Source organism: Budorcas taxicolor, chromosome 6 (assembly GCF_023091745.1).
Source record: "Budorcas taxicolor isolate Tak-1 chromosome 6, Takin1.1, whole genome shotgun sequence".
NCBI classification, from domain to species: Eukaryota; Metazoa; Chordata; class Mammalia; order Artiodactyla; family Bovidae; genus Budorcas; species Budorcas taxicolor.
Window position 1 is genome coordinate 46,390,255 of NC_068915.1, and position 288,358 is coordinate 46,678,612.

At 39.6% G+C, this 288,358-nt stretch overlaps 1 protein-coding gene across 1 annotated transcript; it reads left to right on the forward strand.

Annotated features, from left to right (window-relative positions):
* Positions 1-66,411: 66,411 nt before the first annotated feature.
* Positions 66,412-213,736, forward strand: TBC1D19 (TBC1 domain family member 19). Its single transcript, XM_052642094.1, has 21 exons — positions 66,412-66,510; positions 93,484-93,556; positions 94,512-94,557; positions 101,807-101,882; positions 120,925-120,999; positions 122,045-122,108; positions 123,283-123,329; positions 127,149-127,259; positions 135,705-135,777; positions 140,736-140,774; positions 142,572-142,684; positions 152,059-152,133; positions 155,758-155,820; positions 170,998-171,082; positions 174,521-174,565; positions 195,753-195,785; positions 197,705-197,814; positions 199,874-199,965; positions 207,708-207,823; positions 212,502-212,572; positions 213,574-213,736. The coding sequence occupies exons 1-21, from the start codon at positions 66,412-66,414 to the stop codon at positions 213,646-213,648; spliced, it is 1,581 nt and encodes a 526-aa protein (XP_052498054.1). The 3' UTR covers positions 213,649-213,736.
* The last annotated feature ends 74,622 nt before the right edge of the window (positions 213,737-288,358 follow it).

Sequence of the window (288,358 nt, forward strand, 5' to 3'; positions counted from 1 at the left end):
TAGCAAAAATTTTTAATGTCTGAACTGATTCATATAGTATAAAAGGCTTTGGGGGATGTGTGTATAGAGTTTTCTGAAGTTTAGAATATGTATAGATTCATATGGGCTTCCCAGGTAGCTCAGTGGTCAAGAATCTGCCAGTAATTCAGGAAAACACAGGCTTGATCCCTGGGTCAGAAAGATCCAATGGAGAAGGAAATGGTAGCCCAGTTTAGTATTCTTGTCTCCAAAAGCCCATGGACATGGGGGCCTGGTACGCTGCAGTCCATAGGGCTGCAAAGAGTCAGATATAGATTCATATATTCACTGCCGCAATCGAGTGACAGAAGTATTCAACTGTCACTAAAAATTCCCTCTCGTTGCCTTTTATAATCACCTCTTCCCTTCCCCAACCCCGGGCATCTACTGAGTCCAGTCTCCATAACTAACATTCTGTCTTTCATGAATGTCATATAAATGGAATCATACAGTATGAGCCTTTGATATTCTTTTCTTTCGTTCAGTGTACTGCATTGCGGGTTCATTCTTGTTATGTGTATCAATAATTTGTTCCTTTTTTTTGGACTGAGAAATACTCCTTTGAGTGGCTGAACCACAGAGATTTTATCTGTTCACCATTAGACTGCTTCCAGTTTAGGACAACTATGAGTAGAGCTGCTGTGAACACTGAAGCCCAGGTTTTTGTGTGAACCTAAGTTTTCATTTCAGAGAAGGCAATGGCACCCCACTCCAGTACTCTTGCCTGGAGAATCCCAGGGACAGAGGAGCCTGGTGGGCTGCCGTCCATGGGGTCGCACAGAGTCAGACACGACTGACGCGACTCAGCAGCAGCAGCAGCAGCAAGTTTTCATTTCTCTAGGGCAAATTCCCAGGAATGGTGTTGCTGAGTCTTATGGTAAGTGTATATTTAACTTAAAAAAAAACTACTGGTGGAACAAGATGGCAGACGAGTAGGTGGACCTGGAGTACATCTCTCTCCATGGATACATCAGGAATATAGCTTCAGACACAGAAGTGCACACATAACACCAGCTGAGAGCAGACAGGAGTATCTGCCCAGCATAGAAGAATATATAGACCCATGCAAAGCTCAGTAGGATGAAGGAAGTAGGGGGGAAACAAGAGTGTTAGTAGGACTGGAGGTGGGTGAACTGAGGCAGGAGTCCAATTCCCACATCAGGGCACTTGTCTGAGTCAGAGAAGAAACATTTAAGGTTGAGAGTGAAACAGCTGATCTGTCGCAGCCTAAATGGAATGAGAATCAGACAGTCCTTGCCGCAGCGTCCTTGTGGACAGGGAAGCAGATCCCCTGGAAGATGCAATGACTGGAGCTGGAGTTTAGGGATTGTGAAGCAATCCCAGGGTGAGGGCGGCTGTTGACTGTGGAGAGACAGATCAGCGGAATGTGAGGGAGGAGACTGTGGTAGGAAATACCTGTGAAGGAAAGCCAGGCGGCAATGAAAGCAAGATGATACTGCTGAGTTGCGTGTGGCGGGTGGAGCCATTACCATAGCCTCTCGTCCCCCACACGGCAGCATTGGCAGCTGACCAATAGAGAGGCTGGCCCATCAAACCCCTGACGCACTGAACTACAGAGTAGGACCCCACCCAGGGTGCCCCTTTAAGGGCCTGATGCACTGATCTACAGAGCAGGACCCCAGCCAGGGGGCCCCCCTCTATATATCTGACACGCAGAACAACAGAGAAGGACCCCAGGCAAGGGAGCCGTCCAAGTGCCTGTATGGGTGGAGCTATGGAGAAAGACTGGCCAAAGAGACCTTCTGATCGCCAGCTATACAAGGTTCAAAAAAAGACTCTGATAGGGCCATAACTTCTGTAGTGGAGGCAGTCCATGTCCCTGCACACTTGGCGCTGCCAGGGTCCCTGCAAGCCAAGCAGCTGTGTCTCCTTCATGCTCAACTCTCACTGGGGCAGAGCTGTCACAGGCAAAAAAAGTCTTGCATCTATGCTTGCAGGGTTGCTTCGATAGTGTCCAACTCTTTGAGGCCCTGTAGACTGTGGCCTGTCAGGCTTCTCTGTCGGGAAGGGAGGTTCTCCAGGCAAGAATACTGGAGTGTAATGGCCATACAAGAGTGATTGCCATACTCTTCTAAAGCACTGTATTTCCTGCTACCCTAGCTGCCAGCTCCCCTGAGTACCTGGTGCCTCCAGAACCCCTGCAACCCAAGCAGCTTGCACCACCTCCATACCTGGCCCCCCCAGAAGCAAACCCAAGTTCTGCAGGGCAGCCTCAAGAGCAAACCCCAGTAGATGACCCACATGCAGAGGTGGAAATAAAACCACAATTGAAACCCAGGCACAGTGTGACTAAGGAAGAAGACCCAAAACCTTCCCACCAGCTGTACAAGCTGCAGATTAAATCCACACGATCAACTAGGCAGACTCTGTGTCTATGGAATATATAAAAGGTCATTGAGAGCTCCCACAGAAGAAAATGCAATAGTCCTGATAGCTGTGGTCATTGGAGGCAAGAACACAGAACAGTAGGACCAGATGTGAATGTGAGCTGCCCCCATAGCAGGTACAGAGATCAACACAGCGTTAGAGGGCATCCTAGGGAAATGAGGTGGAATGTGACTCCCAGTGAGGGAGAGGATTTCTAGCAGTGACTCAAGAAAAACATTTATTACTTTCATGTTTTGACTTGTTCTGTAGACTCTTGGGATTTTTTTTCTTTTTTCTTTTCCTTTCCCCCCACCTCTGTTGTAATTGTAGATTTCACTGGCCCTATGAAATCTACTTAAGCTTTTGAGTTTGGTTTTCTTTTTTTCCTCAGTCACATTTTTTATTGTTGTTATAAACTTCTGCCTCTACGTTGAACTTTTGCAGTTTTCCTTTCTCTCTCTCTCTCCCTCTTTTAAATTTTGTAAACCTATTATTATTCTCTCTACATTTATTCCTTTGTTTGCTTTTCCTACTGTTCTTTCCCCCTTGCAGTTAATCTTTACTGTATATAAATCTTTAGCTACCTCTATGTAACTTTGCATGTCTATTCTCTCTTTTCTTTCTTTCCTTTCCTCTCAACATATTTGTTAGTTTTATTTTCATTGCTTTATTCACTTGGCACCTTGCTTTAGTTTTGTTTTCCAGTTTGTGCTTTAGTTAGTTTTGTGCTGGTAGACATAATTTTTGGTTTCCTTTGTTCACTGGGTCAGTCTATTGTACTTTAATTTTGTTGGACTGCTTTAATTTTGCTTATGGGTGTCTATGCATATGTGTGTATTTAGCCACACTGTCTATTGTTGTTATAAACCTCTGCCTCTACGTTGGGCTTTAGCAGTTCTGTGGCATTTTTCTTTTGTTTTTCCCTGTTTCTCTTTCTTCTTCTTTTTTCTTTTCTCTTTTTTATAATTTAATTTTTTAAAACTTGCTGTATTTTTTCTACAGTTATTCCTTTGTTTGCCTTTCCTACTGTTCTTTTCTCCTTGCAGTTAATCTTTAATGTATATAAATCTTCTTCATTTACCTCTATTTAACTTTGCATATCTATTCTTTCTCTCCTTTCTTTATTTTTTAAAATTTTATTTTACAAATTAATTCATTTATTTTAATTGGAGGCTGATTACTTTACAATATTGTAGTGGTTTTTGTCACACATTGACATGAATCAGCCATGGGTGTACATGTGCCTCCCATCCTGAACCCCCCTCCCACAGCCCTCCCATCCCATCCCTCAGGGTTGTCCCAGTGCACTGGCCTTGACTGCCCTGTTCCATGCATTGAACTTGGACTGCTGATCTATTCACATACAGTAATATACATGTTTCTATGCTATCCTCTCAAATCATCCCACCCTCAAATTCTCCCACAGAGTCCAAAAGTCTGTCCTTTATAGTAATGTCTATTTTGCTGTCTTGCATATAGGGTCATCATTACCATCTTTCTACATTCCATATATATATGTTAGTATACTGTATTGGAGTTTTTCTTTCTGTTTTATTTCACTCTGTCTAGTAGGCTCCAGTTTTACCCACCTCACTAGAACTGATTCAAATGTGTTCTCTTTAATAGCTGAGTAATATTCCATTGTGTATATGTACCACAGCTTGCTTATCCATTCATCTGCCAATGGATATCTAGGTTGCTTCTGTGTCCTAGCTATTGTAAACGGTGCTGCGATGAACATTGGGGTACAGGCATCTCTTTCAGTTCTGGTTTCCTCAATGTGTATGCCCTGCAGTGGGATTGCTGGGTCATTGCATGCCTATTCTTTCTCTCTTTTCTTTCTTTCCTTTCCTCTCAACATATTTGTCAGTTTTATTTTCATTGCTTTATTCCCCACTTGGCACCTTGCTTTAGTTTTGTTTTCCAGTTTGTGCTTCAGTTAGTTTTGTTCTTAATTGGTAAATATAATTTTTTTCTTTCCTTTGTTTGTTGGGTTAATCTACTGTACTTTATTTTTTTTGGACTGTTTTCACTTTGCCCATGGGTGTGCATTTATATATGTATATTCCATTATTTTAATTATTATTTGCCTGATTTTGTAACTGCCATTTGTCTGAGGTTCATCTTTGGTTTCTCATTTTTGGATATTTGTTTTAATCTCACTTAATGCCGTAACAAACCACTTGTGAAGTCTTCATTCCTGACCAGAGATCAAGCCTTTGGAGTGGGAGCACTGACTCCAAGGCTCTAGACTACCAGAGAACTAACCCTGAGTGAGTGAGTGAAGTCACTCAGTCGTGTCCGACACTTTGTGACCCCATGGACGGTAGCCTACCAGGCTCCTTTTTCCATACGATTTTCCAGGCAAGAGTACAGGAGTGGGTTGCCATTTCCTTCTCCAGGAGATCTTCCCAACCCAGGGATCGAACCCAGGTCTCCCACATTGTAGGCAGACGCTTTACCATCTGAGTCACCAGGGAAGAGCCCTAGGGAGTATCAAATAGTGAGAATGCACACAAACGAAACCACTTGAATACAAGACCCAGCATCATCCAACTACCAGTAGCACCCTGTGCAGGACACTTCATCTAAACAACAAACAAAACAAAAATACAAACCCACTCATCAGCAGACAGGATTACCACCTCATTCAGCCTTGCCCATCAGGGGAAAAACAAACAAACAAATAAGAATTCGCACAAACCTCACCCTATACAAAGCTTACACAAACCACTGGACCAAGCTTAGGAGGGCAGAAATCAAAAGGAAGAAAGAATTCAGCCCTGAAGCCTGGGAAAAGAAGACCTCAAACACAATAAGTTAAAAAAAAAAAAAAGAAAAGGCAGAGAAATACTACACAAATGAAGGAACAAACTAGAAACACAGAATTCCAAATAAATGAAGAAGAAATAGGCAAACTACCTGAAAAAGAGTTCAGAATAATGATAGTAAAGATGATCAAAAACCTTGAAAACAAAATGGAGAAAATGCAGGAATCAATGAACAAAGACATAGAAGAATTAAAGAATAAACATACAGAGACAACACAATTACTGAAATTAAAAATACTCTGAAGTTGCTCAGTCATGTCTGACTCTTTGCCACCCCATGGACTGTAGCCTACCAGGCTCCTCTGTCCATGGGATTTTCCAGGCAATAGTACTGGAGTGGATTGCCATTTCCTTCTAGATGGAATCAATAGCAGAATATTTGAAGCAGAAAAATGAATCAGTGAGCTGGAAGATAAAATGGTGGAAATAACTTCTGAAGAGCAGAATAAAGTAAAAAGAATGAAAAGAACTGAGGATAGTCTCAGAGACCTCTGGGACAGTATCAAACACACCAACATTCAAGTTATAGAGGTCCCAGAAGAAGAAGAGAAAAAGAAAGGGTATGAAAAAATTTTTGAAGAGATTATTTCAAGTCTCTTTGAAGAGTTGAAAATTTCCCCAACATGGAAAAGGAAATAGTCAATCAAGTCCAAGAGGCACAAAGAGTCCCACACAGGATAAACCCAAGGAGAAACAAGCCAAGACACATACTAATCAAATGAACAAAGACTAAACACAAAGAAAGAATATCAAAAGCAGCAAGAGAGAAGCAACAAGTAACATACAAGGGAAACCCCATATGCTTAACAGCTGATCTTTCAGCAGAAACTCTGCAGGCCAGAAGGGAATGGCAGGATATATTTAAAGTACTGAAAGGGAAAAATCTACAACCAAGATTACTGCACTCAGCAAGGATCTCCTTCAAAATTGATGGAAAAATAAAAGGCTTTTCAGATAAGCAGAAGTTAAGAGAATTCAGTACCACCAAACCAGCTTTACAACAAATGTTAAAGGAACTTATACAGTCAAGGAATACAAGAGAAGAAAAAATATCTACAAAATCAACCCCAAACAATTAAGAAAATGGCAATAGGAACATATGTATCAATAATTACTTTAAATGTAAATGGCTTAAATGCTCCAATCAGAAGACACAGACTGGCTGAATGGATACAAAAACAAGACCCATATATATGCTGTTTACAAGAAACCTACTTCAGACCTAAAGACACATATTGCCTGAAAGTGAGGATGAGAAAATATACTCCAACAAATGAAAAGCAAAAGAAAGCTGGAGTAGCAATCCTGTATCAAACAAAATAGACCTTAATATAAAGAAGATTATAAGAGGTAAGGAAGGACACTACATAATGATCATGGGATCAATCCAAGAGGAAGACACAAAAATTTTAAATATCTATGCACCTAATATAGGAGCACCTTAAGACATAAGACAAACACTAACAAATGTAAAAGGAGAAAGTGACAGTAACACAATAATAGTAGGAGAGTTTAACACCCCACTCACACCAATGGACAGATCATCAAAACAGAAAATTAATAAGGAAACACAAGTCTTAAATGATACATAAGATGAGATGGATCTCATTGATATCTTCAGGACATTCCATCCAAATGAAAAAGAATAGCCCTTCTTCTCAAGTGCACATGAAATATTCTCCAGGATAGACCACATCTTGGGTCACAAATCAAACCTCAGTAAATTTAAGAAAATTAAAATCGTATCAAGCATCTTCTCTGACCACAATGCCATGAGACAGATATTAATTACAAGAAAAAAGCTGTAAGAAACACAAACATGGAGATTAAGCAACACATTTCTAAATAATCAACAGGTTACTGAAGAAATCAAAAGGGAAATACAAATATTTCTAGAAACAAAGACAATGAAAACACAACAACTCCAAACCTGTGGGATACAGCAAAAGTAGTTGTAAGAGAAAAGTTTATAGCAATGCAATCTTACCTCAAGAAACAAGAAAAATATCAAATAGACAACCTAACTTTACACCTAAAACAACTGGAAAAAGAAGAACAAGAAAACACCCAAAGTTGGTAGAAAGAAAGAAATCATAAATATCTGAGCAGAAATAAATGAAAAAGAAATGAAAGAAACAATAGTAAAGACTAATAAAACTAAAAGCTGGTTCTTTTGAGAAGATAAAGAAAATTGCCAAACCTTTAGCCAGACTCATCAAGAAAAAAAAGAGAGAAGAATCAAATCGACAAAATTAGAAATGAAAAAGGAGAGGTTACAACAGACAATGCAGAAATTCAAAGGATTATGAGAGACTATTATGAACAACTATAGGGCAATAAAATGGATAACCTGAAGGAAACGGACAGATTCTTAGAAAAGTTCAATCTTCCAAGACTGAACCAGGAAGAAATAGAAATTATGAACAACCCAGTTAAAAGCACTGAAATTGAAGCTGTGATCAAAAACCTCCCAAAAAACAAAAGCCCAAGACCAGATGGCTTCACAGAAGAATTCTATCAAACACTTAGAGAAGAGCTAATGCCTACCATTCTAAAATTCTTACAAAAAATTGCAGAGGAAGGAACACTTCCAAACTCTTTCTTTGAGGCCACCATCACCCTGATACCAAAACCAGACAAAGACAACACAAAAACCAAAAACTACAGGCCAGTATCACTGATGCAAAAATCCTCAACAGAATTTTGGCAAACTGAATTCAGCAATACATCAAAAAGCTCATACACCATGATCAAGTTGAGTTTATTCCAAGAATGCAAGGATTCATCAATATATGCAAATCAATCAATGTGATAAACCATATTAACAAAGTGAAAGATGAAAACCGTATGGTCATCTCAATAGATGCAGAAAAAGCCTTTGACAAAATTCAGCACCCATTTATGATTAAAGCTCTTCAAAAAATGAGCATAGAAGGAACCTGCTTCAACATAGTAAAGGCCATATGTGATAAGCCTATAGCAAACATTATTCTCAATGGTGAAAAATTGAAAGCATTCTCCCTAAGATCAGGAACAAGACAAGGGTGCTCACTTTCACCACTATTTTTCAACATAGTTCTGGAAGTCCTAGCTAGAGCAATCAGAGAAGAAAAAGAAATAAAAGGAATCCAGATCAGAAAAGAAGTAAAGCTCTCACTGTTTGCAGATGACATGATGCTGTACATAGAAAACCCTAAAGATAGTATTAGAAAATTACTAGAGCTAATCAGTGAATTTAGCAAAGTTGCAGGCGAAAAAATCAATACACAGAAATCACTTGCATTTCTATATAGTAACAATGAAAAATCAGAAAGAGAAATTAAGGAATCAATCCCATTCACCATTGCAACAAAAAGAATTAAATATCTAGGAATAAACTTACCTAAAGAGACAAAAGAACTGTACACAGAAAATTATAAGACACTCATGAAAGAAATCAAAGATGACATAAACAGATAGAGAAATATTCCATGTTCCTGGGTAGGAAGAATCAATATCATGAAAATGACTATATTATCAAATGCAATCTATAGATTCAGTGTGATCCCTATCAAATTACCAATGGCATTTTTCACAGAACTAGAAAAAAAAATTCACAATTCATATGGAAACACAAAAGACCCCAAATAGCCAAAGCAGTCTTGAGAAAGAAGAAGTTGGTTGGAGGAGTCAACCTTCCTGACTTCAGATTATATTACAAAGCTACAGTCATCAAGACAGTATGGTACTGGCACAAAAACAGAAACATAGACCAATGGAACAAGATAGAAAGCCCAGAAATAAACCCATGCACCTATGGGTACCTTATTTTTGACAAAGGAGGCAAGAATATACAATGAGGCAAGGACAGCCTCTTCAATAAATCGTGCTGGGAGATTGGACAGCTACATGTAAAAGAATGAAGTTAGAACACTTCCTAACACCATACACAAAGATAAACTCAAAATGGATTAAAGACCTAAATGTAAGACCAGAAACTATAAAACTGTTAGAGAAAAACAGGCGGAACACTCGATGACATAAATCAAAGCAAGATCATCTATGACCCACCTCCTAGAGTAATGGTAATAAAAACAAAGGTAAACAAGTGGGACCTGATTAAACGTAATCAGCTTGAGGGGGCAGGAGGCAGTCATCCCCAGGGGCATTGGAAGATGCACCCCACCTCGACCGCAGCCTCTCTGTCATGGCTTTTGAATGTCTTCCCTTCCACAGCACCAGAGTCTACCTTTCACTCTTGTTAAAAAGCAGATGGCCAGGGTTGGTACACAATGGGCTCTGATCAGTCATATTTTTCTTAGAACAAACCATATTCGTGGTTTTCCCAAGTATGGATGTGGTATGGGAAGTAGAGAAACCATGGGAGAGGGTGCGGTGCCGGGCGAGGAGCTGCTATCGGGAGGGACTTAGAGGAAGGCTGTCTATGGGGTCGCACAGAGTCGGACACGACTGAAGCGACTTAGCCGCAGCAGCAGCAGCAGCAGCAGCAGAGGGTTCCCAGCTCTGGAGGTCCATCAGCCCTGTTTGTCTGAGGCACCTTTGCTCCCTTACACTCTGACTCTTAGTAACAGGAGGTGTGGGGGGCGGTGTTGCCCCACACTCCACCCGTTCCTTTCCCTAGAATCTTCTACCAGTTCTCCCCTCTCATTTCACCACGATGAACACAGTGCAACTGGTTCCTTGAGTGCAATCTTTCATACTGTGTGATTAGCACAGAGACCCAAGCTAGACACTTTTAGATTAAGGGATTATGAAGTCCCAAGTACAATAACATCTCACATCACAGCTTCATTCTTCAGGTTTTAATTATGTACTGTTCTAATTTGACACTAAGCTCATGGTAGGAAGGCAGGGGAATCCTGAAATAACACAGACTATAAGATGGAAGACGGTCCAGCTCCCCAAAACTTTGGAGGAAGCACCACGGCCTCTTAAAATAATCTATGTGGCATATTTCAAGCCTCATGCTCTTTATTTTATCTGTGATTTTAAACACTGCCTGACAATGAGATACAATGATATTCAGACTTCACAGCCACAAATCATGATGTTATTTGAGTTGCTTCACTTTCAACAAACTTCACAAATACAGGGGATGGAAAGAAAAGGCTCTTTCGGTCTTTCTCTCTTTGTGAAATCTTGACACAGTGCAGACCCACATTCTTCTAATGGGCCTTTGGCCAACGTGGTGGTAGTGCCACGTGTCAGTGAAACTCACACTAGCTTTGGTTGCTGTGAAGTCAGAGGGCCACGTGGGCCCAGGGCTGTAGTGCTTGCTTGCTGGAGGTAGTGCCGGGGTAGGTCTGCCCCGGCCCTTGCCCCCCATCCCCGCCAACTCTCCTGCCCTGCTGGCCGCCTCCTAGACTGGCCTGCTGGGACATTGTCATTTCAGCAAGCAGATTGTTCATAGGTTTCATAGCTCAGCGTTCAGTGTGTGTGGCCCCTCCTACACTGATGGGGTAACAGGCACACCAGAAGCTCCTTTGCCCCTCAGCTGGGCTTTTCCCTGGGGCCACTTTTTCCCTGGGGCTTGTAGACTACTCAGCAGTGAGGAGGGAGGACCAGTGTATGGGGTTAGGGTATTTCCAAGGGTGATGAATCTGATGGGGTCAAAACACAAAATCCCCTAATGTAAGAGATGGAGACGGGATTTGGGGGCTACAGAATCTACTGTATGCTCCTGCCATTCTGTATGACCTTGACAATGAGGAACCAGGGAAATGGCCTACACCATTCTCTGCTGGGTCTTTCTGGCATGGGTGAAATTCACTGCTTAACAAAGGGGAAAGGTGATCCTTAAAATGTGTGCTCTGAACAATAAGCTAAAGCAGGGATCAGCAAACTTTTTCAGTGTAGCGGCAGATAGTAAATATTTTTGGCATTATGAACCATGTGTTCTCTGTTGCAACTACTTAGCTCTATCTGGAGCATGTAGGAAGCAAGACAATATGTAAACAGATGGGCGTGGCTGTGTTCCAATAAAACTTTGTTGATGAAAACAGACAATGGACTGGCATTTGCCCACGAGTGGATCATGATTTACTGACTGCTCACTAAAGAGGTGGAGATGGCAGATAAGCCAGAGAAAGTTTCCAGGTCCTTATCTTATCGGCTCTGGATTACTTATATTTAGTCTGTTGGGTGAGAGAGAAAGAAATATCTGTCTTATTTAGGCAGCTGTTTTGTGGGGTCTCTTTGTTACCACAGCCTATCCAGTCCTTGCTTGGCTCACGGATAAAACTTGTGCTTGAATGGCATCTTCTCAGAGAGACGTGCCCTGCCCATCTTATCTAAAATAGCACCTGCCAACATCCCGAGCTCCTTGACCTGCTTGATTTTTTAAATGTATTGTTAGGAAAGGAAAGTGGAAAGTTAAAGTCACTCAGCTGTGTCTGACTCTGTGACCCCATGGACTGTATTCTGCTAGGCTCCTTTGTCCATGGGATTCTCCAGGCAAGACTACTGGAGTGGGTAGCCTAACCCTTCTCCAGAGGATCTTCCCAACCCAGGGGTCGAACCAAAATTTCCTGCATTGCAAGTGAATTCTTTACCATCTGAGCCATTAGGGAAGCCCATTGTATCTGTTACTATATAAACACTTTAAATAATTTTTTTACTGCCTATAAATCCAAGTAAGTTCTAAGAGGGCAAGGACATTTCCAATTTTATTGTTGTATTCACATGCCTGGACAAAGCATAGCACATAGTAAGCACTGGATGAATATTTGATGAATGAGTGAGTGAAGAAATGAATAAACTTAAAAGAACTGGAAAGCTCAAAATATGACAGACCAAATCAAGTTTCCAAACTTTTTTTCATCTATCCTCCATCAGCAAAAATTTTTTGAGCATGTACACCAACTACAGGACTATTTGTTTCTCAATTAAGTCAAAAATTCGAAAGGATAAGAAGAAAAGAAGAAATAGAACTTCCTAGTTATCGATGAATTGTTTCAGGCATCTACTTTGGAGTCCAGTGAATTAGAGATGGTGTTAACAGAAGACTTAGATAGACATTAACATTGGGGATGAAAAAAGAATAAATCAAGCAGTGAATTTATTGGATCCTCCAAAAGATCTTTGAGGGCACTATCTTTGCTCAAATATTTCCCAATGTTCCCTCTCACCCCAGTGAATGGTTTGAGGGGCTGATCCTTCTGAACAACCAGTGTAGAATCTCAGGGATGACCCCAGCCATGAGATAACAGAGGCATATGTACAGTTTTTAGGACCAACTGGAAAATTGTAAACTTTTTTTTAGTGCAGGCACTTGGTAGTGGAAATGGTCCCCTTTTTCTTTATTTTTTTCTCTTTTCTCCTTTAATTTCCAAATTTCTGGAGTGCATATGTGCTACTTTAATTTTAAATAGAGTAGCTCCCAACTTATTTATTAAACATAGTCCACTTGCTAGGCATTATGCAAAGCTGGGAATTGAGAGCAAAAACAACATTCTCAATATCTAGGAAGCATAACCTCCATTTTAAATGAGAAAAAACACAGGAGGAAAGCACACATATGGAATGATTCTTGCTTCCAGAGTGTAGTGAGCATACGTAGGGATCTAAATATTCTCGAGCCTAACCTTGGTGTCAGCACTGCAGGACCGGTGAGCAGCTGCTCCCTTAGGTATTTTCCTTGCTAGCCTCTTGGGCCCTTCCCACTCCTGTCTTATTTGTAATTTGCCTTTTGCAGGAACTGACTTCCACCCATTCCAGCTTTCTCTCTCTTCTAGCTGCATTGAGAGGGGCTTTATATATAATTAACATTTTCAACACGGTATCTGTGTCCTGAATATCTTTCTTCTTTGTTTTATTAAACTGGATAGGCTATCACAGGTGTTTTCATCTTTATTAATATATTGAAAATCAGCTTGCTTGTTATAATTCCTTCTTCCCAGGACTCAGGTGTGAGTCCCTGGGGGCTGAGACAGATGGCAGACCATGGACGTGACCATGGGATCTCATTGTGGGTTCAAACTCTCCCTTTATGCTAACCCTGCTGAGCTTGGATTACATCTGCGCACTTAACTCCACCCGGGAACGAGAGTTTTCCCAGGAGGCTCTCCTGTTCCTCATGCTAATCAGGTCTCCATGCGATTCTCCCCCCTGCTCTTCCAAATGCGACTGAAACCCGGAGTAAAAGCCCATGGGAGTCCCCACAAATACACTCGCACACAAGAGTGCTACACAGTTTTGTTGAAATAGCGTGAGTTTTGCAGTCGGCAGGAGCTGAAATTGAACATGATTTCATCATATCAGTGTGTGACCTTGGCCAAGGTACTCAACCTTTCTGAGCCTTGGATCCCTTATCTTCATGTGACAGAGAAAAAGGGAAAGATATTAGATTATGACTACTTGCATCCCCCTTCCCCTACACACACACACACACACACACACACACACTCCACAAAACAATACCTGAAGTGAAAGGATTCTTTGCCTACATAATCAGCTATTGGGCTTTGTATGGATTCCACAGGGTGAGAGATGGAGAGGAATATTAAAGAAACCAGGAGAGACCAGGTTACGTTGTTTAAGAAAGATATGGAGGGGCAGTGGTGAGCCAGAAGGAAGCAAGCAGGAACCTTTCCATGGCCAACTACAAGGATATGGAGTTTTGAAGCTGGGGGTCATATGTGTCATTTCACATCTTCCAAGAAGCAGACGCCAAGATGGAATCAGAAGGACAGAGATTTCTTAGGGAAATGCCTGTGCAATGAAAGAGATAAAAGAGGAAGCAGGAAGAGCAGAAGGGAAGTTTGACCTCTGTGAAGACAGAATGGGACGGAAGGAGGATTGAGTAAGAGCTTCAGTCTACAGTATAGCTCTGAAGGAAACTTGGCCAGGTGATGGGAGACCCAGACCAAAGACTGCCCAGGAGAAGAGTGCTTTGTTGGTCAGGAATGTCCGGGCTCAAGTACCCCCACCATGCACATTGGCTGGGAGCAACCCAGGGAGGGCAGCAGTGGGTCCAAAGCCCTGCTGATACTGTGGTGGGTCCAAAGGTACTATAGCACCAGGCTGTCAGCCACAGCAGGTTCGCTCTTGAAGGGAGACTAGAGAGGCATGCTCGCATATCCGCCATAGACCACCATGGAAAGATGGTCCTGCTCTGCATACCATCATGGCTGCAGGGCTGATGGTCACTGATGCTGCGTTACTGTTCTATTGCTTCTCTTGACAGTGACCCAAAACTTAGGGGCTTTAAGCAACACAACCTTATTATCTTATAAGCCTGCAGTTTGAAAGTCCAAGAGTTTCACTGGGCTAAAGGCAAGCGTTGGCAGGGCGGTGTTTCCTTTGGGAGGATTTAAGAGAGAATGTGTTTCTTGGTTTTTCCCAGACTTCAAATGCTGATGGCCTGTCTCCTCTATCTTCAAAGCCAGCTACAGCAGATGGAAGGCCTTCTTCCATCCCATCACTCTGGCCTTTCTTCTGTACTCACATCTCCCTCCTGCTCCCCTCTTTTGCCTCCCTCTTTGACTTTTACGGACCCATTTCATTACGTTGGGCCCACCCAGATAATTCTAGAAAATCTCCCCATTTCAAGGTGATTAACTTAGTCATATCTTCAAAGTGCTATTAGCTGTGCCATCTAGCATAGTCACGGTTCCAGGGGTCTGTGCCATCCAGCAGAGTCACAGGTTCCAGGGGTCAGGGCATGGACACTGTTGTTCTGCCCATCGTGGCAGCTGTGAGTTTTCAGTTCTGATTCTGTGTTCCACTGGAAACACAATTTGTGGAGCCAGCCATTGACAGAAAGGGAAGCAGTCGGGCTGTGAGGCAAATAGCTGAACTCCAAAGGGAGACATTCATCAAGGATTATGCAGGAAGTTAATGATGGATACATCTTACAAGTCATACTAAAAATAGCTTTGTTCAGGTGAAAATGGGAAGGGGATGATCAATTTGAGGACAGAGGTAGCACTGACAGAATTTCATTGACAAAAAATTTTTACAAATATAACAAGTTCGGGGGATGCATTCATCTGAAGTTGTTTCTTTTTGTCCAATAGCCCTTTCCCACAAGGAGGGGAAAAATCCTTGGACCACCTAATCCAAATTTCAAAAGAAATCTCTTCTCAATAAAACATTAATTGTGTGTATAAGAATAACAATTTTGAGGGATTCCCTGGTGGTCCAGTGGTTAAGACTCCATGCTCTCACTGCCAAGGTCTCAGGTTCAACTAGCGGTTGGGGAAGAAAGATCTTAGAGACTGCATGTTGGGACCAAAAAATTAACAGATTTAAGAAAAAAGAAAAAAAAATCTTGAAATATAGTGAAAAGTTTTGAAAAGGATTGAGTTCTTTGGTTTAGGAACAGTAGTTTCTTTTTTCCCCCACTTTTTTATTTGTTTGGAGTATAACTACTTCACAAAGTTGTGTGAATTTCTGCTGCACAATTAAGTGAATCAGTTACATGTATGCATATACCCCCTCACTCTTGAGCCTCCCTCTTACCACCCCCCATCCTACCTGTCTAGGTCATCACAAGGCACCGAGCTGAGCTCCCCGTGTTATGCAACAGCTTCCCACTAGCTATCTGGTTTACACATGATAGTGTATATATGTTAATGCTACTCGCTCAACCTGTCCCTCCCCCTTCATCCCCTGCTGTTTCCACAAGTCTATTAGCTATGTTGGCATCCCTGTTTCTGCCCTGCAAATAGGTTCATCAGTGCCATTTTTCTAGAAGGAAGAGTAATTTCACACTTTGGGGTAATTTCATACTTTGAGAATAAAGATTACTGGATGGCCTTCATCAATGTTCAAAATCTTATCAACACCACAGAATTCATAATGGAATAAAAATTTGCGAATATAATGAGTGTAGGAAGATTGTTTAGCCATGGCTCTCATTTTACTCAACGTCGAGGACTATACACTGGAGAAAAATGCTGTGGATGTGATAAGTGCGAGAAGGCTTTTAGCCAATGCTGAATTTTAGCCAATTACTCTCTATTGAAAAATTCATTTCACGGATAAAGCCTATGAATATAACCAATATAGAAAAGTTTTAGCAAGTGCTTAGACCTTGCTAGGTACCAAAGAACTAATAATGAAGATGAAATCTGTACGTTTCATTCCTCCAAGCATGGAGTCATGACTGTGAGCAGGCAAGATCTTTAGCCATGCCTCCAACCTGGCCTAGTGTGAGAGAATTCACGTTGGAGAAAAGGCCTACAAATGTAAGGCCTGAAGAAAGTCCTTTAGACAGAGCTCAAACATCAATCAACATTTCAGAATTCCCATGTAAGTAACGCTGGCAATTCATGCATCAAACAACCCCTATAAATGCAAAGAATGTGGGGACAGCTTTAGCCTGTGTCACTCCTTACTCATATCAGAGAATTCTTGGGGAGTGAGGGTGGAACTTCCCTTAGGTGTAAATTTCATGATTTAATGTTCAAAAAAAATTGCAGCAATGAGAAACCTCTGAATTTTGCAGAGTCTTTTGTCATAGCTCCTGGTATGGACTTCCCTGGTGGCTCAGATGGTAAAACGCCTGTCTGCAATGCGGAAGACCCAGGTTTGATCCCTGGGTTGGGAAGATCCCCTGGAGAAGTAAATGGCAGCCCACTCCAGTACTCTTGCCTGGAAAATATTACGGATGGAGGAGCCTGGTAGGCTACAGTCCTTGGGGTCGCAAAGAGTCGGACACGACTGAGAGACTTCATTTTCATTTTCACTTTGTCATAGTTCAACCTTACTGACAAGCAGGGAATTCTAACTGGGGAGAAATCCAAATTGTGGAGCAAGTGAGTAATTTGAATACACAGGTTGAAAAGCATGAGAAATGTGAAAAAAATCCATTTGTCTATGTAAATACATGGTTTTCATTACCATTTCACAGAAAAGGCTGATAAATAAAGCCAAATAGTAAGGAAGACTTTTGTCTTAGAGTCAAAATCAATTGAGGCAGTGGCTGCAGACAAGACGAAATCTTTATTATAAGGAAAGCCTAGGACATGGACATTTGTTTTTAAAAACCTTGTCTTAATAACGTGTATTGCAGGAATTCTGAATGAATTCATTTAATAGATAAAGTTTTAAATCTATTACAAATGGCTCCGAAGAAACAATGAAGAATGAATCAGTCCAAAATGAAAAGTTTCCAAGGGAGAGAAGTCCTGATACTTAAGAGGAACTACCATTTTCTGATGACGAGCGTAGAAAGGAAGATACAGGAGCAGACTGGGGGAAACCTGGTGACTTTAGAGGAACCAGCAGATTCACCGTGGTGGTGAGAGTTGACTTATGTGGAGAAGAAACAAAGGACAAGCTTTAGGATGGTGATCTGTGGAATCAGAGAGAACTATTTTCTTTGCAATCAGAAAGCATGTCGAGAAGAAAGTATGAGCAAAGCAAATGGAAATGAAGGGCCACAGTCTTGGGGGCAGACTGAAGCAGGGGTTTCATTTAATCCACAGTGAACGGGAACATTGGGGATTGTAGTATTGTTTCATGTGAAAGTAATTTAATATATTATGTACATGAAAAGATTTTTTTGTGGGGAAAAATGTAGAAAACTATTAGACTTTTGCAGGGGGAGAAAAGATTTGCAAATGGAGAGAAGGGCGGGCTAGGGAATGCCAGGTGGCAGAGAGTGGGGTGATGTGGAGAGGGAGAGGAGCTGTCCAGATCCTTGATGAGCCGGGTTTAATTATGGAGACGGAGTCTGTGGGGCTGTGCAATGTAATCCCTTTTTTACGTCCCTACTCTGCTCCCACCCTAATACAACTCTGTAAGGATTCGTGTTGCTTTTCAGTGCCATCAGGTCAGATTTGTGCTTCTCTTAAAGTGGTCTTATTTTATTTGGATTATGTGCAGAAGCACGATTAGCGTCTACCTTTTGGTATTATCTGACCAACCAGGGAAGCCGTTTTGGTATTATAAGGAATAAATAAAGCAAGTCACGTGGAATTGCTTGTCATACAGCATACTCAGCACCTAATATGTACCTGTCACTATTCTATGTGGTAGGAATGGAGAGATAGGCAGGACCGATATGGTCTTGCCCTCATGGAACTTAATAAGTGGTCATTTTTCTTACCTTCCTTCTCAGGAAGCTTTCAGTTTAGGAGATAAGGAAACCAAAAGGACATTTTGGGTCTCATTGCAACCTTGATTTCACATCTGCATAGACAGACAATCCTCTTAATTAATATGATATCTATTAGTTATGATAGTAATGATCTTGGCTAATATTTGTTGCTTGCACTTCAGGAGTTTTTATGTGTGGATGTGTTGAATCTTCACATCATGCTCGTAAAGCCAGTATCTGTGTTACCCCATTCTAAAGATAAGGACGATGGAGCACAGAGGTCTTGAAGCGCTTAGCAAGGGTTTGGCAGGCGTGAGATGTAAACCGGATGTTGGCCTTCAAAGCTGCCACTCTGCAAAGACACCATCCTGCCGCAGGAGGGCAAAGACTGTTCCCTCTGGAGAAACAAGTGTTATCTAATGAGCCTGCCCACGCTGTCCTTAATGAGTTAACTGCTGGACAAATATTTGCTTTTCATAAAACAAACCTTAATGCCTTTATCTTTCCAAATGTGTGTAGTGCCGACAAGGCCAGTCAGGGAGCCAGGGAACAGAGGCAGGCCGAGGAAGCCTTTATTTACATTCTGAGAAGACAGTTGAGCATTTTTCTTGTCTACAGAAGAACGCTAACTTCTGTCTGCAGAGCTCGTTCTGAGCTCCCACCGTTGTTTGTGGCCGCTGCTCCCCACGACCGCTGCCAAGACAGAACTCTCCCCTTCATCCTCAGGACACTGAGGCTGACCTGGCTACCAGTTCCAGACAGTTATTTTCTGTGCCAATGCCAGGAGTAATTCTTCAGCAGATTGATGTGCTACTCCTTCATTTGTGGCCCAGGTTTGTTTTTTTTTCTACTGCCATATTCATTTCTCTTGTGAATGACATACCTTTTCCTGGATTCATTTCTCTCTGCTTTTTTCATCTTGGCTTGCTTAGTTTTTTCTTCCTGTTATTCAAGATTAATAGTGATATTAATATCTTCTGTTTGCACAGTGCTCTCTGAATTACAAATGCTTTTGTTTACTTAATCCTCTTGATAGTTTCATGCGATGGGCATTTTATACCCTTTACACAGATGAGAAAACTGAAACTCAGGTATTTTTGGTGATTTGTCCAACATGATAGGAGTGGATGTTTGTTGTCCACTTAGCATCCATTTACCCCTTTTCCAACATCATTCCAATCTTTATTGGAGTCAACTGCCCCATCTTGGGGTGTAAGGTCCTTGTGAAGCTGAGTCAGCCAATGGTTGCACAAATAGCTATTAGAGTAATACACCACCCTAGCGTCATTGAAAAATGGTCAGTGACTTCACAGAGATGACCAAAGTTCATCCTGGGAGTGATCTACAGAAGGGCTCTGGTTTTACTGACCTTGAAGCCTGAGGACCCATAGGAGAAAAACATGACTGAAAATGGAGTTGACTCTGAAGGATGAAGAGCTAAAGACTGTCAGCCTCTTTATAAGCTGGATCCAGCTGGAAGTTCTGGTTGAGAGAGCTAACACCTACCCCTTCTGACTTATGCCAGGTGAGCTGGGTTTCTGAGACTGAGTCCAGATCACACCCCATGTGCTCAAAGCAGCAAGTCGATGTGACCCAGCTCACCTAATTCCACCCTGGTGTGTTTGTCCCTGCTTAGAGTCACCTTCAATGGACCAACCATCCCACCCATCTGAGTGTGACTTCCTTATGATGTCACCCCCTTCCTGAACACCCCTAGAACTTCATCTTTATCCTGGCATCTGTGTTTCTACTTGTTTAAGGATCTTCTCTAAGATCTTTCCAGTGATAAAAAACAGACTTAAAAATGTCCAGCCTGTAAACTCAAGATCACTCTTTTTTTTTCATTTTGAGTAGAAGGGTGACCTTTCTCATTTTTGAGAGTTTCGTTTATCCTTCTGAAGAACTAAAATATAATAGCTAATAGCTTTGCAGTAATATCTTCATATTCCCTGAATACCTTAGAATAAATAGCATCCAGCTTGGCTAATTGAAGTGTGTTCAGGTTCTAAATATTCTTTGTCATTCTTCCTATTTGTAGCGACAGAGGTTAAAGAGAAAATAGTAAAAGCTGCCAACATTAGTGATGCTATTTTTTTAGTCTATTTCTTTTAGATTTTGTTTTTCTCTGATTTTTGTTACAAAATTAACATACTTCCTGCAAAAATTTAAAGTAGAAAACATAAAATTAAAAACATATTCCCAGCCTTCAATAGCCCTCTTTTCTCAGTTCAGCCCTGAAAAAATAATCACAGAACAAGGAATCCAGAAATATAACAAGTTATATTTGAATCTTTCTAATGACTTTATTCATTTCAAATGTCTTCTTTGAAAAAAGTACATATATATATGCTTTGTCTCAGACGATAAAGAATCTGCCTGCAATGCAGGAGACCTGGGTTTGATCCCTGTGTGGAGATGATCCCCTGGAGAAGGGAATCCAACCCAGTCTAGTATTCTTGTCTATAGAATTCCATGGACAGAGGAGTCTGGCAGGCTATATATAGTCCATGGGATTGCAAAAAGTTGGACACAAGTGTGCGACTAATACACACATATATGTATAGAAAATATGCCTTTCCCCCATTTTCAAATTTCACTCCCTTACGGTAGCAATTGGGTATTTTATACTGTTCTGTGATAGTTTTTATTTTTTACTTAGGAATATATGATGAACACTTCCAGATCAACGTACATAGTTCTACCTCATTCTTGACAAAGACTATGTGATCATCCACTGTCTATTTAGACCATAATTTATTTAACCATTTTCCAGTTGATGAGCATGTAAATTGTGTCTATTTTCTACAGTTATGTACAATAAAGCAATAAATAGCCTCTCACACATTTCTTTATATACAGTGGCACAAGTATTTCTGAGTTTCAATTTCTAAAAATGAAATTTCTGGGTCATCCTTTTTTAAACGTTGTCAAATAATGCTCCAAAAAAGGCTTTATCAGTTTATTCTGCCATCAAAGTATACAAATGAGGTAATACTAGAGGTAATCAATTTTTTTTTTCATTTTTGCAGACAATAGTTGGAAAATAGAATCTTGCTGTTTTAAATCTTCTTCTTTTACTATTGAAGGAGTTTGCGCCTTTTAAATATTTGCTATCCATGAATATTTCTCCAGTGAATTTCCTTAATATATCATTTGACCATATTTCTATTGAGTTGTTTGACTTTTTCAACTGATTTTGTAGGGCTCCTTATATTATTTATTTGTTTCTTTGTTCATTTGTTTCATGTCCTCTGAAAGCTTTCAGATTATTGGATTATGTATATTGTGGTGACTCACATGTGACTCATTTTAATTTTCCAAATAGATTATCTGCCTATTTTTAGGTAGTCATATTTATTTAGATTTTTCCTAAGATAATGGTCTTCTCAATTTCATTTCATTAAGCAAATCTACTGCAATCAATAATTGATTTTTCTCCAATATATTTTTGTTAAACTTTTTATTTTAATTTAATTTTAAATAGACACTTCATTTAAATTTAATAAATTGGTAGTCAATTATTCCTATGCATTTTATTGAATAGGTCATATAGTTTCTTCTAACTTGAAATGCTACCTGTATTATATTTCCTAAGCCAGTCTTTATTCTGTTTCTGGACTCCCTGTTCTGTTCTAGCAACATATGCATGTATTCTGAACCACTGTTGCAGTATATCTTTGTCCTAAATTATCCATTATATGCATTGTATAGTTAAAAGTACAAGCTCTGAAATCAGACTGTGTGGGTTCAAATCTTGCCCATAACACTTATTAGCTGTGTGACTTTGGGCCAGGTACTAAATCTCTCCTGATTTTTTTTTTCACATCTGGAAAATGTGACCAATATCAGTTTTAGTTTCATGAAGATATTGTGATGGTTAAATGAGATAAAATATGCCAAGCATTTAGTTGAATGCCTAGTTCTTTAAAAGCAGTACATTCCTATGAAACTTCAAGTCTGAACCATGTGCTGTGTGCTTCTTTTGTAGATATGTTTGTTTTTTTTTTTAATCTCCACTTAAAAAGTAATAATAGGTATATATAAGTATACCTATTGCTGATTCATGTGGATGTTTGGCAGAAGCCAACAAAATTCTGTAAAGCAATTATCCTTCAATTTAAAAATTAAAAAAATAATCAGTAAGATTTATAAATTTTAAGAAACTTGTATAATGTAGTAGAACTCTGGTTCTAAAGTCTGTCTTTTTAGAAGACATGTTCCCTTTCCACTATATAGAACATGAGTGCATGCTTAGCTATGTCTTGACTCTTTGAAACCGTGTGGACTGTAGCCCACCAGGCTCCTTTGTCCATGGAATTTTCCAGTCAAGAATATTGAGTGGAGCCATTTCCTTCTCCATTCCACTATATCATCCTTCTTTTAAACAACAGGCACTTTGCAATAGTGGAAATTTGTGACTCATATTTTTCTTATATTCTTATTAAAGTCCCATTAAGTCTAGAATCAGCTTTCCCCTCAAACACGGCTTTTTAACCCTCTCTTGACCCCCTGGCTTCCATGCTGAGGAAAGATGTCTGTGTCAAAGTTAGTTCTCCTAGGGGACTTCCCATGCACTAAGAATTGGGGAAAACAAACAAACTTAAAACAGAGTAATACATTTTCTACTGTGGTGGTTTTCATAGCTATGTTACTCCAAAGATTAGTCAACATAGGCTATTGGCCAAAGCTTAAAATTATTTTTAATTCCACTGAGTTTTAAAATGATATTCCTGGTAATGGATTTGGTCACTCTGCTCTTGGTTTGCCCTCTGCTCTGAGTTCCCAGGGCATCTTGCACCCTGCCACCCTCTGCTTTCTTTGGCAGTTTGTTGGACATCCTCCTCACTTGGCTCCAGTTCTTCTGGGATTGTTCTTTCCTAGGTCAGGGATCCTTTATGCTGAAAACTCCCTGTGGCAGAGACCAGCTAGATGTTCACTGACCCAGATTCCACTTCCTAGACACATGGGACAATTATATTCCCTGCCTTCTTTTATGGGTAGATTGAGGCCTTAGGATGAGTTATGGCCAGTGGAGTGTGGTCAGAAGTGACACACACTACTTCCAGGTCTGACCACAGGGTAGACTGTGTGTGATGGTTAATCTTATGTATCAACTTCATCAGGCCACAGTTCCCAGATATGTGTTGAACATTATCCTGGATGTTTCTGCAAGCATATCTTTGGATGAGATTAGCATTTAAATTAATGGGCTTTGAGCAAAGCAGATTGCCCTCCATAATGTGAGTGGGTTTCATCCTGTGAGTGGAAGGCCTTAGTGAGACACAAGACTGGCCTCCCCAAGCAGAAGGAAATTCTATCAACAGATGGTCTGTAGCGTCACCTCTTCCCTAGTCTCCAACCCACCTACCCTGAAGATTTTGGAATTGCCAGACTCTATAATCACATGAGCTAATTCCTTAAAATAAATCTTTTTCTATATGCATGCATCTTACTCGTTCTGTTCCTATGGAAAACCCTAGTTAATACACTATGCCATTCTTGTTGCTATTTTGTTCCCTAGCTGTGTGGCTAGAAGTCCTCCAAGATGACAGAGCCACGTGATGGAAGGAGTTTGGATCCCTGCCTGAGTCACCATAAAAGGCACTCTGCCCAGTAGCATCTTCTGACTGTATCAGACTTTTTCTGAGCTGGAAATAAATTTGTTGTTGTTGTTGTTGTTGTTGTTGTCAAGTCACTGAGATGTGTTACAGCAGCTAGAATTACTTGTCATAATATAGACACAAATCATTGTTGTCTGCAAAATCTAGTGAAAAGGTCTGACTTTTGTGAAGCCCTTTCTCAAAAGTAGGAATTTTGCTTGAATGGTATCCTTGCCCTGGAGATTTATCACACTTGAGTGATAGTCCTGGAGCTGGACTGTATGATCCTAATCATTTTTTCTTTCTGTTTTATTGAGATATAGTTGACATACAGACTAGTTAAGTTTAAGGTATATAGCATAATGGTTCGACTTACCTACATCATGAAGTGATTATCACAGTAAGTTTAATGAGCACCCATCATTTCTTATAGGTACAAAAATAAACAAATAGAAAAAAAGTATTTTTCTTGTGAACTTAATAATCTTGTCACATTTTTCACAGTGGACTAATTAAGTGATTTACAAGCATTATTTTATTAATTTGTTCAAGAAATATCTACAGAGTGTCTACCAAGTTTGAGGTGTTGTTAGTGTTAAGGACACAACAGTGAACAAGATATGCACGATGCCTGCCCCACAAATCTAGTGGGGGATTTACGGCTCTCAAAACCTTGTAAAGTACAGATTATCATCTCTACAGATATAGAAAAGGAAGCACACAGAAGTTAGGTGTCTCTACTAAGCTCTTTCTGGGTAAGGAGACCTCTCTCACTGACTCACTAAGCCATCTTGGATGTGGGCTTCCAGTGAACAGTACTTATTTCTGGTTTCAGCTTCCAGTAGCATTTGATTCAGGAGAAAAGCATTGCTCAACATGGCTCTTGCTGACTTCTTCCTGAGCTCTTCTATTTTTTATATGAAGCTTAGTGTTTAGTGGGCCATGGAAACCATAGACTTCATCTCCACTGTTGTGCATATCCAAATATATCATCAGGGTTTTTGACTGCAAACAAGAGAGACTGGGCTTCCCCTGTGGCGCACTGAAGAAGAATCCACCTCGCAATGCAGAGGTAGCAGGTTGGATCCCTGGATGGAGAAGATTCCCCAGAGTAGGAAATGGCAACCCACTCCAGTATTCTTGCCTGGAAAATTCCACGGACAGAGGAGCCTGGCAGGCTATAGTCCATGGGGTTGCAAAGAGTGAAACATAATTTGAGCACACATAAACACACAAAACAGAAACCAAGTTTGGTTGAAAAGAGAATCAGTAGAAGGATATTCTGTTTCCAACAGAAATGATGGAAGATTTAGGGAGCAAGTTTTAAAAAGTGTCAGGAACCCAGGTTAGCAGAAACATAGCCATGACCACATCTCAGGGGTTTTCTGGCAAGTGTATCATTGCCACTGTGACCACTGGATTAAAAACTACTATGTCTGCTTTGAATATTGTTTCTATATCTTTGTATCATCATCTAGATGGGATAATTGAGTTCCAAAAATCTGAGCCACGAACTGCTGCTAAAGAAGCAGGGGACCAGGAAGAGGTATCCCTTTGAAAGAAAGGGAGGGGTGAACACTCTGGGTAGCCAAAACTAATGAACATCCAGTCCATCAAAACAGTGAGACTGGGGTATGGTGAGGAAAGGCATGGTCATAAAGAACTCTCAGCATTGGTGATCTCAGAAACCAGAGGTTGGCAGGGTTTAGTTCTGGGGTAGAGGGGATTCATCAAGTGTGGAGCAGTAGTAATCCAAATTATGGGCTTCAACAAATAAAAGCAAATTACCTTAGGCAAAAAAAAGAAATTTATTGCCAAATAAAATGGAAATGGACAAGAATATTTTTGCTTTAAATATGTCTTATCCAGAGATTCAAATAATGTTACTAGAGTCCAGTCTCATCTTCTCTGAGCAATGCTCTCCTGTATGTTCACTCTATTCTCAGGCTCTACTGTGTGATAAGCAGCCCTTGGCCCACATTCTTCCAGGTTCTTAATCAGTGAAGAAAGGGTGTACCTCTCACCTATAAAGTCTTAGTAGAAGTCTACTTATATCTTGTTGGCTTGTACTGGGCAATATTCCCCTCCCTTAACTCATCACTATGGTCAGAGAAAAATGATATCTGATTGGCCAGTCCTGTCGCATGCCCACCCCAGAGCTGAAGTAGAGTTTGATCTACTTGGGCACAAAGTCAAAAAGTGAGGGAGAAACTGGGCCTTCAGAGAGAAGTCAGAAAAGGACAAATATATGTCAGCAGCAAAACCAAGATGTCCAGCTGAAATAGGACCCCGGGCAGTGGTGGAACATATAGACTAGAAGCTCTAAAATGCAGATAAATGGAGGTCCATCCAAGTGAAGAATCCTAATAAAGACCAAGGAAGTGAAGCACAAGAGACCTGGGGGCTTCCCTGGTAGCTCAGTGGTAAAGAATCCATCTACCAATGCAGGAAACTCGGGTTCTAGCCCCAGTCTGGGAGGATCCCCACATGCCATGGATGAGTGAAACCCATGCACCACAACTATTGAGTCTGTGTTCTAGAGTTCGGGAATTGCAACTACTGAAGCCCTTGAGCCACAGCTGCTGAAGTCCGAACACCAAAGAGCTGGTGGTCGGTGCTACAAGAGAAGCCACCGTAATGAGAAGCCTGCACACGGCAATGGAGAGTAGCCCCCGCTCGCCACAACTAGAGAAAAAGTCCTCACAGCAGCGAAGATCCAACCCAAATAATAAATAAATAAGGAAAATGGTTAAGAAAAACAAACAAACACAAAGGACTTGGGAACTGAGTAAGCACAGAGAAGGCTTATGGACCAGAGGGTGGCCCAGTGAAGAAGAGCTCCCCCAGGAAAAACACATGCTTATTCGGCAAAACAAATTTCAGACTCCAGCTTCTGGGGGTGCATCAACCCAGGAACTTTTGGGGAAGGAGTGAGCTGTCTTGCAGAACTAGAGAGGCTGGGGCCCAACCCAGTTTACTCAGGAAGTGGGAGGGCAGGGGAGGTACCTGGGCCAGCAGCAGTAACCCAGACTCCTTCAGTCGTTTGGTGATAGTCTTACTTCTCCAAGTATTCCTGCCCTTCTGATTAATCTTGCTGACATCCCCATTTCTCCCTCTTGCCTTATTTCTCTGTAATGAGCATAGCTTATTTTAGCTCCCAGGCAACCAAAGGAGAATGCAGGAATCAGGCAATGACCTCGGCAGGACTCTAGACTTTGATGTCTCCTTGCTCCTTGTAATGGATTGAATGCTGCCATCACTGACCCCAGTCATGTCTACCTGGAACCCAGCAGTGTGACCTATTTGGAAACGCGGTCTTAGCAGATTCAATTAAGTGAAGACTCTCTGAATGAGATCATCTTGGACTTAAGGTGGGTCCTGCATCCAGTGACAGACATCCTGATAAGAAATGCAGAGGAAGCAGAGACACAGCTAAGAAGGTGACGTGAAGATGGAGGCAGAGATTGGAGAGATGCATCTTCAGGCTGTGGAAGGCCGAGGATTGCAGTCTCCCACAAGGAGCTAGGAGAGCCGAGAGGCCTGGGACAGATTCTCCCTTCGAACCTCCAGAAGGAACCAAAACTGCCATCACCTTGATTGCAGATTCCTGAATCCCAGAACCATGAGAGAACACATGTCTGCTGTTGCAGGTTACTCAGTTTGTGGTTATTTTTTACGGCAACCCCAAGCCAGTTAGTGGAGTGAGGCTTGAATCTGGGCCTTATGATGCCCAAATTAAACCTCCTGCCTCTACCTCTTCAGCTTTAGGCTTGTGGGAGGGATTTATGTGGAAGCAGTTGATTAAAGACAGCAGCAGTTGATTAAAAGCTGCCTCCCCGAGGCATCAGGGAGCAAAATGCCCCTCATACCATCAACCCTGACCACTAGTGACTTCATCATAGTCTTACTGGTTCAGTATACTTGTTACCTAACTTCCAGCCTTCCTTCAAGGCAAAAAAGAGAGAGAGCTGTCTATACAAGCTGCTTAACACAATGAAGTGGAAAAATTCTGTTAATCACTGCAGTTTTTGCTAGTTCCAAAGGGCTAAATAACAGAATTCTCTAGCTGCCATAGGGATGTTTGCTTGGCGCAGGCAGAGACAGGGTTAGATGTTTCCATAGTTGGCTTTATTGGAGGAAAAAAAATTAGAGTGGTGACTCAGAATGTAAAAATCATATTACTTGAAACAGTATAAATAGCAGTCAAGGCAAGAATACAATTATCTGCAGGTGGAATCAGAAAGCAGAGATTCACTGTCGCAGACCAGAACGAGGTTTGTGGTCGTCTGCATTCCTTCCATTTCCAGACAATTTCACTGACTATTGATCAATCAAACAGAGTCGACAGCACAGAAACTGACCTCAGTGTATCTAAGAAAATAAGTTGGTGTCTTCATCCATGAGGGCTGCTGTAACAGAATACCATGGATGAAGTGGCTTGCAAACAACAGAAATTCATTTCTCACAGTTCTGGAGGCTATGAAGTCCAGGATCAGTGTGCCAGCAGGTTCAGTGTCTGGTAAGAGTCACTTTCTTGTTCAGACAGTTGTTTTCTGTGTCCTTATGTGGATAATTGATGCTTTTGAACTGTGGTGTTGGAGAAGACTCTTGAGAGTCCCTCGGACTGCAAGGAGATCCAACCAGTCCATCTTAAGGAAATCAGTCCCGAATATTCATTGGCAGGACTGATGCTAAAGCTGAAACTCCAATATTTTGGCCACCTGATGTGAAGAACCATCTCATTGGAAAACACCCTGATGCTGGGAAAGATTGAAGGCAGGAGAAAGGGATGACAGAGGATGAGAGGCTTGCATGGCATCACTGACATGAGTTTGAGTGAACTCTGGGAGTTGGTGATGGACAGGGAGGCCTGGTGTGCTACAGTCCATGGGGTCACAGAGAGTTGGACACGACTGAGTGATGTAGATAAAGGGGCCAGGGAGTTCACTGGGTCTCTTTTTTAAGGATATCAATCCTATTCATTAGGGTTCCACCCTCATGACCTAAGTACCTCCCAAAGGACCCACCTCCAGATATCATCTCATTGGGGATTCAGGTTTCAACATATGGATTTGAGGGAAACAAACATTCAGTCTATAGCAGATGGCATTTCAAGTTAGCTGAGGGGAAATGGATTATTATTATTATTATTAAATAATTCACATAGGAGTGATAGATTATCTATTTGAAAAAGTTATTTTCTATTCTTACCGCATAGCATACTTGAATTAGTCAGTGTGCTTGGTTGCAGATAATAGAACCCACTCTAGCTAGTTTAAGCAGAAATAGCAACAGTTAAATAAGTAAAGGATATTAGGTCCTGAGACCTAATTAGTGAGTCCTAAGACTCTCTAAGAAGGATAAGAATTAAGCCCAAGGATTCTGAAGCTAGGAATAGCCCAAATTACAGCACAGGCCAGCTTAAATGGAAACCATGCTACTCTCCTCCCGAGTACTGACCTCCAGACCTAACCCACTGTAAGATGCACAAAAGCTGGTGACACCAGAACCTCTACCATTGCTGCCTCTGCGATCTGGAGCCCTGTGCCATCACCTTGCCCAGAGGAGTTCTTTAGAGGCCTCTACCCACTCATCACTGGTTTCTAAACTGAAACTTCACGTGGATTGGTAGAGTCTTGGTCACATGCATGCTAAGTCGCTTCAGTCATGTTCAACTCTTTGCAACCCCATGGACTGTAGCCCACCAAGCTCCTCTGTCCATGGGGATTCTCCAGGCAAGAATACTGGAGTGGGTTGCCATGCCCTCCTCCAGGGTTCTTCCCAGCCCAGGGACTGAGGCTGCGTCTCCTGCATTGGTAGGCAGATTCTTTACTGCTACTGACACCTGGGAAGCCCCCTTGGTCACATGCTTGTGCCCTATTGGAAAAGGTAGCTAACATTGAGTTTCTGGCTTACAAACAGATAAGGTGGGAACACCCTCCATACACACACACACACACACACACACACACATACACACACACACAGAGGAAAGATTGTGTCCAAGTTGCTGTCAGCCAGAAACATAATAAATGTTCACTATAATACTTCAGAATAAATTCTAGGAATTACAGAGTTAACTATAAAAAAGGGAGCCCTAGAAAGATTGGAAGAAGATACAAGCAAATATTGAACCTATCTTGGGATGAGGAAGGACTTTCTGAGCATAAAAGCAATAGAGGAAATCACAAACAGACAGATCAATAGATTCAGCTGCTTAAAAATCCAATCCTTCTTACATCAAGTAATTTGCAAACCACTTAACTGATCACCCCATGCAGCATTTGCTCCCTTTAAAATATACACATGCAAGACTATACTTTCAGAGATCATTTCTATGGTTCGTAAAATATACACATGCGTAAGGCCAAAGGCAACTGAATAAAATATGTTTGGAAGGTCATCAGAGATCACACAGTTTGAGTCCACATGAAACTATTTTGGTCCTCTCAGATTGCCTAAAACCCAGCTCTGGTCTCCTCCAGAGGATGATTTATACCTCTAAGGAAGAAGCTTTGGTTTTTCCCAGTCTCTTAAGAATTGCTTTTACATATTTGGAGAGTTTAATTATTTTGATTGTCCAAATTACATTCTGCTTTTTAGAGGTATTTAAGTTAATCCACGTCTACACTCATGAGATTCTTTTAATTAGAAAGAGAAATGACTCGGTAATATTGTCGATGTTTCCTGCAGTTCCCTCAGCTCTGTTTACAAGGTTATTGTTGGATGTATTATTGTTAAAGTGGAGTGCGACATGGGGTGGGTAAGAGGAATTCTCTTTATTCCTTTTCATTATAGCTACTGGAGAATTCTGGGGCTCAGCTCTGGGGGCTAGCTGGGCCCTGACAGGTGCTTTTTGCTGACAACATGAAATATATGCTCTTTGATTCTTTGTCAGATTTCAATATATCATTCACATGATTGGGAAAATTCCCTGGAGGAGGGCATGGCAACCCATTCCAGTATCCTTGCCTGGAGAGTCCTGTGGACAGAGGAGCCTAGCTGGCTATGGTCCATAGGGCTGCAGAATCAGACACGACTAAAGCGACTGAGCACGGCATGGACACGAGAAAAATGAGGAAAAGAAGAGAGCAAATCAGGGTCTCAACACAGATGTGCTGATGAATGTGAGGCTGAGGTCTGAGCATAGAGCAATGCAGATGTGGGGGGCATCTCCCCGATGCCAGCCCGCTCTCACCATTGTAGGAGAACAGATGAACAATACCCTACATAGGGGAAGGGGATAAACAAGGGCTAGCTGATCAATGTGACTTAATTATTGTGGAGTATGTGATCTAAGATTAAGCAAAAAAGAGTACTCACACACATATAAAAACCAAGGTCTAACACCAGCCAGTCCTTTCCATCCTTTGCACTTCCACCCCTGTAAACCTAGCCATGTACTCATTTCATCACAAAACAGAGTAAGTCAGAAAACTTCATTCTGGTATTTATATGCCAAGTACTTTGAATAAGTAACAGAAAAATAGTTTTGCTGTTGAACAAAACTTATCACAAAATAATAGGTATGACAGATTAAAGATGGTGTAAATTGTTATCTGAGCTGGCTCTAGCTTTGACAAGTAAAAGGTGGCAGAAGTTTTTACTTAAGAACTTCCAGGGCTGGGCCTTAAGAAAGCTGCAGCTTCTGCTTCCAAGGGTTGAGAATCTTCCCTCTTGGAACCCAATTGCCACACTACAAGAAGACCAAGCAAGTGGAGAGGCCACACAGAGACAAACTGGGTCACTCCAGCTCAGCTCCCAGCAGAGGCAGCACCAACTGCCATCCGTGTGAGTAAATGGTCTTGGATATGTCATCCTCCTGATGAAGGTAAGGCCAGCTGACACCATGCGGAGTGGAGGAACCACCAGCCAACCCAAAGAACTGTGACAAAGATAATAAATGCTTGTTGCTACTTTAAGCCAGGGAGTTTTGGGGGTAGTTTTCACAGCAATAGGCAATCAAAATAGGGAGTCCTGATAAAATGACTGGTGGACCTTTGTTTGCTGAGCAGTGTCAAGTTTTCATGTGCGAGTGGAAAATTCAGAGCTGGCTTGGAGCTGAAGTCATATGGTAAAGAAAGTTTGATGAAATTGCTTGGGGTGAGAGATCCTGGAGGGAGAAGGAGTAGGGGCAAAGAAAAGAGAAGAGAAAAAGAGAATGAGAAATCAAGAAAAAGATAAATAGAGTGAGATACAGAGAGAGAAGCTCCAATCACCACCCTACCCTCCCCCAACCCCTCTGGTGGCAGGTTAGCAGAGAAGGGTGCTGGAGAAAGGGTGGGTAATATGTAAAGCTCTTCATTGTTCTATGCAGTCTTCATCATAGTCTACGTTATTTGAGAATTCTTCTGTGCAACTGCAACAATCAGACACCGTGGCTGCCCGTGGTTATGCTGGAACCGCAGGACAGGAAGGCAGAGTGCAGGACGCAGACATTAGGCAGCGTCTCATCTTGTCAGCCACCCTGGGAGATAGGTATCATTCAATTCATTTGCATTTGAGCAAATAAATGCTTAGAGATGTGAAGCGATGTTTCCAGGTAGTACAGCCTAGAAATGGAGGCAGTGGGATTCACCTCCAGTTCTCTCTAATACCACTGCTTGAATTCTTTCTGCCTTACCTTACTTGTTTTCTGTGCTGCTTTTCATCTTTTACTATTCAGATAAGCAATATTCAAGACTTAAGTGTTTCATGGGCCTTTTATTCCTTGGTTTTTCAAGCCTTTCGTTCTCTAGAAGCAATGTCCTAGTAGTATTTAAACGTTGTTTGAGAGGCTATTGGCCTAATGGTCACATGTATAGATTCTGTAGTCAGATTCTGGGTCTGGGTTCCACCCCTGGGCAGGATACCTCACAACCAAAAGAAAAAAAAAAAAAACAGTGGGGAATCTTTGTACCTTTCTCTCAATTTTGTTGAGAATCTAAAACTGCTCTAAAAGAATAGTCTTCAAAAAATTAACAGTGGTCCTCTCTTGTTGATGAGTTACAAGCAAACTTAACTTTTTCCTCATACTTTCTGGTATTTTCTGATTTTTTTTTTTTAAAAAGCACACTTTGCTCTTATTGTATAGAAGCAAGGAAGCCATTGGTTCAGAGCTCACCTCCATCACTGACCGACTGTGATATTGGGCAAGTTTCTTAACTTTTCTGTGCCTCATTTTCAGACGAGGATGATGGGTTTTTGTTTGTTTGTTTGTTTTGTTTTTACCTTTTTAGTTTGTTGGCAATATTCAATGATTTAACGCCTGAGGTTCTTATGGCAGCAACCTTGCATAAAGAAAATGCTACATGAAGTATTAGCTATTGCTATTATGCTACCCACGCTGTCTCAGAGCCTTCTGGAAACTAAAATTTTCCAGCCATTCTGAGGTGAATTGCTGGAATTCTTGGTTTGTATTGGAGATGAGAGGAGGCAGGATGCCCTCTCCTTGCCATGAGCCTGCACTCCCTGCTGAAGTGGTCAGCTTGTCCCCAGCAAGTGGACAGTGAATTCTGTTACAGGACAGCCACTGTGGACCTATGACGAGGCCGGTTTCAAACTCCCTTCTTCTGGGAATGTCTTGGTAGTCCAGCTGTCAGGACTCAATGCTTTCACTGCTGTGGCATAGGTTCCATCCCTGGTCGGCACGCTTCCCCACCCACCTCCCAAAATACAGTGGTGAATCTTTATACCTTTCTCTCAATTTTGTTGAGAACCTAAAACTGCCCTAAAAACAGTCTTCAAAAAATTAATAGTGGCCCTCTCTTGTTGATGAGTTATAAAAAAACTTAACTTTTTCCTCTCTATTTTTCTGTATTTTCTGATGGTTTTTGTAAGAACATTTTGCTTTTATTGTATAGAAGCAAGAAATCCATTTCAATTTTTTTTTAAAGCTTAGAACTCACGATTTATGGATTCACAGAAGTCTCACCTTGGTAAGTCTTTGTTATACTCCCAGCTCAACCATCCATCCTGAGCTGACCGGGGGAATACCTACTCGTAGCCCTTAATGATGGTCTCTCCAGTGCTGGAAGGCTATAATGATGTTTCTTCCTCATTCTTTGGGGAAAATGACACCAATTTTGTTAGTCTTTTCTGCTAGAGCGAATTTTCCCAGCGCTTTCATCATGTTAACACTTCCAATTGGCAATCCCACCAAGTCTGAAAAATAATTACATGTTACTGACCTCCATCAAAGCAGGTTGACCACATCCTTCAACAGACATCTGGAGAATCTGAAATAAAAGCTTACCAGATCACTTGTATGTGAGAAAGGGCTAAATAAGGCATAGTGACTACATGGGCCCCCAGAGGCCTCCAGCAATTTCTTGCCTTGCTATCATGCCTTAAGTTGTTGCTGCATCTGTCATCCAGGGGCAGACTTTAATTTCTGTTATCGTAAGACCGGGGGACCAGAATGCTCCATTGCTACTTGTGAAGGAGGAAACAGACAGAACAGGTTCCATCTTGAAAGCAGGACTCCATCTTGGGCCGGACTGTGGACTTTGAGCTGTGTGCCCTGTATCTATGGAAACGACATATAAACTGGAAAATCAGATGCCGCCACCCCCATGGAAGAGCCCCAGGGCTCGTACCTAGTCCCTCCGTTGCCTAAAAATATACCCTAATTATCTGTGTAACTGAATAGAATTGTAAATTCTATTATGCTTATTGGGGTTTGACCACAGGCCTATTGATAATTATCCACTGTTAACTACCTAGGCTTAAGGCATACGAATCAGGGGTTGAAGACCTATGAATCATGGGTTAACTTTGATTGTATCTCACTTTTCCATTGTTCAGACTAGTTTCAGAGAATTTGGGGAGGTGGGTTTGAGCACGTATACTTAGGGTGTATAAGTTTTCACAAAAACTGGTCGGGGGTCCATGGCTAAGAGGAGACTCTGCCTTGGGCCCACCGATGTAATAAACTGCTCCACTATCCGCGTTGTTCTCCTGAGTGAGTTTGTTTCCCGGAACGCGTGGCTACAGCACTTGTTCTGCCGCAATGATAGTAGTTTTAATTATTGTCATTAATAGTAACAAAATGATCATACTGATATATTATTCTTATTGTTGCTGCTACCTGTGGATGCTGTAGTTGTGCGTGCTCGGTTTTGTCTGACTCTTTGTGACCCCATGAACTGTAGCCCACCAGGCTCCTCTGTCAATGGAATTTTCCAGGCAAGAATACCGGAGTTGTTGGCCATTTCCTACTATCACAATTGATTCTAATTTAATTCTTTGCAATTTTTATGTTCTAAAGAGTTGCTGAAAACTTTAAATTAGTTGATACCAAGCCATTGCTCTTAGGAGAAATACAAGGTTCAGTACTTGTAAGCCTCTGGTTACAACATTTTCATGAATCAATCAGTATGTACCTTATTTCCTGTATGTTTCTGCTTAAAGACACCTTCAGTTCAGTTCAGTTCAGTTGCTCAGTCGTGTCCGACTCTTTGCAACCCCATGAATCGCAGCACGCCAGGCCTCCCTGTCCATCACCAACTCCTGGAGTTCACTTAGACTCGCATCCATCGATGCCCTCCAGCCATCTTAGTTAGCATCTATTGTTGATTCATTAGCATTGAACTCCTGGCCAACAGCACCATAATTCGTGTCTGCATAGCTCTTATCTCACACCTATATTTTTTCTAGAGGGCATAGCACAGCCTTCTTGCACTTAGGAATCCTAGGCATCACTTCACCATTAAACATGGGGACAATTCTAAATAGACATCGCCCCAAAAAGCACAAGACATGAATACATAATGGCACTAAATAGACTGCAGAAAGGCACTTGTTTACAGTATGAGAGCTGAAATGAGGACGTAGAAGAACCCAGTTCAACCTCAGCTGGAAACGTGAGCACTGAGTTCCTTGCTACTTTAAAGAGACAAGTACATAGTTGAAGAGCAAATAAACATGTTTGTTAAAAAGAATGCCTTTTTCTTATCTCTCAATTAGCTCAGAATTTACTGCCCTGGCATGTACCTTAACATGCAGTAGGAGCTTGATCAAAATCCTTGAAATCCCAAACAGCTGAAATTATCTGAGCTACCTCTTTTTCAAACACATAGAATTTTTCAGAGATAGAAGATGGTTTTTACAGTCAAATGTAAGAGAAGCCACCCAGCAGGTCACGGTAACCCTCTGGCTTGGCTTGCAATTTCATTATACTAACTGTATACTCAGAGACTGGCTTTAACCCATCAGGACCACCCATTTCATTATGCTTGGCAAGAAAACTTAATAGGGCTCCCTTCTTCTGTCAGGACTAAATAATATCCAGACACCCACCAGGAACCAGGTTGGCCATTGCAAGCCGGATATATTTTCTTTGTTTTGTTTCAGAGCATATTATCAGTCTCCCCAGGGCACTTTATATTCAGAAAAGATCTTCCCAGAGAGCAGTCGGTAGCTTTTACAATCTGGCAATGTGCATGCAGTTTGGAGGTGGCTGGGTTTGGCTGTGGCTGAAAGAATAAAATCCAAATGTCTTTTTCATTCCAAGCTCTTAGTTTACCTTAAATCAGCAGCAGGCTGCCTGCATCTAACCCCAAGAAACATGAAAGGGTAAGTCCAGGCTAAATTTTTAGCAAATTCAAGTCTCTCGTTAGGGCCTCTCTTCAGAGCTTTGTATTAATTGCAAACATAAGTCTAAAACCGTATTTTTTTGTTTATATAAAGTTTAGAAGCAGCTTGGCCATTTCTGTTCTAAAATAGAATGAAGGCAGAAGATCTTTTTCTTTGAACAGTTAGTTTAAGCACAGTGTTTGATACTTTCACAGATAATATTCCTCTTAACCTCCACAGTGACTCTGTAAATTGCATATTATTACTCCATTTTACTGGTAAAGACACTAAGCTTTAAACCTGTAATGTAATTTGCCCGCAGCAGTTCAGTAAGTAATGGGAGAAATGGAAGGAGAATGTTCAAAAAAATTTGCATAAAGTGGAACTTGCAAGTTAAGTTTTATTTGGGGCAAAACGAGGACTTGGACCATAAAGAAAGATGAACACCGAAGATTTGATGCTTTTGAACTGTGATGTTGGAGAAGACTCTTGAGAGTCCCTTGGACTGCAAGGAGATCAAACCAGTCAATCCTAAAGGAAATCAGTCCTGAATTGGAAGTCCTGAATTGGAAGGACTGATGCTGAAGCTGAAACTCCAATAATTTGGCCACTTGATGTGAAGAACTGACTCATTGGAAAGACCCTGATGCTGGGAAAGATTGAAGGCAGGAGGAGAAGGGGACGACAGAAGATGAGATGATTCAATGGCATCTCCGACTTGATGGCTATGTGTTTGAGCAAACTCCGGGAGTTGGTGATGGACAGGGAAGCCTGGTGTGCTGCGTCCACGGGGTCACAAAGAATCGGACACGACTGAGTGACTGAACTGAACTGAGGACAGCAGCCTGGGGGATAGCATCTCAGATAGCTCTGACATAAGAGGAGGAGCTAGAATACATAGAAGTTTTACGACAAAGGGCAGATGGTCAGGAACATCAAAAGATTATTGTTAGCGACTTCTCTGGTGTTCTGATGGTTAAGAATCCACTGGCCAGTGCAGGGGACACTGGTTCAATCCCTAGTAGAGGAGCTAAGATCCTACATGTGGCAGAGCAACTGGAGAAAGCCTGCATGTAGCAGCGAAGAACTGGTGCACCACAACAAAGACTCAACGCAGTCAAAAAGTAAAATAAAACGAAGGATTACTCTTAATCAAATAAGCCAGATGTGTCCAGAAATTTAGTGCTTTTCTGAGTAGGTAAAGATGCAAGAGTCTGGATTCACCAAAAGCATTTCTTTGGTATGCACCTCAGCTAACTGGGGCAAGTATTCTGTGTTTTTACATCCTGAGTTTCCTCTGGACTTACCTGCTCACTTGGAAGGCTTCAATCATTGGTGACTGTGACATCCCCCCCTTTAATGATATGGCAGGAAATATTCCATTTATTATTTCTAAGAGCAAGAGTAGGATGAGAATTGTTTTTTGAACCGAAGGTTAAAGGCATCACAAATATGACTGCATTAAACAACAAAAACCTTTTATAAAAACACTATAAGGAAACAATAAGACGAGAACCCCTACATTTCAAAGTGAGGTGCTGAATTATCTATGTGAGACTTGCAAATGGTATTTTGAAAAACCTAATTTGTGACCCCCCCAAATGGAAGGGTCTGGAGAGTCAACATTCAGAAGACTGGGTTGCATGTGCTGCGTGTTCTGTCTTCCTTCAATGAGGCTGGGGAGGGAAGCATTGCCTTCCCACCACAGTCACATCCTACAGGTTCCAAGAGAGCAGTGGCATGTGTGCCCTAGAGTGGAAGGTGCACATGGATTTGCATTCGACCCACTTTGAAAAATTCTACAGGTAGGTGACTGGGTGATGCTGCCTGAGGCAAGCAAGCATTATAGAAAGATCTGCACTGGGAGTAAGCTCTTGTTCACTGGCGGAGAGCACAAACTTGCTGGGGTACCAGCTGCGCGACAGTTTGGAAAATTCTAGCTTGAAGGCATCTTGGACTCCACCTGAGAGAACCTTCCAGAGGGGCAGTGTGATTGCAAGAGAGCAAGTGAACAGCCAGATGCCCACAGGCTTAAGAGGAATTACAAGTAGCTACTGAGGGGCACAAATTCTCTACATTAAGGATGCTGCAATCACATGAGGTACCTCTGCGAATTCTTCACAGCATCCCACGGGAGAAAGAATTAGCTCTAGGAATCTCTTATGGTAGAGAAAGTGCTGTGCATTCCAACTTCTGGGTACCCAGACCACATTTCCCAGCTGCTTTTGCAGGTTTCTGGGATCATGTGACTGAGTTATAGCCAATAGACTGTAGGCAAGAGTGGTTCAACAGATACCTTCCCAAATAAAGTACATCCATGGGATCCTCTTTCTTTTTTCTCTTTTCCACCATAGCAGAGCAGGATAGTGCCCTAGAAAATGGAGAAGTCACAGACTGGAAGAAGTGGGGACTTTGAGACTGCCAAATATTGCTCTCCGTAGAATTGCCCTCCAAAAAGCCTCTTGATGAAAGTGAAAGTGGAGAGTGAAAAAGTTGGCTTTAAGATCAACATTCAGAAAATGAAGATCATGGCATCCGGTCCCGTCACTTCATGGGAAATAGATGGGGAAACAGTGGAAACAGTGTCAGACTTTACTTTTTGGGGCTCCAAAATCACTGCAGATGGTGATTGCAGCCATGAAATTAAAAGACGCTTACTCCTTGGAAGAAAAGTTATGACCAACTTAGATAGCATATTGAAAAACAGAGACATTACTTTGCCGACTAAGGTCCGTCTAGTCAAGCCTATGGTTTTTCCTGTGGTCATGTATGGATGTGAGAGTTGGACTGTAAAGAAGGCTGAGCACCGAAGAATTGATGCTTTTGAACTGTGGTGCTGGAGAAGACTCTTAAGAGTCCCTTGGACTGCAAGGAGATCCAACCAGGCCATTCTGAAGGAGATCAGCCCTGGGATTTCTTTGGAAGGAATGATGCTAAAGCTGAAACTCCAGTACTTTGGCCACCTCATGTGAAGAGTTGACTCACTGGAAAAGACTCTGATGCTGGGAGGGATTGGGGGCAGGAGGAGAAGGGGACGACAGAGGATGAGATGGCTGGATGGCATCACGGACTCGATGGATGTGAGTCTGAGTGAATTCCGGGAGTTGGTGATGGACAGGGAGGCCTGGTGTGCTGCGATTCACGGGGTCGCAAAGAGCTGGACACGACTGAGCGAATGAACTGAACTGAAAATGTTAGCAGATTCATGGCAATACCGTGCAAATAACTGATTTTATTTTGCGGTTTGTACTTAAGCCTTTGTCTTCCAAGTCTTTTGTTCTTGGTATTTTGTACTATTTTTTTCACCTATTGATTTGTGTCCTTGTTTAGCATCACAGTTTTTTTTGTTGCTCAAATTTCTTTCTTCATTAAGAGCAGTATTAGTTTCCACTATTGAGTCAGAGTCAGCATTTTAACAAGATCCCCATGTGTCAGATGTGTGTGAAAGTTTAAAGAAGCACGTGTCATACTGTACTCTCTCACTCATATCCCAGCTTGTTATGCAAAACTGAACTCTGGATTCTCCACCCCACCCCCTCTCATCCCACACCAATCTCAAGCTTGTTCCTCACTCATCTCTGTAAATGTTGGCTCCTTCTCCTGAAACACTTTGAGTCATCCTTGAGGCCTTGCTTTTTCCTGTCCTCCCTATCTCATCCACCCTTAAATCTTCTCAGATCTACTCCAAAATTACCCACAGCTGACCATTTATCTGGACTTTCAATACTATCTGAATAGTCTAAGCCATTGTCGTCTCTCTACTGTGTCACTGCAGCAGCCTCTCAGATGGAAATGGTCTTTCTGCAATTACCCTCTGGCAATCTCCTGGCCCACTCAGAAGAAGATCCAAAGCCTTCTTGTGTCCTACAAGACCCTACATGGTCCAGGCACCCACGCCCCTACTCCACCAACTCTCTGACTTCATTTCCTCCTCTTCCTTCTCCCCTCCCCTGCTCCCATGCTCCAGTCACACTGGTCTTCTTACTATTCTCAACTATGGCAAGTTACTCCTGCCCCAGGGCCTTTGCACTGACTGTCTCTCTGCCTAATACGTGTTTCCACAGATATCAGCATGGCCAGGTATCTCACTCCAGTGAGATCTCTACTCAAATATCACTTCAAAATGGCCTTCCTATTATTTCTAAAATAATACAGTTCCCCCCACCCCCATTCTTGTCTACCATATCAACTGCTTCTATTTTCTTCCTAATGACCAATAATTACTCAATGTAATATATACATTCATATGTCTATTTTGTATTTATTTTTTGCCCATCACCTCCCACTATATTAAAATCCATGAAGGCAAGGCATTTCTATCATTCAGTCATATAACTTTCATGCCTAGAACAGGATTTGGCTTGGAGAATTGATGCTTCTGAACTTTGGTGTTGGAGAAGACTCTTGAGAGTCCCTTGGGCTGCAAGGAGATCCAACCAATCCATTCTGAAGGAGATCAGCCCTGGGATTTCCTTGGAAGGAATGATGCTAAAGCTGAAGCTCCAGTACTTTGGCCACCTCATGTGAAGAGTTGACTCATTGGAAAAGACTCTGATGCTGGGAGGGATTGGGGGCAGGAGGAGAAGGGGACGACCGAGGATGAGATGGCTGGATGGCATCACGGACTCGATGGATGTGAGTCTGAGTGAACTCCGGGAGTTGGTGATGGACAGGGAGGCCTGGCGTGCTGTGATTCATGGGGTCGCAGAGTCAGACACGACTGAGCGACTGAGCTGAACTGAACTGAACTGAATTTCTCAGAGCAGATTCTAAAAAGCAGTTAAGTGTATCACTTTTTGTCTAATTTCTGGCTACCTACATGGCCTATTGAAGCTTGTGTGTTCTGGATGTCTTGCTCTGTAAACAAGATCAGATCTTTCTGGTGTTCCTCTCTCTCGCTCTCATTCTCTTGAGCATGTTCTCTCCCTCTTTCTCTCTTCCTTCGCGCTGCTTTATGTCGTTAATAAAAATCTGATGATGATAACGATTTTCTCATTGCCTCAAGAAGATGCAGTGCTAGTAGGCTGGCAGGTGGCTGAAAGTCACCCTGGAGAATCATGCTGATTGGTACCCTGTGAGTTAGAGGTCAGAATGATTTAGTTCTTATTATGTGAATGAAAACATTTCAAAGCTTGTTTATATTGCTCATTGATTACACCACTGAGTCTTGTTAGCACATTCAGGAAAATAAATGTAATTCAAAGTTACCTTTGCCAAAGAGAAAATGATCCACCCAAAATAAAAATAAACTCCAAAAGGAAAAAGTGAGATAATTTGGGGGAAAAACAAATGGCAGTGAGTCAGGATGTAAAAGACGTGACTCTGCAGAAGTCAGAGGGAAGTTTGGCATCTTAGCGCAACTCACATTAGCAAGACCTAATACTAACACTAGCAAGATAGCTGCCAGTATTTCTTGGATGCTTTTCAAGAGACAGGCACTAGGGAATCCTAGAAGATAGATAATATTATCATCCCTATAAGATAGATCATATTATCATTGCACTGACAAGCAAATTGAGGCTATAGGTTCTCCCAGGCCACAGGAGCTATCAGAAGCATACCCAGCCTGGCACTGAATATATGCCCACTGAGAAAAGACTTGCTGATTGGGTACTTCATTGGAACTTACGAATGGTCATACAACAGAATAGGAAATAGTAATCGAAAGATTATAAAAATTACTTTGCATTTTAAAATAAATTGTCCACCTACACATTTGGAGTAGTCAGAGGACAGAGGCAAATGCTATTTAAATACTGCTGCTGCTGCTGCTAAGTCGCTTCAGTCGTGTCCGACTCTGCGCGACCCCATAGACGGCAGCCCACCAGGCTCCCCCGTCCCTGGGATTCTCCAGGCAAGAACACTGGAGTGGGTTGCCATTTCCTTCTCCAATGCATGAAAGTGAAAAGCGAAAGTGAAGTCGCTCAATCGTGCCCGACTCTTAGCGACCCCATGGACTGCAGCCCACCAGGCTCCTCTGTCCGTGGATTTTCCAGGCAAGAGTACTGGAGTGGGGTGCCATTGCCTTCTCCAATTTAAATACTAGTTCTCCATGAATTTTAAATGACAAGGCGAGATTAGAATTATAATTAGAATTACTGTATCCTGTATGTAATTCTTGTATCCTGTAGTCATTCTTGTCATTCTGTGTTGTCGCTATTTGCTGGGTGTTTCTTCTACTGATTGTGGACATCATAACAAAGTAGCCCCTTCTTTTTTATCTCTATAGTTCCAGTGCTAGATGGTTTGTTGTCTTCACTGATAATAAATAATGGCTAACAATTTTCACATCAATTAAAGAAATATTAGGTAACCACCTAGACAGCATATTCAAAAGCAGAGACATTACTTTGTCAACAAAGGTCTGTCTAGTCAAAGCTATGGTTTTTCCTGTGGTCATGTATGGATGTGAGAGTTGGACTATGAAGAAGGCTGAGCACCGAAGAATTGAGGCTTTGGAACTGTGGTGTTGGAGAAGACTCTTGAGAGTCCCTTGGACTGCAAGGAGATCCAACCAGTCCATTCTGAAGGAGATCAGCCCTGGGTGTTCATTGGTAGAACTGATGTTGAAGCTGAAACTGCAATGCTTTGGCTACGTGATGCAAAGACCCTGATGCTGGGTAAGATTGAGGGCAGGAGGACAAGGGGAGAACAGAGGATGAGAAGGTTGGATGGCATCACCGACTCAATGGACATGGGTTTGGGTGGACTCTGGGAGCTGGTGATGGACAGGGAGGCCTGGCATGCTGCGGTTCATGGTGTCACAAAGAGTTGGACAAGACTGAGTGACTGAACTGAACTGAACCTCCCCAAATCTGTTAGTGAGTTGTAGTTGAGCCAACATGTATTAGTCAAGACTCTGTCAGTTGTAATGGGCAGAATTTTAACTTAAATTGGCTAAAGTTAATTGTCGATCCTATAATGCATATTTCACAAAGCTAAAGCAAGTCTTGCAGGAATCACGGCAGCTCCAGGGACATCTGGGATGGCACTGCACCCTGACACCCCAGGACTGTACATCATCTGCCCATCCTATTTCTGGACTCTCTTTATTCTCACCTGTTGAAGATGAGCTTTTTCCATGTGGAAGACAAGAGGGTCAAAGTTCCACATTTTTTATCCCCTTGTTCCTTCAACTCCAAATGGAAAAACCCCAGAGAAAGGCCACATTTTGCCTAACATAGTCCTTTTCTCATCCTGGAACCATTTCTTGTGGTCAGGAGAATGGGAGACTGGCCTTCCAGAGAAGAATGGCTGAGCGACTAGAACAGGGTATTACTCAAGTCGGGGAGGAAGGTTCATCCTCTACTTGGAGGGGGTGTCCTACATAAACAAAAACAACAGATAGTCGACTCAGCAATGTTTTGTTATTTGAAATAAATCTTACATCAGTAGATATTTACTGTGTTTCCAGAGACTGACGCTGAAGATTAGGAATGGCAGGAGTTTGAGACCCAATATCAAGGGGTTGGAATGACCCAAATTACATGCTGATTTCAGCTATTCAGACTTCAGGTCTCCGCTCAAACATCAAATTTTTTTTTTAACCTCTAACGCAAGGCCTATCCCTTTGTTACTGACTGTTACAGAGTTCTGTCCCTTTCCTTAAGATAACTTGCATTGATATGTCTCCTCTTGGGCTCTTTTCAATAAGCTGGTGTTCTCCCTCTAGAGTGAAAGCCCTATGATAGGAGACAGGGCCACACTGGTTTAAGTTGAATTGTCTCTCCAGCACTGAGCACAGAGTACTTAGAATAAATGCGCTGAGTGCTTAGTCATGTCTAACCCTTTTCAAACCCCTGGACTATAGCCCACTAGGCTCCTCTGTCCGTAGAATTCTCTAGGCAAAAATACTGGACTGGGTTGCCATTTCCTTCTCCAGGGGATCTTCCCAACCCAGGAATCTAACTTGCGTCTCCTACGTTTCCTGCATCGGCAGGTAGATTCTTTACCATTGTGCCACCTGGGAAGCCCACTTAGAATAAAGGATGGATAGAATTGCTGAAGATGTCAACAAGAGTAACCTATCTGAGGAAGTGTGAAGACAGAGCAGAGCTTCCCAGGTGGCACTAGCGGTAAAGATCCCACCTGCCGACGCAGGAGACTAGGAGACGTGGGTTTGATCCCTGGGTCAGGAAGATCCCCTGCAGGACATGGCCATGACAATCCACTTCAATATTCTTGCCCGGAGAATCCCACGGACAGAGAAGCCTGGCGGGTTACAGCCCGTAGCGTCACAAACAGTCAAGACAGGACTGAAGGGACTTAGCATGCACACACGAAGAGAGAGCAAAGCTGAGGGCCAGGAACTGAGCTTGGGCAGGGCCTAACTTAAACTGAGTAAGAGGAACAAGAGATGGAGAGTGAGCCAGATAGAAATGAACTGGAGAAGGGGGAACTGGCTAACCAAGAATCACTCTATCCAAGATAAGATAAAGTTTTGTTGAAAATGGAGAGGTGGTAATGTTTGCTGCTGAGAATCAGGAAAGGATAAAAAAAATTTTAAGTCACAGCCCCCCAGATTTGTTCTAGAAGGAGAGATAAGTTCACTACCTCAATGTCTGTTTATTCAAATCAGGACTGGTCCCCCATGGATGAAAGAAAGCTCTCCCACTTAGGAAAAGCCAGAGAACTTGCCCTTGAGCTCCGTCTATGAATTTGATCTGCGTTGCTTGCAGTCTTTAAGAAAAATGAATAATTTCAAAGTTTCTGCTCATTATTTGTTTTGCTAAAGGTCATCAGTTGGGATTCACTTTGGGTGAAAGAAAGGAGAAATTAGATCTCTGTGCAAAAGAAAAAAAAAAAAAAAAACCCACAAAAATGCAAACTCATACCGGAACTGAGAAGCTGAGACAGTGAGCAAGGAAGCTGGGACTTCCTTTCTCTGTCTGCGCATTAAACCCCATAGGGAGCTTTCAAAGCATACCCATATCCTGACCTGAATTCATGTGAATCGGAGTCTCTGCAGGCACAGAATAATCACTGGAATTCTTTATAAGTCCCAGGCGACTCTAGTATGGAATCAAATTGGGTTAAACCTCAGTAACCTGTTTTATATGTTAGAGTGATGAGTTTGTGAAGTTCAGCTTCTGCTGGCTGGAGCTAGAGATGGGGAACTGGAACTCGGGAGACAGAGGATATAAGAAGGGGCCTTCAACCTGCTGAGAAGGGGACCCTCAACATCATGGTGACTGGCCTTGAGCTAAGGAGGTAGACAGCCTCCATATTGGATGTTCCCCCATCGCCTGCCAATCCCTGCCCCCCATGAAAGGGCCAGCCAGTGAAGTTTAGGGTCTGTTATATCTAACTTAGGACTGCTATCATATTTAAGTCTTTTGTCCTCTGTGATAATTCCTTGCAGTAAACTTGTGTTAGCAGGGCCATGGGAAATGCAGAAAGGGGCTGTGTCTACCCTTGGGCGAGAGGGGAGATGGCAAGAGGCATCTACCAGAGCAGCCTGGTACAACCTCCTCAAGGGAGGTGGCAAGCATCCCTCATCAGTAATCTTCAGCTAGATCTGGCAAGACATTAGTTTCTCATAATAAGGCAGGAAAAGGGCAAAAGCTTTTACTTGAATATAGTTTTCTAAAACTAGTAGGAAAGAGCAATAAATTTGACTGGGGACAAAGAGGTCAAGGACCTAGGAAAGATTTTTAGATTTGGCTTTAAGATCTGTGGGAACATCCGAACAATGGGTTTCAGAGGAATGGAGGCATGTTTGTAGGGTCTCACCCACACAGTCTGTGTGTGCATGAACATTCTGGGATGGTGATGAGGACAAAAAAGCAATGAAGGTACACTTACTCAAGCAAGAGAGGCACCTTTTGATGCCCACTTAGTCCAGGAATTTGGCAATAAAAAGGAGAAAAACAGAATCAGCCAGAAGAATTTACAGGATCAAATGAGAATGCTTGTATGTATTTGATTTCAAGACAGGACTGGAATATGCATGCTTGGATAGAAAGGAAGAGGCACCAGGAGGAACTGAAGATTTGGAGAGGAAGACCGTAGGTGGGATAAAAACAGGTGTTTTTTCAGGTGTGTAGTCTTAAAACTTCTGGTCATGCCATTCCTATCAATATAATATTTTTGAAGGTTTATTCTGAATACAAGTATGTTTATTTACTTATGAATTTCTTATGTGGCATTATTATATGTTATTAAAATTGTACAAATGGGTATTTTAAAGTGATGACATAAAGTATTTTAAACAGTTTTAATTATTTATGGTACATAAATCTTTTGTTTTCAAAATGTTGCTTATATCCAAGACTAAGTATTATTAATAGTAATAATATTTTTAGTTACAACAGAGTAATCAAATAAGCTTCACTATTTTTGAAAATATTGATTTAACATTTTGTATTATGTAATCCAAAGTTCTGATTCTAATTCCAGCTTATTTTGATACTTGATTTTATGTCTATCATAGCTGAAAAAGATATCACACAAAGATACATAGATCTGACTGGAAGTGTATATTCGCTTTGCTTATCAATTCATTATACTCATTTTTTATTCCCACCCATCAATTATGCAGGGTTTGTTGTTGAAATTGAGCTAAGAAATTTCTGTCTTCGCTGATGTCAATCATTTGTTCTTGTAAACTAATTGTAAGGCATTCTGTCTCTGTATTTAAACAAACGGATTCAAAACCCATTGAAATTCTTTGTTTAGGAAAACAATTATTTTTTATCGGATAATAGTACACATGGTAAAATTCGCTGATCTTAAACTCAGTAGAGGATTATTAAGCAGTGGAAAGCTCAGTTTCCAAGTTTTTCAAGTGTGCAGATATGGCTGCTTTTACAGTAAGAAACATATATTGTTTGGACCAACAGTATGAAATAATTGTGGGAAACTCCTGACACGAGCTTCCAAAACTGAACCCTCTACACACAGCATAAATACATTTTTTAAAAAATGACTTTTTTTACCCCTCAGCATTAAAAATCACCCTCACCAAGAAGCGACATATTTATTTGTTTCAAAAATATTTGCTAGGTAGTATTTTAGTGACATTTACTTGTCATCACAGAAAAGGTCAGTAGATTTCTAATATTTTTTTTTTGTAAGAGAAGAATAAGTATTATCTTTTAGTTTGATGAAGATTTTACCTTGAGTTAACTGCTTTGTATGTGGGATATCAGGTTAGTTTACTGTCCTGCATCACAAACAACCACAGGACCTCAGTGGCCAAAGGCATAAGCATTATCTCTTGCTCACAGGTCTGGGGAGACCCTGGTCCTGGTTGTGGATGAATGAGCTTGGTTCTGAGCTGCTTCATGTGTCTCACTCCAGAACCCAGACTGAGAGGCAGCAGCAGTTCAGAGCATATTCTTCATGGCTATGGAAGTAAGCAGGGCTTACATCTTAATTCTCTCCCTCTAACAACTTATTGGCTAAAAGGAGTCACACATTTAACCCAAAGTCAAGAGTGAAAAGAGTACTCTGTCCTCTAGGAGTCTATGTCAAGTCTGTTGTTCAGTTGCTCAGTCGTGTCTGACTCTTTTGCAACCCCATGGACTGTAGCCTGTCAGGCTCCTCTGTCCATGGGATTCTCCAGGCAAGAATACTGGAGTGGCTTGTTGTTTCCTTCTCCAGGGGATCTTCCCAGACCCAGGGATCTAAACTGCATGTCCCACGTTGGCAGGCAGATTCTTTACCACTGAGCCACCAGGGAAGCCCTATGTCAAAACTGTTGAAGTTTAAATTTTCCAACAAGAGAATGAAGAATTGAGATCAGTCATTCAGTTCATCACAGGTTCCCACGATTTTTGTGGTCACTTCTCATCTCTCTAAATCATATTATACAAAACGCTACCATAGGGAGTGCTATCGTTATAATCTTTCCCTGGAATGTATTTATTCATTCGTATGCTTTGGCCTCATCAGTAGTTTGCACTTCTAGTAGCTTTAATGAAAACATTTCTTTCTTGCCTTTTTAATGAAAAGAATTTCTAGTTTTTCAAAACAGCTTTCTATTGAAGTGTAGATGATTTACAATGTTGTGTTAGTTTCAGCAAAGTGGTTTCGTTGTTGTTCAATGGCTAAGTCACGTGTGACTCTTGGCAACCACGTGGACTTGTGGCATGCCAGCCTCCTCTGTCCTGCACTATTTATTTAGTTATTATAAGATATTGAATATAGTTCTCTGTACTAGACAGTAAGTCTTTGTTGGCCATCTATTTTATATATGGTAGTGTGTATTGTTAATTCCAAACTTCTATTTTATCCCTCCCTCAAGATATTTCCCATTGAACACACGGTTGAATTCTTCTACTGAATGTCTTTCTGTAGAGCTTCTCTCTCACACACACAACAGTAGTCAGTGTTTCCTCTGTTCTTTACCAGAATAGAACCCCTAAAACTGTCAAGTGAAAGGCACTGGCATGACTGTGCTTTCCTTTGACAGAGTGGAAAACCTTGCATACTGCTTAACTTGTACTAATACTAATTTGTTCAATCTGGAGGCAGTTTTTTTGATATATCTTCCAACAATATTTTCTGAGAGATGAACATGTATTGTTTGTAACTCTGTTGTTTTCAACATATTGTTTCAGCCATTTCACCACCATAGGCAGAACAAGTGATTCCATCTACGGTATATAGCTTGTTGGGTTTCAGTGTAAAAGCACTTGATACAAACCTTCTAAATATTTATCATTCAATTTAACAAAATGTCATAAAGTAATAAATTGATATAACATGATTCTAACTATTGCTGAAAAGTAGTAAGGCCTTTCATGTCTTGTCTGTTCGATTTTTTAAATGTGATTTGATGTACTATCAAAGGAGAATATCCACAACATCTGGAAATGATATGAAAACACTCCTCCCTTTTCCAGTTACATATCTCTGTGACACTGAATTTTTTTTCATCAACCGAAAAAAAAAAAAAAAAAAGCACCACAGATTGAATACCACAGCAGATTGAAGACTCCAGCTGCTTTTATTGTCAGACATCAAAAAACTGCAAAAATCTAAAATACTGCCTCTTTTCTCACCAATTTTTGCTTCTGAAAACACATTTCTTTTAAATAAAAATATGTAGGTTAGTATATAATGATTTGTTATTATTATCTTAAAAGAACGAATAAGCAGTCTTTTTATTGTGGTGACATGTGCATAACAACAGAGAAGGCAATGGCACCCCACTCCAGGACTCCTGCCTGGAAGATCCCGTGGACGGAGGAGCCTGGTGGGCTGCAGTCCATGGGGTTGCTGAGGGTCGGACACGACTGAGCGACTTCACGTTCACTTTTCACTTTCATGCATTGGAGAAGGACATGGCAACCCACTCCAGTGTTCTTGCCTGGAAAATCTCAGGGACGGGGGAGCCTGGTGGGCTGCCGTCTATGGGGTCGCACAGAGTCGGACACGAATGAAGTGACTTAGCTTAGCAGCTTATTTAACATAGCATAATGTCTTTGGAAGGAATGATGCTAAAATTGAAACTCCAGTACTTTGGCCACCTCATGCGGAGAGTTGACTCATTGGAAAAGACTCTGATGCTGGGAGAGATTGGGGGCAGGAGGAGAAGGGGATGACAGAGGATGAGATGGCTGGATTGCATCACTGACTTGATGGATGTGAGTTTGGGTGAGCTCTGGGAGTTGGTGATGGACAGGGAGGCCTGGCGTGCTGCGATTCATGGGGTTGCAAAGAGTCGGACATGACTGAGAGACTGAACTGAACTGAACTGAATGTCTTTAAGGTTCATCCATCCAGTTGCACGGCTTCCCTGGTGTCTCCATGGTAAAGAATTTGCCTGCCAAAGCAGGAGATGCAGGTTCGATCTCTGGGTTGAGAAGAGCCCCTGGAGAAGAAAATGGCAACCCACTCCGGTATTCTTGCCTGGGAAATCCCATGGACAGAGGAATTTGGCAGGCTATAGTCCATGAGGTCGCAAAGAGTCAGACATGACTTAGAGACTAAACAACAGCAACAACGTATGGTTGCTGATGCCAGAAATCCCTTCCTTTTTAAGGCTGAGTAGGATCCCATTGTATGTATATGCCACATTTTGCTTATTATCTCATCTGTCAGTGGGTGCTCGGGTTGCTTCCGTTGGTTAGCTATTGTGATCAATTCTGCCGTGAACATGGATGTACCAATATCTCTTCAAGACCCTGCTTACAACCCAGAGGTAGAATTGCTGGATCATATAGTAGATCTCCTTGAATCGGCATCTTCCAGCAACGAGAGATGTTTCAAGTCTTTCTCAGGATTTAAAAGCTCCCTTTTCTTTCTTTTTCAAGATTATATTATCTTTGTGACCTAAGCAAAATAACCTGTACAGTACAATTTAGGAGTTTCTTGAATTTTTTGTCTTTGGCTAAAATCTGTACCTTTAAAAATGGGCCGTGACTTTGCTGTTTATGGCAGAATTTTGCTATAATCAGCTCTGGCAAAGTCAAAAAAGCCATTTAAAAATTAGTCATTTTTCCTTCCTGGGCTTAATCGACACCTATTTATGCAAAAATAGAGAATGAATCTTTGTATTTTCGGAAAATAGGGACAATTATGATACTGTCATAATGGCCCCATAGTGGCCCCAGACAGCACAGTGGCTAACAGAATTTCATGCCATTCAGGAAATAGGGAAGCAACATGAGCAAGGTAAAGAGCAAATTATGGATGAATTTCTTTTCCTAACAAAGTATCTGAAGAATTAGACAAGGAACATTAAGCTCCATAAGAAGAATGAAGAATAATTTGACCGGTTGGCATAATAGACTGAAAATTATTGGGAAATGAGGAAGGTTTAACTTTGGCCCATCCAGCATCCTCCTTTTATTGATGACCAGCTCTAATATTTTTCCAGCACTTTGCAATTTACATAGAGCTTTTCTTACTGGTGGCACCCTCCTCCTCATGTTTCCCTGTGGTCCCCTGGGTGCTCTCCAGAGCTGAACTCAGAAATGCAATTGCTCAACTCATCCCCAGTAAGCAGCTTCAAATCCTTTATGAAACAAGACAGGGTCATATTGAGAAAAAATTCATTCAAACAAAGGTAAAAATGACTAATAATGTTTAATATGTGACCTTTGCAGAAGCATTTGTATTTTAACCTGAAGATAAGGTCTTAAGTTAAACAGATGAATCTGTAATTCTATAGGTCAGGCAGCAAAGAGATTTTCTGGGGGAGGGAGGATTTAAAGTTTCCTTTTTGGTATCTCTAACATGAAACTATTTAGGAAGCCATTTTGCCCTCTGGCGAAGTATTTCTCTCTACAGGTCTCTAGCACTGATGGTGTACATTTCACTTTGGCATCCAAAATACAGACTAAGAATTTTAGAGATTGTGAGGACTTAGAGCTATTTTGAACAAGCCACTTATTTTGTAGATAAGAAATTGAGAGCAAGAAAGTCCAAATCTGATTAGAGTCATAAGATCCAGATGCTTTAAAAATCAAGGAAGTTGTTAATGTAAAGACTAAATGTCAAATCGATTGATAAAATCTCTGGAAACATATTGTCACTTAGCCACATGCCAGGTGTTCTGTGTTTGGTTCTTGTTGTGGTGGTGGTAGTTCCATAAAGCCAACTGAACTACCTCTAAGCAATGGATGTCCTGAATCTGGTTCTATCAGTGTGTTATTACTTTCTGTCTCTAGAGTAATCCTTATTACTTACGTTGATCTTTTACTATTCTCTATATACTTATGAAATTTAATTTATAGAAGGATTCTAGAAAAGTCAACAGAGTCTCTTTAATATCGAGCTCTTTTATCACATTAACAAAGATGCCCCTCCTTAAACTATAGTGTTGTTTGAACTGCTGCACTTCTTGCTAGCCTTATATCATCATCAGATTTGTGATGAAAGATCTTTAAAGATCATCTTATTTAGATATCATGTGGCTAAATAGATGAGAAACTGAGACCCAAAGAGCCACACATCTAATTTATAGAAGAACCAGAACTGAGAGCCTGGATGCCCCATATCTGAGTCCTGGTCTCTGTCCATTGCACCACGTGGCACCATTTTACAAGCCCAGAGGCATCTGGTGGCTCCAGAAAGACACTTATCCCATAGTCTTCAAACCTAGAGAATGTTGACTGGCATGATTTCTTTGGAGTGGACCCAGTTCTGGAAGAGGAGAGGAGACTAAGTTATTCTTTTCCCAGGCTTTATGAGCTGACTGGGAATGTTCTCAGATGATTTGTTCATCTCTAAATGTTTAATTTTTTCCCCTTCAGCTCCTTTTTGTTTTGTTTGGCCTAACAAGGAAGGAAAGCACTTAACTGAGTGATTAAGCCAATAACATCTAAATTGGCTGTTTTATATTTTCCTCATTCCATATTTCCATTTGTGTTTAAAAATCAGAAGCTCATCTTAAAGAGCAAAGGTTACATTCAAGATTAATGTCAAAGAAGTCTTAACAAAACAGAGTGAACTACCCAGATCCTGGTCCTTGGAGGAGCTGTTCCTTCCGAGAAAAGCCTGAGGCCTCGTGCTGGTTGTAGGAGTCTATAGATTTGCTGTGAAAATTGAGAACTTACCATTCAAAGATTTCCTTGGCTACATTAGATTATCTGGAGAAAAATTGGGAAAAAATAAACAAAAAAACTCCAAAAGTCAATTGCCTAAGTATTTTGGCTACATAATGACAAACATATATTAAATAGCTTTTCTTCAAGTTTTGCATATGACTGCCTGAACTTTTTATCATTCAGATTCACAGTCATGCACACTGTTGAGTTCAAACCTGCATTACCATCAAGGAACAATTTGTTTCTACCTGGCATATAGTTGGAAATTTAAAGCACAGATTTTGGTGATCACTAGCTTAATGAATGAACATAGCTGAATATGAAACATCACAGCTCTTGGAATCAAAAACTAGTTGAAAGAAAAATATATCACAGAAGAGAAAGGATTAAAGCAATCCAGCTGCAACTTATCATCAGAGCCAGCATATTGTTGGCATAATGAGATGTATTTTAAACCAAACCTAATCATTTGAAGTTTTGGTATAATGGCAGGGTCTCTGGAATGCTAAGCCCTGAGTTCTACTGATTACTAACAGGAAGGAACATCCACACATAACATGCAGGTCAAGGATTCACACTCATCTGTCTGAGAGTTCAGCCAAGAAATCCCTGGTGCCTAGAAAACAGGAGAGAAAAAAACCCACAAAAACAGTAAATTGTACTCCATGAGGCAGGTCCGTTCTGACCCACTTCTATTCATCAGATTTCAGATGAGTAGCTACCAAACTTCTAAGCCCTAGCAGCTTCAGCTTTGTTTCTTTTGTTTTTCCATTTGTTCATCCGAGCTTAATACCTTTAAGTTTGTGTTATTTAGTTGATGAATACAATTTGATATCAATGACTAAGTAACATGGGTCAGATGTTGAATGTCACTGTCTCAGAGATGCCTTCTGTGACCACCTAATATACATATCAGACACCTCTACCCATCACAAGGTTTTATTTTATTCAAAACAACCAGGTTTATCCAAAATTGTCTTCGAAAATTTTGGTTATGTGTTTACAGTCCATTTTCTCCAGTGAAGAGGACTGTAAGATCAGGGTCCTGGATGGTCCAGGTCATTGCTGAGTATCTAGTATCTAGCACCAAACATGGCACGTGAAAGACACCCCAAAAATGCCTATTAAATAAATATCTGGAAGTCTAGGGAGCGTGGCTTTAATTAGACCGCTTTCCTTTGGAATGAAAACTAAGTTTCAAGATGCCGTGTAAGGGAGAAAATCCTCTAAGACAAACTGAGAGATTGGAAAAAAGTTAGCAATACCTAGAAACAAGACTGAATAAAAGAAGCAGAGCCAGAGTATTTGAAAAATTAATAAAATTCATTGATTATTATTATTAAATGGTTAGGAAATAATTTATTTAAGTGATTTTATGGGTAAAAATGTAAAAGATAATAAAAAGGTTTAAAACTAGAAGTTAATTTGGCAAAAACAAAAAGACAAGATATTGGGTGGAAAGTTTGAACTGTAGGCTTGGCATGCTCCCTGCAGCGATCCTTGGGAATTTGAATCCTAAATGGACCGGAAGGAAAGAGGGTCTGGATCTTCCTGGCACCATCAGTAAGAGCCCAGACATTGGAAGCAGCCTGGATTCAAATCCTGAGAAGTGTAGATAATTCTGAGATGAGGCTTGAATGAGATAAACCTGTATAGGTCTTAGCACTATACCTGCTTCTTAGTGAATGTTCATAACTGTCAGTTCTTATGGTTTCTTTTAAAGTCAGTAAGTAGGGTGTGGTGAGCAGAGCTGCTGGACCTCCCTGCCTGCATTGCATCAGCCACCAGGTTGCTCCTGAAGTCAAAGGAGTAGAGATTTGTCCAGAATATCAGCATCCTCTTCCAAGCGACGTTTTGTACTATCCCCTTTTCTCACTATTGGGTACTTGAGTTTCCCAAGAACTTGATATCTGGAACGGAAAAGACAAATTCATAAGAAAGGTTCCACTTATTAAGCACTACACAGACACACGTAACTCATCCTGAAAGGCTCCCCTACATCCCTTGCTGTATTTTCTCTGTAATCTCTCCCCTCTTCTGTTGCAGCACTTGGCACCTGCAGCTGTGTTTATAATCTTTTCTCCTAGGGCAAATCCCTCCAGAACAGAAGTGTGTCTTACTCATTGTTATGGACTGAATTATGTCCCCTTGTCCCCAAATTCACACTGAAGCCCTAATTCCCCGTGTGATGTATTTGGAGATTGAACTTCAGATAGGTAATTAAGGTTAAATGAGCTCGTAAGAGTGAGACCCTAATCCAATAGGACTGGTTTCCTTATAAGAAGAAGGAGAGTCCCCAAGTGTGGACATGTACACAGATGAAAGGCCATTTGAGAACACAGAAAGAAGCAGCTACCTAGAGCCAAAGAGAGAGGTCTCAGGAGAAATCAAACCTGCCACCTTGATCTTCAAATTTCTGCCCCCAGAACTGTGAGAACTGGGTTCCTGTTGCTTAAGCCATCCAGTCTGGTCTTTTATTATGGCAACCTTGGCCGACTAATCCCTCCACCTAGGATGGAAATTGTAGACTGGCATCAGCATCTCTTCCAGTGTCCCTCCTGCGTGTCTCCTGTACCATAGAAGATGAGAGATCAGTGTTCTCTCTCTGTCTTGAACGTCAACGTGGCCTCAATTAGCTGCCCTTTATGGGGTATTCAGAAGGTGGAGGTGAGGCAGGGGCCATCCTTCAGCTGTTGCGAGTGTTGCTAGGACAAGCACAGACATGAAGATGCTGAGTTGGTCTGCCACCTTCTAGTATCCAGAACCTAGTTTTGAGAGGGTTGGGAGACAGCTGTTGCTGTGGTTGAGGTAGCCATCTTGATAGCTAGACAGTGGCTGAGGCAATGTATCCTCAAACTCAGCAGTTCCTGAAGGTGGTCTGATTCTCCTTCCCCGATTGCATTTGTGGGTCCCCTTGACGGTATTGTTCTTGAGAGTTGTTTCTGGAGCCCTGGTCTAGAACTTGCTCCTCAAGGCTTTCCTATTTCATAAGTATTTTGCTGTCTGGATAAAATCCCTTTTTGCTTAAGAAAGCTAAAGCGGTTTCTGTTCTTTGAGACTGAATCCAGGCTGATGCATACTTCTCTGTATCTTTGACCTTGAACACAATACCTGGCACATGTGAAAAATGAACAAGTGTTATCTAGTCCAGTTCAGTTCAGTTCAGTTGCTCAGTCGTGTCTGACTCTTTGCGATCCCATGAATTGCAGCACACCAGGCCTCCCTGTTCATCACCATCTCCCAGAGTTCACTCAGACTCATGTCCATCGAGTCCGTGATGCCATCCACCCATCTCATCTTCTGTCATCCCCTTCTCCTCCTGCCCCCAATCCCTCCCAGCATCAGAGTCTTCTCCAATGAGTCAACTCTTCGCATGAGGTGGCCAAAGTACTGGAGCTTCAGCTTCAGCATCATTCCTTCCAAAGAAATCCCAAGGAAATCTCCTTCAGAATGGACTGGTTGGATCTCCTCGCAGTCTAAGGGACTCAAGAGTCTTCTCCAACACCACAGTTCAAAAGCATCAATTCTACAGCGCTCAGCCTTCTTCACAGTCCAACTCTCACATCCATACACGACCACAGGAAAAACCATAGCCTTGACTAGACGGATCTTAGTTGGCAAAGTAACGTCTCTGCTTTTGGATATACTATCTAGGTTGGTCATCACTTTTCTTCCAAGGAGTAAGTGTCTTTTAATTTCATGGCTGCAATCACCATCTGCAGTGATTTTGGAGCCCCCAAAAATAAAGTCTGACACTGTTTCCACTGTTTCCCCATCTATTTCCCATGGAGTGATGGGACTGGATGCCATGATCTTCGTTTTCTGAATGTTGAGCTTTAAGCCGACTTTTTCACTCTCCTCTTTCACTTTCATCAAGAGGCTTTTTAGCTCCTCTTAATGTTTATTAATCTTGATGTGTATCATTGTCACCTGGAAGGCTAAGAAAGAACACAAAGGCCCAGGCTTACTGAGGTAGAATAGGGACTTCATCTTTGTATTTGTGTGAAGTTCCTTGGGAGAGTCTAATACTCACCAAAGTCTGAGAAGCTCTGGTTAAAACATTCTCTGTGGCCTTCTAGGGACCAGGGCATACTTCTAAGCATTTTGATATTCAGCGACTTGAATTCTTATAAAAACTTTATGAAGTGGGAAGCAGTATTATCCCTATTTTACAGATGTGAAAACTGAGGCGTGTAGAGCCTTAGGAAAGTACCCAAAGTCACACAGCAAGTAAATATAGATCATAGTATCTAACCCCAAGAACCAAGGAGCTTAGACCATGAGCCCCAAGCTTATGACCACTATCTTCTTTTGCCCGAAAGATCTCTCTATGCAGTCTAAAGATAAGTCTCATTTACATATAAATCAGATTCCTCCACATAATTTTTAAAAAACTTAACAATGTCTCAGTCCCTCTGATCAGGTCCTTCAGTTGCTAAAGAAAAATACTGAGCTAACAAAAAGTCTTTCCAATGAAACCACAGACGCTTGGGTAAATGCCAACAGGTTTGAAAATCTAATAAAACCTATTTGAATCAAGGAATAGCTTGAGGGAATAATTGCTCTCAGATACAAAACTAATACTTCTCTGAATTTTACTATTATCTTTGAAGTGAAGAATAACAAAACTGACCCTTAGGTCCATCCATTAGAGGAAACATTTACACATTTTCCAGAAGAATAGATCAATAGAGCATTGTTCAGCTGCAGGTCTCACATTCCATTTTCCTTACTGATCATGTTCCTTACATTCTCAAGATTGCATCTCTAAGATTTAATAAAATCATGTTATTTTTCTAATGCCTAGAAATTAATAATGTAGAAAATGATTTTCATAGATGTTCAGAAGAACTTCTTGCAGAGATATGCAGAAGTGTACAATGAATAAAGGGAAATATTCTCCCCTCACATACTTCGTAACCTGTTTCATCAATAGAAGTGCTCATATTTAAATTTTATCATTAAAAGGGAAGACTTCTGAAAACTTTTGGAGTTTTCATTCCTATCACTAGTTGGGCTTGTAAGACAAAAGTGGGACTTTAACATTTTTGAGGCAAAAATTACCCCCATTTTTCCCATAGAGGAAATGTGAGGCTACACGAGCTGGGTTTGTATCCCAGTTCTGCTATTATGAACTTTACTGTGACTTTGACAAGTAACCTAAGTTTCAAGTTTTAGTTTTTGTAAAACTTAGGGAAATGTTTTGTGAAACTTTATGAGGTGTTACAAGGGTTAAGTGAGATAATACTAGTTTTTTTCTATCCATGTTAAATTTATGCAGGTCTGAAGCAAAAGAAGGAAGGAAGGGCAAGAGAGAAGGAGGGAGGAAAGAAAAAGAAAATGAAAGGATAATGGCACAACAAACCACACACACCAAAATAAGAACTCTGGAATCAAGGGAATGCATGAGATAAATTGTCAGAAAACTTGGGTGTAAATTTGGAGCTCTGTCTCCATCTTCGTTTGTGACTTGAAGCAATTTTCTTAATTTTACTCTTGGAAAGAGCAAAATTTCACCTTTGGGGAAATGAAATGTTTGACTTCCCAAGTTAGTTTTAATTTGGACAATCCATGCTGCAGAAATATAAAAAGTAATTCTTAAAATTTATTTTAAAATTTTCACCTTTACTCATATCCTGAGAACCTAAAAATGTGCTTTTTAATCATCCACATTTCCTGTCTTTATTTGTATTGTCAAGTGAAGCAGTTCCAGCAGATGAGTCAGTTGATAAGGAAGCATTTCTTTTTCTGGAATAATGTGTCAGTGATGCTGTTTTAAAGTGTTTCCAGTATGTTTTGACATTAAGTAACATCACACACAAATGTGCATGGGCTAACTAAAATACTAGTGGTAAACCACAGCCACTATTCCCTTCTCCTTAGGGATTCCAGATTGATTTTGTTACTTTACTTTCTTTTAACAAAAGTGCTATATTACATACATTTTCATGTTTTAAATACAGTTTCATACAGTTTCATGAATTAAATTTTGTTCAGTTTTGGGAATCTGTAGAGACTCTTACACCTTACTTGGGACCCAACACAATGGACCGCTGAACCCAGATACCCCGGCCTGAAAGGACTGTGGCCCAAGATCAAGAGGTCAGTCCCCCAAAGTGGAATCCAACTCATCAGGGACACACCAAGAACGGAAAAAGCATGAAGTAGGGTAAAGCACCAAAGGGTCCCACAAGAGAGAAAATCAGAATGGAAATTCTATAGGGAGACTCATGAAGTTAGGGAGATAATGAGGGGTCAAAATAGAATGGGACTTGGTGGAGGCAAGTGTGTAAAAAAACTACTGTTAAAGACCTATGCTAAGGACATGGACATGTCTTGTATCGGTTAATTTTATGTGTCACCCTGGCTAGACATGTTGTTCATTTCTTTGGGCCAACACTAATCTAGAAATTGCTGTGAATGTCTTTGGGTATAATTAGCACCTACAGTCTCTTAACTTTAAAGTAAAGCAGGTTACCCTTGATAATGTGGTTGGGCTCATTCAGAGTTGTTGACCTTAAGAGCAAAAACTGAGGTTTCCTGAAGAAGAAGGATTCTACCTCAAGTCTATATCCTAGAAATTCTGCTTGTTTGCAGCCTGTTGCCCTGTGGATTTCGGACTCAAGATCACAATCTCAACTCTTACCTGAATTTCCAGCCTGCTGACTTGCTCTACAGAATTCAGGCCTTGCAAGCCTCATAGTCATGTGAGTCGATTTCTTAAAATCAATCTATCTATATCTGCAACTGTATCTATATATTTCTATCTCTATCGCTATTGCTTCTCTTCCTCTGGAGAACCCTGACTGATAAAATCTCTCTTGCCATTCTTCTGTAATGTAAGTATGTAAAGTCTGGAAGACTCTCCTGAGCTGGAAGATTGGGTTTAAAGCTGCAAAACCCCAGCAAACCTCAAGGATATTTTGAGCTACTTGAGAACCATTCTTTTAGTGCAGTCTTCGTCTTTTCCCCTCGCCACCTGGAGAAAACTGGAAATGGTTATTGTTTCCTTTGACTTCAGAAGTGCCTGCTATTTTCCAGGTATCTTCTTTGGTGTTAGTTATTTAGGTTGGGATCTCCTGAAAGCAGACTCTGAAATAAGAATTTGAGTGTAAACTGTGTGTTGGGGTGACTCCAGCAAATACTGGTGGGAGAGTAGGGAAGTGAGACAGGGAAGGAAAATAAAGCAGGGTATGCTAATAAATAGGGTAGAGTTGCAGGCTAAGGTTCAATGCCACTGAGACTTCTGGGAAACTGTGTGCACTAAGGGCATACAGCTGTGCACCAGGAAATGGGCTGAATATCAAGAAGACAAATGGTGCATTTTCTAGATGTTTCATTATTAAAATATGTTTTATATTAAACACAGACATATTTTGGAAAAGCCACATAGTCTTGTAAATTTTTGAGGTAAAGCTTGGAAACGCAAAGATATTTTGAGGTATTTAAGAGCCAGTCTTTTAGTGCAGTCTTTGTCTTTTTTTCCCTCTTTATCAAATCTGCTCATTCAGTTTCCCATTTGAAAGCTTCTCCTTGCTGTTACAACCACTTAGTCCCAGGGCTCACGGCCTCGCTCCTTCCACTGCACAGAGCTCGTCACTGTGCTCTTGCTTAGTGTCTAAACCAAGACTCTTTGCAACCCCAGGGACTGTAGCCCACCGGGCCTCCTCTGTTCATGGGATTTCCCAGGCAAGAATACTGGAGGGAGTTGCTATTTCCTCCTCCAGGGAACTTTCCTGATCCAGAGATTGAACCCAAGTCTCCTGCATTGGCAAGTGAGTTCTTTATCGCTGAGCTACCAGAGAAGCCCTTGCATAGAATTTCTCTCTGGCTTAAGTCCGATAACAGACCTGCCAGCCACTTCCCTAGAACCTGCTCCTGTTAACCAGTGGGCCTGCTGGGTCTGCTCTAGAGGGCCATGCTCCGCCCCTCACTGCCTCTGCTCTCAGATGACGGGGTCTCTGACATATGGCGCTTGGTATTCTTTCTAGGTCTATAGCTCGATCCTAATTCCCCATCTGCATCCATAGGGATAACGTGTATAGTCAGGCCCCATTGCAGTCTTTGACTTGATCTTAAGGACTTGATATTGTAGCTGTCTTATTCTTATATATATACATACTCATGGTTGCCTTGTATGTGCCACTATGCCTTCAAGAAAACTGGAACAATGACAGCTGGCAAATGGTACGCTGGTCTCCCAGGAGGTAACAGAAAACAGGCCATGTACGATGAAAAAGAACAGTATAAAAGGAAATATCCTGGAATGGAAATGTGTGTGTGTGTGTGTGTGTGTGTGTGTGTGTGTGCATGTGCTGTTTGGAGGAGGTGGTGAGAAAGCAGAGTTGCAATCGCAGACACAGGGAGAAAATGAGCCAGGTGGAGCCTGCTCTACTCTGTTACCTGGAATGGGGTGGAAGTGCTGGAGGACTATCAGTAGGACGTCCCTTGGCAGCGGTAAATCTCTTTCTCCCCAGGCAGCACAGATTGTGTTGAAAAATAGATGTTTCTAATATTCAGTTCCGCTTGTACAATCAGAGAGAATAACCTAAAATTTCAATAAACTGGTTTCTAGATAGAGAGAGCCCTTCATCAAAAGTCATTTATGCACAAGCCATTTCCTTCACATGTCACCAATTTTTGTCTTTTTTAGGAAAAAATAACAGTTGCAAATGTTTTGCTCTTGCCACATAATCATTTATTCATAGACTTTGTTTTACAAATGTGTCAACCTTATTTGTTTTTAGCTTTTAAAATATATCATGATGCTGAGAAATTGCCACATCTAGAAGTATTATCATTTAGATTCTGGGTCTTAAACTGCACACGATCAACTCTTTGTGAATAGCAAGTGATCTGAATATTGCCTAACTCTAAGGATTTTCATTGATTTTTAGTCTGACTGGCCCAAATATCAATCAGAGAAGTTCATTTACAAGTGTTCATACCATAGTGAAATTTTATACTGAAGGCATTTTGGACAATATGGCAGCATCAGCAAGCAATTCTCCTTCATCCTTCTCCCAGGTTTGAGAATAAAATACTAGATCATTTCTTGCCAGACTTTCATGTAGCATTTTTTCTGGGGCTTCTTAAAAAATAGTCTTTCCTCAAAACAGAGACACACACAGTCATTGAGAACTTTTATTTTTCTACCCGTCTGCAGTTGTAGGCAGCAGCAGAGAACATGTCACTTGGATCTACAGCAGCCGTCTTGAGACTGAAGCAATAAGCTAGATGGTGAAAGCTGGCATGCTAAGATGGTGAAACGGAAAAGAAAAGAAGAGGTCAGATTCTTGATGATGCTTTTTTGTGACACTGAACCAAAATTGGGACACTATTCCAAATTTGTTGCTAACAATAATTTAAACCACTGTTATTTGTTATTTGGATTTCTCTCCTGAGAGCTTTAGAATTTACAAGGAGTCAACACAGTTTCGAGATTGTTCACAGAGCCAGTAGCCCAGTCTTCCCCATTCACACACAGTTGTCTGGAACCAGAGGAAGAAAAGATGGGGAGTGGAGACTAGCAGAGTCTGGTACTTACCCTGGACTCAGAAATGAGGTATAGCCACCTTGTAAAGAGAGGTGGCAAGAAGAATCAAAGAGGTTTTTTCATGAGGGCTTTGCTGAGCCTTGGGATTTAAATACTTCTGGTATTTTGCAGCTTTGGGATCACCAAGAACAGCACCTTGGACAGTGGCTTGGGGGCATTGGACATCACCAGAGCAGGCAGAGAAGATCATGAGGAGAAATTTTCTTACACACAGCTGTGTCATTTCCTAACAATTCTCAGGAGTAACAGGAAGAGACTTCTAAGAGGAGCCTGAGGTCTTGAGCTAGCGCATGGGGCCAGCTACCCAGTGACAGGTAGTCGATAGCACTACGAGCTCATTTGCTCCCAAAGACAGTGGGATCTGTTGGCATTCATGATCCACATGACACACATCATAATTTTTATTAAAGTAAATTCCTGACAACATACAATTCAAGCCATTCTGCAGACACAGTATGCTAAAAGCAGTTCGTGTGTGCCTAGCCGCTCAGTCATGTCTGCCTCTTTGCAACCCCATGGACTGTATAGCCCTCCAGGCTCCTCTGTCCATGGAATTCTCCAGGCAAGAATAGTGGAGCAGGATGACATTCCCTTCTCCAGGGGATCTTCGTGACCCAGGGATTAAACCCAGGTCTCCTGCATTGCAGGCAGATTCTTTACTCTCTGAGCTACCTGGGAAGCCCAGTGTCTCTTTCAAAAATAATAGCTGAAAATAATTTTCATTGCAAATTGTAGAGTTTATGCAAGCCATACTCATGTGAATAAAATAAGGACATGTTCTGATATACCCTAAAGAGTGCCTTAATTTTGTGTTAGACTGGCACGGTGTTTTTGATGTGGTCCACATCCATGCCTCTGTGAGGCCACTGGTCAGTGATTTTCAAATGCATCCCCTCACCCACAGTGAAATCTGACATGACATTGTAAGTAAAACAGATCAAAGTAGAGCAGCTCTGAAGAAGTCAGTCATGACTGGGCACAGGGCCTTACGCATGCTGGCCCAGAGTACCTCTGCTCTGAATTTGAGGCAATTTTGAGGAGACTTCACTCTTCATCTATTTTGCTGTTGTCTCTGTTTATGCAGTTTTAATTATTCAGATGATTTGGACCTCTTTGGCTATTCATCTGTTAGTCTGGGTCATGGTACACTCAAAAATGTCAGAAATAGTGTATTTTCCCAATCCTCGACCCTGTTAGGTAAAGTAAGAATTTCCAAGGCAAAGTTCTCCCTTGAGGGACAGAGAAAGGAAGCAGTACCTCCTGTTTGTTACGAGACAATTACTTTAAAGTAATAAAATTTCCAGATACACAAGTGAAAGGGGTCTGCTTACCATTTTAGCCCTTTGTGTACTGGGGCTCACCATCCCTTTGGGACTGAGAATTCCTTGAGAGAAGGGACCATTGCTTACTCATATTTGTATTCCTTGCCATTCCTAGCACAGAGAGGTGTTCTGAAAAGTGTGGCTAAATTGAATTGGAAAAAGAACAGAGGGCACGCTAGGATCAAATTATATTCCAAACACATCTACTTCTGTGGATGTGAGAAACACTTTCTTAATGTTAACATTAAACTTTATTTTTGCTTGAGCATGCCATCAAAATAAAATTTTAACTTTCTGATTGCTGCTCTAAGACTGAAAATTATTTTCTCCTTAAAAGAAAAAATTTTAAAGCCTCTATGTGTGCAAAGAGTTGCGCTGGTTACTTTCATATGTCTTGCTGCATTTCTTCAGGTACTTTCTATTCCCTTGTCAATTGAACAGGGGACTGTTTTGTCAAATTATCCAATTTTAATATTTAATTTATTATTATTTGCTGATATTTTAAGACTAGGTAGACTATCCCCTCAGATGTGTCTTTTATCCTCTTGTTACAGAAGAGAAAGTGGAAACTCTGATGATGGAGGACTTGAGCAGCTCCAAGGGAGTAGAGCAGGAGGGGAACCCAGACTTTTCTGACTCAAGGCACTGTGCTTATTCTTCAGCTCCACGAATTCATTTCTTTCCCTTCTATATTTTATGACCCTTCTTAACCTAAGCATTCCTATCTCTTCAGTTATTAATCTTGTCACCCTTTTCGATCTCAAAAACACTGTCTCCACTGCTGTTTTTTGTTGTTATTGTTGTTCATAGTGACATTCATGCAGAGATTCTGGAATGGGTGGGATATTGGGATAAACGGACTGTAGACAGTTGAGGACATGCACTCATACACAAGTCTGAGAAATTCTGAGTTGTGGGAGAATGTTTTGTAGAGAAACCACATGTTTTGTAGAGTATGTAAACTGCCTTAAGCACCAGGTTTGATCCCTGTGTTGAGAAGATCCCCTGGAGGAGGGCAAGGCAACCCACTCCATGATTCTTGCCCGGAGAACCCCCATGGACAGAGAAGCCTGGCAGGCTACAGTCCATGGGGTCGCAAAGAATCAGACACGACTGAGCAACTAACACACTTTCCCCCTTGCCTGCCTCACTCCAAAGAAACAAACCTGACCAAAGGGGTTATTTGGGACCTGTGTTTATCATCATAATATTCTGAAGGCCAGGGTACTGCCCATAGATGCCAGAAGTCTGGTCCCTTTGAATTTCTATTGTTTACCTGTTCTAGTCTTTTGCTATTTAGAATATAGGCCTTGGGCCACCAGGGTCACCATCTCTTGGAAACTTGCTAACAGTGCAATTAGCAGGTCCTACCAGAGGCCTATTGAATCAGAAGATCTGTTGTGCCTAAGCACATTAGAGTTTAATGCAGTTATACTAGCGTAGTTTTTGCCAGCAATCTTGGTCTCTTTTCTTGGAATCCTACATTTTCTCTGCTTAAAATATATGCATGCACATATTTGAATTTAATTCCTGATTATTTTGGTGAGGTTATTCTAATACATGTATTATTCCATAGGCCTTTCAAAATTAGCTGCCTTTTGGAATGTCATTCAATTAATTAGATACTTCTAGTTCTCTTTAAAATTTTTGCTATGTTACATTGATGTCAAGAACCATGTTTTATTTACCTTTGTGCGTACACGATTTCTTGTATGTAAAAGCTCAGTAAGTTGAAAGCTGAATGAATTTTGAATTGAGTTTTGATTGAATGAGTGAGTGCATGGAAGAAGAGGAAATCTATTTAGATGGCACATTCCTTAAGACTCGGACAATGTCTTAGCTACCACCGAAATGCCAACGCTTCAGAGAAAATCTATCAATAAAATGCTTATTATTATAGCTGTTAGGTAAGAAGACGCTGTATATTTATTCCTGGCATAAGATCCCAGAGAACAGAAACAGAAAAGGAAATAAAGTGGAGCGCTAAGTACAGGGCTAGGCACCCTCACGATTGTTATCTCAGCTAATCATCACAGCATCTTGTCAGCTGGATATTATTTTGCTGAGGCTGAAAGCGAGTTCTTAACTTTAAGCACCTCGCCCAAGTTCACGCACCCAGGGTCAGAGCCTTGTAAGTTTCGGAAGTCATTTGCCATTTCTTTGTGTGCACGGCCCTGTTTTCTGTAGAGACTGGAAAGTGGAAAAGGAATGATCCTTCATAATAAAACACAAAAATACAGCTTTCTGATTTCCCCTGATGCATTAGAGGCTCTGTAGATCTGGAGGAAAGAGACCCTTTTCTTGCCTTTCCACCACAGACTAAGCGGGAACAATGGAATTGAAAAGCTACTCTCCCCTCCCCCCACTCCGCAGAGCGCTTTCTGCCAGCGGAACGCAGGTGCTGGGCCTTCAGGCTTGAGGGGGGGACCAGAGAGGAACGGACTCACGGCCTGGTAGTTGCCTAGTAACGCCCGCTGGAGGCGTCCCAGTGTAATAAGGTCCCCGAGAAGTGTCACTGGTCTAGAGTGGGACCCCGAACGTGGCCAGTGCTCTCCGCGCTAGCGGCCCCCGCTACTTGGCGGGGTAGGACAGGGGAAATGTTGCAGGAGGAGTCGGATCTGTCTCTCATTATTGCCCAGATAGTCCAAAAGCTCAAAGGCTCAAATTTGTACGCTCAGTTGGAACGGCAGGCCTGGGTAAGTGAGGCTGTGGGAAGGGGTGGAGACCCGCGGGGCCGCGGCGATGCCCCGGCTCCTTCTGCCTCCGGCAGACCTAAGCCCGAGCCCGCCTCGGCCCTCTTCAGCTCCGCTCCTGGGCACGGAAAACCCTCCCTGCCCCTTGTAAGCTCCACTTGCTCAGTCTCGGGCGTCGGGTAATAGATTTATTTTTAAAGTAGGGTGGGGCACATCATGCCTTTCTTTTAGGCCAGAGAACCGCTGAGGCTATTCATTCATAGTGTAGAGCTTTACAGAATCTAATCTAATCTAATCTAAACTGCTGAAATCGTTGGAGGTAGGTTGAAGTATACCTTCCTTCGCTTTTTCCATCCTGCAGGTGTGTTTGAGCCCCCAGGTTCCTTTTGACTTTGGCTTCTATGACCTTGCTGTCTACCCTCCGTGCAATGATTCCCCCTCTAACGGCCCACCAGGCATTCCTTATTTTCTACTGTGCTAGCTTCTTTGGATGCAGAGATTGATCAGGAGACCTTTGCCTTTTTTTGTGAATGTGACAAATGGAATCCTACAGTATGTGAATTTTTGTGCTTTGTCATTTTGCATAATTTGAGATTCATTCATGTAGTTGCTATTTTAGTAGTTATGTTTCTTTTTATTGTAGAGTAATATTTCATTGTTTGAATGTACTACGATTTGTTTATCCAATCCTTGGTTGCTGGGGAATTTCAGTTACAAGAGTTATGTTTTGGTTCCGTTTATAAACATTATAAGTAAAGCTGATATATGCTTTCTGGTATAGTTTTTTTTTTTTCCCCCCTTTAAAAAGTTTCTTTTCTCTTGAATAAATACTCTGGAGTGGAACTGCTGAGTTGTATGGTAAGTGTATGTGTATAAGAATCTACCAAACTTTTCCAAAGTGACTGTATTATTTTGCATTTCCACAGCCATTATGAGGATTGCTCTGCATCCTTGCTAGTGCTTGGTGTTAGTTTTTAATAAATTAATTTTTATTTGTAATTATACTCCTCTAAATCTCTCTCTCTTTTTTTTTTTTTTTTGGCCAGGAAAATCTGACTTTTTATTTCTTAAATACTGTAAAGGAAGAAGGGGGCGGGGGGAAATGGTCCCCTGATGATGGAGGGCCATGGAGCTAGGGATTGTCAGCAAAGGCCCTGTGGGCATTCAGGAAGCGCTGGGGGCTTAGTTGGGGTCTTCCTGCAGTCGCTTTTGTATGTCAGCCCAGAGCTTGCGTCTCTTGGAGGACATACCACAGAGTGCCTTAAAAAAAAATGGTGTTTGTTAAAATCTTTTGCCTTAAAAAAATTGGTGTTTGTTCTCATACTGGTGAATTGTACGGATTCTTTATGTATGACATAAGTCCCTTATTGGGATTCCCTACCCACTCCACTGTTCTTGCCTGGAGAATCCCAGGGATGGGGGAGCCTGGTGGGCTGCTGTCTATGGGGTCGCACAGAGTCAGACACGACTGAAGTGACTTAGCAGAGTGGCTTAGTGGTAAAGAATCTACCTGCTAAGGCAGGAGATGTGGGTTCGATTCTTGGGTCAGGAAGATCCCCTGGAGAAGGAAATACTCGCTCCAATATTTTTGCCTGGGAAATCCCATGGACAGAGGAGCCTGGTGGTCTACAGTCCACAAGGTGGCAAAAGAGTTGGATACAACTTAGTGACTAAACAACATATGATTTGTGTTACACATTCTATTAAAAATTTCCCCAAATATTTTGTTTTTTAGTACTATTAAAATTCTGATTTTTTTTCTTAAGTTTCCAATTATTTGTTCTTTTTTCATTTGTTCTTAGTATACAGAAATATAATTGATCTTTGTATATTTACCATGTGTCCTGGGGCCTTACTAAACTTAGGTATTTGTTATAATACCTTTTTTTGTAGATGACTTAGGATTTTACAAGTCAGGTGTCATTTGTGAATAAAGATGTTTTACATCTTCCTTTCCAATCAGTGTGCCTTTTAATTCTTTTTCTTGCCTCGTTACACTGGCTAGTGATTCCAGTGTGATGTTGCCTAGATGCTTTTTGTTAAGTTGAAGAAACACTCTTCTATTCCTTGTTTTCTGAGCCTTTTATTACTAATTGATGTTGAGTTTTTTCCCTCAGATTTCATAGTTTATAGTTTACTATTGTTGTGGACTCTATGTATTTTAACAAATAAATAATGACATGTATCTAACATTGTACAGCATGGTTTTTGATATCATAAAAATACTGTGCTTCTCTTGCTCATCCCTTCTTCTCGCTGAACCTCAGGCAGCCACTTATCTTTTTACTGTCTCCATAGTTTTGCTTTTTTCAGGATGTCATATATGTAGTTGAAGTCATACAATATGTAGCCTTTTCAGATGGGCTTCTTTCACTTAGTAATATGTATTTAAGTTTCCACCTTCTGTTTATAGCTTGATAGCTTATTTCTTTTTAGTGCTGAGTAATATTCCATTCCACTGTTTCCCCATCTATTTCCTATGAAGTGATGGGACCAGATGCCATGATCTTTGTTTTCTGAATGTTGAGCTTGAAGCCAACTTTTTCACTCTCCTCTTTCACTTTCATCAAGAGGCTTTTTCGTTCCTCTTCACTTTCTGCCATAAGGGTGGTGTTATCTGCATATCGGAGGTTATTGATATTTCTCCTGGCAATCTTGATTCCAGCTTGTGCTTCTTCCAGCCCAGCGTTTCTCATGATGTACTCTACATATAAGTTAAATAAGCAGGCTGACTGCAGATGGTGATTGCAGCCATGAAATTAAAAGATGCTTACTCCTTGAAAGGAAAGTTAAGAACAACCTGATAGCATATTGAAAAGCAGAGATATTACTTTGCCAGCAAAGGTCTATCTAGTCAAGGATATGGTTTTTCCAATGGTCATGTATGGATGTGAAAGTTGGACTGTGAAGAAAGCTGAGCGCCAAAGAATTGATGCTTTTGAACTGTGGTGTTGGAGAAGACTCTTGAGAGTCCCTTGGACTGCAAGGAGATCCAACCAGCCCATCCTAAAGGAGGTCAGTCCTGGGTGTTCATTGGAAGGACTGATGTTGAAGCTGAAATTGCAGTACTTTGGCCACCTCATGTGAAGAGTTGACTCACTGGAAAAGACCCTGATGCTGGGAAGGATTGGGGGCAGGAGAAGAAGGGGAAAACTGAGGATGAGATGGCTGGATGGCATCACCAACTCGATGGACATGAGTTTGAGTGAACTTGGGGAGTTGGTGATGGACAGGGAGGCCTGGTGTACTGTGATTCATGGGGTCGCAAAGAGCTGGACACGACTGAGTGACTGAACTGAACTGAATATTCCATTGCCTAGATGTATGACTGCTTGTCCATTCACTGAAAGATATTGGCTGCTTTCAACTTTTGGCATTTATGAATAAAGCTGCTGCAAACATTCATGTGCAGGTTTTCGAATGGAGACACTTCCAACTCATTTGGAAAAATACCAAGGATTGTAATTGCTGGATTATATGTAAGAATAGTTTATAAGAAACAGCCAACCTGTCATCCAATGCCTTGCTTATTTTTATTTTTTAAATTAATTTTTAATTTTTATTGGAGTACAGTTGCTTTTGGCAGCTGAAGTTTGTCTTGTGGCACATAGTGGGTGAGAGATTCCTCCCTCTCCCTAGTGCTGACTTTCCTCTGCTTTGTACTGCTTTAGGATTTGGGGCCTGTGAGAGTTTTCTTATGTTTCCATGAGGAAGGTAGTTTTTCAACAGTCATAATCCCCAGAGGCTTCCCCTGTGCCTAAGTGGTAAAGAACCCGCCTGCTGGTCAGGAACCATAAGAGACATGGGTTTGATCCCTGGGTCAAGAAGATCCCCTGCAGGAGGGCATGGCAACCCACTCCAGTTTTCTTGCCAGGTAAATCCCATGGACAGAGGAGCCTGGCGGGCTACAGTCCATGGGGTCACAAAGAGCCAGACACGACTGAGTACACTCTTACACACCCAGAACCTCTGCCTTTTCCAGAGGTTTAAGGCCTCTTCCTTAAATGAGAGGGGAGTTTGGGCAATGTGGTGCGGTTGTATGCTGCTTTTGTAGTGGTGGCCTATCCTTTCTTGCACACCTGTGCCACAGAAAGGGACCCTTTGCAGTTCCCTGCTCTACCCTCAGCCCTGACAGTGACATTTGGAAAAGAGCATGCAAGTGTGAATTCCCCTGTGTTTTGAGCTCCCAGTGTTTCTGGGACATACTAGCCCACATCTCATCTATAACAGTTAATTTTAGCTGAATTTTTCTTTCTTGCTTGTACAGTAGCCTCCTTTTCCTCCTGTGCTTTGTCAAATATTAAATAGTTTGTAGTTCCATCTGTCTTTAGAGGGGCTTGTTACTGTTTGGAATTTAAATCACTTGATTGTCTTAAAACTTCATTTTTCTGTTGAGTTCAAAAGTTAAGATTTTTGTAGATTATACCACTCTTTCTCATTGTTAGGGTGGGAGTAATATTTTCTTGTTCTGACTTCCCACATCCTATACATTAGCAGAAATCCAATAATAAATGTTGAAGGATTGAACCTATGTCAGTGAGAAAGGTTGGTCTGTAATTTTCCTTTCTTGTAATGTCTTTGACAAGTTTGTGCTGGCCTGATAAAATGGTACAGAAGTGTTCGCCTCCTTTTTTCTTTTCTATTTGATGCAAGAGTATTACAAGACAGTGTTATTTCTTTATTAAATGTTTAGAAGAAGTCTCCATTGACGCCTGTGTCTCAGATTTTCTTTTGAGAAGGTTTTTTTTTTTTTTTAAATTAGTAAAGCTTTATTTTTTAGGATGGTTTTAGGCTTGCAGAAAAATTGGGCAGAAATACAGAGTTCTCATACATCTCCTCTCCTTACACACAATTTCCTTTATTAGCATCTTGCATTAGTGTGCTACATTTGTTACTATTGGTGAACCAGTTGATACTGATACATTACTGTTAAAGTCCACATTTTACATCATGGCTCAGTCTTTGTATTGTAGAGGTCTATGGCTTTCAACAAATGTGTGATACCATGTATCCACTATTCCAGTATCTCACAGAATAACTTCAGTTCAGTTCAGTTAGTTCAGTTGCTCAGTCGTGTCCAGTTCTTTGCAACCCCATGGACCTCCCTGTCCATCACCAACTCCTGGAGTTTACTCAAACTCATGTCCATCGAGTTGGTGATGCCATCCAACCATCTCCTCCTCTGTCATCCCCTTCTCCTCCTGCCTTCAATTTTCCCAGCATCAGGGCCTTTTCAAATAAGTCAGTTCTTTACATCAGGTGGTCAAAGTATTGGAGTTTCAGCTTCAGCATCAGTCCTTCCAGTGAATATTGAGGACTGATTTCCTTTAGGTGGACTGGTTGGATCTCCTTACAGTTAAAGGGACAATTCTTCAGCACTCAGCTTTCTTTATAGTCCAACTCTCACATCCATACATGACTACTGGGGAAACCATAGCTTTGACTAGACGGACTTTTGTTGGCCAAGTAATGTCTCTGCTTTTTGATATGCCGTCTAGGTTGGTCATACTTAACGGTCCTGAAAGTCCTCTGTGCTCTGCCTATTCATTCCTCCCTCCTTTCAAGCCCCCAGCAACCACTTGACTTTTACTGTCTGCATTTTTGCCCTTAAGAATGTCTCACTGTTGTAATTATGCAGTATGTAGCTTTTCAGATTAACTTCTTTTACTTGGCAATGTGCTTTATGTTACTGTATATCTTTTTGTGCCTTGACAGCTTTTTCTTTTTCTGAATAATATTATATTGTGAGGGTATATCACTTCATTTGTACATTCACTATCTTTTGAAGGACATCTTGGTTGCTTTCAAGTTTGGCAGTTATGAATAAAACTGGTATAAACATTCCTGGTAGATTTTTGTGTTGACATAAGTTTTCAGATAATTTGGCTAAATACCAAGAAGCATAATTTCTGGTTTGTAAGACTGGTAGAAACTGACAGCTTGTCTTCTGTTGTGGTTGTACCATTCTGCATTCCCACCAGCCTTGAATGACCGTTCCTGTTGCTCCACGTTCTTGCCAGAATTGGTATTACCAGTGGCTTAGATTTTAGCCATTCTAATAGGTATGTGGTGATATCTCACTGTTGTTTTAATTTACAGTTCCCTAGTGACATATGATAAGGAATATCTTCTCATATGTTTTTATGTTATCTGTATGTTTTCTGTGGTGCGATGTCTGTTCAGGTCTTTTCGCTTTTTTATTTGGGTGTTCTTATTGTTGAGTTTTAAGAGTTTTAAGAGTATGTTTAGGGTACAAGCCCTTTATCAGATATGTGCTTTGCAAATATCTTCTCCCAATCTGTAGACAGTCTTTTCATTCTCTTAGCAGTAACTTTCTAGAGAAATTTTTAATTTTAATGAAGTCCAACTTACCAGTTTTTTTTCTTTTATGGATCATGTTTTTGGTAGTATGTCCCAAGAATTAATCTCCAAAACCAAGGTCACTTAGATTTTCATCCATGTTATCTTTTAGAAGTCTTATAGTTCTGGGGTTTACATTTATGATCCATTAAAAAAAATACACACACACACACACACACACACACACACACATATTTTTTGGCATGCTGATGTCCAGTTGTTCTAGTACAGTTTGTTAAAAGGACTGTCTTTGCTTCATTGAATTGCTTTTGCTCTTTTGTCAAAGATATATTGACTATAAATAATAAATGCTGGAGAGAGTGTAGATAAAAGGGAACCCTCCTACACTGTTAGTGGGAATATAAATTGGTACAGCCACTGTAGAGAACAGTGTGGAGGTTCCTTAAAAAACTAAAAATAGAACTGCCATATGATCCAGCAGTCCCACCCCCGGGTATATACCCAAAGAAAACCGTAATTTGAAAAGATACATACACCCTAATATTCACTGCTACACTGTTTACTGTTTACAGTAGCAAGACATGGAAGCAACCTATATGTCCATTGACAGAGGAATGGATAAAAAAAATGTGGTAGATGTGTAGAAAGAAATATTACTCAGCCATAAAAAAGAATGAAGTGATACCATTTGCAGTAACATGGATGGACCTTAAGATTGTCATCCTGAGTAAAGTAAGTCAGAGAAGGACAAATGTCACATGATGTCACTTACATGTGGAATCTAAAAAAAGCTATATTATATACCAATCTATATTATATTCTTATACTATATTCTTTGCAGCCAAAGATGGAGTTTTGTGGTCAGCAAAAACAAGACCTGGAGCTGACTGTGGCTCAGTTCATGAGCTCCTTATTTCAAAATTCAGACTTAAATCGAACAAACTAGGGAAAACCACTAGATCATTCAAATATAACCTAAATCAAATCCCTTATGATTATACAATGGAGGTGGCAAATAGCATTAGATTTGGTATACAGAGTGCCTGAAGAACTATGGACAGAGGTTCATATCATTGTATGAGACGCAGCGACCAAACATCCCCAAGACAAAGAAATGCAAGAGGGCAAAGTGGTTGTCTGAGGAAGCCTTACAAATCGCTGAGAAAGAAAAGAAGTGAAAGGCAGAGGAGAAGAGGAAAGATGTACCCAACTGAATGCAGAGTTCCAGAGAATACCAAGGAGAGATAAGAAAGCCTTCTTAAGTGAACAATGCAAAGAAACAGAGGAAAGCAATAGAATGGGAAAGATTAGCGATCTCTTCAAGAAAATTGGAGATATCAAGGGAACATTTCATGCAAAGATGGGGTCAATAAAGGACAGAAATGGCAAGGATCTAACAGAAGCATAAGATATTAAGAAAAGGTGGCAAGAGTACACAGAAGAACTGTACAAAAAAGATCTTAATGACCCAGATAACCACCATGGTGTGATCACTCACCTAGAGCCAGACATCCTGGAGTGTGAAGTCAAGTGACCTTAGGAAGCATTACTGCAGAGTTAGTGGAGGTGATAGAATTCTAGCAGAGCTATTTCAAATACTAAAAGGTGATACTGTGGAAGTGCTGCACTCAATATGCCAGCAAATTTGGGAAACTCCGCAGTGGCCACAGGACTGGAAAAGGTCAGTTTTCATTCTAATCCCAAAGAAAGGCAATGCCAACGAATGTTCATACTAGTGTACAGTTGCACTCATTTCACATGCTAGCAAAGTAATACTCAAAATCCCTCAAGCTGGGCTTTAACTGTATGTGAACTGAGAACTTCCAGATGTACAAGCTGGATTTAGAAAAGACAGAGGAACCAGAGATCAAATTGTCAACCTCCATTGGATGATAGTAAACGCTATGGAATTCCAGAAAAACATCTGCTTCTGTTTCATTGACTACACTGAAGCCTCTGTCTGTGTGGATCACAACAAACTGTGGAAAATTCTTCAAGAGATAAGAATACTAAACTACCTTATCTGCCTTCTGTGAAAGTGTATTCAGGTCAAGAAGCAACAGTTAGAACCAGACATGGAACAAAAGATTGGTTCCAAATTGGTAAAGGAGTATGTCAAGGATGTATATTGTCACCCTGCTTATTTAGCTTATATGCAGAGTACATCATGTGAAATGCCAGGCTGGATGAATCACAAGCTGGAATCAAGATTGCCAGGAGAAATAGCAACCTCATATATACAGATGATACCACTCTAATGATGTCATTCTAATGGTATCTTCACTTTCATTAGAAAGTGAAGAGGAGCTAAAGAGCCTCTTGATGAAGGTGAAAAAGGAGAGTGAAAAACCTGGCTTAAAACTCAACATTTAAAAAACTAAGATCATGGTATCTGGTCCCATAACTTCATGGCAGATAGATGGAGAAAAAGTGGAAACAGTGACAGATTTTATTTCCTGGGCCAGAATCACTGCAGATGGCCAGATCACTGCAGCCATGAAATTAAAAGGTGCTTATTCTTTGGAAGAAAAGCTATCACAAACCCTAGACATCACTGAAATCACTTTGTTGACAATGGTCTGTATAGTCAAAGCTAGGGTTTTTCCAGTAGTCATGTATGGATATGAGAGTTGACCATAAAGAAGGCTGAACACTGAAGAATTGATGCTTTTGAACTGTGGTGTCAGAGAAGACTGTTGAGAGTCCCTTGGACTGCAAGGAGGTCAAACCAGTCAATCCTTAAGGAAATCAGTCCTGAATATTCATTGGAATGACTGCTGCTGAAGCTGAAGCACCAATACTTTAGCCACCTGATGCCAAGAACTGACTCATTTGAAAAGACCCTGATACTGGGAAAGATTGAGGGTATAACAGAGGATGAGATGGTTGAATGGCATCACTGACTCAATGGACATGAGTTTAAGCAAACTCCGGGAGATAGCGAAAGACAGGGAAACCTGGCATGCTGCAGTCCTTGAAGCTGCAAAGGAACTTAGCAGCTGAACAGTGAACAACAGCAACAACAGAAAAATGGCACAAATGAACTAATTTACAGAAGAGAAGTAGAGTTATAGATGTAGAAAACAATTTTACGGTTACTGGGGCAGTGGGGTAGGCGGGATAGGGAAGAGGGATAAATAAGAGATTGGGATCAATATATACACATATATGTAGAAGCATATAAAATAGATAACTAATAAGGACCTACTGTATATAGCACAGGGATCTACTGTCTGTGTTTTTAACATTACCACATTTTCTTGATATTGGTAGCTTGATAATAAGCTGAAGTTGTCAGTCCTGCAAACAACTTTCTTATGTTTTAGTATTGGAAAGTGTTTAAAGAACAGACTCATTTTTAATAGATATAGGAGTATTCAGATTTTCTGTCCCTTCTATTGTCAGTTTTGATAAGTTGTGTTTTTCAAAGAATTTGTTTATTTAAATGTATGTGCACGCGTGCTTAGTCGCTCAGTGATGTTCGACTCTCTGTGACCCCATGGACTGCAGCCTGCCAGGCCTCTCTGTCCGTGGGATCCTCCAGGCAAGAATACTGGAGTGGGTTGTCATGCTCTCCTGCGGGGGATCTTCCCAACCCAGGGATCGAACCCAGGTCTCCTGCATTGGGCAAAATCTCCACTGTCTGAGCCACCAGAGAAGGCCATTTAGATGTATACCTGTGGCCGATTCATCTTGATGTATGACAAAAACCATCACAATATTGTAAAGTAATTATCCTGCAATTAAATAAATATTTTAAAAATAAATGATATAAATCATTGGTGTCTAGTTGTCTAAAACAAGCTTTTATTTCTTTTTAATGTCTGAAAAATCTATCACAGTTTCCTATAATGAAAATTTGTGTGCATATGTGTTTTTGAACAGTTTTGCTAGGTGTTTATCAATTTTACTAATCTCATCAAAGAACCAATTTTGGTTTTAGTGTTTTTCTCTTAATTTTGGATCATATCTTTATTAGTAATTTTCTCCTACTTTCTATGAGATTGATTTTCTACCCTTTTATAGTTTCTTGAGATGGAAACTTAGAACATAAGTTTCAAGACATTTTTTCCTTTCTAAAATATCCATTTAAAACTATAATTTCACCCTAAGCACTACTTTAACTGTATTCCAGCTTTAATGAGTCATTTTTTAAAATATTCTTTTGTATAAAACATTCTGTAATATTTTTTGTCACTTTAAAGATTTGATCCAAGGGTTATTCTCAGGTATATTACCTAATTTCCAAGCTATTGAAATTTTCGGGGTTTTTTTTGTATTTTTATTGGGATTTTCTTTTTTTTTTTTTTTTTTGTATTTTTTGAAGGTGTACAATATTGTGGTTCACAGTTTTTAAAGGCTGTACTTTCAGGTGGCTCAGTGATAAAGAATCCACCTGCCAGTGCAGGAGACACAGGAGATGTGGGTTCGATCCCTGGGCCAAGAAAATCCCTTGAAGAAGGAAATGGCAACTCACTCCAGTATTCTTGCCTGAAAAATCCCATGGACAGAGGAGCCTGGTGGGCTATATAGTCCATGGGGCCACAAAGAGTCAGACGCGGCTGAGCGACTGAGCACATGTATACTCCACTTACAGTTATTATGAAATACTGGCTATGTTCACTGTTTGTACAATATACCCTTGTAGCTCTTAGTTACAAAGTAGCTTTTTGTTACAAACTGTACCTCGCTTGTATCATCCCTCTTTTTCCCTGTCCCCACTGGTAACCACTGGTTTGTCCTCTGTATCAGTAAGTCTGTTTCTCTTTTGTTTATTCGCTGCTGCTGCTGCTGCTGCTGCTAAGTCGCCTCAGTCGTGTCCGACTCTGTGCAACCCCATAGACGGCAGCCCACCAGGCTCCACCGTCCCTGGGATTCTCCAGGCAAGAGTACTGGAGTGGGTTGCTGTTTATTCACTAGTTTTTAATTTTTTTTTAGATTTCACATAGAAGTGATATTACGTAGCATTTTGTCTTTCTCTGACTTATTTCAGTTAGCATAATGCATCCATGTTGCTGTAAATGGCAGTATTGATTCTTCCAAAACAAGAACATGGTGTATCTTTCCCTTTGTGTCATCTTCACTTTCTTTCACCAGTGTCTAACAGTTTTCTGGGTATAGATTTTTGTTTTCTTAGGTAGGTTAATTCTGAGCTATCTTATTGGTTTTGATGAGATGGTAAATAGGATTATTTCCTTAATTTCTTTTTTTATTGTTATTAATGTATAGAAATGCAACATTTCTGTATATTAGTTTTGTATTCTTCAAGTTTATTGTTGAAGAAGCTCTTCTATAATAGTTTTCTGGTGGCATCTTTAGCATTTTCTATGTATAATACCATGTCATTGTTATTGATTTCCAACTTAATATCAGAATTGCCAGAGACATTCTCTGACTGGTTAAATCTTTTAAAAGTTTTTGAGGCTTGCTTTGCAACCTCGTGTATAGTCAGTTTTGCCGTATATCCCATGTGCACTTGTAAAGAATGAAAGAATGTGTATCCTGTCATTGTCGGGTCAGGTTATCTGTATATGTCACTGAAATCCAGGTGTCAATTATACTGTTCAGCTTTTCTATAATCTTAGAGAATTTTTATTCTGTTATCAACTATTCAAAGAAATATGTTTAAATCTCCTATCATGACTGTATATTTATCTATTTCTTTTATTTCAATTTTTAAATTTTAACGCTATTTCATTGGTTGTACATAGATCTATATTGTGATAACTTTCTGATGGTTTAATCCCTAAAGTAAGTAAAGTAGCTCAGTCGTGTCCGACTCTCTGCAACCCCATGGACTGTAGCCTATCAGACTCTTCCGTCCATGGGATTTTCCAGGCAAGAGTGCTGGAGTGGATTGCCATTTCCTTCTCCAAGGGATCTTCCCGACCCAGGAATCGAATCCGGGTCTCCCGCATTGCAGGCAGATGCTTTACCATCTGAGCCACCAGAAATGTCCTTTATTTCTAGTAAGGTTCTTGCCTTAAAGTCTGTTTTGTCTGATGTTAGTATAGCCACAGCAGCTTTTTTTGATTAGTGATTGCATGGTATGACTTTTTCATACTTTTATTTTCACCCTTTCTGCATCAAAATCATCATATAGTTGTCTTTTAAATCCACTCTGACAAATCTTTTAATTTTATTAGTTAGTATATTTACATTTAATGATTTTACTGATATATTTGGTTTTACATTATTGGTCTTAATATTTGGTTTTTTAATTTTGCTTCATATTCTGTTTTCTTTCTTTTTTATATTCTCTGGGGTTATCAAATATCATTCAAATATTTTTATTGTTTTTTGTTTTTCTTCTCCATTAATGTGGTAGATACACGTTGCTTTACTGTTCTCTATATAGCTGCCCTAGAGGTTACAACATTTATTCTTGATTACTTGTACTCTTGAGTAAACTATTTTATTTTATTTTTTACTATTTCCCTGTAATGTAATGCTAGAACTTAGAAATTTTAGTTATTACACCTCTTTCCTTTTGTGTTATTTTTGTTGTGCATTTTATTTTAAGTTCCATAGGACATTGCTATCACTATTTTATAACATAAGTATTTAGTCAATATTTACTCATCTTAACCAATTTTTATTCTTGTTTCTCATAATTCTCTTCTATATATCTTTATTTACCCTGGGATTATTTTTCTTCTACTATAAAAACTCTTCTTAGTATTTCTTTTAGTTCAGATTTTCTGGTGACAGTCTCCTCGGTTTTATTTGTTTGATGATGTCTTTAGTGAAAGTGAAAGTTTCTCAGTTGTGTCCAACTCTGTGACCCCATGGACTATAGCCTGCAAGATTCCTTTGTCCATGGAATTATCCAGCGCAAGAATACTGGAGTGGGTAGCCTTTCCTTTCTCCAGGGGAATCTTCCCAACCCAGGGGTCGAACCCAGGTCTCCCACATTGCAGGCGGATTCTTTACCATCTGAGCTACCAAGGAATCCCAAGAATACTGGAGTGGGTAGCTTATCCCTTCTCCAGGGGATCTTCCCTACCCAGGAATCGAACCGGGGTCTCCTGCACTGGCAGGCGGGTTCTTTACCACTAGTGCTACCTGGGAAGCCCTTATACCAGCTGAGCTATGAGGGGAGCTCCGATAATGTCTTTATTTCATCTTTATTTCTGAAGGATTTTTTTATCTGTGTTTAAATTTCAAAGTTGTCATTAATTTTTTTCTCAGCATGTTGAGACATTTCTTTTTCTTCTGGGCTCTTTGTGTTCTGTTATGAAGTCAGCCATCAGTCTTTTTGAAATCCACTGATATGTGTTCCCCACCCTCACCCGGGCTATTTTAATATTTTTATATTATCTTTTTCATTTTAATCTTTATTGAAAATAACCTTGGTGTGCTGTTATTGTTGTTTGCATTATATTACTATTATTAAATTTACTCTGGTTTGGATTTATAGAGCTTCTTAAATCTTGTGTTAGTATCTTTCTCCAGTTTTGGAAAATTCTTGATCATTTACTGTCTGAATATTTGTTCTGCCACATTTTTCTCCTTCTTTCTTTCTGAGATTCCAATTTGTATATATTAGATTTTTCACTGAGTCCTACTTCTCTCTACTACTCTTTTCCTTTATTTTACATTTTTTTCCTCTGTGCTTTAGTTTGGACATTTTCTTTTGACCTCCTTTCAATTCATGGATCCTATTTTATGCTATTTTTATGTCTCTTGGTAAATCTATCTAATGAATTCTTACTTACATTTAGTGTTATTTTTCAGTTCTAAAATTTCCAAATGGTTCTCCTTTATTGATTCCAGTTCTTAGGTAAAATTACCTGCTTTTCATCTACTTTGTCCAGTTTTTTCTCTTAAAAAAATATATAACTCATAATTGTTCTAAAGTCTTTGTCAGTTAACACCAATATCTGGATCATATGTGATCTGTCTATGGTGTTATTTCTCCTTATCTTTTGTTTATCTAATTTTGTCTGTTGGCATGCCTAGTAATTTTTATTTTATGCCAGACATTGTGTCCAAAAAATTGTAATGCCTCCTGATGATATCTTCCTTTTTTTGAGGATTCATTCTCCCCTCTGCTGGGCTTCCCCAGTGGCACAGTGATAAAGAATCAGCATGCCAATTCAGGAAACACAAGAGAAGTGGGTTCAATCCATGAGTCAGGAAGATCCTCTGGAGGAGGAAATGACAACCCATTCCAGTATTCTTGCCTGGGAAATCCCATGGTCAGAGGAACCTGGTGGGCTACAGTCCATGGGGTCCCAAAGAGTCAGACATGATTCGGGGACTGATCACCACAACATTACCGCCTGCTGGGCCGATAATCTTCTGACTGATTCCCTTTATCCAATTAGGGAGTGTGCTGGGTTGAGATTGAGTTTTACTTTCAGGCTTAATTTTCTTTCCTCTGTTTCTTCCCTGGCTCTCACAAGTTTCCAGCTATGAATTTGATATATTCTAAGGGTGCTTTCCTCCTTGGGTCCCAGACTCTAACCTTTTTCTTGTCAGACTGCTAAAGAACTTTTTCACAATTTTCGTGCTTAGGTTTGTAGCCTTCTACCCCATACAGTTTTAATATTCAAAAATTTCTTGAGAAAACTGGCCATGTGCTTAAGATCTCCCAAGTCTGTGCCAAAGCTATGCTTATTTCTCTGTCCTCCCTTGGTAGCCCTCCACCAGGGTTGTACTGGGTTTGTCCTGATTGTCAGCCTTCAGTTCATGCTCAGAATAATGATCCAAGGGAAAAGGTGGCTACAGCGGCCAGTATGCTCTCAAGATTTTCCCCTTTCTGTTACTCTAGTTCTTGTTCTCTTAACCACCCTCTTCTGTCTATATACAGTTGGATTTCTGTTTAGCTCCTCCATACAACTTGGAAACACAAGGCCAATTTTGTGAGGATTGAACAAGATAATATGCCTGGAACATAGTAAGTGCTCAGAAAGTAGAAGTCTGAGTTAAAGTCCAAATGAAATATCACTCCTTTGTTTAAAATCCCTCAGTACTTTTCATTGCCCTTAGGAAAATGAACAAAGCCCTTCATTAGGCCTACAAAGCTTGGTGGCTCTCTTCTTCAGGCTCTGCTCTTCCGCCATGACTGTCTAAGTTTCATAGGATTTCCATTACCTTCTGGTTTAGTTTAGGTACTCCTTTCTTTTTGGGATCCCTAGTACCTGGAACTTTATTTTTTGTAGTATTTAAGCGTCATTCTTCCCCACTAAAGTCTGCGTCATAAAGACAGGAAAAGACTCTGTGTCTCTTGTTCTGCTGTCTTATATATCTAGCATAATGACTAGTATGAGAAAGGTGCTCAACATGTCTTTATTAAATGAAACAAATCCCAGTTCTTCTTTTTAGTGTCCATTCTGACAATATATATTGAGTACCTTCAGTTCAGTTCAGTCACTCAGTCGTGTCCAACTCTTTGCGATTCCGTGAATCGCAGCACGCCAGGCCTCCCTGTCCATAACCAACTCCCGGAGTTCACTCAGACTCGCGTCCATCGAGTCCGTGATGCCATCCAGCCATCTCATCCTCTCTCGTCCCCTTCTCCTGCTCCCAATCCCTCCCAGCATCAGAGTCTTTTCCAGTGAGTCAACTCTTCGCATGAGGTGGCCAAAGTACTGGAGTTTCAGCTTCAGCATCATTCCTTCCAAAGAAATCCCAGGGTTGATCTCCTTCAGAATGGACTGGTTGGATCTCCTTGCACCCCAAGGGACTCTCAAGAGTCTCCAACACCACAGTTCAAAAGCATCAATTCTTTGGCGCTCAGCCTTCACAGTCCAACTCTCACATCCATACATGACCACAGGAAAAACCATAGCCTTGACTAGATGGACCTTAGTTGGCAAAGTAATGTCTCTGCTTTTGAATATACTGTCTAGGTTGGTCATAAGTTTCCTTCCAAGGAGTAAGCATCTTTTAATTTCATGGCTGCAGTCACCATCTGCAGTGATTGGGGAGCCCAGAAAAATAAAGTCAGCGACTATTTCCCTGTCTATTTGCCATGAAGTGATGGGACTGTATGCCATGATCTTACTTTTCTTAATGTTGAGCTTTAAGCCAACATTTTCACTCTCCTCTTTCACTTTCATCAAGAGGTTCTTTAGTTCTTCTTCACTTTCTGCCATAGGGTGGTGTCATCTGCATATCTGAGTACCTACTATGTACCAAATACTTTACTTAGTGGTAAAAGATTATGAAAAGCCTCCTTACTTAAGGAATTCAAATTCTGTTGTGGCATTCTGCTTTTCTTTAAAAATGCTTTTTCTTGAAGTATTTCTTTTTATTGTAATTTGGGATCTAATTAGTTAATAGTTGTTTCTCAATTTTATAAAAAAGCCTGAAGCTTCAGAATATAGGCAGTAATGACAAAACATTTCCAAAGCTTTTTCTGTTTCAGAATTGCAAATAAGAGATTAATGATCTGTATAAATTATAACTTCATTTGGAGGTTACTGCCTTAAAGGAATATTTTTGTTCCTTTCTATTTTGAACTCCACTTCTATTAATTCACTGTTATTATTTATTTTGATTATTGAACAAGTATCTATTGAGTATTTACTATGTGTAAGGCACAATTCTAGCCCCAGGGAATAAACCAATGAATAAGATAAAGTTTTGCTCTCATGGTGAGATGATAGTATTAGGTTGGTGCAAAAGTAATTGCTGTTTTGCATTGTTGAACTTTGCCATTTGATACTGGGATATGTTCTTAAATAAATGTGGTTATGTTATATATCATTTTAATGTGCATTTCTCAATTTATGTTTTTTTGCTAATGTCTTATTACTTGCTGATTATTTTATATTTATTTTAAACTATAGAAATTATGTTAGACAAAAAGCAAATTTGAGCGATTTTTTTATTCCAGTTCAAAACGGGTCATAAGGCAGCGGAGACAATTCACAACATCAGCAATGCATTTGGCCCAGGAACTGCCAATGAATGTACAGTGATGGTTCAAGAAGTTTTGCAAAGCCTTGAAGATGAGGAATGTAGTGGCCAGCCATCAGAATTTGTGTGTGTGTTAGTTGCTCAGTCATGTCTGATTCTTTGTGACCCCATGGTCTGTAGCCCACTAGGCTCCTCTGTCCATGGGATTTTCCAGGCAAGAGGAATGGAGTGGGTTGCCATTTCCTTCTTAAGGGATCTTCCTGACCCAGGGATCGTGCCCAGGTCTCCTGCATTACAGGCAGATTCTTTACTGTCTAAGCCACTGGGAAAGCCCAGAAGTTGAGACTGACCAACTGAGAGCAGTCGTTGAAGTCGATCCTCTTACAACTAGATGAGAAGTTGCCTAAGAACTCAGCGTCGACCGTTCTATGGTTGTTTGGCATTTGAAACAAATTGAAAAGGCAAAAAAGCTCAATAAGTGGAATAAGTGGGTGCCTCATGAGCTGACTGAAAAAAAAATGTTGAAGTGTTGTCTTCTCTTATTGTATGCAACAACAAAGAACCATTTTTCTATCAGATTGTGACATGCGACAAAAAGTGGATTTTATACAACAGTTGGAGATGACCAGCTCAATGGTCGGAGAGAGAAGAAGCTCTAAAGCACTTCCCAAGGCCAAACTTGCTCCAATAAAAGGTCATGGTCACTGTTTGGTGGTCTGCTGCCAATCTGATCCACCACAGCTTTCTGAATCCTGGTGAAACCATTACATCTGAGAAGTGTGCTCAGCGAATCAGTGAGATGCATGGAAAACTGCAATGCGTGCAGCAGTTACTGGTCAACGGAAAGGGCCTAGTTCTTTTCCATGACTATGCCTGACTACATGTCACACAACCAACACTTCAGAAGTTGAACAAATTAGGCTATGAATTTATGCCTCATCTGCCATATTCATCTGACCTCTTACCAATGGATTACCACTTCTTCAAGCATCTCTTTGGAAAACCCTTTTACAACCAGCCGGAGGCAGAAAATGCTTTCCAAGAGTTTACTGAATCCTGAAGCATGGATTTTTTGGGCTACAGAAGTAAACTTATTTCTCATTGGCAAAAATGTGTTGATTGTAATGGTTCCTATTTTGATTAATAAAGATGTGTTTGAGGCTAGTTATAATGATTTAAAATTCATGGTCCAAAACTGCAATTACTTTTGTACTAACCTGTACATAAATACAGGTCCACAATCCCTTATTCAAAACCTAGGGGCAGGTATGTTTTGGAATTAGCATTTTTCAAATTTTAGAAAGATAATTCCTGCATATTCTGTACGTTATTTAAATCCTTACTATTTATTGTTTTATTGCACCTTGTAATTACACATTAGTATTTATGCAGCAAAATGTATGAATTTTTACTAGATTTTTCTACCAAATGAGTTTAAGTCAGGACAGATTTTGCCATCAATTCAGTTAAAAAAAAATAAAACAGCTTTAATTTTCTAAGCTTTTTAGGTTGTAGGATTTCAAATAAAGGGCTATGTATCTATACATATAACATCAGGGAATTAATTGCCTTGAGGTAATAAAAAGTAGAGGAAGCAAAACTGATAAAGGAGTGTAAGGAAATGGTTACAGAGGAAATTCAAGAACATGTATTTGCCTGATTCTTAAGATAAAATAGGAATTCTATGATATTATAGATTCCTACTTTAAAAGAATATAATTATAGATCCTTTTAAAGTAATTTAATGTAGTCTTGGACTTGAAAATATATGTGATAACTTTGCCTTAGTTCATGTCCAACAGTCAGACATTTGCTAGAAATGTGAGCTAACTCTTAAAAGACAGCTTTACAATCAGCTTTGATAATGCATGGTTAAACAACAGGCTGTTTGTAACAGGCCTTTAAAAATTTATTCAAGAGGGCGTTTTTCTGCCATGACCATATTCTGTACGGCCTTCATTTTGTCTGTGTTATATTTAGAAAGTGCTAAAGCAGTGTGGGCCCAACTTAATTAGAAAAATTAAAATCACACAGAGTATTTCAAAGCCAAATATAAATGATTTTCCGATTTCCCCCTTGTCATTAGCGCTTTTCTTATAGTATTTTAATGTATCCTCTCATATACTAAAGTTTACTTATTTAAAAATCTTGGTGTAATAACATGGAACTTTGTTTTTCTAGAAAAAGCGTATGGTTTTTGGTTTCTGTGTTTTCTTAAACTATGAAATCAACCCACATTTTAAAGTTGAATTTACTCATTCATCCTCTAGATGGTAGAGTGATAGCCTGATTCCAAATTTGATGTCTCACACCAGGTCATCATTATTTTGTATCATGTGCTATTTGTGTTTAAAATGGATGTTGCATAAAACCTCAAATGCTATTTCCATTCCATTAAGTGCTTAATAAGTCTTGTTGCTCAGATTGTTATTATAAATAATAGAGTTGTAAGAGTTGTAAAGGAAGGAACCTGAAAGGAGATAGGCTTTGGAGAGAGAAGGAATAATATAACTGATGGGATGTTGTCATAAGACTAGACACTCAGAACATCATTTTTTTTGTTGTTGTTGTTGTTTTTAAAATTTGACCACACTGCATGGCATGTGGGATCTTAGTTCTCTGACCAGGGATCAAACTCACACCCCTGCATTGGAATCACAGAGTCTTAACCACTGGACCACCAGGGAAGTCCCCTAGAACCCCAGAGCATCTTTTTACAAATTTTGATTTACTTTTAATTGGAGGACAATTGTTTTACAGTGTTATATTGGTTTCTGCCACATATCAACATGAATCAGCCACAGGTATATGTTATGTCGCCTCTCTCTCGAACCTCCCTCACACCCCGTCCCACTCCTCTAGGTTGTCACAGAGCGTTGTGTTGAGCTCCCTGCATCACACAGCGAATTCCCACTGGCTAGCTCTTTCCCATATGGCAACGTATATGTTTCTGTGCTACTCTTTTCTGTGGTGGTGATGGGCTCTTAAGAAAAACTGGATTAAGTCCAAAGCAATTATGTTAGTGATGAAAATGTTTACATTTGATATGGGGAGGGGGTTAGGTATATATTATTTTTTAAATCATACTTCTCTCTTAGCTTTTTTTTTTTTAAACCTCACTAAATACATTTTGAGTTCTACAAGGGTGAGGGATGACTTTGTGATGGTTTTCCCTTTATGCTGAGCAACTAGCATGTAGGAAGTGTTCAGTTAATTAATGAAGGAAGAATGCAAATGAATAGGTGTATATACTATATTGAAAGGAGACCCCTGGACTTGGAGAAGGCTTGGATGGCACTTAAGGGGGGAAGATGGGAGTGAATTCCTGATGTAGGAATGGTGACAAGGCTAAGTAGCTTTTTGTTGTAGGGTGCTTCTAGAGAGATAAGATTTTATAAATTGGGATTGAAATGCCAGAATGAGTTTGACTTTATTTCATAGGCAGTGAAAGGTCGTTGAGATATTTTGAGGGTGAAGACATTGAGATGGTTTTGGGGGACACTAGTTTGGCACTGGTGAGCAGGTTAGATAGAAATGGGGAGTGGTCTACTTTCATCCTCCACTTCATTCCTTCCTATATTCTTCTGGAGCTTCCACCCTTCTGCAAACTGATAGTGCACCAGAACTTTTCCATACCTCTTTCAGTTCATCCACTCAGCCTATATGCATTTTCTCCCCTTTTCTAGTGTCTAAAATTAGAATTAATTGTTCTGTGGATGATGCTTCTGTCATAACATAGTGGAGTTAGCATATTTTTTAATTGGCCATCTTTTTATGTTTTTGTTTTAATGCAGTTTAATTTGTAGCCACTCCCCGCCCCCCGACTCCTATTTGTGTTTGTGTTTTGTGTTTTTTTGCTTTGTCTTTGGCTGTGCCACATAGCTTATAGGGTATTAGTTTCCCAACAAGGAACTGAACCCAGACCACAACAGTGAAAGTGCCGAGTCCTAACCTCTGGACCATCAGGGAATTCTGTTCCCATGGGGTTTTGTAGGTGTTCAGTTTAGTTCAGTCACTCAGTCATGTCCGATTCTTTGCGACCCCATGAATCGCAGCACGCCAGGCCTCCCTGTCCATCACCATCTCCTGGAGTTCACTCAGACTCACGTCCATCGAGTCCGTGATGCCATCCAGCCATCTCATCCTCTGTCGTCCCCTTCTCCTCCTGCCCCCAGTCCCTCCCAACATCAGTCTTTTCCAATGAGTCAACTCTTCGCATGAGGTGGCCAAAGTACTGGAGCTTCAGCTTCAGAATCATTCCTTCCAAAGAAATCCCAGGGTTGATCTCCTTCAGAATAGACTGGTTGGATCTCCTTACAGTCCAAGGGACTCTCAAGAGTCTTCTCCAACACCACAGTTCAAAAGCATCAGTTCTTCAGTGCTCAGCCTTCTTCACAGTCCAACTCTCACATCCATACATGACCACAGGAAAAACCATAGCCTTGACTAGATGGACCTTAGTCGGCAAAGTAATGTCTCTGCTTTTGAATATACTATCTAGGTTGGTCATAACTTTTCTTCCAAGGAGTAAGTGTCTTTTAATTTCATGGCTGCAGTCACCATCTGTAGTCACCATTTGTAGGTGTAGGCCTACGTAATCTTTAGTGCAGTGTGTTCACTGAAAACACATTTATGAAGTACTTCTGTGTGATAAGCATTATGCTGGTTCTGAGATGAAAGACATATGCTCTAGAAGCCTAGTGCAGTGGTTCTCAAAGTATAGTCTGTGGACCCCTGGTGGGCCCTAAGACCCCTTCGGATCAAAACTATTTTGTATAATACAAAGGCCTTTAAAAAAAATATTCATTGTGCTGACATGTACACTGATGCTACAAAAGCAATGGCGATGAGTTTAAATTGGGGAACTAGTCCCAAACTATACTAGTAGTCACTGTAGTTTTCACCAACACACAGTTTTAAAAAATAATCTAACTGTTTAAGTATTCTTGATCAACAGTAAACAAGTATAAATTTTATTAAATCTCATTTCTTGAATACTAATTTTTAAATATTCTGTTTGCTGAAATGGAAATTATGAGTAAGACACTACTGCTGTATATTGAAATAAGATGATTATCTAGAGGAAGACCACTCCAGTGATTAACTAAATTACAAACTGAATTGCTTTTTAAGAAAAAAATGAAACATCTTTACTTGTAAGCATAAACTGTTGACAAACTGTTATTCAGACTTGAATATTTGGCAGATATTTTCTCTAAAATGAGCAAAGTGAGCCTATCACTTCAAGGAAAACCGTTGTGTTGCCAGTGATAAAATTCAGGCTTTAAATAAAGCCTGGATTGGATTGGATTCTGGAAACTTGTATTTATCAGTGTGAATTTGATGGCTTTCTAATACTTAAATACTTTTCTGATGATACTGATGGTAATATTAACAAATGTAACTTTTTGATATTGTTTAATGAAATATGTCTACCATATCGCTTATTAGACTGTTTGAAATGATTGATACATAATGTTACAAAATCATCTATAAGTAGAAGATTGATTCAAAGTGCAAGGCAGATCGATACATGTTTTTCCAATAAAGTATGAAAGTATAAGTTCATTGATGTTAAAATTCCACATTTCAACTAATCTTTAGGAAACTACTAGTTGTCAAATTTAGTATACTATCAAAGGAGAATATCCACAATATCTGAAAAGGATATTAAAATATCATTTTCCAGTTGCCTGTTTGACCCTGATTTTCATATATGTTAGTCAAAACAACACAGTGCCACAGATAGAATATCACAGCAGATTGAAGAATCCAGTTGTCTTCTACTAATCCAAACATCAAAGACATTTACATTTGCATTGTAAAACAGTGCCTCTTTTTCTCACTAATTTTTGTTTCTGAAAATATAGTTCTTTTAAGTAAAAATATTTTGGTTAATATATAATGGATTTATATTTATTACTTTAAAATGAATTGAAAAATATTTTATTATGATAAAATAAAGTTTGCCATTTTAACCATGTTTAAGTGTACAGTTCAGTGACATTAAGTACATTCACATTTTTTGTGAATTCACTTTCACGTTTTGTACAACCCTTATCATCATCCATCTCCAGAACTTTTTCATCATCCCATACTGAAACTCTGTACTCATTAAACACTAAATTCCTGTTGCCCCTTCTTCACAGTCCCTGGCTATTACCATTCTACTTTCTGTCTCTATTAATTTGACTATTCTAGTACCTCATATGGAGAAGGCAATGGCACCCCAACTCCAGTACTCTTGCCTGGGAAATCCCATGGACGGAGGAGCCTGGTAGGCTGCAGTCCATGAGGTCGCTAAGAGTCGGACACGACTGAGCGACTTCACTTTCACTTTTCACTTTCATGCATTGGAGAAGGAAATGGCAACCCACTCCAGTGTTCTTGCCTGGTGAATCCCAGGGACGGGGGAGCCTGGTGGGCTGCTGTCAGTGGGGTCGCACAGAGTCGGACACGACTGACGCAACTTAGCAGCAGCAGCAGTACCTCATATAAGTGGCATCATATAGCATTTGTCTTTTTGTGACTGGCTTATTTTGCTTAGCATAATGTCCTCAAGGTTTGTCCATGTTGTAGATGTGCCAGAATTGTCTTCTTTCTTAAGGCTGAATAGTATTCCATTGTATGTACATACAACATTTTCTTTATCCATTCATTTATCTTTGACCCCTGGGTTGCATCCATATGTTAACTATTATAAATAATGCTGCGATGAACATGAGTGTACAAGTAGCTGTTAAAGTCCCTGTTTTCAGTTCTTTTGAGTATGTATGCAGAATTGGAATTGCTGGACCATATGGAAATTCAATTTTTATTTTTTGAGGAATTAATTTCTAGTACTATAAATATCAGTAGATATAATCCACATAAACAGAAATACTCTTGGGTCTTCAGTGATTTTTAAGAGTGAGGGTCCTGAGATTTAAAAGTGGTGTAGTGGAATGAGTGAAATAGAGAGGGAAGTTAGGAAGTTACTACAGTAGAAGACAAGCTGGGCTAGACTTTGCTTAGAGAAAATGACCAGAGTGGTAAGGAGAATATGTCATATGAAGAGAATTTGGAGAACCTGAAAATGTATGTGACCTTGAGAACTTTCTGGGAAGATAAAATAGCTAACTTTGAGGATCTGAAGATCTCTCACGGAAAAGGGATTTGGCATATTTTCTGTGAACTTGGGGTAAGGTGGAGCAGAGGGGAAGACATGATAGTAGCAGATATTAAGGGGAATCAATTTTAGTTCGTAATAAGGATTTTCTAACAGAATGGTTCCAAGGAGGAATTGACTGAAGGTAGGGAAAGCTAGCATAGAGTTTCAAACTGAGAGTTTCTAAGCTAAAAAAGCTCCTTGGAGAGGAGAGGTGAATCTGTCATTAAATGGTTAGTTGGCCTAGAAGAACTCTATAACCCCGTCTGATGCTGAAGTTCCATGATTCGGATTAACATGTTCCTCTGTCGTTTGCATGACTTGTAAGTTGACGGTTAGATTCAGGGGTTTTGATCAGACTCAGGTGCCATCTCAGTGACCACAACTATTGGCACTGGAGTCCTCTTTCATTGAGAAGCACATAATGGCTGGTTGTTTTTTGCAAAGTTAATAGCTGTTTCTCCTCAATGCCTAGAATTGATTAGGAGTTGCAAAATGATGGTATTCTAATTATATCATACATGTTCTAGTTATTTTAGCTGCAATATTTTTATAAAGAGACATTTCTCCTTATCTGTTATTTGGTTACCAAATGATATAATTTCTGTAGGGCTTCCCTGGTGGCTCAGTGGTAAAGAATTCCCCTGCCAGTGCAGGAGGCACGAGTTTGATCCCTGGGTGAGAAGATCCTCTGGAGAAGGACATGGCAATCTACTCCAGTATTCTTGCCTGGGAAGTTCCATGGACAGACGAGCCTGGCGGGCTACAGTTCATGAGGTCGTAAAAGAGTCGGATACAACTTAGTGACTAAACCATAGTTCCTGTAGGAAAGTCAGGCTAGATAGATGCCTTTTCATTTATTAATCAGTTCAAGGTAGTAAGTTGGTTCCTTGTCATCTTCAGTTTTCATTACTCTATCAAGTTTTTCTTCTTAGAAAGGGAGAAGAGACTTGTCTGGTCAGTTTCAAGTATTCATAGCTGTGAGACTGCTCCAGTGTCTTCAGACCTCATCTGCTATCTTGAATTAGAGAACAACCCTACCAGTGTCATCTCCTGTTCTCAAATTAGCTCTTCATATGTTCCAGTGAATACTTGATGGCAATTTTGGGGTCTTCCTCTTTTCATATTCATCAACAACCCCTCTGCTCTTTCCTTTTAAAGTTGCTAACACCATACAAGTCTTGTGGTTGTTGGTTTGTCCCCAACTGCTTGTATTTTAGGTTTGTGGGGAATACCTTATTACCAAGTTTGGTTGTGAGTGTTTTCCATGGGATTTTGGTTTTGTTGTCTAGTTGCTTGGTTTCAGTGTGGAGATCATGGAGATTAAAACAAAAAAGTCTCCCTACTACCAATGTCATCTTCCCAGAGAGACGTTAAAATCCTGGAAGAATTAGAGTAGAATTGAGAATAACTGAAATTTCTGACTTGGTGAATGGTAATTTTCATGGATGAGTCTTAAAAATAGGAGAGAAGGAGAAAGGTAGTGAATGGAATATAAGATCAGGTTTTGATTTCTTAATTACAAATGTTTGTGAGATACCCGAAGAGAAATGCTTTCTTAAGACAGAAAGTGAGTGAAAGTGAAAGTCGCTCAGTCATGTCCAACTCTTTGCGACCCCATACAGTCCATGGGATTCTCCAGGCCAGAATACTGAAGCCTTTCCCTTCTCCAGGGGATCTGCCCAATCCAGGGATTGAACCCAGGTCTCCCATATTACAGGTGGATTCTTTACCAGCTGAGCCACAAGGGAAGCCCTTCTTAAGACATATGTCTCTAGAATTTGATAGAGAGAGCTAGATGATGAAAGAGCAACACTTCAAAGGTAATTGAGGCCAGTATTATTATTTATTATTACAGTGTGAAAAACCAGTAGAACAGAAAGCATTCAACTGAAGATGAAAGAGACACTAATAAGCATTTGTGAGTGGGTAGTTTTATGTATTTTCCATAAATATGTACAACAAATGCAGGCTTACAGAGCAGCAATCCAAAGGGGATGACACTCTTCAAAGCTCCAGTTATAGGGATGCATCAGGGTTTTGGCTATTAGGTGTATGTAGATGCCATATGTATTAAGTATAAAGAGAATGAATTTATAAAGTATTTTTCCTACTAGAAAAATAGATGTTAAATATTCATAAAAATGAAAGTCTTAGATGAAGATGTTAACTATTCATTAGCTATAAGGTTTAATATTTTAAGTAGATTCTAGTGTCCTACACAGATCTTCTGTTTTAAGAGTATATGAAAGTATTCTGTCTTATGAGCTGTTCCAGATGCTCAGGAGCTCTGATCTCAAAGGCAGTTTTTAAATGGTAGTATGCATATTTGGGGGCTCCCCTGGTGGCTTAGATGATAAGAATCTGTCTGCAATATGGGAGACTCGGGTTCGATCCCTGGTTTGGGAAGATCCCCTGGAGAAGGAAATAGCAACCCACTCTAGTATTCTTGCTTGGAGAATCCTATGGAGCCTGGTGAGCTACAATCCATGGGGTCTCAAAGAGTTGGACACAACTGAGCAACTAACACACACACACACACACTTGGACATTCCTTTTTAACCATCTCGTTAGCATTAAGTATCACCCCAAATGACCTCTTTTGACCTGTCTTTTATGTTTCTTCTTTCTAAAATCAGGCCAGTCTTCAAAGACCTGAGATTAAACTTGAATCACTAAAAGAAGATATTAAGGAATTCTTTAAAATATCAGGTTTGTAAGTTACTTTTTATTTTTCTTTCTTGAATTCTTTAAAGCAAAATAAGGAAAGACTTTATTTTGAGGGGATATTGTATCTGCAGTTAGTTACTTGTTTAAAATTGTGGAAGAGTGGTAGGATAGGTTTTTATTTGAAGTGAATTAGAACTTTCAGACATTTCTGGAGAAATTCAGGAACCCTGGTAAAAACTGCTTTACATTGATCAGTTGTAAATAGTATTTACCTTCCTGGTCAAAATGCATCCTGAATGTATTAAAATCTCCTTAGTTAAGTATCTTGTCTTTTACCTTTCATCTGTGACTTTTTTCTTTCTCTGCTTCTTTTCTCTCTTTTCTACCCTTCAAAGAAAACAGAAGAAAATCTCAGCTTTTAGAGCAAGCTGTTAAGCTTTTGCACTTGGGAACTGAGATATTAAGTGGTTTACTTACCCAAATAAGTTGATCAAAAATAATAGTTAGTAGCCAAGTGAACTGATCTGACTGGTGGTGCCTTATAATAGTCTGCTTCTCTTGTTTAGGAATTTACTGACTAGGTAACTGTCATGAATCACTTGTGATCTTTGTCAAGCGCCTGGTTGTTTCTCGCCCTTCTGTTGGCATATTCCTCATAGCACTGCCAGTACAGCTGCCAAAGATTTTGGCATTTGTTGAGTGCTGTAGCAGTGGAGGAAGGAAATATTCTTCTCATCTTAAGAAAATGACACCAGAGTTTTACTTACAAAGTAATAAATCATGTTGACAACTTTGTATTTAGTGTTAACCAAGGGAATATTGGTAAATATATAATAAATAATTCCTTAGAATAAAACTTTACATTAGCAATTGGCAGTTGATAAAATTCTTTCACAGTAAATATGATGTTAAAGCTTTTGTGAAATAAATTTAATTTTAATGTATGTTTACTTTAAAAACTAATATGTTTATATATGTTTTCCTTTTTTTAAAACAGGTTGGGAGAAAAAACTTCAGAATGCTGTGTATAGTGAACTGAGTGTGTGAGTTTTTCCTCCCTATTTTGAGATACTCTTATTACGTTTAGCTATATTTGCTTTGTAAGTAATGAATATAGTTTTACTATGTGTACTCATTGTTATTATTTCTTATTAGCATTTATATAGCATTTCAAGTGAGTTTATACTATTAAAAATTGTAATCTTCCTGAGAATTAATATGTGGGGGTTTTTACCGACAAAAGTTTTATATAACAATTCATTAATCCAGTATAATTAGGGAATATGCTATTTCTCATAAGTTAGTATTTCAGATAATTTAAGCTTACTAGTGTTCTCTTTATTGTTGCCATATTGGACATTATCCTTTTTCTGTCTTTATATACTGACCATTTTAAACACAACTAACTCTTTTTTGAAATATTCATTATTAAGAATATTACTATTTTTATTTATCTGAATTTGTTCTCAGAGTTTGCTGAAATGTGTAGAACTATTTGTCATGACAAGAAATATAGACCCTGAATGTTAACCTTTGTAGTTTATTTAATGTTCCATTATTCATCAATTATTTATTGCTAGCACTATAGTGGGCACTGGGGATATAGCATAGAACAGTGAACAGTTTCTGCCCTCATGAGGTTTTGATCTAATTGAGTTCTTAAGTCTTTTTTTCCCTGCTATCAATGTATCTGTGTCTGTAGTCTCTCTAGTTTCTCACACTCCTGTTTCCAATTTGTTCCTTCTAATCTGCTGTTACTTGGAAAAGGAAATAACCTGGTTTACCAGAATGGTTTCTAAAACAAAGAGATGAATGCTTGTGGGTTTGTGCTTAGACACATGTTTTTAAAATTAGTTATTTGCTTCTTTGCTTATTGCTATCTTTTGAGTTGGTTTTTGAGCTCTTAAACTCATAAATAAAGTGCCATCTGTTAAGTAAAGCTGATTGTGATCATACCTTTGGTTCTAGTCACTAAAGGAAAAGGTATTTATCAAGACAAGTAAGGTTTTAAAACTCCCCAAATGTGGTAGAGATACCATGAGTTGATTAAACTAATACGGACATGGTGATTTACCTCTGTCTGCTAAAGTTCTATTAGGAATGAGAGTACATGCATTTTTTTTCAGTTCCAATCATTTATATTAATAGATGCTTCCATCTTAGTTTTGCTTTATTTGTCTATGCATCTAATGGTTTCTGCCAATGAAAAATGGACCAGAATATGCTAAGTCCACTTACTTTTCTGATTTACATGAGAAAACACTTCTTCCTTGACTCCAGATGTGCCCTTTCATATGAAACGAACTGCCTCCCTGTAACATACTTGACCTCTTTCCAGGGCTTTGCTCACTATACCCCAGAAGAGAAGAAATGCCCTCTCCAACTTTTAAATTTTGGAAGAATAAACTGAATATGCTCACAATGCTATTTAAGTAGAAGGTTAAGTCTGAGTCTGGAGTTCAGCTAAAGAGTTTATTTTGCTCTTGCACTAAGCTATGTCCTCCTACCCAATCTTTATCACAAGTAAAAGTATAGTTTTGAACTTTAGTGTCTTTGTCTCTGATACTGGCATCTGTTGTGTATAATTCCAGATATTAGATTCTCATCTCAGTAGATACTACTGATGATTGCTGTTTTTGTGGTATAATGCATTCCTGAAAATTGTTCTGTGAGACAGAGTGCCTTTTTCCTTGATGGCATGGACAATATTTCATTCATTGTCATATCCTTGATATCTTACATAATAGACATTAAATAAGTATTTTATAAATATTCAATAACTTGTTGGGATATTTGAAGGAGTTCAGTAAAACTGCCTGTTTTCTTCACTTGGGTTCTGAACAAATAAAGAAAATAAAATGTAAACGCAAATGGGAAATCAAAACTATACTTTTACTTGTGATAAAGATTGGGTAGGAGGACATAGCTTAGTGCAAGAGCAAAATAAACTCTTTAGCTGAACTCCAGACTCAGACTTAACCTTCTACTTAAATAGCATTGTGAGCATATTCAGTTTATTCTTCCAAAATTTAAAAGTTGGAGAGGGCATTTCTTCTCTTCTGGGGTATAGTGAGCAAAGCCCTGGAAAGAGGTCAAGTATGTTACAGGGAGGCAGTTCGTTTCATATGAAAGGGCACATCTGGAGTCGAGGAAGAAGTGTTTTCTCATGTAAATCAGAAAAGTAAGTGGACTTAGCATATTCTGGTCCATTTTTCATTGGCAGAAACCATTAGATGCATAGACAAATAAAGCAAAACTAAGATGGAAGTATCTATTAATATAAATGGTTGGAACTGAAAAAAAATGCATGTACTCTCATTCCTAATAGAACTGTGGCCATGTGAGCTATATACATCATACCTGGAATTTGCTCATGTCATACTTATTTTAGTAATCATTCCAAAGATTTAATCAGATTTTTATTTAACAAGTATAGCAGAAAATTTTCTGCTGTCTTTTATTACATGAAACATAACACTAGCCCAGGTTAGCTCTTTCCACTTCAAAACTGCATACTTTAACTATTATTGTGCTAAAAACTATTTAATATTATATCAGTGATAATTTACATTGATTGAATGTTTATCTCCAGCACTGTGGTAATAAGCACTTTATAGTCATTGTCTATATTAGGTAGTCTTTATAACACCTTACAAAGCAGATTTTATTATTCTAATTATTTTACAAAAGAGAAAACTGAGTCTAAGATCACTTAAGTAACTTGCTGAAAATCATGTAGCTAGTAAATGGCAGTGCTGGGATTTCACCTCTAGTGAAACATATTCTAAAGCCATACATTTGACTACTTCTCACATATACTTGCATCTTGTATTTTACTTAGATTAAAAGTGTTCTAAAACAAGAATTATGTCTTACACTTCTTTGTGTATCTCCTATAGCATCAAATAAATGACATTGAGTCAGCAAGTAGTTATTGGTCCACCCCTAGGGCTAGCACACAATAAATATCTTTTTGAATTGAGAAAACTTAGTGAAACTATTAATCTTAAACATTTACTGTAAATATTTAAGAAAGTCTTTACATTGAAAATGTACCAGTTTCTTTGTCTCCTAGTCTTTATTGTATTTTATGTAGAGCAGTTTGGAGAAGGAAATGGCAACCCACTCTAGTGTTCTTGCCTGGAGAATCTCATGGACCAGAGGAGCCGGGGGGACTACAGTCCATGGGGTTGCAAGGAGTTGGACATGACTGAAGAGACTGAGAGTGCATGTAAAGAATTAGAAGATATATTATTTTCCTCATGGAATACAAATGAAAAGAGTATATAAACCTTTTTAACCTTCCATATATGTATATATTATAAAAACAGACACCACAATTCGCTGTTACATATATGCAAGTGTCTGGCATATTTTGGAGAGGTATAAATGTTGAATGATAGTGGGCCTCGAAACAGAAAGATTTTTAGATTAATGAGTACCTTATACTAGATCACCAGACTAGGTCAGTTTTTTATAGACATTCAAATTGTTCTCTAAAAGAGTCCTCAGGTAGTAGACCTGCTGCTGCTGCTGCTGCTAAGTCGCTTCAGTCGTGTCCGACTCTGTGCGACCCCGTAGACGGCAGCCCGCCAGGCTCCCCCGTCCCTGGGATTCTCCAGGCAAGAACACTGGAGTGAGTTGCCATTTCCTTCTCCGATGCATGAGCGTGAAAAGTGAAAGTGAAGTTGCTCCTAGGCACCTCTAAAATGTCCTAATCATAGTTCTTCTTGCCCTCTTAGTCTTAAATGTTATACATAACAAATGTTATATTCAGAGCTAGGTGCTGGCATAATGCACAAGTAGGTAGATAGTGTTTGCTTTTTATGGAGCTTACACCCCAGTGGGGCACAGAGACTTTACAGACGCGATTATAGTATAATATAGTAAGTGCTATAATAGGGTAAGTGCAAGCAGTACATAGGGCAGGTGGTTAACTCAGATTAGAGGTGTCATGATGACTTGTCACAGGAAATAATATTCAGACTGAGATCAGAAAGCAAAGCTACAGTTAGGGGAAGGAATAGAGAAGAAAAATGCTTTAGGCACAAGGGAACAACAGGTACAGATGTTTCACACATGCACGTGTGTTTAGTCGTGTCCAATTCTTTTGTAATCTCGTGGGCTGTAGACTTCCAGGCTCCTCTGTCTTTGGGGTTTCCCAGGCGAGAATATTGGAGTGGGTTGCCATTTCCTCCTCCAGGGAATCTTCCCAGCCCAGGGATTGAACCCACATCTCTTGCATCTCCCGTACTGGCAGGTGGATTCTTTACCACTACGCCACCTGGGAAGCCCACAGATGTTTAGAGGTGGAAAAGAATGTTGTATATTGGAAGAACAAAAATTGTGTGGCTGGATGGTAGAGGGCAAAGGGCCATAGGAAAGAATGAAGCTAGATCTGTAGGCAGGCTTGTGCCTGTTACTCAAGGATTTGTAGATTGGATCCTAAAAGCATTTGGGTCCCATTTTAGGATTTAGTAGTAACATGATCACATTTGCATTTTAGTTATTTAGTAATGTGCATATGTGCATGCTCAGTTGTGTCTGACTCTTTGTGACCCCATGGACTGTAGCCTGCTGGGCTCTGTCCAAGGGATTCTCAAGGCAAGAATACTGGACTACATTGCCATTTCCTTCTCCAGGGACTGAACCCACATCTCTTGCATTGTTGGCAGATTCTTCACCATCTGAGCCACCTGGGAAGCCCATTCAATAATGTACTGGGTATCTAGTATGTGCCAGGTCTTACGCTAGACACTGGAAATACAATCACTGGTGAATAAGAACACACAACTCCTGACTAACAGCCAGGCAGATTGACAGATAGGTTGAAGATAGTGTAGATGCAGGGGAGACTGCTTATGAATATGTCAGATGAATGCAAGCAAGTAATGTCATTGCCTAAATCAGTGTCAGTGAGGTAGTAAAAGATGAGTGGTGTTTAGAGGGATTTGGAGAGACAGGAGAGGGACGAGTAAAGAGTGACATCCAGGTTTCTGTATTGTTCCTCTGCTGATCCTCATCTCTTTGTATTACTAAATGTGAAATCCGTGAGGACAGAGATTTTAATGTGTTTTATTTTCTGCTGTATTTGTATAACCTTGAACACTTGGTAGATTCTCATTAAATATTTATAACAATAAATAGCTTTATTTTGGTTTTAATATGAATAATTTTGGGGTGACCACTTCTTACCTTTTTTTCTGGATAAATTTCATATAGCTTAAATAACCCTTAAAGTAAGAAAGCATTAGTCACTCAGTCGTGTCCGACCCTTTGTGACCCCGTGGACTACAGCCCGCCAGGCTCCTCTGTCCATGGAATTCTCTAGGCAAGAATACTGGGATGGGTTGCCATGCCCTTCTCCAGGGGATCTTCCCGAACCAGGGTTTGTACCCGGGTCTCCTGCTTTGCAGGCAGATTCTTTACCATCTGAGCCACCAGGATCTTTTCTAAATAATCGTTAAGATCTTCAGTAAATGCTCTCAAGTTTCTAAATTTCCAATTTTATTAAATTTAGAAATTATTACTGTTAAAATGGAAGGATTTTAGAATTATATTTCATTATAAAATATATGTATCTTTACAAGTAATATAGTGAGTAGTATAAAATATATAACTTTTAAACCATCTTGCATATAAGAAATACTGAGGTATCTAGAAATTACCAGTGGTTTTTTTTGTGTGTGATTGGGGAAAGGTGATTTGTTTAGGTACATGGAATGCAGATTTTAGCAGAAAAAACAATTAGAAATAATTAGTTAGTAAAACTGTCTAAAGTTCCCCTTTAGATGTCCCTGCTTGGATAAGGAATTTCTTGAGAACTCAGTGCATGGTTCTTGATTGTTAGAATATGGTTGCTTTCAGTTCAGTTCAGTTCAGTTCAGTTCAGTCGCTCAGTCGTGTCTGACTCTTTGCGACCCCATGAATCACAGCACGCCAGGCCTCCCTGTCCATCACCATCTCCCAGAGTTCACTCAGACTCACGTCCATCAAGTCCGTGATGCCATCCAGCCATCTCATCCTCTGTCGTCCCCTTCTCCTCCTGCCCCCAATCCCTCCCAGCATCAGAGTCTTTTCCAATGAGTCAACTCTTCGCATGAGGTGGCCAAAGTACTGGAGTTTCAGCTTTAGCATCATTCCTTCCAAAGAAATCCCAGGACTGATCTCCTTCAGAATGGATTGGATCTCCTTGCAGTTGCTTTACATGGGTATAATTTCTATGACTAATTTTAAGTAGAGGTATCAGTTGTGAAAGAGATTGAAACCTCTAAGGAAATGTTAAATTATTGTGTTTTCCTATTGCCTTCTCTATGATTTTATATCACTCTGTACCTCAGTCATTACATTTCAACCATCCTGGCTTTTTCTGATTTTTAAACATTCCACAGTTTCCCACCTCAGAGTTTTGTGCTTGCTGTCCTTTTCCTTGGAATGTTGGTTGGCTTCTTTTCATTCATGTCTTGATTCAAACATTAGGTTTCCTAGACACCTTCCCTGCCCTTCCAAATCATTTAGACTTTATCCTGCTCTCCTTCTCTCATGGCATTTACTACTGTTTTATGTCTTTCTATTTATTTGTTTGTTTTTTATAAATATTGACTGTCTTTCTTCACTAGAATATTAGGTACATGAGAACAGGAGACACTGTCTTAATCTCACCATATACCTAGAAGGGCTCAAATATTTGTTGAATAAATGAATCTGTTTTCTTAATAAAACCAATATATTTTGAATATAAAATGTCATGTTACACAGAATACAGAATTTATGACATTAAATTTAAACAATTTTATTAAATCTGTGAATTAATATAATATGTAACATATTGCATGCTAAAATATGGCTATTACAAAAGAGTATTTATACTATCATTTCAATTCTGTGGAAAAGGAAAATTGGGAGAATTGAGAAAAGTTGATATTTTAGTAAGTTAATGGACTTGTTTAGATTTCAGATTTTTAAAATTTCTGTTATATTTATATACTAAAATTAACAGTTGTGAAAATTTCATATGAGCACTTACAGAGCTAAATAATTTAAAAGTTACCTCAATCTATGAATTCCACTTTAACTTTTAATGTCATTAAATTGCTAATTTAAAGTTACAATGCTAGTAGGATAAGAATTAAAGTTTTGTTAGGTGGTTGTACTTTGTGTAAGTACGTAGAACTGCTAGCTAATGTTCTGTTTCATATATCATGAACTATAGAGGTAAGTAATTTCTAACCAACAAACTGATTAATTATCAAGAGAGGTATATAATATTTAGCTCCCTCTTTCTGTCCTCAGGTTTCCTTTACCTAGTCATCCTGCTGCACCTCCTGAACATCTTAAAGAACCTTTGGTATACATGCGGAAAGCACAGGTTGGCTATTGTTCATTTTAATTTTATTATTCCATACCAAGTTATATAATGCAGAATGAAAGATCCTTATTGACATTAGGACTATATTTATTATATGAAAGACTGGATAAGGACAACTAAAGTGATGCAAATAGGATTTGTATGCTGTTTATATTCGGTAACCAAGGATTACACTTACTTAATTTCTATAGTAATTCTGAAAATACTGACTAGAAGGGAAAAAAATCTTGTAACATACTGGCCTAAGATTTAAAATATGATAAAGGTATTATGCACCGATTTGTTCCTCAAGTTCTGTGATATTAAAGGAAAGAATAGGGAATGAACTGACTCACTCTTCCCCTAAAATTTTGGCTTTTGACACCAGTGTTACTGATAGTGTATTTGAAATATACTTGTTTTCACAACAGGTTGTTACATAACAGTTGTATTCAGTTGAAGAATCCAAATGAATCCTGTAATCTAAGATGAACTGAAAAACAACGAAAAGTCACTTTAAAAGAATAAAATAAAATAATTTAAATAGAAAGACTATAAAAAGCTGTTAAAATAGAAACAATAAGCTGTCTGCTGCTGCTGCTAAGTCACTTCAGTCTTGTCCGACTCTGTGTAACCCCATAGATGGCAGCCCACGAGGTTCCCCTATCCCTGGGATTCTCCAGGCAAGAACACTGGAGTGGGTTGCCATTTCCTTCTCCAATGCATGACAGTGAAAAGTGAAAGTGAAGTCGCTCAGTCATGTCCGACTCTTCGCAACCCCATGGACTGCAGCCCACCAGGCTCCTCCAGCCATGGGATTTTCCAGGCAAGAGTACTGGAGTGGGTTGCTAAATGACCCCAATTCTTTAGCTGGCCTTTGCCTTTGCCCAGCCTGTCCTACCCACCTGTGAGGTAGGACTGTTCATGAGCCTTCCTCACAGTGCTGGGGACCCTCTACCTGCCACTCCTGAGGCTTTAATGGACATCATAAGCTGAACCTTCTTTCTCCATCGTAGTCTCAGAAACTATTCAGTTCAGTTCAGTTCAGTCGCTCAGTCGTGTCCGACTCTTTGCGACCCCCTGAATCGCAGCACACCAGGCCTTCCTGTCCATCACCATCTCCCGGAGTTCACTCAGACTCATGTCCATCGAGTCAGTGATGCCATCCAGCCATCTCATCCTTGGTCGTCCCCTTCTCCTCCTGCCCCCAATCCCTCCCAGCATCAGAGTCTTTTCCAGTGAGTCAGCTCTTCGCATGAGCTGGCCAAAGTACTGGAGTTTCAGCTTCAGCATCATTCCTTCCAAAGAAATCCCAGGGCTGATCTCCTTCAGAATGGACTGGTTGGATCTCCTTGCAGTCCAAGGGACTCTCAAGAGTCTTCTCCAACACCACAGTTCAAAAGCATCAGTTCTTTGGTGCTCAGCCTTCTTCACAGTCCAACTCTCACATCCATACATGACTACTGGAAAAACCATAGCCTTGATTAGACGGACCTTAGTTGGCAAAGTAATGTCTCTGCTTTTTAATATGCTGTCTAGGTTGGTCATAACTTTCCTTCCAAGGAGTAAGCGTCTTTTAATTTCATGGCTGCAGTCACCATCTGCAGTGATTTTGGAGCCCCAAAAAGTAAAGTCTGACACTGTTTCCACTGTTTCCCCATCTATTTCCCATGAAGTGATGGGACCAGATGCCATGATCTTGATTTTCTGAATGTTGAGCACCTATTATGAAAAATTTGAAATACACCCTGGAGAACTCCCATGAGCCCATCACCCAGCTTCAGCAATTACACAGTGGTTCTGCTGCTCCTGAGAGTGTTCTGCTGTTTTGAGTTACTATGTTTCACGTGCTGGATGTTACGCAGATTTTTAGTTGTCTGCTTTCATTTTCATTTTGAAAAACCCTTAAAATTGGAGGGTGAAAGGAAGCTATATAAACAAAAAACGTGGAGATACTTGAGGAAATATTAATGTGTAGTATATTTCTATCTCTCAGTTGAGTTGAGTTCAGTTCAGTTGCTCAGTTGTGTCTGACCCTTTGCGACCCCATGAATCGCAGCACGCCAGGCCTCCCTGTCCATCCCAACTCCCGGAGTTCACTCAGACTCAGGTCCATCAAGTCAGTGATGCCATCCAGCCATCTCATCCTCGGTCGTCCCCTTCTCCTCCTGCCCCCAATCCCTCCCAGCATCAGAGTCTTTTCCAATGAGTCAACTCTTCGCATGAGGTGGCCAAAGTACTGGAGCTTCAGCTTCAGCCTCATTCCTTCCAAAGAAATCCCAGGGTTGATCTCCTTCAGAATGGACTGGTTGGATCTCCTTGCAGTCCAAGGGACTCTCAAGAGTCTTCTCCAACACCACAGTTCAAAAGCATCAATTCTTCGGCGCTCAGCTTTGTTCACAGTCCAACTCTCACATCCATACATGACCACTGGAAAACCATAGCCTTGACTAGATGGACCTTTGTTGGCAAAGTAATGTCTCTGCTTTTCAATATGCTATCTAGGTTGGTCATAACTTTTCTTCCAAGGAGTAAGCGTCTTTTAATTTCATGGCTGCAGTCACCATCTGCAGTGATTTTGGAGCCCAAAGAAATAAAAGTCTGACACTGTTTCCACTGTTTTCCCATCTATTTCCAATGAAGTGATGGGACCAGATGCCATGATCTTTGTTTTCTGAATGTTGAGCTTTAAGCCAACTTTTTCACTCTCCACTTTCACTTTCATCAAGAGGCTTTTTAGTTCCTCTTCACTTTCTGCCATAAGGGTGGTGTCATCTGCGTATCTGAGGTTATTGATATTTCTCCCGGCAGTCTGGATTCCAGCTTGTGTTTCTTCCAGTCCAGCGTTTCTCATGATGTACTCTGCATATAAGTTAAATAAGCAGGGTGACAATATACAGCCTTGATGTACTCCTTTCCCTATTTGGAACCAGTCTGTTGTTTCACGTCCAGTTCTAACTGTTGCTTCCTGACCTGTGTACAGATTTCTCAAGAGGCAGGTTAGGTGGTCTGGTATTCCCATCTCTTTCAGAACTTTCCAGTTTATTGTGATCCACAGTCAAAGGCTTTGGCATAGTCAATAAAGCAGAAATAGATGTTTTTCTGGAACTCCTTTGCTTTTTCGATGATCCAGCGAATGTTGGCACTTTGATCTCTGGTTCCTCTGCCTTTTCTAAAACCAACTTGAACATCTGGAAGTTCACGGTTCACATGTTGCTGAAGCCTGGCTTGGAGAATTTTGAGCATTACTTTACTAGCGTGTGAGATGAGTGCAATTGTGCGGTAGTTTGAGCATTCTTTGGCATTGCCTTTCTTTGGGATTGGAATGAAAACTGACCTTTCTCCAGTCCTGTGGCCACTGCTGAGTTTTCCAAATTTGCTGACATATTGAGTGCAGCACTTTCACAGCATCATCTTTCAGGATTTGAAATAGCTCAACTGGAATTCCATCACCTCCACTAGCTTTGTTTGTAGTGATACTTCCTACGGTCCGCTTGGCTTCACATTCCAGGATGTCTGGCTCTAGGTGAGTGATCACACCATCGTGATCATCTTGGTCGTGAGGATCTTTTTGTACAGTTCTTCTGTGTATTCTTGCCACCTCTTCTTATATTTTCTGCTTCTGTTAGATCCAGACCATTTCTGTCCTTTTTCGAGCCCATCTTTGCATGAAATGTTCCCTTGGTATCTCCAATTTTCTTGAAGAGATCTTTAGTCTTTCCCATTCTGTTGTTTTCCTCTATTTCTTTGCATTGATCGCTGAGGAAGGCTTTCTTATCTCTTCTTGATATTCTTCGGAACTCTGCATTCAGATGCTTATATCTTTCCTTTTCTCCTTTGCTTTTCACTTCTCTTCTTCACAGCTATTTGTAAGGCCTCCTCAGACAGCCGTTTTGCTTTTTTGCCTTTCATTTCCATGGGATGGTCTTGATACCTGTCTCCTGTACAATGTCACGAACCTCCTTCCATGGTTCATCAGGCACTCTGTCTATCTGATCTAGTCCCTTAAATCTATTTCTCATTTCCACTGTATAATCATAAGGGATTTGATTTAGGTTGTACCTAAATGGGGTCATGGTGGACAGGTGTGACAGAGTGTGGTGCACTGGAGAAGGGAATGGCAAAACACTTCAGTATTCTTACCTTGAGAACCCCATGAATAGTATGAAAAGGCAAAATTATAGGATACTGAAAGAGAAACTACCCAGGTCAGTAGGTGCCCAATATGCTACTGGAGATCAGTGGAGAAATAACTCCAGAAAGAATGAAGAGATGGGGCCAAAGCAAAAACAATACCCAGTTGTGGATGTGACTGGTGATAGAAGCAAGGTCTGATGCTGTAAAGAGCAATATTGCATAGGAACCTAGAATGTCAGGTCCATGAATCAGGGCAAATTGGAAGTGGTGAAACAGGAGATGGCAAGAGTGAACGTCGACATTCTAGGTATCAGCGAACTAAAATGGACTGGAATGGGTGAATTTAACTCAGATGACCATTATATCTACTACTGCGGGCAGGAATCCCTTATAAGAAATGGAGTAGCCATCATGGTCGACAAAAGAGTCTGAAATCCAGTACTTGGATGCAATCTCAAAAACAACAGAATGATCGCTGTTCATTTCCAAGGCAAACCATTCAATATCACCATAATCCAAGTCTATGCCCCAACCAGTAACGCTGAAGAAGCTAAAGTTGAACAGTTCTATGAAGACCTACAAGACCTTTTAGAACTAACAGCCCAAAAAGATGTCCTTTTCATTATAGGGGACTGGAATGCAAAAGTAGGAAGTCAGGAAACACCTGGAGTAACAGGCAAATTTGGCCTTGGAATGCAGAATGAAGCAGGGCAAAGACTAATAGAGTTTTGCCAAGAAAATGCACTGGTCATCACAAACACCCTCTTCCAAGAACACAAGAGAAGACTCTACACGTGGACATCACCAGGTGGTCAACACCGAAATCAGACTGATTATATTCTTTGCAGCCGAAGATGGAGAAGCTCTATACATTCAACAAAAACAAGACCAGGAGCTGACTGTGGCTCAGATCATGAACTCCTTATTACCAAATTCAGACTTAAATTGAAGAAAGTAGGGAAAACCACTAGACCATTCAGGTATTTCTATCGCTAGTAAAGTAAATAGTAAATGTTGCTCAGTCGTGTCCGACTCTTTGCAACCCCATGGACTATAGCCTACCAGGTTCCTCTGTCCATGGGATTTTCCAGGCAAGAATACTGGAGTGGGTTGCCATTTCCTTCTCCAGGAGATCTTCCCAACCCAGGGATCGAACCCAGGTATCCCGCATTGTAGGCAGACGCTTTATCATCTGAGCCACTGGGGAAGTCTATTTCTATCTCTAGGTAGTATTAATACTTTAGGGCCAGCAATCAGATGGTATTTACATCAGTGTGTCATAAAGCATAATCTCGAAATGATGCATGCATGAAGGAATTGTTTGGTCTTTTATTATAAAGGTCTGAACTTAAGAAAAAAATCTAAATATCTAATTCTAAGGGTTTTTTTTTTCAAAATTGGAAAATTTTTGAACATTTTAGAGAAAGTATCAGTTTTAACATGTGTAAAAAATAGAAGTCGATTTCCTATTAAGACTAGAGAGGTGAATAATAGGTCTATTCTTAAAGTCTACCGCTAGTTGCTGAGACTGTGTATGAATGGTAAGTGTATATATATGGATGGTACTCTTCTCTCTTCTTTCTAGGCTTACCCACTAGATCAAGGGTTGGCATGCTACAGCCCATGGGCCAGATCTGCCCTGCTACCTGTGTTTGTATTATGGGCAAGCTAGGAATTTTTTTTTTTTTTTTGCATTTTGAACTGGTTGAAAATCAAAAGAATACTGTCTTTAGACCCATGAAAATTATAGGAATTAATAAAATGTATTTATTAGAAAATAGTCATGCTCCTTTATTTACATGTTGTTTATGGCTGCTTTTACAATACAGTGTCAGAGTGGAGTAGTTGCATTGGAGACATTATGACCTGTAAAGTGTAAAATTTTTAACCACCTACCCTTTTACAGAAAGTGTGAAAACCCCTTGATTAAATTATTCAGTTCTTTAAGAGTATGAACTGTGCTTTTATCCTCAACATCTAAGCACAGTCCCTAGCTCATAGAACACTCTCAGTAAATGTTTGCTGAAATGCAGTTGACTCTTGAACAACATGGGTTTGAACTACATGGATCCACTTCTGTGTGGATTTTTTATTCAGTGCTACATATAATACTAAACTATCCTGGGTTGGTTGAATCTGCAGATGTGGAACCACAGGTATGGAGAGCCAACTATCTGGTTATACTCAGATTTTCCACTATGTTAAGGATGTTGGCATCCCTAACCTCCAAAAAGTTCAGGGTCAGCTGTAACTGGTTCTTTAACCATGGTCATACTAAATGCCTCCTCCACCAGTTGGTGTCTGCTTGTCTTCCCATTTGTTCTTCTCTGGTTGCCTAGTTCTTGACCTCCCTGATCTGTCAGGCAGTTCCCTTCTTTGTGTGAAAGCTATCTAGTCTGGACTGAATGACTGCTGTTCTGTCATGTTCTCTCGTCCACCTCATTCATACCTTTTACCCCATCAGATTTCTACTCTGACTGGCATTTTAGTCCTCAGCCTAAGGCTGCCTCTACTGTCTACTATCTCTCTTCCCCTCAACTGTTGAGTACTTAGGGAAGAAATCATGTAAGATCTATGTTTACCATTAGTTTAGTCTAAATCCATTTATGTATCTTTCAGTGGGTTCATTTTGCTGCATCTCAATCCTTTTATTATTAATTATCTGCTTTCGATGGTAAATACCAAAATCAGATTGATTATATTCTTTGCAGCCAAAGATGGAGAAGCTCTATGCAGTCAGCAAAAACAAAACTGGGAGCTGATTGTGGCTCAGATCATGAACTCCTTATTGCAAAATTCAGACTTTAAATTGAACAAAGTAGGAAAAACCACTAGACCACTCAGATTTGGCCTACATCAAATTGCTTACAGTTATACAGTGGAAGTGAGAAACAGATTCGAGGGATTAGATCTGATAGACAGAGTGCCTGAAGAACTAAGGACAGAGGTTCATGACATTGTACAGGAGGCAGTGATAAGACCATCCCCAAGAAAAAGAAATGCAAAAAGGCAAAATGGTTGTCTGAGGAGGCCTTACAAATAGCTGAGAAAAGAAGAGAAGCTAAAGGCAAAGGAGAAAAGGAAAAGATATACCCATTTGAATGCAGATTTCCAGAGAATAGCAAGGAGAGATAAGAAAGCATTCCTCGGTGATCAATGCAAAGAAATAGAGGAAAACAATAGAATGGGAAAGACTAGAGATCTCTTCAGGAAAATTAGAGACACCAAGGGAACATTTCATCCCAAGATGGGCACAATAAAGGACAGAAATGGTATGGACCTAACAGAAGCAGAAGATATTAAGAAGAGGTGGCAAGAATACACAGAATAGACAAAAAAGATCTTCATGACCTAGATAACCACAATGGTGTGATCACTCACCTAGAGCCAGACATCCTGGAATGCGAAGTCAAGTGGGCCTTAGGAAGCATCACTACAAACAAAGCTAGTGGAGGTGATAGAATTCCAGTTGAGCTATTTCAAATCCTAGAAGATGATGCTGTGAAAATGTTGTGCTCAATATACCAGCAAATCTAGAAAACTCAGCAGTGGCCACAGGACTGGAAAAGGTCTGTTTCATTCCAGTCCCAAAGAAGGGCAATGCCAGGGAATGCTCAAACTAACGCACAGTTGTACTCATCTCACACACTAGCAAAGTAATGCTCAAAATTCTCCAAGCCAGGCTTCAACAGTACAGGAACCCTGAACTTCCAGATGTTCAAGCTGGATTTAGAAAAGGCAGAGGAACCAGAGATCAAACTGCCAACATCTGCTGGATCCTAGAAAAAGCAAGAGAGTTCCAGAAAAACAACAACTTTTGCTTTATTGACTATGCCAAAGCCTTTGATTGTGTGGATCACAACAAACTGTGGAAAATTTTGAAAGAGATGGGAATACCAGACCACCTGACCTTGCTCCTGAGAAATCTGTGTGCAGGTCAAGAAGCAATAGTTAGAACTAGACATGTAACAACAGACTGGTTCCAAATCAGGAAAGGAGTACATCAAGGCTGAATATTGTCACCCTGCTTATTTAAATGTGTATGCAGAGTACATCATGTGAAATGCAGGCTGGATGAAGCACAAGCTGGAATCAAGATTGCCAGATATGCAAATGACACCACCCTTATGGCAGAAAGTGAAGCAGAACTGAAGAGCCTCTTGATGAAAGTGAAAGAGGAGAATGAAAAAGTTGGCTTAAAACTCACCATTCAGAAAATATGGCATCTGGTCCCATCACTTCATGGCAAATAGAGGGAAAATGGGTATCAGATCCTTGGGAATTCTCCATAGTATCTTCTTAATTTTTCTATACATCTAAAACTCTTGTAAAAAATTAAGTCTACTTAAAAAAAAAAAGATAAACAGTGGAGACTTTATTTTTGGAAACAGTGAGACTTTATTTTGGCGGGGTGGCGGGGGATGGGGGGCTATGTTTTGGGGTTGCCATTTCTTTCACTAGGATTTACCCTTATAATATTTCTTACTGCCTTCTAGGAAACCTTTAATGACTGCCAGTTGTCTAATAAATGATGTTCGTACTCCAAAGCCCACCATGAAGGGTTTTTACTGTCTGTCCCCAGCAGAGACTATTCCACTCCATCAGTCTCTGCTGTATTATAACTGCCCTTTAAGTGAAGCATTTTGCCTTTCCTATTGCATCTTTAACACTTTTTGTTTTGCTGTCATGGAAAGCCCTCTGCTTGTTCTGTATTATGTAAATCCCATATATTTTGTGTCAGCTTAGATGGCATCTCTTCACTGAGGTTGTTATTACTCCTGTTGAAAGGATTTCTCCCTCTTTTGAACTCTGGTAGCACACTATCCCTGGAGGAGGGCATGACAACGCAGACCTTTATGTAGCAGAAACTTAGTAAGTTTATAATGAATCAGTAAGAAAAGGCATTTCCCATCTTTTCTTACAGTATTTAACAGATGTTTACTGAATGCCCGTGAATAGAAGACACTCTGCTGTGTGCTGTGGAGATTCAGAAATAAATTAGATAGAGATTCTGCCTTCAGGAAACTACATGATTTGATAATTGGAATAAGACTTGGACACATGTATCTGTAACACAAGGTAGAAAGTGCTGCCTGCCAAAGGGAAGGTGGCCAGAAAATCTAGGCTGTAAGGGGAAGAGGCTTCTTTTACTGCGTCAGCCTTTTCCCGAGTGTTTTATGCCGAATCCTCACCCTGAGAGATGTTCCACAAAATGGGGTTTCAGGGACAAGTAAATTTGCAAATGGAAGCACATGTTGCCTTCCTCTTATTGAATCACAATTTATTTATTTATTTATTTTTTAGTAGACTTGATTTTTTACAAGAGTTTTAGATGTATAGAAAAATCGAGAAGATAGTAGGCAGAATTCCCAAGGATCTGATACCGTTTCCCTTATTAACTTCTTACATTACTATGTACGCTCATTACACTTACTGAACTGATATTAATACCATAGCTGAAGTTCATACTTTATTCAATAGATTCCCTTAGTGTTAACCTCATGTTCTTTTTCTGTTTTAGGAATCCATCCAGGACACCACATTGCATTTGGTTGTCATGTCTCCTTAGGCTCCTCTTGGCTATGACATTTTCTCAGACTTCCCTTATTTTTGATGACCTTGACAGTTTTGAGAAATACTGGTCAGGTATTTTGTAGAATATCCCTCTCTTGGAATTCGTCAGATGTTTTTCTCATGATTAGACCAGGGTTATGAGTTTTTTGTAGGAAGATCACAGACATAAAGTGCCATTTATACTGATTAAATTGTATCATCGTTCATACCATCAACATGATATATCACTGTTGATGTTGACCTTTCTTGCCTGATTGAGATAGTAATTGTGAGGTTTTTCCGCTGTAAAGTTACTCCCCCTCTCCCACCTTAGATGTATACTGTACTCTCTGGAAGGAAGTCACAGTTCATACTTAAGGAAGAGAAATTATGTTCCACCTCCCTGAGTGGGAGAGTATCTACAAAAATTATTTAGAATCCTTCTGCATCGAAGCATTGTCTTCTCTCCCCCATTTATTTACTTATTCAATCATTTATTTGTATCAATATGGACTCGTGTATATTTATTGTATACTTTGGTTTTTAATCTGATGCTTCTTAATTTTGCTTACAATTTCTTTTGGTGTGTTAATGGCTTAGAGAGGCTCTTCAGAGAAACAGTTTTAATTTTTTCTCTGTAGAGAAACAGTTTAATTTTTATTTAACCTAGTGCTGTTCAGACTTATGTGACATATTTCCATGTAAAGTACTTTGGGAACTACTTTGCTACACCTTTCACAGAAAGCAGTATTTGAAGAAATTTATATGCAGTGTTATAAATATAAGTTTACAAATTTTCATGTGAAATAATAGTAGTAAGCACATGGAGCTCTAATTATGTGCCAGGTACCATTCAAGTATTCACTCATTTAATATTTATGTCGACTCTATGAGATGAGTTACATTTATCGTCTCAGAGAGTGCCAGCTTCACAAAACTACTAAGTGGAAGACTTGGAATTTGAACTTGGACAGCCACTCCAGAATCTCCACTACCTGATTCTATTCAGCCTTTCTGTATCCAGTCCAGAAATGCTCAGACAAACTCAGGATGAGCTATGTGGCTGAATTTGTCTTGTTTGCTGTCAATCCAGTAACCTTAGTAAAGTTGAGAATTTTGCTAGTTTCATATTACTTCAATTCTCATCTCCTTCCTAACTGGTCTTTCTGCCTTCTGTATTGTCACTCCATTTCTTAAAACTTCCAAGACTTTTAGGATAGAGCTTCAGTTCCTTACTTTTGCTTAAAAATCTATACATTATCTTGCCCCATTTTACTGTTCAGGTCTCATCTCTTGCCTCTTCTTACTGTCCCTCCCCTTCCTGCCGCTCCATTTCCATGCACATGTACCTTCTCTCTCTCTTCATCTCCTTGGTGTCCTCCAGCAGGAGAACCTGTGCTCATACCGTCACTCCTACCCCAGACTGCCTCCCCTTGAACCCTACATGTGTCTGGCTAACTTCTACACATTCTTCAGGTGTTGGGTTAGATGATGGTTTCTTTAGGAAGGCTTTCTGACCCCTCTCTCTCAGATACTCAGATACTTTTCCTGTATCTCCAGTCCTCCACATGAGAGGCACCCTGCCCTTCCTACCACAATACTTGGGTTGTCTGTATGATCACTAGATTCTGTAGAGCAGAACCAGTGTCTCTCTTCCCACATTGTATCTGCAACCTCTGGCATGGTGCCCGGCCTATGGTAGACACTCAATAGATTTTTTTTTAAATGATGAGTGAATTACATAATGGAAAATGGAAATGTTCCCTTTAGGAAAATATTTGTACCCTTATTTTGAGTATTTCACGTCGAGCCTTATCTAAAGAAAAGAATCAGAGATAACAGTAAAAATTTAAAGGCGTCTAAAGAAAGCAATAGGGCCTGCTTAAATATAATGTAGAATCTCCAAAAGACAGTTTTACATAGGCATCAAAAATGGAATTTTTAGAGAAGTATAATGAGATGAAATTGCATATGATATAATCTCAATTCAAAACAGCAAACTATAAAACAATATAATTCTACTTTAATTAAGTGTATGTATATCCAAGTGCATATATATACACATATACATCTCAGTTGTACACATACATGCATAGAAAAAATGAAGAGAATAAAATGGTAACAGTGGTTATTTTTGACTGGTGGAAATTTATGAGTGCTTATTATTTTATTCTTTACATATTGTACAGTTTTTCATATTATCTTGAATAAATATATACTTTTATTATCATAGAATTACTGAAGCCTTTTTCCATTAGAAAGCTGGGTTATTATTTTGTTTTACTTTATTCATTTCAATGTGGAGAAGGTAATTTAAAATTTTATAATTTCATAAGTTTTGCAAGCTATGTATTTGTTACATGGTTTTTAATGACTTCTTATTTTCATTACTATGAAAAAGTAGCAAGATGATAATTAATACCCATTTAAAGATTTCAGTAGAATTGCAATTCTTTTGTGAATCTTTTACCCCTCATGGCTTAGAAACTACCTTATTTATAAAATTCTTGAAATCCTTTGAGTTAATACCATAGTTTTCAATTATTAGGGAAACTGATTAGAAAGCAACAGTAATTTCATTTAGAGAGGATATGGGTTTAAGTAAAAGGTAATGTCTTCCTATTTAAACATTTTAATTGTAAAAGACCATCCGTTTTCCTTTTAAATAACATTTTAAAAAATCTTTATTTTGTAAGTCTTTGGGATAGAAACTTTAACTTTCTTCTTATTTTATATTGGTACACTATCATTTTTCAATAACTTATCTGCTACTTCCACTTTTTGTTGGGTGCTAGGAACACACTGAAATTTTTATCTAAATAATAGCTTAGGAATAACTATGAGTTTTTAGCATTTATCTTTGAGACGTAGGGCTTATTTATTTATTTCCACAGGTAGAGAAAAATTATGTACCTATAGAACTGGAGCTAGAGCTAAAGTGGACCTTCACATTTATCCAGTCTAACCTCTGGAGCTCATCTCCTTTTGATGGAGAACTGGAAACAAGAAATTCACAATTTTAACCCATTTTGATTAAGTCTTAATTGTTGGAAAGTTTCTTGCTTGTGTTAAATGGTTATAAGCTCCTTATAACATTTATGCACTGGTCTGAGCTTTGTGCTTTGTAGATATAAAGCATTGAATACATGATAATCAGTGAGATAAAGAAATGAATAAATACCACTTAATCAAGATTAGAGTTCTTTAGGGAACCTAAAGGATGACCCCACTTAAAAGCAGCCACTTGCTTCATCTTGGATTTCCCCTCATTGTCAGGAAATTCTGTTACTGTTTCTGATGTCTGTGGAAATGATTTTTTTGACTAAGACTTCTATGAAATGACTTCTGACCATCTGACTGAAGTTCCTACAAAGAGTACCTTGGAAAAATCCTGACAACCTTTCATAGATATGAAGCAGGGAATAGGGAAGACAAGGCCAACCACTGGGGTCGCTCTTCTTTCACTATTCTTAGGATTTTCCAGGATGTGATGTGTTCTGTTGTCAGCTAGAAGTTTTGATATACCTAGCTTCCTATTGTGTGCCTATTGTTTTACATTTTCTATGGTTTTTTATGTATGGATTGGTATAGCCCTTATGAACTTTTTGCAACTTATCCATATTATTTGTTTCTGTCTTATCCTTCTCACCCTTACTACAGGGATAGCTGTTTTATTCATCTTTTAATGGCATATGTTTAATAAGAGCCCAGTAAATATTTGTTGAATCAATATATTTTCATTATTTGAAAACTCAGCTATTAACCTCATGTCCACCTGTTCTAGCCTTAAAATTGTGAATTTTCTGAGTTGAACATCCTTTTCCTCTTTCTGTCAGTTTTTTGTCTTGTTCTTTCTTCTCTTCTGGATCATTTCCATGGTTTTGCTTTTGTTGTGGAACACAGTAGAAAATGATAAATGAATAAAGCTTTGTTCAGCATTGCTTCAGTTCTTAATATTCTTTTCCATTCTACTCTCATGTGTTGTTTTAAAAAGTTTTCCCATTTGTAAAAATGAGGGTAATGATACATTACTTACAGGGTTGATAAAAATAACATATTGTAAACACATGTAAATCACTTAGCTCTATTTTTTTCATTCAGAATGCTTGCTTCTAATATCTAATTTCCTTTTAAAAATATTTTATTGAAGTATAGTTGATTTACAATGTTGTGTTAGCTTCTGCTCTTCAGCAAGGTGAATCAGTTCTATACATAAACATGTATCCACTGTTTTTTAGATTTTTTTCCCATGTAGATCATTACAGAGTATCAAGAAGAGTTCCCTATGCCATACAGTAGGTCCTTATTAGTTTATTGTTGTTATTTAGTCACTAAGTCATGTCTGACTCTGCAACCACGTGGACTGCAGCATGCCAGGCTTCCCTGTCCTTCACTGTCTCCTGGAGTTTGCTCCAACTCATGTCCATTGAGTCAGTGATGCTATCTAACCATCTCATCCTCTGCTGCCCTCTTCTCCTTTTGCCTTGAACCTTTCCCAGCATCAGGGTCTTTTCCAACTAATTGGCTCTTCGTATCGGGTCTATTTTATATGTAGAATTTTTATATGTCTACCTCAATCTCCCAATTTATCCCTCCCCTCACTTATTCCCTGGTAACTATAAGTTTGTTTTCTCTAATTTCTTTCCTGTGAAATTTTTTTTCTTAAGTAGTTTCTCTGTATATTACATCTAACGTTAAATTTGAATGTGATAAGTTGAAATACTTGGTAAGTGGGATAGTCATTTAGGAGAACTGTGATTGATCACGTAAAATTTTACTTTATCAAAACACCTGAAGCGATGTTTTTGTCAGAGTGATTTTCTAAAGAATAAGTTAAATATGCTTCAGAATATCTTATTAACATATAATTATAGAAAGTATCATTCTATTTTAAATGTACTTTATGTCTGAGTTTTTAGTAGGTTTTATGCTGTATTAAAATTGTGTATTGCAGCCTTACAAATATGTATGGTGTATATTATGAGCCACACATTGATGTCTGTTGTAACTTTTATTTTTATATCTGAGAGTTATTTTCTTTTTATCAACTCAGGAGTCCTCTTATTAGTGGTTGTAAATGATAATTTTTGTAATCATAATTCAATAGCTGGAAATTTAGTTCTTTTATATAATGGGATACATAATAAAAAATCAGGGATTGGATTTTTAATCTTTATGCAAGTTTTATTTTTATAGTAATCACTGAATTAAAATTCGGTTCAGTTCAGTCACTCAGTCATATCCGACTCATTGCGACCCCGTGGACTGCAGCACGCCATCTGTCCATCACCAACTCACAGAGCTTGCTCAAACTCATGTCCATCACATCGGTGATGCCATTCAACCATCTCATCCTCTGTCATCCCCTTCTCCTCCCACCTTCAGTCTTTCCCAGCATGAGGATCTTTTCAAATGAGTCAGTTCTTCACATCAGGTGGCCAAAGTATTGGAGTTTCAGCTTCAGCATCAGTCCTTCCAATGAATATTCAGGACTGATCTCCTTTAGGATGGACTGGTTGGATCTCTTTGCAGTCCAGAGGACTCTCAAGAGTCTTCTCCAACACCACAGTTCAAACGCATCAATTCTTTGGCGCTCAGCTTTCTTCACAGTCCAACTCTCACATCCATACAGCACTTCTGGGAAAACCATAGCTTTGACTAGACGGACCTCTGTTGGTAAAGTAATGCTTCTGCTTTTAAATATGCTGTCTAGGTTGGTCATAGGTTTTCTTCCAAGGAGCCCCAAAAATAAAGTCTGTCACTGTTTCTGTTGTTTCCTCATCTATTTGCCATAAAGTGATGGGACCAGATGCCATGTTTCTGAATGGTAGTTTTAAGCCAGCTTTTTCACTGTCCTCTTTCGCTTTCATCAAGAGGCTCTTTCGTTCTCCTTTGCTTTCTGCGATAAGGGTGGTGTCATCTGCATATCTGAGGTTATTGATATTTCTCCCAGCAATCTTGATTCCAGCTTGTGCTCTTCCAGCCCAGCATTTCATGTGTTGTACTCTGCATATAATTTTAAATAAGCGGGGTGATAATATACAGCCTTGACGTACTCCTTTCCCAAATGGAACCAGTCTGTTGTTCCATGTCTAGTTCTAACTGTTGCTTCTGGACCTGCATACAGATTTCTCAGGTGGCAGGTCAGGTGGTCTGGTATTCCTAACTCTTTCAGAATTTTCCGCAGTTTGTTGTGATCCACACAGTCAAAGGCTTTGGCATAATCAATAAAGCAAAAGTTGTTGTTTTTCTGGAACTCTCTTGCTTTTTCTAGGATCCAGCAGATGTTAGCAATTTGATCTCTGGTTCTTCTACCTTTTCTAAATCCAGCTTGAACATCTGGAAGTTCAGGGTTCCTGTACTGTTGAAGCCTGGCTTGGAAAATTTTGAGCATTACTTTGCTAGTGTGTGAGATGAGTACAATTGTATGGTAGTTTGAGCATTCCCTGGCATTGCCCTTCTTTGGGACTAGACTGAAACAGACCTTTTCCAGTCCTGTGGCCACTGCTGAGTTTTCCAGATTTGCTGGCATATCGAGTGCAACACTTTCACAGCATCTTTTAGGATTTGAAATAGCTCAACAACTAGAATTCCATCACCTCCACTAGGTTTGTTCATAGTTATGCTTCCTAAGGCCCACTTGACTTTGCATTCCAGGATGTCTGGCTCTAGATGAGTGATCACACCATCGGGATTATCTGGGTCATGAAGATCTTTTTTGTCTATTCTTCTGTGTATTCTTGCCACCTCTTCTTATATCTTCTGCTTCTGTTAGGTCCATACCATTTCTGTCCTTTATTGTGCCCATCTTGGCATGAAATGTTCCTTTGGTGTCTCTAATTTTCTTGAAGAGATCTCTAGTCTTTCCCATTCTATTATTTTCCTCTATTTCTTTGCACTGATCACTGAGGAATGCTTTCTTATCTCTCCTTGCTATTCTCTGGAAATCTGCATTCAAATGGGTATATCTTTTCCTTTTCTCCTTTGCCTTTAGCTTCTCTTCTTTTCTCAGCTACTTGTAAGCCCTCCTCAGACAACCATTTTGCCTTTTTGCGTTTCTTTTCTTGGGGATGGTCTTATCACTGCCTCCTGTACAATGTCATGAACCCCAGTCCATAGTTCTTCAGGTACTCTGTCTATCAGATCTAATCCCTTGAATCTATTTGTCACCTCTACTGTATAATTGTAAGGGATTTGATTAGGTCATACCTGAGTGGTGTAATGGTTTTCCCTGTTTTCTTCAATCTAAGTCTGAATCTGGCAATAAGGAGTTCATGGTCCGAGCCATAGTCAGCTCCTAGTCTTGTTTTTGCTTACTGTATAGAGCTTCTCAATTTTTGGCTGCAAAGAATATAATCAGTCTGATTTTTGGTGTTGACCATCTGGTGCTGTCCGTGTGTAGAGTCTTCTCTTGTGTTGTTAAGGTTCTCATACTTGCTCCCGTGACCCCCACAATCTGGGGTTGAGGGAGCAAGTGGTAGAGAGCTTATTAGAGGAAATTACTTTTACGCTGAGATATGAAAGTTGAATTAGATTTTTCCAGGTAAATTTGGGATAAGAATGTTGAGGGTGAAGGTGGGTTGCATTGCACTAACTAAAGCTTGGTCATGAATAATATACCTGAATATGTTTGAAGTCCTGCATCTAAGAGAACTCTCTACAGGAAAAAAGGAAAGAGAGAGAAGAAACTGACAACAAACTAGTGAACAAAATTAGTTTAGACTGTATTTTATGAAATTTATTAAGAGTATTCTTTTATTCTTGAAAACCTGTTTCTATATATTATATTTAGCAAACTAAGTTATGCATTTCACACAGCTCTGTATTTCTCTTATAGATGATTTTTTTTTCCTGTTCATTCATTACTTTGGCAGTTGTACCAAAATTTTTCTAAATTCTTGCGGCATAACTTAGAGTGGAAATCTGTTCAATTATTGAAAACTTATTATGTGCTCGATAAAGTGTGATATGTGCTGTGATAGGTGAAGGAAGAGATACTGTGAGAATCTGTAGGCAAAGGCACTAATATTATCTGAGTGGGAGCCAGGTAAGAGCAGGCTTAATAGAGGTGAAGACCTGAATGGTGAATATAATTTACTCAGATAACGTAGGAATAAGTATGTTGAAATAAGAGTAGAGCATGGAGAGTTTATTCCAGATAGAGAGTAATATATTTAGATATGTATGTTAATGAAGAAACTCTGAATAATGATAGCTGTAGTAAAAACTATCAGTGATTATTATCATTGTGTCACTGTTCAAAGTACTTTACATCTTTAATTTTTATAGTAATCACAAAAGGAGGTATTATTATTCTACTTTTATTGACTGATTTTAGCTGTCCTTTATGGATAATATAATATATACTTATCTCCATTTCTCCTCATTTGGTCTAAATTTTGGAGCTTTGGTATTATTCTGTTTTTTGTGTGTCAGAAGTGGCCTGTGCTAAAAGATCAAAAAAATTATGGTGTTTTAACTTGGTATTAAAAAGAATAATTTACTGAAGTATGATGTATATGGATGATCAATTTATGACTTACCATTAAAATTAACTTACTATTTCAAGTTTATGAGAAATACCAGGGACAGAGAAGAACGTAATCTATATGGTGAGAAAACAATAAGACCAATCTAGATTGTGACACATTCCAAAAGACATCTGCCCTGGACTGCTCAAAAAAGCCAGTATGAGAAAGAAAAGGAGTAAAGCGCTCTAGATTAAGCTATACAGAAAGAGACATAACAACCAAATGTAATGCATTAATTTTTAATGGATCGAGGATTTAAAAAGATATAAAGACATTTTGGGGGATACTTGGAAAATTTTGAATATGGGCTAAGATGATATGAAATATTATTTTTAGTTTTCTCAGGTGTCATAGTGGTATTGTGGTTATGTAAGAGAAGGTTCTTATTCTTTAAAAATTCATAGTAAAGTATTTAGGGTGAAAGATGTTTGGAAAAATTACAGTATAATAATTTCTATAAAATTTTATTTTACTCGGTCATTAATGGGAGTCTTAAGTATGAAAGATTTATAAAGTGCTTAAATATAGCTTACCTTTTTTAAAAAATCTGCTATTTCCCCATCTGACTTGTTGATTTATTTTTTAAATCTATCTTCATTCCTATCCTCCACTAGAATGTCAGTTCCATGAGGATGGAGACATTTTGTTATTCACAACACTAAGGATAGTATCTGGCACATAGTAGGCAGTAATCAATATTTGTTGAGTAATCTAGTGAATAGAGATAACCAATCTCAAGCAACTTCACCATTTCTATATAACGCATAATGTCTTTAATTTTTTAAGAGTCACTTTTGACACTGTTAACCAATAATAATAATAGACTGTTCCGTATGTTTCAGGGAAGTTGGGAAAAAAGAATTTTGAAGAGTTTAAATAGTATGTGCACTGAACTGAGTATCCCATTGGCACGAAAGGTACTTTTAATACTTATGTATTTGATTGTGAATCATGTACTAGGAAGTATCATGAAATTATAACTGTTAGGCATATTTATCTCTTTTTTTGTTACTGGTATACAGCTTTTTGAAACCAAACTCTATAAAAGGTCAATTATGTGAGTGTAGTTTATATAGTTTTCTATTACATCTGCTATAATGCTTTTTGTAAAAAAAAGAAAAAGAAAACCTGTATCTTGAGAATAAATATAGGCTGAACAGTACAGATTATTTGGAGATTTGTCTGTAAAGGTTATAAATGTACTTTAAAGAGTTTAATTACCTTTAGTCTCCTTACCCGAATGATTTATCATCTCTCCAGAACTATTTAGATCTAATACTCAACATTTATCTGCAATTCTGGGCTTTGACAGGGGAGAGATGAAAAAGGAGAGAAAAGCCACTTGAGGAATGTTCCGGGTCTTTTACAGCTGTTCAAGAGTAGGAGAGAACAAGTTTCTCTTCACTTTATCCTCCCTACTACCTATTTATTCCCTGCTGTTGGACAAGATATAGTGAATGTACATTGGATAATATCCAAGCACAAGTCACTGAAGGCACCAGAAGGATGGTGTAAAAAAAGGATAAACTTATATGAAAAGCTGTCTAAATGTGTAGTATTGTGTAATATGCTGTCTTTCATATAGGAAGATGATGCCACTGACTCACAGTCACACTCTCTTTGCCAGCCCCCTTATGATGCATTTCTGAGATTGCTGGATGGGGTAAGAGATGTAGTATGTGGCTGAGGAGCAGTTTTTCTTTGTGAAATTTTATTGGCCAGTACATATCATTTACCTTCTATTTTAGACTCATGAGCACCATATTCTAACTGAGCCATTAAATGTAATAGTTAAATAATATTAAGTGTAATTCCCAGAAAAGCTAATCATATGTAATGAAATTATTTTTTCTTATGTTATGGTAGCTTATATAAGCTTTTAGATAAGGTATTGATTCTTATTTTTCAGCGGCATTGCTTAACTTCACAAAACGAAACCAATTTTAAAATTACCTTTTTTAGAGGCCAGTTGGAGAACAGAAAGAACTTCTCAATAAATGGAATGAAATGGGAACTGATGAACCAGGTACATATGAAAAAAATATTTTCAAAATGTGGTAGTGGGAAAAAAAATTGTCTTTTTAATTGTGAATCCAAAATAACAATATTAACAAGTTCTTTTTTGAAAGATAGCAACTTCCCTTCTCACTGATTTATTATCATCTGGTTTTTTTTGTTTATTTGCTTAAACTTCTACTTTGCAGTTTAAAAATTCCCAGCTTTAGTCACTGTTCTCCGTTATTTTGAGAATATTTAAATCAGTTATTTTTTTAACCAGCATTTGAAAACATTTTTATGAAAGAATACATTAACATCATTCAGTGGATTTCTTAGGCTCGTAATTAAGATAAATCTTAAGCTTTAATCACATTGAGATGTTAAAATGTGTTACATTTTGAGAAGTTTTAAGACTTTTAAAATGTTTTTAAGAATTTATTTTGGTTCATTTTAATGTTTAAAATTGAGTCTATAAATTTTAAAAATATTTAATGAGTAATAAATATATGTATAAAATAATTATTGATATATATATATAATAATTATATAGATAGACATATACATAATTCTTCACCACTCCTCCTTAAAAGATAGTTGGGGCCTGGGTAGGGTGCAAGAAATTGTGAGCCATCATAAAGGAAGCAGTGTGTTATAGAAATTCAAAAGGGAGAATAGTTCAATATAACCTGAGGCTTCCGCAGTGGTTCAGTGGTAAAGAATTCTCGTGCAATGTAGGAGATGCAGGTTCGATCCCTAAGTGGGGAGACACATTTAAGCATGCATGCACAAAGGACGCAGTGCGTTATAGAAAGTTCAAAAGGGAGAGCAGTTCAGTACAACTACAAGATTCACTGAGAATTTATTGTTTGTATTCTAAGTACTGTGAGAATTCTCATGTAGAACTTTCATATTATATTGACATTGTTTTTCAGTTCAATTACAAATGTTCCATTATAAATTTATGGAAGAGAGGACTCTAATTTCTTCTAGAATATGTTATCTAGACTGTCAAGGGAAGGGACTTTCTTTTTATTTTTGTTAGTACAGTGCTTAATACAGTGTATGACAAATACTTAATATTCTGCAAATGTTTGAATTAAGCTAGCTGCATAACAATATGAAAGAACCATTATAATTTATTATTAATAAGAATTTGTATATTATAATCGAAATTCTATTTTAATCTGTCTTATTAATTCTAGATTTAAGCCTTTTCAGACCTGTTTATGCACCTAAGGATTTTCTTGAGGTAGGTTCTATTGGTTAAATATATGTATATTAATGAGGTAAAAATGCAAAAGAAATGATGGTATTAAAAAACATCTCCAGGCAGAAAAATCACCATATAAGAAGCCCCAGAGCCATGAAAGCAATGGAATAACCTGATCAGGTTTGTGTTTGGAAATTGCTCTGGGAAAATACGTTGTAGTGTGGAAAGATTAGAGGGAAGTAAATCAAGAAGATTTGATTAAAAAATAGTGACTGTAAATCATGTAGCCTGCTGGCTAGCACAACAGGTGCTCAGTGAATCTTTTTCTTTTTTCTTTTTCTCCCTGTTGTAGTAGTTCAGACAAGGCATGATAAAGGTTTGAACTAAGAGAACAGCATTCAAAGTGGAAAGACATCAACAGACTTGAATTTAACAAGATGTGAATTTAACAGATTTTTTAAAAGATTTGGGAATTTATTAGATCTAAGGAGTATGAGAAAAAGAAAAGATAAACATGAGCTCTAAGTGTCTAGATTGGATAACTGGGCAGAGTTAACTTAAGATTCAGAATACAGAAAGAGACACAGGTCCATTAGTGAAGATGATGCACTTAATTAAGTTTGAGAGGCATATTGACGTTGAAGAGGAACTCTTTAGTAGGCAGTTAGAACTCCGAATTATTTTAATTCACTCATCCATTTTTTTCTCTTGTACCTTATATGTAATCCACCAGGAAATCCTTTCAGCTTTTTGAAGTATGTCCAGAATCCATTCACTTCTCATCACTGCCATTCCTATGTTCCATCTCTTGTCTGGACTGTTTCAGTAGCCTCTTAATTGCTCTTACTGCTTTTACACTTCCCCACCTAGAATTTGCTTTTAGCAGAGTTTGTAGCGGAAGCCTTGTAAATAGTATTCTGAAGAAGCCACTCTTCTGGTATCCAGTGGCTTTTTATCTCATTCTACTTAAAACCCAAAGTCATGACAGTGGCCTAAAACACCCTATTTGATCCGATACCCATCACCTCTCTGAGTTCCTCTCCTATTCCTTTTCCTCCTGATTTGTTCTACTCCGGCTGCTAGAGCTTGCTTACTTTCCCCTGGCTTTCTCCCATCTAAGGGTCTTTGCTCCTTGTTTTCTCTGCCTGCATTGCTTTTCCCCGAGATACTTGTGTGTCCATTCCCTCACATTCCCTTATGTTTTTGCTTAAATGTCATATTCTCAGCATAAACAATATGGTCAGTGGTATTGTAATAACTTTGGAGGGATACAGACTTATTGTGATGATTTTATAATGTATGCAAATGTCAAATCACTGTTAGTACAATCTGAAACTCACACAATTTCAATTTAAAAAAAGAACATTCATGGGAAAAATTTAAACATATACACACACACAAAAATGTTACCTTCTCGCCAAATCCTTCCCTGGCTCTCCTCTTGGAATTCCTTATAATCCTTTTCTACCTTGTTTTTCTCCGTAACCTTTAGCATCATATAACATACTGATTTTCTATTTTGCCTGTTGCCGCCTTTATTCTGTAATATGGAAGCTTTGTTCCCTGCTGCAGCAATTACACAGAGCCAAATCAGATAACTTAGATGACATATAAGATTTCAGCCACAAGGATACACCCACATAAAGCTTTCTTTCAGCAAGAGAAAGAAAGCACATGCAAATACAAAGAGATAGAAATTTCCAGTCCCAGCTCCTTTCTCAGTAACACAGGATGCACTTTGCAGCCCTTTCTCAGTTACACAGGATGCACTTTGCCTTTGGGTTATGAATCACCAAGGTACATGCAAGATACAAGTTACAGCATAAGCTTTCTGATGAGTCTTTTACACCCTACTGGTAATTCAGGTGCAAACTAGCAATCTATACATTTTCAATAAACAGTGTAAATAAATTGATACGGAATGCCTCCAGGGGACATTAAGTAGCACATTATAAATGACTAGTTAGTGCCTTTCATCCCATTTTGGCCAAGGGTCACTGCCAGATGTCCCTGAAGCTAAGATAGGCACTATCACAAACCAGCTGCAAGTTGATCCTATCCTTAACTGCTCTCTCTCAAACAGGTTTAACAGTGCTTAGCACATAGTTGCTCAGTAAATAAGTGTTGAGTGAATGAGTAAATGAATGATTTAATCTTTTGCATTTTATTTTTTTTCTGAACCTGTTTTCTCAGATACAAGTTTGCCAGCATTGTTAGAAATTATTTCAGGCCTTTTAGAATTATAAACAGTCTCCTTTTAACTTAAAAGAGAAGTTACTTTGGTTTGAAACTGCCTTTATACTGCTAGTGTTATTTCTCTTAGATTATTAAAGGTTTCTCTCAAACCCATCCCTTTCTTAGCACTTAAATTTCATATAATTTTTATATAATTAATTTTATGTTTTCTCCTTAATAATCATAGCACTCTGTTTCCTTAAGGACTGTTGCTGAATTGATTCTTTTATTAGTCATACTGAGATTCTTCTTTAGCTCAAGAAAAGTTTTCTATAATCACTTCCTTATCGTTTCTGCTTTTCTAATATTTTTTTCTTTTCTATTGCCCATGTATTCATAGTTTTTCTTTTCAATTCTATGTTTTTAAGTTTTCCATGCACTATGACCCCTTATTGCATAATTAGACTAAAATTGTATTGTGCTATATTAGTCTATATTTAACACAGTTGGTTCTTTGCTAAAATATTTTTTAAAAATAAATTCCTTTGATATTTTTAGCTTCAATTTAGTGTTTGAAATTTTAGGAAACTCTTTTGTACTTGTGGTATATTTCATTTTGTCAGCCATTAGTTATCAGGTTATTAATGCCTTCTTCAGATATGCTAGTGTTTCTGTCATTATAATCTTCACTGAATTCTTGGTTTCTTTCCCTTCAGAGCTGCAGTTTAAAAATATTTTTGGAAATTATTATTATTTTCTCCCTAAAGTACATGTTGTTAGAAAAATAAGAAAATATATATGAGAAGAAAATTTAAAACAAAAATTACTTATCATCATATAGCAATAAACACTACTATAATTTTTAATTTAATAAACATAATGTGGTATTTATTAATCATGGCATATTAAACTGTATTTTATATACATAAAACATAATTTATATAGGCAATTTCCTCTACCGGAATGTTTAAGTAGTCTTAAACATCTTAAATGTCTAATATTGAATGTCTTAAAATATTAAATGTATAATATTTTTCTATTATAAACAGCATTTCCTTTACCTTTTTTTTGTACTATCTCTGCAAGCAGTTTTAATTATTTCCATAATCATACTCACAGAAGTGAGATTCCTAGATTAAAGGATATGTAAATATCCAAGATTTTTAATTTTGAAAAATATTTCTTGTTAGTTTGGCTTCTGAAAAAGTTTTTTTTTACCTTTGAATTTGATTTAGAAGCAATACCTTATGATGTTATTCCACTGTCTTTCTATAAACTTTTCAGCATCTGTTTTTAAAAGTGTTAGAGTTGGTTCTCAAGTTTTTCCTGGCAAATACTGAAATCAAGCAGTTTAAATTTTTCTGTCATTTTTCCTTGTAAAATATTATATTCAAACAATTTTTATTTTTTCTTAACATCAAAAAGTTTTTCTTTATAACTGAAATTTTAACTTTTTGGTATTTTATTTGATAGTTTGTCTGTTGGAATATTAAATTGAAAACATGTTTATGGTACTTTAACATTTTAATGCAATTTTACAGTATTCAAAATGTGATTAAAGTATATGCATAACCCAAATAATTTTTAATTTTGTTGTGATATACTAAGAATATCACTGCCAATTTTATAAGTGTAAATTTTGTATAAAGAAACTAACCAATTTCATTGGATTTGTTTTTAAAGGTATTAATTAATCTTCGCAACCCAAATTATGAAAATGGTGATTCTCTTAGTTTCAGGACTCATTTGGGTTTAATCCAAGTTCCTCTCAAAGTAAAAGACATCCCTGAATTGGTAAGTATAGGTACTTCAAAATAAATTAATATATTTTAGAAGGTAATCACTGGAAAAATATTTTAGTTCAAGATATATTTAAAGTAGTAGGACAGTCTGCTCATTAAATAAATGAATAAAGTGAAAGTTTTTTTTTTTTATTGTAAATATGTTCTATAGAGAGTGAGTTGCTTTGCTAGTAGGATTAAAGGTGAGCTTTCATTGACCTATAAATGCTTTTACTTATTTCTTATTTTAATAAACAGCATAGACTTATAAGACCTCTTATTGGGATTTAGGTGCCTGATGTATAGCTATAAAACTTATTGAAACAAATTGTGAATTTTATTAAAAAATTTTAAGGAATATACATTTCATTTATTTCAACCAACCTTTTTTTAAGCTCCTAATATGGAAAACACTGAGGGAGATAAAAGAACATAAGATGAGTTAAAGACTATCTTTGCTCTGCAGATTGTCACATTTTGGTGAGGAAATTAGTTTTAAAATAGAATAATTGTAGTAAAGTGGAGAGATTTCCTTACAAAGAAGTTAAGAAATTACCATCAGTCTTTCTTTTGTGAATTACCCCAAAATAGTAAGGAGTACAAAAATGTAAATATTGTCTTTGGTGAAACTAAGACACAACTAAATTTTAAAGTATTAAGATAGAGAACTGATGGGAGAATGAGGAATGACTCAGACATGAAGAAGAAGGTCAAGCCTTATTGATTCTGAAAGGTGGGAGATATGGATAAGAAGTGTGATGGTAATCGATTTATTACCTTTCAGCTCCAAATCTACCTTTTAAAAAAATTGAACTATGGTTGCTTTACAATATTGTATTAGTTTTAGGTGGACAGCAAAGTGATTCAGTTACATACACACAGATACACACATATATTGTTTTTCAGATTCTTTTCCATTATAGGTTATTACAAGATATTGAATATAGTCCCCAGTACTATATAGTAAATCCTTGTTATTTATCTATTTTATATATAGTAGTGTATATATGTTAATCTCATACTCCTAATTTATCCCTACCTCTCTCTTTCTCCCTTTGGTAACTGTAAGTTTGTTTTCTATGTCTGTGAGTCTATTTCTGTTTTGTAAGGAATTTCATTTGTTTTATTTTTTGAGATTCTACATAAATGATATAGTATTTGTCTGTCTGACTTACTTCACTTATGATGATAATCTCTAGATCCATCCATGTTGCTGTAAATGGCAATATTTTGTTCTTTTTCATGGCCAAGTAATATTCCTTTGTGTATCTATATACCACATCTTCTCTATACATTCATCTGTTGATGCACACTCAGGTTGCTTTCACGTCTTCAGTTCAGTTCAGTTCAGTTCAGTCGCTCAGTCGTGTCCGACTCTTTGCGACTGTGCTGCTATGAACTTGGAGTGTGTGTACATTTTTGATTTAGAATTTTTGTCTTTTCTTGATATATGCACAGGAGTGGGATTGCTAGATCATATCATAAGTCTATTTTTAGTTTTTAAAGGAACTTCCATACTGTTTTCCATAGTGGCTGCACCAAATTACATTCCTACCAACAGTATAGGAGAATTCCCTTTTCTCCACACTCTCTCCAGCATTTACTATTTGTAGACTTTTTGATGATGACCATTCTGACCATTTGTGGTTTGCAAACCTACCTTTTTTTTAAAGTCCTGTTTTATTATACTGGAGCTGGACCTTGTAAACATTTCCTTTTTGCCAAGTAGCTTGACATTAGGCTTTGTCAATAGAGGATTCTGGAGAGACATTGCAAGACCATAGTAGGATAAAGGGACTCTCCATGTACAGAAGCCAGCAGATCAGCAAACAGAAGACCCAGTAGTATTCAACGTGGCAGCCCTTAGTCAGCCAGCTCCAGCCTGTACTCACTGGCAAGATTGTTCTTCACCTCTGGTCTGCATATTCCTGAGGCAGGCACACCCTCTCCTTAAAAGTCTGAATCTCAGTCTTGAGGACATGGGGGACCTTTCCTGAGTTCTTCGTTCCTTGGTTCACTCTCCTTCAGCCTAGAAGCCATAGTTGCTTTCTGCACTTGTTAATTCTGTTTTTCCATGTTCACACTTCTGATATGGTTTCTATTTCTTGACTGGACTCTGACTGATACAAGAGAACAGATGATTTTCTCCCTAGAACTTGGCAAAGAATGAGGACTTGGAGATACCGTATGTGATAGAAGGCATTGAGGAGACATAGAGCTGAAAATGGAGATTGTATAAAAGGGTTTAGACCCCCAGACTTGTCCCATCCTTCATTTCCTGGCGACTCCTCCTCCCTCACAGGAGTCCGAAGGTGTATATAATCATTGCAGAAAGGCCATGAACTCAGAGACCTCAAATGTAGAGCTGAATAGGAATGAAGCATTGTACTGAAAACAGAAGAATTAAGTGAAGGTTGACCAAAAGAAAGAAAGCAAAAACTGGCTGTCTATAAAAATTTTTCAGAGTAAAGCCCATCATACTCTGCGCAGGCCTCAGAGACAGAGCTTCCAGTCAGTTGTTCATTGCCTCAATCCAAAATATGACTGACCAGCCTAGGCTTTCCAGATATTTGAAATTTTACAATTTGAAAAGCACAGCTCAAAATTAAAACAGACCCTGCAGAGAAAAATAAGGAAGAAGAAATACCCAATTTAGGAAATGAGTAATTATTATGGCCACCAATATAGTTACTTCAGGTTTGAATTTACGTCTACACTTGCAGGATACAGTAGGCCAAAACCTGGTATAAGGTTCAATTAGATTTGTACAGAACAGAAAACACGGCATGCCAATATATCATGTAGATCTTCATTGGAAGTCCGTACGGCTTACCAGCTGCTACTTCCTAGCCCCTACAAGGAATGCTTGCAAATGGAAGTAACAAGGTTACATAGGTACAGCATAGGAAAATCTCATGCGCAATAGGAACCGTTTCTTGTAATGCACATGAGCATAGTTTCCATGCCTCTCAAGAGGCATGCCAGGTAGCTGAGGCCTGTGTTTTTCAATAGGTTTCTATAGTCCACTTACAGTCCTTCATTTCAGATGAAATTTACCAGTCAGGTGTCTTTCTTTTTTTTTTTTCAGTAAATTATATTGCTGGTTATGTAGCTGGCTTTCCTCTCCACAATTTTTTTTTTCATAATCCAGTACATTTTCAGGACAACAGTGCTAAGAGAAGGTAAATACAAAGTAATCTTCACCTGGACAAAGAGGTTAACCTTTTGTTAACTGTATCTTCCCAATAGAAGACTTAAAGCAAACATTAATATTCTCAGAGAAAAGATTACTCATGAAATAGGAACAGAATTTCATTAGAACAACAAAACAAGACATTAGAAAGTGAAAACGAGCTTTTAGGAATCAAAAATATGATGTGCAAAAAAAAATGAGTAGAGAGGGAAATAAAAATATGGTGTACAAAAACAATCAGTAGAAAGACCAGGAAATCTCTATCAGCAGACAGTGTAAAAGCAAAAAGCCAATGAGATGAAAAATAAATGGGAAAAGATTTTTTTAATTAGATAGTCAGTCCAGATGGGCTGACACCTGGCCAGTAGGAGTTCCAGAAAGAGAATACAGAGACAAGGAGTTAAAAAAAATTTCAAGAACTGAAAGACAGGAATCTTCATTATGAAAAGACCTACCCAGTACCCAGTTCTATGAATGAAAGAAGACCCATAGCAAGGCACCTGAAAAGGAGAAAACTAAAAAGTTTTTATGGAAGAACAGAGTATATATAATGTTTCAGGCATCAGAGTGGCATCTGACTTCTCAGCAGGAAGACTGGAAGCCAGAGGATTTTTCAGTAAAGCCTTTAAAAACCTGAATGATTTCAAGCCTAGGATTCTGTATATAACCACCGGTCAATCAAATGTGAAGTTGAAGTATTTGTTTTCAGATGTACATGACCTAAAATATTCTAATTCATGGAGCTACTGGTAGAAATGCTCTAAAACAAGATCATAAACAAAAAGAGCAAAATAAAGGATCTAGGAAATGGGATTTCCAGCCTAAAAGTAGAAAAAGTTCCAGAATGCCAGTGAAGAGAATTTCTAAGCCAGTCTGTGCAACAGGACCAGAGCAGAGCAATCCATAGTGGAGCAGGAGGTTGTAGGGTTCCATGATGAGACCTTGCAAGAAAAGCACCAAAAATGTAGATGATGTGATGACATGCTAACCACATGCAGAATTATTGCGGAGGGTCTTTTCAGAGTTGTTAAAGGGAGGAGGAAGAGGGAAGTAGAGAAAATGCATAAGTGAAAAAATGGTTTAATTATGAACTGTATGGAAAAAAGTACAAGAAAGGAAACATATTTATAGCATACTACATTCCTCAGCAGTGAGTAATATTTAACTAATAATAAACTCAATATAGATGTAATTAGGCATTGATATATACTTATATTGGAATGATAGAGGGAGGAAAAGAGAATGTACTGAGCTAAAAATCCACATTTATCACTAACAGATTTAATAGTTATTTGAAACTGCTAAATTTAAAATAGCAGAATGTACCTGTTACTTGAAATATGGATATATGTTTGTTTGTTTGTTTTCTGGCCATGCTGCATGGTTTGTGGGATCTTAGTTGCCCAGCCAGGGATTGAACCCAGGCCCTCGGCAGTGAGAGAATGGATTCCTAACCCCTGGGCCACCAGAGGATTTCCAAAATATGGATATGAACACCAGGAAAAATGCTGAAAGTGGTTGTTCCTGCATAGTGGAATAATTGTGATTGTGTGTATTTGTGTGTTGGAGAGGAGTGCATAAATAGGGAACTAATGTTTTGTTATGGTTGTTGTTAAGTCTTTTAGCTGATTTGACTTATGTTTAATGTATGTAAAGATAGCATAGCATGGTGGTTAGATAATTAGATTCTGAAGCCAACTAACCTGGTTTACCCTCTTGCTGTACCATTCAGGTTGTGTGATCTTGGGCAAGTTTTCTTAACCTTGAGCTTTAGTTTTCTTATTCAATATATGGATAATAGTATCTCATAAAAGTATTGTATTGATCAATATCTTAAGATATGTTATGGGTTGACTTGTGACCTGCCCCCCCCACCGAAAAGTTATCTTGAATTCTGACCTTGAATACCTGTAAATGTGACCTCATTTAAAACAGGACCCTTGCAGGTGCAATGAAATTAAGATGATGTCTTACTGGAGTAGGGTGAGCTCAAAAGCCAATATGACTGGTGTCCTTAAAAGAAGAGGAGAAGAGAGACTCACAAGGAGAATGTCGTATGACAGGCAGAGATTGGAGTGTTGCGCGTATAAGCCAGGGAACACACCCAGCAACACCGGAAGCTAAGAGAAGGACATGGGACAGATTCGCTCCTGGAGCCGTCAGGGAAAGCATGATCTTGTTAACGTTTTGAACCTCTAGCCTCCAGAACTGTGAGAAACTGGGAGTTTCTGTTGTTTAAAGTGAAAGTGAAGTTGCTCAGTCGTGTCCATCTCTTTGTGACCCCATGGACTGTAGCCTGCCAGGCTCCTCTGTCCATGGGATTTTCCAGGCAAGAGTACTGAAATGGGTTGCCATTTCCTTTTTCAGGGGATCTTCCTGACCCAGGTTAGATCCCTGGGTCTCCCGCATTGCAGGCAGACGCTGTCTGAGCCACCAGGGAAGCACCCTTCTGTTTTTAAAGCTAGCCAGTTAGTGGTACTTTTTAAAATGGCAGCCTTAGGAAATTAATATATAAATATAAAGCATATCAGTGGTCCTTGAAACATAGTAAGCAGTAAATGTTAAGCATTAGTACTATAACTGTCATAAAAAACAATTTTTAAGACGTTATTTTAAAAGATGTTAGAAGTCCTCTTAGGAGAGGTTTATACAAAGTGATATGGCTGTATAGAAGAGGAAGTGGCAGGTTCTTCTCATGAAGTGTAGAAGGTCTTCTCAGAGGTACTGACATTTGAAATAGTTTGAAGGCGTTTGCTAGGTAAAGAAGCAGGGAATGATGATTTATAAAAAGGGTTCAGTTCAGTTCAGTTCAGTTGCTCAGTCGTGTCTGACTCTGTGACCCCATGAATCACAGTACACCAGGCCTCCCTGTCCATCACCAACTCCCGGAGTTCACTCAAACTCATGTCCCCTGAGTTGGTGATGCCATCCAGCCATCTCATCCTCTGTTGTCCCCTTCTCCTCCTGCCCCCAATCCCTCCCAGCATCAAAGTCTTTTCCAATGAGTCAACTCTTAGCATGACGTGGCCAAAGTAGTAGAGTTTCAGCTTTAGCATCATTCCTTCCAAAGAACACCCAGGGCTGATCTCCTTTAGAATGGACTGGTTGGATCTCCTTGCAGTCCAAGGGACTCTCAAGAGTCTTCTCCAACACCACAGTTCAAAAGCATCAGTTCTTCGGTGCTCAGCTTTAGCATGTTGTAAGTGGGGCTAATTATGCCTTCTGTCTGTCTGAGGGGACCTGGAGCTGGTGTAGATACATTCGTAGCTATTGGAGAATCAGAATCCTGTGACCGATTTTCAAAAAACTGTGACCATACTTAATGTCTTCAGGCATTAGGGATAGTTGTCCCCATTTCCTGAATCATGTGGCTGGTGATAATGGTTCTACCTCCAGAGTGCATGGTTTATCTGTAACCCTGGTCTGTCTGTGTGAGTACTGAGCTTGGTGAGACTCAGTGAGTCTTATATGATCCTATGGCCCTTATATGAGTGCCATATAGATGGCCCTCAAACCTAGCTCACAGTGTTATGCAGACTCATGCATATTAAAAAGGATTTTTTTGAGGTATAGTTGATGTACAGTATTACATAAGTTTCAGGTGTACAACATATTGATTCACAATTTTTAAAGGTGATATACTTCATTTATAGTTATAAAATATTGACTATATTCCCTGTGTTGTACAATATATCCTTGTAGCTTATTTACTTTATATGTAGTAGTTTGTATCTCTTAATCCTGTACCTCTATCTTGCCAAAAGGGAATTTCTTGAAACCAAAATGTATTAACTCTAAAGAGAAGTTGCAGACTAGTTCCTGTTCAGTCATGTACAGGCAGCAGGTTGGAACTAGAGCTCAGTAGAGTGGTTCACTATTTATTAACTCCTCTTTGTTACATGTCACTAAGCACTGTGCTAAGTACTGGAGGTGCAAATGTGTGTAAGAGATAGGACTGTCTTCCAAGAGCTTCAGGCTAGTGAGGAAATGGACAGTAAAAAGATAATTTCAATACGATGTAATTATATGCTTTGATAGAGGTTGCAGAAAAGGTAATACATGTTCCTAAAGAAGAAAATCTGAGATTAGGGCCCAGGGCTTCCCTGGTGGCTCAGACAATAAAGAATCTGCCTGCAATGCAGGAGACCCTGGTTTAATCCCTGGGTCAGGAAGATCCCCTGGAGAAGGGAATGGTTACCCACTCCAGTGTTCTTGCCTGGAGAATTCCATGGACAGAAGAGCCTGGCAGGCTATTGTCCATGGGGTCACAGAGTCAGACACGACTGAGTGACTAACACTTACACTACTGATATAGAATAAAAAATAGTCCAAAGCAGTAAAGTTTTATCTCTTTAGTTATTAAAAATTGGTAACATAAGTTGCAGTGCTTTTTTGAGATATAGATAAAAATCAAGTTTTTAGTTAAAAGATTGAAATATAATGACAGTTATTTAAAATCTATACAAAAATAAAATATATGTGTTATGCTGAAGAACTGTTTTATGAGGGACACATCACTAATTTAAATAATCATAGATAATTATGAAGGGTTAAAACTAATTCCATTTTTAAAGAAGAAGGAAGTTTAGTTTTAGCAGTTAGAATAGTAACAAAAGACTGAGGCAAGTATTGATAGAAATATTTAATTACTTAGGAAATAAAAATAATGTGAATACTATGAGGTTCTTATGTGTTTAAAAAAAAACAGACAAACAGGGTTACTTTCCTTAGACATTAGTAGATAAGTAGAGGAAGTCTGGAGAATAAATCTAATTTATTCTTATTTTAGCAGAGCACTTGATAGTCTAATTTTACTTAAAAATTAATTTAAGTTGTTTTGGATATTTGCCGTGTTTATTTGATTAAGAGCTGAGTGAAGTACAGTACCATACAAAGCACAGATACAGAATTATATTGGTAATTTTAGACAATGAATTTATAAAATAAAATTTATAAGTACTGCATGTGCTATTTGTATATGTATGTTTAAGGAAAGATTTGAATGTTATTAGTTCTTTACTCAAAAGAATAATTATTCTTTACTTTTACTGACTAGTTTGTTATCTAGAAAGGGAAAATTTTGGACTAAACTATTACTATTTAAAGGTTCAATAATATCGTTTTCTTTTTTAGATATTTGAATAAAGCAAAGATTTATTTTACATTGTGATTTTCATTTGAGTTGATGTCTAGGTAAAGATTATTTTTTAAATAACGTGTAGAAAAGTCTGAGCTGTATGGTAATTCTGTGTGTTATTTTTTCAGAAAGAATTCTTTGTAGAACTTGGCTTAACTACAGGACAGCTGGGTATAGATGACTCGACACAAGTGCCTCCTGGTTAGTATTTCTCCCATATGGCACATAATAAATGAAAATGAGAGTTAGGTTAAGGTTTATCTTGTCATTTCCAAAGTAATCCAGTAACTTTTTAATATCTGTCAACTAACTTGCTTTTTGCCTCTCCTTGGTTACTATTAATTATCGTGTAGAATCTTGTATATTTATTAGCATTCAATTAGATATTGTCTTTTTATTTGAGGGTCTTTAAAACAATTTTGAAAATTTGTAAGACATACATAAGTCATTTTGTTGGCAAAATTTTTCATTGGCAGCACTCATATTTCCCTTTATTTGCGTTACTATCTTTATTGTTTTTCATATCACCAAGTTAAGTGAACACTGACATGCTATCTTGTATAAACAAACATAGGTTTTAAAATTGGTGTGATTTCATCTAGAACATTTCCCCAACATCTCTCTTCTTGTGCCTAAATGCCAATATTTTCATAAGAGACTGGATTAATATTTATTTTTTTAATTTAAATTTATTCATTTTAATTGGAGGCTAATTACTTCACAATATTGTATTGGTTTTGCCATACATCAACATGAATCCGCCACGGGTGTACACGTGTTCCCAATCCTGAACCCCCCTCCCACCTCCCTCCCCCTACCATCCCTCTGGGTCATCCCAGTGCACCAGCCCCAAGCATCCTGTATCCTGCATTGAACCTGGACTGGCGATTCATTTCTTATATGACATTTTACATGTTTCAATGCCATTCTCCCAAATCATCCCACCTTCTCCCTCTCCCACAGAGTCCAAAAGACTGTTCTATATATCTGTGTCTTAATCATAATAAACAGGAAGTAAAAATTGACTTAAAATATGGACGGTCTATACTGTTGTACTAATCATAATAGATAGGAGTCATGGAACTGTTCTTGTCTTTTCCTCTGCCACTGGCTAGTTTTGTGACTTGGAAAAGTCACTTTGTATTTTGAGACTTGTTTCTTCCACTGTAAGATAAGGAAGTTGGCCACTTATTATTGTTGCTAATAATAATAATAATAAACAGTTATTGAGCATATACTATGTGTTATATGTATATGTTTTATATTAATATAAATTAATATAACATATTAATATATAACATAGCTATATATTATTATCATTTTAAAACCTTTGTTACTGTATAATACATATAGGAAAGTACATGTGTCCTAAGAGAATGGCTCAATAAATTTTTATATTTGGACACTCCTATTAAATTACCACCCAGATCAATAAAATGAAGTCCTTTCCTACCGCCTTTCAATCTTGATCCCCTGTGTCAAAGATAAGCACTGTTTTTACTATTCACGTCTCATCTCTTGCCTCCTCATTCTGTCCTTCCCCCTTCTGCCACCTCCATCCCCACTTCCACATACATACGTATTCTCTGTGTCTAATCATATTTGAAAAACTGCTGCAAGTTTTTCAAGTGTCTAGATTGACGACTCTGCCTCCTCTAAATCTTCTATATCGTTATCATCATCACCATCCGTGTTTATAGGATTTCAGCGTATCTTCAAGTTCCTTTTTGGTAAGGGTTTCTCTGTGCTCTTCTGTGTGGTCCTCAACATTGTCATCAGTCAGTTATGTCAGAGAAATCTTCCCTACCAAACTTTCCTTGAAACATTCAAAATATTCTTGATTTCCACATCAATATTGGGGAAGTCCCTGAGTCACTGATTGCTTCATTCCAGAATGGCCTCCAGCATGCATCAGGCTTTAGGGCATCTTCAGTCTCTGCAGTGGGCAAACTTGCACCTGCAATGGTGAAGCTCTTTCGTAAATCACTACTGAGGCTGCTGCTGCTCCTGCTACTGCAGGCAGTTAGCATCAAGGACAGTGGGGAACCTTCTGCAAGTGAGGTGGATGTAAGTCACCTGGATGCACTGCTGCCACAGTGACAGAGAGCTAGGAAACAGGAGCAGCCTTCCACATTCTCATTGGTGAAGCAGAGATTGGGGTTGGCCAGGAGCATTCTCAGCTAAGAGGAGGACCTTGAAATGGCAGCCCCTTCTCTTCATCCTTTTACTTCAGGAATGAAGCACTGGTGGAACCTCTCCAAGAACAAGATGGCCTTCACCCAAACCTTCTCATATTGCCAGAACATGGGCCGGCAATTTTTGTTTTAGTTCTTGTGGGCTTGGGGATTGCTTGCTCAGTAGATGAAGCCTGGCTCGATCACATGACCGCACAGCACCAGAATAAGGTGATCTTTTCAGGTCCTGAACCCTGGGGCTTGCTTTACATTCTTATGGAAATAGGTGTTATTGGGCATCTCCTTCCAGAACATGCCCACTTCATCACAACTGAAGATCTGCTCTGGAAGATGCCCTATCTCTTCTGTAAGTTTTTGAGCTCTTCTGGGAATGCTGAAGCTGTCTCTGCATCAGCCAGTGCTGATTCTCCCGTGATCTCTAAGTTCTCATGGTTGTAGCACTTCACAAAGCTAGCCAGCCATCCCTTGTGAGCTTCAGGCTCCATTCTCCTCAGCCCCTCATAGTGGTGCTCACAGGGGCTAAGTGCTTTTTCACACCTCATCTTGCTGTCAACAGGAATATGCTTCTGTGACACGTCCTCCAGCCACACAGTTAAAGCCTTTGCAAGCACTTTATCATGAACCAGAGACCATTTTTTCAATTGTAGGGGCAGCATTAATACTTCCACAAATTTCAACTTCTTTCTGCTTTATTTTGCAAATGCTTGGTTCGTGTTTACCTTGTAAACAGCATGAATCCATGACACGGTGGGAGACTACAGCAGGGTATGCCAACATCAGTTCATTTACATGAATTCAAATTTTGCTTTTTAAAACTTAGCACACAGCAAATCCAAGATTTGTTTTTTGGAATTTTCTAGAATTTTTTTTAGGTATTTCAGTCTGAGGTTGGTTGAATCCGCAGGTGTGGAACCCACAGATTTGGAGGGCTGATTGTATTACAATAGTGCTGCTGTGAATATTCTTGTGTAAGGTACATATTCAGTTCAGTTCAGTTCAGTCACTCAGTCGTGTCTGACTCTTTGCGACCCCATGAATTGCAGCACACCAGGCATCCCTGTCCATCACCAGCTCCTGGAGTTCACTCAGACTTATATCCATCGAGTCAGTGATGCCATCCAGCCATCTCATCCTCTGTCATCCACTTTTCCTCCTGCCCCCAATCCCTCCTAGCATCAGAGTCTTTTCCAATGAGTCAACTCTTTGCATGACGTGGCCAAAGTACTAGAGTTTCAGCTTTAGCATCATTCCTTCCAAAGAACACCCAGGGCTGATCTCCTTTAGAATGGACTGGTTGGATCTCCTTGCAGTCCATGCTACTCTCAAGAGTCTTCTCCAACACCACAGTTCAAAAGCCTCAATTCTTCGGCACTCAGCTTTCTTCACAGTCCAACTCTCACATCCATACATGACCACGGGAAAGACCATAGCCTTGACTAGATGGACCTTTGTTGGCAAAGTAATGTCTCTGCGTTTGAATATGCTATCTAGGTTGGTCATAACTTTCCTTCCAAGGAGTAAGCATCTTTTAATTTCATGGCTGCAGTCACCAACTGCAGTGACTTTGGAGCCCCCGAAAATAAAGTCTGACACTGTTTCCACCATTTCCCCATCTATTTCCCATGAAGTGATGGGACCAGATGCCATGATCTTCGTTTTCTGAATGTTGAGCTTTAAGCCAACTTTTTCGCTCTCCTCTTTCACTTTCATCAAGAGGCTTTTTAGTTCCTCTTCACTTTCTGCCATAAGGGTGGTGTCATCTGCATATCTGAGGTTATTGATATTTCTTCCAGCAATCTTGATTCCAGCTTGTGCTTCTTCCAGTCCGGCGTTTCTCATGATGTACTCTGCATAGAAGTTAAATAAGCAGGGTGACAATATATAGCCTTGACGTACTCCTTTTCCTATTTGGAACCAGTCTGTTGTTCCATGTCCAGTTCTAACTGTTGCTTCCTGACCTGCATATATGGTACATATAGGCACACATTAAGATTCATATGTGAGAGTAATGCTGCTAACTGTTGTAGGGTGTGCATACATTCAATGTTCGTAAATGTTGCCAAATGGTTTTCCAAGGTGGTTGGACTGATTAACACTCCTACCACCTTTGTATGAGAAGCTCATTTGTTCTGTTTCCTTTGCATTTAGCCATTGTGGTGGTTTGTATTTCATAATGATTTAAATTTCATTTTTCTGATGACTAACATGGATGAGCATTTTCTCGTATGTTTATTGGTCCTTTGGATTACCTCTTTTGTAAAGACCTGTTCACATCTTCTGCATATTTGTATTGGATAGTTGTCTTTTTTAAGTTGACTTACTGGGAGTGCTTTCTGTGTTCTGAGTACAAGACCTTTGCTGGATAGATATATATTGCAAATATATTCTCCCACTCTGTGACTCACCTTTTCACTCTCAATGATGTCTTTAATGAACAGAAGTTTCTTGAGTTGAATATGACCAAGTTTAGGAGGGTTTTTTTTCTATTATGATTGGTACTTTAAAAACAAATGTTTGTTTTTCCCATATAAACTTTTAAAATGGCATTTTTATAGTGGGATTACCTATATAGTATTAATGCTCTTATTAGGTATGCTTTCATGCTAGTTTGCAGTGGAAGTAGGGGCTTGCAAATGAAGCTGTCAATAAGTTTTGTTTTTAGGGGGAAAAATCAGAGATGAATGGACAGAAACTTGTGTTATGAGAAGGTATTTTATACTATTTTAACAAAGGAAGTTAATCAATTTTTTCTTCTGATTAAATATACTTAGTTTTCTTTTAATTTCTATAAACTTTAAACAACTTAGAAAAAAGACTTTTCTACATATATTCTCATAGTTTCCTGTAGAGCTATTCCAGCTTTGAATATAATTAGAAGCATCAACACTAGAAAAATATACACAATATTATTCTAAATGTGACTGATTATATTTGTGTCTAAAAGTGTTATTTTATCATTTTTAGAGCTTTTTGAAAATGAGCATGTACGTATTGGGCAAAAAGGTAAGCTTTTTTTAAAATTTTTAATTGGAAGATAATTGCTTTACAATGTGTTGGTTTCTGCTGCACAATAACATGAATCACCTATTTAGTACACATGTATCTCCTCCCTCTTGAGAAAATGATAAGCTTTTGATTAAACTTATTTTAATTTCTGAAAATGAGACAGTTTTAAGTAAATGTCTGCATCATATGCCCTCATCTGAAATTTAATCCCTGAAGAGCTAAAGACCTAAAAAGGAATCATAATTAACAATGTAGATAAAACAATAGGAATCTTTATAAAGAGGGGAAATACATCATTTTGGCATTATCAATAAACAGCACATAAAGAAGTACGCAGATGATTCACTAAAAAGGAAAAGATAAATGCAGCCACACATTTCTCAAGGATATTAGCTTAATCCATTAAACAGTAGAATTTCATTTTAAAATGAGAGTCACGTTCGCTCTTTGATGTGCCCACACCCTTCTCATTAATGTTAATAGGAATATGCTCCTGCATCAGGAGAAAGTGATGACTGCCACGCTTCCTGGTGACTGTTCACAGTGGTAGGACTTAATAACTGAGCAGCTGTCAGCATTCTGGAGAATAAATTTTCCCCATCTTTTGAAGTTTCTTTTCCTTTCCTTGTTTATATAAATCCTGTTAGTCTTTGAAATATAAAGTGCAGATAAGTCTTTGTGTCAGAATGAACCTTCTGACAGTTATATTATTATGGTCTAAACTCCCTAGTTCAGTTTTCAGAATCTAGAGGACTATATTTATATGATTTGATATTTTCATTAAACACAATTGCAAGTTAAAGAATACGTTTCATCTTTTTATTTCACGTGGTCCCTTTGTTTCTTTCGGTCTTCTCATTTTCATTTAGTGTAAGGTTTTTTTCCTTTTTCTTTTAAGAATATAAGAAAACAGTACTGTTAGACAAGTATTAGCAGATGTCTAGTATTTCTTCTTTTGTTTTTACTTTTTTATATTTTGGCTTTGTTTGTTTTGGAAGGGGGCTTAATTCCTATAGTTAATATTTTCATTAAAATAAAGATTGAAACAAAAGGATAATATATTAATTTTGTGAACCTGACCACTTCTGAGTAATTTGGGGCCTTAATAATATTGGATCCTTTGTGTTTTCAGTTCTTAAAAAATTCCTCTTTTCTGTTCATTGTCCTGGAGAAGGAAATGGCAACCCGCTCTGGCACTATTGCCTGGAAAATCCCATAGATGGAGAACCCTGGTAGGCTATAGTCAATGGGGTCTCAAAGAGTCAGACATGACTGAGAAACTTCACTTCTTCACTTCTTCTGTTGATTTTGGCAGATAGTTAAAAGATCATCTAATAGAATGGATATCTATATTTGTAGAATTTTTAGTCATAATACTTCAGATAGCATACTACTTCCAAATACTAGAACATTCATGATTTAGTAGAATATGCTTAGGAAATTTAAATTTTCTGTAGATATGATTGATGTGATCTTCAAATCCAAAATTTATTATATATATGCATCATTAGTTGCAGATCCATGAAATTATAGTTAAAGCACAGGAATTCAAGGTACTTACATTAAAAAAACTTTCAGGTAAGGTAGGAGGTGGAGGAGCCTAAGGCTGAAAACGTACAGGACTGTAAATAAGACCACATCAAAAATCAGAGAGTAAAAGAAGATTGCCAAGATATGTTTTAATTACGTAAGATACAAAGATGAAATGTTAGCTTCTTAAAAAAAATTGTAAAGATTTCAATGTATTTCTTACATTACACATTTGCTAATGAGATTCTAATATACTTTTAACAGTTCTAACAGAACAAGATAGTGCTGCTGCTCAACAGTATATCAGACAAGGAAGTCCCACAGCCCTGAGAGCTGAACTGTGGGCTCTCATTTTGAATATCTCCAGTCACCCTGAGGTAAGAAGAAGAGGAAGGATGAGCCAAATTTGATATTTATTCTTCAAAGACCCATGTTTCAAAACAGAAATACTTTTTTTTAGTCTTATATGTATCCCCATTTTAAATTTGCAAATTCACTGTAGTTTAGAGTTCTAAGATAAGATTAATGTATAATTTAATCACTATGTATTTAACATAGATGTTTTTATTAGTAGTAATTAATTGGATAGTGTGATACATAAACAATAAGTGTAGGGTTGGCCAGAAAGTTCATGAAGGTTTTTCTGTAAGATCTTGTAGAAAAACCCAATGACCTTTTTGGCCAACTCCATAAAATTTTAATAAGTGGAGTCCACCAGTTTAGGTCAGTGAGGATGTGTGGTAGAATTGGGAATTAGAATAGGGTGAAATAAAGATAGACTCCTCAGTATATGTAAATGAGTAGTTTGTCCCTACAGTTACTTTGAAAATATGTACCATTTTTATAGCTCTAAAAATTGATATTTTATATGGGAATATTATTTTTCTAAGTATAAGAACATTTTATTTTAGGAAATAAAATGAAAATGAAGAGAAATCACCAACAGACAGGTAATAGATTCAATAAAGAAAAATATGTAACACACTCTTTTTGAAATATTTTAGAGAATTTTTTTTTTGCTTAAGCCCATTGATATACAAATCATTGATTTAAATATTTTAATAAATAGCAAACTAATAATTGCAGCCAACTAATAGTTAATTGCTGCTGCTGCTGCTGCCAAGTTGCTTCAGTCGTGTCCAACTCTATGTGACCCCATAGACGGCAGCCCACCAGGCTCCCCCGTCCCTGGGATTCTCCAGGCAAGAACACTGGAGTGGGTTGCCATTTCCTTCTCCAATGCATGAAAGTGAAAATTGAAAGTGAAGTCGCTCAGTCGTGTCCGACTGTTAGCGACCCCATGGACTGCAGCCTTCCAGGCTCCTCCATCCATGGGATTTTCCACTAGACAGTGGTTAAAAACACGGGTTTTCTTTGAAATCATACGACCTAGTTTCAACTCCTAGCTCCCCCAACTTATTTGAAATAAGTTGCTGAATGAGATAAATTTCTTCAAGCTTCAAGTTACCTATGCTTAAATATGGGTAATAATTTTTATATCATAGAGTGGTTGTGAGAATTAAATAAAATGTGAGTCTTTTATTAACACAGTACCTGATGTAACAGGCCACCACTGATGGTAGCAGTAATAATTATATATTGTATATAATTATAAATTAATCATAATTTGTAATATGTAATATATGCACATATATTGTAATTATATACATACCTAAGTATACACATATATTAAAATTACATATAATAGTAATAATTATTATTAATAAATTAATCATGATATTAATCATACATTAATCATAATTTATAATAATGCTGTTTTTAAGAAAAGCAAGCACTAACATAAGTATTATAAAAGCTGTACCTCTGGCCTTTGCAATGTATGTATGCGTGTGTATGTGCATGCGTGTAGATGTGTTTTAAATCTCCCTCTGTAAACAGCACTATCAGAAACCACTTGCTTCCTTTTTGAAAGAATAAGCTTTGTGCTTTATTTTAGAGCAATTTTAAACCAAATGATACTGCTGATCTTTTGAGGTGACACTTTAAAAGTAACAGTTGGCAAAACAGTTTAGAGTGTACTTTGGGCCTTTTTTTAGTGCATCAGCTCTTGTAAAAGAGGTAGTAATTCTTGTTCTGAGCTAACTGTGTAGATCAGAGTTAGATCACCTACTAACTTCGTCGACCAGCAGCTAAGTTAACAAGTCCTGTCTCTGCAGAGGAACTACTTCCATTTCAAAAATAGATTTAGAATTTTTCCAGAAGTATCATTATAGAATAAAAGCAGTAATCCCAAATAATGATTGTTACAATGTGCAACGGCTGCTTTTACACTTGCATTCTGGAGTTAATAATGATCTTGATTTTCTGTACTCAAAATGACAGGTCTGTAAATAGAAATTAATATCAGAAAGGCAATCTTGATTTTATTGAATAAAACACTTTCTATACTTTACACTTTTATATTCACTGTAAAAGTGTGACCTGCACACACTATAGCAACTCCAAAACAATTGTTGTAGGTGGTACATTAGAGGAGGGAGAGAGGGAGAATACTTCTTACAAAGAATTCTTTATCAGAATGTTTTGTTCAGTTACTTTTCAGTTGCTTAAAATAAGGTACATATGCAAATATATCATAGTTAAGGAGATACATGAACAGAATATTTCAAATTTCACACCCATAAACCTGTTTTAAAAATCTTACCTGCTTAGAAAGACTTGGCATTTAATACTTTGAGTTCCTAGCAGTTAGTTTATAAAATACTTTTATTAGAACATTATTTAACTTTGATTTTTTTCTCTTTTTGAGAAAATATGTGATAAGCTTAAAAGCATTGTCTTTATATATTTTCTATAGATTTCTGGATCAAATATCCATATTTAGCAAACATGCATATTCAAATTTTTGCTTAATTTCAGTTTGCTAATTAAAAGAAGATAGAAAATCTTCTTTTACTTTGCTTTAAGTTCTTACTTACTGATAAAATAGGCAAGATGAGTATTAACATTTAAGATTTCCTTTAGTGATTTCACAGCAAGCTTCTCCACAGCCTAACCTAAAGATCTCCAGCAATGCCTGATCATCCTAGACCTTTCTGGTCACACTTACCTAGTCTCCCCCGTGTCTGTTTCTGTCCTTTCACTCCTCTCAACCACTTCTTTTCACAATCTTAGCCAAAGATATCACTTTCTCTTAACCAGAGAAAACAAAAGTCATCAGAAAGAACTTATCCAAATTCTTTCCATGAAACCTGTGAACTTTATTGTATCAGCACCTGTTCTTGCCTCCTCTACTTTTATATCTAAATCTTGTGAAAGAAGATTCTATGCTGAATGCTCCTACTTTCTTAATCCCATAATCACTCAATCTACCTTATTCTGGTATCAGTTCAGTTCAGTCGCTCAGTCGTGTCCAACTCTTTGCCACCCCATGAATCGCAGCACGCCAGGCCTCCCTGTCCATCACCAACTCCTGGAGTTCACTCAGAGTCACGTCCATTGAGTCGGTGGTGCCATCCAGCCATTTCATCCTCTGTCGTCCCCTTCTGGTATACATTCTACCAAATGACAATAACTGTCCCAACTAAAGATATCAAGAACAGTGGACGCATTTAAATTTTACTGCATTTGATACTGTTATCTATTCTGCCCTTGAAATATTCTTGGTCTTTAATTCAGTTCATCCTTTTTTTTAGTTATTTCCCTCTTTCGTTTTTTTCTTTCAAGTCTGCATTTGGGTTCCTGTACAAACCGCAAGTGCTTGTGTTTTTCAGAATTCAGTTTTGATCTTCTTTTCATTCTGCACATTTTCCTTAGACTGACTGACCAATCATTTCTTTCTGTAATGGCTTCAACTCTGTTTTCAATCAATCATTGTCTTAAGTCTAAAACTTTTATTTCCAGTTTCCTACAGAACTCTTAATACTTGCTCCAAAAGTATATCAGACTCATGATGTCTAAAAGAAAAGGCATAATCTTTACCTCAGTGCATTTATGGTCATCCAAGAAATGTTGAATTGTCTCTCTGCCATGCTGTTCTCTCCCGGAAAAAAAAAAGTCTCAGACTTTTCTCTTGTTGGATACTCTGCCCTCCTTTCATGTGCAGCTTATTCCATCACCTTTGCTGAGAAACTGTCCTCACCTCTCCTCTACCTTGCCTTCTCCCGACTCCATCACTGCTACTGTTAGATACTTCCTTCTTTTTCCTCCTGCCATAACCAGGGCAGGAGCAAAGACCTCAAGTCAAAGAAACATATACCGTACTTCTTACTTTATTTGTCTGCCTCCCTTTCTAGATTGGGGCTTCTGTGGTGGCTCAGATGGTAAAGAATCTTCCTGCAGTGTGGGAGACCCAAGTTCAGTCCTTCTGCAGGAAGATCCCATGGAGAAGGAAATAGCAACCCTCTCCAGTATTTTTGCCTGGAGACTTCCATGGCCAGAGAAGCCTGGCAGGCTATAGTCCGTGGAATCACAAAGAGTCAGACACAACTGAGCAACTAATAAGTTCAGATTCTTTCTAGATTGAGTACCTGGGGACAGGAATTATTTTCTTCTTCATCATCTTAATGTCAGTATCTTGTACAGTATCTAAAAATGATAGGCTCACCTAAATGGTTACTGAACAATTAAGTATAAAATTTTAGGACCCTTTGTGAGTTCTTTGATTTTTTAAGTGTATATTTTCTTCTTCTCTTTAGTTAAATGGATAGTCTAAGTCTGAATAAAATACCGAATAGATACATACAGTAAAATTATTCTCTGATGCTAAAAATTTGGGCTACTTTGCTTTTCAAAGATTGCTTTTATAATCATAATTTATTGCTCTTATCCGGAGAGATGATGTGGGGTGGGAGGTGGGAGGGGGGTTCATGTTTGGGAGCTCATGTGCACCCGTGGTGGATTCATGTCAACGTAGGCCAAAACCAATACGTATTGTAAAGTAAAAAAAGTAAAAATAAAAATTAAAAAATAATAAATAAATAAATAAATAAACTTAAAAAAATAATGTAAAGGTTTAATCTTAAATGTAAAAAATATGTAAATCAAACATATCTAATAATAATAATACAAAATAGCATTTTTAATAGCCAAGATATAACAACAGATATGGGATTGTTCTTAATTTGCAAAGCATTACTATAAATCACACTTGTTCTCTGATCTTCAGAGCCTGTTTAGTACATCTCAGAAGAGTTTTTGGGCAGCTAGGCCCCGAGGTGAGTAGAAGAAAAACAAAATATGAAAATCCTTTGGGAATTCCCAGAAATGTTCAGGAAGAAATGACTAGGAAGAATCACGGTTGTGAATAAATTGAAATATGGAGCAAAAAAAAAAAAAAATGTCTATTTGCCAGAGCTTATACAAAGTTCTCTTTAAATATTCTATTATTGGTGATTGTTTTATTTTATAAATTGTTTTCTTATAATGTCTTTGTCTGCTTTTAGGGTAATGGGATGAATTAAAAGGTACTCCCTCTGCTTCTGTCCTATGAAGGAGATTGTAGAAGACTGGCAGAATCTCTCCCTTAAATGCTTGGTAGAATTCACCAGTGAGCCACTCTGGGCTTTGTACTGTCTGTTTTGCAAGGTTATTAATTATTAAATGAGTTACTTTAACAAATCTAGGCCTATACATATTGTTTCTTGTGTGAATTTCAGCAAATTATCAGCAAATCTTATTCAAGTAATTGATCCATTTCATCTAGGTTATCAAGTCTGTGGGCAGGGAAGTATTCCTAGTATTCCTTTATTATCCTTTTAATGTTCAAAGGATCTTTCACTTCTGATTTGGGTAATCTGTGTCTTTCTCTTTTCTTCTTAATTAGCCTAGCTAGAGGCTCGTCATTGTTCTTGATCTTTTCAGTGAACCAACTTTTGGTTCCAGTGATATTTTTCTATTGATTCCTGTTTTCAATTTTATTTCTTCATGCTCTGTTCTTATCATTTCTCCTCCTCTGCTTACTTTCAGTTTAATTTGCTCTTCTTTTCCTAATTTCCTAAGGTAGAAACTTAGTTTGTTTATTTTAGGTCTTTCTTGTTTTCTAATATATGCCTGTGTTTAATTCTATAAATTCCATCTAAGCATTGCTTTTACTGCATTCCCCAAATTTTGATGTTACCTTTTCATTTAGTTCAAAATACTTTAAAATTTTGCTTGAAATTTCTTCTTTGACCCATGTGTATGTTGTTTAATCTCCATGTATTTGGGTATTTTCCAGTTATCTTTCTGTTATTGGTTTCTAGTTTAATTCCACTGTGGGTGTGAGAGCAGACACTGTAGGATTTCTATTCTTTTAAATTTGTTAAAGCTATGTTTTATGACCCAGAATGTGCTCTGTCTTGGTGAATGTTCCATGTGAGCTTGAGAATCATGTGTGTTTTGCTGTTGTTGGATGAAGTAGCGTAAAGGTGTCCATCATATCCAGTTTATTGGTGGTGTTGTTGAGTTCAACTTGGACCTTACGGATTTTCTGCCTACTGAATCTTTTTCTGATAGAGAAATGTTGAAGTTTTATTTCAGTTGGAAATGCATGGTTTATTTTATAAATGATGCTGATAACCATCCTTCTGAAAGAAAACAGTCAGACTTTTGGCTTACAAAATATAAAAATAAATTCCAGGTAGGTTATAAACATGTAAATTAAAAATACCAATTTTAGGAAAAATTAGGAAAATATTTACATAAATATGTGGTGTAGGAGAGCCTTGTCTAAGGCAAGCAAGAAAGAGAAATTTGTCAATGTATACTGTAAACAAAAAAAACACATGTTAATTTGAAGAAAAAGTATTTGTAACACAAATGACAAATGTTAATCCTCAGTATAGATAAAGAATCTGACAAATTAATGAAATAAATGTAATCTAACAGAAAAATATGTAAACCATGAAAGTGAAAGTTCAAATGGCCAATAAGCATATGAAAGAAAGTCAACTTTATTAGTATTTAAGAAAGTCTATATTAATATAAAAATAAGATAATCATTATTTTTACCCATGGAAAAGTTAAAATAGTGGCCAATAAGCATATGAAAGAAAGTCAACTTTATTAGTATTTAAGAAAGTCTATATTAATATAAAAATAAGATAATCATTATTTTTACCCATGGAAAAGTTAAAATGGTGAAAGTGAAAGTTGCTCAGTAAAGGCATATGTGCATGAGGATATTTATTGTAGTATTTGTAGTAACAACTAGAAACAACCTGAGTAGCCATCTATAGGGAAATGGTTAAATAAATCATGACATATCTGTAGTACAGTCTTAAAAATATTAAAGTTTATGTGTTGATAGTTATTTAAAAAAGAGAGATGACCGTGACACATCACTAGAAACTGAAAAATAAGTATAGTATGATTCCATTTTCTGTTAACAAACAACAGCTAAAACCCTTCAGTATGATTATATATTTATATAAGCATGGAGAAAAGTATGGAAGGATATAAGTTACAAATAATGTTATTAATACAAATATAAATACCATTAGATTATTCAGCATGGTGGGAGGGAAGAAAAAAAGAGTGTTAATTTTCTTTATCAAGCTCTGGATTGTCTCAGTTATTTTACTGGTCATGTATCAGTTTGTAATTTTAAACCTTTTATTTTTAAAAAGCGACATAACTCTATAAACGGTTTTTCTGCTGCGTTCACTAGAAAACACTATAGTATTATGCTCTTTGCCAGCTGTCAGGATTGGTGTTTGAGTTGGGTACTGTTCCTATCTTTAAAAATGTTCTTTTATCCTAGCTAGAGAGGTAGATTTAATAAATATAGTAGAAGGTAAATAAAATAGTAAAATAATTTTTCTTTAGGTAAGAAATCAAAACATCATGAATGAGAACAAAATAAGGCCTTTTAATTAAACTTAAAATGACTAAAAATAGCCAGCAAGTCCCCAGATTATTTTTATGTGATGAGCATTTTGACTCAAACCAGAGAACTGTGTGTCAGGCATTTTTTAAGACAAAGAAATTGTATTTCAGGAAACATAGGTTTGGACACCGCGCTGCCATGCCTGCTGCATGCATCAGATATTCTTGTTTGTCCCGGGTGATCCTGCCCCACAGCTCTTACTTGTCTGAGGGACTGTCTTCAGAAAAACTCACACAGACTGCGGTGTACTGAGGGAGCCAAGCAGTATTTGGATAGAGGTGGAAGCCGGGGCTAGAGTCCCCGAGGGATGGATGGAGGGATTTGGAGAAACGCAGGGATCAGCTTAAGTAGTCAGGTATTTCCATCTCTCTTTAACGCAGCTACTACCCACTTAATCTTGACCTTTTTCAATCTTTATTATGAACACCTAACCAACTATTAGCCTGTCCCTTAACTGGATTGCATCTTACATCCTTCCTCCCCGTTTCTCTTCCTCTGTCTTTTCTTCTTTTTCCTTCCCCCCTTTTCTCTCCTTCCTGTCCTTCTTCTCTTATTCTCATTTCTTATTCTCTATTTAACGGCTTCCCTTGTGGTAAGGAATCTGCCTGCAATGCAGGGAGACCTGGGTTTGATCCCTGGGTTGGGATGATCCCCTGGAGAAGGGAAAGTCTACCCGCTCCAGTATTCTGGCCTGAAGAGTTCCATGGACTGTGTATAGTCCATGGGGTCGCCAAGAGTCGGACACAACTGAGCAACTTTCACTTTCACTTCACTTTCAGCCTGTTATCACTGTTTAGAGTTAATTGGATTGTCTAATATCATGGTACCATATTATTTTTAACTGATTTTTTTTTTGCTAAAATTTTACTAAATTCTTTATAATTAAAAAAATTTATTTAATATTGGAATATTGTTCATTAACAATGTAGTGTTAGTTTCAGATGTACAAAGTAATTCACTTATGCATCATATACATGTATCTATTCATTTTCAAATTCTTTTCCCACTTAGATTATTACAGAATATTGAGCAGAGTTCCTGGTGCTATAGTTGAATTTTCATTTAATTTTTAAAAGCCTTGACTCATATTTAAAGTACACTACTGATTCTATTGATCAATGTCATTAAAAGTCCTGAACCTTTATCATTGTCCATTAGCCAGATGAGATGAGAATGTTTGACATTATCTCTTAAAAATTTACATACTTTTCCAACCTATGCTTAAATCATGTACAAGTTAGCTATATAGCATTCTGTATAGTTACAACCATTATATTTTGAACTAAAAATGAATAATTAAAGAAATCTTTTTCAAAAAAAAATCCTGATTTTTTTTTCATATGCTATATGATAGCTTTTACTACCAGGGATGATTTAGTATGCTTAATTTTTTTTTATAATAATTTAGATATTAGAAAGGCAGTATAGAGTAGTCACTCTGGGTTTTTATATAGGTTCTAGGGGTTTCTTGGAATCAAATCTTACTACCTTTGTGGCCTTGAACAGAAAGTTAACTTCTTTCTCTGGGCCTCAATTTCTCAAATGTAAATGGGAATAATAATCATTGAACAGATTTATTTTGTTGATATGAGATTAAACAGATTGACATGTATATTGGGTAAAACAGTTCCTAATAATTACTTAATAAATACTACATTTGCTATTAAAGTTAAATTACAGTTAAATCAATTTAGCAAACATTGATTAAATACCTACCAGGTACCAGATTTTATCTTAAGGGATGGGATTAAGTCTGTTTATTGATCATCAGCTATTAGCCAGGCCTGGAGACTCTAGTAATGAATAAAATAAAGCCCTTATTCTTTTAGTGTATATAATACTATTAATGATCACTATTTATTAAAGTTTGAGGCTGACTTTATAAATGATTGACTTTTAATGTTTTTGTTTTTCTTAATCTAGGATATTTTATATTATGAGCAGCTTAAGACAAATGTGATACAACATGACCTTTTGGTGGACAGTCTAATTTATAAAGTAAGTAAAGCTATGTTTTTCCATTTTGTTAACATTAAGCAGTTATCAAGAGTCTTCTTCATGTAGGTACTGCACTATCTATGATGATACATATTAACCTTGAAAAATAATTTTAAATGATCATTATACTTAGGACGATAAGGTTGACCTTCAAAATCTGCAGTTTCTATTCAATGTTATCTTTCACTTTGCAGCTGTCTTCACAATCCTTTCTTGACCCTCCCATTTATTGATTAAGGGAATGATATTTTTTGTCCTTATAAATTCCAATTTTCCACTCAAACTATACAGAAAATCTACTAAAAGAAAAAATCAGATTATGGATTTCTTTATCTTATTTATCTCACAATTCTTTAGGGACTGCTTGTTTATTTTATTATATTGAAGTCACAGCTTATTTCCAGTTTTTGATTTCTAGACATAGAGTTAAACACATCTCAAGTTTTATGATAGGGATTCAGTGAGTTTTTGTTTCTAGGCATCTGTTATTGAGAGTTGAAATGTAGATGCTAAAAGCATGGTATAGGGTTTATTCTGGATTCATAATTGGGTTGTTTAAAAGACTTGGATTTTAGATTTAGAACTTGTAAGATAGAGGAGAAAGGGCATATTATTCCAGACCTCAGAAACAGGGGAAAGAAGAACCAAAGATTTGTCTGGGTAGAAGATAACAGAAGTTAATAAAAACAGTGACTGCTAGCATTTAATGATTGCTTACTGTGTGTCATGCAGTGCTCCAGACTCTTTACATAGATTGGCATCTGATCCTGACAGCTACCCCAGGGGAGTAGATACTGGCATTTGGGCTATAAATGATAATTCTTTTTTTTTTTTCCTGAAAAAAAAGTTGCATTCTACAAGATCATGCATTAAAAATAGTAAGGCTTATAGGAAAAATAGGGTTGGGATAGCTTTTGAAACTTTATAGCCAAAGTGCTAACAGAAACAATCATTGGGAGATGAACTGGACAGCTCAGGCATGCTGCTCCTGCAGGAATTATTAAAAATGTACAGAAATAACAAAGTGTTTAAGTGCTAAAATAATTCAGTTGCACAGAGCCACTGGGGCTGCTGTTCAGGTGGGCACAAGAGGAAGTGCAGCAGTTAAGAGATATGCAAGGCTGGGGGTGTGCCTCTCTAGAGACAGGGACCCCATGCAATCATTCATTTTCCATTTTCTTGAAATTTCCATTCTCTTGGAAACAGGCAAAGGGCTCATGCCTGCAGAAGGCTTTGCCCTTTCCTGCTGAAGGATATAATTCTACTTCTGCTGTTCTGACTTCTCTTTTTAAAAGAAAATTGCATTTGAACCAACACAATTCTGATGTTATACTGACATCACTTCCTTACTCACCAGCCACATATTGATGCATGTATTATAGCAAAGTAGGAAGTATTAATACTGTTACTTCGCTGTCTTACAGACGAGGGAACGAAGGTAGACAAAGAGTAAAGAAGTCTGTTTAAATTCGTGTATTAAGTAGTAAAGCCAAGATTTGAATCTCGGTAATCTGATTTCACAACCCGTACCTTTAACCACTCTGCTCTACAGGGAGGAGGATGAGGGGAATTAAGAGGATGCAGTCTTTTGATGAAAAGTCTTGACTCTTTTGAAAACCTCTTGAAGTTTTTACATAGATTTGGATCACAGGTACTGCTATCGACTTTGAGGTCAAATGACTGTACACGGGGGATTATTTTAGCAACAGCTTAAGAGAGGAGAATGGATGCTTTTGAACTGTGGTGTTGGAGAAGACTTGAGAGTCCCTTGGACTGCAAGGAGATCCAACGAGTCCATTCTAAAGGAGATCAGCCCTGGGATTTCTTTGGAAGGAAACTTTGGCCACCTCATGTGAAGAGTTGACTCATTGGAAAAGACTCTGATGCTGGGAGGGATTGGGGGCAGGAGGAGAAGGGGATGACAGAGGATGAGATGGCTGGATGGCATCACCGACTCAATGGACGTGAGTTTGAGTGAACTCCGGGAGTAGTTGATGGACAGGGAGGGCTGGCGTGCTGCGATTCATGGGGTCGCAAATAGTCGGACACGACTTGGCAACTGAACTGAACTGAACTGAAGAGATATTTTGGGCTTTAAGACTTTTAATCTCCTCTCTGTTCAAATGAGAGAAGACTCACAAGAGAAGTTCAAAAAATCCAAGAGTGCTAGCATGAGAGTTCCCTTTGCTGCCAACATGAATTTCAGTTAGAATCAGTAAAGCAAATCTGTCATGAGAAAGAGGTAAACAGCTTGTGTCTGAACAGCTGAATGTAAGTTTTGGTAGAATCAGTCCTGACGATCCACAGCATGAGTGTTTACTTATGTTAGTTAAACTCTGCTGATCTTACTGGAACAACTCCAAATATTATTAAAGTCAGCCCTTAAGGGAATGAGCATTAAAAAAATAATCATTTGAAGTTTCATTACAAATCCCTTTGGCAAAGATTCCTTTTTAATTTAACTGAAAATTAGAATTATTTTAGTGGTTAAAGAAATGAAGGAAACAAGGCAATGCTTAAGTACAGAACATCATCAAACCCTCCCTAAGCTAAAATAACTAATGATTCTCTCTGGATTGTATTTTTTTCTCACAAACTTGTCTTGAATCCACACCACCTACAATTTTCTACTGCTTACTGTGATCTGACAGTTCATATCAGTGTTTCTCAACCTTTTCTTCATAAAAGAGAAAATCTTCTCTAATATAAAAATTAAATACCAAAGAATAAGATTCTGTTGAATAGAAGAAGCTTTGGAGGTCCATAAGCCATTGTACTATGTAAAAACTTTTGATCCCCAGGAATGAAAACCCCTTAGAGGCAACATCATCATCCTTGAGATTGTGTGATCTATACTTCTGCCCATGTTGTTACTTAGACTGACTCCTTTCTTTTCTCTTAATCTGTGTCTTTCAGTTTTTCTAGGCTCGGCACATATTCACTATCTCCAGGGTCATCCACAAGTCATTTTATCCTCCTCTAATTGCTGTTTTGATCAATAGCCCAATTGAATTTTGTAGGTTGGGCAATATTTTCATAGATTTCTGTAATATTTCTTTGGGATGTGTAACCAGTATTTCTCATTCTCCAATATTTCTACCATGTATGTTTTCTTGCTGGTGATATTGAAGATAAACTTTGTCTTGTTTGCTAACAAGTGATGACTTGCACATGAATAATTACAAAAACATCAAAGATTTTTGGTATTTTGATGGAATGGCATGAATGTGGGCTTGAACAATGGAGGACCAAATTGAACAGTAATTTGAGGCCAGATTTTTACGGCTGCTTTTGGACATTGTGACTGCAAATGCTTTTCTAATTTTAAGATACCTAAATATTGGATTCAAAGGAGATAAAATTGAAATAAATAAGAAGAAATTACTAATGTAACCCAAATAAGTGTAAACAATCTGAAGTTAAGTAATGTGTCACATATATCAGCCAAGTAACTTCATAAATTTATTTCTGATAAACCCAGTGATAAAATCTAATTGAGAAGTTTATAATCATATGTGAAGTAATAAAATCATTTCAGTATTATTTCTGTATGTTACATTGTGTCTTAGTACTATAAACATACTCATTTAAATTCTTTTCAGTGCTCTCTACTTTTAATTATAGGATGTGAAATTGACAGCAAGCAATGATGATTATTATTTTGTATTTGAAGATTATTTATATCAGGTAAGTTGAAAAATTAAAATATATAATGTTCTTGTTTTAAATTCTCTAACTCAGGCTACTGTAGAAAATATCTCCGTTGTTAACTGAATCCTCCTAAAATCCACGCCATATTTCTTTTTTATAAAATTAAATTTTCCAAATTTGGGATCAGGTTAACTTTTGTTCTTACAAGGGACTAGGGGGGAGGATAAGAGCTTCATCTCTGTTCCAACCAGGGGAGGTATAGGCACAGATTCTTAAATTGAGTGTCTTACTTCATATTTCAGCTGTCCCAAGATGTTTAGAGAAAGCATTTTTACATGATACTTTTCTATTAAAGGTCTTGAGTAAATAATTAAGTGCTTTGAAATCAGCTTGAAGAGTTGTGAATACTCCTTGATCACATCATATGGTGATACTGTGGATGTTTGGATTTACCTGATGAAAAAGAAACAACATAGAAACATCACAATTAGGAAATATGTGATTTATATAGAATTAAATGATATTCTTAAATGATATTCTTTTTTTAAAGATCACAAACACATAGATAGATATAAGATAGATAGATAGATAATATGATTTTGAGTGAATGTCAATATGTCTCATGGAAAAAACATCGAGATTCCACATGGCAGTTTCTGCTTGACTAAATGTAAATCAGTCCCAGATGTCGAATTAGCAGGTCTCTGATGGTAATAGTGGTTGTAGTTGTGTATCTGTTTAAGAGTTAAATAAGAATCTCTCTAGAAGGTTTAATTAATTGTATATTCCAAGAACTAAAGTCCAAAAGATTTTATAAAATTTATTTATAAAATTAAACTTTGAAATAACCTTGGAAAGAATTTTAAGGGAATTTCCATGATTTCAAATATGCTATTAATTTTTAAAATTTTAAAAACACTTAAGACTTAAAATCCCATTTTTTAACATATTGTTATTAATTAAAATTTGGGCAATATAAAAACCTTAAAGTTTTTTTACTTATGTAGCAAATATGTAGCCTGATACCTATTTTTTGGTACTCAGTCAAATTTTGAATGTACAATAAAGTTAAAGCTTCATTTATATAGTAATTCTTGTTTCTGAACTGAAATACTGAGTAGAAATGATCGCTTTTGGTATTGTAGCATAAAGAGGTCCACAGAGCCATCCCTATTAGAAAAATCAAAACCAGTGAAAATTATTTAAAAAGCAAAAACAACAACAACAACAACATTTAAAGTATCTGGAAACTATCTTTTAAGATTAAACGTCAAGTCAGCAAATGAAAACATTTATTCAGGAGAAGTGACTAAGTCTCAAATCAGTCTGTAGCACTTGAGCCATGATGCACTCTCTCCCTCCTCATAGCCCCAGATCATTATGATGGAAGCTTCAATTCAACTGAGTGTGGCTAGGAAGATGGGGTTCCTTTTTCAAACCATTTCTAGTCAAAGACTGCAGCATCTCTACAGAAGGCTCTGTGCTGTGCTTAGTCGCTCAGTCGTGTCTGATCCTTTGCAACCCCATGACTATAGCCTGGCTTCTCTGTCCATGGGGATTCTCCAGGCAAGAGTACTGGAGTGGGTTGCCATGCCCTCCTTCAGGGGAGCTTCCCAACCCAGAGATCGAACCCAGGTCTGCTGCGTTGCGGGTGGATTCTTTATCATCTGAGCCACCAGGGAAGCCCATAAAAGGTTCAGGTAACCAGTATTTCTCATTCTTCTCAGCTCTGTGTTGTAGATGCAAAATTTCAGAAGTCAGGGGCTTCCTGCCTCCACTCAGAGGGTAGCCCTCTGTCAAGAGCAGGTTTGAGTAACCTCTAAGACTTGATTTCTTAGTGGCTGTACCCACTTGAATTCCTACGAGCAGTGCACTAGGGCTCATTTTTCTCTGTACCCTCACCAACACTTGTCCTTTTTTTTTTTTATGTTAGCCATTTTAACAGGTATGAGGTGATAACATTCTGGTTTTGATTTGCATTTCCCTGATGATTAGTAAAGTTGCATACTTTTTCATGTACCTGTTGGCCATTTGTATGTCTTATTTGGAAAACTTCTATTAATTTCCTTTGCCCACTTTTTAATTGGGTTGTTTGTTTTTTGATATTGAATTGTCAAATTCTTAATAAATTTTGGCTGTTAGCCTCATATCAGACATAATATTTGCAAATATTTTCTCCCTTCCTGTAGGTTGCCTTTTCATTTTGTTTTTAGTTTCTTTTGCTTTATAATGGTTTTTAGTTTGATATAGTTTCATTTATCTATTTTTGCTTTTTAGCTTGTTTTTCACTATCATAAAAGGAAATTACCATGAAGATATAAGTCAGGGAGCTTTTTTCTATGATTTCTTCTAGGAATTTTATGTCTAGGAATTTAGGTCTTATGTTTAAAGTCTTAAGTCCATTTCAAGTTCATTTTTGTGAGTGGTATAAGGTACAAGTCTAATTTCATTCTTCTGCATGTGGTTATCCGGTTTTCCCAGCCCTATTTATTGAAGATACTGTCTTTTCTCCACTGAATATTCTTGGCTCCCTTGTTAAATATTAGTTAACTGTGTATGTGTGGTTTGTTTTTGGGCTCTCAATTCTGTTCCATTGGTTCCTGTGTCTACTTTTATGCCAGTGCTTTACTGCTCTGATTACTATAACTGTGTAGCATAGCTTGAAATCGGGAAGTATGATGCTTTGTTATTCTTCCTTGAGATTGCTTTGTCTACACAGTTTCTTTTGTGGCTCTACACAAATTTTAGGATCGTTTTTCTATTTCTGTTAAAAATGCCCATTGCAATTTTAATAGGAATGCATTGAATCTGTAGATGGCTTTGGGTAATATGGCATTTTAACAGTGCAACTTCTGATCCATGAACATAGGATATTGTTCCATTTGTGTCTTCTGCTTCTTTCATCAAAGTCTTGTAGTTTTAAGTGTACAGATCTTTCACCTCCTTGGTTAAATTTATTCCTTCGTATTTTATTGGTCTTTTTTATGCTATAGTGAATGTAATTATTTCTTTTTCAGCTTTTTGTCCTTAGTGTATAGAAACACAACTGTTCTCTGTATATTGATTTTATATCCTGCAATTTTACTGAATTCATTGATTAATTCTAGCAGATTTTGGATGGAGCCTTTAGGATTTTCTATATATAATATCATATCGTCTATAAGTAGAGATTATTTCTTTCTTTCCTACTTGAAAGTAAAAGTTGCTCAGTCATGTGCAACTCTTTGCAAGCCCATGGGCTATACAGTCCTTGGATTCTCCAGGCCAGAATACTGGAGTGGGTAGCCATTCCCTTCTCCAGGGGATCTTCCCAACCCAGAGATCAAACCCAGGCCTCCACATTGCAAGTAGATTCTTTGCCAGCTGAGCCACCAGGGACACCCATCCCTACTTGGATGCCTTTTCTTTCTTTTTCTTGCCTTATTGCTCAAAGTGGTCTTATGAAAACACCAATCAGTTCATGTTACTTGTGAGATTAAATCCCAAATACCAAAATCCTTCACAAGGCCCAATGACCCTGGATGTGCTGGTTCACGTCTTGAGCCTCACGGTTCACCTCTGCGCTAACACTGTGGCACTACGCATTCCAACCACTCTGATCTTTTACTCCTCATGTCCCTTATGCTTTTTTCTACCTCAGGGTCCTCAGACCTGCAATTCCTTTGATGTAAAAGACCGTTGCCCTCCCCTTTTTCCCTACTAAATCCCTATTTTTCCTTCAGCTTTCAACTAGAATATCACTTATTCACAAATACCTTTCCCGACTTGCTCTGCTTCTCAGCAGGACATAAACATAGTGTCATGGCCTTGTGCTTTGTGTGATTACACATTTATTGTCATTGTAGAGGGCTGTAGATTTTCTTTAGTTAAGAGTTTAGTTCTAGATGTGAAGGATCTTTTTATCAACGGACTTCTAAATGAAACGAATTAGTTAATATTGCACAGTATTACAAATATGAAACAAAAGTTTTTGGTCCTCCCTATGATAGCTATTTAGATCCTGAACATGAAGCTATTATGACACTAAACATGAATACATAAATTATAGTAATAGCCAAAGGCCAATAATCATATAGTTTGTAGTGTGCTGACTATTCTACTTCAGTGTGTGGGTAAAGTGGAAATGTCGCAATTTCTGCCCCTTTGGTGGCTGGAGAGAAGAGGATTGTCAATTTAAATTCACAGCTACAAAAGCTTTTTGGTGGTGGTGAAAGGGACTTGCCAGATGAAAAACCTGCCTCATTTGATGAACAGGGTTATAAGGGTAACATTTTAAATAGGAGTCGTTACAGTTTCTCCACATAGTGCCAGGATTAACCCTTGAAGACATATTCATCTTTGTGCACCACATAAACTTGGGAAACTTATAAGTGACAGAGTCTGACAAACATAACTATAAACAATGGATGCGTTCTCTGAGAAAAAGCAGAATGGTCATCGGTAAATATTTATTGACTCTTTTATATAATGATACCACCTTTGATGGGCTTACATTCTAGTTAAAGAGGCAAAAATGTTTTGAAATTGTTTTAAAGTATGTGTGTAAAGCATTAGGTATTAATCAATATCACAGATAGTAAGTACTATAGGAGTATACTTTAACCTTTATTTTCCATTTTATCAATATTTTAGTCCAAATTATATTATTTTTAGATTTCCTGTAATTTTTTTCAGTTATAGATCTCATAGCCTCTGCTATTCTCCATACTTTGTAAAGGTTTAATGTGGATCTTTGTCCTTACAACATAAATAAATGGATAATTGTAACACCTAAGTTCTGTCTTTGGGAATTTTGCAGAACAAAATTTTCCTCATATGGATAGTTACGAAGAAAATACTTTTCATGATGATACTTGTTCATAATTAATTTTATCATTAGTTTGACTTGTCATAGAGAAGTTCATTTTAAGTAATAAAAGTATATGTAATTTTTTGCATTGAAAACAATATTATCAGAAATTGAGTTGTGATTTTTTTCTGAAAAAAATTTGTATCCCTATACATGTATGTACATGCCCTCAAATGTGTATGTATATATGAGATAAGAAAGAAGAAAGCCTTTTCTTATCACTAATTATGGGCTTTCTGGCAGAGCTGCCTAGCAACATAACTACTCAATGGGAAAACTGTTGATGTTAGTGGAGTGAACTTAATTTTCTAGCACACTCTGTGTCATAACCCATGTATTGGATTTTGTGACTAGACTACAAAATTTGACAGCATGTGGCCTTGCTGTGTCCATATATAGATGAGAAAGTCTCCAGTAGTTCCTCCTGAAGGAGAATCTGGGCCTGTGTTACACGGATACACAGGCACTCTTCTGTCTTCTGAGGGACTCATGTTAGTTACCTGAATTTTTTTAAGCAACAGCATTGAACATTATAGAAATAACATTTTGAGTAATAAGTCAGTTTTTTAGTATTCCAAAGTTTAGCATTTATTTTGTGTGAAATTCTTAAAAATACTTAGTTGCGCTGAAAATTTTAAATTATGTCAGAGTTTTAAAATTTGTTCAAACAGAAGACAACCCTTTATTCCATGTAAGTAAATTGGGTCGTTTGACAATTTAGTTTCAGATTTGAGTACTTAATGATATCATGACAACCTATAAAAGTTGACTTGTCCAAAGTATATAAAGTACTTACAGGGGAGAACTTTTGAATGTAAAGAGAAGACATAGGAATTACTCTTTCTGTTTTCTGACAAATTCTCCATATGCTTGGCTTATCTAGCATATGCTTAGTAGAAATACTGACATATTAGGATATGCCATTTTGTTGTTGCTGCTGTTTAGTCACTGTCATACCTAACCCTTTTGCAGCCCCATGGACTGTAGGCCACCAGGATCCTCTGTCTGTGGGATTTCCCAGGCAAGAATGCTGGAGTAGGTTGCCATCTCCTTCTCCAGGGGGTCTTCCTCATCCAAGAATCAAACCCGCGTCTCCTGCATTGGCAGGTGGATTCTTTATCACCAAGCCACCAGAGAAGCTAGGATATGCCATAGTTAGAAATATTTTAATGCCATTGAATGGAGTTTAAGAAAGGCCCAGGTGCAATCAGATGTCCTTTATTCATGTATTCATGTATTCATGTCAAATTATGGAGTGTCTGTTCTGTTACAGGCACTGCATAAGAAAATGTTTATTAAGCTCACATTTTAGTGAAAAATGAGGGAAAGGCAAATATACAGTTATAATTTGATAAATGTTCTGATAGAGGTTTATGCAATGTTCCATGCAAATACAATTAAAGGGGAAATAAATTCTGGGAGTAGTTCAGCTTAGTGGTGGCTTTAGAATAGAAATGTTATAAGAAATGTCTGGTTCTTTTTCCTTTATCTTAAAATTTTTTTAACTTTTTATAGAAGTGTGGTTGACATATTATATTATTTTTAGATATACAATATAGTGACTTGACATTTATATACATTACAAATTGATCACCATAATAAGTCTAGTAACTGTCACTATACAAAGTTATTCCAGTTATTGTTGACTGTATTCCCTGTGCTATACATTACATCCTCATGATTTATTTCTTTTATAACTGGAATCTTGTTCCTCTTAATCCTCTTCACCTATTTTGTTCAGCCCCCCCACCCCTGGCTGTGTATCTATGAATCTATTGCTGTTTTGTTTGTCCATTTGTGGGTTGTTTTTTTTAAGATTCCACATGTAAATGAAATCATTTGGTATTTTTTTTCCTCTGAGGAAATGTCTGGTTCTTAAAAGACAAAGAGTTAGGAGAATGGGAAAAGCAAAAATAAGCATGCGCCATATGCACATGGTGATTAATGAGGAGAGATTAGCTTCGCATGGTGGTGAACAGCTCTGGCAGTTCAGGCTAGCCTTAACAAGCGCTTGAGGTAGAACAAGGCCTGTGTGAACAGAGAACAAATGTGAGACGTGTCAGTACCATGCTGCTGCTAAGTCGCTTCCGTCGTGTCCGACTCTGTGCGACCCCATAGACGGCAGCCCACCAGGCTCCCCCATCCCTGGGATTCTCCAGGCAAGAACACTGGAGTGGGTTGCCATTTCCTTCTCCAATGCATGAAAGTGAAAAGTGAAAGTGAGGTCGCCCAGTCGTGTCTGACTCCTAGCGACCCCATGGACTGCAGCCCACCAGGCTCCTCCAGCCATGGGATTTTCCAGGCAATAGTACTGGAGTGGGGTGCCATTGCCTTCTCCATCAGTACCATGACTTACCATTATAATCACTTCATCTTCAATGCATGTTCAACTCGCTTGCCCTTCTCCTGCTTTCTAGTAGTAATCACCTGGCAAAACCTTAATCCTGGTTAAGTACGGCTATCCACCGATTCTGTGGCTACAGTGTGCGTTTGAAAGTGGCTGGAGAAAAACATGCAACCATGATAACTGGTTTTATTTAAATTCATGGACAAGAACCTCAAGAAAGTCCTTTTCTTTGGCATTTCTACTTCATTTCCCTAGTCAAATTTTCATCCGTTCTCCTAGAAGACTTCTCATACCTCCCCTCTCTTCAAATCTCCACCTCTTCTGTCTCAGCTAATGACTCTGAGTCCTGTTTCTGAAAAAAATAAAAGCTCTGAGAACAACCCCCCAAAGACACACACACACATACTTCCACCACCACCTGTATTCCTCGTACCTGCATCTACACCAATATACTCAGCTCCCTTTCTCTTATTATGGATACATTATCCATGCTTTATTTATAACAAAACCAATCCTTGCATTTGGACACTGAAACTCATTTCCCCTTGGTACTCAAAAGCAATGAAATTGTTAGTTTTTCCATCGTCAGTTTTCCTGTCTCTATCGGATCACTCCTCTCACTATACAAATGTGCTATTATTTCTCTCATCTGAGAAAAAAAGCAAAAAAAAAGTGAAACAAAAATCTTCCCTGATTCTTCATCGCATCCAGCTAATGCACCATTCCCCTATTCCCTGAGTTGGTGAAAGTTCTATTTTTAAATCTGTAGATACTGTTTCTAAGTCTTATCCTCCTGTTCTCTCTTGAACCTTCCTTAATGAGTCTTTTTCTCTTCCAACCTATCCCACTAAACTTATTTCATGTTGCTGAATCCAGTGATCATTTCCCATTTCTCACCTTACTTTATCTGTTTGGTCACCCAATCACACCCTCTCTTGGATTCTCCCTCTTCATTGGCTTCTAGGATATCATGCTCTCAGGTTTCCTTCTATCTTACTAGCTGGCACTCTCATTCAGCTTTGCTGGTTTCTCTTTATTTTCCTGTCTTACCCTGGAGTACCCCAAGATAAGCCATTGAACCTCTTTTTTCCCCCTGTTCTTGCCATTGGTGATCTCGTTTATTCTCATGACTTTAAATACCATACATTTATTCTCATGACTTTAAATACTATACACTGACACCTCCCAAATTTATGTTTGTCTTGTCTTTTTGGTCTTTTTGGACCTCTCCCTTCAACTCCAGGCTTGTGCACCTAGTCCCAGGGAGCTGTTACTTGGCCCAAACTCTTATTATTACCCCAGATCCATTTCCTGACCACTTTTAAGTTCCTGATTAAAATACACATCAAACTTTTACTAATATATACATGTGAGCATGCATTATCCCTCTTGTCTGCATTATTTTCCTCTGTAGCACTTACCACCAAATAACATACAATATATTTCACTTTTTCCCCTCTATCTCCCTTCACAAAACCATAAACACTGTAAGGACAGGGATTTGGGATTTTTTTTTCATTCATTTCATTCTCAGTCTTTAGAACCATGCGTGCCACATAGTAGATGTTCAAGTAAATACTTGAAGGAGGGAGGGAGGGAGGGAGGGAGGGAGGGATGAAGAGAAGGAGAAGGAAAGAAGGAAGGGAGGGAGAGAGGAAAGAAGAAAGAAACTGTCAAAGGTAGAGTCAGGAGGATTTTGGTGACTGGCTAAATATGCATGTTGAGCGAGAAGGAAGAATCAAGAATGCCTGAGTCTGCAGGCTTTGGATAGTTCTAAGTATTGGGCTTCCAAGATGGCACTAGTGGTAAAGAACTCTCCTGCCAGTGCAGGAGACTCAAGAGATGTGGGTTTGATCCCTGCGTCAGGAAGATGCCCTGGAGGAGGGCATGGCAGTCCACTCCAGTATTCTTGCCTGGAGAATCCCATGGAGAGAGGAGCCTGATAGGCTATGATCCATAGGGTCGCAAAGAGTTGGACACAACTAAAGTGACTTAGCATGCATAGAAGTTAAGATCAGAAACACAGGAAGAATGAATAACATTAGAAATCAAGGGAACAGGTCAGAGAAGGATTTTTAAGGTGTATTTTTCTCTGTAAGAATGTGATAAGAGGATGAGAGTCCTTAGCCAAGCATGAAACTAAACCAGAAGTCTGTTTATTTTTCTCCCAGTATTCTCTGATTGGAAGTGAGATTATCAGCACTATCTTGATCATTTACTTAGAGAGTGCTTATTAGGTGCCAAGAACTGCTCTAGATGCTTTATGTACTTTATAGCCAGTTCTTACAACAGGTAGCCTTATTTGTGTTTTATAGATGAAGAAGCAGAGGCTCAGAGCTCAAACTATACCTTATAGCTACCAGGACCCAGGCTAGGTCTATTCCATTTCAAAGCCTTGTAAGCCTAATTGCTCTTTGGTTTATGAAAATTTAAATTAGGGCAGAGGGCTTCAAAAAGTGATTCTTGAAATTTTATCATTTGAAAATTCTCCAGATTAGCTTGGATAAAAATACAAGACGCACCACAAATTTTAAAATTGTGCAATAATTGTAAGTTAAACTGATTTTTCCAACAGATGTACATCATTTCTTATATGCTTTTTATTACATTAATAACTTATTTCTCAGAAACATTAGTTATAAATGTCTTTTCAAAAACTAAAGAAAGCTTTAGTCCATGTAGATCTTTTGCAGCTGTATGTAGAACTGTTAGGTGTAATTCTGCTATAAAACTGTAGTTCAGACTTACACATGCAGCTTATGCTTACACTCCCAACTTTTCTAAATGAAGTAAATCATTGCATATGTAATCTCATCCACATAAAGTTCAATTTTTACTTAATTAGTGAGTAATCAAAGTTGAATTTTTCAATTTGATTGAAACTGTCATCTTCATACAGTCACAACATTTCTAGCAAATGTACAGTTGAACTGTAACTTCATTACAGATACAAAATTGGATCTCAGAAGTTAAAACAGCTCAGGTTAAGATAGGAGTTGGCAGCTCGCTGCGTGCATGCTGGGGTTGCATGTCAGTACAGAATGTGTAACATCCCATCTCTGGCTTATCAGAGTCACGCTACAGTCACTGATGTTCTCTCAAGAGCAGTTTCAGATATCTTGTCTTCTCTAAGGCAATAGGGATTTGAGGGGTATATATTTAAGCACAGAACTTCTCCTAACATTACTATGTTCCCACCAGTTTCAAAGAGAAAGTTAATACAAACATTTCTTTAGGAACTGTCTTCCCTCTAGGCAATGATAGAAGGATATTTGTAAGTATACTTCCTTTTGCATTATTTATTTGTATTTATTTATTTTATTTGTATTAGTTTATTAGTAGTTATTTATTGTTACATTAATTGTATAATTTTATTAGTTATATTAGTTGTATTAGCTGATTGGTGCTGCTATAACAAATTAACATAAATTTAGTGGCTTAAAACAAATATATTCTCCTACAGTTCTGTCTGAAGATTGGAAGTTTTTTGAAATGAGCTTTAGTGGGCTAAAATCAAGCTGTTATCAGGGCTGTCTGTGTTTCTTCCAGAGGCTCTGGAAAAAGAGTACCTTTCCTTGAATAAGAAAAATTAAGTTATAGATACCAGAAAGGATACAAAATAATTATCAAATATAGGAATTAATTGAAAACCATTAGAATTATAATTCAGTTAAATACCTGTTTACCAAATAAAATATTGAAATCATTTATTCTTTTAAATATGAGAAATAATAATTTGGTATATATAATGTAAAGAGCCAGGCAACATAAGTCCTCTATTCCTAAAGAGGGTCTGGGCCGCGTGACCTAGTGGCCACTGCAGACTGCCAGCGTCTTAGTCCCCATCATTGTCATAATCTTCTGCAGGGCTTCCCTGCCTCTGCCCTTGCCTCCCCCGACCCCCCACCGCACCCCCCACCTCCCACGGCCAGTTCTCTTCATAGTTACTAGAGGAATCCTTATAAAGTAAGTTAGATCATTTCATTATTCTGCTGAAAACTTTGCAGTGGAGCTGAACTTCACTCCCAATAAAAGCCAAGATCCTGACAATGCCTGGCATAATTTGGCCTCTCTTCCTCTCTCACATATCTCTTTCCACTCATCTGCTCCAGCCACGCTTCGTTTTCTCCAGCACATCAGGCACACTTCTGCCTTAGCACCGCTGCCATTATTGGCTTTTCTGCCTGGCATGCTCTTCCCCCTGATATCTAAATGTTAATATCCTCAAGTTCTTTCAGGTCTTCCATCAGATATTACCTTCTCAATGAAGTTCACCCTGATTGTTCTCTTTAAAATGGCAGTTCCCTTCCTTATCAATCCTGGGATTTCTTTGGAAGGAATGATGCTAAAGCTGAAACTCCAATACTTTGGCCACCTCATGCGAAGAGTTGACTCATTGGAAAAGACTTTGATGCTGGGAGAGATTGGGGGCAGGAGGAGAAGGGGACAACCAAGGATGAGATGGCTGGATGGCATCACTGACTCGATGAACGCGAGTGTGAATGAACTCTGGGAGTTGGTGATGGACAGGGAGGCCTGGCGTGCTGTGATTCATGGGGTCTCAAAGAGTCGGACATGACTGAGCGACTGAACTGAACTGAACTGATCCCCCCTTTACTTTGTTCTTGTAGCAGTCACCAACCAATATGTTATATAATGTAATTACTTATAACGTTTGCTATTTATCTCCCCCCCCACCCCCGCCCCAATCAGGCTCCTTAAGGGAGGTTTTTTGTTTATCTGTCTGTTTCCTTTGTCATATCCCAAGCACCAGAGCACAGAGGGGTGAAACTGATTAAGAGTTGCAGCAGGTTGAATGAGTGTTGGTCAACCTTCGATCTGTAGGAGTCAGGTAGGAGTGACTAGAGAACTAGAGAGGCATCTTTCAAAAAGATAATGGCTGAGAATTTTCCAGAAATGAGCATAAACAAAATTTCACAGTGAAGAAACATGGTGGTCTTAAGCCATAGAAATAAAAACAAACCTGAAATTAAATATACTGGGGGGAAAACTATAGAATATGGAATAAAATTTAAAGTCGTAGCAGTAGTAGTAATGACTGCAGCTAACATTGTAATAATACGTACTCACCATGTATTAGGCACTGCTTTAAGCACTCTATGTATATTAATTAAGTCCTACAGTAGACTTTGAAGTAGATATTAATATTGTATATGTATGGCATAGAGGAAACTGAGACTCTAAGAAGGCCAGTAACTTCCCTGCTATCACACATCTAGTAAGTGGTAGGGCTATATTTTGGACTCCAGCAATTTAGTTTCAACATAAATTTCAGATGAGCTAATGATTTTACTACCAAATGATTTTATCAAATTGCTAAATAAAATTTCCTGATTTTGTCAGGAGGCAGTAGATTATACTGTTGGTTGTTGTTTGGTTAGTCACAGAGTCATGACCGGCTCTTTGTGACCCCATGGACTGTAACTCACCAGTCTCCTCTGTACATGGGATTTCCCGGGCAAGAATACTGGAATGAGTTGCCATTTCCTTCTCCAGGCAATCTTCCCAACCCAGGGATCGAACCCAGGTCTCCTGCACTGGCAGGCAGATTCTTTACCACTGAGCCACCTGGGATACTGTGGCAACATGTAAATCCAAAAATCTCAGCAACTTAAGACAACAGAGGTTTATTTCTTGCTCATGATCATATTAACCCCAGATAGGGTGGGGACGTAGTTCTATCATCCTCACTCTAGGACTTAGGTTAACAGCATAACCACTGTCTGGGACACTGATGGTTTCTGTGCAGAGGGAAAGTGGGACCCTGGTTAACTACTCTGGTTCTTAGAGCTTCCATTTGGAAACTTTGAAATGATGCATACCAATTTCATTGAGTAAAGAGCAAATCTCATGGCCACACCTAACACCAAAGTGGACAAAAAATATAAGCTGACATATGTTCTCAAAGAGAAAGAGCCAGAAATATTTGATGATAAACACCATTTACCTCATAGTTTAGGGGAATATGTATAGTAGACTATTATAAATGAGGGAAGGGACTTTCCAAGGATGAAAGTATTGGTAGATTTGAGCATATAAAAATTAAAAATAACTGTGTCAAAGATAATTAACAAATCATTGAGCAGAGCCATTTATAACATATAATTTGACCATAGGTTAGTGTCCTTAATATGTAAAAATTTAAATCAATAATTTAAAAAACATCCATTTTAAAAGGGACGAAGATGATGAACTGGAAAATAATGAAAGAAATGCAAATGGAAACGTGGTCAACCTCATTAGTAACTAAAGCACGGTGCCATATTTTTTTAACCTATAAGATGATAATAAACCATTTTGATGAGAGAAAGAGAAAATATGTACTATCTTATTGCTGTCCATGTTAAAAACAAAAGCAAAATCTTTCTGAAAGGCAGCTTTGCTATGTGTGTGAAGAGCTTTAGATTTAAAATGCCCATCACTTTGACCAGACAGCTAGTCCAGTTTTAGAAATTTAAATAAATGTGTACATAAATATTTAGCTATAAAGAAGTCCACTGCAGCATTGTTTATAGCTGGGGAAAAGTAGAAATAATTAAATGTTCAACAATAAAAGGTTATATATTATTCATCTGCACAGTGGAATATTCTGCAATGTTAAAAATGTGGGTAGAAAATACTTATAATATTGAAATAGAGTATAGGATAGTATGCATTATCCTATTTTGTTTGAAAATGTATATGTGTATGTATAAGAACAATCTGAAAGGATACACATTAAAATATTAACATTGGTGGGGTTGTAGGTGTTTTTTCTTTCTTTGACTATTTGTATATCTAACTTTTTCTGATTTCTGTCATGAACATGTATTGCTCGTGTAGTCTTTTACAATAAGAACAAGTTAGTGGCAGTGGTCAGTATATGTCTTGCCTTTGGGCCTGACTGATGCCCAGTCTCCATATCTATCCTGTTTCTAAAGCTGGGCCCCTTCCTTGTGCCTTGAAACCATGGTTCCTCTCTCCATTCGGTCCTGCTGCTAGTCCAACCCTACTTTGTGGCATCTGCCTTTTCTGTTACTCCCAAATTCTTTTCTCAGTGACGTTTTTTGAATCCCACATCTTTCAATACCAGGACCCAGATTTCCTATCACTAATCCTCTTCCTGGACGTCCCTGGTGGCTCAGATGGTAAAGCGTCTGTCTACAATGCGGGGGACCTGGATTCGATCCCTGGGTTGGGAAGATCCCCTGGAGAAGGAAATGGCAGTCCACTCCAGTATTGTTGCCTGGAAGATCCCATGGACAGAGGAGCCTGGTACACTACAGTCTATGGGGTCACAAAGAGTCGGACACGACTGAGCAACTTCACTTCACTTTACTTCAGTCCTCTTCCTGGGGATTGGTCCCCTGTGCCAGAATTCCAAGCTGAAATCCACAGTTCAGATCCTCTTACTGGACATCTTTGATTTTGACTGTCTGTCCTGTTTTCACCGCCAGGTAGAGTGGTCAGGACAGGCAGCTTCTAACGTATGTTGGGCCGCCACTTGTTCTACTGCCGCTAGCCTCTTCTAGATACTTGCGTTGCCTTCCCCCACCTCTGACATGCCCACTGCCAGCAGCCGCATCCCAGCAATGAGGCTGGTTCCAGTTTCCTGCACTTTCCAAACTGCTGTATGCCACTAGAGTTACCAGGGGTTCCCCCTCTACATTCTTTATCTTATTGAATTTCTCTCAGTTGTTCGTTTTTCCAGGTAGAAAATACACTAATCAACTGGGTAATACAGAATCAACTGGTATGCAGCAGCTAGCATTTTCTCCTGTTGTTCAAGGTTTAGGTAACTTAACAGTGAGAAACCTTTGGATGAACTTGGCCCATCACACTTGGTTATCTTAACACTCACCATAGGTGTACCAGTAGAGGGCACTCTTCCCATTGGCAGGTACTGTACTGAACTCGAGGAAGTCTGTCTACCTCAGTACCTCCTAAGCACACATAGCAATGAATTACCTGTTATAAAACAGTGCTTAATTGTTTTTTTTTCCAATGTTGTACCCAGGTATTACTTTGTTTTTCCAGAGATACATCTGTATTGAGTCATTTTGCATACAACAGTGCTTCACCACCGAAATCATACATAAGAGGTAAACTTTTCTTAATTAAAGGAAGTATTCTTCAGCACTTACATAATCATACCAGGACTGTTCATTTTATAGCATATAGTGTTTTCAAAATTTTTATTGTAAATTATTTAAAAAGATATCTCTCAAGTTATTGTAACCATCCTTTTACTCCCAAGCAGCTTATCACAAATCACAGGAAAGTGGATCCCCAAAACAGCGTTTAAAGTTACCTTCTTTATTTTTCCTGTTTGCATTATCCTCTGTTGCAGTTTTTGGCATATATGTTGACTTTTATTCCCCCTTCCCGCTAAGACTTTATCATTTGAATTTGCTTTTTCTGCTTTTTTTTGCCTTCTTTATTCCTTCTCTCAGTGTTACCCCACACTTAAAAGTTTGATATAATTTATATGCAATTAGCATTCTGATTTCTAGTTAGTGCTTTCTCATCTCTGTCCCTAGCTGCCTACAAAAGAATGCTAGTTCAGTATGCTGCTGTCGTCACCTGACAGCTGAGCCAATGGTCAGCCGAAAGACTTTCCCCTGATTTCTCATTTTTATTAAGTAGTGAACTCCCAGCACTGAAAGCTTATGAACCTATTGTGTGTGGTTTTTCTGCTGTTCCCATAAAGAAGGAAGCTGTTTGCCTGTATCTCCTAAGTCCGACTGTCTGCCTGATTACCACAACCCCTGCCCTAAGACAGGCCCACATTCCCAGGGCTGGGATCAGGCTCCCCTCGAACCTGGGGGCTCTCTCAGTTACATTGCTTCTGCACGGAATTGGTAGAAACATTTGGTTTGCTTGTTTGCTTCTTTAACATCATCTGCTGAAAAACTGATTGTAGAACTTAATTATCTAATGGACTCACCTCTAAATTCAGCCAGGATTTTAAGGCCCTGTCTTAACCTACCTAACTTTGGCTCCCTGTTTATTCCACATTACCGCATATTCATTCTAAATCTCTATATATTCCCTACACATGGAAGGACTCCTTTTCCTTCACCCCCAAAATTATAGGTTCTTGAAGAACTAGTCTATATCTCACAGTATCAGAAAAACTGAGGTTATTTCCTTCTATGTAGGGAAAAACCCAGTTCTTTCCTACTGTGTTTCCCAGTAGTGTGTTTACTACTCACACAAAACACTTCACTTCTGACACTTTTGTTTACATGTATGTGGGAGTTTTGCCCCACAATAACAAGCAAGTCTTGGCATCACCTGGGTATCCTATGGTTTAACTCAATTCTAATACTGTCTACCTAGAGATGGTGTCAGATCCTATAGGTTGTTGCCTGTGCTTCTGACCAACTGGCTATAGGTTGGAGGTTCCAACCAACCCCACTTTGGGTTTGATTAATTTTCTAGGGTGGCCCACAGAGCTCAGGGAAACATGTACTTGTATTTATCAGCTTGTTAAAGGATATGATAAAGAATACAAATGAACAACCAGATGAAGAGATACATAGAGCTAGCTCTGGGAGGGTCATGAGCACAGGAGTTTCTGTCCCTGTGGAATTGGGGTGTGTTATCGTCCCAGTGTTGACCTGTTTGCCCACCTGAAAGCTCTTCGAACCCCCTACTGTTGGGGTTTGAGTCTTCCTCACATTTTTTGAAAGTCACTTAGTCGTGTCTGACTCTTTGCAACCCGATGGACTGTAGCCTGCCAGGCTCCTCTGTCCATGAAATTTTCCAGGCAAGAATACTGGAGTGGGTATCCATTCCCTTCTTCAGATCTTCCCAACCCAGGGATCAAACCCAGGTCTCCCACATTGCAGGTGGATTCTTTACCATCTGAGCTACCAGGGAAGCCCACACAGGCATAATCAATTATTAAATACCATTGCCAGTCCTTCTAGAGTATGGGGGGGTGAGGCTGAAAATTCCAAGCTTCTAACCATGGCTTGGTCTTTCTGGTGACAAGCCCCCATTCAGGAGCCCACTCAGGTCACTCCAATAGAACAAAGATACTCTTAATGCTAGTTTCATTTAGGAACTGACAAGGGTTTCAGAAGCCTTGTATCAGGGACAGCATCAAAGACAAATGCTAGCATAAGAGATGCTCCTAGTGCTCTTATCAAACCTAGGAAATATCAAGGATTTCAGCAGCTCTGTGCCAGCAACAAGGGGCAGAGACCAATTATACATTCTCTGTTATCTCTTACTCACCAAGTTCACTAATGTCTCATCAATTTCCCTCTCCTCTAAACCTCTAAAGCACTTAAAGCCTGTGCCAGAAAATTCAGCAAACATATCTTAATGTTCCCTGTTTTAGTCTGGAGTATACGCCCTGTGATTTGAGGACCATATTTCACATCTGCGCTGTTTGCCTCTTGGCACCTAGCCCAGTATTGAGCACTCAGCAGGTATTCTCTATCATCCCTCCCTCCAGAAACCTATCAACCTACCATCTATCTATCATTTCATTTTCTTCTTACTCACAAGATCAGTCCTTGTCTCCACCTTAACCTAAACTGCTCGTCCAGTTCTCCATTTTTTCTCTGCCACCATTCCCAACAAGAAATACAAAAATTGTTTCAGTTAAAATCTTGCCTTAAAGTCAAATGCAAAAATGCATATGTCTTTTCAGTAGACACAACAGTGTTGGAAAAACTGTCGAGATAAACATTACCTACTTTTTCACACTTCAGTGGAAGGTGGGGAAAACCTTAGACCTTTAAATGTTTTGAAGAAAAAAATGTTTTAACTCCTTTAAACATTTAATTATAGTGAATATACTTTAATTTTCTGAGACAATCTTGATTTCAAATATTTATTCTGTGACCCAGACAGTAAAGAATCTGCCTGCAGTGCAGGAGACCCAGATTTGATCCCTGGGTCAGGAAGATCCCCTAGAGAGGGGAATAGCAACCCACTCCAGTATTCTTGCCTAGAGAATCCCATGGACAGAGGAACCTGGCGGGCTATGGTCCACAGAGTCACAAAGAGTTGGACATGACTAAGCAACTTTTACACTTTAGACCATATTAATTGTTTAAGGACTCAGAAAATATGACCACTGTCCAGTGATAGATATTTAATTTAAACTCTTCTGCCCATTCCATAAAAGTGATAAACTAATGAGGTATTACAAAGCTTAGACTTACTTTAATGCAAAAATAGAATTACTTATAATTAATACAACAATTCTGTGCTTACAAATAGATGCTGCTCTTCTTAAGTGCTTAAGAAGCTTGAAAACATTTGTTTTTTAAATTATTTGCATCACTTACCTTGTACTTAAGTTTTCATTATTAACCTTCATTGATAAAAGGATTTGCTGATACCAAAAGATTGGCTGGCATATTTTCAAATTAATTTCTTATCATGAAATGAAAGGAGATTGTACTATAGTAGTTTTTAAAATTCCATTAATTATTAGTATATTCACAAAATTAGTTAATTTTTAAAGTTTTTTCTATTTTATTTAACAATACTGGAACTCTGTGTTTTTTCCCTTACAGGAAAACTGGGACTAGAAGAATATGCTGTCTTTTATCCACCAAATGGTAAGAGTAATGTTATTGCTTCCTCTAGTGGGAAATAGGAAAATTGCAACTTTTTATAATAGGAATGTGACTTTATTATTCTCTATCTTTAAATGAACAATAATTTATCATCTAAAATAAACTTTCTGTAAAATAACTCTTCTAATGAATTTTTCCATATTTGTGCTAGGTTTGTGCTGAACTGTGCACATCCTTTCTGATTTCCGTTGAGACCAGTAGTAGTATTTGTGAGCAAGCTAAGACTCAGGTGTCTAAGTGCAGGGCATTTAGCTTTCCTCTGAAGGACACTAACTCATCTGTCCAGTACCTTCCTGGGGCTTTTTTGGAGCAGGGCCCTAATGAGTGGATTGCCGTGTGTTGCACTTTGTTGTTCTCATGGTTTGACAAGTGTGGTGGTGGCGGTGGTGGTCGTGTGTGACTCTTGAGATCCTGTGGACTGTAGCCTGCCAGGCTCATCTGTCTATGGGATTCTCCAGGTGAGAATACTGGAGTGGGTTGCCATTTCCTTCTCCAGAGGATCTTCCCCACCCAGGAATCAAACCCAGGTTTCCTGCATTGCAGGCAGATTCTTTACCGACGGAGCTAGGAGGGAAGCCTCTTGACAAGTGTAGTATTTATGAAATAAAAAATATTTCAAGAACTGTAACTCCAAAAATGTGTATTTTGATTAACGTGATCAAATGTATAATGACTCCTTTTGAAATTCTTAGTTTTAAAGATATGCTCCTTGGAAAAGCACTATATAGCAGTCCTTATTATGATAATATAAAGTGGCATCCTGAAGAAATTCTTGTACTCCAGCAGAGTTAAGAACATGGGCTTTGTAATCCTGTAGACCTGGGTTCAGATCCCAGTTCTTTCAGCTCACCCTATGACCTTGGGTAAGTTATGCATTTCTCCAGGGTAACAGATTAAAGGAGATACGCTGTGTGAAACAGCACAGTCCTGGATGTGAGGTTTGTGCTCAACAAATGCGAGTTACAAGCTGTGCTTGGCTTCCTTATTGACCAACCGACATGAAACTCACAGACAGTGCCGAGAAAGCACAAGGCTGTCTCCTTGTACCTCTCAGTGTGCGGTCCCACTTCTGTCCCAGGCCATCCTCCTCTGCCCCTCCTTGAGCACTGGAGTTCCAGTGGCCCACCTCACCCTCGTTCTGCTGCTCTTTTTTTCCCCCTGTGCAGCTCTTCTTTTCACACATTTTTCTAGGACTTCTTATCTGCTCTCTTGCTTCTGTTTGTTAATTGCTCTTGTATTTGTCAATTCAGTTCTGACTTCTACATTATGTAACTCAAACTTAACATGTCTTAAGCTGAATTAAATTAATTTTCATATTTATAAAAGAAAAACAAAATTAAATTTAAAAAAACAGAACAACAACAACAAAAACCCAAATACTGAACTATTTCTCAGTTAAGTGTGCTTGCCAGTCATTCAAGGCCTAACATCTGGTAGTCATCATGATTCTTTTCAGTCTTGGATCCTCTTCCTCCAACAAATCATGAGGATATTCCAATTTCATCTTGAAAACCCATTTGGGACCCTCGTGGCATCATCATAACTACTACCTTGCCCTCATTCAGCCTTTAGATGCAGAGTCAGAGAAGGCAGTGGCACTCCTCTCCAGTGCTCTTGCCTGGAAAATCCCATGGATGGAGGAGCCTGGTGAGCTACAGTCCATGGGGTCACTAAGAGTTGGACACGGCTAAGCAACTTCACTTTCACTTTTCACTTTCCTGCATTAGAGAAGGAAATGGCAACCCAATCCGGTGTTCTTACCTTGAGAATCCCAGGGACGGGGGAGCCTGATGGGCTGCCATCTATGAGGTCACACAGAGTTGGACACAACTGAAGTGACTTAGCAGCAGCAGCAGCAGATGTAGAGTCCATCATGAGAAATGCTGGGCTGGAGGAAGCACAAGCTGGAGTCAAGGTTGCTGGGAGAAATATCAAGAACCTCAGATATGCAGATGACACCACCCTTATGGCAGAAAGTGAAGAGGATTTAAAGAGCCTCTTGATGAAAGTGAAAGAGGAAAGTGAAAAAGTTGGCTTAAAGCTCAACATTCAGAAAACGAAGATCATGGTATCTGGTCCCATCACTTCATAGCAAATAGATGGGGAAACAGTGGAAACAATGGCTGACTTTATTTTTCTGGGCTCCCAAGTCACTGCAGATGGTGACTGCAGCCATGAAATTAAAAGATGCTTACTCCTTGGAAGGAAAGTTATGACCAACCTAGACAGCATATTAAAAAGCAGAGACATTACTTGGTCAACAAAGGTCTGTCTAGTCAAGGCTATGGTTTTTCCAGTGGTCATGTATGGATGTGAGAGTTGGACTATAAAGAAAAGCTGAGCGCCGAAGAATTAATGCTTTTGAACTGTGGTGTTGGAGAAGACTCTTGAGAGTCCCTTGGACTACAAGGAGATCCAACCAGTCCATCCTAAAGGAGATCAGTCCTGGGTGTTCATTGTAAGGACTGATGTTGAATCTGAAACTCCAATACTTTGGCCACCTGATGCGAAGAGCTGAGTCGTTGGAAAAGACCCTGATGCTGGGAAAGATTGAGGGCAGGAGGAGAAGGGAACGACAGAGGATGAGATGGTTGGATGGCGTCACTGACTCAATGGACATGGGTTTGCGTGGGCTCCAGGAGTTGGTGATGGACAGGGAGGCCTAGCGTGCTGCGGTTCATGGGGTCACAAAGAGTCGGACACGACTGAGTGACTGAACTGAACTGAACTGAGACACCTAACTGGTTTCCCTTCCTCCAGGCTTTTCTAGCCTTGTTCTGTTTTTCTCAGTGCTGTCTGAGTTATATATCTAAAAGGAAAATCTGAAATTTGTCATTTTTCTCCCTAAAGTTTTCCTAATGGCTCTGCATTTCTTTATAAGCAATATCGAAGCCTCTCAGCAAGCATAAGGTCCCTCTTGACTCTGGCCCCTTCTCAGTCTAACTCCTAGCTTCATTTCTCACAATTTCCTATTTTACTGTTTAAAAAATCACAAAATATCAAATTAGCAATTCTTTACACGGGCATACTCTCGCAGAAGCAGTATGCTGCTTCCTTCCTCATTATCTCGCCTGGTCCTGTGATTGCAATAGCTCACTCAGCATTTCTTCACCTGGTTGCCCTCCAGGTTCAGCTTAGGCATGATCGTCTTCAGGAACCTTTCCCTGGATCCCCAGGTGAGGTTAAGGGCCCTTCTAGACTCTCATAGTACCCACTGTGAAAATCTTTGCTATCTCACATTATATTTTCTAGGCATTGGTTGTTTATGCTTTATAACCCCCTCTACATTGCAGGCCTTGTGAGGTTCAGGACTGTAGCATTCATTTTTGTTCCTCCAGGATCTCATTGTAGTACGACTTTAATGAGTATTTAAAAAGCCAAATTAGAGCCTTTTTAATTTTAACATGTATGTGTAACCTTTGTTACATCTGTCTCCCCAGAAACTTAATTTTATAGTATATAGGGATTGAAAAATAAAAAATAATTATCTCTGAAGGGCCAAATGAGATGTCCATGGAATCAAATTCCTTTCCTCTATTCATAGAAGAGCTTTTCCAACTTAGTTTAGCATATATTGGCTTTTATTTGACACACATGCCTAACAAACTTGGTTTGCAGGTTTTTATGCCCCTGTAAAAAAAAAAAAAAAGAAGAGTGAAAAGAAGCTGATACAGATTCAGTTCAGTTCAGTTCAGTTGCTCAGTCGTGTCTGACCCTTTGCGACCCCATGAATTGCAGCACGCCAGGCCTCCCTGTCCATCACCAACTCCCAGAGTTCACTCAGACTCACGTCCATTGAGTCAGTGATGCCATCCAGCCATCTCATCCTCTGTCGTCCCCTTCTCCTCCTGCCCCTAATCCCTCCCAGCGTCAGAGTCTTTTCCAATGAGTCAGCTCTTCGCATGAGGTGGCCAAAGTACTGGAGTTTCAGCTTTAGCATCATTCCTTCCAAAGAAATCCCAGGGCTGATCTCCTTTAGGATGGACTGGTTGGATCTCCTTGCAGTCCAAGGGACTCTCAAGAGTCTTCTCCAACACCACAGTTCAAAAGCATCAATTCTTCGGCGCTCAGCCTTCTTCACAGTCCAACTCTCACATCCATACATGACCACAGGAAAAACCATAGCCTTGACTAGATGGACCTTAGTCGGCAAAGTAATGTCTCTGCTTTTGAATATGCTATCTAGGTTGGTCATAACTTTTCATAACAAAAGAGTAAGCATCTTTTAATTTCATGGCTGCAGTCACCATCTGCAGTGATTTTGGAGCACCCCAAAATAAAGTCTGACACTGTTTCCACTGTTTCCTCATCTATTTCCCATGAAGTGATGGGACCAGATGCCATGATCTTCGTTTTCTGAATGTTGAGCTTTAAGCCAACTTTTTCACTCTCCACTTTCACTTTCATCAAGAGGCTCTTTAGTTCCTCTTCACTTTCTGCCATAAGGGTGGTGTCATCTGCATATCTGAGGTTATTGATATTTCTCCCGGTAATCTTGATTCCAGCTTGTGTTTCTCCCAGTCCAGCATTTCTCATGATGTACTCTGCATATAAGTTAAATAAGCAGGGTGACAATATACAGCCTTGACGTACTCCTTTTCCTGTTTGAAACCAGTCTGTTGTTCCATGTCCAGCTCTAACTGTTGCTTCCTGACCTGTCACAGATTTCTCAAGAGGCAGGTCAGGTGGTCTGGTATTCCCATCTCTTTCAGAATTTTCCACAGTTTATTGTGATCCACACAGTCAAAGGCTTTGGCATAGTCAATAAAGCAGAAATAGATGTTTTTCTGGAACTCTCTTCCTTTTTCCATGATCCAGCGGATGTTGGCAATTTGATCTCTGTTTCCTCTGCCTTTTCTAAAACCAGCTTGAACTGGTTTTAGAAGTTCACTGGTTCTGGAAGTTCACGGTTCACATACTGCTGAAGCCTGGCTTGGAGAATTTTGAGCATTACTTTACTAGCATGTGAGATGAGTGCAACTGTGCGGTAGTTTGAGCATTCTTTGGCATCGCCTTTCTTTGGGATTGGAATGAAAACTGACCTTTTCCAGTCCTGAGGCCACTGCTGAGTTTTCCAAATTTGCTGGCATATTGAGTGCTGCACTTTCACAGCATCATCTTTCAGGATTTGAAATAGCTCAATAAGAATTCCATCACCTCCACTGGCTTTGTTCATAGTGATGCTTTCTAAGGCCCACTTGACTTCACATTCCAGGATGTCTGGCTCTAGATGAGTGATCAGACCATTGTGATTATCTAGGTCGTGAAGATCTTTTTTGTACAGTTCTTAGATTGGAGAATGACTAACAACAGTAGAAGTGAAAATCAGAGACCTCACAAAGGAAAATAGAAAAGCTATAAAACAGCATATTAAAGCATACCCGCAAACCAGTCTGGGACCATTTTATGTAAAAGCCAATAGCCCTCTTTTCTTTAAAAAAGTATCATTATGTTGTAACACATTATATAGTATTTTGAGACTTTTATAATGAGCTTAAGGCACCAAGAAAAAAAAATTGTTATAGCAACAATAGTAACAGTAGTCATCAGTATCAGCTAACATTTTCCATGCAGAACTATGTAAGTAGGGAGTGCACTAAGTACATTACATGTATTAAGTCCTTTAATCCGTACAAGAACCTTCTCAGGCAACTACTAGTACTGTCCCTACTTACAGATAGAGGAGCTGAGGCACAGAGTGTTAACTTGCCCAACTGGTGAGTGGCAAAGCCAGGCTTTGAATGCAAGCTCTTTGACTTCAGAAGCAATATTCCTTTTGTTTTGGCTGTGCTGGGTCTTCATTGCTGTGCAGGCTTTTTTTTTTTTTTCTAGCTGCCGCAAGTGGGGGCTACTCTCAAGTTGCAGTGTGTAGGCTTCTCATTGCAAGGGCTTCTCGTGTTGCAGAGCACAGACTCCAGGTGCTTCAGTAGCTAGAGCACATGGGCGCAGTAACTGTGGCGCGCGGGCTTCGTTGCTCTGCAGCATGGGGGATCTTCCCAGCCCAGGGACTGAACCCTGTTCTCCTGCATTGGCAGGCAGACTCTTTACCACTGAGCCACCAGGGAAGTGCCAGAAGCAATATTCTTAATCACCATGTCCCACTACCTCAGAAAAATGTTGCTGAATTCATTGAGTATCTTTTAGAAAATCAGGGGCTCATATGTTGAAAAGGTGTGTGTGTTAGTCACTCAGTTGTGTCCTACTCTCTGCAACCCCGTGGACTGTAGCCAGTCAGGCTCCTCTGTCCCTGGAATTCTCCAGGCAAGAATACTGAAGTGGATTGCCAGTCCCTTCTCCAGGGGATCTTTGAGACCCAGAGACCGAACCCAGGACTCCTGCGTGCAGGCAGATTCTTTACCTTTACCATCTGAGCCACCAGGGAAGCCCCATTGAAAAGGGGGTTGTTCAGTCACTCAGTCGTGTCCGACTCTTTGCGACCCCATGGACTGCAGTACGCCAGGCTTCCCTGTCCCTCACCATCCCCCAGAGCTTGCTCAAACTTATGCCCATTGAGTCAGTGATGCCATCTGACCATCTCCTTCTCTGTCATCCCCATCTCCTCCTGCCTTCAGTCTTTCCCAGGATCAGGGTCTTTCCCAGCGTCAGGGTGAGTCAGCATCAGGGATTGAACCTGCTCTCCTGCATTGCAGGCCGGCTCTTTTACCGTCTGAGCCACCAGGGAACTGAGATTGAAAAGGTAAGTGTATGTAATAGGTTCTAAAAACAGTCTCATCCAGAAAAAAAAATAGCTTAGTGCTTAATGAAGTAAACCCACAGCTGTTCATAAACTTAATACTTAAGGATCACTTCTTTTCTCAGGTTGTTTTAGAACTTTACCAGAATCAGAGAGGACTCTTCTCTGAGGACTGAGTCTGAAATTTCAGATAAAAAGAGACAGGGAGCAGTTAGTCACTGTCTGTTTACTCTTAAGGCAATACTAAGCAACATTTTTATATTACCTGCCCTATTTTTCAACCTCTGCCAAAGGTAGGATTGCTTTGAACTCTCAAGGATACCTGTGCCACCACCACCACCAAAAGTGGCCTGGCCTTCATGGTCACGGGGCCTCACTTAGAGAGCTTTGCCTGCAGCTCACAGACACACCCTCTATCCCTGACCTGGCAGGTGTTTAAAAGGGGGCAGAGCTTTGCTCACTCGCTTCCCCTCCTGTGGTCTCCTTTCCTAGGATGGAAATAAATAACAGGCCCCTGTGGCACTGGACATTACAGTGGGAAGACTTTCTCTGCTGCTGCTGCTGCTGCTGCTGCTAAGTCACTTCAGTCGTGTCCGACTCTATGCGACCCCAGAGATTGCAGCCCACCAGGGTCCCTCGTCCCTGGGATTTTCCAGGCAAGAATACTGGAGTGGGTTGCCATTTCCTTCTCCAATGCATGAAAGTGAAAAGTGAAAGTGAAGTCTCTCAGTCGTGTCCGACTGTTAGCGACCCCATGGACTGCAGCCCACCAGGCTCCTTCGTCCATGGGATTTTCCAGGCAAGAGTACTGGAGTGGGGTGCCATTGCCTTCTCCCTAGTAGGTTCATTAGACAACTAGTGAGCAAAAGTTTCTGAGCTGGAGAAGACTCATCATGGGAAAATTTTAAGCTTTTCTTGTTTTTATTTTTAGTTCAACTTGTGTAACTTGTCCCTATCCATTTAATGAATACTTACTTGGCCCTGTTCTGGCTCCCTCTTCCAGGTGGGTAAGCCACAGTAAAGGGCAGAGAGAAAGCACCTGCTACCAAGGACTTCACGTTCTAGTGAGGGAGACATCCTATAAACAAGTACACAAGTGTTGCTGTTGTTGCTGTTCAGTCGCTCAGTTGTGTCCAACTCTTTGTGACCCCATGGACTGCAGCATGCCAGGTGTCCGTCCTTCACCATCTCTGAGTTTGCTCAAACTCATGTCCATTGAGTTGGTGATGCCATCCAGCCATCTTGTCCTCTGTCATCTCCTTCTCCTGTCTTCTGTCTTTTCCAGTGAGTCGGCTCTTTGCATCAGGTGGCCAAAGTATTACAGCTTCAGCTTCAGCATCAGTCCCTCCAATGAATACTCAGGGTTTCCTTTAGGATTGACTGGTTGGATCTCCTTGCAGTCCAAGGGACTCTCAAGAGTCTTCTCCAACACCACAGTCCAAAAGCATCAATTCTTCAGTGTTCAGCCTTCTTTTTATGGTCCAACTCTCACATCCATACATCACTACTGGAAAAACCATAGCTTTGACTAGACGGACCTTTGTTGGCAAAGTATTGTCTCTGATTTTTAATACGCTGTCTAGGTTGGTCGTAGCTTTTCTTCCAAGGAGCAAGTGTCTTTTAATTTCATGGCTACAGTCACCATCTGCAGTGATTTTGGGGCCTAAGAAAATAAAGTCTGTCACTGTTTCCACTGTTACCCCATCTATTTGCCATGAAGTGAGGGACCAGATGCCATGATCTTAGTTTTTTGAATGTTGAGTTTTAAGCCAGGTTTTTCACTCTCCTCTTTAACCTTCATCAAGAGGCTCTTTAGTTCCTCTTCACTTTCTGCCATAAGGGAACAAGTAGCTAACGTAAATAACTGAAAATAATTTCAGAGTGATGACGTGAACAATTATAGGGAACAGAAATTGATAGGAGGTAGGGAGGTGGGGAGGGCACAGCTGTTATAGAGGAAGGAGTCGGGAGAAATGCCTCTGGGGAGGTAGAATGTGAACAGAGCCCAGAATATGGAGAGGAGCCGTGCGGAGAAGGAGGAGAGCACACCCCACGGGGACGCAAAGCATTGTTAAAGGCCTGACAGGAGCATACTCAATGATCTAAAGAACAACAGATGGTCACTGTGACTGATGACAGTGAGCAAAACAGAAATTTGGTACAAGATGAGGTAGGAGAGGTAAATGGGCCAGGGGTCAGGTCAGGTAGGGAGACAGTCAATCTAAAGTTTTATCTAGTAAGTCCAACATCTGGGCTTCTTTAGGGGCAGTTTCTATTAATTTATTGTTTTCCTGTGAATGGATTATATTTCCTTATTTATTTGCATGCATAATAATATTGTTGTTGTTGATAACCGGGTATCTTGACTATTACGTGGTAACTCTGAAAATCAGATTTTCTCCCCTCCCAGAACTTGTTGCTGTTGTGGGCTGTTGTGTATGCCTTTTCTGAACTGCTTTTGTAAAGGTTATCTTTTTTTTTGTATTGAGTGCCCATGAAGCCTTTGTTCTGTTAGCTTAGCGACCAGTTAGAAGTTTGACAGAGATTTCCTTCTCAAACCAAAAAAAATTTTCCCAGTCTTTGCTGATTAGACCATGTAGAGGGTCTGCCAAGGCTTAGACCTTTTACAGCTCTTCCTTGGCTTTCACTTCCTGTTTGCATAGAGCCCAGAAGTCAGGTAGAAACAAAAACTCAGAGTCTTCTCAGGAAAGATTCTTGGAAGAAATAACAAAAACATATCATTTTCAATCTTGTCAGGTTGATAAATAGCAATATTTGTTGTTTCCTAAATTAAATAAATTAAAACATCTCATAATCCAAATTAATTTCATGTGTAACCTTGGACATTAACTGAAAAACTGGTTGTTTAAAATATGATTTCTAGATGTATATTTAAATATGGTTATGTTCTGATGTTTTGGGAACTTTTAACTACTAAAGTAAAGTAACAAAATCATATTCTGAAATTCCAGTTCAGAAAGATAGCAGAAATAGTAGAAAACAATTTGACCACTGTCCTAGTGCTTACACTTACTGACCTGTAGGCTACATGTGGAATAAGAATAAACAAAGGAAATGATTATTTCAGCAAATGAATTAAATAAACTACTAGGGAATCCCAAATAAAAGAGTGTAAAAATTTGCTTTCAACTGAAGTGAATCGGATGTTAGTATTATGGTACAACTATAAATGCTAAATGTTAATAGAGACAATGAGAAAATTAAAGGAAAATATTTAGTAAGTGCAAAGCATGTTAATAATTTGGGGTATTTTCTGAGTCATATTTACTATTTATATCTCATCCAGTTCAAGATTTATTTTTGTTGATGATGTTTACCACTCTGGGCTATGTCAAAGGCCCATTGAATCATTACTTTATAAAGTTATTTCTGTTGAATGGAGTAGGCAGTTAATAATTTAGGCTTTCTTCAGTTAGATAAAGGTAGGCTAGGATCTTAAAATAACCATTCATAGCAGACTTGCAGAACTCTGAGGCAAGATTAGAGATGGTGTCCCAAGCATCCTGATGCTGGTTAGAAGTACACTCTTGGATGAAGGCCAGGTGGATGAAACTTGACCGTTGAAACACTGAAGTGGTGAGAGGCAAAGGAAAGGATTTTGAAAAACTGGCCAAGAATATGACAGGCTTTGAGATCAAAGAAATGTTTTAGGTGGTATGTGCCCTAGAGTGTTAATGAATTCATTGCTTCTTATGCCTCCTACTTTTGTGAGTCAGAATCTGACTTTGTCCTTTTTCAGCAGAGCAGTCTATGTACGCTTTTCTGGAATCTTAAGCCCAGGTTAATCTTGATTAAGCAGAAGTGAACCTCTATTTAATACTGATGAAAGAAAGATTTTCTTAGGCTTTAGCTGATGCCCAAATATGGTACTCTCCCTTTATAGTATAAAATATACTGTAATTAGTGACCACTGGCTGTGTACTGAATACTGTACTGTGATGTGCTTTGAATACATTAACTCACTGGTGCTTTAGTATTATACAGCCCAGTGAAGGTAGTATTATTTAACCTCACTTTTAAAAATGAAAATAGAGACTCAGAGTGTTAGTAACTTTCCTGGAGACACACAGGACCCAAATTCATGTCTGTATGACTTTGTGGGCCATTTGTAATTTCAACACTGAGTTATTGAGAGCCTCTTGTCTTATATTAATTGCTTATTCATAAATGAATCTTATACTTTAATATCATATATAAACCATATCATATATCATATGATATAATTAATATCATATGTATATGATATATATTTATCATATGTACACATATATGATATGTTATATGTATACATATGTATTCATGTGTATGTGATATATATTTAATATCATATATAATATCATATATATCTTATACTTTTATATCATATATAAGTATATGATTATAATTGCTTAAATTCCCATCATTGACAGCATATATTGAGCATCTCACTTGTAGAAGATACTATGCTGGATGCTGAAGATAATACACAGTATAAATTGTGGCCCTTGCCTCAAATATAAACCTAGCTGTTTATACAGCAGGTATACATTTCAGAACTTGGGGTAAATCTGGTAAAGGTGTGATTAATCATGAGTCATCTTAAAAGAATTCCTTTTTGCTCTTTGGCAGTTGACTAATTCATTCACTCTAAGATCATGGCATCTGGTCCTATCACTTCATGGGAAATAGATGGGGAAACAGTGGAAACAGTGTCAGACTTTATTTTTGGGGGCTCCAAAATCACTGCAGATGGTGACTGCAACCATGAAATTAAAAGACGCTTACTCCTTGGAAGAAGTTATGAGCAACCTAGATAGCATATTCAAAAGCAGAGACATTACTTTGCCAACAAAGGTCTGTCTAGTCAAGGCTATGGTTTTTCCAGTGGTCATGTATGGATGTGAGAGTTGGACTGTGAAGAAAGCTGAGTGCCGAAGAATTGATGCTTTTGAACTGTGGTGTTGTAGAAGATTCGAGAGTCCCTTGGACTGCAAGGAGATCCAACCAGTCCATTCTGAAGGAGATCAGCCCTGGGTGTTCTTTGGAAGGAATGATGCTAAAGCTGAAACTCCAGTACTTTGGCCACCTCATGCGAAGAGTTGACTCATTGGAAAAGACTCTGACGCTGGGAGGGATTGGGGGCAGGAGGAGAAGGGGACGACAGAGGATGAGATGGCTGGATGGCATCACTGACTCGATGGATGTGAGTCTGAGTGAACTCTAGGAGTTGATGATGGACAGGGAGGCCTGGCATGCTGCAATTCATGGGGTCGCAAAGAGTCGGACACGACTGAGCGACTGAACTGAACTGAACACGTAGGACATCTTTAATTATTATCTGTAGAAGACAAAGATAATGATAGTAACATCTTCATTGTTTTCTACCTTAACTTGCTTGCTCAAATGTTTCTGCAGTACTGAACAAAGGAAGTAAAAAGTGTTTTTTAATGAGAATATAGGGGTTTTGTATAATAGCAGCTGGCTTTGATATTTAGTTTTTATTTTTACTTATTTTTATTTTTTATATTTATTTTAATTGGAGGCTAATTACTTTACAGTATTGTGGTGGTTTTTGCCATAGATCGACATGAATCAGCCATGGGTGTACATGTGTTCCCCGTCCTGAGCCCCCCTCCCACCTCCCTCCCTACCCCATCCCTCTGGGTTATCCCAGTGCACCAACCTGGTGCTCACCACCAGTGAGCACCCTGTCTCATGCATTGAACCTGGACTGGCGATCTGTTTCACATATGCTAATATACACGTTTCAATGCTGTTTTCTCAAATCATCCCGCCCTCGTCTTCTCCCACAGAGTCCAAAAGACTTCTATACATCTATGTCTCTTTTGCTGTCTTGCATATAGGGTTATCGTTACCATCTTTCTAAATTCCATATATATGCGTTAGTATACTATATGGTATTTAGTTTTTAGAAGGATATAATGCATATTTCTATTTCTGTAAGGTATCAAAATATGCCTCTATTTATGAACTTATTTTTCTTGCTTAGTTTTTCTTTCACGTGTTAACATGATTAGACGAAGATGAACTTTTAAAATTATTTGTTAAAAGTTTATAGTCAGTAAAGGAAATAAAACAAAGCTGCATTTAGGGAAGACAGAAAAAGATGGGTGTTCACAAGAGAAAAAAAGAGACTTAACCAAAGATATAAACAGAGGGAGAGATTAAAGAAGAAGAATCGTCTTTGGGCCCTCCTAAGTGTTCCTATGGACGAAGGAGCCTGGTGGGCTGCAATCCATGGGGTCGCTAAGAGTCAGACAGGACTGAGCAACTTCACTTTCACTTTTCACTTTCATGCATTGGAGAAGAAAATGGCAACCGACTCCAGTGTTCTTGCCTGGAGAACCTCAGGGACAGGGGAGCCACGTGGGCTGCCGTCTCTGGGGTCACACAGAGTCAGACACGACTGAAGTGACTTAGCAGCAGCAGCAGCAGCAGCAAGTGTTCCCTTGAACTAAAGCTGGTGGCTCTAGTGTCATTAAGAATATTGGCCTTCAGCGTGTATCTAATCTGGTTTTCAATTTTTTGTTTTTAGAAAGCAAAAGACCTTTAGTAGTAGCAGTATTAGTGTTACTTGCTTAGTTGTATCCGACTCTTTTCGACCCCACAAATTATAGCCTGCCAGTCTCCTCTGTCCATGGGATTCTCCAGGCAAGAATACTTGAGTGGATTGCCATTCCCTTCCCCAGAGGATCTTCCTGACCCAGGGATTGAATCTGGGTCTTCTGCATTGCAGGCAGATTTTTTTTTTTTTTTTTTACCATCTGAGCTTAGGGAAGTCCTTAAAAGACCTTTAAGTTGGTAAAGAATGTTACCATTCTCATGGTACAATCCTCATATATTCAGTTTTCCTCAGCTCTCACAAATTTTTCTATATTTGCCCTAGACATAATTGTTAAATGTAGAATTCTGGAGTTTGATGATATTTTGGAGACAGTCTTAGTCCCGTTTTTTGTTGTTCAGTCACTAAGTCTGGTTTGACTCTTTGTGACTCTGTGGACTGCAGCACACCAGGCTTCCCTGTCCTTCCACTGTCTCCCAAAGCTTGCTCAAACTCATGTCCATGGAGTCGGTGATGCCATCCAACCATCTCATCTTCTGTTGTCCCTTCTCCTCCTGCCCTCAGTCTTTCCCAGCATCAGGGTCTTTTCCAATGAGGTGGCTCTTTGCATCAGGTGGCCTAAGTATTGGAGCTTCAGCTTCAGCATCAGTCCTTTCAATTAGTCCCTTTTAATGGCAACCAATTACTGAAGCTCGTGAGGTTTGATGACTTTCCGAAAGTTATCCAGCTAGTTTGATAAGCCCACAATGGAATCCTCATCTCCCAACTAGAGACCAATAAATTTCTTGCTCCTTCTCTATTCATCATATACTTATTCATCTACCCTTCACTCATTCAGCAAGGGAGAAGGAAATGGCAACCCATTCCAGTATTCTAGTCTGGAGAATCCCATGGACAGAGGAGCCTGGTGGGCTGCCATCTATGGGGTCACGCAGAGTCGGACACGACTGAAGCAACTTAGCAGCAGCAGCAGCATTCAGCAAAAGTATATTCATTATTAACCATGTTTGTGGCACCATAAAAGCATAAAAGGTGAATATAACATATTTACTGCCCTCTGCAACACTCTGTTAAACAGTTAATTATAACACAAAATACATGAAATTATAGTGATGGAAATACGAACAAAGTGCCATAAGAATTTTTGCAGAAGAATCAGCATTTAATTAGGATTAAGAGATTGTGGTATGTTTTTCTGAGATTATACTTATCCTTAGCGAGGTTTTGATAGACATTAAAGCAATTCATTGTACAGAATTACAAAGTTCAAAGCTACCAAAGTATGAAAATGCATGATGTGTTCTGTTGATGAGTAATCTAGCATGGCTGTATCACAGTAGGTACAGAATCAAGATGACAAAGGAGAGGCAGATATATCTCAGATTGCCATCATGAATGGTTAATACCAGATCAAAGTTTTTGAATTTCACTCTGTAGACACTTAGCCTATATTATAAGGCTAGAATGTGAATTCCATAAATAGAAAAAATGTTATATTCAGCTTAATTTCTCCAGAGGCTACAGAGTAAGTTTTTAAACACTGGTTAATTGGGTGAGTAGAAACTCAGCAAATATTTGGTGTGTGGATGAATGGTCAGGGGAAAATCCTCGATGGATATAGAGGATTTTTCATGGTCTCACCAACATTTTAGAAGATAACCTGAACCATTAAAATAGTTTGTTGGAAGGCAGAGAGTTTGGGGAAAGGGTTACCACTTTGGAGGCTCTTACAGACTATAGGTCAGAGTTCATCAGAGCCTGAACTCAGTCCTGGCAGTCGGAAGGGAGTGGACAGTTGACAAACGTTAGAGGTAGATTCTCTAGGACTTCATATATTCATTCCACAAACACTAAACGAATACCTTTTATATTTGGGGCATTAAGCTTGCCTCTGGGGATGGAGATAAATAAGGAAAAGTTTTTGTACTCAAGTGATTTATTACAGTCAGTTCAGTTCAGTCGCTCAGTCGTGTCCGACTCTTTGCGACCCCATGAATTGCAGCACTCCAGGCCTCCCTGTCCATCACCAACTCTCGGAGTTCACTCAGTCTCATGTCCATCGAGTCAGTGATGCCATCCAGCCATCTCATCCTCTGTCGTCCCCTTCTCCTCCTGCCCCCAATCCCTCTCAGCATCAGAGACTTTTCCAATGAGTCAACTCTTCGCATGAGGTGGCCAAAGTACTGGAGTTTCAGCTTTAGCATCAGTCCTTCCAAAGAAATCCCAGGGCTGATCTCCTTCAGAATGGACTGGTTGGATCTCCTTGCAGTCCAAGGGACTCTCAAGAGTCTTCTCCAACACCAGATTGGAAGAGAGAAAAACAAAAGTAATTATAGTATAAGAGAACAAAACATCATTCGTTAAGTTCTGACTTTGCATCAAGTGTTGTGCTAGGCATATTACATACATCCTCTTATTTAATCTTTACAGCCTCACTGGTATTGTCCTCATTTTGTAGATAAAGGAAAGTCTGTTCCTAACTTGGAGGGTCCAGGCCATGAGTACAATTGAAAAGTGAAAGTGATAGTCACTCAGTTGTGTCTGACTCTGAGACCCATGGGCTGTAGAGTCCATGGAATTCTGCAGGCAAGAATACTGGAATGGGTAGCCTTTCCCTTCTCCAGGGGATCTTCCCAACCCAGGGATCAAACCCAGGTCTCGTGCATTGCAGGCAGATTCTTTACCAGCTGAGCCACAAGGGAAGCCCAAGAATACTGGAGTGGGTAGCCTATCCCTTCTCCAGCAGATCTTCTCGACCCAGGAATTGAACCAGGGTCTCCTGCATTGCAGGTGGATTCTTTACCAACTGAGGTAACAGGGAAGCCCAGTACAATTGGAAGCCCACCTACTATAAGTCTAGACTTTCAGAAGTTATAACTGAAGCTAATAAACTGCTAAGTAAATTCTACTTGGTTTTCTTGTCTTGATAAATATACCTTTATAACAATCTGGGAGGCGAGTTTCAAATTCAGAATGCTTGAGACTCCTCAGAAGTCCCTAGCTTGTGGTATCTCCCACCCACTTCTGACCATGGCTCTACCCCATACCTGGACAGACATGTCCAAGCTCTGTTCACATACTCCACAAATGACCACCCTTTGACCGCCTCTCCATCCTGAGGCCAGCATCCATCAGGAGAGTAGCTCCACTGAAGAGGCTGTGCAGGCCCTGGGCGCTGGCTAAGGGCCTCTGGGCTGGGGTATCAGAGTCTTGGGGTTGTGTTCTGAAAGGAGGGACATGGATTCTGGGTGAGGGGTATAGTCAGAGGAGGGCCATAACAGGCCTCTTACTCCCAAGCCCCGCTGCCTTGGTCTAAGAACAGTACTGGATAAGGAAAAGGGAGAAATAAGCAACCTAAGTATACACAGGTAGGAAGTGGAGCCAGAATTGTGCATGGTTATCCAGGTGCACAGAGGAGAAGGGGCACCCCAATCAGTCAGGGGAATCAGCTGACACAAGAGTACTGACCAATGAGTGACTGGGGATGGAAAGTAGGAGTCTGTCCAGGGGATCTTTCTAGAAGGAGTATTGTTTAAAATCTCTAAGGCGTGGGGCTGGGACGTGGCTGCAAGTGTAGAGGAGCATTTATAGCCCTTTTCCTAAGGTCCAGAAGCTGAAAGGGTGGCAGTCAGTTTGGCAGGATTAGAATTGTGCTCATAGGGAAGAAAAATGAAGCTCTGTTAGACAGTGGCTGAATCCTGAAGAGTTAAGCCTTCTTTATCGTAAAGGGACAAGAAAGGAACACAGTCACATTTAGGTATAAGGGCTGAGGGAGGACTAGAAAGCAAAGCTTTCTTCCTTGAAGCCTAGGGAGGCAAGGAGTTGTTTACAGAACTAGACAGTCCAGAATGAGGCGCAGGAAACTGGGCTTTCACTGTCTGAATTATGGGTTAATAAGGAGAATGCTAGTGGAAGGAAAGAGAAAACAAGTATGACAGTCTTGCAAAGCAGCTATATTTAAGAAGTGTGCAGAAGAGAGAACTAGCCCAAAAGACAACAAAACGAAAACCTGAGTAGCAGAGGCTTCTGAGACAGGGAGCCTGATCTGCACGGGGTCTGGTGGGCTCAGTCTAGAGAAGGGACTTTCAGTTGCTAGGGGGGCAGGACACACACACACACAGGAGATGTTAGCAATCAGGAGTTGGGGTGAGAGGAGTGGAAACCAGATTATAAGGAATTGGGGATACATAATGAGGAAGTAAAGGAAGTTAATTCAGATCACGTTTTTAAAATTAAGTTTGACTTCAAGAGGAGAGAGATTAGACATTTGTTTGACAGGAATGTAAGGTCCAGGAAAAAAATGGACATGTCCTCCTTCTCCTCTTTTTGTTATTAGTGAAGGTATTTATAATGTCTTTGGCTGAAAGGTTGCAGTGAATAATAGAGACTGGAGAGAGGAGTACTTCCATAAGACATAGCCACCCCTTTCCTCTGCTCTTCCACTAGTAGGAGTGAGAGCCGATGCCACCACTCTCTGCCTTCGGGCCATCCACCTCAGGAAACATCCCGGTTCATGCCAGTCACTGCATGAAGCCCAGGGCCTCCAGGTCACCCCTTCGCAGGTGCCTCTCACCTCCAGAGCTTCAGTGCCTCTTAAGACCGCCTCCCTTACCCGGCCTTGTCCTCTCCGCCCCCCTTGCCTCCATTATTCCTCTTCATGGCTTTGTCCCTGGCTGACATACGTGCTCTTATTTCATCATGACTTTCCTGTCCTTGATAAAAAGTAAGCTCCAGATCTCAGAGCAGTGTCTGGCACATAGTAGAAACTCAGTACGTATTTGTTAAATGATAAACGGAAAAGAGGGGGGAGGAAAATCGGTGGGACAGGATTCCACAGCAGAGGTTGGCAAACTTTTCCTGTAAAAGGCCAAATAGTAAATATGTAAAATTTTGTTGGCCACAAACAGTCTCTACTTCTTAATACTCTTTATTGTTTTCTAAAATAATCTTTCAAAAATGTAAAATCCATGCTTAGCCCACAGACCACACATAGACAAGCCACAGATCTGACCTTCATTTCTGTGAGTAAAAGTGAAGGAAACGGGATTAAAAACAAAGGTGAAGATGGTAGCTCTGAAAAAGGGAAAGGAGATGTCTCCCTCTGAAGACCTTCCTAAAGGGTAATGAGAAAAAAGATGAAAGGTGTGCAGAACCTTTGAGGTAAAGAACAGACAAGCAAGAGAATTTATTTCAGTGGCATCAGCCTCAGCTTGGGTTGCGGGGGATGAATTCTGCAGTTGGGTGTGAAGCACGTGAAGAGTAGGAAAGTTCTGAGAGAACAGGGAAGCTAATTACATAGAGATAAATAAGGAAAATGATAAACATGGTGGGATTCAGACAGAGTTGAACAACATGAACCTGTGTTGTGTTCTGGAAGACAAGGGGAAAATGGGAAAAGGTAGATCCTGAGAATTATATCTTATGAAGTTTGAGTGATGCTGCACAAAATTTTAAAGGTGGTTGGCCTGGCATACTAGTTCAGAATAATATTTTGTTTTCCTCATACTCTTTTTTGATTAAATTGCCTCTAGAATCATCATAGAAATATGAGTTGATTGGTGAATAATAATATCAGTAATTGCCTTTATTTATGAATGGCTAAGCTATACTTGTCTATGCATGTGTACTCAGTCGCTTCAGTCATGTCCGACACTTTGCGACCCCATAGACTGTAGCCCACCAGGCTCCTCTGTCCATGGGAATTCTCCAGACAAAAATACTGGAGTGGGTTGTCATGCGCTTCTCCAGGGGATCTTTCCGACCTGGGGATCGAAACCTCATCTCCTGCATCTCCTGCATTGCAAGTGGATTCTTTACCCACTGAGCCACCTGGGAAGCCCAAACTGTAGTCTTTATCTCTCATTTAGTCACTTATGTAGTTCTGGTATTATCTCTCGGAGAAGGCGATGGCGCCCCACTCCAGTACTCCTGCCTGGAAAATCCCATGGACGGAGGAGCCTGGTAGGCTGCAGTCCATGCGATCGCGAAGAGTCGGACACGACTGAGCGACTTCACTTTCACTTTTCACTTTCCTGCATTGGAGAAGGAAATGGCAACCCACTCCAGTGTTCTTGCCTGGAGAATCCCAGGGACGGGGGAGCCTGGTGGGCTGCCGTCTATGGGGTCACACAGAGTCGGACACGACTGAAGCGGCTTAGCAGCAGCAGCAGTATTATCTCTGATATACAAGATGAGGAAATTGAGAATTAGGGGAGTTAAGAAACAAGGCCTGCAATGTTCTTAAATGATAGAGCTATATGAACCCAACCAAGTCTGTCTGACACCTGGTCTGTGCTCTTAGTGTACCTCAGTAGGGTGTTGATCAGTGGATTACTGTCAGTGTGGAAGGAGGTCTCTAGTGACAAGTCCTGTCCTCTATCTTGTTCAGCGTTTTTTAATGCTCTAGATGAGGACATAGATAGTGCATTTATCAAACTTTCCAGCAGTGCACACCCAGGAAGAAGAGGGAATACATTAGATAACAGGATGAGGATCCAGGATTGTCTCAAATTGGAACGGTTCACCAAAGAGGAAATGTGACAGATATAAGAATACAGCCCTTTACTTATGTCAGAAAAAACTGCACAAGTATTCTATGCTTTAGCTCTAGGGTGTGTGGGGAAGAAAAATGCTTGAAGGCTTTCGTCACCCACTTTGACTGTGGTGAACTGTAGTTTGTCCAGAGGAGAATAGAATAGAGAAACTATTCAGGACCACTTCACCTGGGGAACTGTTAAAGGAACTCATAAAGTCTCAGAACAACAACAAGAAAAACAAAAAACACACACAGAATACCCAGCCTGGTAGTGATGGTATTGGGAGTGGGGGAAAGAACAGTCAGTGTCCTCCAATGTTTCTGAAAGTTTTCATAGAAGATAAGTTAGGCTAGTTCTGACCACAAAGGTCAGAACTAGGAGTAGTACGTGGGGATTACTAGGAGCCAGAGTTTGACTGTGTATGAGAAGTAACTCCCCCTAAATTAAACCTGTTCAAAATTTTAACTGGTTTCAATGGGAATTAATGTGTCCCCTATTGCTGAATGTGTTTTAGACTGAGACTGAACAATCATTTGTTAGAACTTACTCTAGATGACCTCTAAAGGCTCTGCCAACACCATGGTTTTGCCTCTGAAAATGTCAGATGAATAAAGCATTCCCTTATTTTTCAAAATAGTAAACTCATTTTTCTTCTGTGTTTGCAGCCTGATCTAGTACTGTGTTAGATATATGGTGGTGTATATATTACAGAACTTCTGTTTTGAACTTAAGCTGTCCAAGTTCTAATTTTTCACTTAGAATGTGACAAGATGTTTAGCACACCAAGTCAGGCTTCAAGTATTTCTTTTAAATGGATGTGTTCTTTTGTATAATTCTTGCCAAAGATTACACTGAGTTTGTACCATATTCCTACCAATGTTTTTTCCAAATCACATCCTATGATGTAACTTTTGGTAAGTTTAAAGGGAATATATTTATACAAGAGGTACCTTGAAATGCTCACTTATCTTTTAACAAATTAAATCTAATATACAGGTTGAAGTTGTTTCAAGAAAGACTCAATCTATTGACTTTCTGAGACCATTAGTTCTTAAACTTGGTGCTGTGACCTGCCTTGTTCTGTTTTTGTAACACATATATTCATAGTCTTAATTTTCAGCTTTATCAATAGAAAGTTAACTGGATATGTATTGAAAGCCTCTTGATTGCTTCTCTAAAGCTGTTAAAAAGCACGTCATTTTTGTTGGTTACCATCACTAAGTCTTTCTGACATTCATGAACAAAGTTGAAGCAAAAATAGCAAAGCTCTCTATTTTTGGTTTTAAATCCCTAAAGTTTACCTAATAAATAATACAATGGGTATACTAATTGAAAAGAAATACTTTTTTTTTTTAGGTGTAATCCCTTTTCATGGATTTTCAATGTATGGTAAGTTAGGCTTTAAAATACTCACTGTTTTATTACACTTTAGAAAATTTAAACGTGAACCTCACACTTTATATTGCATCACCCACACACTCAACAATGTTATTGTGAACTTTTAAACATTGGGTTTGGTATTTGTTTATATGTCCAATTAAAATTTTGCTGAGATGATGATTGCTTGTGAAATTAAACATACCATGAAAATGGTTCTATGGTTTACCATTTTCTAATTCACTAGAAATTAGAAATATACACTGATATTTAGTTTTAATAGCTATAAAAATTCCTAAACTAATTCCCGTAAGTCTTTTTGAAAAATACTAGATCAGAAAAAATGCAAAGGGAGGGACAACACCGAGTGAGCTCATGATTTCTTCAGACTGGCTGGTATGCATAGCAACAGTTACGCTGAAGTATGCGGTCATCCTGAGCACACACGACAAACACGTGTGCAGGTTTGAGAGCCCTGAGCACCTTCTGCCTCACATGTCTTTGAATGAGGAATGCAGGAAGCGTCACAAAGATAAGCAAGAAGGAGAACGCTCTCTCTCTTAATGCCATTCAATTTTTCATTTATCGGCGTTACATATGAACTTGTTGAAGATTCTTGTCCCAACTATTCCTCCTCCCCAACCTTTAGAGTAAACAGAAATATAAAGTTTACGTTTGTTAAAAGATTCAGCAATAACACTCTTCTTTGTAAAAAAAAAAAAAAAACCCTCAAGTGTTCAGCATCATACCATCATGGTGAATGACATAATATCAAACCTTTAAAACCAGCATACAACAAAAAGAATTCAGAGTATCTAGGAATTTTGCATTATACTTCACTTGGCTTTATTCTCTTGAGCCACCAAAATTTCATAACATAATACATATTGTTATAGTGAGGTTCCAGCATATTTCTCTTTCATAAATATGTGAGGAATTTAAAATAGAAAACCTAGCAAGGTTAAGAATATAAATTTTTATCTTTAATAATAAAATATAAGCCCTTTAATCCTTTTATTTTAATAATCCCAACTGCAAGCATTTTTCAAGTAAATAGTTTTTAAAAGGTGTACTTGAGCGATTTAGAGAACAGTTAATGATGTCAGGAAGTTTAAATTTTCTAACAATTCTCAGAGTACAAAATACATCATTGACTCCTGCCTGTTCACAGATGAAATAATCATATTGTCAGGTTGGCATCTGATTTTGAAAATCTGACTTTCTGACATTCAGCTGTGGGCTATCTGGTTGAGCTGACCCACCTGTGCTTAATTGCCATAAACAGTGCAAAAGAAAATTTAATTCAAATTCATTAGAGATTGTTATCACAAACACACAAAAAATTCATTAGAGAAGTAAATTCTTAGAGTTGTTTTACTTTAAGCCTGTGAAAACTGTCTAGAAACATAGTGGGATATGCCAATGTTGACCAATAGCCTGTTAATCAGAATTTTAATTTTCAAATTCCATCAGTTGAGGACCAACTTTCTAAAAGCTAGTCATAAATCATCTTATATTTTACTTACCTGATGTCAAAAATTAAAAAATTTGAAAGATCCTTTATGGGACAAAGTAAAAATGAATTGCCTGGATGTCACTTTGTTATTACTTCAATTTAAAAAGAGAGAGATTTTATGTAATTTTTAAAAGTTACTTTGAATTTTTATTACCCTTATGTGGTTCCATTGTGTTATTCTACTGTTGGGATTATAAAACATTTTATAATTTACTCCATTTAAAAAAGATTTTAATGATAGTTTTTACATGTGCATATATTCCCTTTTCAACATGAAAAAAGAATATATATGATTTTAAACTTGAATGAATATTATTACCATAAAATATTTATTTATTCTTTATGTCTTGTGAACTTATCTTTTCAATTACAGTACTTCTGCAGTTTTATCAATTAATTTTTCTTATTCTTTCAGTTGCACCACTTTGTTTTCTATACCATGAACCTTCCAAACTGTATCAGATATTCCGTGAGATGTATGTGCGTTTTTTCTTCAGGCTTCATTCCATCTCTTCTCATCCTTCTGTAAGTTCATAAAAAATTGGATCAAACCAGACTCTGATTTGTTCTTTTTTACCTTAAGAAAAACAAATTGTCAAGCATCACTTTCCTATGGAAAAAAATGAAAGAATAAATCGATACTTAAATAGTTTTAGTAATAATGACAAAAAAAGTCCTTTATCACTTGCATTTAAATTATCTTTTCTATGTTGAAAGAATAAACATAGCAATGTCTGTACTGTGTTCTTTGACAAAGAGGGCTACGTGTTTTGAACACTGGTTTGCTCATCTCTGAAATGAGGTTAGTGCTGAGTTTCTGTGGTGCTGTAAAGAAGAGTACGAAGCACTTGGGTAGTACTTGGCTCATGGCAGGTGTTCAGTAAATAGATGGCCGTTGTTTTTATTGTCATTATGATCCTCATCATCTTTGTTAATGAAAATTAAACATTTATTTGTCCCTTATTTTTCAATATCATGTTTGACTAATTATCCTTTATCAAACTAGATATTTTCTTTGTGTTTGTTCAATAGGTGGCCCCTTGGCCTTAACAAGAAATTCAAGGAGAAGCATACTGGGAGTCGTATCTGTTTTATTTTGGCCGACCCTTTATCGTATCTTCCCTCCCCACTCCTACGCTCCTTAACCTGAATAAAAACAAGTATTTATTTCAGTTATACTTTTTCTGTCTTTGGGCCTGCTTTGGTCTGCTTGTGAGTAACTTGACTGACACTCCCAAAGAAACATTAAAATTGGAATGTGTCAGGGCTACCAAGTTTCCTGAAAGAGAAGATTGTCACACTGCTACTAAGCTAAATAGCAGTTCCTCATACCTTCTCCCCATTTTAATCCTGTGTATTCCTAGTCCACCTTCCTCTGTCTAGTGTTGCTCTCAAACACTGCTGATGAAAGATGGCAAATAACAGAAATCCAGGATGTCACAGATGAGCAAATGAAGTGCTACCAAACTATCATGGGTCTCTTCTCTCTGAGATAACTTGATTTAGTGTCTATATTGCAATAATGTTTAATCTAGAATAACCAAAAATATATTATAATTCTCTTTTCTAATAAGTCATATTTAACATCAGATTTCTTACTCTCATGTTTTATTTTCATACTTCAGACTTAAAAAAGATTTTTTTTTTTTAAATTTTTAAAACTCTGGCTATTTCTCCTGTGCCTCCATGCTGACCCTAAGCTATCCGCTTCCAGCTGACTGGGACAGCCCTGCCTCTGCCCTTTCTTTGTTCAGTGAAATAAAGACTTACAGGCAGTCATCTCCTTTTCTGGCTTGCAGCCAGACTGAACTGTTTAGAACCACGACAGCCTTACTTCTTTAGAAACTCAAAAAGAGGATTAGAACTTCCTTACAAAGAACAACCCTGAGGAATGTTGAACTACAAGAAAGACTTTATTCAGAGTTGTCAAGTAATTAATGCACTTGAAAACCCATCTGCTTTGTACTCTACAATGCCCTTTTAAAAAAAGTAGATTTCAGTTTTTTAAAAAACCATCCTTATACTCAGTAATCAAACATTCTTGTTTGGTGACTTCCTGACAGAAATTTCAAGCAGTCAGTCTTTCCCTGGGGATGGGTTTGATGAAAGAGTAAAAAAAGCAGGAAATATTTTCCCTGATGGGCGAGGCAGCTGAAAGAAAGGAGCATATGGAGGAAGAAAGTAAGGGTGTGGCTACAGCGCCAGAGAAATACCTGGAAATTGGACTGCATCCAGAAAAAACTAATGTTGCTGAGCCTAAGTGATAATGTATGACTTACGGAGTAGCAGGCTTTCTAGAAAATGATGTTTTTCTTGAATTCTGAACATTACTATATGCCAGCTTATGCAGGGAGCCTCTTATTGTTAAAAAGGAGGCTCCTTAGGATATTTATGAGTGAGTATCCATAAAGAGGGATAAACTTATTTTTAATGTTTTAGAGACCACTGGTGCATTTCCTGTCTTTGGCTCTTAAACAATACTGATATTGATCATCTTTTTCTCATTTCTGTTTGAGTACTTTGATGGCAGAGTTCATTTTTAAATACTAAGTTATGCATTTCTCTTGTGACTTATTGTATCCAGGGTATTGTGTCACTCTGTCTGCTGTTTGAAACTCTTCTGCAAACTTATCTCCCCCAACTCTTTTATCATCTGCGAGAAATTGGGGCTCAACCGTGAGTATTTTTCTCTCCTAATTGAAGAATAGATTGATATCAGAGGGCTCTTTTTAATCATCAAAGATGCAGTGATTTTTTTCAGAGAAATTAACATTTTTTCCAATAAAACAATAATTGCTGCTGCTGCTAAGTCGCTTCAGTCGTGTCCGGCTCTGTGCGACCCCATGGACTGCAGCCTACCAGGCTTCTCTGTCCATGGGATTTTCCAGGCAAGAGTACTGGAGTGGGGTGCCATTGCCTTCTCCGAGAAAGAGGTACAGAGTAGTTGGTTTAACACAATGAGGTGCCAGCGAACTTTTAGAATCTAATACATAGGGTAAAGGAGTGACCTAATGATATGCAAGTTAAAAAGTTCACTCTTAAAGTCTGAGAAATTGACAGAAGCAGCCTGTATGTGCAGGCCTCTCTGTCCCTGGGATTCTCCAGGCAAGAATACTGGAGTGGGTTGCCATTTCCTTCTCCAAAACAATAATTATCAAGTAGTAAATTATAACACAACTTTGTGCCAAAAATTCTTGGAAGACTTACCAAAATCCTGATAAATTCTTATTTGCTTGGATTTTTGTGCTTGGTACAAGAATCACCAGAGAACTAATTCCAGTTCATAGTGAAAGATGGTGACCAAACTGAGGTAAAAATCTGTGGAAACAAACACTACCTGAGAAATATGATAATACTAAAATTGTCAGTTTAGGCCAGATTTATCAGAAGACAACTTTGAAAGCCAGATCAGTTAAAGTTTGCCATCTTTCACTAGTGAAAAACTAAATCAGTTATCTACTAATGGTTCTACACTGTGATTTTTCCTTCCAAAAGCTTGAATTTTTGTTTATTTATCTGAGTGTGAGTTATCAGCAAATATCCCAGTATGAGTTATCAGTGAATAGGTCGGGTACCTGTGGACCTCGTTATCATTGGCTCTCTTTTCTTGTTTTCAACTGACAATGTCCGTGGCAATGGCGCCCCACTCCAGTACTCTTGCCTGGAGAATCCCATGGACGGGGGAGCCTGGTGGGCTGCAGTCCATGAGGTTGCGAAGAGTTGGACACGACTGAGCGGTTTCACTTTCGCTTTTCACTTTCCTGCATTGGAGAAGGCAATGGCAACCCACTCCAGTGTTCTTGCTGGAGAATCCCATGGACGGAGGAGCGTGGAAGGCCGCAGTCCATGAGGTTGCGAGGGGTTGGACACGACTGAGCGACTTCACTTTCACTTTTCACTTTCATGCATTGGAGAAGGAAATGGCAACCCACTCCAGTGTTCTTGCTGGAGAATCCCATGGACGGGGGAGCCTGGTGGGCTGCTGTCTATGGGGTTGCACAGAGTCGGACACGACTGCAGTGACTTAGCAGCAGCAGCAGCAGCAGCAGCATGGCAACAGAAATTTCCAAATGATTCATCAGTGTTTTGTTATTGTCTTCCTCTTTGTGTAACTCATATCATTTATTGATAATACCTAATAATCTTTCTTTTATAGCCAATAAAAAATAGAATTCTGTTAATAATTATTATTATAAAACAAAATTGTGGCAGAAATATATTACACATGTATTTTTCTGTGTGGTAAACTGACCTCATTTTTTATTATTGTGAAACGAATATTTGTGTATATCTATGCTTTTCTGTAGACATTTAGTTAATTGTTATAACTAAAATCCTGATACTTTCCTAGTCTATTCATATACTTTAATCATTAAAAGGAACAAATTTATTTCAATAAATTATGGTAAACATCAAAATTCTAATGAAAGGAAAGTGTAAACATTCAGTTGTCAGGCTAGAAATCAATTATTATAAAAAGACTTTCATGAATTAAAACTAATGGTATTGGAAAGTTTTAATTAGAATTTAATTTTTTTACTAGATATAGGACTTTTCAGGATATCTTCCTTCTACTTGAGTACTTTGTGCATTTTATCCAAGTTATCATATGTATGGACATAAATTATTCATAACATTCCATAATTATTCTTAATTAGCCATTTACAGTCTTTAAAATCATAGTGACACTACCTGTCTCATTCCTGAGACTGATGTTTGTATCTTGTATTTCTTGATTATTCTGGCCAGAGTCTTATTTATTTTATTCTTTAAAAAAATCAGTTTTGGTTTCATTGATTTTCTGTTTTGCTATTTTCAGTTTCATTGATTTATCCTCTTTTATTTGTTTTTTTCCTACTGGGTGCTTGTTTTTGCTTTGTTTTGCTCATCTTTCTGCTTGCTTAAGGTGAAATTTAGAGAATTGATTTCAGATATTTCTTTCCTAGCATAAGCAATAGTAATGTTATAAATTTCCCTCAAAGCACTGCTTTACCTCCACTCAACAAATTTTGATATTTTATGTTTCTACTTTCATTCAATCAAAATGTTTCTTAATTTCTCTTGTGACTTCCTGTTTGACCATAGTTTATATAAAAGTACATTGTTTAATTTCCAAATATTTGAAAAAAAGTGATATCTTTCTGTTATTGATTTCTATTTTAATTCTATTACAATTAGACAATGTGCTTCTTAAGATTTTAGTTCTTTTAAATGTTGTTGTAGTTTGTTTTATGACCCAGAACCATGAGCTGCCTTGGTGAATCTTTCATGTATACTTGAAAAGAATTTATTTCCTGCTAGCATTGAGCAGAATGTCTATAAGTGGTAATAAAGTCAAGTTTTTTAATAATGTTCAAGACTTCTCACTGTTAATTTTCTGTCTACTATTTCTATGGATTATTGAAAAAGAAGTGTTAGAGTCTCCAATTATAACTGAATTTGTCTTTTTGTTTCTACATTGCTCTCTCTCTGTATATATATGTTTTTATTTCATGTATTTGACACTGTTTTTAGGAGAATTGATCTGTTTATCATTATGTAATGTCTTTTCCTAATAATAAATCTATGTCTGATATAGCCATTCCAGCTTTCTTTTTATTAAAATTTATATAGTGTATTCTTTTCTGTCCTTCTACTTTTAGCGTATTGATTATATTTATTGTATCATCTTTAGTGTTGATGTCTTTACTTCTTGGGCTTCCCTTGTGGCTCAGCTGGTAAAGAATCTGCCTGCAATGTGGGAGACCAGGGTTCAATCCCTGGGTTGGGAAGATCCCCTGGAGAAGGGAAAGGCTACCCACTCCCTGGAAAATTCCATGGACTACAGTCCATGGGGTCACAAAGAGTTGGACACGACTGAACTATGTCTGATATAGCCATTCCAGCTTTCTTTTTATTAGAGTTTGTATTGTGTATTCTTTTCTGTCCTACTTTTAGTATATTGATTATCAATGTCTCTGCTTTTCAGGTGGCTTTCTTATCAAAAGTATATTCAGGTCTTTCATTGTGGCAGTTTAATTGGTGTGTTTATTCCATTTATATTTAATGTAATTGGTATTGGGTTAAAATAATAACAGTTGATACCATTTACTATTTTGATAGACTTTTTTGTTTGTTCCATGTGCTCTTAATCCTTTTTTTCCCTCTTTTCCTGCCTACTTTTGAATATTTTTGATTCCATTTTTATCTCCAGTATTGAGTTATTATTTATACCGTTTAAAAAATATTTTTTGATAATGTCTGTCTTAGTTCAGTCTGGTACAACATATTACTATAAACTGTATGGCTTATGAACAACAGAAATTTATTTCTCACAGTTTTGGAGACTGGAAGTCTAAGATCAAGTAGATAGTATGGTCGAGTTCCAGAGAGGACCTTTTTCTAGGTTGCAGACTGCTGACTTCTCATTGTATCCTCATGTGATGGAGAGCACAGAGGAAAAACAAGCTGTCACATAACTTTATGAAGTCACTAATCCCAATCATGAGAACCTACTTCATCTTCAGTTCAGTTCAGTTCAGTTGCTCAGTCATGTCTGACTCTTTGCAACTCCATGAATCACAGCACGCCAGGCCTCCCTGTCCATCACCAACTCCCAGAGTTCACCGAAACTCATGTCCATCGAGTCAGTGATGCCATCCAGGCATCTCATCCTCAGTTGTCCCCTTCTCCTCCTGCCCGCAATCCCTCCCAGCCTTAAGGTCTTTTCCAGTGAGTCAACTCTTCGCATCAGGTAGCCAAAGTATTGGAGTTTCAGCTTCAGCATCAGTCCTTCCAATGAACACCCAGGACTGATCTCCTTTAGGATGGACTGGTTGGATCTCCTTGCAGTCCAAGGGACTCTCAAGAGTCTTCTCCAACACCACAGTTCAAAAGCATTAATTCTTCGGCGCTCAGCCTTCTTCACAGTCCAACTCACATCCATACATGACCACTGGAAAAACCATAGCCTTGACTAGATGGACCTTTGTTGGCAAAGTAATGTCTCTGCTTTTCAATATGCTATCTAGGTTGGTCACAACTTTCCTTCCAAGGAGTAAGGGTCTTTTAATTTCATGGCTGCAGTCACCATCTGCAGTGATTTTGGAGCCCCCCAAAATAAAGTCTGACACTGTTTCCACTGTTTCCCCATCTATTTCCAATGAAGTGATGGGACCAGATGCCATGATCTTCGTTTTCTGAATGTTGAACTTTAAGCCAACTTTTTCACTTTCCTCTTTCGCTTTCGTCAAGAGGCTTTTTAGTTCCTCTTCACTTTCTGCCATCTAATCCTAATTAACTTCCAATCTCTTTCCTGTTACTATCACATTGCAGGTAGTTTCAGTGAATTTGGGGTAGGGGTGGGGACAAAAGCATTCGGGCTGTGGCAGTGCCTTGGGCTTCCGTGATGGCTTAGCAGGTAAAGAATTCACCTGCAGTGGAGGAGACATGGGTTTGACCCCTGGGTTAGGAATATCCCCTGGAGAAGGAAATGGCAACACACTCCAGTATTCTTGCCTGGGAAATCCCATAGCATTATCACTAAAAAAAATGTGCATGCCTTAATTAGAAAATACTTTATGCAGGATTTACAATATACATCTTTAATCTATCACATTCTATTTTCAAATAAACTCCAGGCCTGGAGGGCTTCACAGGCAAATTCAGCCAAACATTTCAGGGAGAAATAATACCAATTATTGTTTTTCTCTGACTGCTATCAAGGTCTTTGTCTTTGTTTCTCAACAGTTTATTTATGATGTATCTGGACATGGATTTCTTGGGTTTATCCTGTTCAGGGTTTGTTGAACATCTTGAATTTGAGTGTTATTTCTTTTGTCAAATTTAGGAAGTTTTCAACCATTATTTCTTTTTTTTAGGTTTCATCTTTTTTTTCCCCAAACTTTAAACTTTTTATTTTGTATTAGGGTATATCCAGTTAACAATGTTGTGGTAGTTTCAGGTGAACAGCGAAGGGACTCAGCCATACATATACATGTATCCATTTTCCCGCAACCATTATTTCTTCAAATATTTTTTTTTTCTGTACCACTCACATTCATCTTTTCTTCTGGAACACAAATATTAAAACTTTTGGTCTTATCCCACAGGTTTCTAGAGCTCTTTTCATTTTATTTTTAATTCTTTTTATTCTGTAGTTCAGATTAGACACTTTCTATTGACTTATACTTAAATTCACTGGCTCTCTCATTGTGTATTTCCATTTTGCTGTTGGATTCATCCAGTGAGGGTTGCTTTGTTGTTGTTATCATTTTTGTATTTTTTAGTTCTAAAATTTATATTTGGTTTTAACAAAACTCAGAATTGTACATTAATAAAAGCAAATTCAACTGTATATAAATTATGCATCAATAAGCTTTATTTCTAAGAAACTGATTCTGTGCTGGACATACTAGGGAGCAGGGGGGCATGGTATGTGGTACTGTTGGTCTAAGAAGACACTGTGAGAGATCCATAAAATGAAACTAGTTGAAGTCAATAATTTAGACTTAAAAGTGAATTTCTTTTGTTTTGGGCCGCACTGCATGCCTTGCAGGATCTTAGTTCTCAGACCAGGGATCGAACCTAGGTCCCCTGTAGTGGAAGCATGGGGTCCTAATGGCATGCCAGGGAATTAGTGAACTTTTAAAATTTAAAACATTCACTGGCCAAAAGTTTTTTTGGCATCTATAAACTAATATTCTAAAACCAACGAAGAAACATGATTTATAATACTACTGCCTACATGTACTTTGTTATATTAGAGCAATAGTTATATAATATTGAGGAATTTCTGAAACTTGGGGGTCCTTTTTCAGTCTTAGGAAAATTAATATGACATCAACAAAGGCAATCTCTAGATCCCATTTTCTCTTTTAAGAAAAAATCCTGGTATTTATATAATATTATGACAGCTTTAACAAAGAATTTGGCTAAAACCTCTCAGGGGGAGTCAAGTGATATTTAATTGCTAATAGATAGTAGAGAAATATGAGAGAGTATTTTATCTCTTCAGGCACCAAAGCCAGGTTTGTTTCCTGATTCTAGAGATAAAATATTATTGTAACATAACCTCGTTATGAAACAGTAGGATCTCATACTTCTTAGGATTTTTTTTTTCCACAAAATAGAATTTAATTGAATTTTCTTGTTGATCTTTTAGAGTTCTGATGACCTCCTTTTTAAAACTAAAGGGTTGAAATCAGAAATCTATTTCTAAGTTCTCTCATAGCTTTTCTATTTTATTTTTCTTTTGCTAAGTTGCTTCATTCGTGTCTGACTCTTTGCAACCCCATGGACTGTAGCCTACCAGGCTCCTCTGTCCATGGGATTCTCCAGGCAAGAATACTGCAGTGGGTTGCCATTTCCTTCTCCAGGGGATCTTCCCAACCCAGGGATCAAACTCAGGTCTCATGTCTCCTGCACTGGCAAGTGGGTTCTTTACCACTAGCACCTGGGAAACCCCTTATAGCTTTAAAACTATTTTTCCTTGTCTTTTTTGTATCCTTAGTAGCCATTTGAGTGAAATCTAGGAATATAATTTATTGAATTGGAAAAATATGCAGCTATAAGTATTTATTTAAGTATCCTGAATAAAAATTCAAATAATCTTGGCTTGCCTGGAACTGTTGAGACTATAAGATCACCTCATTGATAGCTAATTAGTACATATCCTGGAAAACAAAATGTAGAAGTGAGTTTTCTAAAGAATGAACTACAACATAAAGTAGGGCTCTGGAATATAATTCTTTCTCTTAATGCTTTTGAGACCACTAATTTGGGACCCCAAGGTTTCTCAGCTGAATTTTTACAGCTGTTAATAGAGTACTTGAGTTTTTTGAAATATATTTTATTGGAGTATAGTTAATTTACAATGTTGTAGTAATTTCTACTGTATGGCAAAGTGATTGAGTTATACATATATATATTCTTTTTCATATTCTCTCCCATTACGGTTTATCACAGGATATTGAATATAGTTCCCTTTGCTATACAGCAAGACCTCGTTGTTTATACATTCAGTATATAGCAGTTTGCATCTGCTCATCCTGAACTCCAATCCATCCTTCTCCTGTTGGCCTTGGCAACCACAAGTCTATGAGTCTGTTTCTGTTTTGTATATAAGTTCATTTAAGATTCATATTTTAGATTCCACATATAAGTGATATCATATGGTATTTGTCTTTCTCTTTCTGACTTAATTCACTTAGTATAGTAATCTCTAATAATGTTGCTGCAAATGCCATCATTTTATTTCTTTTTTAAGGCTGAGTAGTATTCCATTGTATATGTGTAGAGTACTTGAGTTTTAAATCACTGTGATTTTTAAAACCCACAAAGGAATTACTGTCATTGTAACTCATTGAGATCCTCTGATAATTGCTTTTTGATGAGAAAAAATTCCACCGGTAAAATATCTTGTTTTTCTTTGTTTATAGACTTCGCATATCATTTAAATGGATGGTTCGAGCTTTCTCTGGATACTTAGCTACAGATCAACTCTTGCTTTTGTGGGACAGAATCCTAGGATACAACTCTCTGGAAATTCTTGCTGGTAAGAGTAAGTGCTTGTTCATAAAACACATGCTGTTTCTATAGTAAAGCCTTTCTTTTCTTTCTAACATTTACCATCTATAATTGGAATTGGAATCTACAGTTGTCTGTCATTTCTAATTCATGAACATTTAGTCGATTTATCTGCCTTAGAAGACAAGGACTGATGTTCTGCAATCTAAATACACCTGTGGAACTGCCCATCACCAGTCTATTCCTAGTCTTTCTTCATTGCTTCCAGGAAAGTCAGTTTCCGCTCCCCTGCTTCTAGTCCAGCCAGGGCATTTGTTCAGTCTCAGCACCTATGAGGTTTGTGCAGTGGAGTGTAGGTCTACTTCCGTTCTTCTCCTGACTCCTCTGATTATCTTGTAGTTCTGTTCTGTGCCCCTTCTCAGCTACTACCTAAAAGCCAAACCAAGACTGAGCCTCCCTGCATAGTTGAAATCTCTGTCTGTGAGTAACACATAAAAGTTTCCCCTTTTACTTATTCTCTTAAGTCAAAAAAATTCAACATTTTTTCAGAAAGTCGCAAACTCATCTCTTATTTAATAATTAAGCAGTTCTTACAACAGATATACACAGAGGGCAACTGTATGATAACACATATGGCACAGATTTCTTATATTATTTTGCTTCTCTGCATGTAAAATAGATTCAGTTGTTTCTATCACCAGGATTATCAGGGAATTCAAATAAATATTACAGGATTTTCACATGGGTGGAGAGCTGAAAAGTTGCCAGAGTGCTGGTTCCAGCCTTCTCCAGTTGTGTGATACTGAGCAAATTATTTAAGCTATGAGAGCCTTTATTTCTTTACCCAGTGACAGCATTGTAAAGTCACCTCTCTGGCCATCTGGAAATAATGCTTAATTGAAGACCCTTTTCCTGGAAAAGATTCTCTAGGTACCATATTAACATATTTTTTGAGTGCTGAGAGGTCTAGAGTAATTAGGTGGTATTTTTTAAAGGAAAGTTAGCATAATACTAAAGTGCCATGAAGATAACTGTTGCCCCTGGTGTAATCAGAGTTATCATTTACCAAAGTTTTTAATAACTCCCAGTATCCTTCCATCTCAATTGTTTTTAAAGCCAATACAAATATGAGTTAGGAAAAAAAAATGGTGTGTCATCACCTCTTTTGGCTGAATGACTGTGATACATACCGTCTAGAGATGGAAGGAATCCTGGAGACCATCAAGTATAGCTTCTTTTAAATATTTCTGGCAGGTAATACTTACCCTGTGTTTGAACATTCAGTGTTGGGTAATCCCTGTCTTATTGAATAAGACATTGTCTTAATGAATAGTGGCCTATTTCATTTCTGGATAATATAACTTGTTAAAATGTACTACTGTTGCACCAGGATCATGATCATGTTTTTTCTACTCTCACCCCGTTCTTTCCCCAAAGTCTTCTATTTTCCAGGCTAAGTAGTCTTTTTTTTTTGCTGACACATCTCAGGTGATAGGATTTTAAGATTTTCCACCAAATAATTCTTCTGGGTATTCATAAATTTTGAAGAGCATTGTATTAATATGTAACTTTTTGTATCTTTTCAAAAAGATGTTAGAGCATGTTAAAGAAATGGGCTAAGTATTACAAAGTACTTTCTAATAATTAGGACCTTCCAAAAGTAGAATGGGCTTTTTAACTGCCATCTGAAGGGTTCAAAGATTTTCTATCATGAAAGAAATGTTAAACTGTAAGACCTCAAAGCCTCTTCCAATTTAAATTCTCCCTGTCTGTGACTTATCCTGCCCTCAGCAAGCTGAAGTAAAAGAGAAATGCATGCTGAGTGCTGCATTTGCTCTGAGCCAAGCACTCTGCTGCATGCTTAACGCATTAATAAGTTATTGACGCATAGGTGGAACGACAGTCCACACCGCTGCATCCATTCGCTTTCTCAGAGGGTTGTTTAAAAAACCAACAGGGAAGAATGTAGAACATCTAGAAATGAAATTAGACTGATGGGAGTTCCTTCCATGGAATTCAAATAAAGAGACATAAGGCAAATAATTGCATGTAGATACCTGGAAAATTCCATGGACAGTGGAGCCTGGTGGGCTGCACTCCATGGGGTTGCAAAGAGTCAGACATGACTGAGCATGCGTGCGCACATGTATATAAGTTAGCTTTGATCATTTTATACATTTTTTTCATCTGATTATATTAAAATAGAAAATTTGGGGACCAACTTTTTTGCTCAAGTGAGTTTATAAAATTATATAAACTCTTTAAAAATATTTTAGTAAATATTACTGGTTTAAACTGTGAATTTATTTGGGCCTTTTGAAGAACAGTTTAAAGCATGAGTATCTTAATGTTCACGATAGAGTTGCTTAAAATTCATGCGAACAATTTAAAAGACCAAAAGTAAGTCTTTGAGTTTCTATATTTCATATAAAGCATGAATTCAGTTGAAAATATCCCAAAGTATAGAGCTTTTCTCCTTGGCAAATAAGCCTGCTCTGTGGAAGGGCTGGGCAAACCAAACATGAAGTAGACAGAAAGGAACCTCTGTGATGTGACACCAAGATAAATAAAGGCTATGAGCACAGAAGCATTTTGGATGCTGAAGTTAATTAGTAACTCCTCTTTCATTCGCCCTCTTATCTACCTTTGGAAAAACTATTTCCCAGCATGTGAAACTCTTTCCTGCTACAGCAGAAAATTTGACCATCCTGTCAAGCTTTCACCAACTCTATTAAATTACACACAAAAAAGGAAATGGTGACCACATCCCTTCGCATATAAAATGTCTCCATTGTCAAAAAGGATTCTAGATATTAGAGAACTATAAAGAAGTTGCTTGTCCACAGAAATGGTTTTCTTGGGTATTCTTGTAAAAATGGAAGCTCAAGGAGTTTAAATTTTCACCATTCACAAAGAGTAAATTCTTTGTTCCAGATCTCTTATATCCGTCTTTATATATTAAATAATTCTAGCTGACTTGACTTTTTAAATAAATTTATTCATTTTACCACAACCATCTTTTTTCCTCCAGAATTTTCCTAACTAGTTCTAATGCTTTTTTGACAAGCTTTCCAAAATCTGTTATCCCCTCAAAAACTACCTGTGCTTCCCAGTCACTCTGTGTCTACCTGGGGAAATTAAGAAACCTGGATCCTGACATCTACTTCCCAAGAACAGCCACCTGCCACCATCTACTCCCCAGGAATAGCCACCTAGCCACCTGATCCACCAGAGCATGGATCACCATGCACCATCCTCAGTCCATCTCTGGCAAACCATTATATTTTAAAATGGAAGTATTGTTGATTTACAGTGTTGTGTTAATTTCTACTGTACAACAAAGTGACCAGTTATACATGGATATATGTTCTTTTTTATTCTCTTCTCCATTATGGTTTATCCCAAGGGAAAACCATTGTGAGGGTCAGAGGAGAAGACAGGTAGGATAGCACAGTGATTTCCATGTCAGGGATGAGTCATTACTGCTTACCTTCAGTCTCAAAAATTTCATCACACTGGTTAAATGCTTGGGCTCTGGGACCAGAGTTGAGTTTTCTGTCTATTATTTTCTACCTGTATGACTCTGAATATGTCATCCAAACTCACAGTGCCTCAGTTTCTACATTAGCAAAATGGGGCTAACAATAGTAATAAACACAGAGTTGATATGAGAATTAACTGTTCTTATGATTATTATTTCCATACTAGAAATGTACTTTTAACAATTATTTGCATTATCTATGCAATATACTTAGGAACCAGTCTTCCAAATAAGTTTAAAGATTCCTTACCATTCATTTCCTAAACTTCAAGGACTTGTTGGGTAGGGAATACACTACCACTATGGTGATGAAAAAAATAGGGAGAAGTCAAGTGACCTCTGGGCCAGAGTTGCCAGAAGCTCTTACATGAGTCCTTTCATTGTTCATGATGACTCATTCCTTTTCGTAAGGTTTTATGGTAGATTATATAATAAGACATAATGCATATCAGCATTACTCTTTTCATATGCATATGACTAATGGGAACAAAAATCTAGATGTTTTCTACTCCATATATATTATTGACCTTCAAGATATTCTATAATGGTTTGATTTACTTTTTTTTTTCAAAGTTTCAACTTATCTTTTCCTATAACCAACATTAATGTAAATGTCAGGATCAATCCCCACAGTAGCCCACCCAACAGACATACCCAGTTTTGACACTCTAGGAAAGACAATAAATAACAAAATAGTATAACAGCATTTTTAAGGAAAGACATACTTGTTGCCACATTTTTATATAGATACTACCTTGATACGTATGAAATAGTATCTGATACATTTAAAAATTCAGTCTTCTAACTTTTCAGAAGCTTTTCCATTGCATCAATAAGAAATACCTGCATCAAAATAAATCTTCATAAGGCAGTCATTATATCTACCATTTAAAAACTGTTATAATTGAAGCCGTAGGTACGAAAGAAACAATTTATAAAATGCCTCTTTAAAAACCACTAAAATTTTCGTTTTTTCCAAAGAAAATGAAATCCTCTCAGATACTGATCTCCAGAGAAGAAAATTTCCATTCCTCACCAGGCCTTAACTGAATGCAGTTGTGTTAAGCACTAGGTCTGAGTTTTCATTGTGGGTTTTGGGTATACCAGTAAATTGGTCAGGCTGATGAGTAGGCCAGCAGTTAAAATAGTGTTCATTCTTTTCCAGTCCTGGCAGCTGCTGTGTTTGCTTTCCGAGCAGTGAACCTGATGGAGGTGACATCACTGGCTGCAGCTGAAGTAAGGATAAGTTTCGCTGAGATGGGATGGAAATAGTTTCTGAGAGATTGCCAGGCTTGGGTACTTCAGTCTCCAATGCATAGGACACACATTACTCATAGCCTAATTTTTTATCTTGAGTAATGCCTATAAGTTTAAGCTAAGTAATATTAAATATTCAGAATTTCTTAATTACTTGAAAACAATGTTCTTGTGAAGGGGTCATAAACAAGGTTATTATGAGAAACCATTATAACTTTTATGGGAAACAAGATACCTAGTAATTTTGATAGAAACTATTGAGGCTTGTGTTGCATTTTCTTATAATTGTTCATATCTGTGTGTTATGCTCGTAGAACAAAGACACACTAGTTGAAAGAATTAAAGACCATACATTTGGTTGATACAGTAAAGATGCATGGTTTTTGGTTATTTTTAGTAGTGAGTTAATTATTAAAGCTGGTTTCTTTTCAGTAGTATAAGTTATACCTGAAACATGGTTCAATTAAGTAGTGACTTACAATATTACTCTATTTGTTATCTCTCATAGAAATGCAATTTTATCCTTAAAATAGCTGCCTACAATCTTTGTTTAAAGGGAAGAGGATGTTTATGCATCTTGCAACTGAATAAACATTAATTCCTTCTTAAAATGATTTCCTAAAGTCAGTTACTCCTTACACTAGTATAACAAGACTAGGGTTCATAATGTACGTTTATTTATAGAAGCAAATTGAAATGTCAGACCTCTTATAAACTCATGCTACCTTGTATATTTGAAGAAGGCTCAAGGCTAAAGTACAGATTATTTTCTACTGCACATTTGAGCATTTTGCACACGTTCTAACATTAAGATGTTCAGAAAAGAGAAGGAAGGTTGTAGCTTCAGATTTGGGACCAATCTGGAACACTTAGAGTGTGTTGATGTCAGAAGTGCAATGGTTGTTCTGTGTTTGTTTCAGAGGCTTCACTTTGCTGATCAGAATGCCGATACTAATCATTCCTTTCGTTTTCTGTTTCAGGCGGTTCTTGCTGACCTTTCTACTTTAAAAGTTATGCCTCTTCTTCAGATTTTTCTGTTTGCTACTGTCACCTGATCTTCTGCAAGGTCACTGACAATACATCTAGTTTTTCATTAGAAAGTAATCATGAACTATGCAAAATCTGCATAAAACCAAAATTAAACTTTGCATAAAGCCAATAAAGATCATGTTCCCTTCTCAGTTAAACCTAAGTAGTTTTTCACTTTCTGAAACAATAAGTCTGCACACCGTGTATTGCACTGCATGCTGTTGATTTTCAAGAGAGAAGCAATAGACATAACTTCTGCTACATCAAGCATACTATATAGATAATCCTGACTTGTAAAAGGCATGTAACTATATATGCAAAGAACTAAAGATATTGTAATAAACTTGAATAGGTAATGTAGCCTCTGGGATAATTCTGTCAGTTTGTAAATTTATCTTTAGATAATGAGTCATATTGTCTTATAAATTGCTCTTCACTCAGAGCAGGGGTGGGGTAAGATATGAAAAGACTTGAAAAAGATAATGCTTTTTAGTAGGAATGAAAATGTACTTTGGTGTTTTTAACAACTTGTCTCTCATCAGAGATCTTCTAGATCTCTCTCCATCTTATTTCTCCCTAAAAGGTCTCTCTTGGAGAAGGTCAGATACAATTGTTTGCACCTGACAATGTTTTAGTCATCACTTTCTGAAAAAAAGAAAATTATGGAATGATCCCTTCAAATTTCTCAACTTTCCATCTCTTGGTTAGAAGACTTGACGCTGCTGAGGTGTGCTGCCAAATTCTCTTACTTCGGAAGTATCCAAAGGGGACACCCAAGAACTCAACGAAGGGAATGAAAAATAAAAACCATGTGCGCTTTGGCTGAAGCTTGGTTTAACAAGATTTACTTCTAGGGCAGAGCAGCTTAGAGAGACCAGAAGTAGAGACTGAAGACACTGTATGGCATCAATCTTATTTTGGTCCTATTATAAGTGGAGGGGCTTATTTTATATTACTTCTTAAAAACCTAGCATATCTGTAATATGGAATGATAGATTGTGGGGGGAAGAAGTCCAAAAATCAATGTCTTTCAATTTTATACTCAAATTCAAAATTCTAATCATTTCAATAAAATTCTGAATCAATATATTGATAGTCTTACTAAATGCCTAGAATTGTATAAAGTTTTATCAAAATTTCCCGAGTCTTTCATTTAGAGAGTATCTTTTAGGAAATGTATGAGGTTTAGCACACCACCACAAGTGTGGTGGAATTTTATATAACTACTAGTTATTAATTTGAAATTCTATATAATGCTTTTATTCATCAGGTACTTGTTGACCTTTGAGGACTAAATAACGACTAGAAGAAGCAAATAACCATTTATTCAGTAACTGATTCTTAATAAGCTACACTTCATTGCTTTTGAAGGCAGTACGGTTATGATCATATGCTTTGCCATTCTGTGTACACAAATGCACTTTCATCACAAGGACAAGCACACACCTGTGACTGTTAGGAAGAGAGTTCTGAATGATTAAGGTCAAATGTGTACAGATATACCTACCTTTGGTTTGTTTCTTTAGGAGAATATTCATAAACTGTTTTAAACAAAGCAATGTAGTAATCTAGTAGGAGAAACATTCAACTGGAGAGTTCTTGTCCTAGCTTTAAATCCCTAGATAATTTAATCTCTTATATCTGTAATTTGGCTGTGGGATATGGGAGACAGGACAGGCAACCGGAAGTTTTATATTTCCTCTGTTTACCTGACAGGGTTGAGTAAAACCAAATGAGAAGATATATTTGAAAGTTATTTTTTAAATTATTATTATAATACTACAAAGCACCGAACAAATATAAGAGGTTGTCAATAATTGATTTTACATATGACATTTTAAGGTCAAGTTGTAGAAAATAATATGTGAAGAGTGCCCAACTCCATTAGCATTTGTGTGGCTTCATTTGATAGTCTGAGGCCTTATATCTATAAGAAAAAAAAATTTAATGAGCCATGGCAGAGCAGATCCTTTCACTTAGAAGGGGTGGCTCTCGCCAGTAGTTCTGAATCTGAATCCAAAAGCCAAGCCTGATGGGCTGCCACACACACCCGCTCAGCCATGTGCTGCTCCTGGCTGCTTGTTAAAATACTGCATGGAAGAAGACAAGGTTGCCTTGCCCACTCCATCTCCCGCTGCGCTCCTCTTGTGACATCTCTTTGCCTCCTCCCTCCAGAATTCTCCCACGCCATCTCCTACCAACCTCTGACACTGCCTCACATAGGCTCTGCCAGTGATCACAAGGATCTGAGTGACCAGTGGTAATTACATTGTTATGTGACCTGTGGCATTCTCTCTTGGGGTGAAATAGCCTAATAGATTGATTTGGCTCTTCTGGATTTCAATTCACCCATTAATGTAGTATATGTGACCTTATATTACGGAAGAGTTTATTGAATAACCTTTTTGATCAGAATGTTTTGGTAATACAACCTTCTGGCTAACTGAAATTTCCAGAGTGTCTTAATTGCATAGTACCCCCTTACATTTAGTATATCCTCTCTCTACGTATTTCATGGAGAAAATAGAGAACACTAAGCTTGAACCCCCTCAGCCTTCCACTTCACAACTTAGCTTTATTCCCCTCTACTTACCTCCTTCTTCCTAGTCTCAGAAAGTGTCTAATCTGTTCCTACCGCTCTCTAAATACAGGTTCGATTGTGTCACTTACGTGCTTAAAAATTAAACAATACCCTATTGCCGAAAGGATAAAGTTCAGGCTCTGTAGCAGAGTGGGGAAATTCGCCACAGCTTGATCTTTCCAGTCCTGTGTTCTCACGCTGATCCGTTATCCTGTGCTTCATCCTCACCAGATTACATGCTGCTCCTCAGCCAGCTATGGCCATGTACTTTATCTTTGCCAGTGGACCTCCATTTTTCAAGGCCCCACTAAAAAACTCTCCTCTGTTGTGAAGATACCCTTGAGCCGATAAACTGGAATTAATTACACGCTTCTCTTGGTTCTCATAAAACTTCTCATTTAGCAATACGGCGCTTTAGAGTAGTGATAGTTTTTTGCATATATGTTGTCTCATATCATTTTATTCTGAAGGCAGTTTTCATTGACTAGTCCTAGGAATGGACAATGAAAGAAGAAATCTGACCATGTGTTTGTACCCCCTGCCTTGTGCTAAAAGTTGCTGGACTCTGTTAGTTCCTCCTCAGGACAGATAGTGTCCCTTCTTCTACAAAGACTTTAATTTTTATCCGGAGATCTACCTGTTCCTCCACGCACTTCAGATGAGGCTGACTCCTGCTTCCAGGGCCTCTGGGTCCTGGCCAAACCATCATTATATATCATCCCTCTGGCTACAGGGATCTAGTGCAGAGGCTAAGGTTGTGCAAAATTAGTGAAACTTGATTATGAGGCTTTGGTTTAATCTTTCAGGGAAACTGGGTATGAGTAAAAGACAATATAAGATCTGGAGCTGCTGTGGCCTAAGAATGCAAAGAGTGAGAAGCTGCTCTGTTGACCTTGTTAATTCCCAGGTCACACTCTACCAGTCTACCCCTGGACTGTTTTGTTACATGAGCCAAAAGATTATCTTGGCCACAAAAAGGACCCTAACTGATGGTGTAGTTATTTTGCCTTTTAGGAGATCCTCTACAACATGAGTATCACTATTCGGTACAGGACTCCTACCCGCATGCTGGTTAAACTAGAGGAATCTTCTAGAACTTTTTTCAGTCAAGACACTTCATGATCTTACAAGGATGAATTCTGTGCTCCAGACCTACTAAGTTACCTGCAGTACCTTAAACACATGCTGTGTCTCTCTCACCTCTGGCTCTTTGCCCACACAGCACTCTTTGCTTGGGATGCCTTCTCGTCTCTACCTAATTCTTACTTGTACCTCAAAACCCAGGTTTTGCATCATCAGAGAAAACTGCTTCTCTTATGAATTCTCCTAATATCTTAATTATACGTAAGCAATATACTAATCATATGTTAGCTTGTCTTTCTTTTCCACTAGACTCATTCTGTTTCCTTAAGGGGAAAAGCTGGTTTCTTTTTCAGCTTTATATCTCTAGAACCTGGCCTAGTGCTTGCCCATAGTGGGCTTTAGTAAATGCTTATTGAATGAACAAATGAAATCATCTAACCTAATTCACTCATTTTACTGATGAGGAAAATTGCTCAGTTCAGAGTAATAAGTTGCTTGTTCCAGTGTCACTCAGCTATTTTACCTCCTAAGTTGATTTGTGGAGTTGCCTGTGCAAATCCAAAAAGGAATATTTTGAGAGAAAAAATGTAAATGCTTGGGCTCACTCCAGTTTTTTCATTTAAATCAACTTTCTTAAGATAAAATTTTGTACAATAAAATGTATGCACTTTAATTACACAATTCTGTAAAATTTGACAAGTGTATATGCTCACATCACCACCACTGCAGTCAAATTACAGAACATTCCCATCACCTGGAACAGTTCTCTCTATGCTCCTTCCCATTCGATCTCCCATGTGCACATTCACTCTGAACAACCATCGATCTGCTCCGTTCCTAAGTGTTAGAATGGTCTTTTCTAGGTTTCATGTAAATAGAATCATGCATATGTACTCTTTTGTGTCTGACAGCTTTTACTTAACATGTTCTGAGATTCATCCATGTTGTTATTTGATTAGTTTTCCGTTCCTTCTTATGACTTGGTAGGATTTCATACAATTTGTTTACCCATAATGGTTAGTGATATCCATGTTGTTCTCATGTTTTGGTGTATTATGGATACAGCTTCTAAAAACATTTGTGTGCAAGGCTTTACATGGAATACCTTCATTTCTTTTGGTTGAATATCTGGCAGTAGAATTGCTGAGTCATAGGTAAACGTAAGTTGAACTTTGTAAGAAACCTCCAAATTTTTCCTGACGTGGTTCTACCATTTTACATTCCTAATAGTGTATAAGAGCTCCAGTTGCGCCAAATCTTCACCAACACTTGATATGATCATGTTAGTCATTCTAATAGGTGGCTTTAATTTGCATTTCTCTAGTTACTTAGGATGTTGAGCACCTTTTTATGCTCATGTGCCATTTATAATACTCTTTCGCAGTGTGTCTAAATCTTTTGACAGTTTTTAATTAGTTACCAGAACTTATAAGAATTGTTTATTCTGTTTACACTTCTGTTATGTAAAATTTTCTCTCAGACTGTGGCTTGTCTTTTCATTTTAACCATCTTTTAAACAGCAAAAGTTTTAATTTTGTTGAATCAGTTTATCCATTTTTTTATGGTTCATATTTTTTGTCTCCCATCTACAAAATCTTTGTATAACTCAAGGTCACAAAATTTTTTTTTCCTATACTGGTTTCTAGAAACTTTATAGTTTTAGCTCTTACATTTAGGCCTTTGATTTTTTTTTTTTTCAGTTAACTTTCATGTATGGTACAAATTAAAGGTTGAGGGTCACATTTTGGATACGGATACACAATTTTTTCCAGCACCATTTGCTGAAGAAACTATCCCTTTGCATCCATACCTCTGTATAAAATCAGTTGACTGTATTATCTATGGGCTTATCTGTACTCTCTACTCTTTTTCATGGATTTATGTCTATACTTATTCCAGCACCACACTGTCTTGATTTTTGTAGCTTTAGAGTAAATCTTGAAATCAAGTAGTATAAGTTCTCTAATTTTGCTCACCTATGTCAAAACTATTTTGGCTCTTTTAAGTTATTTGGATTTCTAAATAACTCTTGGAATCAGCTTTTCCATTTGTATCCAAAAAAGGCTGCTGGAATTTTTTTTTTAAATTGAGATAGCATTAAATCTATAGATAGGTTTGGTGACAGTTGATATCTTAACAATATTGAGTCTACCAATCCATGAACATGGACTGTGTCTTCATTTTCTTTAGGTCTTGTTTATTTTCACTCAGTATTTTGTAGTTCTCCATGTAGAGTTCTTACACATATTTTGTTAAAATTATTTTACTTTTTTATGCTATTGTAAATGATACTTTTAATTTCAATTTCTAATGGTTTGTTAATATATAGAAATACAATTGCTTTTTAAACATTGACCTTGTATCCTGAGATCGTACTAAACTTACCACTTATAGTACCTCTTTTTGTAGCTGCCTAGGCTTTTCTACATATAAAATGTCATCTATAAATAAAGATGCTTTTATATTTTTTTCAAATCTATGTTTTTATTTAGTTTTCTTCCTTTGTTCACTGACTAGAACCTGCAATAGAACACCGAAGTGCTGCAGCTCATCTAATTTTAAATTAAATATACTTCTTTCTTGAATAAATGCAACAAATATTTTCAATATGTCAATTTACTAGTTTGACCAATTGAGGGATAAAATAATGGAAAGGAATGAAATAGATTCAGAATGAGGTGGGAAGACATACAAAGTCAAGATAATTTTGCTCAAAATTTTATGTTGCTGATGATCCAAATGGCTTCTTCAAATTATTAAGCAGTTGGCCCCAGGTATTAATGTCTTTGTTATGTTAATTAGGTAATTATTTCATGTTACTTCAACTATTCTTTATCCCTAAAACTTTTTTCTTAGCTATGTGATATGCATATATTTATTCAATAAACATTAAATGCTTAGTCAGAACATGAGACTATTCTGAGTGCTCAATGTTTATATGTATTTGTATGTTTGCTTTTTCAGTAATAAATGTGGTAAGAGACTGCTTCTTATGGAATCAGAATACTAACACCTCTTTTTTGAAGTAACGGTGCTATCTCTCCTATGAAGAACAATGGTCCTGCAAAGATTTTCATGTCCCAGTCCTTGAATCCTGTGAATCTGCAACCTTACATGACAAAAGGCACTTGGCTTATGTGAGTAACTTAAGGAATTTGAGATGAGCTGTTATCCTGGATTATCTGGTGAACTCAGTGTAATAAGGGTCCTTATAAGGGAAAAAGGCAGGCAGGCCAGAGTCTCAGAGTCAGAGAAGGGTTTGAAGATGCTTTACTATTGGTTTTGAGAATGGAGGAAGGGGCCATGAGTCAAGGAATGCAAGTGGTGTCTAGTAGCTGCCTGAGGCAAGGAAACAGATTCACCCCTAGAGCCTCTAGAAGGAACTCAGACCTGTTGACACCTTGATTTCAGGACTTCTGACTCTCAGAACAGTAATCAATTTGTGTTATTTTAAGCCTCTAAGTGTGTGGTAATTTATTACAGCAACAACAGGAACCTAGTCCGTCTCCTCTCAGATGAATTGGATTTATCATATTGACTGTTACCTATGACAATAAGTCCACAATTGCTTGAATTCTCCTACCTATAAGATCTATGATTCTATCTGTCCAATTCCTCTCATGATTTTTATAATATTCAAATAAGATAACATTTGTAAAGTAGTTTGAAGACTACCTTCCACCACTCTGGTGCTGACAGGGGAAAGAGTCCCCAAAGTTGGACTTTTATAAGGCAAGTGTAATAGAGGTTTCAAGGGGTATGCATTGCCAAATCCTAACGTACATTTCCCTGTAGAGGGAGTTTGAGTTCACTGGTGTAACACCCCTCACTCCCTCTTCCCGTGGAGAGGAGTGAATTGTATTATTGGTGAGGTTGGGATCAATGAGTGGCTATGTAAATAAAGCCAACCCCTTTCTCTCACCTTTCTTTGGGGATCCAGCAGCCCAGAGCAAACATATGTTCTTTACTGTTCCTCTGTGCCCTAGCGTTAGAAAGTCTGGATCCCGTGGTATGGGAGGAAGTGGGGTAAGGAGAGTAGCTGCAGTTGTTCAGTTCATCGCTGGGCAGACAGGTCCAAGACAGTTTTGAAAAACCTATCCTTGTGGCAAAACTAAGTCACGTTCCCTTAACTTTATCAGTAAGAAAGACTTCATCTGCTTTTATTGCCTAGATTTTATCTAACTACTCAGAACTCAGGCAGGAAGAAGGGTGCTGCTTACTGAACCTCCAAACTTCACTCAACAGGCCAAAGAAGTCAAGGTTTGCAAGGCAGAAACTATAACAATGAGTCATGGAATATAAACTAGGAAAGAAGTGAGAGGTAAGGAGGGGTTGACAATAAGTATGGATAAAGAGAGGTGAATGGACTGAAAGTCACAACAAAAAGAAAAAGCACTTTTGAAGAAAGGGTACTTCAGCAAGTAGCTTGGAAGGATAATCTTTGAAGCCAAATGAAATAGTTACATTTGAAATTTTGGAGACTGTGCCAATTTAATTGATACCAAAACCTAAGGTATGGTAGATATCTGAGGCGGAGTAAAAGAACACATCATTGAATATATGGGAAGTCAAGAAACCAGGAGTCTGTGATACTGGATGAATCAATCAGCCTACATGTTGAAATTGACAAAGATGACACGGGAAGAGATAAAAAGAAAACTGCAAGTTCATTTTACTGAGAATGAGGAAGAAAGACCCAGGGGCTACCAATTAGTGACTACCATGGAGGAAGAAGAATTAGTGACTCCTCCATGGAGGAAGAAGAGTGGTGTGAGCCTCAGAGGAGCAGAAGAGGGTTGCAAGAAGGAAGGGGGAGTAACACTCAACCAGCTTTGAGGAGTAAGGCTGGTACGGAAGTACTGTGGGTCTGAGAGAAAAGAAATAATCCATTTGAGAGGGCTACATAGAACCCATGTCTCCAGGAAACAGCCTGCTTTTTGTTAGGAGGTGAATGCATTCTTCAGGGAGGAGGTTAAAAATTACAAGAGCTCTGTGATTTCACAGGGCATTGGGGAATTTTAGAGACAGAAGAGGGGGAGGAATGAAGGATAGGTGGGAATTAGATCAGAATAAGGAAAGACAGTTTAGGTAAGTAAGTGATGGCTGGGAAGCTTCCTGTTCCGACGGAGAGTAGAACAAACGGAATCCTCTCAGTGGTGATTGCTCCGTACCAGACTCTCTTCTGTGGCTGGGCGGCTGCTTCCTCACGCAGCCCGAGGTTGGTATGGTCTAATTATAGTCAGCCGCTTCTTCAGACAGCAACACTAGCGGTTGTCTCTATTAGCACTGCTCTACTTTGGTGGTGGAGCTATCTTTTCCCCCATCCAGTTTGGTTCTTTTCTCCCTCTGTGGGTTTTTGTCTATTCATGTTTCAACTTATTCATGGCTTGGGGAGAGACTGTTTTAATTACTCAGACAAAAGGATGCTTTTGTTACAAATGGAATCAAGCAGAAGAAAAATAACATTAGAAGGAAACCTGGATCTACACAAAGTAGTGGAGAGCACTGCTGCTGCTGCTAACTCGCTTCAGTCGTGTCCGACTCTGTGCAACCCCATAGACGGCAGCCCACCAGGCTCCCTCGGCCCTGGGATTCTCCAGGCAAGAACACTGGAGTGGGTTGCCATTTCCTTCTCCAATGCATGAAAGTGAAAGTGAAGTCACTCAGTCATGTCCGACTCTTAGAGACCCCATGTACTGCAGCCCACCAGGCTCCTCCATCCACGGGATTTTCCAGGCAAGAGTACTGGAGTGGGGTGCCATTGCCTTCTCCGGAGAGCACTAGAAATAATAATTATTTAGGTTAATATAAAATTTTTTTCTTTTATCTGTTTTTTAAAATAAACCATATCGAGCAAGAATAGTAAGAAATTACACAGTTATATAGAAGTAAAATCTGTGACAATTGCACAACATCAAGCAGGGTAGAAATGTAGTGAACATACAGGTTAAGGTTCTCCACATGAGTGGTGTGACTATCGCTGGAAGGGATACTGTGACCAATTGAAGAAGTATACAACAAATCCTAAAGCAACCACTAAAATAAACCACCAAGTTATAATTAATAAGCCAAAGGAGATAAAGTGTAATCATAAAAATATGCAGTTCAAAAGAAGCCAGAAAAAGGAGTAGAAAAGAGACAAAACACAGAGGGAGAGAATAGCAAAATATTCAGCCAAATTGATAATCACATTAAAATGTAAGATTTAAATGTAAACAATTCAGGGACTTCTTTGGTGGTCCAGTGGCTAAGACTGTGCGCTCCCAATGCACGGGGGCCTGGGTTCAGTCCCTGGTGAGGTCCTAGGTCCCACATGCCACAACTAAGACTCAGCACAGCCAAGAAAAGGCTGCAATGGTAAATGTAAACATTTCAATCAAAAGGCAGAGATTGTCAGATTAGATTTCTTAAAAAGACCAAACAATTATTATTTTTTAATAAGACAGCTGTTTTATTTATTAATAAAAATGAAGACCTTTCAATTAACTGACATTATTTTAAAGGCATATTTGCAAAAAAAGAATATTAGTATAATGATATAAGGTGAATTCATCAAGAAGATACAACAGTCCAGAACATATATACACAAAACAGTTTCTAAAAATAGGAAGCAAAACTGATAGAAGTGCAAGGAAAGAGACAAGTTTAAAATCACAGAGATTTTAGCACTCCTCTGTCAATTATTTACAGAAAAATAGGCAAACAAATCAGGATGTAGGTGTTGCTTGTTTTGCGTTCATCTGAAGTTCGTGCTATATTCTTTCAACACCTAATTTCAAAAAAAAGTTTTTAATTTCAAGAAGATTTTCTTGAAAGACAGTGTTTAGTATTTGTTCTGTTTCCTTATTGTGGTTTTCTTCTACAGGAAACCCTGGAGAAGTAGGTCACCTGGTATCTTTAAGTAGTTCTACCAGACAGGCCATCTTATCTCCACTTTTCAGTTAACGAAACTGATGATCAGAAAAGTTTTGCAATTTCGTCAAGTTTCCCCAGCTTGTAGAAAGAGAACTAGACCTCTGGCCTGCTCGGCGTTCAATCCTGAGCGCTTTCTTTTACACTGCCTGCTGCGTGGGTCCAGGTATTACACAATCGGCTTTTCTCTGTGTTTATTTCACTGACTTTCTTCCCCATGGTCACTCTCGTGCGTCTCAAAACCTTCCTTCTCAAAGTGAGGTCCTTGGACTAGCAGCGTTGGCACTGCTTGGCAACTCGTTAGAACAGCAGAATCTCCCTTGCTTCAGGACTACTGGACGAGAATCTGAATTTTTACGAGATGCCCTGGTGATTCCTGCGCCATTAGAATTTGAGAAACACTGCTCTAGGAGAAAAATCAGAGGGCACTTCGTTCAGTGGTTCTCAAATTTTACTGCACGTTAGAATCACCTTAGGTATGTCCAGTCACTCAGTCATGGCCGACTCTTTTGCAGCCCCATGGACTGCAGTGTGTCAGGATCCTCTGTCCATGGAATTTTCTAAGCAAGAATACTGGAGCAATTTGCTCTTTCCTACTCCAGGGGAATCTTCCCAACCCAGGGAATCGAACGTGTGTCTCCTGCCTCTCCTGCACTGGTGGGCGGATTCTTTACCACTTGAGCCACCTGGGAAGCCTCCTTGTACAAGTTCAAAAATCCCGATAACCAGGCCACAATCCTAACAAGTCAGAATCTCTTGGAATAGAGCCCACACATCAGAATATATTATTTTAAAACTCCCCCAAAGTAAAGCCAAGTTTAGAAAACAGTGCTTATGGCAGAGTTTTTTAGCCCTTAATGCTCCTAGGAGTCACCTGGAAGCATCTTAAACAACCGATGCTGATTCAGAGGATCTGGAGTGGGGGTTCTGAGATTCTGTATTTCTAATAAGTTCCCAAATGGCAAGTGCTACTGGTCCGAGGAGTTCCTGGAGCAAAATGAAACTACCTGGGGTTTTTTTCAATAATACCAATAAATGCAAATAGCACAGAATCAAGGCAAGCTTACCTAAGGCACAGCCTTGGCCTGCTGATCACTGAGTGAGATAAAACAAGGAACTCTGGGAGAAGGGGAGTGGGGTGCCGCAGGCTCTTCCATGGTCTTCCAACTTGCTTCACACCTGGCGCTGGGCTGGGCAGGGCCACTGTGCCTAGCCAGGCTGAGTGGGCCAGCCAGCATTGGGCTGCGGCACTTGGGCTTCAGGGCAGAGTTGTTGCAAACACACCCTCCTTTCCGGTTGCCCATGCCTTCACGGGCTGTCTGCCTTGTCTTCCCCTGCCTATCCTTTCATTTTACCCCAGGCACCTCTGTGTAGGCTTACCACAGCCCCTGAGGCCTTGCTCTCCCTGCTGTGTGCTGTGTTTACTCAGGCCTTAGACCAATTCAAAGCTGCAAAAGCTCCAGCCAGAGCAAGGGCCACAGGGACAGGCCCCTGAGAGACTCAGCATGACGGAACTTGACTGCGGTTCATCCTAGCTCCATGCACGGCAGACAAGATTTGGTCTGATGACTGTAGTTGGCAGGACTTAACATGCACCGCGTTTTCTCCAGCTTATAATTTACATATTTTTCTCCCTTGGCAAGATCCAAGCACTGTCATCAGCAGTTGGAAGGGACTAGCTGAGGGTGAGGCGGGCCTGTGTCGGGTTCAGCTGTGGCCCAGTTTTGACTCAAATCCCCTGGCCTCCAGCAGTCAGGGCTGGGATGGGCTGTGAGGTGAAGTTTGAGTAAGGGCTTCCCTCTGGACAAGCCACAGCTGAAGAAGGCCCTGACAACCTTAACTGGCCCTGTTTCTACGATGACAGGACGCTTACTTCAAATTCCAGTGGCCCTCAAATTAACCTATACATACAGCACACTAGTTCATGTTTCTCTGGGTTTGACAGGAAGAACAGTGGGAAGGGAAGGGGGATGCTGAGACCTCAGGGTGTCTAGGGCCAAGGCAGCTGAGGGCAATTCTTTCTAACTGAGATTATCCTGGGGTTTTTATTTGGGGCTTGTTCACTGACATTTTTTCTAAGCCCTGCTTACAAGGCGTTTTGCCACGTGCCATGTAAAACTCGTCATCAGAACACAACCTGTTTACCCTCTGCAACAACGTTTACCCCCACCCGCAGATTTTTGAGACTCTCTTTAATTTCCTGCCAGTATCTAAGAGTTGAAAGAAAACCACTCTGGGACCTAAAAGAGTTAATGTAACTCAGAGGAGGAGCAGGTTTCTCCTCTCTGCTGACAGCATAATTAATCTTTATTGTTCCCGGAAGGATAGACAATGGAGTGCTTCATTCCCCAGAGGAGGGGGCTCAGCAGCCTCCCCCAGGCCCTTGCCCCAGCTACTAAGGGGCCAGACACTTACCTTATATCCTGCGGGTTGGACCCAGCCTCTCAGATGGGCCTCTGGCCTCCCACAACTAATCTAAGTAGACAGGTGTCTCCTGTCATTTCCCCAAGCCTAACAATACGCCCTCAGGGGCACTGTTGAAATATAGGGCATTGGAGGGTGGAAACAACAGAAATTTCCTGGCTGGTAGGTGAGTAATTGGCTTAGTGAAACCTCACCTGAGGGGTAGCTAATTAACCAACAGAGAATAGAGGAGGAAGCTGTAAGTCCTTATCATGGAGAAACAGCCCAGTGTGTGAAGACTGGCCTCTACGGGACTGGAAGTTTCAGCCTGGCCACTGGGACCCTCTGACAGCCTTAGTGAGTGAAAGTAACTCAGTCTTGTCTGACGACTCTTTGTGACTCCATGGTCTATACAGTCCATGGAAGAATTCTCCAGGCCAGAATCCTGGAATGGGTAGCCTTTCCCTTCTCCAGAGGATCTTCCCAACCCAGGGATTGAACCCAGGTCTCCCACACTGCACGCAGATTCTTTACTAGATGAGCCACAGGGAAGCCCTACTGCTGCTGCTGCTAAGTCGCCTCAGTCGTGTCCGACCCTGGGTGACCCCAGAGACGGCAGCCCACCAGGCTCCCCCGTCCCTGGGATTCTCCAGGCAAGAACACTGGAGTGGGTTGCCATTTCCTTCTTCAATGCATGAAAGTGAAAAGTGAAAGTGAAGTCGCTCAGTCATGTCTGACTTCGCGACCCCATGGACTGCAACCCACCAGGCTCCTCCATCCATGGGATTTTCCAGGCAAGAGTACTGCAGTGGGTTGCCATTGCCTTCTCTGAGGGAACCCCTAAGTACCCAATAAATTATTGGATTTCCTTAAGGGCTCTAAGCCCCAGGCCTTGAACCCTCTTCATTGGAAAGTCCCAGAACTAAGGTTCTACTTGCACCCACTGGTTCTCAGTGTGGTCACTAAGGAGGCACTGGTTAGAAATGTGCATTCCCAGGCACTGTCCCAGACCTGCTGAGTCTGAATCGCTGGCGGCGGCATCCAGTAATCCCTGACTTAACAAGGTGACTCTGGTGCAGGCTCAGGTTTGAAGACCACTGCTCATCATTAGTTCAGCTCCTTGAAATCAGGCTGCTTTGGGACCATCCGGTGATGAGGGAGTTGGGTCAAGTTGTCAAGGTCTGAATATGAGCTCTGCCACCTCCTAATCATGTGGCCTTGCAGATGGGTCTCTTGGCACTGAAGACGGAGGAGATAACACCTCTTCCACAAGAGGTCATGAGCACACAGCGGTTTCTCTTTCCCCCTCCTATGTGTCTGATAGGAAATTTACAGAACAATACCTACTACTGTCCTTAGAGTAAAAGTCTGTAAGATAGTACAGGCTACTAATAATACTGTTTAATTAGCATTTTTAATAATTCCAGGTTTAAAAGTTCAGTTCAGCCTTTGAATCCTGAGGAAAGGCTTTTTTTTTTTTTTTGAGAAATAAATTTCCTCATGCTGACCTTCATGCAAATAGTTTCAAAGCTTAAAGTTTTCCTAAAAAGTGAAATTTAATTTTATGCAATGATGCTTCATTTTTTTTCTTCTTCTTCTTCATTTTAAGAGAGAGAAGGCCAGATCATGTGAGGCTTGATTTGGGCTTTTTGTATATGTAATTCAGGATCAGGCGAAGTTAATTTGTGCATTTGATTTGAGCATTTTTCTTTTCTCCTACTTGAGGCACCATACTTTTGACTCTTCATTGCATGCCACATAATTTTTTACTTACATATCTTTATAGCAAGAATTTTAGAAGATACAGAAAAATACAAAGAGAAAATCACCCATATCCTACTGCTTAGAGATCACCACTTAATCACTGTTAAGGTTTCAATATATTTCTCCAAGGTTTGGTTTTCTGCTTTCAAGTATAATTATTAATAGGTGGACATATAGAAAACTTTTTCATAGGATCTTACTGTATTGCTGTGATCACCCTACAGGGAAGAGGGACTCCTGCCTCTCAAAATTTGCTTCAACGTCAAAACTGATGATGCCAGAAACACACCAGAAGGATATGAAAAGGTTTATTACTCACACATGAGGTTTTCTGGGGAACGCAAGGCAGGTTTCCAATAAGGTCCAAAAATGGCTCGAAAGAGTCGGGAAATGAGACTGGCTTGGGGGCTTTTTGTATGGTTGGAAGGTGGCTCTGGGTGAGGGTTCCTGCATAGAGACTGGGGCCTCACATGGTTTGAACTTCCCTCTGGTGCCAAAGGAGGTTGCACCTGGGCTGAATTACTCCATTTGCCCAGCCTGGGGCCAAACAGGAAAAGGTGAGAGGGACTTGCAGGTTGGCATCAGATAAACCTCAACCTGGAGTTAGACTCTGTCACTTGCACAGTTTTGTATCTCTCTCTTTAATTCAGCATTGTGTGTTATACGGTTAACGGAGACCAAAAGCTTTACTGTTGAATTCCTCTTGACACTGGTATCTTGTGGCAGTGCCAGTTTTCCATGTAACTGATAGCTTATTTATCCATTAATAAATAAGCTGGAATAGCTTATTATTCCAGAAGGATCTATAGGTTAAAAAACAACATTGACTCTTTTCTTATAAAACAAATTTTTAAAAATCATGGAACATATACACACTACTATATATAAAATAGATGAACAACAAGGACCTACTTATTGTACAGCACAGGGAAGAACTATACTCAATGTTTTGTAATAACCTATATGGGTTAAGAATCTGAAGAAGAATATACATATACGTAAAACTGAATCGCTGTGCTGTACAGCTGAAACTAACACATTGCAAATCAACTATACTTCAATGAAAATTAATTAAAAATAAAAAATAAAATGCAATTGAAACAACAAAAAAATCATGAAGGAATAAAGCATAGCATGAATCCTGAAAACAAGACATTAATAAGTTTTCCTTGAAAGTGAATACAGCTTGCTCAGGGAAGAGAATACACACAGTTTTCCTGCTTGTGAGTATACTTGCATTTTTATGATTACACATTGAATGTGTGAGTCACATAGCTAATCTGCTTTTAAATATTGGGCCTAAAGACCATGGGTACTTATAATCCTACAGCTGGAGTCCACACCTTGTGACAACAAAAGGCAGCTCAAGTCAGCTTCAAACAGGAATCAGAACTAACCGCAGGGCTATTTTTTCCATCTGTAATAAAGAACGTTCCAGCGTCTTTAATGACCGAAGATAATCCTCTGTCGTCATCTCGTGCATCTAGGTTATAAAAATATATACGCTGCTTTGAAGAACGGTTCTGGTCCACTGGCGTTAAGTGAAGGTCAGATTATGGAAAACTGGCATTGTTACAACAAGAAGTGAAGCCTGCTTATGTTTCCCTTGGTATTTTTGAATAAAGAATCTCAGTACGTAAGCCCCAACTTGAAGATTTAATTAAGGACATGAGGAGTGATGGATTCTAGATGCTGATTAGGGAAGATGACTTGCCATGCATTAGAGAAACACCTTCCATTGAAGTCTGTGAGGGAAAAAAATCTTGGTTTCAGATTGAAGGTCTACTGAAAAACATTTTGAACAGACCAGGAAGAGCAGAACAAATTGGGATATCTTATTCCAAGACTTAAAAAAACCACTTTTTAGAAAAGAAACTATTTGGTGGAAACATCAGCCAATCTTATTTTTCCCCCTTTAATGCGAAAGAAATTGTTAGCCCAAGAAATAAAGTGGGTATGCTTTCTGAACTAAAGTGTAAAGACTGGCAATACAATGTCAAGACAATAGCTCAATGAGGGAGATATAAGACAGCAGAAAGGAGGCAGGGTGAATCAGTTGGGTTAATTTAGAGAGATGGGTGTTCCTCAAATTTCCCTATGAGGGATGGCTCACCAGCAGTGGCTGAAATGTTCCCAGAGCACGCCTTCTGGTGGTTGGCATCTCCAGGAAGCTCCCCACAAGATTCCATGCAATAGTCAATAATTCCAATGAGGCACACACAGCAGTTAACACAATGTCTGCCGCACAGTTTGCAGGGAAAGATGTTAATATCACCGTGAAGGTGATGATGATGACAGTGGTGATGATGACATGGTGACATTCACAGTCTAGGGGAGGGAGCATTCTGGTAAACAGGTGGCCATAATATAATGCAGTGAGATAATGCATGAAGGGTGGTCAGGACTGAAGAGAGAAGTCCCCCAAGACTGGGGGCAAGGCTGCAGGTGGGAACCACACCGTTCAGTCAGCACACAGCTGTGCAGTGTGGATGGGCATGAGTGGCTGTCATGGTTGTCCATCTGTCTGTGTGAACAGGAACAGAGTTGGGTTTAGACAACTGCTGCTTTATTCATTTCCTCTTCCTTGTGCTACATAAGGCCAGGATCTCCAGGAGCTTTAAAAAATGCCACTCTAGGATGCTATTGAAGAGTAGTTTGGATGTGTATTCCAGTCATTAGAGCTTTCATTGTTATATAAAGGGGCATGCAGGATGGAAAGAAAAAGAATTATGGTTGCTTAGGAAACAGAGCACTCTTTCCTGTGATTACAGTCTCAAGGCTGAAGTTCCATGCTCACTGTGGGATTTTTGTGACAGCAGGGTATACCTATCAAAAGATTTTTGAAAGAATATAAAACAGGGTTCTTTGAGTTTCAGGAGACTCTTGCTTTGGACTCTTCTCTGTTGACCTTTCTTGAATGGCCTTCCCTGGACCTGGTCACTTGAAGACTTGGCCTCCTGGCTCCTGATCATCAGGAAACATGGCTTTTATCTTCACAGCCTGCCCATAAAAGGGCAGGGTAAATATTCAGTCATTATCCAGTTGTCAGTAAGCATTCAAAATGTCCAAAGTGCTGTGGTAGTCTTTATGAAGGACATCTGAGCCCTATCCTTCGTGATTCCAATGCGGTGAGAAAGGTAATGCCCACACTAGGAAAGAATTAGTATCACGCTGAGCTGTTGTAGAGGGGTAGGGTGCAGATACTGAGTGTCACGGGATACTGGAGGTGGCAGAGAACTGCCTTGCTTCACATAGGTGTTCAGGGGAAGAAATAGAAGGATGGTAGATGGCCAGCTGAATGGGTGGATGGGAGGGTGGATGGGTCGGCAGACAGATGGGTGCCTGCATACAGGCATGGGTATCACAGCATAACAGTGGCTTTAAAGCCAACTGGACCAGAGTGGCTGGTCTGTCATTTACTGGTGACATGACCTTAGGAGATTTAATTAACTGCTTCAAATTATTTCACCTATAAAATAAGATGATAATCCTTATCTTGCAAGATTGTTGAGAGAATCAAATGTGATAAGGTTTGTAAAGCACCTTGTATATTGTAGACACTCAATAAAGAGTGAGCCTCCCAGATGGCGCTAGTGGTAAAAAAAACCCACCTGCCAATGCAGGTGAGACGTAACAGATGCAGGTTCGAACCCTGAGTTGGGAAGATGCCCTGGAGGAGGGTGTGGCAACCCACTCCAGTATTCTTGCCTGGAGAATCTCCTGGACAGAGGAGCCTGGCAGGCTGCAGTCCATAGGGTCGCACAGGGTCGGACAAGACTAAAGCGACTTAGCGCAATAAAGAGTGACTTGTATTCATAATGATCTAAATATGTTTCCAGGTGGACAAGGAATAAAGGCAGGCCTGGAGAAAGGATGGGATTGAGATGGATTGACAGGAGGAAAAGGACCCTCTGCCGGAAGAACCACATGATGAGAGCGGGTGCCTCGAAAAGCTGGAGCATGTTCAGTGTCACTAGAGGAAGCCACCTAGAGCCATAGTTTCCTGAGATGGCAAAGGTGCTCTGAGGCCCAAGCTCAGAGGATTTGCCATGCTAAGGAGTTCCGGCTTCTCCCTGGAGGTTGGCAGGGAATACTGGACATTCAGAGGAAGCAGAAAGGCTCCCTCTGGGCCCCCCTTCTTCCTCAGCCCGACCTTGACAACATCCGGACTGCCTTTGAACTTGGAGGCTCTCGTTTTTTACAGTATTTATAGTTCCCCTTACTTTTTACCAGTAGTCCCTGGACTTCCTGTGCCCAGCACAGCTGCAGGACTGTGGCAGCCAGCCTCTCCATCTCCAGGGGAGCAGCTGACAGGCTGCTTACCACACAAACCCTCCCCTGACAGTGAAGAAGCAAATGATTTTTAAAGATTAGCTGTCACAAAGAGAAACAAGGCCCCTTACACCTCCTTTGTCAAATAAATGCACCCTGTGAATCAGAAGAGCTCCAGCGGTGACTCACTCTTACACAAGGCTGGTGGAGAAGAAGGCCATCTGCCAGCAGATCCGGAGGCCTGGGCCTGTGGGGAGGGGCTGCACTTGACAGGGCCACGCAGACCTCCCGGGGGCCAACCCCAGAGCCTAGAAGGTGCCAGGGAGGTTTCCTTCCATAGGAGGTGCCAGAGTCAAGGGAGAGCGGTCCTACACTGCTTTCCGCAAGCTACAAAGTGCCCAGAGTCAGCCGATCTTAACGAGCGGTTCAGAGACACCCTTCAGAAAGTCTGTCAGCTCCTGCAGAGTTAGGTGACTATGTGCATTTTGTGGGGAGGGGACCCCTAGTTTTAGCTAGATATTTTGGGTTCTAAATCCCCCCTGGAAGTCTTGATCACATCTCAACCCCTCACTTTGCCTAGAGAGCATGAATGAGTGACTTCCTAAAGTTGCTCCACAAGCGGGCAGCAGACAGAAAGGGTGGAAGCGAAGTCTCCAGGGCCCTTTCTCCAGGGCCTCCCTGGCCCCATGAGAGAGCCAAAAATAAGATGACAGCCTGTGATGTTCTGCACAGGGGCCCCTGGGTGGAAACTATGCGTATCAAGAAGGACTACTTTGAAAGTCCTACTTTGTCTTAATGTGACTTTAAACGTGGCCTCTCCTCCTTCCTCTGAACCCCTCTCCCCACAGACCACCCACCTGTCAGGCTGGCTTCTTATTATGAGGACAGCGTGCTCTTGGCGACAAGCATTTGTGATGGGAGGATTGCTGAGGCTGGCTGCCTGACTATGAAGCTCCTGGCAGGAGGGGAGGCGAGGGGTGGAGGTGGGGGATGGGATCCTTGCTGGGTTTCTGGCACTCTTGACTGTACACTCAGAGAAAACAGCAGACTGAGAGTAAGCAGAAACACGGGAGCACTCTGGGGATCTAGGAGTCATTATTGGTTTTGGTTTTTTTCATTTATGTGGGTAGCTGGTTGTCACTCTGCCCTAGCCTCCATGGAGCACCATCATAGCTGTAGTGATAAAGAGCACATACTGTGGGGACTGACAGCTTGGCTTTGAATCCTGGCTCCGTCACTATTTACTGACATAATCTTGGGACATTTTTTAATCTTCTAGACCGTGGTCTTCTCCTATGTAAAACAACACACTGGTGCCCGCCTTTGGCAAAAGAGATCAGTGCCCACTGTTCACACACAGCCAGACTGTTGTTCGCAGCCCAGTCTCCCTCCTGGCAGGCCTGCTGTGTGACTGAATTCTTCAGTGAATGGATTGTAAGGGGAGTGAGGTGCTCTGATTCCAGGCCCGGGCCAGGGAAAATTCCTGGGTGATACTCCACATTCTCTCTTATCCCATCCACTGGCTGAAAGTACCTGAGAGGAAGGAGCCTGGGTCCCTGAGTCACTGAGTAGAGGCTGCCTGCCAAACACCTGCATGAACTATTACTTGTGTGAAAAACAAACTTTTACTGTGTTAAGAAGCTGAGAATTTAGAGTGGGTTTCTACGGCAGTTAGCCTACTTCATAAGGTGGTTGTAATAAATGAAGTAATGTATGTGAGCTCAAAACAGTGCCTGGAATATATAGAAATAAGCTACATACATGATTGCTATTATCACGATAGGTGGATGAATGGGTGGTAGATGGATAATTAGAGATTGAGAGTGAGGGAGAGAGCCAGAGAATTACATTTAAGGGTTTCAAAGAGTCTTTCCCCAGTTTTGCTGAGCTGTAACTGACACACAGCACTGTATGTTTAAGGTGTACAGCATAATGACTTGCCTGACGTACATTGTGAAATGATCTCCACAGTAAGTTTAGTTAACATCCATCATCTCATAGTGATATAAAAAAAGAAACAGAAAAACATTTTTCCTTTTGAGGAGAATTCCTGGGGTCTACTTTTTAAATATCCCATGTATCAGTGTTAAATATAGTTATCATCAGTTCAGTTCTGTTCAGTCACTCAGTCGTGTCCGACCCTTTGCTACCCCATGGACTGTAACACACTAGCCTCCCTGTCCATCGCCAACTCCCAGAGTTTACTGAAACTCCTGTTCATTGAGTCAGTGATGCCATCCAACCATCTCATCCTCTGTCGTTCCCTTCTCCTCCTGCCTTCAATCTTTCCCAGCATCAGGGTCTTTTCAAATGAGCCAGTTCTTTGCATCATGTCACCAAATTATTGGAGTTTCAGCTTCAGCATCAGTCCTTCCAATGAATATTCAGGACTGATTTCCTTTAGGATGGACCAGTTGGATTTCCTAGCAGTCCAAGGGACTCTCAAGAGTCTTCTCCAGCACACCACAGTTCAAAAAGTATCAATTCTTTGGCACTCAGCTTTCTTTATAGTCCAACTCTCACATCCACACATGACTACTGGAAAAACCATAGCTTTGACTAGACGGACCTTTGTTGGTAATGTCTCTGCTTTTTAATATGTTGTCTAGGTGGGTCATAACTTTCCTTCCAAGGAGCAAGCATCTTTTAATTTCATGGCTGCAGCCACCATCTGCAGTGATTTTGGAGCCCCCCAAAATAAAGTCTCTCACTGTTTCCCCATCTATTTGCATGAAGTGATGGGACCAGATCCCATGATCTTAGTTTTCTGAATGTTGAGTTTTAAGCCAACGTTTTCACTCTCCTCTTTCAGTTTCATCAAGAGACTCTTTAGTTCTTCTTCACTTTCTGCCATAAGGGTGGTGTCATCTGCATATCTGAGGTTATTGATATTTCTCCTGGCAATCTTGATTCCAGCTTATGCTTCATCCAGCCCAGAATTTCACATGATATACTCTTCAGATAAGTTGAATAAGCAGGGTGACAATACAAAGCCTTGACGTACTCCTTTCCTGATTTGGAACCAGTCTGTTGTTCCATGTCCAGTTCTAACTGTTGCTTCTTGACCTGCATACAGATTTCTCAGGAGCAAGGTCAGGTGGTCTGGTATTCCTATCTCTTTAGGAATTTTCCACAGTTTGTTGTGATCCACACAGTCAAAGGTTTTGGTGTAGTCCATAAAGCAAAAGTAGATGTTTTTCTGGAACTCTCATGCTTTTTCTATGATCCAATGGATGTTGGCAATTTGATCTCTGGTTCTTCTGCCTTTTCTAAATCCAGCTTGAACATCTGGAAGTTCATGTTTTAGATACTCTTGAAGTCTGGCTTGGAAAATTTTGAGCATAACTTTACTAGCGTGTGAGATGAGTGCAATTGTTCGGTAGTTTGAGCATTCTTTGGCATTGCCTTTCTTTGGGATTGGAATGAAAACTGACCTTTTCCAGTCCTATGACCGCTGCTGAATTTTCTAAATTTGCTGGCATATTGAGTGCAGCACTTTCACAGCATCATCTTTTAGGATTTGAAATAGCCCAACTGGAATTCTATCACCTCCAGTAGCTGTGTTCGTAGTGATGCTTCCTAAGGCCCACTTGACTTCGCATTCCAGGACTGCTGGCTCTAGGTGAGTGATCACACCATCGTGGTTATCTGCGTTGTGAAGATTTTTTTTTGTATAATTCTTCTGTGTATTCTTGCCACCTTTTCTTAATATCTTCTGCTTCTGTTAGGTCCATACCATTTCTGTCCTTTATTGTGCTCATAATAGCATGAAATGTTCCCTTGGTGTCTCTGATTTTCTTGAAGAGATCTCTAATCTTTCCCATTCTGTTGTTTTCCTCTATTTCTTTGCATTGATTGCTGAGGAAGGCTTTCTTTTCTTTCTTTTTTTTTTGAGGAAGGCTTTCTTATCTCTCCTTGCTATTCTCCGGAACTCTGCATTCAAATGGGTATATCTTTCCTTTTCTCCTTTGCTTTTCACTTCTCTTCTTTTCACAGCTATTTGTAAGGCCTCCTCAGGCAACCATTTTGCCTTTTCACGTTTCTTTTTCTTGGGGGTGGTCTTGATCACTGCCTCCTGTACAATGTCAAGAACCTCCGCCATAGTTCTTCAGGCACTCTGTCTATCTTGAATCTATTTGTCACTTCCACTGTATAATCATAAGGGCTTTGATTTAGGTCATACCTGAGTGGTCTAGTGGTTTTTCCTACTTTCTTCAATCTAAGTCTGAATTTGGCAATAAGGAGTCTGGGCCACAGTCAGCTCCTGGTCCTGTTTTTGCTGACTGTATAGAACTTCTCCATCTTTGGCTGCTAAGAATATAATAAATCTGATTAAGGTATTAAACATGATAGTCATCATGTTGAGCATTAAATCCTGGAAATTATTTATTTTATAACTGGAAGCTTGTACCTGCTGACTATGTGTACATGCTAAGTTGCTTCAGTCATGTCTGACTCTTTGTAATCCTGTGGGCCGTGGCCCGCCAGGCTCCTCTGTCCATGGGGGTCTCCAGGCAAGAATACTGGAGTGGGTTGCCATTTCTTTCTCCAAGGGATTTTCTTGATCCAGGGAATGAACTCGCATCTTTTACATCTCTTGCATTGACAGGCAGGTTCTTTATCACTGCTGCTGCTGCTGCTGCTAAGTCGCTTCAGTCATGTCTGACTCTGTGCAAACCCATAGACAGCAGCCCACCAGGCTCCCCCATCCCTGGTGCCACCAATTCCTCTTCCGCCTCCTTACCCTCTGCTAACCACAAATCTGATTCTTTTTCTATAAGTTTGGTTGGGGGGTTTTGGTCTTTTTTTTTTTTTTTTTTTGGTAGATGCAATATATGAGATCGCACAGTATTTGTCTTTCTCTATTTGCCTTATTTCATTTAGGCCAGAATCTTATTTTTCATATTATTGCCAAGATAATGTTAAAAATATATTTTTACTATACAACTGTAGAGTTTGCATTTGGGGGCAAAAGATGGCATTGTAGAAAAATACAGTGAGGCATTTATTAGTACATTCATATGTTTCTTGAAGAAATACAAAAGACTACTGCTTTTCTCAAAGAGATATAGTATGGATGAGACAATTAGATTTTTTTTCAGCCAAATATAGTATTTATGAGAAAACAGTATTTTTACTTTTCCACTCAATTATTAAAATCATTTGCTTATTGAAATAAGGAGGAAGGAACATCATAACTGAGCATACCTCAGAAATAGCTCCCTTTCCAAATGTTGGTATTTCCCTTGCAGTGCTGTCTTTCTGCCCCAGTCACAAAGGCTTGAACCCCCAAATCATCATTAGTACTTTTCTTGATTGTAAAAATGACATTCTGGCCAACCTGCCCCCAGTTTCCTCCCCACGCCACCCTACCCACCCTCACATCCGTCCCTCACACTTTCCCTGAGACAACTGCGCCCAGTGCTCATCTGTCACCTCTCTCTCCTGCTCTAACCCTACGTGGCTCTTGCCTCCTATAGAGAATCTCAAACTGTTCTAAAGAAGAGCCATATAGCCACAGTGGTAGAAGAGAAGAAACTCTGTCACCCATTCTTCAGTCACTGAGTCAGTTCATTTCAATAACACTTTTAAGTACCTGCTATTAACCAGGGGATAAAACAGAGGGGAAAAAAGGCAAAAAAAAAAAAAAAAAAAAACCCTCTGCCCTGAGGGAGCTTACATTAGAGTGCAGGAGGATACCGGATAAATGAATAAAATGAATCATGGTACATTACATGGTGATGAGCAGAAGGAAAAAAGTTAGAGATGAATAATAGTAGGTACAAGGTATAGATGTAGTAGGGTGCTATTTTAAATAAGGTGATCAGGGAAGGACTCTCTGAAAAGTGATGTTTAAGCCAAGATCTGAGAAGATGAGGGAGCAAGGTTTTACAGAGCTGAAGAAGAGCATTCCAAAAGCAAGAAATTTGAGCCTAGAGCAGGCCTGGTTTGTTTGAGGAGCAACAAGGAATCCCTCAGGACTGGCATGGAATAAGTGAGGAGAAAGAAGACGGTAGATCAAGTGAAGATATGAAACCCATGAGATGAAGTTTGGCTTTTCCCCTGAGTGAACTGGAAAGCCATTGGAGGGTTCCAAACAGAGCAATAAATCACATGGTCTGACTTACACAGTGAAATGATAGCTCTGGTTGCTAGGTGAAAATAGCCTAAAGTAAGCAAAGGCAGAAACCAGGGGATCAGTAAGAAGCCTAAGGGAGCATGAGCAAGAGATGATAGATCAATGCAGCTTAGACCAGGGTGGCACCAGTGGAAATTCTGGGTGTAGTCTGAACATAGAGGTGAGACAATTTTCTGATTGATTGGATGTGGCGTGTAAAAGAGGAATCAATCCATTGTTTGAAGCTTAAAAATGTCAAAGATAGAGCTGTCATTTAATGAGATGGAGGAACAGGTTTATTGTGGGAAGATTAGGAATTTCCTTTTTGGGTGCATTAAAAATGAGATGCATATTAGATGCAAGTAGAGATGTTAAGTAAGCATTTGGAATTCAGGGGAAAAGTCCAAGCTGAAGATTGCAATTTGGACATGAACAAGCTTGTAGATGGTATGTAGAGCCATTGTTGTTGTTGTTTAGTTTCTAAGTTGTGTCCAATTCTTCTACAACCGCATGGACTGTAGCCCACCAGGTTCCTCTCTCCATGGGATTTTCCAGGCAAGAATATGGGAATGGATTGCCATTTCCTTCTCCAGGGGATCTTCTGAACCCAGGGATCAAACTCATGTCACCTGCGTTGCAGATGGATTCTTTGCCATCTGAGCTACCAGGGAAGCCCATTTAAAGCTATAAGACTGACTAAGATCACCACACCAAAGCATGCGAATAGAGCAGGCATCAAAGGACTGAGACCTGGAATGCTCCACCCCTTGCCCCCTGACGCTTCCATGCAAAGTGGCCTGGGAAATGAAAAGACCCAGCAAAGGAGATGGCAAAGGAATGTGGGGTCCTGGGAACCAGCTGTAGACAGTGCTTCAGGAGGAGAGGCCAGTAAACTACATTCGCCTCTGCAGTGGTCATGGGAGCTGAGGGCAGATAATTGACCGCTGGTCTGAGCAACATGGAAGCTGCTAAGCAAGACGAACTGGGAGCAAATCACTGGTGAGGTGGTTTCAAGAGAGACTAGGATTAGGAGAAGAGGAGACAATGAATTTAGACACAGCATTTTGAATGAGTTTGGCTATTAAGGAAGTCCATTAAAGGGGCTAGAGCTGGAGGAGTGTATGGGATTAGGAGAGGGCTTTCCTCAACGTGGGAGAAATTGCATCCTAATTGTATGACACCAGCAAATTGGGAGTACACTGGCTGAAGCAGCCTGCCATAAGCATTAAACTTCTTTGAAGTCTTAAAGATTCACATCAAATTTCCCTTTTATTCTGAAGAATATGTTTTAATTTACAACAATTTACTCTCTCAAAATCTGTGAGTAAATTTGAACCTCCAAAAAAAAAAATTCTTTATTTGTCCTTTTGCCCTGCAAGTACTCAAGTACTCAAAAGATACACATACTCCATTCTGATAAGCTGAATTCAGACCAAAGTCTGGCTGTTAAGCCGGGCTTTCCAGGCCCTCTATCCCCACTGAGCACAGCTCCTTTCTGGCCTCCCTCACTCTCCACACCAACACACACTTTCCAGGCAAATGGGTCCATTAAGGAGGTAGTTCTGTGACCCAAAAAAGTAAGCCATTCTGCCTTTCTCCCAAGTGAAAACATTTAAACTTCTAGCCAGCTTTTAAATAAAAGGGTTTATTTTCTGTTACCCTTAAAAAATACCAGCATTTACAGACAACCAGAAGACTTGAAGAACCAAAACAGTGTAGAAGTTGCACATTGAGGAGGCCTAGGGAGTGAGCCAAGAAAAAGGGGGGCAGGAAGAGAGAGGGATGCAACCCAGAAAGCCTAGAGTGTATGCGGTATCTCTGCCAGTGGCAACCTGACCCTTCTACCAAGAGACATGCAGTGACGACACAAACTGTGTCTATCAGGAGTCCTCGTGTGCTGTGTGTCAGAAGTCCAATTCAGACTCATTAGACAAAAGCGTAAATTTACTCGCTTATTGTAACTAGAATGTTCAAAGGAGCTGAATCAGCTCAGACATGACGTGTCATTAAGAACCCATTGCTTTTGTTTCTGTGTCCCTCTGTGCTGACTTCATTCTCAGGCTCTTTCTAGCGGCAACAAAGACAGTCACCAGCAGCTCCAGACTCTCTCGCTTCATAGCACCTGAAATCTCAGAAAGACAGGCTCTCTCTTTCCCAACAGTACTAGCAAGTCCTGGGAAGATATTTAATTGGCTCATCTTGTGTCCTGTGCACATTCCTGGACCAGTCACATGATCGGGTAGATACAGAGCTCTGACTAGCTTAGATCTGAGCCATGTGCTTCCATCCTTGCACTTGGCAGTGAGATCTCATTGCCTAAGGATAAAGGAAATGTTGTCCTCAAAAGAAAATTGATGGTCTGTTGCCAAAAAGAACAAGGATGCATATTATAGAGCAAAAATAAATATTAACATCCATTCTCCACTACTAATTTCAATTTATTTTTGAAGGGAAAATTCCTAATTTAGTTAAGTATTGTTGCTTAGCTCTTCACATTTTCCAAACTACTTTGTTAATGCTTTGGAGCCTAAAATTAACTTTTTTAGTAAGAAAATAAGCCAACTGAACTAAGAAGATGAAATTAATGAGACAATCTAATATTATAGAAAAAGAAATCAAACAAAATAATGAAAGGATAAATAAATCCCAAATTGAATTACTTGTAAAAATAATCAGACTTTATGAGCTTTATTAAGGATGAAAAAGAGAAAATATATATTTGAAAATAGAAAGGATATGTACAGAATATGTATAGAAGAGATTAAAAGACATAAAATGGATGTACAATGAAAAATATGAAGGAAATTATGATTTTTTAAGTAAAATAAAAAATATCAAAGTTAATCATAAAATAACTAGAAAAGTCAAATGTTAATTACCATGTGAAAGTGAAAGTGAAGTCGCTCAGATGTGAGTCCGACTCTTTGCCACCCCATGGACTGTAGTCTACCAGGCTCCTCTGTCCATGGAATTTTCCAGGCAAGAGTACTGGACTGGGTTGCCATTTCCTTCTCCAGGGGATCTTCCTGACCCAGGGATCGAACCTGGGTCTCCCGCATTGCAAGCGATGCTTTACCATCTGAGCCACCCACCAGGAAGGAGATAGAAAAGGTGATTTTAAAACCACCATTGAAATAGACATTAGCATCAAATGGCATCACAATTAAATTTAAACTTGAAAATTTCATTTATTTTTAATTGGAGGGTAATTGCTTTACAATACTGTATTGGTTTCGGCCATACATCAGGATGAATTAGCTATTGGTATTTATGCGTCACCTCCCTCCCATCCCCCATGTCATTCCACCCGGTTGACAAAGAGCACCGGTTTGAGCTCCCTGAGTCATAGACAAACTTCCACTGGCTATCTGTTTTACATACTGTAATGTACATGCTTCCTCGCTGCTCTCTCAGTTTGTTCCACCCCCACCCCCCGCCTTTCCCCGCTGTGTCCACAAGTCTGTTTTCTGTGTCTGTAGCTCCACTGCTGCCCTGCAAAGAGGTTCATCAGTACTGTCTTGCTGGAGTCTACATATATGTGAGAATATATAATATTTGTTTTTCTCTTTTGACTTACTTCACTCTGTATAATAGGCTCTAGGTTCATCCACTCATTAGAACTGACTCAAATGGATAATTAAATGTTTCTTAAATAGTTCTAAGTCATAGAAAAAGGTAAAAAGTTCTCTAGTATTACAAGATAAAATTAATCAATTAAACTTACATGCAAAACTTGAAAACGAATCAGTCAATATAATCCAGCAGGGAATCAGAAGACGAAACAGCCTCATGACCTGAGGTTTTATTCCAATAATTCAAGGCTCATGTAGTATCAGAAAATCTATCAACATAATTCATTACTATATTTTCCCAATTATCTATTAATACTTAACAAATAACCTCAAAACCTGTGGCTTAAATAAATAACAACGTAGTGTTGCTTGTGATTCTGTAGTTTGGGCTCAGAGGGGTGGTTCTGTTTCCCATGGAGCTGTTGAGGGCCTCATGTGATTGTCTTTGGGAGTTAAGCTGGGCCTGGAGCATGGACACTCATCACACAGTAATTTAGTCTCAGCTTTATTATAGCATAGTGCCTGGCTTCTAAGGGGGAGTTCTCAAGAGGACCAATTCCATTCTGCAAGTGCTTATCAAGCTCTAACTGCAGCATGCTTGCTAATGTCCAATTGGCTGAAGTCGCATGCAGAACTACACAGGGGTGGGAACATTGGGAAGGGTATTCATTGGGGTTACCAATGCAACAGGCTATCACAGTATTAAAACAGAAAAGTCACAGGACCCTACCAAGAGTGCCAAAGCACATTTGATAAAATTTAGCAGCCATTTTTTTTTTTAAAAAGCTAGGTAAAAGAGGTGTGGAAATCAAGAGCAAATATTTATATTGAATCATGTGAAATAACTAATTTTTAACACTTTTAGACCTATAAAACAAAACCTGTGAATGATTCAACCTAATATTAACCTAAACGTGAAGTGCTGAAACTATTTCCATTAAAACTAGAAACCTGATGTAAAGAACAGACTTCTCAGTGGGAGAAAGGCAAGGGTGGGGTGATTTGAGAGAATAGCATTGAAACATGTATATTACCATATGTAAAACAGATGACCAGCGCAAGTTCGATGCAAGAAGCAGGGCACCCAAAATCAGTGCTCTGGGACAACCCGGAGGGAAGGGGTGAGGAAGGAGGTGGGAGGGCGGTTCAACATCGGGGGGACACATGTATACCTGTGGCAAATTCACGTTGATGTATGGCAAAATCATCACAATATTGTAAAGTAATTGTCCTCCAATTAAAATAAATTAATTAAGAAAAAAGAAAACTAGGAATTTGGAAGTAAAACCATCATCATTATTATTTAACAATGTCTTGGGGTTCTAACAAGCACATTGAGACAAGAGTATGAAATAACTGATGTAAATGTTGAAAGAGTCTAAATGATCTTTGGTGATGATATGGTTATATATCTAGAAGACCCAAGATAATCTTATAAAATATTACAGGAATTAATAAAAGAATGAATGTATTCTCTCTTCAAGCAATAAACACTTGAAAAGCAAAATGGGGAAAAATGTTTCATTCACAATGAAGTCAAAACTTTTCTAGAAATAAATCTGATAAGAAGACACAACCATAAATCAAAATATCTAAGGCAAAATCTTAACAAATAGAAAAATATTTCATAGTCTTGGCTGAGAAGACAACATAATTTAAAAATCCAGTCTTCCAAAATTAAGATATAAATCTAATTTGATTACAATTGAAATGCCAGCAGTGTTGCGAAGATGAGAATTGGCTAAAATTATCTTAAAATTTGTACAGAAAGATAAGTGCCTTAGAATAGCTAAGAGATTTGAATAGGCAAAATTTGACATTAAAATTAAGGGGAAAATAATACAGTGAAAAATTTTTTCCCATCCCTGCCCAGGTCCACCTCAACCCCCACCATATCCTTCCAGAATTTCCTTGTATATGTATAGCAAAAATCGCTCAATCGTGTCCAACTCCTTGTGACCCCATGGACTATACAATCCATGGAATTCTCCAGGCCAGAATACTGCAGTGGGTAGCTATTCCCTTCTCCAGGCTGTATATGTATAAGCAGAAGCAAATAAAGAATCTTGTTTTTTCCCACATTTTTTACATAAAGAGTTGCATATTATTCATTCTGAATCATGTTTTTTTGTTTACTAAGACTCCAAGGTATTTGTAGTATAAAAAGAGCCTTTCTGTTCTTTACTATATGAGCTTCCCAGGTGGTTCAGTAGTACAGAATCTGCCCGCCAATGCAGCAGACTCAGGTTTGATCCCTGGGTCAGGAAGATCTCCTGGAGGAGGAAATGATAACCCACTCCAGTATACTTGCTGGGAAAATCTCATGGACAGAGGAGCTGTGCGAGCTACAGTCCGTGGGGTTGCAAAGAGTCAAACACAACTAAGCATGCATGCACATTCTTTACTATATAGCTGCTTCATGTTCTATTGTATGAATATATCATAATTATGTAACTATTCCTCAATGGCACCCCACTCCAGTACTCTTGCCTGGAAAATCCCATGGATGGAGGAGACTGGTAGGGTGCAGAACATGGGGTCACTGAGGGTCGGACACGACTGAGCGACTTCACTTTCACTTTTCACTTTCATGAATTGGAGAAGGAAATGGCAACCCACTCCAGTGTTCTTGCCTGGAGAATCCCAGGGACGGGGGAGCCTGGTGGGCTGCCGTCTACAGGGTTGCACAGAATCGGACACTATTGAAGAGACTTAGCAGCAGCAGTAGCAGCTACTATTAAAAGTTGAGGTTGCTTCTAATATTTTGTTACTAAAAACAGTGTTGCAAAGCGTGTCTGTGTATGTATATATGCACACCTTTTCTCCTTAAAGAAAATGTATCTGTAGAATAACTTCCCCAAAGTACAACTGCCAGGAATATGCATTTGACATATTGCCAAGTTGCCTTACAAAGGGATTATGCCAAGGGGTTATGCTCTTAACCAGAAATGAGTACGAATATGTTTGCCCATAGCATCATCAGCACAGAGGTTTGGCAAGCTTTTGAATTATTGCCAACTTAAGAAGTAGAAAACAGTATCTTGGCATAGAATGTTTTTTTTTTTTTTTCTTATTGAGTAAGATGTGAGAGTTGGACTGTGAGAAAGCTGAGCACCGAAGAATTGATGCTTTTGAACTGTGGTGTTGGAGAAGACTCTGAGAGTCCCTTGGACTACAAGGAGATCCAACCAGTCCATTCTGAAGGAGATCAGCCCTGGGATTTCTTTGGAAGGAATGATGCTAAAGCTGAAACTCCAGTACTTTGGCCACCTCATGCGAAGAGTTGACTCATTGGAAAAGACTCTGATGCTGGGAGGGATTGGGGGCAGGAGGAGAAGGGGACGACCGAGGATGAGATGGCTGGATGGCATCACCTACTCGATGGACATGAGTCTGAGTGAACTCCTGGAGTTGGTGATGGACAGGGAGGCCTGGTGTGCTGCAATTCATGGGGTCGCAAAGAGTCGGACTGAGCTACTGAACTGAACTGAACTGAGCATCTTTTAAAAGACAGTTGTGTTTTCTTTTCAAAACTCTTCATACCCTTTGCTTATATTTCTACTGGCTTGAAGGATAGACAAATGAATCAATGGAATAAAACAGGGTCCTGAATGGATTTAACCATATATTTACAGATACAGGTAGGACAAAAGTGAGATGTCACCAATCAAAAAGGCAAATTTATAAACACAAAAAGCAGACCTGTGGTTGCCTAGGCTGGAGGGTAAACAGGCATAAAAAACATGTTGAGGTGATGGAAATATTCTAAAACTAGATTGTGGTGATTGTTGCCAAACACTAAAAACACACTAAATATACTAAAAGTGACTTAATGATGGGTGAATTTTATGGTGTGTGAATTATACCTCAAAAAGCTGCTTTTAAAAGTGATTTTTCAATCCAGGAGGGAAAGATTAGGTATTAAATAAGGATGCTAAAGCAACTGACTCTCCAGCCAGAAGAAAATAAAAATGAACCTCTCTTTTACCCATATGCAAAAATAAATTATGGGTGGATTAAAGACCTAAATGTAAAAAATTAAATAGGATAAATAATACTAGATCATCACAAGTAAAATCTAGGGTGGGTGAAGGATTTTTAATCAAGACTGGAAACACAGAAGCCTTAAAGGACTTATACATATATTAGATAAAATGAAAATGAGAAACATTTGGAAAAGACACCATGAACTAAGTCAACAGATAAACACTAAATTGGGGAGCAGGGGAGGGCTGGCAACCCAGAGATCAGAGGGTAAATGGCTATAATATACAAAGAACTCTTACAAAACAAATAAATAAAACAGGGATGAACACCACAACAGAAAATTAAGCCAAGGATATGAATAGGAAATTCACAAAAAAGCAATTTCAGGTGGCCAAACAGATATGTGAAAAGAGGCTCATACTCGCATGCAAGCAAAGAGAATACAAAGATCTCTTTGTGAATAAAATCACAAAGAGACATCAATTTACTTGGGTCAGGTGGAAAAATTAGAGACCAACAATCCATATTGCTAAAGGGGCTGTGGAGACTTTTGTACATTTCTGGTTGTAAATATGTATTAATGTTGTCTTCTGGGAAAACATTATGACAACATCTGTTAATGATTAAAAATACATACATCTTTGACTCAGAAATCCTACCCAGAAATCTATCTCTTAGGAATGAAAGCTTCCAAACCTAAGGACGTATTTACACAAAAGTGGACTGCATTGTAAACACTGGTAAAAAATAAACCAAAAACTGGAAACAAAGTGAATATCATCCATATGGGAATAGTTGAATAAATTATAGTTCTGTCACTCCATAAAGTTGTATATGGCCATTAAAAATAATAAATTGAAGATAAAGCAGGTGAATTAAAAGAGATCCCACTGGGTTTTGAAGTTTTTTTAAAAACTTTTTTAAAAAGGTAAGATATAGAAAAATATGAAAATAATAAAACAATCATAAACAAACGTGCACCTGTGTTAGTGTACATGGATATTTACAGATGATTATAATGAACATGGATACAATAGTGAAAGGATAATATCTCAGTCAGCTAGGGCTGCTATAACAAAGTGCCATAGATTGGGTGGCTTAATCATCAGACATTGACTTCTCACAGTCCTAAAGGCTGAAGTCCAAGACCAAGGGATCAAGAGATTCGGTTCCTGGTAAGCACCCTCATTTAGCCCTAATTACCTCCCAAAGACTCCACCTCCTAATGCCATCACACTCAAAGCTGGGACTTCAGTACATGAATTGGAAGGACGTACACACAGTAAATAACAAGTATGTCCTAAGTTGTCTATACGCGTTGCCTAGGGTACCAAAGATGCATTGGGGATGCTACAGTACAACAAAAAAGGAGAAGGGTGGATAAAGAAGAAAATAAATCACAGGAATTGTCTGGGAAAATAAAGATTCATCTTGTACCAGCAGATTTCAGTGCACCTGATCAACAGCTGTGGCATGGAAGGTTTCTCCCTGTTTTCAATGTGGAGAAATGCAGGCTCAGAGAGGATTATTTCCTGAGCCGGGGCCCCACAGCAAGGCAAATACTGAACCATAAATACCACCCAAGGCTCCTGACTTTCCCATGACTTGAGTCGGAACCATTCCCAGATAAATATAACCAAGTCATTAGCATGAAATCAATGAACATAAACATATAAATGACAAAGGCTTGGCTTTACAGCCTGGGAGTTTGGATCTGGCCCCATGACTTAAGAGAGTCATCCAGTGTCCCTTGGCAGGGGTGGAGGTGAAGGTGGCTGCCTCTCTGCGTTTCCGAAAGAAACAGAACAGATGCGATTGTGGCTGGAGAGCCATGTGAATCAGCCCTGCAGTCCCGCTCCCAGTTGTCTCCGGCCCATTTGTGGCAAACGGTGCATTTGGAGGGATTAACAGGGAGTGGGAGTGGGTGAACAGATGCGGCAGATTAGAGAGCAAATCTGTTCCTGGGTGGCTCTTGGCAAGCTGGAGGGGCTTCTGGCAGAACAGTGAAGAGAGGATGGTTGGGGAAAAGAGATGGAAATGTCTCTCTCATTTTTTATTTTGCAAGGCCTTCTGAACACTCATTTTTCTGCCTGCATGCCCTCAGTAAAATGCAACTACATTATAAATAAAGGGTAGGGGGAAGTTAAGTTAGGAAATGTGAAATTTTCTGGAATTCAATGGATTCTAATGAATTCAGATGGAATTCAATAGCCAGGCTCAATTTCTCTTTCAGTGGGCTTGTCTGGGAGGACCCACATATCTACCTTGAGATGGGAGGCACGGGAAGCAAGTAGCTAGCTGCATTTTTCTGCATTATTAAAAAGCTAATAACTGGTAATCTCTGACAGCAGATCGTGGGTATTTACCCTGGCATCTGAAAGTCTACATGAGACCTGACTCTTCCCCAGCCTTTCTCTTGGAGAGCTGGCAGACTTCAGCTAGAGTAGAGCATCATGAAAGAGCAGGAAAGCCACCTCTCAACCTTGGTCCACTAAGAGGGGTGCTGGCTCTAACCACCATGACGACCAGGCACAACAGAGACGGGCATGGCCTGAGCAGCTGCAGCAGAGGTCAGCTCAGGTTTGGGGGCCGCTCTCCCCTGCCTTGAGCTCAGCCATCCGCTTCACTAGTGCTCATGCTGTGTGCGATAAACGGAGCTCTTAAATAAACGGGAAGCAGTAGACACAGTCCAGAGGGCAAGATTTATTTTTATTTAGAAAGGTTGAAGAGGAAAAATTTAAACCTGATTTAAATATTTACTCAGAGAGGAGATCTGTGGACAGTTGAAGCATTCTAACATAGACTCAAGACAAGAGGCCGAAGACTGCTTTTCTGCAGTCAACCATAGGCCACAGAGAAACCCCATTGGTAGAAAGAAAGAGGGCGTGAAGATTCAGGAGATTAAACAAATTAAGGTACAGTCAGAGGTCATGTGGTCCAGCTTCGCAGCCCACAGATGCTTCACTGGACTTGCCATGAGACTCTGGGAGAATTACTGAGGAGCTCGTAACCCTGCTGTTTGCACCTGTTACAGCTGGAGAGGAAAGTACCTATCTCATAGAACTCCTGTGAGATGAAAAAAAAACAGGAATGCAAAGTGCTGGTTCAGAGGAAGTGCTTAATAAAAGTAAGCTATTATTACTTCACTCTAGACGAGGCGTAGGAAACTACAGGTTCCTGGCACCCCCTTATATGAAGATTCGGTTTAACAGAGAAAAGGCCCAGGGATCTGTATTTTGAATATGCTCTATAGGTAATCAGGTTTGCAGACCAGGGTCTCATGACCTCACACAGAAGTGGTCCCAGCCCCTACAGTGGATGCCAGCAGGATTCTCAACCCAGGGGTCCTCATTTCAATTCAGCTTTCACTCACACATACTCATTGTTAACTATGGGCTTCCCAGGTGGCTCAGGATAAAGAATCTGCCTGCCAAAGCAAGGAGACCAGGAGACTCCAATTTGAGTTGGACAAGACTGAGCACACACACATTGTTAACTATAGTCATCCCTACACATAACCTATTTATTTTATAGCTAGACTTTCATTGCTTTTGACCACTTTCACTCATTTCCTCCACTTTCCCATCTCCCATTGCTGGTGACCACCCACCTGTTTTCTGTATTTATTTATTTTTATTAATGTATAATCGATTTATAATATTGTGTTAATTTCAGGTGTGGAGTAAAGTGATTCAATTATACATATATAGGTATATATCTATATTCTTTTAAAATTTCATTTCTATTGTAGTTTATTACAAGATATTGAATATAGTTCCCTGTGCTTTGTATAATAGATAAATCCTTGTTTATCTATTTTATATATAGTAGTGAACATCTGTTAGTGAAGTGAAAGTTGCTCAGTCGTGTCTGACTGTGACCTCATGGACTGTATAGTCCGTGGGATTCTCCAGGCCAGAATACAGGAGTGGGTAGCCTTTCCCTTCTCCAAGGGATCTTCTCAACCCAGAGATCAAACCAGGTCTCCTGCATTGCAGGTGGATTCTTTACCAGCTGAGCCACAGGGGAAGTCCATCTAGTCAAAGCTATGGTTTTTCCGGCAATCATGTATGGATGTGAGGGTTGGACTAGAAAGAAAGCTGAGCACCAAAGAATTGATGCTTTTGAACTGTGGTGTTGGAGAAGACTCTTAGTCCCTTGGACTGGAAGGAGATTGAAACAGTCTACCCTAAAGGAAATTAGTCCTGAATATTCATTGGAAGGACTGATGCTGAAACTCCAATATTTTGGCCACCTGATGTGAAGAAATGACTCATTGGAAAAGACCCTGATGCTGGGAAAGATTGAGGGCAGGAGGAGAAGGGGATAACAGAGGATGAGATGGTGAGATGGCATCACCGACTCCATGGACACGAGTCTGAGCAAGCTCCAGGAGTTGGTGATGAACAGAGAAGTCTAGCATGCTACAGTCCATGGGGTTGCAAAGAGTCGGACATGACTGAGTGACTGAGCTGAACTGAATGTTAATCTCACACTCCCTACTGAGCCCTCTCCCCACTTGTCCTTTGGTAACCATGAGTTTGTTTTCTGTGTGAGTCTGTTTCTGTCTTGTAAGTAAGTTCATGTGTACTATTTTTTAGATTCCACATAGAAGTGAGATCATATGATATTTGTCTTTCTCTGACTGATTTCACTTAGCATAATGCTCTTAAGTTCCATTCAGGTTGTCACAAATGACAGGATTCCCTTCTTTTTTATGGCTCAATAATATTGAGCACACACTTAACACTATATACATGTATAATATATTTTATATAAATAAATTAAATAGTATAATGTTTTATAGAAATAAGCGATTACATATCTTACATGTTCCTTATTCACTCCTCAGTGGAAACTGTATATTGTTTGAAATAGTGCCAGGCACTTAGTAACTGCTCAATAAATGTAAGATGTGAGCTTATATTTCTCTCACTGAATTACAATAATTTATTTATGTGCCAACTTCTTCTGCAGACTATAAGATTATGAGGAAGCCTTACTCATCTTAATATTCGGGCCAACTGACAGAGTGTCTGGCATAAAGATATCTCTACTGGGTTGAATAATATACCCCAAAATTCATGTTCATGCAGAACCTCAGAAAGTGACCTTATTTGGAAACAGTCTTTGCAGATGCAACCAGGTGAGATCATACTGGGTTAGGGCGGGCCCTAAAGCCAATGACTGGTGTCCTCCTAAGAGGTCATGTGAAGAGGCATATAGGCACTGACATAGACGGAGAAAGCCATGTGGTGACAGAGGCAGAAACCGGACTGACACAACTTGAAGCCAAGGAACACCAGAGACTGCTGGCAAATGTCAGAACTAGGACAAGGCCCGGAAGGATTATTCCTGCTGGATTTCAGACTTCTATCTATCTTCTAGAATTGTGAGAGTAATTTCTGTTGCTTTATGCCACCCAAAATTGTGCTTTGTTATGGCAGTGACTTCACTTTCACTTTTCACTTTCATGCATTGGAGAAGGAAATGGCAGCCCACTCCAGTGTTCTTGCCTGGAGAATCCCAGGGACGGGGGAGCCTGGTGGGCTGCCGTCTAAGGGGTCGCACAGAGTCGGACACGACTGAGGCGACTTAGCAGCAGCAGCATGGCAGATCCAGGAAATGATTACGACTGATGGCAACTGCTGACAGAGAGAGAGAGTAATTCAAAGACACACTGTTCAGATTCCCCTGGTACACTGACTCCCAAGAGAAAGCAAAGGCTACTCTTTTCTTTTCCTTGTAACATTACCAGGGAGCTCTGCAGGCTGTTGGCAGTCCTTTTGGGAAATAGAGCTGGGGACCCAGAGTCCTTCCCACTTTCGACTTGGAGTGGGGAGACCAGTAACTGCCCTGCTTCAGCCAAGGTTAGCCCAGCATAAACTGAGCCACCACCTGCCATCAAGACAATGGCCCCTGTCCAAGGCGGGAGAAAGGTCTTCCACAACAAAAGTGGTTAAAACCCATCCATTGGTTCGGTGACATCGATTGAGTACCCCTGAGTGCCAGGTACTGAGCCTGACTCTGGGATCCCACAAACACTGCTCTGCTCTCTCCTGGGAAACCTCTCACTTCCTCTCTTGAATCTTGGCTATTTATATAAACTGAGCTGCCTCATTTTCCCAAGGGGGTCATTTGGCAAAGACAAAAATGGCTCGGCAAAAACCACAGACCAAAATACGTTTCTGATGAGAACCGCCCACCCTTCCATGTGCGATTTGCAGGGTGAGTCCATGCCTTCTCCTGTCCGTGGTGGGACATCATCAGTTCACACAGGACACAAGCGCACACAGCCCAGTGGGTTTTTCTCTCTCTGGATCATAGATTGTTGGGCTTTTAAGGTCAACTTTTACATTCTTGAGGCCAGGTCACAGGGTGAGATGGTTATGGACTATCTCAGGTTGATAGAACAATGGAGATTAATAAAAAATAATAACAGTTAATCATACCCAGGCACCATGCACTCTATTTAACTGTTATTACACCCCATAGGGGTAAGGACTCTTATGAACCCTGCTTTGGTGATGGAGAAACTGGAGCACAGAGACGTTGAAAATCTTATCCAAAGTTACACAGAAAATAAAGGTGACAAGCTAGAGTATGATGATGGTGGTCTGGCCCCAGAGCCACTGCTGATAGCAGAGCTGAAGGACACATCTTTAGAAGAAGCATATCATGCTATCATTGAGGACCCAAGAATGATTCCTCAGAGGCCTTACCCTGTGTGCTGTGTTTCTAAAAATAGCTAGTATCAACTTTCTCAGTGATAATCCACTAGAAACCTGTATTGAAACATAAAAGAATATCGAATTTGGAGTCAGGGAGACATAGATTTCATTCCTGGCTCTGCCCTCACTAGATATGGAACCTTGAGCAGGTTACTTAGTCTCTCTGGACCCTAGTTTCTCCACCTGTAAAGTGATGGCATTTACAAGTTGCCTGGCACATGGTAGGCACTCAGCTTATAGTTCCGTCAGCTCCCTCTGCCTAAGTAGATTTTACATGAAATTCCACAGTTCAAGAGACATGATATACACACTGTCTTAATCCATTTTGGCCTCTATAACAGAATTCCACAAACCAGGTGGCTTAATAATAGCAGAAATTTGTTCCTCACAATTCTGGAGGCTGGGAAGTTCATGATCAAGGTGCTGGCAGGTTGGCTGTCTGGCATGAGCCTGCTTCCTGGTATATTTTCACAGGACAGAAGGGAGAACTCCAGTCTCTTCAGACACTTATAAGGGCACTAATCCCATTCCTATGGAGAAGGCAATGGCACCCCACTCCAGTACTCTTGCCTGGAAAATCCCATGGACGGAGGAGCCTGGTAGGCTGCAGTCCATGGGGTCGCCAAGAGTCGGACACAACTGAGTGACTTCAATTTCACTTTTCACTTTCCACTTTCATACATTGGAGAAGGAAATGGCAACCCACACCAGTGTTCTTGCCTGGAGAATCCCAGGGACGGGGGAGCCTGGTGGGCTGCTGTCTATGGGGTCGCACAGAGTCAGACACGACTGAAGTGACTTAGCAGTAGCAGTAATCCCATTCCTGAGGGCTCATGCTTATGACCTAATCACCTCCCAGAAGCCCCACCTCCTCATACCATCTCCTTAGGGGTTAAAATTTCAACACATGAATTTGGGGGCATGTGGGAGGGCAATGGCACCCCACTCCAGTGTTCTTGCCTGGAGAATCCCATGGACGGAGGAGCCTGGTAGGCTGCAGTCCATGGGGTCGCTCAGGGTCGGACACGACTGAGCGACTTCACTTTCACTTTTCACTTTCATGCATTGGAGAAGGAAATGGCAACCCACTCTAGTGTTCTTGCCTGGAGAATCCCAGGGACGGGGGAGCCTGGTGGGCTGCCGTCTATGGGGTTGCACAGAGTCGGACACGACTGAAGTGACTTTGCAGCAGCAGCAGCAGCAAATGTCCCATCCTTAAAACTACCTTAGCTCACATCTAATTTGAGATTATTATTAAACTGATCGTTCTGCTGTTGTTTAGTCACTCAGTCATGTTTGACTTTTTTGGACTGTAGGGACTGTAGCCTGCCAGGCTTCTCTGTCCCTGGGATTTCCCAGCAAGAATACTGGAGTGGGTTCCATTTCCTCCCGCAGGGGAGCTTCCAGACCTGGGGATCAAACCCGAGTCTCTGTGTCTCCTGCATTGCAGGCAGATTCTTTATAGCTGAACCATCAGAGAAGCCCATTAAATTGATATTTGAAGCTAAAAGCGACCTCCAGGAACCAAGGATCAGGAAGTTTGGTTAATGACTCTAAACACCAACTAAACAATTATAAAAGTGTTTGGTAAACACTCTGAATGTAGTCATTGCTGAGCACCAATAACCTTACTTTCTGGGAAGATATAGTGTACTGGAGTGAACCCTGGACATTGAAGCATAATAGATTTAGGCTTTTGGCTCAGTAGGGAATGGGTATTGATATCTGCTCTGTCCAGTTGGCCCCGTTATTTTGAGACAAAGAAGTCTGAGTTCAACGTAAAGTAACTGCAGCTATAAGGAGCTCACAAGTATAAGGCATTGTTGGATAAACTGTGTCATGAAATGATGAGGTTTCCAGCAGCACAGACATCAATGTGAACAGTGGAAGTTACAGACTACATCCTGGTGGGAGACAGGTGTTCTGGACATCCTCTATTTGTCTCACCCTCCCTGTCCCCTCCCTGCTCTGTGCCCCGGAAACCCTTCCTTTGGGACCCACCAGGTTGCTGGGGCTTCCTGGCTCTCTGGCTGGTGGACTGGGCAAGTGAAGGGATGAGGGAGCTCCTGCCTTCAGCTCCCAGTCTAACAAGCTGTCCCTTGGCGGAGTTGCAGTTTTCTAGGTAAGACCACACTGCCCTCAGACAACCACTTTCCCTGTGCTCCAGCTCTCCCTTCTCTCCAAAGAACACTCTTGGGTTAAGGACTTTTAGGCGAGTGGGGAGGTGAGCCGGGAAAGGGAAGGCAGCGAGGCAGGGAGCACTGATGAGCTACTGGGTTCAGACCTTTGAAAACAGTGTCCACGAGCCTCAGAGTTGTCCCGCGGAACGGCGAGTAGGCCGGGGTCCCGCTTAGGGTACGTGAGGGCTCACTGGCTGCCCAGGGACACCAGCCTGACCGGCCCACACCTCTACCCGATCGTCCCTTCATGCAGTTCTCTGCATTTTACCCCTTGGGTGTGCTTTCTCTTCCCTGCCTGACTACTAAACTCGCCTTGTTTCTCCAGATCATTCTATCTTAATAACCAGAGGGCTCAGATTCTTGCCCCCCGCCCAGCCCTCATCACCGAAGTCCCAACAGCAGCAGCTTTGCGCGCTCGCGCCTCTGCCTGCCAGCTTCTCAGGCTGCAGGCTCTGCTGTGACTCCCACTCACTCGGAGCCACAGTGTCGGGAATCAAAGCCCCTGGGAGCCGCTCCCCAGCAATGACGGAGGACAGTCCCCTGACGTCCTCGCCCCTGGAGTGAAACAACTCTGAAGCACGTTTTTCAGCTGTCCAGGGGTCTGAGCTGAAGTGAACTGCTGGTTGGTGCTCCCTGTGTTGGCTGCCATCCCTCTCCCTGCCCATTTTGCCGACCCCCTAACAGTCCCTCTTGGGATCATCTCCCAGTGAACCTGCTGGCCCTTGAACCCTTGTCTCAGAACCTGCTTCTGCGAGGACTCAGCCTAGGAACCCAAGTAATCAGATCCTGACCCCAGCATCACTGTGTGGGTGATGGCTCTATGGACTGAACTGTCTAAATTCCATAGCAAGATGAATGAGGTCCTCCAAGATCTTATCAAGATCTTGTCCAGCTCCACCTTTCCCCAATCCTTTCCCCACCACATCCTCCCGCCTGACTCCCACATACCAGCTATGCTCATTTATGTGTGGTTCTTGGAAAATATTCCAGTCCTCAAGCCTTTGGCCCTGTGCCATGCTAGTCTCTCTGCCAGGAACACCCGTCCCCACCATTCACTAGGCTGAGTGAGAGGTTGCAGGCTTCCCTGACCGCCTCCCACAAGCTGGGTGACCTGTCCCTCTTCTGTGCTCCCAGACCACTCTATTGTCACATTGCCTGTCTTCTCCCACTGGACTGTAATTTCTGGCATGCAGGAACTCATCTCATGTATCTTCAAATCCCAAAGTCGAGCACCACACTTAGACCGAATAGGTTTTGAAAAATGATTGATGAATCAGTACGGATAAAAGTGGTAAATGAACAAAGTCTTTAATTTTGGCAAGGGAATAAGACAAATCCTCTAATACAAGGTATGATATGGTGAGATGATGAGGAATGTCTAAACCACTTTGTGGGCGGCCAACATAGAGAGAAGGCAGCGATGACTTTCTTGTAAAGGAGCTGAACTTTGGCTTTGAAAGTCATCAAGGATGGTGATAAACAGGCAGTGGAACTAGAGATGATGAGGAGAAGGGCGAGGAACCATTCCAGAGAGAGGGAGCCCTGAGCACGAATGGCCTGAGATTCCAGGCCAGCACTCAGGAGAGCATTTGGGGGGCAGTGAGGAAGGTGCAGATGGGAGTGCTTCCTCTGACCATGTAGACACTGTCTCCAAATGTGTGACTTTACTTATTGTTTCATATACTGACCCTCCCCCGGCTCTGCCATCTTTCCTTCCTTCCTCAGCTTCCTCTGTTAGTGGGTGAGGTTTCCTGTTAGTCGTTCTGAGAATTGTGGTTTTCATAGCTTCAGAGAGCAGGAATGCCTGCCAGCAAAATCACCACAGAAGATCCTCAAGAATTCCAAGATACGATTCCTCGTTCTGCTAACCCGGGCACTCTAGGGAGCCCCAGCCTTCCAGGGGGTTATGCTGCTCTCCTCACTGTAGGGGTCCCTCCTTGACAGAGACTTCAAGGCCACTAAGGAAGAGCCCCTGTGCCCTTCACATTTTGCCCAAAGCCAAACTGTAATGACCAGCATGCTTGCTATTTAAAGGAATCCTGCTATGAATCATTTCCAGGACAGAGACTCTTGTAAAGTGAATTGCCCTTCTTTTCTATTTTTTGATTAATAATTTGAAAAAAAACCTATATAAGGTAAATTTCCATTTTTCTAGAATCCACACAATATATATGTATATATATTTGTGTATGTGTATGTATATAAAACTCTGCAGTAAAAGAAAGACTATAAAAAAAATCAGCATTCATAATAATGACAATAAAATACTACAACTTCTAGGATGACTTCTGAAAATTTAACTTGTTCAGTTGCTCAGTCATGTCCAACTGTTTTGCAACCCCATGGACAGTAGCCCCCCAGGGTCCTCTGTCCATGGGATTTCCCAGGCAAGAGTACTGGAGTGGGTTGCTATTTCCACCTCCAGGGACCTTCCCAACCCAGGGATCGAACACACATTTCCTGCATTGGCAGCAGATTCTTTACTACTGAGTCACCAGGAAAAATTTAACTACTAATTAATAATTTCTTATCGACAGTTCAAAAAAGAAATTTGGTAACAAAACTTGACTTGAACTAATGATAAATTATTTATATTTATTTGTCTCACTCAGAGTAAATATTCATGCCTTTTGCTGCAGACATATGAACATATTTTGTTACAGGGTGCTGCCCTCAACCCTGCTGGGGGCGTTATATAACATGTAGTTCACGAGAGTAAAAATACTCTCAATTCCAGAATGCATTGGGCCCATAGGGTTTCAAATAAGGGACTACGATTCTGAACTCGTATAAATTGTATTCATGTTTATTTTACTGTTAGACATTTATTTCAACTCTGTGAAGTAGAAATAATGGCATTCCCTTCGAATTCCTGCCACTTTCCTGTCCCCTGCAGGACCCATACTTCCCCACCCTGCTCTTTGTCATAGGTGGCCAGCCAGGGGGACAGCCTCTTTTCTGATGGCCTCTGGATGCCCGGTGTCAGGGGCTCGCTGGAGAACCAAAGAAGAAGGAGGTGGGAGTGTCTTCTCCCCACTTCCTCCCGCTTCAGTGCCGATCACAGGCACTACTTGCCTCCCTCCCCAAGTTAGCTCCTGCTGGGTGGCCCAATTCACAGTCACAGCTCCAGCCACTAAAATTCCCCTCTTCCTTCAGCTCTTAGAGATAGTATTTGCTGCCTACTCTTGCAGGAGGTGAATGCACCCACCTCCGTGTTTGTTCCGGAGAAGGCAATGGCACCCCACTCCAGTACTCTTGCCTGGGAAATCCCACGGGTGGAGGAGCCTGGTAGGCTGCAGTCCATGGGGTCGCTAAGAGTCGGACATGACTGAGCGACTTCACTTTCACTTTTCACTTTCATGCATTGGAGAAGGAAATGGCAACCCACTGCGGTGTTCTTGCCTGGAGAATCCCAGGGACAGATGAGCCTGGTGGGCTTCCGTCTATGGGGTCGCACAGAGTCAGACACGACTGATGCGACTTAGCAGCCGCAGCAGCTGTGTTTGTTCTCTGTACCCTGCTCACACCTCATCAGCAGCCCATTTATTAGAGTCTCTCCATTTGAACCATCTGGAGTGAATGCTGTTTCTTGCTGTACCCCAACCAATACACTGACAAATCAGAAAGTCCCTGTAATGCCCTGTAAAATACACTGATCTGGAATCAAGAGGCTCAAGTTTCAGGACTGACTGACTTTGGGCAAGTCACTTCACTTTTCTGCTCCTTAGTTTTCCTATCTTCAAAGGGGCTGATAATGCTTATTTAAGAGCGTTCCTTGGTCCTAAGACAGATCAGTGTATGTAACTGTGCAGGAAACTCTACAGAAATGCTAAGAATTCAAGAATGCTTAGGAATCTAGAATAGGCAGTTATTCCAAATAGCCTAATCTCTCAGATCTTCTGGATAAGAATGTCTGCCTTGTGTCAGTTCAGACCACTATAACAAAAACAGCATGGGTGGCTTAAGCAGCAAACATCTTGGGATGTCTAAGATCAAGTCTCTGGAAGATTTAGCATCTAGTGAGGGGACACTTCCTGGTTTGCAGACAGTCATTTACTCCTTATATCCTCAGCTGATGGCGATCTCATATCTTCTCCTCTTTTCATAAAGGCGTTAATCCACCATTGGAGCCCCACCCTCATGATCTCACCTAACTCTAAGTACCTTCCAAGGCCCTACCACCTACTACCATCCCACTGGGGTTAGGGTTTCAACCTCTGAATTTGGGGGAGTGGAACACAGACATTAAGTTCATGACACTTTGTTAAAGCAAAGTCTCCCTGTGCCCTGTGCTGAGACTGAGGTGACCAGAAAAAGGAAAGTTCCCAGCCTGCCCTTGCTCTTCCTAATTGGGCACCTTCTTCACTGCCTAAACTTAATTTTTATCATCCAGCTTCAGTGAGTGTCTTCAGCAGAAGTTTCTGCGCTTTGGTCTTACAAGGGTAAATCTATTTCTTCTTGTCTATCTTTTGCTATTTTGTAATTATTTGGGCTTCATTTTTATGATCTTCAATGTTTTGTCCTGTTTGATGGACTTCTCTGTTTTAAAGTCACATGTGTCCCCTAGAGTATAAAGTAATAATCTTTAGTAAGAACTCTATTGGTCTCCCATGGTGGTCCAGTAGGTAAGAATCTGCCTTGATATGCAGGGACATGGGTTCAGTCCCTGGTCAGGGAAGATCCCACATGCCACCGGGCAACTAAGCCCGTGTGCCATGAGCACTAAGACCGCACCCTAGAGCCCATGCTCCGCAAGAAGAGAAGTGCTCCGCAACAGGAGAAGACCAGGCACCACCCCCAGAGCATAGCCCCCAATCTCTGCAACTGGGAAAGCACACACAGCAAGGAAGACCCAGGGCAGTCATAAAAAAATAAATATTTTTTAAAAAAGAACTCAATCACTCACTGAAATTCTCTTTACCACCTTAATCCAAAACTACTTCAGACAAGAATCTCCTGTGGATTTTTTTTTAATCAGTAAGAAATTGTGCTTTAGCTTTAGAAAAATCTAGATCAATTTTTTTGTGTGTGGCAAAAATTCATCAGAAAGATTTACTCTGTACTTTAGTCATATAGACTTGGCCTAAAAATCTGCTCTTTTCCTGGAGTTGGTCATTCCAGCACTACATGGGTGTTCCCCATAAAAGGGAACAATCAACAAGATCAAGTTACTTTGAGTTCTTAATTGGTTTGCCAGAACTTCCTCTTCCTATCACAAAACATAGCCTGAGCAGCACATTCAGTTTTGCCTAATTCTGCCTGGAACTTTAGTGAACAGGATATATTCTGGAAATAAAAGTGACTTCACATATAGATGACCAGTTGATACTTTTAACCTCCCAACCACTCCAGTACTCTTGCCTTGAAAATCCCATGGACGGAGGAGCCTGGTAGGCTGCAGTCCACAGGGTTGCACAGAGTCAGACAAGACTGAAGCGACTTAGCAGCAACTCATATTGTTATATGGGGCTTCCCTCATAGTTCAGTTGGTAAACAATCTGCCTGCCATGCAGGAGACCCCAGTTTGATTCCTGGTTTGGAAAGGTCCGCTGGAGAAGGGATAGGCTACACACTCCAGTATTCTTAGGCTTCCCTTGTGGCTCAGCTGGTCAAGAGTCTGCCTACAATGTGGGAGACCTGGGTTCGATCCCTGGGTTGGAAAATCCCCTGGAGAAGGGAAAGGCAACCCATTCCTGTATTCTGGCCTGGAGAATTCCATGGACAAAGGAACCTGGCAGGCTACAATGGGGTCACAAAGAATCCGACATGACTGAGTGACTTTCACAACCCTTATTATTTATCTTTACCAAATCTAGTGTCAAAACGGCTTTGAGGGTTGTTCAAATTCTTTTGATCCCTGAGTTTCCTTTTACCAAATTTACTAGAAATAAAAAGGACATTCTTACAAGACTTGGAAACACTTTGATATGCAACATTTTGATCATGCTAATTATGCTAATTATATTTAATTTCTGTGACTTAGTAAACTTTTCCTTCTTGATAATTTATAGTTATATACCAAAAACAAACAAACAAAAGACCAGAATTAATCTCTTTTTTGGTAAGACATTGCATAACACCTGTGTAGTGTATGTGGTAACCCAAATGGGGAAGTCCTACACATGCCTGGGTTCCAGGGCAGGAATGCATGTACCCCCACCTCCTAGACTTGCTATACCCCTCAGGGCCACAGATTGAATGAATATTGCCTGTTGTAAGTTAAACAGAAGTCCAGTTCAGCAGAGCTGTCCCCATAGGCCCTTTTATCAAGGATTAGCAGACTTTTTTTAAAATCAGGGGGAGGTAGTGAATATGTTAGGTTTTGAGGGCCATGTGGTCTCCACCGCATCTTCTCAATTCTGCCATTATAGTGTTAAAGTAGTCAGAAATAATAGGCAAGTAAATGGGCATAGCTGTGTTTCAATAAATGTTTGTTTACAAAAGTAGGTGTTGGGCTAGATTTGACCTGGGGTCTTTTAGCTTGCCGTCCCTTGCTTTATTTCAGAGCAAGTGCTATGTTGTACTGTAATTATCTGAAACATGTCTGTCTCCTTCATAAACCTATATACTTCTAATGCAGATTCTCCCCTGTTAAACATTTTCAAAAATGAAGTCCAGTCTTTGGGCAATCCTTCATAAAAAAAAATTGGTTGAGGCGAGTCATCAGTGAATACTAAAACAAGTGGGAGAGTTTAATGAGAAACAAGATATTTACATAGTCTCTAAATATCTCCCCACTACATACTTATTAATTACAAAGGGGAAAATAGTTATTTACCAAGGAGAAATCTGACAAAAACCTCCTCAATCAAGTGATCAAAGTTAAAATACCTGGTCATGGGGTAAATCAACAGCATATGTCTCACTTCTGTATGATTCCTTCCAAAAAGAAATAATCTGGATTCCTGCCAAAAAGAAATAATCTGGATTCCTGCCAAAAAGAAATAATCTGGATTCCTGCCAAAAAGAAATAATCTGAGTCCAGTTGTGTGAGAACATCAAAGAAACCCATACTGAGGGGCATTCTGCATAATACTTGGACTGTAACCTTCTAAATATCATTGCTTCAGGAGACACATAATTTTTCGAGTCAGAAGCCTGGTGTGTGGTGTGCCTCCCTTTGGTTGGCAAAGCAATAAAGCTCTGTTATTACTGCTTCGCCACTCCTCACCCCCACCCCCTGCCAAAGTGTCAGTGCCATGCGTGACAGAGATTGAGGAATTGGTTCAGACTGAAGAAGAGGAAAGAAACGTGACCAGTGAAGGTGACATATAATCCAGGGTTTTCTTTTTATTAAGAAATAAAATCCTTAAAAAAATCCTTCTTACTGGGAAGACTGACAAAATCTGAAAATTTTCTGCAGATTGAATAATATTTTGCATTAAAGTTGATTTGCAGATTTTGATAATTGTACAGTGGTTATGTTCTTGATTTTAGTAAATAGACACTTAAGTATTTACAAGTAAAAGGGCATCACAGCTGCAACAAGGACGATCAGTTGTCTTAGTTTACCTGGGACCGAAGGAGCTCCCAGATGTAAGCCTTTTTCTAAAAATTAATTTTCTTTCTTTATTTTTGGCTATGCTGAGTCTTCATTCGACCTGGGCTTTTCTCTAGCTGCAGCTGCAGGGGCTGCTCTCTAGTTGTGGTGGCCGGGCTTCTCACTGCAGTGACTTCTCCTGTTGCCGAGCACGGGCTCTAGGGCTTGTAGGCTTCGGTAGCTGTGGAGCGTGGGCTCAGTAGTCGCAGTTCCCCGGCTCTGGAACACAGGCTTAATGGTTGTGTCACATGGGTTTAGTTGCTCTGAGGCATGTGGGATCTTTCCAGACCAGGAATTGGAAGGCGACTTCTTTACCACTAAGCCACCAGAGAAGCCCCCTCCCCACTCAGATATAGGATTTTTAATACTAAAATCAGTAAAGGCCCAGTCAAACGGGGAGGATTTGGTCACCCCAGTTGCAGTGAACTCTCAGAACGACTCAGAACAAAACTGTGTATGTGTGTGTGTCTATGTATATGTGTCTGTGTGTATGTACAGTTATTAGTTACTAGTTATTAAATTAGTTATTGAGTTAAATCAGTTATTTTATGTATGTACATGCATAAAATAAATGTGGTAACTGTTAACATTTGGGGGATGTGAGTGAAGAACCTTTGTACTATTCTTGCCACTTCTGTATATCTGAAATTATAACAAAATTAAAAATTGAAAGAAAATAAAAAGTGTTTGTTGCTCAGTTGTGTCCAACTCTATGTGACCTCATAGACTGTAGCCTGCCAGGCTCGTCTGTCCATGGAATTCTCCAGGCAAGAGTACTGGAGTGGGTTGCCATTCCCTTCTCCAGAGGATTTTCCTGACCCAGGGATCGAATCTCAGTCTGCCACATGGCAGCACAATTTGAAGAAATGTCCTCCTAGATAGATAGATTCAAATGTGCTTTTGGTGTTGTAGTAATAAATAAGTCAGACAGGACTCAGCACTCATGCAGAAAATGCAGTGGCCCAATGTAGGAGCCACGGTGAGTAGCAGCCACCTTGACTTCAGGGGAAGGGAAGCCCTGCAGCACCCTAGCCGACACACTAGAAGCCTGTCTTAGGTGCCCTGCTTTTAGATACAAGTTAGAGGTGAGCTGGAAGATAACTGAAAGTCAGTTATAGTTTCCTCAGACTTTTCTTCAGGTACACTCTCTCAGTCCTCAGAACAACCTCAGGAGTGACTGTCAGAAACCTTCTTACAAATGAAAGGAAAATATCATGAAAGAGTTAAATACTTAACTAATGGAACACAAGCTACAAAGAGGGATGAAAGCCAGGTATAAAAGCAGAAGACAACACAAATGCCAAATAGCAGGGCTGGACGGGGTGGTGGTGGGGGTGGGCAGTTAGACACTGTACCAAGTCAGTCCCTACAGGGGAATAGAAGGTGGCTGTGGAAAAATATGGACAACTGTTGCATATAATGATGCCTGGGAAGGTTGTTGATGATGTTATTGAGTTAAATTAGTTAGTTGAGTTACATTCAGTTTGTGTTACGTGAATCCCTTTGCGCATGCAGATGTATGTTTAATCTGAATGCGTGTGTGTGTGTGTGTTCAGTTCAGTCCAGTCACTCAGTCATGTTCGACTCTTTGCGACCATAGACTGGAGAAGGCAATGGCACCCCACTCCAGTACTCTTGCCTGGCAAATCCCATGGATGGAGGAGTCTGGTAGGCTGCAGTCCATGGGGTCGCCAAGAGTCGGACACGACTGAGTGACTTCACTTTCACTTTTCACTTTCATGCATTGGAGAAGGAAATGGCAACCCACTCCAGTGTTCTTGCCTGGAGAATCCCAGGGACGGGGAGCCTGGTGGGCTGCTGTCTATGGGGTCACACAGAGTCAGACACGACTGAAGTGACTTAGCTGCAGCAGACTGCAGCTCGCTAGACTTTCCTGTCCATCACCAACTCCCAGAGGTTGCTAAAACTCATGTTCATCGAGTCAGTGATGCCATCCAACCATCTCACCCTCTGTCATCCCCTTCTTCCATCTTCCATCTTTCCCAGCATCAGGGTCTGTTCCAGCGAGTCAGTTCTTCGCATCAGGTGGCCAAAGTATTGAAGCTTCAGCTTCAGCCCCAGTTCTTCCTATAAATATTCAGGACTGATATCCTTTAGGATGGACTGGTTTGATCTCCTTGCAGTCCAAGGGACTCTCAAGAGTCTTGTCCAACACCACAGTTCATAAGCATCAATTCTTCGGCACTCAGCTTTCTTTATAGTCCAATTCTCACATCCATACATGACTACTGTGTGTGTAAAGCTATATATTAATGCATATACACACATTTTGTGTTAATAGAAATGAGAAAAGACTTCTCAAACTTTAGCTTTCATAAGAATCACCTGGTGAACTTGATATTAATAAAATGTGTATTAATATCACTCTCTGCTCCTGGTAGCCCAGGAGGGAACCCAAGAATCTGCATTTCCAACAAGCACCTAGAATCTGAAAAGCTGTCAAACTATTTCTAATACTTTCACCTGGACAGTAGGCATTTTTACTTAAAAATCTGTATTGTGTAAATATTTTTTAAACAGGCATATATCACTTTTATACATTTAAAATCTATTTCTCACCCCTGCCTGGACCCCAGTCCTCTGACCACACCCCACAACCACTTGACAGCTACAGAACTCAAGACCAGCCCATTACTGGCAGTGGAGGCTCAGGTCCCAGGGGAACCAGAGTGCTGTGAGACCATCCTGGAAAAGTGAATCTTTCCAGATACCAGGCTTAAGGTAAGCCCAGGGGCTAATGTATATGGAGAAAACACATCTGAACTTCTGGAAGCCACAGCTGTGGCACCTCCAAAGAAATGGATGGCAGGGAGGCCAACACACAACAAAGGCGGGTTGTGACCTCCCAGGGCAGCTGCTGGAAGCAAGAACAAAAGAAATCCCCAGCGACTAACTGTTCCTAGAGAAAAGAATAACTGGATTTTTTTTCTTTAGTGTTTGCAACTTGCTCTAAACTTGGGCATCTGTTTCCTCTCCCAAGGTAGCAGCCCACGGACATTCTAGGAACCAGAGATGGCACCTGAAGATAGAGATGGCTGGGTCAGAATCTCTGCCATTGGGAGTGCCTGGAAGAGGTGCTGGAGCTTCTGGGTCACCCATTCCTGCTCTGATTTGCTTCCTGAACAGAGTGGGGAATGATGGAGAGGGGAGGGAACCACATACACAGAGAAGAAGGAAAGATATAAAGTCTAAATGGACCCAGCACCTTATCATTTCCTTCACACACACATTGGCACAAGCTGCCCATGTATCTCATCTAAATGACTGTGATGGCCGTAGGTTTGCCAGTAGCAACAGCAATACCCATGTTTGCCCTGCTTCTGCCCTTGTCACTTTCAGTCTGTGCTCAACACTGCAGCTGTGGTCATCTTGTTAATACGATATAAATCAGATCATGCCACACTGTTACCTCCAGTGGCTTCCCATCTCACTCAGAGTAAAGCTGAAACTCATTACAATGGCTCATGAGACCCTTCCCAGTCTGGTACTCAGATGCCTCTCTAAACTAACCAAATACTAGTCCCCACCTTGATTACTTCTCCGTAACTGTGCTGATCTCCTGCTCTTCCTCAAGCTACCCAAACATTTCATGCCTCTGGACATCTGTGCTTGCCCTTCCCTTAGCCCAGAATGCATTTCCTGGGCTGACATATCTGCTTGACTTTCTTCCTCTTAAAACTCAGCTCTTCGCTCAAATAATCCATCTTAGTGAAGCCTTCTCTTGCCACTATGTCTGTCTAGAACTGCAACCTTCAGCATACTTTCTTTGCTTGACTTTTCTTCTTAGCGCTTACAACCACCCAACATACCGACATTATACATTTAACTTATTTGGTGATAATCTTTTACCCCATTAGACTGAAAGCTCCATCAGTAAATGGAGTTATTTGTTTTCAAGGCTGTATTCTGAGTGCCCAGAACATCTCCTGGCATACAATAGACACTTAAGTGTCTGTTGACAGATTGCTAAATGGATGAGAATCACTCTACTCAGGTTTCTGCATGTCCTGCCCCTCGTGTTGAGTTTAATGTAGGAACGCATTGGTCCTGATGTGGTGCATGGAAGAGAGAACTTTTGGACTTAAGCATGCATGTGACTAAATACTCAGAAGCTTCAGACTGTTTGAAAGGTCTTCAAGTCCTAGCTACCCTTTCTCTTGAAGACCCCACATCTTAGAAAATTCTTACATCTTAGAAAATCTATTTAAATACACCTGCCTTCCACATTAAACATAATTTGGGCTTAAATTTTTTTTTTAAGGACTATTATAATTTGCTTCTGAAATCATTTGGCAGCGAGTGACACTGTTAATTTACAATTGGCTCTGACTTTCAGCAGTTATGCACTTGGGAATTCTTTAGAAGTGAAGTCAAATCTAGCCTTCAAATGGTCTCCAAATGTCATGAAATTTTTCTGAATAATCAGTTCAACAGTTAGTGAAATGGGGATAATGCTATGCTTTGTGGGCATTTATGTAAGCCTTGAATTCAGGTTTTACAATATGAGAACAGATAATCATTTTCTTTGGGGACTCAGCCAGGTTTACATGCTCCTGGAATCTCATTGCACCCAGGTCTTGGACCTAGAAAATCCAACAGATAAAATAGTCATGGCGAAAATTGAAGTGTCCATTTACTGTCTGATAATGTGAGTCCTTGGCTGGTGGGAGACGTTCTGTGAGCATGGTGAGGAGCCAGTGGCCGTGGCTGGGCTCGTTGTGGTTCGGCTAGGAGTCTTCCTCCCAGACTGCTGTTATGCACGAGCTGGGCACCCATTCTTGATGTGTGGCAGACCTCTGGTGGCCAGGCAGACCATTTCCCTCCTGACCCTTGTCTCCATCACCTCCTGGGCTCTGGTGAAGGCAAATATTTTCACTTACATTCTATGACACTTCTGCAGAATTCTGTTGACTCATGTGAGACAAGATGGGGGATTTTTCTGCAGCAGTTGCCACCTGGGGCAACAGATCTGTTAGTTACATCGTCTGCCAAGCCGCGCTGCTGTCTATGCAGGGCATTTTTAATCATGTAACTTTCACAATTATCCCTCATCTGCAATGACATTAGCCTGGGTGAATTTTTTGCCCAGTGTTAAGCTGTCAGTGGTTGAGGTTTTCCTGTTGCCTTCTCTGGCAGAGGCACATTTATTTATCACAGAAGAGCCTGACTCTGAAAGGATCTGTGCAAACTTCCTTCTGGAGCTGAAAAGAAAACATCTCATTCCTAGCCTGTGCCATCCACTGAAAACCTTCTCAAACCCCAAACTAGTGACTGTCCTAGGGGACAGATGTCATCTAAAGTAAGCGTGGACCATTTTGTTAGTTTTACTTGCCAACACTGCGTGACTTTAAACTTACTCCATAAATAAAAGAGACAGGGGCACAAAACTCTTTATACTTCCTACTTTCCTCCCCAAATGCTGACATTTCAAAACCCCATAATGTTGTTGTTCAGTTGCTCAGTCTTGTCCAACTCTGGACCCCATGGACTGCAGCATGCCAGGCTTCCCTGTCCTTCACTATCACCTGAAGTTTGCTCACATTCATATCCATTGAGTCTGTTCAGTTCAATTCAGTTGCTCAGTCGTGTCTGACTCTTTGCAGCCCCATGGACTGCAGCATGCCAGGCCTCCCTGTCCATCACCAACTCCCAGAGTTTGCTCAACTCATGTCCATTGAATTGGTGATGCCATCCAACCATCTCATCCTCTGTCGTCCCCTTCTCCTCCTGCCTTGAATCTTTCCCAGCATCAGGGTCTTTTCCAATGAGTCAACTCTTTGCATGAGGTGGCCAAAGTATTGGCGTTTCAGCTTCAGCATCAGTCCTTACAATGAACACCCAGGACTGATCTCCTTTAGGATGGACTGGTTGGATCTCCTTGTAGTCCAAGGGACTCTCAAGAGTCTCCTCCAACACCACAGTTCAAAAGCATCAATTCTTCGGCGCTCAGCTTTCTTCACAGTCCAACTCACATCCATACATGACTACTGGAAAAACCATAGCTTTGACTAGTCAGACTTTTGTTGGCAAAGTAATGTCTCTGCTTTTTAATATGCTGTCTAGGTTGGTCATAACTTTTCTTCCAAGAAGCAAGCATCTTTTAATTTCATGGCTGCAGTCACCATCTGCAGTGATTTTGGAACCTCCCAAAATAAAGCCTGCCACTGTTTCCACTGTTTCCCCATCTATTTGCCATGAAGTAGTGGGACCAGATGCCATGATCTTAGTTTTGCTCAGAGGATCAGTGAGCCTGTGATACTATCTAAACATCTCATCCTCCCATATGTTTCCCTAAACAAAGCTTCATGAAAATATGTATTAAAAAATAATACAATGGTTTTTAGGTCATTACAACCCAAGAGGAGAGAGAGAGGCTGACTGCCTGTGGCTGTGGAAGGTAGTTTACAGAGGTTCCAATTGTCTCTACCTCTCTTGGTAAACAGCAGGCATGTTTAAAAAGGCTTGAAATGGAGATATGGTTGAAGACTTGAGATCCATGTATGCTTTTTCATTCAGACACATAGGTAAGCAATATTCTGCAACAAAGTTGCAAGCAAGATACAGTTTTTTCAAGTTATTTTTTTTTAATTGGAGTATAGTTGCTTTGGGGCTTCCCTGGTGGCTCAGACAGTAAATCCACTTGCAATGAGGGTGACATTGGTTCGATCCCTGAGTTGGGAAGATCCCCTGGATAAAGGAACAGCTACTCACTCCAATATTCTGGCCTGGAGAATTCTGGCAGTTCATGGGATCACAAAGAGTTGAACACAACTGAGCGACTTTCACACACATGCACACATAGTTGCTTTACAATGTTGTGTTAGTTTCTGCTGCACATCAGCATGAATCAGCTATACATATGCATGTATCCCCTCTCTCTTGAGTCTTCCTCCCACCCCTCCATCCCACACCTCTAGGTCATGACAGAGCACCAGGCTGAGCTCCCCGTGATATACAGCCCCTTTCCACCAGCTAGCTACTTTACACATGGTAGTGTATATATGTATATGTCAGTCTTCTCTCTCAATTCGTCCCACCCTCTCTTTCCCCCTGTATCCACAAGTCTGGTCTCTGTGTCTTCATCTCTATTCCTGCCTTGCAAATAGACTCATCAGTACTATTTTTCTAGGTTCCATATATATGCATTAAAATATGATAGATACAGTTAACAAATATTTCCTATTCAGAAACACTATCTAGAAAACTAGATAGTGTTTAAACACGTCAGACTCCTTAAGAATTTTTGTAGACATTTGCTACTCACCCCTCCAGCATGGAGTCTTCCTTTCTCCATGTTGATATTCTTTGGGGATACACATATTCCACCTTCACTGGTGGTCTAGTTGGGACTGACCCCAGCCCTGGCTCCAGGAATGAACTATAATTGGCTGAAACCAATCAATGTATCCTATTCCTCAGCCCATATGGGTTGGTCAGGGATGAGTTCATGATTCAATTTAGGTTAATGATTCATGGCGATAAACACTGATATTAAGAAAAGAGGAAGAGTTCAAGAAAGCAGCCTAACTTTATACCTCAAGGAACTATAGAAAATGAGAACAAACTAAGTCCAAGTTAGTAGGAAAAAAAGACAATAGGAAATATTAGTGAACGTCAGAGCTGTTTTTTTGAAAAGATAAATAAAGTAGACAAAACTTTAACTGGAGTTACCAAGAAGAAAAGAGGGAGGGCTCAATAAACAAAATTAGAAATGAAAGAGGAGACATTAAGAGTAACACCACAGAAATACAGAGGATTATAAGAGATCACTGGGAATAATCACACATCAACAAACTGGACAGCTTAGAAGAAATGAATCCATTCCTAAAAGCACGCGTGCGTGCATGCTTAGTCACTTCGTCGTGTCCAACTCTTTGCTATCCCATGGACTAGAGCCTGCCAGGCTCATCCATCTATGAGATTATTCAGGCGAAAACACTGGAGTGGGTTGCCTTTTCCTGCTCCAGGAAGATCCAGGAGGTCTTCCGGACCCAGGGATCAAACTCATGTCTCTTGTATCTCCTACATTGGCAGGAAAATTCTTTACCACTGAGCCACCTGGGAAGCCCTAAACAACCTACCAAAGCTGAATCTTGAATAAAGAGAATATCTGAACAGATTGATTACTAGTAAAGTTTGAATCAGTAGTCAAAAAACTTCCAACAAGAAAAGTCCAGGAGCAGATGGCTTTGTTAGTGAATTCTACCAACTATTTAAAGAATTAATTCCAATCCTTCTCAGACTCCTCCCATATGGGCCAGTGAGAGAGATGACAATCACAGAACTTATGTAGAATATTAAAAGAGTTTCTCTGTCCTGGGATCACACCTGGTGTGGTGTGAGGATGAGAAACTTCAATCCTGGGGAGAGAGTCCAGAGCTGCAGGCGGCTTTGGTGTGGAATCTGGAGCTGAAACTGTCACCACTGGAGAGACTGAAAGAGCCAGATCCTTGGGTGGCTTAGCCTCATTGAAACCAGCCCTATCTCTGGATTTTTCAGTTGTGTAAAACAATAAGCCACATCTAATTGAATTCTCTGTCACTTGCAACCATAAGATATCTAAATGGCTTAAGGCTGCTAAAGCTACTCCTAGCCATGCCCAGCCAGCCTCTGAAAAAACTGCAATCTTGTGGTGAATGTGTCTTTGTTTCTTTGCATTTGTAACTTTCACCTCACCAGCATACTCCACTCTTCTTTTTTCACATGGAACCCCATTGTTTCTTACTTTCCAAACTCTCACTCCAGCCATCTTAGCTAACCCCACATCCTGGCTCCAGTAGAGAACCTGTGACCCAGGTATAAAACGGCGTTCCAGCTCACAGGGCTATTTGATATGATCACAGATGGGTGTGCTATTCTTGGATAGCCAGTAAAAATAAGATCCAGGACTTTTAGGTCTTATTAAAAAGGCAATAGTTGGGTATGCCGAGGGAGAAGCCAACATGTGTGCCACCACATGGAGAGAATATTCCTGAAAATGAAGCAATAGAAAGAAAAGAAGAACAAGAGATAAAGCGATGGTAAGAGAAGGACCAAGTCCTAACATTCATTGTCTGAGGCCTGGTCCAACCATGCCTGAGGGCGTGTTCAGTAAGAACTTCTTTGTTGTTAACAACAGTTTGATCTGGGTTTTCTGTCACTCAAATTTAGAATATTGATTATATAGACCTGATTTTTTTCATACTAAAATATTTTTATTATAATATTCTTCTTTTCCCCTAGTATAAAAGTAATACATGATTAATGCAGAAAATCTGGAAAAGAAAAGAAAAAGCAAAGAAACTAAAGCACTTTTCATACTACAACTCTCTAATGACTGCTGACCCTTTCATGTATGCTTGAGTCTTTTTCATATGCATATTTATGGAATTGTACAATATAATTTCCAAATTATACAGGCACACTATAATTTCTTCAATTCTTCCTTTTCAACAACTGAAGTAATTTTCTTTCTTCCTTTCCTTCTTTCTTTTTCCTGTTATTTACTATTTACTAATGTAAACATCTATGTTAGTAAATCTTTGCACACATCCATGTCATGTCCATTTCCTTAGAAAAAATTGCATTGCCATATGCATAATAAATTTCTCATGAGGTTGCTCCCAAGTTTTTATTATATATAATGCTTAAATAGACACATTTATGCATTCTTTTGCACAGAATTAACTCCTAAAAGTGGAGTTACCAGGTAGAGGGCATGCTTGGTGAAGGTTTTGATCAAATCGCCCTGTGGAAGGTTACTTAGCCCTGTTCCTCTGCTGCTCCTCCCCATGATTGCACACACTGCATGTTACTAACTACCTCATACTATCAAGATGAACATATTCTTCATAGTTGGTTAGCTATTTGCATTGATGTTTCCTTAACTTTTTATTTTATATTGGAGTATAGTTGATTAAAAATATTGTGTTAGTTTCAGGTATATAGCAAAGTGATTCAGTTAAACATATACATGTATCTATTGTTTTTCAAATTCTTTTTCCCATTTAGATTGTTACATGATATTGAGCAGAGTTCCCTGTGCTGTACAGAAGGTCCTTGTTGGTAACCCATTTTATTTTATTTTTTTTTATTTATTTTTTTACTTTACAATACTGTATTGGTTTTGCCATACATTGACATGAATCCGCCACAGGTGTACATGAGTTCCCAACCCTGAACCCCCCTCCCACCACCCTCCCCATATCATCTCTCTGGGTTATCCCAGTGCACCAGCCCCAAGCATCCTGTATCCTGTGTCAAACCTAGACTGGCGATTAGTTTCTTACATGATAGTATACATGTTTCAATGCCATTTTCCCAAATTATCTCACCCTCTCCCTCTCCCACAGAGTCCAAAAGTCTGTTCTTTACATCTGTGTCTCTTTTGCTGTCTCGCATACAGGGTTATCGTTACCATCTTTCTAAATTCCATATATATGTATTAGTATACTGTATTGGTGTTTTTCTTTCTGGCTTACTTCACTCTGTATAATAGGCTCCAGTTTCATCCACCTCATTAGAACTGAGTCAAATGTATTCTTTTTAATGGCTGAGTAATACTCCATTGTGTATATGTACCACCGCTTTCTTATCCATTCGTCTGCTGATGGACCTCTAGGTTGCTTCCATGTCCTGGCTATTATAAACAGTGCTGCGATGAACATTGGGGTACACATGTCTCTTTCAATTCTGGTTTCCTCGGTGTGTATGCCCAGCAGTGGGATTGCTGGGTTATAAGGCAGTTCTATTTCCAGTTTTTAAAGGAATCTCCACACTGTTCTCCATAGAGGCTATACTAGCTTGCATTCCCACCAACAGTGTAAGAGGGTTCCCTTTTCTCCACACCCTCTCCAGCATTTATTGCTTGTAGACTTTTGGATCGGAGCCATTCTGACTGGTGTGAAATGGTACCTCATTGTGGTCTTGATTTGCATTTCTCTGATAATGAGTGATGTTGAGCATCTTTTCATGTGTTTATTAGCCATCTGTATGTCTTCTTTGGAGAAATGTCTATTTAGTTCTTTGGCCCATTTTTTGTTTGGGTCATTTATTTTTCTGGAATTGAGCTGCATAAGTTGCTTGTATATTTTTGAGATTAGTTGTTTGTCAGTTGCTTCATTTGCTATTATTTTCTCCCATTCAGAAGGCTGTCTTTTCACCTTGCTTATAGTTTCCTTTGTTGTGCAGAAGCTTTTAATTTTAATTAGATACCATTTGTTTATTTTTGCTTTTATTTCCAGTATTCTGGGAGGTGGATCATAGAGGATCCTGCTGTGATTTATGTCGGAGAGTGTTTTGCCTATGTTCTTCTCTAGGAGTTTTATAGTTTCTGGTCTTCCATTTAGATCTTTAATCCATTTTGAGTTTATTTTTGTGAATGGTGTTGGAAAGTGTTCTAGTTTCATTTTTTTACAAGTGGTTGACCAGTTTTCCCAGCACCACTTGGGTAACCCATTTTAAATACAGCAGTGTCAATCCCAAACTCCCTAACTATCCCTCCCAACCCCCTCTTTACTCTTCCCCTTTGGTAGCAATTAATTCATTCTCTAAGTCTGTGAGTCTGTTCCTGTTTTGTAAGTAAGTCCATGTATTGATTTTTCTTGACTTGCCTCTTTGCAACACAAAATTTGAAATTCTTTTACTTTTTTTTTCAGGAGGAACTGGATAGATAAGGGAATACCTCATTATTCAGTTATTTTAGTTATTTTTCTGGAGGTGAAAACAAAACAAAAAACCCTCCAGGCTCTAATGGATGCATTTTGGTTGGAAATAGCCATTGCCCATGGCTTCAATTTTTTCTGACAATTTTCTGCATTACTGACCTGCCATGAGTTACGTACAATGACTTGAGAAGCACTATTGTCTAGGCACACTACTTGTGTAAAAGGAACTTGGAGCCAGACTTTCTGGTTTCAAATCCCAGCCCTATAACAGCAGTTGTGTGACATTGGAAACATTGCTCCAAATCTCTGTGCCTCATTTTCCATATCTTAAGAATGATAGTACCTACTTCTCAGGATTATTATAACATTAAGGTAAAGTGAATAAAGTACTTGTAACAAGACCTCCTGATACAAGTTAAGCCCTCAATAAGTATTAACCATTAGGACTGAAATATAATTATAGCTAAACTATATTGAATGTTTACTGTGATACAAAAGAAAAAACATCCAACTTTATCTTCATCAACTTTCTGAATCAATTTCTTTTGTTATATTCATTTTATAAATGAACTAAGGTGCAGAGGGGTTAGCTAACTTAGCCAAAATCATCTTATTAACATGTGGAAGTGGGACTAAAATTCATCTACATCACCTCTGGGAGAATATAGAGGACAGGTGGTTCACATTTAAATTTTTTTAAATTTGAAAGCAGTACTTTTGTTATAAAAGTGTAATTTAATTCCCACTTGCAGGTAAAACTTCACATTCTATCTGCCTATCACTTAAATCTAGCATTAGAGCATTTTTACCCAGCAACCTAATACATATTTAATGATGCCAAGCATCACAAAAGGCAGGAAAATTTTAAACTATTTAAACCTAATATATATATATAATAAATAACTATATATATATAAAGCTGTAATACATGTATATACATATACATAATACATATCAGTTCAGTTCAGTTATATAATATATATCACTCACCTAGAGCCAGACATCCTAGAATGGAAAGTCAAGTGGGCCTTAGAAAGCATCACTACAAACAAAGCTAGTGGAGGTGATGGAGTTCCAGTTGAGCTATTTCAAATCCTGAAAGATGATGCTGTGAAAGTGCAGCACTCAATATGCCAGGAAATTTGGAAAACTCAGCAGTGGCCACAGGACTGGAAAAGGTCAGTTTTCATACCAATCTCAAAGAAAGGCAATACCAAAGAATGCTCAAACTACCACACAATTGCACTCATCTCACATGCTAGTAAAGTAATGCTCAAAATTCTCCAAGCCAGGCTTCAGCAATACGTGAACCGTGAACTTCTAGATGTTCCAGCTGGTTTTAGAAAAGGCAGGGGAAGCAGAGATCAAATTGCCAACATCCGCTGGATCATGGAAAAAGCAAGAGAGTTCCCGAAAAACATCTATTTCTGCTTTATTGACGGTGCCAAAGCTTTTGACTGTGTGGATCACAATAAACTGTGGAAAATTCTGAAAGAGATGGGAATACCAGACCACCTGACCTGCCTCTTGAGAAACCTGTATGCAGGACAGGAAGCAACAGTTAGAACTGGACATGGAACAACAGACTGGTTCCAAATAGGAGAAGGAATACATCCAGGCTGTATATTGTCACCCTGCTTATTTAACTTCTATGCAGAGTACATCATGAGAAACGCTGGGCTGGAAGAAGCACAAGCTGAAATCAAGATTGCTGGGAGAAATATCAATCACCTCAGATATGCAGATGACACCACCCTTATGGCAGAAAGTGAAGAGGAACTAAAAAGCCTCTTGATGAAAGTGAAAGAGGGGAGTGAAGAGGTTGGCTTCAAGCTCAACATTCAGAAAACGAAGATCATGGCATCCGGTCCCATCACTTCATGGGAAGTAGATGGGGAAACAATGGACTTTATTTTGGGGGGCTCCAAAATCACTGCAGATGGTGACTGCAGCCATGAAATTAAAAGATGCTTTCCCAAAGGTATATTTAAAAGCCACAAGAAGTCTGTTAAGAATTTAAAACATGGAAGGAGGGGAGAGGAAGGTGGGACAAATTGAAAGAGAAGTATTGACATATATACACTACCATGTGTAAAATAGCTAGTGGGAATCTATGGAAGGGAGGGAAAGTTATGACCAACCTAGATAGCATATTCAAAAGCAGAGACATTACTTTGCCAACAAAGGTCTGTCTAGTCAAGGCTATGGTTTTTCCAGTGGTCATGTACTGATGTGACAGTTGGACTGCGAAGAAAGCTGAGCACCGAAGAAATGATGCTTTTGAACTGTGGTGCTGGAGAAGACTCTTGCGAGTCCTTTGGACTGCAAGGAGATCCAACCAGTCCATCCTAAAGGAGATCAGTCTTGGGTGTTCATTGGAAGAACTGATGCTGAGGCTGAAACTTCAATATTTTGGCCACCTCATGCAAAGTGTTAACTCATTGGAAAAGACCCTGATGCTGGGAGGGATTCGGGGCAGGAGGAGAAGGGGACAACAGAGGATGAGATGGCTGGATGGCATCACTGACTCGATGCACATGAGTTTGGGTGGACTCCGGGAGTTGGTGATGGATGGGGAGGCCTGGCGTGCTGCCATTCATGGGGTTGCAAAGAGTTGGACACGACTGAGTGACTGAATTGAACTGAATTGAATATATATATATACTGATTGGTTAGAGTGAACATTTTGTAGAAAAACATATAAGAATGGAAAACACTATTAACCATGTTTTACATTCTTTTCTAAGTTCTTAAAAAAATTTAAACTTTTAAATATTGGCGTATAATTGCTTCACAATGTTGTGATGGTTTTTGCTGTACAACAAATTGAATCACCTATATGTATACACATATCGATCCTCCCTGTTGATCCTGCCTCCCGCGCCCCCATCCAGCCCTTCTAGATCATCACAGAGCACAAAGCTGAGCTCCCTGTGCATATAGCTGATTCCCACCAGCTGTCTATTTCACACATGGTAGTGTATATATGTCAATACTTCCCTTTCAATCTGTCCCACCTTCCTCTCCTCTCCTTCCATGGTTTAAATTCTTAACAGACTTCTTGTGGCTTTTAAATACATCTCTGGGAATCATTGTTGTAATTGATGTCTGTGTGCATTTTGTCAGATTGGGTTCAGCTAGACATTCAAGTCCTTTAACCACAAAGTCCAGGAAAGCTTGGCCTTATGACATTTCAGTTTATAACCATGTTGGTAGTCAGAAAAGACGGCACTGCTTTTACTCAATAAAGATTAGTGCTCCAATGTGGGGCAGATGTTTATATTGGTTTAGGGTGTGATTGGTGACGTAGATTGAGAGGAGAGAGCAGAATAGTTGAGAGTGAAGTATTATTAGCAATAAAAGATAAGCTCTTCCAGAGAAATAATAATAGTTTTTAAATAGGAATGAACCTCCCAGTCAGTTTAACCCCCTACTGAGAGGTGGGGTCAGGCAAGTCTCTCTCCTAAACCGATTACATAATACTTTTTCCCCCTTAGGAAGTTTCACAACCTCTTTTATAAACTGTTAATGTGCTTATTCAGTCGTATCATGGGGAAAGGTAACTAATTTTTAACTTTAACCAGGATGGCTTGACCTTTCCATGATCACTCTGGTGAACCAATGGGAGTTACTGTTCCATAACCTTTCTTTTACTCCTCATCACAAATTCCATCATAATACATGATAAATACAAAAATTGAACATAGTTTATTTTCCCTTTTACTTGATTAAAATACTTAGCTTTAAATGTATTACGATTTAAATGATCTCTCATCTTATTCACTAAACCCATCATCTGAGTCAAAAACATTAGGATGACACCCACCTATCCAGCCCTAAATCCAACCAAATGTGTTTTGAGGAAGGGACCACTTCCCTGGGCTTTGAGATGGACAGAGGCCATCTGACAAATCCACATCTGAAGATTTGTAAAACAAAGAACTTTGCACCGGCTCCTCCAAGAACTAGTATGGCAGAAGCTTTGATGACTGTGAGTTTCAAGGGTAAGATGGAAACTCCCCAACACCATAAGTCCGAATACCTCAGCTCTGACTCGCATTGTGTGTGGTCCCAGGAGAGATATCAAGTCCTCTGAGCCTCAGTTTCCTCCTCTCTAAAATGAGCTCAGCAAAGGATCCATGGGCTATATGTGTAAACACAAAGGATACCCATTATTTTATTACTTCTGGGGGAGACATAATGTTCATCACCTGAGGAAATAAACTTCAGCCTCCAAGACTGTAGCTTCAACTGCCTTAAATGGAAGGAACCTAACCTGTGAACCCTGGCTCAGTTTAAAGTAGACTCTTCTCTGGTAGATTTTTGTTTTGTTTTTTCAGAAATTCACAGTGGGATTAGAGACAAAAAGAAAGTACTGAAACATCTTTGCCTGTTTCACACAATCTTGGAGTTGTTGCTTTTTTACTGAAAGATGATTTAATAGGAACCACACTGTCACTCCAAATTATCTCTAGATTAGCCTTTGCTTGGATGATAAAATACCAGATGAAACGACATTTTTAAAACTTCTGTTATAAAGCATTGCTTCCCAAATTCATGTATGCCCAAGCACAATACACTGTGCTAAAGTAGTTAAGAGTCTGAGCTCTGGAGTCCTACCACCTTCAAATTCTGCTTCTGCCGCTTAATAGCTGTGTGACAAATTCTAAAGCTCTCTGTGCTTCAGTTTCCTTGTTGTTAAATATGAATAATAAAAGTATGTACCTCATAGGATGGACTTCCCTTGTGGCTCAACTGGCAAAGAATCCGCCTGCAATGCGGGAGACCCGGGTTCCATCCGTGGGTTGGGAAGATCCCCTGGAGAAGGAAAAGGTTACCCACTCCAGTATTCTGGTCTAGAGAATTCCATGGACTATATATGCCATGGGGACACAAAGAGTCAGATACAACTGAGCGACTGTCACATCATAGGATTGTAGGGAGAGTTTGCTAAATTAACAAATGTAAAATACTTAGAATATTGTAAGTGCTGTGTTTAGTGTTAGCCCTTAGAACCGTGTTTGGCAATTAGCAGGCACTGAGTAAATGTTAGCTTTTATATTACTGTTTTAAATGATAGAGACTGTGATGCAGGAGAGTGGGAAGAGCTCAGGAAGGGAGATCAGAACAAATCCATTTAGTTAATACACTTTAGCCATTGTATGTACAATGTTTATCAAATTAATTACCTTTCTTGAGAGCAACGTTTGCCTGGGCATCCAGAGATGCCCAGAATTTAAGATTAGAAGCAAACATGAAGTTCTAATAACAGGTAATTAGAAGGAGCTCACTTAAAAAAAAAAAATGTTTGCTTTTTAACGGAGCTTTAAATGAGCTCATGGGAAGTTTATTATAAAATGCTTGCCTGCACCAAATGCCTTAGTGGGAAAAACCTTACTGCAATTCAGTTGTTTAATACACAGGCCATGTTGTTTCTGAGAGACTTTGTTCCTGCTATGGAAGTCAAAGATGTCTTTGATTGTCCCAAGGTATTTCAAAATAATCACAAAATCACATTTCAGAGCTATAATAGGAGGGGATTTAGAAACCATCTCCTCCTAGGCTCTCTTTTTATAGCTGAAGAAACAAATCCAACAGGGTTAAAGGATTTGCCTGAGGCAACTCAGCAACCTCCAACCTCGAAGCTAAAGTCAACCCCCACTTTCTTTAATTCTTAGTTCAGGAGAGAGAGGGAGAGGGAGGAGAGAGGGAGTGGTAGAGGGGAAAAGATACTGCAGCTTGCAGATGGGGAGCACCCCAAGTTTTTCCCTTTCACATAGTAAAAAGGATAAACTGATCACATACCTGTAGAAACAATTATGGTTTATCAGAAAAAGTGTCGAGGCTAAGCAACGATCAACAAGCATTCAAGGAGCAAGTTTATTAGCTGCAGGTACGTTTCTTGTTTGTTGATTTTTACTTCAGTGGGACTAAAACCTGAGCATTTTGAGATGCCTGTGGACAAACAGCAGAGCTAGCTACCCAGTTGGTGAGGTTTCACTCTCCTGGGTGACTCCAGTGAGCAATGTAACCTGACACAGTATAACAGGGCTCTGGGTGGCTACAGCTAATCTTTCGCAATTCTTTCTGCACTCCTACCATACTCATAAAACCCTACAGGGACCATCTGGGAGCTGGACTCGGGGAATAGGGACTCGAAGATGTGGGTCGTTCCATCTCAAGGAAGTTATGGCTTCCCAACCTCAGGTGTCCACCATCCACAAAAGAGATTTCTGTAAGAAGTAGACCCTATCATAAGAGCACTCAGTCTCACATATTCAATGGGGGAAGATCACATAACTAGTTACTCAGCTTAACAGGTACTTGCAAATCACCTGCTCTGTTCCCTCTGTGAATAAACAAAGCCGAAATGCAAATGGTGAACACCCTGTGTTTGACCAGGACTCCTGAGCAGTGTGGGTCTCATGCCAGTGGAGGGTTTCCATCACTGGAGGGTTTCCATCTCCCATCTTTAACTTGGTGGGTTATTATCCAGTTATTCTGATTTCTTTAAGCATATGTGACATCCTACCTCTGCTTAGATGTTTCTGCCAACCTGACTTCCCCGGTATGCTAATGGGTAGACAAAACTGAAAGCGATAAGAGAGAGATAGGTCTTTACAGTTAAGCACGGGGCCCATGTGCAACTCTCTGAACTGTGCAGTGTTTGCATATTTCTGGGATGTTTTTCACCTCTGACTTCTGCAGTTGCCTTCTGTTACTGGGGATTCCCTAACCACCAAACTGTAATTTCTGCAATTCAGGGGCTCGCAAAGGTTTTTGTTTGTGCTTCAGATCACATAGTACAAGCATTCAGATTCTAGTATCTGCAGCTTAAAAACCCTTTAAGGTTTTAGTTTCATAAAACAAAGTGACTGCCTATGAGGTGTGATTTTCCATTAATGTTGGAACTGCCCAAGAGCCTCCACATACCCCTCCTCAAACCGGCTTATGCCTGGAGTTCTGCCTGTAGAGACTCATTGGTCAGTAAGAGAGTAATTTACCTGGACTGTACAGGTAGACTTCAGACCTCTGTAAGTTCTTGAGGTTAAACACCAAGTCTGTATGCATTTGCCCATTTTTAGTCCTGAAGAGAGGCACTTTAGGTCTTTGCTGGTTCCCAAAAGTATCAGTAACCCCCCAAAAGTTTAAGAATGATTGCTTTTTCTGCTAAGATGTTTTAAGTTATTTACTATTGAATGTTCTGGAAAACACATAAATGAAAAGACAATCATAAATTTTATATGCCACAAAGAGGGCCAACTGGAAACTTTGCCTAAGATATTTTCTAGAAAAACAAACAATGACTTTATTAGTTTTGCTCTCATTCTTTATTCAAAACAAGATATCTGCGTTCTTGAGAGAGTTGATCACAACACAGATGTGACCTTTTCATTCTTCACTTCAAAAGTAAGGCCTGAGTACAGGACTAAGGAGGATTCTGAACCTGACTCTGGAAAATGTTATTTCTAAGAACAGTAAGTAAGTAAGTAAGTGAAGTCTCTCAGTCATGTCCGAGTCTTTGCGACCCCATGGACAGTAGCCTGCACCAGGCTCCTTTGTCCCTGGGATTTTCTAGGCAAGAGTACTGGAGTGGGTTGCCATTTCCTTCTCCAGGGAATCTTCCCGAACCCAGGGATCGAACCCAGGTCTCTTGCATTGTAGACAGACGCTTTTTACCGTCTGAGCCAACAGAGGTGGTCAAATTTCTGTAAAGAGTCAGTAGTAAATGCTGTCAGCTTTTTTGGTCCTTGTGGTCTCTGCTGCTTTGTGCTCCTCAGTTGTGCTGCTTTGTGGAAAGCAGCCATAGACAACATGTAAACAAATGGAAGTGGTGATGTTTCAATAAAACTTTCCTTACAAAAACAAGTGGTGGACCAGATCTGGCCCATAGCAGCAGTTTGCCGATCCCTCTCTTAAAGGTTTAAAGATGCTATTGAATAAAAATAATAAGACTCACATATTTGCCACGTTTATGATATATACCAATGTCAAGGTACTTTGTGAAAAATGAAATGTCTGATTATATTATTATATTGATTGTTGCATTGGAATGAAAGTAATTTCAACAAGTTATTCTGCAAGTCAGGCAAGCCATGCATTACATTAAATATCTGACAATTAAAATCCATAACTCCACATGCCACCATCAACAGAACGAAAAGACAGCCTACCAAGTCAGGGGAGATATTTGCAAATGATATGACCAATAAGGGGTTAATATCCGAAATATATAAACAACTCATGCATGCGTAGATGCTAAGTCACTTCAGTTGTGCCTGACTCTGTGCAACCCTGTGGACTGTAGCCCACCAAGCTCCTAAGTCTATGGGATTTCCCAAGCATGAATACTGGAGTGGGTTGCCATTTCCTTCTCCAGAGGATCTTTCTGACCCAGGGATCAAACTCATATATCTTGTGTCTCCTGCACTGGCTTTACCACGAGCCCACATGGGAAGTCCAGGCACATGAAAAGATGCTCAACATCATTAACTATCAGAGAAATGCATATCAAAACCACAATGAGATATCACCTCATGCCTCATGACATACCTCATGGCTGTCATCAAAAAGAGCTCAGATAACAAATGTAGATGAGGATGTAGAGAAAAGGGAACCCTCATACACTGTTTGTGGGAATGCAAATTGGTGCAGCCTCTGTGCAAAACAGAATGGGAGTTCTTCAAAAAACTAAAAGGAGCTATAAGAGATAAATGGATAAAGAAGATATACATACATACACACACAATCAGAAAAAAGAATGAAATTTTGCCATTTGCAACAATGCAGAGGGACCTGGAAATTATTTCGCTAAGTGAAATAAGTCTTACATATTAATGTACATGATATCACTTATGTGTGGAATCTAAAACAGAAAACAAATGAATGAATATAACAAAATAGAAACGGATTCCAGATATAGAAAACAAACTACTGGTTACCTGTGAGGAGTGGGAAGAGGGGAGGAGCAAGAGAGCAGTAGGGGATTAAAAGGTACAAATTACTGTGCATAAAATAAAGAAGCTACACGGATATATTGTATGGCACAGGGAACATAGCTAATCTTTTATTGAAACTTTAAATAGAGTAGAATCTATAAAAATACTGAACCATCACATTGGACACCTGAAACCAATATAACATTGTACATCAACTACACTTCAATTAAAAAAAGATAAATAAAAGACATAGCTTAAAAAGAACAAAAGATTTAGACATGTCTGATTTTTCCAGGGCATAATACAAAAATAAAACTGGATCCTTTAAACCATGATTTGTCTCCATGCACCTCAAGGAAATTGTATTTTTGGCAAATGATGACAGTAAAATAACCCTTTTGCCCTCAGGCCTCACTCCAGGTGGGGAATCCCTCCCTGATCCTCCACAGGTAGACTTCTGTTTTTTCTAGAAACCTGATATCCTTTAGAATCATAGGCTTTTGGCATCACAAATGCGAGCAGGCAGCGCCTGCCTGCCAGGCTTCAGGCTGCTGCTTGTCCAACAGGGGAGAAAAGAAATCCTTGTGATGCTCCCAAAGTCTGCAGTTTCTTTCATTTCTAAAGCAAGATGACAGAAACCCTGGGCCTCTTTTTACTTTCTGCATTCAAAATAATGAGTCATTTTACCTTCCTGTTTAATATTTAGTTTTGCATGCTGTTTGGTTAGAACATTTCATATCTGCACAGTATCAGATTGTGAGGTTTGAACAAATGAGCTAAGAGGTTAAGGGAAAGGGCTGGAATGGGCACCAAATGAATCAGAGACAAGTCAATCCAAAGACCATCACAGAGCTCATCATAACTGAAATCACTCTCTCTGGAAAACAGACTCCCTCAGAACGAGTGAGTGCTAACTGACCTACAGGAAAAACAGCCAAAATGTATGTAAGCTCTGCCCACTGTCTGCAGGAGCAAACAGCAGTTGCAAACAGCAGTTGCAAACACACAAAGAGACAAAAGTGAAAGTGAAGTCGCTCAGTCGTGTCCGACTCTTTGCGACCCCATGGACACCAGGCTCCTCTGTCCATGGGATTTTCTAGGCAAGAGTACTGGAGTGGGTTGCCATTTCCTTCTCCAGGGAACTTCCCAACCCAGGGATCGAACCCAGGTCTCCCACATTGTAGACAGACGCTTTCCGTCTGAGCCACCAGGGAAGTAACAAGGGACGATTTTACAACGCTGTGCTGTGCTTAGTCTCTTGGCCATGCCCGACTCTTTTCGATCCCATGGACAGACTCCTCTGTCCATGGGAATTCTCTAGGCCAGAATACTGGAGTGGGTTGCCATTCCCTTCTCCAGGGTACCTTCCCAACCCAGGGATAGAACCCAGGTCTCCCAAGTTGTAGGCGGATTCTTTACTGTTGAGCCACGAGGGAAGCCCGATTTTTACAATACACTGCCCAATAGCAGATTTAAGCTGACATGAGTAGCCAGACTTCACACATGCCAAAGAAGTAGAGGGTACAAGAGAGAAATTAGGGGTGCAATGCAGGTGCAAGAGTCAGTAGGAAGGAAAGGTTTTTTTAAGTTAAGCTTATTAAAGCATAATTTACAAGCAGTTAAATCACCCTCTTGAGAGTACAATTCTGTGAGTTTTGACAAACACATATAATCAGGAAACAGGATTTCCATCACCATAAAATATTCTCTTGTGCCCTTCATAGTCAACCCCTCTGGGGAGTCCCAGCCCCTCCCAAACACTGACTTGATTTGTGTCCCTACACATATATGGGGTCTCTGTTTTTGCCTTTTCTGGAATATCAGATAAATGGAAACATCCAGTGGGTAGCAGAAAAAGTGAGATTTTAATCTCAAACAAAGAGGAGTGTTTTAGAGATCAAATGTCTATAAAGCATCTTAAGACAGACAGGGCAGTTGGTAAAGGTGGCCTGTGCTATAGAATCTGCCATGGATAACGGAACTTCCTGTGTTATTTCCACACAAACTTCCTAAAATGAATACCACCATATGGATTCCCATTGTCTTTTAAGATAAAATCCAGATTCTAGAATGTAGCTTACCAGGCCTTCCTCCAGAATGATGTTTGTTGCCTCCTCCAGCCCCGTCTTTCCCCATTTTCCTCTTTCCCGTTCTCCACTTCAGAATCTCTGTGCCGACCCCTCTGCCACACACTGGTTCTTTCGCTCGCAGTCTGCTCTCTATCTCCTCTGGACCTTTGTACACGAGTTTCTTTCTATCAAGTGCCTCTTCCCCTGACCCCTACCTCTTTGGCTTCAGACTTTGGCTTCCTTTAGAAGCACTTCCTGACCCTCCCAGTTCGCTTTAAACACCATTCTTGTGTGGGCTCCCACACTTGAACTTCCCCTATCTTAGTGCTCATCAAGTTACATTGTATGATAGTGAAAGTGAAAGTCGCTCAGTCGTGCCCGACTCTTTGCGACCCCATGGACTGTACAGTCCATGAAATTCTCCAGGCCAGAATACTGGACTAGGTAGCCTTTCCCTTCTCCAGGGGATCTTCCCGACCCAGGAATCAAACTGGGGTCTCCTGCATCGCATGCGGATTCTTGGCCAACTGAGTTATCAGGAAAGCCCACATTGTATGATAAGTGCAGATTTAATGGTGTGTCTCCCCACTGAGACATTACATTCCATGGAGCTTCAGGGGAACCGAAGTGCAGGCTGTCCTACTCATAGCTGTATCTTCAGCACCTAGCATGGTGCCTGGCACAAAGTCGTTTCTCAGCTTTAAATGAGTCAAAGAGACAAATACAATGCAGACAAGATTCAGAAGAGGGAGTGTTTCTTTTAGCTAGGGATGGTGAAGGGGCAGGGAGGTAGGAATTAAGAACTTCTTTAGGAAGTGCATGGAGTTTGCACAGGGCTCTTGTCAAGTTATTGCCAGTGGTCTCACAGCCCCATTCTGCTCTGGAGAGGTAAGTTTGAGTGCCTGAAAATTATATTTCCTAGACTCTCTTGTGAGCAGGGCCCAGGAGGGAATCAAAGGCAGGAGAGGGAGGAGTCCTGCTCTGGATCTGAGAGTGAGGTGGTTGCTGGGGCCACTGCAGGGATGGGGGTCCAGACTGTGGCAACCCAGATGAAGGCAGTGTCATTTCAGCAGTTCCAGACTGGTCCAGGCAGCACCCCTTTGGCAAACCTGGAACTGAGAAGCAGCACAGTAGCAGGTATGGACTGAGGGGTTTAGACCAGGGGCGCCTAGTTGTGGTTTCTCTGTCATTCCTCAGCTTCCCCCATCTCACCTTTTGCTCTTCCACCACTTTCAGCATTTTTGCAACCAATTCCCTGTATTAAAATTCCTCGTGTTTGAAATACCCAAAGTAGTTTCCATTCTCCTTCCTGGATCCAGACCAATATTGTTGAAAAATCAGAAAACAGGTGAAGACAGAAAGGTATTCTGTTGGGAGAGATTGCCATGAGCAAAAGTCCAGAGTTGAAAGAGTTTGGAGGAACTTTTGGAGAACACAAAATAGCCCAGTTTGGCTGAGGTATAGCTCAGCTGGTAAAGAATCCACCTGTAATGCAGGAGACACTGGTTTGATTCCTGGATTGGGAAGATCCGCTAAAGAAGGGATAGGCTACCCACTCCAGTATTTTGGGGCTTCCCTGGTGGCTCAGCCTGTAAAGAATCTGCCTGCAATGTGGGAGACCTGGGTTCAATCCCTGGGTTGGGAAGATCCCCTGGAGAAGGGAATGGCTCCCCACTCCAGTATTCTGGCCTATACAGTCCATGGAGTCACAAAGAGTCCACGACTGAGAGACTTTCACTTCTTTTGGCTGAGGTATAGTGATTAAATGGGAGAATGGCAAGGAGAAAAGGCACAGAGGCATACAAAGCCTATGGTGTGGAAGAACTCAGATACTGGTAGAAACGTCTGTACTGGGTCTGGTGAACAAGGAGATTCACTGAGGCTTTGAGTCAAGCGCTCTGATTGGAGATGGGCATGAGACGACTGTTCTGCTTAGTGGTGGGTGGGATGAACTGGAAAGAAGGGAAGGATGCAAAAACTAGCATCCTGTAAATACTATTAGTATTAGTATTTAGAGGCTGCAAGGCTTTGTTGGATGAGGTGAACGAGAGAGGAAAAACCAACTGGCACCACAATTTCCCCCTATTTAATTAAGAGAAAAGTGGAGGTATTAGGTGAGTCAAGAAGAATTAAAGTGACGGGGAAGCTGCAGAAGGCAGAAAATGACAAGTGGCATCAAGTAAAGCAGTTTGAGTTTTCACCTGTGATCGCATTTGGTTTCAATTCCAGTTTCCTTGCTTTTCCATTATACTGCTTGTTGATCTTTGTCTACAGCTTGACAAAGAGGTTGGGTTTATATGACATGACTTTGATAGTCATTTGCACAGAAGAGAGAATCAAAAACCTAATGCTGGATAAGATCACTAAAGATGAGAGTGGAGAAGCCAGCCCTACAAGGATGCCTGTGGGCAGGTGGGTAGGAGAATGAAGCTTCGGATGTGAGAGAAGAGAGGTAGTTGGCGTGTAGATGGCAGGAGGACCAAGGCAGTTCTGTGCCACGCAAGTCAAGAAAGAAGAAGGCTCGATGAAAAATGGGACTTGCCAAGACTGTCACCTCCTGCAAAGTGTTAAAAAGCATAAAGGTTCAAGAAAAATCCTTGGGATTTGCACATATCGGTTTGAGTGATGTAGCAGGGACAGAATCTAGGTTTCTAATGGCTGTGTGCGTGCTAAGTTGATTCAGTCACGTCCCACTCTCTGCAACCCCATGGACTGTAGCCCATCAGCTTCTCTGTCCGTGGGATTCTCCAGGCAAGAATACTGGAGTGGGTTGCCATGCCCTGCTCCAGCGGATCTTCCCAACCCAGGGATCAAAACTGGATCTCCTGCAGCTCCTGCATTTCAGGTGGATTCTTTATCACTGAGCCACTGGGAAAGCCCACTTCTAATGGCGAGAGTGGCTGAATAATGAGGAAGTAA

What these genes read in the sequence shown, in the direction of transcription:
- TBC1D19 (XM_052642094.1), top strand. Translation starts at nt 66,412, where the DNA reads ATGTTGCAGGAGGAGTCGGATCTGTCTCTCATTATTGCCCAGATAGTC. An exon ending in ACCGAAATCATACATAAGAG is followed by an intron (nt 171,083 to 174,520) that starts GTAAACTTTTCT and finishes TTTCCCTTACAG; the next exon opens with GAAAACTGGGACTAGAAGAA. An exon ending in TCATGGATTTTCAATGTATG is followed by an intron (nt 195,786 to 197,704) that starts GTAAGTTAGGCT and finishes TTATTCTTTCAG; the next exon opens with TTGCACCACTTTGTTTTCTA.